Source organism: Puma concolor, chromosome C2 (genome assembly GCF_028749965.1).
Source record: "Puma concolor isolate L17-30 chromosome C2, mPumCon1.1.hap2, whole genome shotgun sequence".
NCBI lineage: Eukaryota > Metazoa > Chordata > Mammalia > Carnivora > Felidae > Puma > Puma concolor.
In genome coordinates, this window is record NC_141675.1 from 78734291 (window position 1) to 79022648 (window position 288358).

At 45.2% G+C, this 288358-nt stretch overlaps 4 protein-coding genes, 3 long non-coding RNA genes and 1 pseudogene across 13 annotated transcripts in view; 4 read left to right on the forward strand and 4 right to left on the reverse strand.

The window, feature by feature from the left end:
- Positions 1 to 2165, reverse strand: part of LOC147577339 (uncharacterized) — a 4168-nt gene extending 2003 nt beyond the window's left edge. Inside the window, exons 1-2 of the mRNA XM_086674945.1 lie at positions 1243 to 2165; positions 952 to 1092 (exon numbers count right to left, since the gene is read on the reverse strand). Of these exons, the coding sequence (XP_086531071.1) occupies positions 952 to 1092; positions 1243 to 1325 (224 nt within the window). The 5' untranslated portion in view covers positions 1326 to 2165. The remainder of the gene's footprint in view (positions 1 to 951; positions 1093 to 1242) is intronic.
- A 12531-nt stretch (positions 2166 to 14696) lies between these two features.
- On the forward strand, positions 14697 to 25300 carry ADIPOQ (adiponectin, C1Q and collagen domain containing). 2 transcript variants are annotated; one of them, XM_025913346.2, is made up of 3 exons: positions 14697 to 14850; positions 23356 to 23604; positions 24475 to 25300. In XM_025913346.2, the coding sequence occupies exons 1-3, from the start codon at positions 14769 to 14771 to the stop codon at positions 24993 to 24995; spliced, it is 852 nt and encodes a 283-aa protein (XP_025769131.1). In that variant the 5' UTR covers positions 14697 to 14768; the 3' UTR covers positions 24996 to 25300. The 2 variants fall into 2 exon arrangements, with proteins under 2 accessions (XP_025769131.1, XP_086531072.1); XM_086674946.1 differs by having other exon boundaries at positions 14699 to 14850; positions 23383 to 23604.
- A 54490-nt stretch (positions 25301 to 79790) lies between these two features.
- Positions 79791 to 200621, forward strand: ST6GAL1 (ST6 beta-galactoside alpha-2,6-sialyltransferase 1). Of its 5 annotated transcripts, XM_086674950.1 has the most exons (9): positions 79791 to 80217; positions 108202 to 108332; positions 149104 to 149261; positions 165997 to 166132; positions 171139 to 171774; positions 179758 to 179855; positions 193820 to 193918; positions 195281 to 195455; positions 197713 to 200621. In XM_086674950.1, the coding sequence occupies exons 5-9, from the start codon at positions 171189 to 171191 to the stop codon at positions 197952 to 197954; spliced, it is 1200 nt and encodes a 399-aa protein (XP_086531076.1). In that variant the 5' UTR covers positions 79791 to 80217; positions 108202 to 108332; positions 149104 to 149261; positions 165997 to 166132; positions 171139 to 171188; the 3' UTR covers positions 197955 to 200621. The 5 variants fall into 5 exon arrangements, with proteins under 5 accessions (XP_086531076.1, XP_086531078.1, XP_086531077.1 ...); XM_086674952.1 differs by lacking the exon at positions 149104 to 149261; XM_086674951.1 differs by lacking the exon at positions 108202 to 108332.
- Positions 136866 to 137364, reverse strand: LOC147577340 (histone H3.3A-like; annotated as a pseudogene).
- A 25287-nt stretch (positions 200622 to 225908) lies between the features above and the next one.
- Positions 225909 to 264271, forward strand: LOC147577341 (uncharacterized). Its single transcript, XR_015255804.1, has 2 exons — positions 225909 to 226171; positions 263756 to 264271. It is a non-coding gene; the product is annotated as an uncharacterized LOC147577341 (long non-coding RNA).
- LOC147577342 (uncharacterized) lies at positions 236681 to 239942 on the reverse strand. Its single transcript, XR_015240185.1, has 2 exons — positions 237305 to 239942; positions 236681 to 236819 (listed from the first exon to the last, which is right to left on the reverse strand). It is a non-coding gene; the product is annotated as an uncharacterized LOC147577342 (long non-coding RNA).
- LOC147577343 (uncharacterized) lies at positions 242923 to 251601 on the reverse strand. 2 transcript variants are annotated; one of them, XR_015240184.1, is made up of 4 exons: positions 251489 to 251601; positions 251081 to 251315; positions 250401 to 250484; positions 242923 to 243731 (listed from the first exon to the last, which is right to left on the reverse strand). It is a non-coding gene; the product is annotated as an uncharacterized LOC147577343 (long non-coding RNA). The 2 variants fall into 2 exon arrangements; XR_015240183.1 differs by having other exon boundaries at positions 251081 to 251591.
- Positions 264272 to 285706: 21435 nt separating the features above from the next.
- Positions 285707 to 288358, forward strand: part of RTP1 (receptor transporter protein 1) — an 11199-nt gene continuing 8547 nt past the window's right edge. Inside the window, exon 1 of the mRNA XM_025913990.2 lies at positions 285707 to 288358. This exon is cut by the window's right edge and continues 5433 nt beyond it. The gene's annotated coding sequence lies outside the window, so the exon portion shown is untranslated.

Sequence of the window (288358 nt, forward strand, 5' to 3'; positions counted from 1 at the left end):
AGGTGCTATTTGAGCTTCCATGATGTACCAGACATGTATATGTTCCTGATGCACATAGTGCTAATCCTCTAACTCTCCAAAATGGGTATTATCTTCAGTTTAGATGACAAACTGATACTTGTGACCCACTGGGCAAATCTTGACTGTGCTATATAATCACTGACTGGCTGACCCTCCAAGGCATTTTCCTCCCCCGGAAAATGGAAAGCTTTGACTATGGCCTGTTTTCTAAGACTGTGCCTCCCTCTGCTGGGAGGTGTGGGGCTTCCAAAGTGAAAAAGATTTTGTCCTTGCCACCAAGTAGGCCGGGGTCTCATGGAAAAGGATGCCCTAAGGGCACGCACAGGGTGGGGTGGTAGTGTATCTTAGAACAGCTGCCCTGGAAGGGACATGATGGCAGGCACCTGTGTGACCTCCCACAAAACACCTTTTTGCACTCTGTCCTTGCCTTCTTTCTCTGTTCTACCTTTCCCATGCCCCTACTGTTCTCCTTCTGCTTATTCTTTTCTTTCTTCCTCTGCCATGCCCTATAATGGTGCTTTTCTAACTGTGGGTTTTAATCCATTAGTAGGTAAAAATATCCGTTCAGTGGGTGTAGACCAGCCTTAAAAAAAATGAAATTACACAATTCAAACCATTAAAGGGCATCACTCATGCTGAGGGTAATGTGTTTTTTCATTTAAATTTAATTATTCATTTTTTAATTTTAATGCCAGTGTAGTTGACATACAGTGCTTTATTAGTTTAAGGTGTACAATATAGTGATCCAACAGTTCCATACATTATTCAGTGCTCATCAAGACAAGCATACTCCTAATCTGAAGGTAATGCCTGATGTAAAACTTGTTTTAATAGGTGTATCTGTGTTTGTGAATACACTGTCAAGATGTAAACTTTGTATCTTAAGACATTAGGAAAACACTGCCCTAGAGTGGGGACCCCATCCCTTACCTGTGGAATTGCCAGCAAGAAGGCCACATGGACAGTCCCCAGCAGGGAGGTGCTACCCGGGTCCTGAAGCGCTGGGAAGATCCTTTCTCCTTCCCGGCTCCGGCAGATCCTTCCCGGAGGCAGGGAATGGCCCAGGTGGCCCTGAAATAATGCAGTCAACATGTGGCCAAGTGTGTGAGAGATCTTCCGTGCCAGTCTGAGCGTCCCTTTCCCCCCGGCCCAGGGCCTCCAGGAGGGAGAGGAAAGCAGGCACCAGTGCCTGGTCATCATTTTACCCCAGGTGCCACTTACCTGTGGAGCGGCTGGAACTGGCTGGTCTCCCAGTTCCTGCGTTGTGCCCCAGCCCTGCCAGCCCCAGGCCCTGGGTGCTCCATGGCTGCCGGAGGCCTCAGAGCCCGGCCTCACCCCCCACCTCCCAGAGGGTGGCTCTGGGGTCCCCGGCCACTACCCCTAACCGACTCTCCCAACCCCCCATCACCGCCAGCCCGGCTTTGTCTGGGGCACTGAGGCCACGGCTCCTGGAGACGCAGCCCTTTCGTTCACAGGCGGCAGTGACAACGTTTGGGTGTGAAAGAGAACAAACAGCGAATCTGTTAGCCGTTGCTCCTCTGACTTTCTTCTTGGAATTTTAGGCCAACAAACACAACTAAGGAGAGCGCTGCGGTGCCCGCTGCCTTGCTCGGCCCTGCGGGGGACGCGACTAGTTTCCGGGCGAAAGCAGAGCGGGCGAGGGAACGATGCCGGCGCACCCCCTCCCCCGAGAACTGACACCGGTTCTAGAACACCGCGGCTCCCCCGCTCGGCCGGGCCGCCCCACGCCGCCTCCATTCCGGGCCCGGCCTGCTGCGGACGCCGAGGGCCCGGCCCACCCTCCAGCGGGAAAGCAGCCAAGGGGCCGCCTCGGACCCTGCGGATCTGCAGCTGGGGGTGGGGGTGGGGTGAGATAGGACCGCCTTCCAGAAGCCTGAGGAAGGGCCCACGGCCTGCCCGCGGAGGCCACCCTCCCGGCGAGGGCCGCTGAGAACCTGGGAGCTGCTCCACACGCGTCAGCGTTAGCCCTGGGGACTCGGCTCAGACGCCCGCGAACCTCGGGGCTGCCCCACACGCGCCTGCGCGAGCGCCGGGGCTCGGTGCAGTAGCCTTCGGGCTGTTCAGGCGCCTGCGCGAGCTGCAGAGCTCCGTGCAGACACCCGCGAACCTCGGTGCTGATTCACACGCGCGCCTGCGCGAGCGCCGGACTCGGTACTGATGGTCGCAGGGCCCGGCAGGAATCCGAGCCGGCTTCGGGCACCCGCGTGTGCGCTGGGTCTCTACTGGAGTCCGTGCCATGTCTGGTGCTGCGCTGGTCCCTGATCGCCCAGGCCGTTTACTTTCAGGGAGGGTTCGGCCCATGTTGACTTACGTGTAGACAGAGATTTACGCGTAGACTTTTTAGTTTTAGAATTAATTTTAGAGTTATTTGCTTCTTCGTTTTAGCAGTTACTGTAATTTTCATTTATGTTGAGCTAGTTTTCCAGTTATTTAGTTTTGTAGTTTTCAGTTTGTTTTCGAAGCTTGTTTCCAGTTACATATCTTCAGGTATTTTTGAATTAGCTTTTCGAATTATTTACTTAATATTTAGTTTTAGACTCAGTGTTTAGTTCTTCATAGTTTCTCTTTTCAGTTATTGTAATTGTGACCTTTTTTAGTTTTTTCAGTGTGACTTTTTTTGGTAGTTTTTAGCTCTATATTTTTACATTTATTTAGTTTTTGAATTCGTTTTTAGTTACTTTTTTGAATTATTTTCAGACCTATTTAATTTTTAGTTTTTTTTTTTTTCCTGAAATTTTTGCCATAAAATTTCACCTTATGTAGTTTTGAATGATCTTCGGAGCTATCTATTGCCAATTGTTTTCTTTCCTTTTTTAATAAAAAAGCTTTTCTGTTCCTTATTTTTACTTGTTTAAAGTTTATTTATTTTAAAAATTGCTTGGGGCACCTGGGTGGCTCAGTCGGTTAGGTGTCCGACTTCGGCTCAGGTCATGATCTTGTGGTCCTGAGTTTGAGCCCTGCGTCGGGCTCTGTGCAGACAGCTCAGAGCCTGGAGCCTGTTTCAGATTCTGTCTCTCTCTCTCTCTCTCTCTCTGCCCCTCCCCTGCTCATGCTCTGTCTCTCTCTCTGTCTCAGAAATAAATAAATAAATAAATAAATAAATAAATAAATAAATAAATAAATATTGCTTAGTTTTGGAGGGGCTCCTGGGTGGTTCAGTCTGGTAAGCAGCTGACTCCTGATTTAGACTTAGGTCATGATGTCAGGGTTTGTGGGATTCAGCTGGCCTTGGGTTCTGCACTGACAGTGTGGAGTCTACTTGGGATTCTCTCCTCTCTCTGTCCCTCCCCTGCTTGTGTGTGTCCATGTGCTCGCTCTCTCTCTCTCTCTCTCTCTCTCCCTCCTTCTCTCTCAAAATAAATAAACTTTACAAAATTGCTTAGTCTTAGATCTCTGTCAGGGGCCAATCACTGATGGAGACACCATATGGATTATAATGGAAAGAATTCAACATAAAGAATTGTTACTCAGCTAGCAGAGAACTAAAATAGAAAAAAAAAATGTGATAATATGAGATCATGGAGATGTTAACCACAAGAAGCAGCTACCAGCCCATTGGCTGAGGGAGCAAAGGGGAGAGGTTGGAGGTGGGCCATGAGACAGGTGTCCCAGGAGGGGGAAGTTGGTTGAGAGCTGGATGCAAAACTCTGAAAGGCGGGGGGGGGGGGGGGGGGGGCATGATGAGGATGGTTGTGGAAGTGTTGGGAAAATGGCAAAGGGTAGCTACTGGAACAAGCTGTTGCTCTCAGTGTGAAGAGCAGTTGCGGGGGAGGCTGGGAGGAAGTCAGGCACTTGGGGGTCCCTCTCCCCTCCTCCCATCAGTCTGCCCTATTGGCCAAGCCTCATAGGGAGCAGCTGGCAAAGGAGGTGAGTGGCCCCGGGGCCACAAAGCAGAGATTAGAAGGGTGGGCTGAAAGCTGAGAAATCATGGCTAATAACCACCACATTGAGCTCTGGAGTTACTTAGTTTTAGTTCTGAATTTAGTTAATTTTGGAATTGTTAGGGCTCCTTGGTTTTAACTTTTTACCTGGTGAATCTGGCTGAATCTTCAGTCCTCTGATTTGTTTCTGGAATGGAATGGGTCAACAAACACCTGAGGAATGTCTCCCGTAAAACTAAAGAAAATCGCTTTAGAATCAAGAAAACAAAAATGAATGTCTCACTTTGTTCATAAAGAAGCCCTTTGCATGGCCAAAATGGGGCAGAAATTAAGAAAACAGACAGGAAGGGGTCCTTTGGCACAATTGTCCAGCAAACTGTTTCAGAGATTAAAATTTTTTTTTTCAACGTTTATTTATTTTTGGGACAGAGACAGACAGAGCATGAACGGGGGAGGGGCAGAGAGAGAGGGAGACACAGAATCGGAAACAGGCTCCAGGCTCTGAGCCATCAGCCCAGAGCCCGACGCGGGGCTCGACGCGGGGCTCGACGCGGGGCTCGACGCGGGGCTCGACGCGGGGCTCGAACTCACGGACCGCGAGATCGTGACCTGGCTGAAGTCGGACGCTTAACCGACTGCGCCACCCAGGCGCCCCTGTTTCAGAGATTTATACTGTGTTATGGGGCCACATTCTCCTAGCCCCTTCCCTAATGACAACATAGCTCTATTCTTAGATACAGAGTATATTTCAAAAATTTTCAGAAAGTTACTGTCTGTGGTTGCCCTGTGGAGAGCAGGATCGAGGTTTTCCCTCCACCCCCTGCAAAAAAAAAAAAAAAAAAAAAAAAGCTCTGATGTCCAGGCTGGTGATGATGCCACACAGGAAAAGGTTTGTTACTCAAATGATAAGCCTTCGTGGGCAGAGCAGAGGCAAATATCCAAGCTAGTCTGAAATGACTTGAGTGAAGGGAGAAGTGAGTGGCTTTAGTTTTATTTACTTATTTAACTTTATTTTTAGACAGTGTGTGAGCAGGGGAGAGGGGCAGAGGGAGAGAAAGAATCTCAAGCAGGCTCCACTCTCAGTGTGGAGCCTGACATGGGGCTCGATCCCATGATGGGATCATGACCTGAGCCAAAATCAAGAGTTGGATGTTCAACTGACTGAGCCAGCCAGGTGTCCCACAGCTTTGATTTTTACTGTGGTTGGGGTGGGGTGGGGCCAAGAGAAAGGTTACCAGGCACAGGCTGGGTTTTGTGTGGTTTGAACGTCCCTTCTGGTACCAAGGGAGGGGATGTACACACTTTATCAGCTTGCTCAGATGTGGAACAAAAGGGAAAGAGAAAGGTGGAGTTTGAAAGTTGTCAGTAGTCAAACATTAAAAATGGAGCCAGACTCTCTCTCTGTTAAGGTTAAGCTATGTTGTGGGGCTACCTTATCCTTGTCCATTCCCTGTCCAAATGACAAAATCTCTTTCTTGGGAGACAGAGTATGTTTCAAAATTGGTAGACTACAATGATTTTTATCTGCACAACAAAATAAAGATCTTTCCAAATCCACAGGGAGTCTTATTTCCTTCTCCCTGCATTGTCTTCCAACCCCCATTGTTCCATATGGACCATAAGAACATTTCTTTATTTATGTATGTATTTGTTCATTTCAATCAACACCTATTTCCTGAGCACCCCTGTCCTCAAGAAGGTGTTGGCATCAGAAGAGACCACGGAGGCGTGAAGGTGAGTGAGAAACTCTCAGTGCAGTTGAGGGAGACAGATGTGGAAACAGATCATCACAACACAGTGTGACAAATACTATGGGGCACGGAACCCTGCCACTGACTTCCTGATGTAGTCAGGGATGGGCTGACATCTGAGCTGGTCTCCTGGAGCAAGCGTTTTCTCCAGGTGGAGAAGGAGAAGGATATCCTGGTCATGCATAGGCATGGAGGCACGGAGGAGGGATGCATGGCAGAGAGAATGCATTGACAGAGGCCACTGGGCCACAGGGTTCAGAAAGTCCCTGGTGCTTGACAGGTAGGACCTCATTTGGTCTTCACAGCCAGTCTGCAAGAGAGTAGGGAGCGACATCAGGAGTCAGTGCTCTTCCTGATCTCAGGGTTCCAACCACAGCTTACAAGATCCTCTGACTTGTCATTCCTGGAATTCTTCATCCCATTCCTGGCTTTATCCTTGGTCCATTCACTCCTTCCCACTCACTCTTGGAGGTGAGTGCCTCCCTCTTCTATCTTTTGATTCCTGCTTCTTAAACATCCGTGGGGAGGGAGGAGGGTTGAGACCAGCCAGCTGTGAAGCACAGGTGAAGCCAGCTGCAGAAGAGGCAGAGCAGAGCAGAGCCCCCGCGGGGTCTCTTAGGGGAGTTCTGCAGACCAGCACCGTGGGAACTGAGCTCTTGTCGATCCAATCGTAGCCTGTAACTGCATTCAGCACCCCTTGAAAGTTTGTGGGGATGCCTTCCCAAAATGGGGAACCTGCTTCAGATCCAGCCCAAGCTTGTGAATCAATAGAGAGCTTTTAAGCACACAGAGCCCTTTGCTGCATTAACAGCACTGGACATGTCTAACAGGTCAAAAGAAAGTATAGTCTTTCACGATCTATGATGGCATATTTTCACACTTTTTATAGAACACATTCATTCAGTCAGTCTTGAATACGTTTCTCAGCGTACTTCTCTACTTTGCTGTCTCCGGTTGTCTTACCCATCATCATATCCGTTTATCAGTGAGAACATGTAAGTGCTGGGGCTGGATGGAAGAATCTTCTGGATCCTGACTATTAGAATAGTCAGAAAACGCATCACCTGGATCCTCTTAAACACGTTGACCGTTGACGAGCCCACTGCAGAGACAGCCTGAAGCTCTCCCAATCCTTTGGGCCCCGATCGTTTTCTGTATCTACAAAATCAGCCACCCTCGCTGGTGCTGGCAGAGGTCAAAATGCCCAGACCTCCCAGGACTCACGTGAGGAGCCTCTCCACAAATCCTGCATCACAGGTGGGCGACAGAGGAGCCATTTCAGCACTGGACATCATTGCTGATGCTTCTGGAGGGCCTGGCCTTCCAATCTGGACATCACATTTTCTTCTCTGTGGTGGTAGTCACTCAGGAAATAGTTGCTGAATGACTTGTGATTGAAGTACATTTTTAAGACCTTTTAAAAGACACAAAAAAGGATGACTCTTCTCTGGGTAACATTTGTGTCACCTTTCCATTTGTTTAGATGAGAAAGAATACAGCACAATGAGATAAAAACAAGCAAGCAAGCAAACAAACAAACAAACAAACAAACAAAAACCCTCCTGAACCTTTTGGAAGAATTATTCTGGATGGTTTTGTAATATTGCCTGTTGTCCCCTAGAGATAACATGCTCTGACTGAAGTGGGTGGACTAAAGGTAGCCTTGATTCTGTGAAATTTGGTGGTGTTCTGAATGCACACTAAACACTTTGCTGTTCATTATGCAATATTTAGGGCAAATAGAAATCATAGAAATCAGCATCTTTCAGATGTGTTTTTCAGAACCAGTAAGAGAATGCAAGACGTCAGCCATTTTCTCCCTCAAGTTGCAATAGAGGAGCAAAGAAAGCATGTAGCCAGGTTCAGACACTCCCTATAGGAAGGGAACCTGCATACTTTTATTCCCCTTTATTTCCCAAACTATTTGACTGCGGTACTATTGTCTTTATGGAATACCACATGCCACGTGGGTTAGTAAGCGGCTGCAAAAGAGCTCCACCAATACAGTGAGGCAAACGATGAGTTAATTTCTGTCTCATGGAATAGTCCAGGACAGGTAGGAAGCCTGTTCTTCTCCACAGTCCCTCAGGGTTCCCAGGCTTCTTCCGTGTGAGTTTCCCATCATCCCCTACAACATCATTTTTTGTCTGTATGGTCAAAACTGGGTCACAGGCCTACAGTTAATAATAGGTGTTGTATACTTGGAAGTTGCTGAGAATAGATCTTAAGCATTCTCATCAACCCTCCCATGCCCCAAAGAAGGAAGGAAAGAAAGAAAGAAGGAAAGAAAGAAAGAAAGAAAGAAAGAAAGAAAGAAAGAAAGAAAGAAGTTACCTGTGTCAGGTAATGGAGGTATTAATTAATTTGATTTATTTATGTATTTATTATTTATGTATGTATGTATGTATTTATTTATTTATTTATGTATTTATGTATTTATTTATTAAATGTTTGTTTTTTAGAGAGAGATTGGGAGGAGCAGAGAAAGAGGGAGGCAGAGAATCCCAGTCAGGCTCCGCACTGTCAACGCAGAGCCCGATGCGGGGCTTGAATTCACCAACCGTGAGATCATGACCTGAGCCGAAATTAAACGTTGGACGCTCAACTGGCTGAGCCACCCGGGCGCCCAACACGCTTTGAATATATACAATTACATTTGTCAGTCACTTCTCAGTAAGCTCGGAATAGAAAGGAAACATGTAGTTCTGTGACAAAAACCAATCCTCAAACCCTCCCCTCAAAAAACCGGGTCACAGGCATTGCAGTGCATAAGTAGAGAAGAAATTGAATCATCACATATGCAACACTTTAAGACTCAGCCTAGAAGTAGGCACACATCACTTTCTCTCCTATTCTCTAGGTGAATATGAGACTATGGTAACTTATGTCATGTGGTAACTCCTAGCTTCACGGAGGGGTAGGAATTAGAGTTCCTGATGATGAAGACCCTTTCTATGGCTACCAGTCCTTTAATATGTATCATGGTCCCCCAACCAGCCTGCAGGAAAACATGCTCTATGATGGAGGTTTTCTACTCTTGGTCCACACTTCTCATTGCCAGATCAGCATTTCTGTATGCCAGGCTTCATGTTAGAGTACAGTGGTGGAGAGTTTTATAAAATGGTCTCCTAGGGGCACCTGCATGGTTCAGTGGGTTAGGCATCCGACTCTTGGTATCAGCTCAGGTCATGATCTTGCAGCTGTGAGATTGAGCCTCACCTTGGGCTCTGCACTGGGCGTGGAGCCTGCTTGGGATTCTCTCTCCCCCTTTCTCTCTACCCCTCTCCTTCTCATGCTCTCTCTCTCTCTCAAACAAAACAAAACAAAACCTAAAGAATGAAGCTAAACAGGAAGCAAAAAATTTTTGCGTAACCTATTTTGTAAAGGCAAAAGATAAATATATTTTAAAAAATATATAACAAAGGACTCATTTCCTTCGTATACAAACAACGTTTAAAAATTGATAAAAATAACTCAATAGGAAAAATGGACAAAGGAAATAAACACACGAATAGAACACAACACACAGTAAAAGAAATACAAATAACCCATAAATATATAAAAATGTATCCTCACACCGAATCAAAGAGATACAAATTAAAACGAGATACTTTAAAAAAACCTATTAGAATGTCAAATATTTACGTGTTTGACAGTATCTGATATCGGTGAGGGTATAAGGAAACAGGTACTCTTATACCATGTTGGGAGTAGAAATCGCTATGGAATTCTTGTAAGTCAATTTACAACAACTTTCAGAAGTTAAGATGTGCATACATCCTGATCCTGAAATTCCACTTACCCTAAGTATTTACTCACACAAATGAGCAAAGATATACAGGCACAGGGATACTCAAGATTCTATGGACAGGTATTTTGGGGGGATGAATGCACAGGAGTGTGACGGCTATTTAATATTTTAAGAAACTGCTAAACTATTTTCCAGAGCGGCTATACCATTTTCCATTTCTTTTTTTTTTTTAATTTTTTTTTAACGTTTTTATTTATTTTTGAGACAGAGAGAGACCGAGCATGAACGGGGGAGGGGCAGAGAGAGAGGGAGATACAGAATCGGAAGCAGGCTCCAGGCTCTGAGCCGTCAGCCCAGAGCCCCACGCGGGGCTCGAACTCACGGACCGTGAGATCGTGACCTGAGCCGAAGTCGGACACTCAACCGACCGAGCCACCCAGGCGCCCCTTTTTTTTTTTTTAATTTTTTTTTTAAATTTTTTTTCCATTTTCCATTTCTACTGGCAGATTATGAGTGATCTATTTTCATCATTTCCTTTTCCAAATTTGGTATTCTCACCATTTTACGATCTTTAAAAAAATGTGACCTTTATTTTTCACACCTTAAAATTTTGTTTTTAATTTTTTTAATGTTTATTTATTTTTGACAGACAGAGACAGAGCACGAGTGGGGAGGGGAAGAGAGAGAGGGAGACGCAGAATCCAAATCCAGGCTCTGAGCTGTCCGCACAGAGCACCATGTAGGGCTTGAACTCACAAACTGCAAAATCATGACCTGAGCCGAAGTTGAACACTTGACCCAGGTGCTCCTATTTTCCCCACCTTTAAACAAATTATCCACAGTCCATAGTTTATATTAGAGTTCACTCTTTGTGCCATACATTCTATGGGTTTTGACAAATGCATAATATCTACCCTCCATTATAGTATTTCTTACCATTTTAAATTTTAGCCATCCTAGTTGGTGCATAGTGATATCTCATTGGTGGTTTTAATTTGCTTTTCCCTAGTGGCTAATAATGTTGAACATCTTTACATGTGCTTATTTGCTATCCATATATCTTACTTTATGAAATGCTTTTCATGTCTGTTGACCATTTTCTAACTGGATTTTTTTTCTCTTTAATTTTAAGAGTTCTTTATGCAATCTAGATACAAATCCTTTGTCAGATCTATGGTTTGCAAATATTTTCTCCCAGTCTGTAGCTTGCTCTTTTATCCTCTGAACAGAGTCTTTCACAGAGCAAAATTTAAAAAAAAAATTTTTTTTTTCAACGTTTATTTATTTTTGGGACAGAGAGAGACAGAGCATGAACGGGGGAGGGGCAGAGAGAGAGGGAGACACAGAATCGGAAACAGGCTCCAGGCTCTGACCCATCAGCCCAGAGCCTGACGCGGGGCTCGAACTCAGAGACCGCGAGATCATGACCTGGCTGAAGTCAGACGCTTAACCGACTGCGCCACCCAGGCGCCCCTCACAGAGCAAAATTTTTATTTTACTTATTTTTATTTTTTACTTTCACTTTTTTACATTTTTTACTTTTTAAAGTTTATTTATTTATTTTGAGAGACAGAAGAGAGAGAGAAAGCAAGTGGGGGAGGGGCTGAGAGAAGGAGAGAGAAAGAGAATCCCAAGCAGACCCTGCACTGTCTGCACAGAGTCGGATGTCGGGCTTATACCCACAAAACACAAGATCATGATCTGAGCGAAAATCAAGAATCGGATGCTTAACCAACTGAGTCACCCAGGCTCCCTGCAAAAGTTTTAATTTTGCTGGAATCTCAGTTATCAGTGTTTCCTTGATGGATCATGCCTTTGGTATTATACATAAAAACTTTCCCTAGCTCTACTTCCCTGTATTAGTTTCCTAGGGTCGCCAAAACAAATCACCACAAACTTGGTGATTTAAAGAAGAGTAAACTACTTTCACCTCCTACTATGGCCGAATATTCACTAATTATTTTTTCTGTATGCCATTTCCTGTCACCTCTCTAAATATAACAATTATTCTTAAGTCCGCTCCCCCACCCTTTTTTGGCTATTAGCTTTGTTTCCTTGGGTGTAAATTCTTCTATTTGTTGAAGTTGTGGCCTATGTCAGATTATGTCTGTTGGTACTCAGCCCTATATCTATTTTTCTATATTCCCTTTCACTCCTGAAGCCAGGTGTCTGAAAGGACATATCCCCGACTCCCTTGCCAGATGAGCTCCTGTTAGGTTCTGCGAAGGAGAGACAGCTGTGTAAGATTGAAAGGAGCAAAACAGAGAAGCTTTGTGTTTCTGGTGGTGCCCCCGGTGGTGTCAGTGGCCCTAGCTGCTCTTCACTGCAGTGGGGGGAGCCTCTAGGAGTACAGTGAGTGTAGGCTTACAGGCTATGGCCCAGGGGCAGGGGCCGCTTCCTGATCTCTGGGCAACACCCTCTCCTTTCCTTTGCTTCTCCAGCAGTTCCAAAATGATTGTGGAAAATTCTTGGGCTCAAACAGTACTTCGGTATCAGGAGGGGCCCCAGGACACAGGTTCTCAAAGCTATAAATCTAGGGTTGCTTCTCTGGCCTTTTTGCCAATGGAAGTGCATTACTGTTAGTCCAAAGCATGAGTGGGAAAATAGGTGCTTAAATTAGTATCTGAAGTTGCACTTGGATGAAGTGCAGTTAGAGCCAGACTTTTTCCTTTTATAGCCAAGAATTTTTTCCTTTCTTGCCACTTACAGGTATTTGGGGAAGGAGCAGAAGGCTGCAGGGTATGCTGTCTGCTGCCTTGCTCCAGTGTTCTGGATTATTTTTCAAAACATAGTAATTATGCTTAATTATGTCGATTAAGATTATTTTTTGAAATCACAATTAAGCGAAAAATATATGGCAATATTTAGCCATACTTACAGGAAACTTAATCATGCAGCCGGCTGTTTTAATATTGCAATTCACAAGCTGACAGGGGATTGAACTGTAGCCATCATCACTACCTAGAGTGAAATGATCACATTAATGTGATCATTTCCTCTAGGGTGTGACAGTTCCGTCCTGGGAAAGAAGGCTAGCCTCAAGGCACTCCTGGCTGAATGCTCTTCAGTTACAGTCTCTGAGCCCCTATGCCACAGAATTGCCTCTTTCCACATGGTGACCTTTGTAGTGGATGGCAGATTTCTCTGAGGTCTCAAAATGACAGGCTTTCACAATGTCACTGGCTGACAGCCAGACCCAGTGCAGTCCTGCTGTGCTTTTGGGGCTAAAGTCATTCCACCTTGTGCAACAGTTAAAGCCTGCTGTAAACAGCCGCATTCCCAGAAAGCCAGGAGAAAATGGTGTTTTTTTTGGGGGGGGGGCGGGGGCAACCCGAAAGCCACACTAAAGTACAAGAGTAAATCTTAGGGTTTCATAGTCCATCAGGAAAAATGAGGGACATGAGGTATTAGAAAGCATACGAGTTTTGTAGTCAGACTGATCTGGCTCAAATCTTAGATCTGTGCCTTGGCCAAGTCACTTTATCTTGAAGAACTCCAGATGCTTTATTTGTAAAATATGAGACAGCCGTAGCTATCTCCCGGGAAGATTAAATATGATCACTTCCCTATTCATTTATTCAACATTTTTTATTGCCTACCTTGTACCAGATCATATTCTAGGGGCCAGGGGAGACCACACTGAAAAGGCAAAGCTCCTGTTCTCATGAGGTTCCTCCTGTAGTGAGGAGAGACAGATAGTAACACAAACCAAAAGTGATGTAATTGAGAGTAGCTACCGTTTCTGTTTTCTCTTTGGTCCAACCTACCTGGCAAACTATATTAAACCTTGTTTTCCCTGGCCCCTTATCTAAGCCAGTGGGCCCTTGGAAAGGGACTCATGACTCCAATCTCAATGGCCTAATGTGACTTTTTTTTTTAAATGTTTATTTATCTTGAGAGAGACAGAAAGAGAGTGCATGTGCTTGCATGCACAAGCTGGGGAGGGGCAGAGAGAGAGAGAGAGAGAGAGAGAGAGAGAGAGGGAGAGAGAGAGAGAATCTCAAGCAGGCTCTGTGCTGACAACAAGGAGCCCGATGTGGGGCTTGACCCCATGACTGTGAGATCATGACCTGAGTCAGAATGGAGTCAGATGCTTAACCACCCAGGTGCCTCATCATGTGACTTCTCTAGAAAATTTGCATATTAGCAGGAGGCCTTAGGTCAGACTTTTACTTCACTTTGCTGTGGACTTTTAGGTTTTGTGTGGCCAGCAGAGGTGGTGTTTGGGGACAGGCAGACACTTGCCTACCTCTGCCTGAGAACATTCTGTTTCTGAATGTCTTGTAGAAGTGGCTGCTGGGATCCTGAGTCCTAGCTGGGGTCATGATTTAATGCCTGAGAATTCATGGCTTGTAGGGGCCAGCTCTGATCCTGCATTTCAAAACAAAACATGGGTTTGCCAAGAAAGAGTCTAACGTGATGAATGTTGCCATTTCAAACCTAAGCCTTCTAGCAACACCTATGTAGGTGGCAACCTCTGGTCTTCCAGGCCAATCCCATCCCAGAGCGGGGTTCACCAATAGGTAGATTAAGCAATATGCCTAAGGCACTGGCAAAATGAGGACTCACATACCCATAAAAAGTTAGTTTTCAAAACGTTATCTGGAATTTTGGAACCAGAAAATCTTGAAAGACATTCTAATATTAGGTCTTATGTAAGTTCTCTGTTGTGTTGAATTTGAATAGGGTTGGGGGCTCCATAGTCTTTTGGAATGCAGGGTCTCTAAAGATCTTAATCTGGCCCTGCCACCCACCGCTTCAGAAACTTCCCTTTACCTCAGTTCTCCGAATGAACACACAAAGTCTTCCCCACATCTGAGGTCAAGGCCAGAGAGTGGAGGATATGTTCTATGTCTTACTTTATTGCAGCATTCTCCCTTCTGAAGTGGTGTGTCTGAACCACAAAATGTCACACTTCATCATGCACAGTGAGCAGGAGTGTGGTGGTGGTAATCGGGGTCCCTGACTTATTAGGGCAAAGCTATGGGGAGAGGGAGGTCCCCTGGACCACCGGGCAATTCATTTTACAGGAGGAAGTTTCTCCCACAGATGGAGAGATAGCTTGTAGCTTGCTTTCCTTTCTCTGGTCTTGACCCTTGTCCCATCTTCTACTGCTATTGTAGGAAGCCAAAAAAAAAAAAAAGGAGCCAAGACCTGAGAATGTGAATGTTGTGACTGTGGCTTCCCACTTGGCTTCCCAAGCCCAAGGGGGGTTGCAGCAGGTTCCCCAGAGTGGAGACCTGAGGCAGCTGCCAGGGGCAAGGTGCCCTCCCACTGGCCTCTGGCCCTCACAGGGTTAGCCAATGGGAAGAGACAACTGTGGGGTGGGGACTGCCTGCCCCCATGAGTACCAGGCTGCCGAGGCTGGACCATCTCCTCACTTCCATCCTGACTGCAGTCTGTGGGTCTGATTCTACACCTGAGGGTAAGATCAAGTTGATCACAGTTCCAGGCCGGGGGTGGGGATGGCTGCCTTGCAATGGAGCCTCTGGCTGGGGTATGCCCAGGCTCTCTCGTACAGGCAAAACTCTGGTGAGGGCAGCACTGGTGGAGGCAGACAGACCTTGGGCTTCTTTCTAGATTCTCCCACAGCTCCAAGAGTAAAGGAGCTGTTCCTCTGGTGAAAATCTTGAATTTTGCCCAATTCACTCTGTGGCACGATGCCTACCCAGAGAAAAGGTTGGGATCCGTGAGGAAGGAGGGATGGTCCAGTGATAGAGTTCAATTAAATAAGAAGAGAAGGAAATAAAGCACTCCTCAGCTTGACCAGGTAGGCAAGGAAAGTAGGCAGCTCGGGGATAGCCTGAGCTCTGACCTCAGCTTGAGTCTGGAACCCAGCTCTGCTACTTGACTCTTCTCAGCAAATATTGATTGAGAAAGTTCTATAGGCCAGACATTGGGTAGACTTGCAAAGATGAGTGAGACATAATCATTGTCTGGATTTGAGGGAATCTGTAAATATGGGGATGTGGGGATTTCTCACAGGACGATTGAGACATTCAAATGGAGTAATGCAAGCTTGGCATATACTGAAAACTTAGGAAAATCTTATTTTTAGAAGACATTTTCCGGCCAAAACCAATGGGTCTGCCTGGCCTTTGCCACGCCCAATCCTGCTCGCCCCAGCAAGTGCTGTGCCTGAGGCATCTGGTTGTTTTCAGTGTAGGAGGCAGACGTCAGAGCAGGAAGGATTTTAGAGATCAGGCCATCCCTCTTGTGTCAGTGGATGTGGATCCCTGGTCTGGAGAGGTTCTGGTTTTCAGACCAGTCCTCACAGGGAATGCAGCCACCTCACTCCTGGTGACTCCCTCCATTAGGGGTAAGGCCAGCTCCTCCAGACAAGGTAGTGGAGCAGGGGAGCCCTTTATGCTGGTAGAACATGCCCAAAGGAGCATGAAGGTGTCAGCTTTGCTCTTGAAGCAGAGAAATAGAAATGGAGCCCTGCAGCTCAATTGGCAGTCCTTGTTGCCTTCCTCCCTTAACTCTTGAGGAGTTGTAGAGAGAGACACAGGACTTGCTTCTTGTCCTTTCTAAGGTGGCTGCAGGGACAGACTTTCCACCTACTCCTTGTCAAGCCAAGAGATTAGTGGCCCGACTTGGCTGAAGTCAGAAGGTAGAAGCTTTGGAGAGCAGAAATTTTCAGTCAGGATTTTTTTCATGTGGAGAGCGACTGATTCTAAAAATGCATTGGAGGGATGTTCGGCTTTACTACTTCTTGAGAATATATGCGTGTGTGTGTGTGTGTGCGCGCGTGTGTGTGTGTGTGTGTGTGTGTGTGTGTGTGTGTTGGGCATAGGAATGCTGACGGCTCTCCTAGGGTTGAGTGAAAGCTTTCAGGTAAGGGGTGCCTTGGTGGCTCAGTCAGCTAAGCATCTGACTTTGGCTCAGGTCATGGTCTCATCGTTTGTGAATTCAGGCTCCTCATTGAGCTGTCTCCTGTCAGCACAGAACTCGCTTCAGATTCTCTGTCCCCCCTCTCTGACCCTCCCCTTCTTTCTATCTCTTAGAAATAAATAAAAAAATTTTTAAAAGGATAAGATTCTCTCTCTCTCCTTCTCATACTCTCAAATAAAAGAAAAAAAAAAAGAAAAAAGAAAGAAAGCTTTCAGGTAATCCTCCTGGGAGCTAGACCAAACTGAGTTGATTCCTGATTCTGTCATTCATCATTAGGTTGTACCATGTGAAATGGTACTCCCAATATTCTACCACTTTAACCTTTAAAAATGGCGAATGCATATAACCCACAAGAGTTGTATGATTTTTTTTCCTCCCCAGCCGCCCCGCCCTGTATACTAAGAATTGCGTGATCTTAAGCCAACATCTTGGTCTCTTCAAGTCTCAGATTCTTCTCTATAGTAGAATCAAGAGCAGGGCCGTGGGGAAGGTTACAAGAAATCAAGTTTGAAAGTGCCTTATGTAATTTCTACTCCAAAGTATCCTTGACCAATTTCAAAGTGTTCTCACGTCCCTCCTCTTACCTGATTGCGTTCAGTAGATTCTGAAGCTGAGTCTGAGAGGCTTTTTAGAGGCAGTGTAATGTGATGGGAAGCTTACCGGTTTGGAAGTCAGAACAGGAATCTCTCAGGGGTCATGTCCTTAATGTCTCAATTTCCCCATCTCTAAAGTTGGGATTATTTTCCTTACTTCATGGAGTTCTTGTAAAAATTAAAATAAGTAATAAATAAAATAATGTGTGGAAGCTGCTAGTGTGGGAGCTGGCCTCTACGAGGATCTGATAAGTGCCTTCTCCTTAACCTCCTGTTTGTAGAAGCAGGGCAGGGGTGAGATGATTTCTGGGGTTCATTTGGCTCTCAGGGACTGAGTGATCTGTGCTTTAATGCCCTTTCCTGCTACAAGGGTTGGCACAGATTTGCTGACCTTTCCCCCCCCCCCCACCATACTGCTCTGTTTCCTGCCAGCCCTAAAGGAGACTCTGTCCTGTATTTCGTAGGATTCTGCTGTTGTTACTGAAATTCCAGCAGGTCAAAGTGGAATTTCTTATATATTAAACAATTTTTTTAAACATGTATTCACCTTTAAGAGTGAGAGAGGCAGAGTGTGAGTGGGGGAGAGGCAGAGAGAGAGAGGGAGACACAGAATCCGAAGCAGGCTCCAGACTCTGAGCTGTCAGCACAGAGCTCGATGCAAGGCTCGAACTCACAGATCGTGAGATCATAACCTGAGTTGAAATCAGACGCTTAACTGACTGAGTCACCCAGGTGTCCTGGAATTTCTTATAAATTTTAGCACTGAAAATGAGAGATCATAATATGGCCCTTTAGGATCCAGAGAACATCATGGCCATCCCTCATATAATTCTTTTTTTTTAATTTAATTTTATTATTATTATTTTTTTTGATATTAAATTTATTGTCAAATTGGTTTCCATACAACACCCAGTGCTCATCCCAACAGGTCCCCTCCTCAATGTCCATCACCCACCTTCCCCTCCCTCCCACCCCCCATCAACCCTCAGTTTATTCTCAGTTTTTAAGAGTCTCTTATGGTTTCATATAATTCTAAGAATGAATGGATCCATGCCTATACACGGTGTACCATGAGAGCCAGTGCAGTAGAAAGAACTCGGCCTTTGGATTTTAAAGTGCACCTCCACACTCTTCCTTGTTATGCATGGGCAGAAGTTATTAATCCTCTATGGTCCTGGGATTTGTCATGTGGGAACTGAGTCCTACTTCCTGGAGTAGTAGGGCTGAAATAAGATTAAAGGGCAGGTGGATGTACAGTGGTCCAATACAGGTGGTCCATAAATATTTGTTAGTTTCCCTTCTCTTGACTTATATGTGTGGACGTTTATAAAATGCTTCAGACTTTTAATCAACTGGTTCTCACAATAAGATTGTGAAATAGGTTGCATAAGGATTAATCTCATTAATAATCATTAATAATATCATTAATAATTTGGAGGCAAAGAACATGAGATTTGGGGGTGGGGTGGAGATAAGTAAGTCACCCAGCAAGTTAACGGTGGAGCCTAGACGAGAAGCCAGGGCACTTGCATCATAACCTGGAGGGCTTTTCATTCTATTTTTTCTTATGTCCCCCATCCCATGGAGTGGAATATGAAAAGGCAGATGTGTAATCCTGGTGCATTTTTTTTTCCTCCTGTGAACTATGCCTAAGACTCTATTTTTGGGCTTTGGAAGACCAGAATTTGATTTCCAGCTCCTCCTCGTTTAAGAGCTCTAGGCTCTTGGATGAGTCACTTAACTTTCCTGAATCCGCTTCCCTCATCTCTAAAATGGGTACTATTTATATTTATATATTTATAGCTATGACTATAGCTAACATTTATTAAACACTGACATGTGCCATGCCCTGTTCTAAGTACATTATATGGATTACGCCTCTTAATCCTCCAACAAATACATGACTGAAACACATTATAGGTAAGAACAAATTATTCCCACCCGAGCACCAAGATCATAGAGCATGTGATGTCCTTCTCTTTCACACCATCTCTCAGAATGGTTGTGAAGATTACATGAGACATTTTAGGCAAGAACTTTACAAATGGAGTTCTACAGAAACAGAATTATAAGTGTAGCTTGGGAGTTAGCTTCATGATCCATATAAGAGTTGTCTCTGCAGGCACCATTGAGTCTTAGATTACAGTTTCGTTTAATAGTGTTCTCCGCTGTAGAAATAGAAATCTCTCAAAATCAAAGGGTAACAATTGCCATATCTAAGCAAAGAACACAGATAATTTTGGAATACATTTTTTTAAGAGACACTTCTGCACTGGCCTTCAATTGTTATCAATTGCCGCTTTTTCCACTCAGAACTAGGTTAGAAGACAACTTTCTTCTGCAACCAGAATCTGTTCTTAGAATGAGAAAATTCCTAGAATCGTGTACCCATCTTCACCCCAACCCCCCCTTTTAAATTTTTTTTAATGTTTATTTATTATTGAGAGACAGAGCATGAGCATGGGAGGGGCAGAGAGAGGAAGAGACGCAGAATCCAAAGCAGGCTCCAGGCTCTGAGCTGTCAGCAGAGAGCCCGATGCGGGGCTTGAACTCACAAACCGCGAGATCATGACCTGAGTTGAAGTCGGAGGCCCAACCAACTGAGCCACCCAGGTGCCCCACCCCACCCCTTTTTTCAGTACCTCCTCCACCCCATGCCACTGTCATGGAACCCAGACTGGTTGTCCCTGTTAGTGGAAAAATCTGTCCATAATGCCAAAGTGTTGAGGGCTGAAAGAATTCTATTCTCCCTAAGGCTGGGAGAATAGAATCTTGATTTTTCAAAGAGGAGGAGGAACCAGAGAACCCAGAGACCTTCTTACATCACACTCCCCCCAACAGTTTGGAGACAGCCCCCAATCTCCTTTTATCTTTGGGTCTTTCCATAGCTGCACCCACCAGTTCTTGCATTCTGGATTCTCTCTTCCCATCTCCCTGTGGAAAAGGACACAGCCTCATAGATTCTGCCCTCCTCATTTCTGGAGAAAGCAAGCACAGAACCTCTCAGAGGTCTTCTTGGGACTTGTAATGCTAAGCCCAGAAGGAGAAAGAATGAAGGTGACAAATAGAAATTTCAAATGCATATGAAGTCTTCAAAGCCTCAGAACAAGCATTCTTCCTAAACACAAAAGGGGCTTGGCCGGCCTCTCCTCCTTGGCTTCTAATCTCACTCACCTCTTTCTTCTTATTGTGGGGCAAGCCAAGCCCATGCTGTGTCTCATTTTATTTCCAGGAGCTATGGACTACGCCCTCCTGAGCCCTTGAAATCAGTAGAGGGCGACAACGGTACATGCAGATGGAAAGAGTGAGCCTTGGCTAGAGATTCACCACCACTGCGGAGGGGACAGAGTCTGTCCAGTCCTTTCTGTCTCAGCTGCCATGTTTCTTCAGTTTCTACCCCTCCTTCTATCAGTCTACCTCATTCTCAATTCTCACGTTATTTATAAGATCATATTTGTTCTTTGCTAAATGATCTATCAGCTCAATAGAGAGGGAAAAGATGAACTGAAAGTGTCTTTAAACAGCTAGTCTTCAAATAGGGAGAAATCATTTGAGTATTTTAGATCACAGCTTACACCAAAACAAAATATCGAAGATGAATTAAAGAGTGAAATTTAAAATATATCGAACATCAGAGGATAAAAAAATAGAATATTTACCAAAACATAGAATGGCTGAGAACTGTTTAAAACTTAGAGGCAAAGAAAAATATCAGCAGAGTTGACTCTAAAAGCTAAGACTTCTGCCACTTAAAAATCAGGATAAACAGAAGAATAATCTACAGAATAATCACTTAAGAAAATAGTCATGGCATATATGATAAAGTGTTGGCGTGAAGAGCTCACACAAATTGATTCAAAAGCACATGGGGCGCCTGGGTGACTCAGTCGGTTGTGTGTCTGACTTTGACTCAGGTCATGGTCTCGTGGTTTGTGAGTTCGAGCCCTGTGTCGGGCTCTGCGCTGACAGCTCGGAGCCTGGAGCCTGCTTCGGATTCTGTGTCTCCCTCTCTGTCTGCCCCTCTCCTGCTCACTCTCTGTCTCTCTCTCTCTCTCTCTCTCTCAAAAATAAATAAACATTAAAAAAATTTTTTTAAAAAGCACATTGTGTCCCTAGTAAATTAAGTGACAAAAACCACTAACAGATTGTATAATGAATGAGGAAGTTAAATTGGGATAGGAAATTAAGTTAGAAAACAGGACTTTGATAAAATGTACAACTCACTAATGATCGAAGTAGCCAGGTACCATTTCTTTTGTTCCCTAAACTAACAACAACAAAAATAGGTTTTTAAAAATTTTGCTGGTGAGAGTAGTTAATAGGCTCTCTTATGCACACACTAACACACGACCTAGTAACAGTATAACAAACTGCAATTTGGAAATATGCATCAAGAGCCTTAAAAATGTTCATACCTTTTGGTCTGCTAATATTACTTCTGAGAATATGTCATGACAGAATATGAGATGCGGATAAGCTCCATGACCAAGGATATTAGTTAGGGATTTTAAAATAATACTTTAAAATGGAAGTAAGCTAAAAGTTGAACACAATAGAAATGGTTCCGTATAGTTGGCTATATCCACTTGAGGAAGGAGCACATACACCGTTAAAATGATGATTATGTGAACTAGAAAATAACAAGGCAAAAATTGGGAATGAATTTCTGTGCAAAGTACCTTTTTCATTATGTTTAAAAATAAACAGAGAAAGTCTTGGGACTGGGGATTCTTTTGTTTTCTGTGGTTTCCAAGATGTTTATGTTATTAGTTTTAGTGAATACATGTGTGTGTCTATATCTACACCTACATCCATATCTCTCTCTCTCTCTATCTATGAAAAATGAATATATATGAATGAATGATGGGTTGGTTGTATCACACTGAGAGGGCACTATAGACCCCAGGTGATGGGACATAGAAATGGGATTCTAGACGCCATGCACATCTTTGGGGGTAAAATTGCCAATCAGGGTCTTTCTTGCATCCCTCATGGAGGAACTGTTTCCTGAAACCAAACCCAGTTCTGGAGACTTTGCATAACCCTTGAGAGATAAGCATATTGATGAAAAATAGTGAGTGCTCAGAGTAGAAAAATACACACAGGCTGTGTTTAACTTAGAAGCATGTTCTTGGGATTAGGCACCTTTCACACTCCACAGAGGGTTTTAGTAATGACTGTGATCCAGGGTCCTTTTTCCTTTCTGTGGTGCTTTCTCTCGACTCCTTGGTGAGAGAAGGTTGAGAAGACCAAGAAGCTGGCTATCAGAGGCAGGGGACTAAGATCACCCTGATATCAGACGCAGAAACTGGGAGGGGACGAGTATCATCTTCTAGGAGGGGGATATGAAGGAACGGTTCTGGGAAGGTGTCCCCGGCCACCTGTACCACTTGAACTTTTTGCTAGGGCTCCCAGAAGACACATTTAAAATCCCCTCCCCTCTCCATCCTTCTTTCCCTCTTCCTACCTCCTTCCCTCCTCTCTCTGGCTCTCTTGCCCTTTCTTTTCTTCCTCAGAAAGTATTTCTTTAGTCCCTACTCTGTGCTGGTAGTATGTCAGTCTTCATCCCTGGTGCCTGTGGTTTAATGGGAGAAATGAATGAGCAAATCAGCAATTACAGCGTAGTGCAGGAAATGCAATGTTAGAGGTAAGTGAGGGCACTGGGGGTGTGCAAAGGAGGAACAAACAACCCAGATTGGGGAGGGAGGATTTCCTGAAAAAGAAGACATCCCTACTGTGTCCTGAAAGCTGCATAGGGATCAGGGAGGTAAAGAAGTGCTGCTAAGTGTGACCCAGGCAGAGTCAGTGCATATCCTCATGGGACAGTGTGTCTCTGGTTGTCTGACTCAGGGAAAGGCTGTGTGTGTGTGCCTTGTGCGAGTGTGTGTATACGTGTGTGCACTCATGTGTATGTATGCGTGTGTGTGTGTGTGCAATAACCCAAATGGTCTATCATGTGATCTAGGAAATGGGGAGAGGAAGAAAGAATGAAAGAGAAAGAAGGAAGAACAGACATAAAAATGAAGGAGAGGGAAGTAGAGAAGATAAAAGGAGGCAGAGAGAGAGAGATATTGGTTAGAGTTGAAGGAGAGGATCTGAGCCATCATCCTTGGAAAACTCAAGGGATAGATTCTTGACAAATGGACTCTTGGAATTCGATCTAAGGAGGCTGGTCCTGTGCCCAGACATGAGGTAATTGGAAAAGTGTTGTCCTGCCCTCACTGAACTCACGATCTGTTGAGGAAAGGAGACCATACACAAAGAATAATGCTAAGTATTACAAATTTCAGGGCAAAAAGAGATCAAGGTGGGTGGAAATTGTTAGAACAGTCTTCCATAAGAGGTGAGTGTTCAGAGAGCAGGTCTCAGAAGTGGGTGCTGCTGAGATGGCCCTGGTCCTGCATAGGTCCTGACGGGGTGTGCTGTGTGGGGTCTGCTCACAGGGCTGACGGTGCGAATCTGGGTTCCAGGGCTCAGGATGCTGTTGCTACGAGCTGTTCTATTGCTACTGGTCCTGCCAATTCGCGGCCAGGACTCCGAGACAGAAGGGCCTGGAGTTGTGGTTCCCCTGCCAAAAGGGGCCTGCACAGGTTGGATGGCAGGCATCCCGGGGCATCCCGGCCACAATGGGATCCCAGGCCGGGATGGTAGAGATGGCACCTCGGGTGAAAAGGGTGAGAAAGGAGATCCAGGTAAGAACAAGGTTTTCGGCTTCCATTGTCATAGACTTCTGTGAGGTGGAAGAGGCATTAGCTATTGACTAAGGCCTAGACACAGGGAGGAAGTGAATTTGTTTTCTGTGACCCACAAGCAACCCAAAATGGATTTGGGTTCGCCTCTGAGAATAAGTGGTACCTGTAAAACCAGTACGCTCAACTCTGCTCTAGCCACATCACGTTCTCTGTACCTTTTCCCATCCCACCTCACCCGTCACTATGCCCAATCTGTTCACATTCACGTTACCCTTCATTTCCGCTAACTTCCCATTCCACCCAGGGGCATTCACACATAATGCACACTCTTACAGCTCACGGTCCTGCTCCTGCGGAACTCTTGGTCTGATTAAGGACATAAGTCTAATGCACAAAGCTGTTAAGGATTACTACGAGAAAGCCTATTCCAAATATGCCAAGTTGAATGTGGACTAATGCCGGAAGTACGGAACCGAGACAAAATGCTCTCAATGCAGATCCGGATTATTAACAATGAAGGCTTTAAGAAGGAGGTGGGACTGGAGCCAGGCCTTAAAGGATGGGTAGACAGAATAGAGAGAGGGCATTCCAGACAGAGGGGATAGAAGTATGGTTGGTTGAGCCAACATGTGAAGGGCTGGCAGGGTGGAGGGTCTATGATGGAGACTTACAGGGAATGAGGTTGGAGATGAATTAACGGGAGATGTAGAAGGAGAAGGTATAACTCACCTCTTTGGGAGCCCCTATCGTTTCCCTGCTCTGCAAGTCTGGCAAGTTGTGGGTAAGGGAGATAAGGACGGTGTTTTAGGTTAGAACTAACCTAGGGAGGAGTTCTGTTTCTGTGGTCACTGAAGTCTTCTCATTCTCTAGGTCTTGTTGGTCCTAAGGGTGACACTGGTGAAACTGGAGTAACTGGGATTGAAGGTCCCCGAGGTTTTCCAGGAATCCCAGGCAGGAAAGGAGAACCTGGAGAAAGTGCCTACGTATACCGCTCAGCGTTCAGTGTGGGATTGGAGAGTCGGGTCACAGTCCCCAATGTTCCCATTCGCTTTACCAAAATCTTCTACAATCAGCAAAACCACTACGATGTTACCACTGGAAAATTCCACTGCAACATTCCCGGGCTATACTACTTCTCCTACCACATCACAGTCTACTTGAAGGACGTCAAGGTCAGTCTCTACAAGAGAGACAAGGCGATGCTCTTCACCTATGACCAGTACCAGGAGAAGAATGTGGACCAGGCCTCTGGCTCTGTGCTCCTCCATCTGGAGATGGGCGATGAAGTCTGGCTCCAGGTGTATGGGGATGGGGACTCTAATGGGCTCTATGCAGATAACGTCAATGACTCCACCTTTACAGGCTTCCTTCTCTACTATGACACCGTTTGATCACAACTAACTTAGAACCTCCACTGGGCCAGACAAACAAAAGTGAAAGAACAGTCTACAGGTTCTCAGTGTAGTTAGGAGATTAATTTTACTACCTGGTTGGAGGGCTCTGAACATTATTCATTCATTTACTCATTCATTCACCAAGTCCTTTAAAAAAATTATATACTATGTTCCTGAAGAAGACATGGTCCCTGGCCTCAAGGATCTGCTATGTAGTAGCAATGAAAGGTTAATAACATTTCCTGGGGTGCTTTGCACACATGGCAAGATACCTGACTACCATAAAGTATTTCATAGTGTTATTCTGTGTCTATTGTTTTTCCTCATATTCATGCCAATCCTGCGAGGTACACAGGAAACGTATTATTCTCCTCTTTTTGCACTTGGGTTCTGAGCCTGAGAGTGACTGCCTAAGGTGACACAGGTATTAAGTGGCAGAGTTAGAAATCAAACCCAGGTCTAGAGACCTTCTCCTCTAGACCCTGCCCTTGTTTAGGAGTACACGGCCTCTTGGGAGTGTTGGTAGGGAGTCAATCACCCAGCTCATCTGAGGGCCTCCGAGTTGGCCTTCATGGTGAGTTAAGCCTTTTCCCGGTAGAGCTGCGTCAGAGAAGGTGATTCTATGGCTATGTCCCATCCCAACTGGACTATTAATGGCCCCTGAATGACTGTACTTTGGCTTCTCTGTCTCTTTCCTCATGCTCTTCTCTCTAGCTCAGAAAGCGACTTCGATCTCCACAGGCTGAAATCCTCCCTGTTCCTCAGAGCCACCTAGTCAGGAAACTTCTCTGATGGGCTCGCTCTTTCCTGCAAACCTTCCGCACACATTGTGCCCCTATGCCCCGCTATATGTTATGCTAGATGAGAGTCCTGAATGTGAAAGACATCCTTCCTCCAGGCCAGGGACTACTGATGGGAAAGAACTGAGCTTCCCTCACCACCGAGTCCCTTTGCAGGTCCTTGATAAATGCCTCATGAAGACCAACCTTTGGAATCTCATCCCTATGCAGAATTATCTCCAGTTCAGTCTCTCCATATAACTAAACCTGATCTATGAAACATTTTCATTTTAGGAACTCCCTGAATTTAAGCACCTAATCCTTGTTCCACTGGAGAGTTTGACTCTTTTCTACTGAGGTTTGGGATGACTGTGCTTTCCAGAATACTTAAAGAATTTTCCCTCAAGGAAGTAGCTTCCGTCCACAATGCAAAACACACAAAGGAATTTGGAAACCATTCTTTCCTTCAGCACCAACAGGGTCTGGCAAGGCCTGGACCTTCTGAATCTATTCTTGTTCTTTAAGTGTTAAAGAAGAAAAGAAGGAAAAAAAAAAAGAACAAAAAAGAACTATCTGAGGTGATGGGCATGGTAATTAACTTGATTGTGGTGATCATTTCACAATTTTTATCTATAGCAAATCATCACATTATACATCTAAATATACACAAGTTTAATTGTCAAAAATATTCCAAAAAAAGAAAGCAGGTGATCGATAGTGGTAAATATCTTCCCCGGAGACAATAGCTTGAATAAAGCTTTTCAGCGTTTTTAGCAAAAGTAGAGTCAATAGCAGCATTCTTTATAAACAGAAAGGGGAAAGGGTTTGTGTTGCTTACAGTTTTAAATTCTGAATGATTCCCTTTTGCATGTGTATTGCTAATCATTAAGCCACTATTATTTCTACATACAAAGCCCTGTCTTTTAAAATGTTTGCATACCGTCATTTTCTACAAGTAAAGGTACTCTTCAGCATTAAAAGTAGAAGCACTTGAGTCCCACGAAAGACATGGGGTTTAGAGAGGAAGGAGTAAACTGTGTGTGAGGACGCCATGTTATGAATGACAGAAAACCCAACTGTAACTTGAGAGGAAAAAAAAAAAAAAGATTCCCTTGCACGATGGAAAATACCAGAGCAGCTGCTCTGTCATGAGGCAAGGCTTAAACCAGAGGCTCAAGTGAAATCAAAGACCTTTTTCTATCTGTTCTTCTACTCTGCCTTCAGCAGTGTAGGCTTAACACCCAGGCTCTACACAGTATACTGCTAGACTTTTCCTCAGGATATCAAAAGACTGACTGGTAGGGTTGCCTGGGTGGCTCAGTAGGATGAGCGTCTGACTCTTGATTTTGGCTCAGGTCATGATCCCAGGGTCATGGGGTTGAGCCCCGCTTTGGTCTCTGTGCTGAGTGTAGAGCCTGCTTGGGATTCTCTCTCTCCCTCTCCCTCTGCCCTTCCCCTGCTTGCACATGCTCTGTCTCTCACTCTCAAAAGAGAGAGAGAGAGAGAGAGAGAGAGAGAGACTTAAAAAAAAAACCAAAAGACTGACTGGTAGCGTGCCAGCTCTGGCACCCTCCCATCCCACCATCTGGCTAAAGGGATATCCTCCTTTCTGGTGGTTCCCAAGGAGGAGAGTGGAAGTTCTCTTTTCCATAAGCCCCAGCAACCATGTCTTTGCACGCCATTGGCTCTGGCTACATTGTATGCCCATCTCTGACCAATTATTTCGCTCAGGACGATGGACTATATTTATTGACGTAAGTTGATTATGGCTCAAGCTGAAGAAAGGGTATTTTCTCTAAGGCAAAACAGGAGACGGTTACCAGAAGTGGGAGAGTGGATGATGAATTGCAAAAACACCTGCCCACAATAAACTCTCAGTGGCATGTTTGAATTTTCTTAGGTTTCTCAGGGAGATATTGCTGGAAAATTACTATCGGTTTTCCCTAAAATTTCAACAAGTAGCTAACGTCTGGCCATGCTCACAGTCCCACATCTGGGTAAGGTGGCTTCTTCACAGCACTGGACATAGTGCCACACTCACCGTAAGCTCCCTGGAGCAGGGTTAGTTCTTTGTGGAAACAGAGAGAGCCAATCTGCCCAATACCTCCTGAGAGAAGTTGTGGCCAATATTTTAGGATTAGTGGTCCTGTGTTATCTTCATGGCCCCATCATATCTTCAAATAATACTTATGGGTTTGTTTATTTCTCTTCAGTTCTGCCAGCTTTTGCTTTATGTATTTTGGAGTTCTCCTATTAAGTACATACTCTTTTAATATTATGTCTTCTCGGAGAGTTTACTTTTTATCATTATATAATGCCTTTATTTATCTCCGGTGATTTTCCCTATTCTGAGGTCTATTTTGTCTGGAATTTATATAGGCACTCTAGCTTTCTTTTGATTGTTGTTTGCGTGGTATATCTTCTTCCATCATGTTGCTTTAAATCTATGCGTTTGACTCTTGAACAGTGTGGGGTTTAGGGGTACCAACCCTCCACACAGTAAAAAAATCTGTGTGTAAACTTGACCCTCCAAAAACTTGTCTGCTATTGACCAGAAGCCTTAATGACAACGTAAATAGTCGACTAACATGTGTTCTGTATATTATAGGTATGATATGCTGTATTCTTACAATAAAGTGAGCTAGAAAAAAGAACATGTTATTAAGAAAATTATAAGGAAGAGAAAATACATTTACATTATTGTATGTGTATTTATTGAAAAGGAATCTGTGTGTTAGTGGACCCATGCAACTAAAACCCATGTTGTTCTGGGGTGCCTGGGTGGCTCAGTCGGTTAAGCGTCCAACTCTTGTTTTTGGCTCAGGTCATGATCTCACGGTTCACAGGTTCAAGTCCTGCGTTGGGCTCTGCCCTGGCAGTGCAGAGCCTGCTTGGGATTCTCTCTCTCTCCTTCTCTCTCTGCCCTTCCCTCCCCCACACCCCCCCCCACACACTCTCTCAAAATAAATAAATAAACTTTAAAAAAGTAAAAATAAAACCCATGTTGTTCAAGGGTCAATTGTATTATTGTACTTAAGATGTATTTTTTTATAGACTGCTTGTGATTGGGTCTTGTTTTTTTATCCGGTCTGAAAACCTTCTCTTTTAATTGGTGTTTTAGACAGTTCATATTGAATACAAGTGTTGTTATGGTTGGATTTAAGGCTACCATTTTGTTTTCTGTTTGCCCCCCATTTTATTCTCTTTCTTGACTTCTTTTGGATTGGTTGAATATTTCATAGTATTTCATCTTAATTTATTTATTGGATTTTTGTCTGTGTTGGTGGTATTTTTTAGTAGTTGCTCCAGGAATACAATGTATATGCCTAACTTTTCACAGTATAGTTAGAATTAATATTTTAGCACTTCAAATAAAATATAGATGCTTATAATCAACTAGCGTTCTTTGTCCGGATCTCTTTACATTGTGGTCTCTATGTATATTACATCTATATACATTGAAACATTACAATGTTAAAACTTTTGCTATTAAAAGTCCTCCTCCACTAAGGGAGTCTGGAGCCAAGTAAGGTCTTGACTTACCCCAGCCTCTGAATTTTACTGTGCCTGGACTGGTTGATGAGAATATATTACACCCTGTGCAGAGACTAAAAAAGTCAGTGTGACCCCACCCACAGGGACCAAACTGGAAATAGTAACCTCCAAATTCAGAAATTTTGTTCATCTAGTGTTTTACTCAGGAATTTCTAGAAATATCCAGGTTTTGAAGAATGTTTTGAAAGAATTAGATTTTTTTTTCCCTTTAACCTTTTAGTTCTCACTCGGGTATTTTATAGTAAGTAAACATGAGTTTGAACAAAATTCACATGTCTGGGGCACCTGGGTGGCTCCGTCAGTTAAGTGTCTGTCTGACTCTGGATTTCAGCTCAGGTCAGGATCTCATGGCTCATGAGTTAAAGCCCCATGTCAGGCTCTGTGCTGACAGCACAGAGCCTGCTTAGGATTCTCCCTCTCCCTCTCTCTCTGCCCCTGCCCTGCTCTCTCTCTCTTTCCCTCTCTCTGTCTCTCTCTAATAAAGAAAAAGAAGAGAAAAAAATTCACATGCCTTTGAACAAAAACCACATTTTCCCAAAAAGAAGCGAAGTGAGATCTCTTCACTTTATCAGTTATGTGTGTTTCACAAGGTCAATGTAAGTGGAGTCCCTGGGCCAAGATGAAGTCTTAGTGGGCAGTTCAGTCTGTGGTTAGAGTCAGGGCTGTGAACAGGCTCAGGGTCAGTGTGTGATAAGGGCTACGTGTGGTGGACATCTATTGGATGTCCTGCCATTTCTCCCTGGTGCCCCTTCCCCACCACACCCCTCCCCCCTCCCCCCCCCCCCCCCCCCCCCCCCGGTCCTTCAGTTCAAGCAGTGAAGGTGGTCCATTCTGTGTTCCATTCTGATCCCTTTCTCCTAGAGGCTGTTGAATGAACCAGGGCAGGTGCTTGATCTAAGCCAGGCCAACCCAATTTCCCTCAGGAATATGAATGAGGATACATGCCAAACATGAAGATTCAAGGCTCATGGGTGGCTACCTTCTGCCAGACGGTCTAGAGAGAGAAGAGGCTCATCTTGGTGAAAGAACCAGTCTTAGGAACAGAACTGAAGGGATGCCTGGGTGACACAGTCAGTTAAGCGTCTGACCCTTGCTTTCAGATCAGGTCTTGACCTCACGGTTTGTGAGTTTGAGCTCCGCATCAGGCTGTGCGTGGATGACGCGGAGCCTGCTTGAGATTCTCTCTCTCCTTCTGTTTACTCCTCCCCCCCTTATACTCACTTTCTCTCGAAGTAAATAAATCAACTTAAAAAAAAAAAAGAAAGAAAGAAAGAAATAGAACTGAAAGTTGGAGGGAGAGTGAGAGCATTCTAGTTCCCAGAAGCTTTCCCCTTTTTGTTTCCATTCCTTCTTGACACAGCTGTATCGCTGCCCGTGGGTCCCCCGAGAACCAGTTCCTAGATTTTTGTACAATTTCTCCTTTTAACTTAAGCCAGCTTGAGTTGATTTCTGTTACAGTAAAACCTTGCATTGCGAGTAACTTGTTCTATGAGTGTTCTGCAAGACGAGCAAACGTTGCTAATAAATTTTAACTTGATAAATGAGCGATGTCTTGCAATAAGAATAGTACGTGACGCTGAATGTCGCATGATCACAACATGATCACAATGGTTCCTCTCTCTCTGTCTCTGTCTCTCTCTCTCTGTGGGATTGTGGGTGATTGTCTCCCATGCTCAGATGCTTAGTCTCAGGCCATGGTGTTTGGCAGAAATCAGTGATTTTTCAGAAGGTTGGAACGTGCCCACAACTGGCCCTAGTGTATTTTTTGTCACTTCAAAGCGCCTACGGACAGACCTTTGCTTTTCCATACAAAAGTAAGCTTAGGAATGCTTTGCTTCATTCTAGGTCATTAGGTAGGTTTCTTGTTAAAGTTGAACAAAAGAAAAAGATTCCATTGAGCCAATAGATAGCAGTGATTCCATTAGTGACAGTGAAAGTCGTCCTACACAATAACCCTCCTTTCTCTCGTCTTCCTCACACAGGCCATGAAGATTTTCAAAGGTAAGGGCAGGTTAATTTGTTTTTCTTTATGTTTTGTATTTTCTTTGTGATTTTGTTTTACAGTATTGTAATCATTTTTACATGAATTTTTTGGGGTTGTGGAACAAATCATCTGAATTTCCATTATTTCTTGTGGGTAAATTCTCTTTGATATGCAGTGCTTTGGATTGCAAGCATGTTTCCGGAAATAATTATGCTTGCAAACTAAGTTTCTACTGTATTTGCATCCAAAGAATACAAGGGGTCAGAAATTAGTTTGTGACTCAGGAACCAGGCTGAGATCTAGTTAGGAAGAATACTTAGTAAAAAGGTAACATGGGGCGCCTGGGTGGCTCAGTCGGTTAGGCGGCTGACTTCGGCTCAGGTCATGATCTCGCGGTCCGTGAGTTTGAGCCCCGCGTCGGGCTCTGTGCTGACAGTTCAGAGCCTGAAGCCTGTTTCAGATTCTGTGTCTCCCTCTCTCTCTGACCTTCCCCCATTCATGCTCTGTCTCTCTCTGTCTCAAAAATGAATAAACATTAAAAAAAATTAGAAAAAAAAGGTAACAGAATTCCGTCATTAGACTGGAATTTAAAATAATTTTTTTCAGAAAAAAAAGAATTAAGTTGCTAAGCCCCATGAAATCAAACCTAGAACTCCAGTTTCATCTAGATTTATTTTATTTGCAATTAATTTCCTAGCTGGTAAATCTCTTGTGGGCTTAGACTTTCTATTTCATCTCTGAATTTTTTATAGAGATCATTTATTCATTCAGTAAATATTTATTGAGTTTCTATGATGTGCCAGGCACATAATAATTTTTTTTTAAATAATAGCATCGAAAATGATATAAAGGGGGAGCCTGGGTGGCTCAGTCGGTTAAGTGTCCGACTTCAGCTCAGGTCATGATCTCGCAGTTTGTGAGTTCGAGCCCTGCGTCGGGCTCTGTGCTGACCGCTCAGAGCCTGGAGCCTGTTTCAGATTCTGTGTCTCCCTCTCTGTCTCTGACCCTCCCCCATTCATGCTCTGTCTCTCTCTGTCTCAAAAATAAATAAACGTTAAAAAAAAATTGAAAATGATATAAAGAACCGTTTTAAGGTACCTGTTTAAAATGCATTATTGTATTTAATTCTTACAACCCCTTGTAAATTAAATATCCATAGACCCACCTGTGACGTGAGAACACGGGTGCTCGGAGAAACTAAGTTGTGCTTCAAAATCACGATGGGTAAATTGTAGAGCAAGGATGTGTACTCAGAGCTACCTGGCTCCAAAGCTCATGTGCGTAGAAAAAATAAATCCCAGTCCCTCTAGCCTGTCCTTCTTTCTAGTTTCAAGACATTTGGGGGGACAGGGCATTAATACAACCTGTAGCTCCAGTGTCAGCAATCTTGTAAATACTGGTAGTGGAAAAACTTGCCTTTGTAAAATGAGTCATTAAGGTTGCTGTGTGACAGAAAGTCTGGTTGCTAAATGGAAATACGATGAAATGTCTCGCTCCTCATTCAGGTGGACAAGTTCTGAGGACTGGACTGAAGGTCTTTGTGAGTGTGGTGCGAGAGGAAAACAGGACCTTGCAAAATAACTTGTCTGCGCCAGCTGAAATAGGTTGAGTCAGTGTTCAACCATTTGTTGCTAACACATTATGGATTGGAGATAAAATGCTGAATCCTTCCCATGATAAAGCGTACCAAATTCTAATTTTTCTTAATGTTTATTTATTATTCAGAGTCAGAGAGAGACAGAGCGTGAGCAGGGGAGAGGCAGGGAGAGGAGGAGACACAGAATCCGAAGCAGGCTCCAGACTTTGAGCTGTCGGCACAGAGCCCGACGTGGGGTTCGAGCTCACCTACTGTGAGATCATGACCTGAGCTGAAGTTGGACGCCTAACTGACTGAGCCACCCAGGCGCCCCAAAGCATAACAAATTCTAAATAGTGACTAGCATTATAATAAATAATGGACACCAAATATGTCCTTATCAAAACTGGGGACAAGACAAGACAACTACTGTTGCCATTCCTACTTAACAATATTCTGGAAGTTCTGTTGCTTTACCCTCTTGTTGTTGGGCTCCCTCTGAACACATTATTTACTCACGCTTTCATCACAGTCTTCCACAGAACACACACTCTTAGGCGTTTTGGTTTTTTGTTTTTTTTTTTAATTTTTTTGCTTGGCTTATATATTTTTCCTCCCCACCTGGTTCTTGGTTCCTCTCTGGCACACTGTGCTTGCTTCTCTCCTATCTGATTAATTCTAGCTTGCTGGTGGTGCATGTGGGCAGCTGTTTCCAGACCCTCACCTCTCCCCGAGACAGTGAGGATGAGTTCTCCGGGACTTGCATCCCTGACACTTGCAAGTCTCACCTCCAGGCTACAGGGTGGAGCTAAAATCTTGCGCTCTGTCCCCTCGTCTGAGACTGAGGGCAGAAAGATTAGGAACAGACCACAGACCTCTGCTGGGGGCTGTATGCAGCCTTTGTTGAGTACCCTGGGTTTTAGTCTGCCTTCTGAACTGATGTTAAATATCTGGTCCCAAGAATTAAGCTATTGTGTTGGCCATGCTTCCTGTCCTCATGGTAGAATACCTCTGAGTTCCTGGTGGTTTCCTGGGGCTTTTCCTGTGTCCACCAAGATCTGAAGTTGGGACCTATACTCTGATGAGTGTTTCCTGGGCTGCTTACTTCCTCTGTCTGTTTTCCCCTCGGGTGGTATCAGTGAGAACTCAGGAATTTGTCCAGTGTTCTTCTCTCCTCAGTGCCAACATGGTGGGGCTTTAGCGGGATTAGAAGCCAGGTCTTGTTCTGACAGAATCTTTTTCTTTCTTTCCTCAATAGCCACATTTTGAAGACGATAACTTGTAGCCATGCTCCTTTTCTTATTTTGCTCCTGCTGGTGAATTTTCAGAGGTGTTCGATTTCTCCTTTTGTGGTCATCACCTGAGAGCAAACAAGTGAGACAATATAACAACAAAATTAAAAAAAATAATAATGTACAAGTGAGCATGGCAGCTAGCCTTACCTAGATGTTGAAGCACATTACAAAATCATGGCAATTAAAGCAGAATATTCCTGGTGTAAGAAGAGACAGAATAATGGAAGATCAGATTGCCCAGAATTAGACCTTAAAATATGCAAAAGTTGAATATGTGATCAAAGAAACTTTATGCATTCCATTTGTTTAGAACAAAGGAAAACAAGCTCATATGAGCTTGAAATGGATTGCAGGTTCAGGGCGCCTGGGTGGCTCAATCGATTAAGCATCTGACTTTGGCTCAGGTCATGGTCTCACAGTTTGTGGCTTCGAGCCCTGGGTCGGGCTCTGTGTTGACAGCTCGGAGTCTGGATCCTGCTTCGGGTTCTGTGTCTCCTCCTCTCTCTGCCCCTCCCATGCTCATGCTCTGTCTCTCAAAAACCAATACACATGAAAAAAAATTAAGAAAAAAAGTCAAATTGATAAAAACACAATGTCTCCAGGAAACACATGGGTAGGGACATGAAGAGACAAGCCACAAAAAGGAAGAAAAGAAATGACTTATAAGTTTATGCAAATACGTTTCTAATAAATACAAATTAAAACAAAGTTATGCCATGTTATTTTCAACTATATAACTAATGAAAGATCGTTTTAAGTAGTAATATTTAATGTAGTCATGAATTTGGTATCTTTAGGCACTTTTGTTGAGGTTATTAACAATACAACAACTCTTTGGATATAAATTACTAACATTTTATCATGGACATTTAAAATGTTCATATGTTTTGCCCAATAATTAAATTCCTGAGATTATATATGAAGGAAATAACCCTAAAGGCAGGAAAAAAATCTCTGGGTACAAAGATATTTATTGTAGTAGACTTCATAATGAAGAAAAATTGGAAACAAGTTAAGTACCCAATAATGGAGGGGTGGTTATAATCATGGCATGGTTGCATGATGAGATACCCATGAGCAATGGTATTTGCAAATAATTCTGAATTACCCAAGAAATGCTTATATAATTATGTTAAGTTCAAAAATTTTTTTTATGTTTATTTATTTTTGACAGAGAGAGAGAGAGTGAGCGAACATGAGTGGGGGAGGGGCAGAGAGAGAGAGGGAGACACAGAATCTGAAGCATGTGCCAGGCTCCGAGCTGTCAGCACAGAGCCCCACGCAGGGCTCGAACTCACAGACTGCGAGATCATGACCTGAACCCGAAGTTGGACGCTCAACCGACTGAGCCACCCAGGCGCCCCTATACTTAGGTTAAGTTTACAAAAAAAAAAAAAGGATACAGAATTGTGGGTATAGTTATTAGCACGCATAGAAAATGATTGGAATAAAAACTCACAAAAATACTACAAAAATCCAGGTATCTTTGGTGGTGGAATTAATAGTACTTGTTTTTCCCTTTCATACTTTCCTGTTTTATCGTCGACTCTGGGCTACAAGTAGCAGAAACACAACTCCGACCAGTATAAGCAAAAATCAAAATTTATCAGTCAAGTAACCAAAAATCGCAGGGATAGAGCATACTTCAGTCTAGATCCAGGGGCTCTAGTGACATGGTGATGAGTCTAACTGTCCTCTCACTTCATCTGGTCTCTGCCTCTGTTAGTGGATCGATAACATTTTTCCTTGATACAGATGGCTTCTTTTGTGAGACCAGAGAAGACAGCGGGAAAAGATGTCTATTTCTGTCATTCTTCTAGCTCCGCATCCCCGAACTGAAGAACTTTTCCTCTTCTGATGTCTGTACGTCAAACCCTCCTGAGGACAAACTGGTGGTTGCTAGAGAGAAGGGGGCTGGGGGGGGGGGTGCTGGGCAAAATGAGAAGAAGGGAGTGGGAGGCACAGGATTCTAGTCATGGAATGAATAAGTCATGGGGATGAAAGGCACAGCGGAGGGAATATAGTCATGATACTGTAATACTGTTGTAGGGTGGACAGATGGTGAGCTCAGCATAGCATACAGAGCTGGGGAATCACGAGGCACACACCTGAAACTAATGTCACATTGTGTACAAGCTATATTTCGCTTAAAACCCCAAAACCCTGCAGTCTGTGATTAACCGTGTTAGGTCACATGGCTGCCTTGATCTAACGGACACACACACACTTCTATTACTAGTAATGGAGGACAGCAGTAGCGGTGGGGGCGGGGAATACGTACAGGGAGTTAGTCCCACCTGAATCACTTTTGATGCGAGATCTGCAGGATGGAGTGCTTCCAGAATGTGGGGAAAGAGGGGGAATACAGCAATCCTCCATACCAAACAAGCATCACATATAAACTGAAAAAAGAAACCTCACCTTTAGAGCAAACTATGACCACTCACCCACCTCTCCCCAACCCTTCACCAAGAAAGGAAAAAACCCAGCATTATTCAGATTTGACTGGTAAGAGCGTGTCATTTCTCGCACCTAAGCTCAAGAAACTAAACCAATGAATTAAAAAACCAAAAAGAAATAATTCTTACAATTGAAGGTGATACACCGTTATAAAATAGTGGGAGCGTCAAGCTTAGCAGTAAAGCGGAAAGCTATTTTGAGGTAAAGCTCATACTACTGGCGAAATATATTAAGTCCTGAGTTATGATATACAAAAGCAAACATTGAGTTAAAAGCCTGATCCATCCCGGGGCGCCTGGGGGCTCAGTGGGTTAGGCATCAGACTTTGGCTCAGGTCGTGATCTCGCGGTTTGTGGGTTCGCGCCCCGCATCTGTGCTGACAGCTCAGAGCCTGGAGCCTGCTTCAGATTCTGTGTCTCCCTGTCTCTCTGCCTCTCCCCAACTCACGTTCTCTCTCTGTCTCTCAAAACTAAATAAACGTTAAAAAAAAAAAAAAAAAAAGGCTGATCCATCGATCAAAAGATCCAAAAAACCCAAACCAAAAAATAAACCCAAGTAAGGGCATGAGAAGGGGCTTTCTCTATATAAGGCAAAGTGTTAGGGGCTCCAATGAGAATTTGGTGACCATCCCACTCGTAAGGCTTTCCCCAGAACATTTTCTTGCAAAGGGAACTGTTCTGATGGGGATAAGAGCTGAAGGCCTTTAGGTAAATAAGCAGTGCTGAGATTAAGACTCAGGACAGTCTCACCCAATCCAATCATCCACGTTTCTCGATTCCATGGCAGTTTGTTCATTTTCATTGCTCGGTAATATTCCATCGTATGAATGGAACACAATCTGTTTAGCCATTGATGGGCATTTGGGGCTTTTCCAGTATTTGGCCATTACGAATAAATCTGCTGTGAGCATTTTGGGCAGCTCTTTTTGTGGGCATATGTTGCTACTTTTCTTCAGTAAATACCTAGAAGTAGAATTTATGGGCCAAATGGTAGGGGAAAAATTAACTTTTAAAAAAGCTGTCAAACTCTTTTCCAAAGTAACTGTACCATTTTATATTTCCACTGGCAGCATATGAGACTTCCAGATGCTTCACATCCTTGCCAACACTTATTATTTTCAGTCTTTCTTCCTTTTAGCTATTTTAGTGTCTGTGAAGTGAGATTTCATCTTAGTTTTGGTTTATATTTCCCTCATGACAAATGAGGTTAAAATTTTTTAAATGTGCATAATGACTGTTTCTATATATTCCTTTGTGAAGTTCCTGCTCAAATCTTCTGCTCATGAAAAAAAAATTGAGAGGCCATGGCACTTAAACAGCCTCCCTCATTATCAACATCCCCCACCAGAATGGTACATTTGTTACAAATGATGTTCCTACATTGACATCATTATTGTGTAGAGTTCACGGTTTACATTAGGGCTCACCCTTGGTGTTTCACATTCAGTGGGTTTGGACAAAAGTATAATAATACTCGTATTATTTGGGCACCTGGGTGGCTCTGTCAGTTAAGCATCCAACTTCGGCTCGGGTCATGATCTCACTGTTCGTTGAGTTCAAGCCCAGCATCAGGCTCTGTGCTGACAGCTCAGAGCCTGGAGCCTGCTTTGGATTCTGTCTCCCTCTCTCTCTGGCCCTCCCCCCCCCCCCAACTCTCTCTCTCTCAAAAATAAATAAACATTAAAAAAACTAAAAAAATAATACTTGTATTATTGCATAATAATATTATCCTTTTAAAAAAACATAATATGGGGCGCCTGGGTGGCGCAGTCGGTTAAGCGTCCGACTTCAGCCAGGTCACGATCTCGCGGTCCGGGAGTTCGAGCCCCGCGTCGGGCTCTGGGCTGATGGCTCGGAGCCTGGAGCCTGTTTCTGATTCTGTGTCTCCCTCACTCTCTCTGCCCCTCCCCCGTTCATGCTCTGTCTCTCTCTGTCCCAAAAATAAATAATCGTTGAAAAAAAAAATTAAAAAAAAAACAAAAAAAAACCATAATATTTGTCATATATTCTTTATTATATCATCCTACGGAGTATTTTCACTGCCCCCAAATTCTCTGTGTTCCACCTGTTCAAGCTCTGACTCCAAATCCTGACAATCATGGATTTTTCTACTGCCTCCAGTTTTACCTTTTCCATTAGTTGGAATTATTCCATATAGTCGGAATCATACAGTAGGTAGCCTTCTCAGATTGGCTCCTCTCACTGGGCAATACACAAACCAGTTTTTTTTTTTTAATCTTTTACTATAAAATTGTCTTATGACCAATTAGTTATGTGGTAAAAAATGCTTGCAGCAAAAATGCCTATGGCAAAGATAGTTATGGCAAAAGTACCTGCAACCAAATTTTCATTTCAGATATAGTACTTTCCAGTATCTAAATGTTCATTTGTTTTTTTTTTTAATTTTTTAAAATATTTATTTATTTTTGAGAGACAGAGTAAGACAAAGTGAGAGTGGGGGAGGGGCAGAGAGAGAGGGAGACACAGGATCGGAAGCAGGCTCCAGGCTCCAACCTGTCAGCACAGAGCCCAACACGGGGCTCAAACCCACGGACTGTGAGATCATGACCTGAGCCGAAGTCGGACGCTCAACTGACTGAGCCACCCAGGCACCCCTTCATTTGTTTTTTGTATTTGCATCTCTTATCTCATTATGTTGTTTTCCTTTATATCATTGAGAATATGAGGCATATTTATAATAGCTGTCTTCATGTCCTTTCATTTTGTTCCATCATCCCTGGCCTTTCTGCATCTGCTTATATTGACTAGTTTTCCTTCTGGTTATGAGTCACATTTTCCTTCTTCATAGATCTAGTAAGGTTTGGTTGAGCTCTGGACATTGTAAATTTTAGATCACTGAACTTTGGCTTTTGTTGTATGTCTTTAAAGAATGTTAGTTTTTTGTTTGTTTGTTTTGCTGTGCAGTTAAATTATTTGTGCATTCATACAATACAGGCATACAATAGCCTGTATTGTAAAGCTAATTTATCCCCACTGTTTTAGCCTGCATCTCCTGGAGTCTCTACTAAAGGCCTGGTGTATTCCATATGGCCTCTCTGCTCTGATTAGTGGGGATTTGAACAATTCTGGGTGCTCTATAAGCTCCGTGAATTTTTTGGCTGTCTTTCTCTGGAAGTAATTCTTTAAACAAATCGTTCTTTGATGTCATGGGGTTTCACCCTATCATGTACGGACTGGTTTTTAGTCAAATATGAAAAGACAATTTCTGTTTAAATTATACTTGAGTTTGTACACTTTATACAAATCCCTATTTCTGGGATTTTTTTTCTTTGCATTGTTCTCCTTTTTAGGAATTATGCCCTATAAATTTAGTCTCTGCAGCCTTCCTGAGCTCCAATCTTTATTTCCTCGGCTTAGTTTGGGTCCCCCTCTAGTTGTGCCACAATTTGGATATTGCCTCCAGGCGGAAAGGTTGGGCGAGTGTAGGGCTTACCTCATTTGTTTCCCTTCTCCCAGGGATCATAAGCCTGCACTGCTTGTTGTCCAATATCTGAACTCTGTGTTTCCTTTGTTTCCTCCAGTTTTCTAGTTGCTTGTGGTGGGAGGGATATTTCCAGACTCCATTGCTCTACCGTGGCTGGAAATGCAACCCCAGAGTTTCATGATACTGGAGAATTATCAGTTGCTTAGCCTATAAATTTCTGGCTCTTTTGGCTTTCAGTTCAATGAATAAGCAGACTTTAAAGGGTATTTGGTATTTCTTTGTTATTGAAGTATAAAGGCACCTGGTTTTATGTAAGTTGCTGGTCATTTATCAGTGGCCAAAACATTTAATAATATATATTTTTCTTTTTTTTTTTAAGTTTATTTATTTATTTTGAGAGAGAGAGAGCAAGAGAGAGAGAGAAAGCACATGCATGAGCAGGGAGAAGGGCAGAGAGAGAGGGAGAAAGAGAATCCCTCATTCTCACAAACCGTGAGATCATGACCTGAGCCAAAACCAAGAGTCAGATGCTAAACTGACTGAGCCACCCAGGTGCCCCTAATATACATATTTTTCTGATTACAAAGATAATGAATTTTCATCGCAAAACAATTGGAAAGTGCAAAACAGTTTACAGAAAAACATTCCTAATTCTAGTTCCCAGAGACTGTTAGAATAAACATTTGACTCTATCAGTTCTTTGGTGTATATGTATAAGTTGATAGTGATCTCTTAAGTTCCGGTATTGGAGGACGTCGTAGGGTGTCACAGATAACCCCCAAAGTATAATTTAAACAAAAATTGTCAGAATATTTTAGAATATAGTTTGGAGGTAAAAGAAGTTGGTTTAGAGTATATTTAACATTTAAACAACCCATGCCATCTATCTATCTATCCATGTATCTCTCTATAGCAAATCATGTTGTACACCTGAAACTAATATAATGTCACACGTCAGTTACATTTCAACTAAAATAAAACACCGCACTAGAGGCATGGATGTTCGTTTTACTCTGGCACAAGGGTTGCTAATCTTTCCTAAGGACCTATTGAGTTTTCCTAGGGGTCACTCACTCAAAAACTGAAGGAACTGTGGGCTTTCTTTGTTCTTAAGAAATTTAACCAAGTGTGTTGAAAGATAGCTGATTCCTTTTATCGTAATCTTCATCCCTATGAATAGACGGTCAGCATCTCTAATAATAAAAGGAATTCACCTTAAAATGGAAAAAAAAAAAACCCACCCTAGGTTTGGGTTCTCAACATTTTTGAATTTATTGCATGCATTGAATTCTAGGAATTTTGGCAACACCCATGAAGGGCTTGCTAAACAAGTCAGTAATCACCACTATGGTAATAGTGCCTCACGGTGTGATGCAAGTGCCCTTACCTATTGCACTAGTTATTTGGTTACCTTCCACACTGTTTCACAATTTGAGAACTCTGAGTCCCATGACTGTGCTATCATATATAGTTTCCAGTAAATGGATCTGAAGGTGGAATGAATCTTCGTTTAATGTATTTTCTAAACTGCATAATTTTTACAGCAGAGAAAGAGGTGTTTGAAGGAAGGAAGAGCTTTAGGACCGGGGAGTCAGGTCAAGAATGGAGTTATTTTGCAAGGGCTCCCTGTGCTGGGATTAACTTTGGGGACTTTCTTTTGGACTTTGGCAAAAATATTCTGAACATTTCCTTGGGATTGCTTTTCCTACAGTGTTGTAGTCTCCTCAAGTTTCCTGAGCCTGTTATTAAAGTCTTTTGTGGTGGAGTTGGGGACAAGAAAGGAGCAGGACAATCAAATAAGGTGAGGCTTGGCCCACATTAACCTCTAGTGTTCGTGGAGAGGAAACAATGAATTGTGGAGCTAGCTTTCAGGAGAATGTAGCAGGAAACAGGTGGTCTGTGGCAAAGCTGGGAGAAAGTGCAGAGCGACTCCACCTGGAGTGACCTAAGACAGAACCTTTGCTTTTCCAGTATTTTTCCTGGAAGAAATAGACCTGCTCAAAGGGATAGGAGGAATAGGAAAGTTGGAGTGTGCAGCACGTTTGTTAAAAAATTGGGATTGTAGTGAATAGCCAGTGTTCGCCCTTTCTCAGATAAGTTGAATGTCAGAAAATATAGTTTGTAAATGTGATTTTTATATGGATGTATAGTGTTCCATTATATACATGTTCCTCAGTCAGTCTGGGCTGCTATAAATAGGATATCTTAGGCTGCATGACTAAAACAATAGAAATTTATTTCCTAGTTCTGGAGGTGGAAGTTTGAGATCAGGATGCCCGCATGGTTGGCTTCTGGGAAGGACCCTTATCCTGGTTTGCAGATGGCCGTCTTCTGGCTGGGTCTTCACTCAGTGGACAGAGAGCGATCATCTCTCTCATGTCTCTTCTTACAAGGGCACTGATCCCATTCACGAGGGCTCTACCTAATCACCTTCCAATGGCCTCCAGATACCAACACATTAGTGTTTAGGCTTCAAGAGTAAATAAATTTGGGGAGGGGACACAAATATTTAGTCTACAGCAGGGTGTCACAGTGATTGATTAGGATAATGTTTATACCTAGAAATGAAACATGTTGGCGGATGTGTAGGCAGACGGGGCAAAATGCCTGACTATTGACTATTTTGGGGAATGGTGTCAGAGCCCAGAAAAACTTGGAAATCTTCACTCTGGGCTGGTTGGCGGAGTATTAATTACGACTGGAAAGTGGAGATGAGGGGAATACCTCATAGACTCACAGATGAATTTGAACGATGGTGTTAATGGAGTAAACTATAAAACCCAGGCTTATGAAAGTGTAACTGTTTTCTATAATTTGAGTTTGTAGAAAACTTCCTTACTATTCCAGTCCTGTGCATGTATAGGTGTTGACTAGCTGAAGTCTAGCAAAGGGTGAGTCAGGGCTCAGATAGGAGGTGAAGTGGCAAACAAAACAAAACAAAACAAAACAAAAAACGGTTGAAGTAGCAAGTCTTTCTCCAACTCACACATTCCTTTTGACTTATTGGCAGCAAGATATTATCTAGTTCACAGTCTTGTTTACTTGGCAGGCACATTTATTTTAGTAAATATGAGTACATTACACTGAATCCCAAAGACAAAGATCTTACTGTCTTCCTTACTCATAACAAAATCACAGCCACAAAAAAGGAAGTACGAATTCTGGTATTCAAATGAAAAGTTCTATTGAGTTGCTTTCCCACCCTGGAAAACTTTCTCTCACAGAATAATTTCAGGACGGATAATTCTATGAAGAATGATACAATGTTGTAAATGTCTGCATGCCAAACTGCTTTCAACGAGTGAGTGTTTTCTCTGGAAACTGGAAATTGTTTCCAGCCCAGCCCAGGCAATAGCATACTCCCTGTCTTCAATAATAAAGAAGGAGCCCTGAGTGTAACTCAGGTGTAACAGAGATGTAGGATATTTATAAGTAGTAATCTGATCAAAGAGAAGATAAAGATATGCCATGACTTCCCATATTTAACAAAAGAAGCTATTGTGACACCCCATCTTTCCCTACTATAGAGCAGTCTCATAAAAAAATCTTCATTTATTGAGAGAGAGATATTCAAAATGTGTAGGGAATTAGTCTTTGCAGTGAACATGAGAACTGAGATGTGAGCGTGTTTCCTTTGCTGTTCTTGACTTATCTTTCTTGCACATGAGCTAATATCGAGGTTGAGTGTTATCCATTCTATAAAGATAGATATTTTTCATTCAATATAGCTACTGATGGCAACTACTTTGTGTATTCCCAAAATTCTTAAAAAGGATTGTTAAGGGCAATTCTAATAGATTTGGCTATTGCCTTAAGCATCGTGACAGATTCTTCTGGAACTCCCTGATATCTGCATGCTCCTCTGTATTTCCCAGGCTCCCTTGTTGGTCCCATAACTAGGTCCGGCCAATGGAGCGGAGATGGGTATCACTTCCAGGTTGAAGTAATGGAGAGTCTGATGTGCCTTCCCACACACTGTCATCTCCTTCCACAGTGAGAGTGGAGGTCATATGTTAATGATGGATAATGGGCGTCATGGAGTGAAAGGACCCTGTATCCCTGAGGCACCTTTGGAGGAGAGCCTCCTTAGAGAGCTCCTCAACGTACATCAGACTTGGCACATACAAGAAATAAACCTTTATTCTGTTAAGATGGATTGTGTTATGAAATGTCTGGGGTCATTTATTATTGCTTCTAGCATCTCTTATCCTTTAGAAACCAACTTCCCACCTTCACTGTCAGCTATCAAATAAACTCAGTTCTCCATCCATGTTTTCTCAGGACAAAGCACAACAAGCTTCTGGATGTAGTTCTGGAAATAAACATTTAATTGTTAAAGAATACATCTGAGGGGCTCCTGGTGGGTCAGTTGGTTAAGCATCTGAGTTTGGTTCAGGTCATCATCTCACGGTTCGTGAGTTCAAGCCCCACATCTCACGGTTCGTGAGGCTCTGTGCTGACAGTGCGGACCCTGCTTGGAATTCTCTCTCTCACTCTCTCTGTGCCCCTCCCCTGCTCACGCTCTCTCTTAAAATAACTAAACATTAACAAACAAAGAAACTTTGTTTAAAGTTTTTCATGAATTGGATAAGAGAATTTGTCCTGCTGAAAAGTGATCTTTAAAATACCTCATGTATGATTTTGGGGATATAATATGATACCATTTTCTGACTCTTGAGTTTTCTAATTGAATTAAATATATCAATTTCATTGTGTTCTGAAATGAGTACTATGACCTCCAGGCCTCCTAGATACATTTGGGAAACCTTATATTCTTCTCAGGGCTAGAAAGCATGTATAATAACGGGAAGATCTTGAAACGTAAAATATTGATATTGTTTCCATCCATCCATTTAGCCATTCAACAAAAACGTATTGATCATCTAATATTAGGCAGGATCTGTGCTGGGCACAGAGTAGAACTGTGTTGTCCAATTTTGCAACCACTAAAGCATGTGGCTTTTTAAATTCAAATTCAAATTAATGTAAACAAAATAAAATAATTCAGTTCTTCAGTCACACTAACCACACATTGAGTACCCAATAGTTATACATAATTAGTAACTACTTTATTGGACAAGCACAGAAGACCATTGCCATCATCCAGAAAGTTCCACGGACAGCACTTATCTAGAGGGAAGAGAGACATATAAACTCATAATTTCCCTTTATCTTAATAATTGTTTCCACATGAATTAATAAAATGTGGTTAGAAGTTAAGAGAAGATCAGAAAGTGCACTGGAAATACAATTTGAGCTAGGTCTTAAAAAAAGGAGAAGAAATTTACTAAACTGAGGAGCAAAGGAAGACATTCCAAAAAGAGTGAAGAGTCAAAGTCAAAAAAGCATAAATGGGCTGATAAGGAAGGTGAGAAATTCAATGTGACTGGAAAGAAACATAGTAAGAGAAAAGACCAGAGATGACGTTCCACGTGGCAAGCTCAGGGAAAGAGACTGGTGGGGTAAAGTGTTTGGACTTCATCTTTGGTGATGGGAAGCCAACAAAAATCTAAGCAGGGGCGTAATATGATCAGACTGGTATCGTATGAAGGTCACTTGCTGACATTATTACTGTTGAAAGACCAGATTAGAAGCTATTTGTTATGAATCCCAGCAAGAGAAGACAAACGCAGTAGTGATTGAGTTGGGAGGAAAGACTCAATTCTAGAGATATTTCTACATTAGAATGATAAATTTAGGATATAACCATAGCCTACTTTTTGCTGTTCAATTCAGTTGGAGTGTTTGTATGAGCCAGGTAAAAGAAGTGTGAGTGTGAGTTACCCGGATGTCTCAGCCTCTACTCACAGAATATAAACAGATATAGGGTTTACACACGACTCTATCCTACCACACGAAGGCTGCGTTCTTGAGAAAGTGGTGGGTGTATCAGTCCAATAGGGAAAATCGTTTGTGACCTTCTTACCATTTGGACACCCGAAGCTATCAGAAGCCCACTTTCTCCTACGATATCTGTTTCATGCAAGGCACTCTTGGGATGTTATTTCTGTATTGAGAATTATTGCCTTTTAATGAATTTGTTTTGTCATCTTACATTTCCATAATGTACTCTGAGGTATTTTAACACCGGGCTACTTATATATTGAGGGATGATGTTATGGATAGCAGGGGTGAGGTATTCGGAGTTTATGGACGTATGAGCCTTATGAAAATGTATTCTAAGGCGGATGGGTGTCTGTTTGTGATAGAGCTTCTAGGAGCTGATCACAGTTGATAGGAGCCTGCTTCTTCAATTATGGTGACTTTCCGATTACCTTTTTGACCCATCCAAGTACATTTTCAGGCCACTTACAGTTTTGCAGAAAGTAGCAGGAAGTGTTTATGGTAGTCAGTTGTCCAGATTAAACCAGAGGCACCACTTCCTTTCGTCAGTTTGTCACTGAGCCTGGTTTCCTTCTCTTTTGGGTAAACATCCTTTTTAGATCCCTGTTTTCCCTCGAAGTCAGCACTTGCTTAATGATTTCCTGTTTCTGAGCAAGATCTTCCTGAGATCAAACATGAAATCAAGTGGGAGAAATGGGTAAGGCTGCCGTGGCCAGAGAATCTGAAGTCCTAGAACTTGTCTGGGTTATGGCAAGTTCAGGAATTAGAAGGTGGAGAGTCCGGGGTCCTCAGCCTGCTATCCATTCCCTTCCCGCAGGACTTCATAGAAGGCACTGAGGTACCCAAAGCTTCCTGGAAGTTTCTTTATACAGCTCTGTGGAAAAACAGCATTTAAGCCCCTCTTCTTAAATGGAAAAAAGGATTAAGTGAGAAATAAATGTTTTTCATTGAAGAATGGCGGGCAGCTTCTAATTAGTGTAATGTTTATCTCTAAGATTGAAGGCTACAAATGCTTGGAAGGGAACACATTTGTTGCCTCCTTTATGCTGTGGTAATTTTTCCTGAGCTACTAACAATTTTATAAGGTAAGAACCTTCTCCGAAGTGATCATACACTTTATAGGTTATTTTTCTGATATGCAAAATAAATCTTTTTTGTTTGTTTTGAATGCTTCTGTTACATTGCTTATATTATTGTCACCAATCAGTGTCTAGTAGGAAAACTGATGATGAAATCACACTATATTCATGGGAGAAAAATACTACCTAATAACTTTACTAATTCTTTTTTTCAAATGTGTATTTATTTTTGGGAAACAGAGAGAGAGAGCAAGTGGGGGATGGGCAGAGAGAGAGAGAGAGAGGGAGACACAGAATCCGAAGCAGGCTCCAGGCCCTGAGCTGTCAGCACAGAGCCCGACGCAGGACTTGAACCCACGAGCTGTGAGATCATGATCTGAGCCGAAGTCGGACGCTCAACCAACTGAGCCACCCAGGTGCCCCACTTTACTAATTCTTTCTTAAAGTTGCCTTGTATTAAAACTTATAAAAATTCAACTTGCCATGGGGTTCAAGCCAAGTAACTATACTTAGTTACCTTCTTCTAACAGTAGAAATAAAAGTGATTCCAGTAGTTCTCCGGAATATTAAACACAAGGAAAACCTTTGCTTTGTTTACATTGGTTTTGACAGCCCCCAAATCATCCTTTCCTCAATTCATCCTAAACACACCGTGACTGAACTGGTTATGCTTGCCAAGCCAGGTTGTGCTACACAGGTAACGCACAGAGGCTGGCTGGGGGTAGGCAAGATAAGAGCTGTGTTGCAAGAAACTTCTGTGGGCATCATCTGGAAGCCCTTACCCTTTCTCCATGTTCTCTATCTGTTCTCCAAGCTAGTATACCCTTTTTCAGGACTCCTGGACATATTTCACTGCAAACAAGACTACCCGCTAACAATGTAATGGTGAAGACATCCCAGGGATTTTAGGTAGATTTACCCCCACTCTTCAATAATCAATCCATTCAGGGGTGCCTGGGTGACTCAGTTGGTTAAGCGTCCAACTTCAGCTCAGGTCATGATCTCACAGGTCGTGAGTTTGAGCACCTCTGTGCTGAGAGCACTGAGCCTGCTTTGTATCCTCTGTCTCCCTCACTCTGCCTCTGCCTCTGCCTCTGCCTCTGCCTCTGCCTCTGCCTCTGCCTCTCCCTCTCCCTCTCCCTGTCTTTCTCTCTCAAAAATAAATAAACATTAAAAAAAATAATCAATACATTCAACAAAATATGTTGAGTTTCTCCTCTGGGCCTGACATTGGGTTGCTTGATGGAAATCAAAAGATGAGATTGAAAATAAGACATGGTTCATGCATGGAAAGTCAGTATTATAAAAAAGATAATAATTTAAGGATTTATAAGAAAATCTCAAATTGATCTATAGAGTCAATGCTATTCCAGTCAAATTCCAATAAGGTTTTCATGGAACTTGACAGGCTGATTCTAACATTTCTATTGAAGAGCAAAGGGCTGAGAAGAGACAAGATTCCCTGAAAAAGGAACATGGTTGGAGATTTTTGTCCGGCCACATAATGAGACTTATTATGAAGCTATAGCAATGAAGACAGTGTGGCTTAATTCAGGAACAGACAAAGAAATAGAATCAGATATGAACCCATGCATATATGAAAATTGTATTCATAATGAAGGCTGTTTCTCAGATCAGTGGGAAAATAATGGATAATTCAATAAATGATGCTGGGATAAATGGTTATGTAGATTTTAAAAACCATGAAATTGAATCTCTTCCTTGGATCATGCACATAAGTTTATTCTAAGTTAAAGACTTAAATATGAAAGAGAAAACTTTAAATTTTTAGAAAAAATATAAAGATAAGAAAGAATTTTATAAATAAGACTCAAAGGGCATAAATAATAAAGCAAAAGATTTTTAAATCTTATTATGGTACTATTAAAGTCTACTATTAATTGGAAAATACCCCCAAAGAAAGTGAAAGGGACAAACCACAAAATGGAAGAAAATATTTGCACCACATATCCCTGGTGACAAACAATTAGTATTCAGAAGATATAAAGAACTAAAAAATAGTCCTATAAAAATTGAACAAAAGTATGGAAGAATATATAATTTGTTACTATATGGAAAAATATTATTCTTATTAGTAATCTAGGAAATTAAAACTAAAACCACAGTGAGATGCCATTTTAAAAATACAGTTTGTAATAACATCAAACTATTTAAAGCCTTTATGTTTAAAATTACAGAACATGTTGACAAAGTTAAAAAATAAGTAAGTAAATGGAGAGCTATAATATGCTCATGGATTGGGAGTTGCAATATACTTAAGGTGGCAATCCTTCCCAAACTGGTCTATAGATTCAATTCAACCCCCACCAAAATATCACCGGGCCTTTTTGTAGAATTTGACAAGCATTGGAGATTTATACTACCTGATTTCAAGAGGTATTATTTGGCTATAGAAGTCAAGACAGGGTGGTATCGGTGGAAGGATAGTCATATAGATCAATAGATCAGAATAGACTATCCAGAATCAGACGTAGATATTAGAACCCTAACAATTCAATAATAAGACAAACACTCCAATGTGTTTAATAGGGTAAAAATATAAACAGATACTTCACAAAGACATATGAATGCTCACTAAGCTCATGAAAATATACTCATTAACATCAGGGGAATATAAACTAAAATCATGAAGAATGGCATTTCATAAGGACCAGAATGGCTAAAATTAAACAGGCTGACAATGCCAACTGTTGTGAGAATATACAGCAATGGGAACACTCCTACTTTGTTGCTGGGAATGTAAAATGATATGACCACTGCAGAAAAGCAGTTCAGGAGTCTCTTATAAAGTAAACATACACTTACCATACCACCCAGAGAAGAGAAAACATCTGCTACCAAAAGAGCTGTATATGAATATTGTCATGTAAGTCTCTGACATTAAGCTTTTTAATTTTAGTTTATGTGCCTGACATTAAGCTTTTGATTGCCATGGCATCCATTTCAAAATCATCCATCTTGAATAAACATCACCAGCTGTATGTCACAAGTGCTAGCAAAACAACCAGATAAGAAATTGGGCTGCCCTCACCCATGAAGTTCTTTCTTTCAGAAAGCCCTGGGTAACCTAAATAACTGCCCATTTGTGTGAACCCCCTTCTCCTTTTCTATACCCCAGTCCCCCTCTTTGGCTTCAAATTAGCCACTAAAGAGTGAGTCTTTGGAATTCTAGATATCCCAACCCTGGGACCCTAATAAAGGCAGAGCCCCAGGTCTCTCTCTCTCTCTCTCTCTCTCTCTCAATCTCTCCCCACCCACCAACTCATGCCCTTGCTGTGTGGGTGGACCTTGGTTGTTCCGTGTACTCTCCAAGACCTGTAGGGAATAAGTTTTGTTGCTCAAAGTCCCCTAGTGGTTTCTGCTAAAGTGCATCCTGCAATTAGAATAAGAACCACAGGGGCTGATCCAGCCACAACATTGACTCTAGCTGGGGAAGTATCTGTGGGGGCCTGCTACAAGTAATATGGGCCCAGGAGAGGACTTCAGGTATCCTAGCTAAGAGCACCACTAGCCATAGGCTGAGGCCAACACAACAAATGTTCGTCTCTGGTTTATCCGTAATTCATAATAGCCAAGCTGAAAATAACCCAAATCTTCAGCTACAGATAAATGGATAAACACATTGTTGTATAGGCTGAGCGGACTACCACTCGGCAATTAAAAGGAACAAACTTCTGATACTTCCAACAGCATAGCTTGATCTAAGAAATGTTATGTTGAGTGAGCATTATGTTGACCCAGAATTGTCAATATTGTATGATTCCAGTTTACATGGAGGTGTAGATCAGACAGAACTACTACATAATGATAGGCATCACATCAGCGATTGCTGCAGGGAAATCAAGCCATGGCAGAAGCTACCTTTGGTTCCTTGTAGTTGAGAACCGGCTCTTAGGAGATTTGCTGAAACGACTGACACTTTGAGAAGGGTGGCCATATATGAAAGCTGGAGAATCAGAATTTTCGAGAATCTGATGTTGTGAGAATCAAAATTCCATACCCTTTGGCAATTTATCATTTCTTCCTAAGCTCTCTTTCCTGAAATCTTTGTAGGGCTGTCAATGGCTATAGTATGAGGTATGGTAACATCAGTATAAACATCCACTGTCATGCTGACTCCCCACAGGACGGTGACGGTGCCACTTCCAGTCAGGCATTGACATTGCTGGATTCCTTTCTGGAACTGCTAATACTTCTTTTTGCTCATTCACTGTATACGGATGTGAATTGTAGCCCAATCCAGGTGGGGAGGTCCACTGAGTTGGGGGAAGGGTGAAAAGAGACAGTTCAGATATGCACAGGGTGATCTGAGGACAGGCTACTGAAGAGAAGAGTCTGGGGAACCTGAAACCTTGCAGATGTAACCGGAGACAGGATTCAGGGTAAAATTTCTTCCTTGTAAATAGGCTGAGGCTTCCCTTCCCTTGCCACCTCTGACCGCTTCAATATTTATCTCCTTAAAGCTCCTTTCTACTGTGCCTATTGTCATAACTACTCAAGATGTCCTCGGAACACTCCTGTCACTGTGGTCCTGCGCTGTTGTTGAGGTAATAAAATCCTAAGAAGATTGCCGTCGAGTAATATGTTCATTCATTCCTTTGGCTTCGTCCGTTCATCCCTCTAGCCTTAAGAGCAGTAAGGACTCCAGAGGTCCTCTTGCACAGCCTTCTTAGTTTACAAATGAGGAAGTTGAGGCTCAAATTGGTGGAGTGATTTACAGTGACTTACAGTAGGATCTACAGGGGCAGTTCTCGGTACTGAGCAAAACATAATTACTAATGACATTGAGTAGACTCAGTATCCTTCACGACTAGATGAAACATTCAGTGCGATTTTTTCCAATGACCAGAATCTACAGAGCAGCAGAATAACGTCATATACACAGCACAGTCTGTTATGTGGAGTAGCAGGTGAAAGGGGCTATTTGATAATGTACACCAAACCTAGAGAGAAGCCTTAAGGCTTTGGGGGGCTCAAGATGAAATGTCTACATTTCAAAGAAAGAGCACAGGGGGAACCTTTCAGATTCTAACTTCACAAAAACTCAGAGAGGGAAGAAAATGTTACCAATGATCGTCTCAGCAATATCTCTATTTTTACCTACTGAGAGGGAGGTGCTGTCCAGCCAGCACAAGGCAGACCTGGGAGGTTTGGGGAGGAGAATGATAGGAGGAAAACGTTTCTTAAATTGAAAATTGTGCCAGGAAGGAGGGAGGCAAACGAGTTTAAGGCAATGACTAGAAATTGTCCTTTTTCGGGAAGACCTGGTTAGCTTGAGGTCAGCTCAACAGCCAACTGATCAAAAAAATATCATTACACCAAAAATACAATAATCTTGATGTGCATAAATATACAAGCCTGTTCAATATAGCAATGTTTGTATAAGAGCCTAAATGTCCATAAAAGAGAATTAGTCAATGAATTCTGGTAGCTCTAATAGAATAAAATATTATGTAGGGAGTAATTAGGATAATGCAGTGCTCTATTCACTGGCATGGAAAATTTCTATAATCATTTAGTGAAAAATATTATATAATTTACATGAAATATATATTTAACATTGTGTGTGTGTGTGTGTGTGTGTGTGTGTGTGTGTGTTCAGGGAGACCTCTACAAAGATTTCCAGCAAAACTTCTGGGAGTTAGTATTTTTGCTCTTTAAATTTTTTTCATAGTGTTCTATATACCTTCAGTTGCCTGCATGAGGTTTTCTACTCTAATCAGAAAAAAATGATACAGGTATTTAAAAAATTTTTTTTTGGTTTCTAACTCTTTTTGAGAGCTGGTTGGTTGGAATGAGGAAACCCAGGAGAGGAAATTGGAGTAGGATGGAGTGGAATTAGAGGCACCTGTGGATGTCAGAAAGCCACCTCAGCTATAAACCACAGCGAGTGTGAGTGTCCCCATTTACAAACCTGTACAAGGAAGGGGAGGCCATCCAACCACAGTCTTTCCTGCATTGTGTTAGATGTTCTACCGGACTACTTGATGTTCCAAGCCTGCGGTGTTTTAAATTTTAGGCCTTTTTACCTGTCTAGAATGGCTTCTGACTTGGCCGAATTCTGTAAGTACCTCGAGTATCACCTCCACTTTGAAATCGTACTGGATTCCTCCAGGTAGGTTCGGAATTGTAAATATTTGTTTATACGTCATCTGACTGAGCTAGACCGTGGGTGTCTTGAGACAACTACGGTGATGGTGATCATCCTTTGTGATGCCCCCTGTGGCATAAAGAATGGCATATACTATAGGAAAACAGGATTTGAAATACCACAGGGTGACAAACTCCTGGGGCCAGATTAGTGGTTATGGTGCCCAGACTTCCATGCAGGGTGGGAGGAGAAAAGGGCTGAAAATTTCAATTCTTAAGTTAAATAAAATACTGAAAATTGTAAAAAGTCACTTAACTTTATCTATGATAAGTACAACATACTATTTTTTACCAGTATATTGGCAACAATCAAATCGTTTTATACCACATATTGGTGATGTTATGGGGAAACAGAAAGTTTTGCTGATTGGAGGGTACGTTGGTCATTTTGGAAGGTAATTTGGCAATATCTGCCAAAATTTTAAATCCATTTATTTTCAGGGGTACCTGGGTGGCTCAGTCGGTTCAGCATCCAACTTCAGCTCAGGTCACGATCTCACCATCCGTGGGTTCGAGCCCCACATCAGGCTCTGTGCCGACAGCTCAGAGCCTGGAGCCTGCTTCAGATTCTGTGTCTCCCTCTCTCTCTGCCCCTCTCCTGCTCTTGCTCTGTCTCTCTCTTTCTCAAAAATAAAATAAAAACATAAAAAAAATTGAAAAAATTTATTTTCAGAGAAGTGGTTCTACTTCTAAGAATCTCGCCTACTTACATCAAACACATGTGTGAAATGACCGTGTATACAAAGTTATTCCTTGTGACATGTTTTGGGTAATAGCAAAAGTTTTGAAACAATTGAATACCGATTAATAAAGGGTTAAATAATTTAATTATTAAATATCCATGCTGGGGCACCTGGCTGGTTCAGTTGGTAGAGCATGCAACTCTTGCTCTCAGGGTTGTGAGTTCGAACCCCACGTTGGGCATAGAGCCTACTGAAATCCATGTTGTGGAAAACTCTGCAGTCTTTAAAAAGAATAAAGCAACTCCATATATACTGGCCTGGAGTGATCGCTAAGATGCAGTTTTAAATGAAAAAAAGCAAAGTACATAATAGTATATATAATCTGTTCAAATTGTGGGAAAAAAAATGCACAGCTTAATCAATTCGGGCTGCTATAACAAAGCACCATAGATGGGGTGGCTTGTAAGAAACAGAAATGTATTCCTCACAGTTCTGGAGGCTGGAAGTCAGATCAGGGAGTCAGCATGGTCAGAATCTGCCAAGAACCCTGTTCCAGGCTGCAGACTGCTGACCTCTCATTGTGTCTGAAGAGTGAGCTAGCTCTCTCGTCTCTTATAAGGACACTAATCCCATTCATGAGGGCTCCAACCTCATTTTTGACCTAATCACCTCCCAAAGGCCCTACCTCCTAATACCATCATCTTGGGGGTTAGATTTCCACATATGGATTTTGGGGAGAAACAAGATTCAGTTCACTATATATATATATATATATATATATATATATACACACACACATATACAGTGTGTGTGTATATATATATATATATATATATATGCAGTATATATATATATATGCAGTATATATATATATATATATATATATATATATATATACTGCTCCCTAAGGTATACAGAAGTGTATCAGTTTGCTAGGACCATGGTTACAAAGTACTACAGACTGCCTTAAACAACAGAGTTATTTATTTCCTTTATTTTTCACAGTTCTGGGGGCTGGAGGTTTGAGATCAGGATGCCACAGGGTCGGTTTCTCCTGAGGCCTCTCTCCTTGGTTTGCTGATGGCCATCTTCCCCCTGTGTCTTTTCCTGGTCTCTCCTCATGTCTGTGTCCTGATCTTGTGTTCTTATAAGGACACCAGTTATATTGGATTAGGGCCCATGCCAATGACCTCATTTAACCTTAATTACCTCTTAAAGATCCTATCTCCAAATACAATCATGTTCTGAATACTGGGGGTTGGGACTTTGACATATGAACTTGGGGGATGGGATGACACAATTCAGTCCCTAACAATAAGGTACACATTTACTCTTGTATGTGGCCCTCGGAGGCTACACAGCCAATGGTCACCAGGTTTGCTTCCATGGAAGGGAAGCATTGCACAGGCAACAGATAAAGGAAAAGACACCCTTCCACCCTTTGTAACTTTGAAGTATCCTATGCAGGTAATACCTATTTAAAATCCTAATTGGGTAAAAATAAAGGACGAAGTTTTTCTCTCAATCTTTCTTTTTTTGTCTGCGTGTTAAACATGTCTTCTTTTCTTTGCTGAAGATGAGTGGCTTATGCATTAAAATAAGCCTGAAAAGTCTGGATCTGCATCCTTTTGCGTTTCTCTCACCTAAGAAAGCATTTGCTTTGTGCAATCCCAGCCACTACCTGCTGGGACTTGTCCCATATAAGCTAAGTGATCTATCTGGGAACAGATTCCTTTGAATCAACCATTATAGAACAGTGGTAGAAGTTCCTCTTATGGGTCTCCCGTCACAGCCAGTAAAACCCCTTTAAAGTCAGATACTGTCACTCCTCTGTTCAGAATCCTGCAAAGGTTCCCGTTTCACTCAGAGCAAAAGCAAAGTCAGAGCGGCTACAAAGCCAGTGCCATCTGTCTGTCATCCTTCAAAGTGGCTCCTCTGTGCTCTCTGCCCCTTGCTCAGTGGCCCCGCCACCCTGGCTCCCCTGCTGTCCCCGGAGAGCCTGTTCTGGAAGGCTCCCGCCTCCATGCTCTGCTGTAGCTTTGGGGCTGCTCTCCCCACGATTCCCAGTGGTCCTCACCTGTACAATTTTGCTCTGGCTCACTTCCTCAAGCACCCCACCTACCTTGCTAATGTATTTACCTTCACAGCCTCCTTCCCTCTGTTCCACTTCACTCCTTCAGTCCTGATTTCCCTTCATGCTCTCCTTTTGGGTTTCTTTTTTCCTCTGCAGCCAGCAGCCCTCCTCTCCTCATCACTGTATGCTTTTACTATCTGCTTTCTCCTCTAGAACGTAAGCTCCCTGAGGGCAAGACTCTTCGCCTGTCTTGTTCACAAATGAATCCCAAGCACCTAGAGTCAGTCTGGCACACAGCAGCCACTCAGTGAATATCTTGAATGAATGACTGCACAAATAAATGACTGGTAACCATGTACCTTTGTTTTCTGCCCGAGGAAAGGACCTCTCTGTTCCGGATTTCGTTGCCTCTTCTCTCCTGCCATTCTTCCCCTGTGGTGAAACATGGCCCTCTGTTCCTATGAACAACTCTAGTCACCCCACCTCGAGTGTCATGCTGGCTAAGCACTTTACCTACTATCTCGATCCTTATAGAGCGCCTCGTAATTTATGTGATAAGAATATGCTCAGTTTGCACACTTACAAATGATAAGTAGCTAACTCAGGGTTAACGACAATGAAACAAGAGCCCGAGAGCTTTTACGCAAGCCTTTCTGTCATATATGGGGATGAGAAGCTATCTTTCTGGAAATGCCTCCGCTCGTCTCTCGCCCTCTCCTAGTCACTGCCTGCCTATCCATCTTCCTAAAATTAAATCAGCTTTCCCTTTAACAGGAACTTAATGAGTGAGGGCAGAGTGGTTAACTGAGAGTTGTGCTCATCCCAGATACATTTCGTGATAGGACCAGATTCGCGAAGAAGTTTCCTTCCGCAAACATTTTTGGGGTCCTTGGCAATGTGCCAGTCTCTGGATTCTTAAAATGACCCTCAAAGAGACTTGCAGGTAATCATACAAATTATTCCTCAAACCCTACCTCTCGTCCAATTCACGTTTTCCTGGGCAAGGGCCCAGCCGGTCAGTGTTAGCCCCAAATCCAGATGGGCAAGGGCGTGTCCAAGGCTTAAGAAGCCCCCGTGTTCTTGATGGTCAGCACTCCTGATTTTAGATGATTTCAAGTGGGGGGTGGGAGTCAGTTAAGACTTAGCACAGCAGAAAAATCCCCAAAATGTCTCTTACCAGGGAATTGCTGTGCGATTTCTTTAGAAGTAAATTTGCCTTTCTAATTATGGGTGCTCGGGGCTACAATTACAGATAAAGAGCATTTCCAAAATTTACACTTCTTCCTGCTTCCTTCTCCGAAGACTTGCTGGCAAACTTCCTGGGCTCTCAGATTCTGTAGAGGTGGGAGAGGCAGGCAAGCCTCAAAGCCGGAGGGGAGTGCGGGGTGGCTGTCACAGAGATGGGCTGTCTAGACTCCCTCCAAGGGAAGCCTTGCTGACCAGATGCAGGGACTGGTCAGCAGGCAGGCGTCAGTGGACAGCCCTGTCAGACTCAGCCACAGTTACACAGTGGCCTCCTGGGTGGTCACACCCTTCCTGGGGAGCCCGTGACTAGTGACCGAGTGAAGCGCGGGTACAAAGCCCTGGACCTCTGTGCCCCATCGGAGGCACGACAGACGTCCTCACTGCAGAGCCACCCACCAGGTTCTTGGAGCTTTTGCATCAGGGTTCACCTTGTTCCGGGCCGGATTCGACCTCCTCAGTCTTCCTTTCATAGGTGTCGATCCCTAATAAGGTTGGGGCAGGTTGCTGGGTGTGAGCCCTGGGGGGTGGAGGAGTGGAGCAAGCTCCCACCTGGGGTCCCTCACCAGAGGGTGACTCAGCTCTTGGACACCTGCCACACAGAGGACAAGCGGGCCCAGCCAGCGTTAGCCAGAGAGGCAGGTGCCGCCACAGAGAGGGGTAGGACAAGGCGGGGTTAGGGAGCGCGACGTTTGCTCTTCCCCCTCTCCCTCCTGCCCGCCCCTCAACTGGAAGTGTTGTCCATCATCGTCATCGTCATCGTCATCGGAATCCCAGCTCCAGCGGGGGGGGGGGGGGGGGGTGAGTTTGAAGTTTTAACCTGCCTTTTTATAAACCAGAAAGGAGGATTTGAGAGTGTGGTTGGAGACAGTAGTCGAAAAAGAGAACAATTTTGTTTCCGTCCCACTGAGTCGTATTTTAGAATCATGTCACCTTCCTTAAACTCCGACTAGACCACCTGCTTCCTCCTAAGTACTCCAGAAAAGAGTAGGGATATCAGGCAGGAGCCATCTCTGCTCCGTCTCTCCCACCTACCGACTTTGACGACCAATGGTGGACGCCACCATTTTCCCTTCCTTTCCATCTTAGCAGTGACAGCAATTGGCCACGTATGTTCCAACGGGCAGGCAGAATTTTAAATTCTTGATGCGTGTTAACTCATGCGGCCTTTATGAAACCCCTTGAAGGTGTATACTATCGCTCTCTTTGTTCCTAGCAGGGGAAATTAAGGCGCAGAGAGCTTAGGTAGCTTGTCAATCCCTTATTTAGTGTCTCAGCTCCCGCTGCTAGAACAAAATGCCATACACTGGGTGGCCGAAACAACAATATTTATTCCTCCTACTTCCAAGGCTAGGAGGTCCAGGATGAAGGTGTTGGAAGATTTGGTATCTGGTGAGAACCTGCTTCTTGGTGTGCAGACAACTGTCTTCTCGTTGTATCTTCACATGGGGGAAGGGGGTCAGGGATAAGGAGAGAGAGAAGCAAACTCCCCGGTCTCTTTTTTCAAAGGCAGGGGCACCTGGCTGGCTCAGTCAGTTAAGCTTCCAACTCTTGATTTCAGCTCAGGTCATGATCTCACAATTCGTTAATTTGAGCCCAGCATTGGGCTCCAGGCTGGCAGCACAGAGCCTGCTGGGTATCCTCTCTGTCTCCCTCTCTCTCTGCCCTCCCCTGTTCATGCTCTCTCTCTCTCTCTCTCAAAATAAATAAATAAACTTAAAAAAAAAAAGGCACTAATCCCACTCAAGAGGGCTCACTCTTGATCTGACCTAATTATCTCCCCAAGTCTCATCCCTAAATACCATCACTCTGGGGATTTGGAGGAGGTTGGAGTTTCCAGGTATGACTTTTGGGAGCACGTAAATATTCACTCCCTAGCACTTAAAGCAAATGACACCAGCAAGACTTGAATCACATAGTTGGGTTCAAAAGCCCTTCAGGCTTGCCTTCTATGCCCCACGGTCTTCTGAGCTCTAGAAAATCCTATCCTCTGGGCTTCTTGGGGAACCTTGTGCTGTTGTTTATGCTTCCCTTTTCTGAATTTTGAATTTCTGCTTCTCCTCTGGCCTTGTTCTCACCCACCACTAAACATGACTCTTCTCACTTCTGCCTGACCTCCAGCTAGTTACTTAAGAGCAGACCAGACCAGCTGCCTCTTTGACTTCTCCTCTTCTAGAACCGCTGCCAGCTGGTCAGTAATGACCCCGTTGAATATCTTTAGAGTTTTTGCTTCTATTGAACACTTCCCTTCGTGAAAATTCTACCTTGCTTGGTTTCTGTGACATTCTTTCCTGCAAAGGTTCTCCCCCCAACCCCCATAATCTTTTTCTGATTCATAGACTGGTTTCTAACCTGCTCTCCCAGTGAAACATCATCTCTCCTTGAAAGCCTGTTCTTGACATAATCCCCATCAGGAGAGTAGAACAAGACTGCTCTCTCTCTCTCTCTCCATCTCCACCAAACATTTGCCAAATCTTATTGTTTTTACCTTGTAACCTAGTAAAATTTTGGGTCTCTGGATTCTTTTAGGCTTAAAAATCATCAAGGATCCCCCCAAAGCTCCTATATACATGAGCCTTATTTATTTATTTATTTATTTATTTATTTATTGTTTTTTTTTAATATATGAAGTTTATTGTCAAATTGGTTTCCATACAACACCCAGTGCTTATCCCAAAAGGTGCCCTCCTCAATACCCATCACCCACCTTCCCCTCCCTCCCACCCCCCATCAACCCTCAGTTTGTTCTCAGTTTTTAAGAGTCTCTTATGCTTTGGCAATGAGCCATATTTAAAGATGTTTATCGTACTAGAGGGGTGCCCGAGTGGCTCAGTTGCTTGAGCATCTGACTTCGGCTCAGGTCATGATCTCACGGTTTGTGGGTTCGAGCCCCGCATCGGGCTCTGTGCTGACAGCTCAGAGCCTGGAGCCTGCTCTGGATCCTGTGTCTCCCTCTCTCTCTGCTGCTCCCTCGCTCACACTCTGTCTCTCTCCCTCTCTCAAAAATAAATAAACACTAAAAAAAATTAAAAAAAAAGATGTTTATTGTATTAGAAATTAAATGAGAAATTTTGAGATAGTGATTTAAAATAATCATAGACCCATCACACATTAACATGAGTAACTCCATTCATGAAAGTAACTCCATTTTCAAAGCAAAAAAAAAAAAAAATTCTTGGGACGAGTTGCATCGTTTTACATCTTTTTGCAAATCTCTTTAATGGCTAGGTTAATAGAAGACAGATGGGTTATCATATCTGCTTCTGCATTCAATCTGTTGGAATACATTATTTGGGTTGAAATATACGGAGAAAACCCAGCCTTAGACTGATAAATAGTTGGGCAAGGGAAGGGGGTTTTAGCAGCCTTTTCAGCTAATTGTGAATAGTTTCCTTTGATCAAAGGATGAGTGATAGTTTCTTAAAGGTTATAGCTGCAATGTGAATTCTGAAACCTTACAGAGAACTTTTTGTACCCTGTTATACTGCAATGTATCAGGCCATTTTACACTTTGAATGGCTCCTTTACGTGCATGATTTTGTGACATTATACACTGGGTTTTTGGAAATACCAGTTCAATGAGTCATGCACATCTTTCACATGCCACACTTCACACTATCAAATAGTCACATTTGGTGTTATCATCCTTGTATTCGTTTTCTAGGGCTGGTATAACAAAGTACCACACACTGGGTGGCTTAAAATGACAGAAACTTGTTCTCTCACATCTCTGGAGGGTAGGAGTCTGAAGTTAAGGTGTTGGCAGCGTTGGATTTTTCTCAAGGCACCGAGGGAGAATCTGTTTCACGTCCATCTCCCAGCTTTGGTCATTGCTGGAAGTCCTTAACATTTCTTGGCTTGATTTGACTTGACCTCAGTCTCTACCTCATCTTTACACAGCCTCATTCCCTGTGTGTGCTTGTGTTTATGTTTACAAATCTCTTTTTACTTATAGGGCCACCCTGATCCCGTACGGTCTCTTTTAAAATTGATCACATTTGCAAAGAGCCTATTTTCAAATAAGGTCACATTTATAGATACGGGGGGTCAGGACATAAATATGTCTTTTGGGGAGTTACAATTCAACCCATAGCTACCACCTCATCTGGAAAATCTTTAAGAACTGGTAAACACAGGGGCACCTGGCTTGCTCAGTCATATGACTCTTGATCTCAGGGCTGTAAGTTCAAGTCCCATATTGGGTACAGAGCTTAAAAAAAAAAAAAAGAATTGGTAAGTACATTGGTGAGCAAAATTTTTCCAAAAGTCTAATTTTTTTGAAAGCTTTTATTTTTTTATTATTATATATTTTTTAGTGTTTATTTATTTTTGAGAGAGAGAGAAAGAGCGTGAGTAGGGGAAGAGCAGAGAGACAGGGAGACAGAATCGAAAGCAGGCTCCAGGCTCTGAGCTGTCAGCACAGAGCCGGATGTGGGACTTGAACTCATGGACTGTGAGATCATGACCTGAGCCGAAGTCGGACGCTTAACCGACTGAGCCACCCAGGTGTCCCTAAACCTCTCTTAGAGCAGGACCCTCACCTGGGCCCAGCAGGCTGTGTACTGACCCACGTGGATGCCGTGCTTGGATACACACAGTTTATTTAGACAAACAGACGCTGAATGTCTCACTCTGGCCACTTCACATGCTCACTGAGCAACAAGTACATGGACTGGGGAGTCAGATTATCGGGGTTTCAATTCTGATTCCATGACTTGTTAGCTGTGGGTTGGTTAGTTAACTTCTCTGTGTTTTATTTCCTCTTTTGTAAAATGAGGCTGGTAATAGACTATACTTTATGGGGTTATGGATGGGATTAAATAAATTAATCCGTAAAGAGTCTAGAGCAGTAAGCATATGGTAAACATCTATAAATGTTTGCAACTATTCCTTGGTATCTGCCTCCTGTGCTAAGATTAAGGGGGGAAAAAGGCTGATAAAAACCATGGAAAGTTGGACCATCACATCTTAAGTTTAAATACCAGCAACTGATGGCCTGCTAGAAGATATGAGACTAATGCCATGCACTTCTCTCTGCCTCTTTCTCCCCTCTTACCAGTCTTTGCTGGTCAGTGTCATTTCTTAGTAAAGGTTATGACCATTCTATTCCGTTCCATTCCGTGCCGTCACTTTTCTATTATTTAACTTTGCTTTTATATTTAAGTGGATTGGATGCTCACCACCAGGGTTTTGGCCAGCGTTTTTGTTTCTGACTTGCTTTATTCTGATTTAACTCTTGAGCAAGTTGAGTTTGTGTTTTCAAGACGGGCTAGTGCACGCATGCTATAGTCCTTGAGTTCGTGCATATTTGAGAATGTCTGCCTTTGAATGACATTTTGATGGGATGTAATGTTTTGAGGTCACTTCTTTCTTTCCCTTGGAACTTTGCAGATATTACTCTACTGTCCTCTTCCATTGATCATTGCAGTGGGAAATCTGATTTCTCATCCTTATAGATGATTGGATTTTTTTCCTGGATAGCCAAAGAACTCTTATTTTTTTAATCCTTCCACTTAAGTTGGCAAGCATAAATCTAAATATCTTTTTCTATCAATGTTATTGGAAAACAGTACATCTTTTTGATTAAAAGGTTGAATTCTCACACTTTGGAGAAATTTTTCTCTATCATATTTTCCTGTATTACAGTTTATTTCCTTAATTATTGCAACTCTTCACTCCTAGGACATCAATAATTTTCGTGTTAGATTGTCTTCGTCATCTATTCTTTAATTGCTTTAAACTTAATGTTCTTTCCTTCAATATTCATTATGACTATATAAAGTTTTCCATCCATTAAAATAATTTGATGTTTAGCCACATCTCTTATGTTACATGTTTATTTTTGAAAGTGATTTGCTAGATCTGAATGAAGATTTTGCCTGACACTTTGTCTTTAACATTTTAATCTCCCTTTTAATCTCATGCTGTAATTTAGTACTTTTGTCTTTGTGTTCTTATTTTATTAAAGTCACATTCTTTTTAAAAAATAGAGAGATCATTACCTGAACTGAGAGCAAGAGTTGGATGCTCAACCAACTGAACCACCCAGGCGCCCATAAAGTCATATTCTTTATTAGAATATATATGTCTGAAAAGTGACGAATTCACACAGTGTACCTCTGTTGCTTGGTTTGGGCTAGGTGTTCTTCCAGACTGGATTGATTTTTTTTTTTCTCTATGTGGAATGTTTTCAGAGTTTCTGTCTTATTTCTTTTTTATTTAGCCTGTGACTAACATGGATTATTTGGCTTGATATAAAATATGGGTGACTTCTTTTTGAAAAGCTTCCCATGTTATTTAAAACTCAGTTACCTTCCCATCAGAACCGTAGCTGGAGGGCTGCGGTGGGGTGACTGCTGTCTACTTCTCCATAGTTTCAGGACATGGGAGAGGGGTGGGTGGGACTGTGTGCAACTGTGCTTTTTCTGAGAACCATGAAAACATCCAGTTTCAGTACCCATGCCACCCAGCTGGGTGTGTATACCACTCCCGTGGGCGTGCCCCCAACCTAGCACAGTGATATGGAAACTGTCAAGTGCTGGTGCCCTTCTTCACTCGTCATGGTCATGGTCATGGTCATGGTCAAGGTCAAGGTCATGGTCAAGGTCATGGTCATGGTCATGGTCATGGTCAAGGTCATGGTCATGGTTCTGCGGTGGTGTATAGGGGCTTCTGCTCCCAAGTGTTTTTTTTTGTGACTTTTTTCCAAGATGCCTTTTCATTTACTCAGTCATATTCTCTCCAAATGGGAATGGGGCAGGCCAGTTCCTGAATGTTATCAGGATTTTGCCATTTCACCCGGTTTCCTCCATACCACTTCTAGGGAAGGAATGATGAGATTACTTATGATGCTCTGGCACTGCCTCAGAATTCTTTGCTCCTGTCTTCCTTTGTTTTTTTCTTTTCAACGTTCCTGGCATAAAGTTGAACTTCTTTCCTTGTTACTGCTGGTGGATTTTTAAAGATGTTTTTACTTTGCCTTCCTTTTGAAAGGATAATTTCAAGGAATATAGAATTCTTGGTTGCTAAGGGCCTCTTCTACCCTTCCCCTAGATGTTCCACTGTCTTCTGGGGCCCATTATTTCTAATAAGAATTCAGCAGTGACTCATATGACTCTCCCACTATGTGATGTATCTTCCCCAACACCCCCTCCCCGCCCTCCCGCACCCGGCTGCTTTCAAAAGCTTCTCCTTTCCCGACTTCAGCCAGGTCACGATCTCGCGGTCCGTGAGTTCGAGCCCCGCGTCAGGCTCTGGGCTGATGGCTCGGAGCCTGGAGCCTGTTTCCGATTCTGTGTCTCCCTCTCTCTCTGCCCATCCCCCGTTCATGCTCTGTCTCTCTCTGTCCCAAAAATAAATAAACGTTGAAAAAAAAATTAAAAAAAAAAAGCTTCTCCTTACTTTTGTTTCTAGCAGTTTGAGCGGGTTTGCCCATGTGTGTCTTTGTTTACACTTAATGCTGCTTGGGATTCACTGAACTTCTTGAATCCATAAATGTATGTCTTTCTATAAATTGGGAAATGTTGAAGCCATTATTTCTTCAAATATGTTTTTCTGGACCCATTCTCTCTTTCTTCCACTTTTAGAAATCAAATTACACATATGCAGACATTTTTTACATTATTCTACAGGTCCCTGGCACTCGGTTCATATTTTCCCATGTTTTTTCTTTCCGTTCTTCAGATTAGAAAGTTTCTATTGATCTAGCTTCAGCTTCTTTAACTCTTTTCGTTAAGTTCTTCCGGAAATTTATGATTTCACATATTGTGTTTTTCAGTTCTAGAATTTTCATGGGTTCTTTTAAGGTATAGTTTCTTTTTCTCATCGGTGATTTCCTGCCTTTCATCCATTGAAAGTATATTTTCCTTGACTTCACGGAGCAGAATTATAATAGCTGCTTGACAATCCTTTTCTAATCCTAACATCTGGATTATATTGGGGTTGGTGTCAGTTGATTGTCTTTTCTTTTAAGCCTGAAATTATATTCTCAGGTTCTTTGTATATTGACTCATTTTGCATTATATCATAGGCCTATGAATTTCACATTATGGAGATTCTAGATCCTGTTGGAGTGCTCTGAGAATGTTGAGATTTTTGGTTTAGGAAGCAAATTAACTTAGGCAGATCCAAACTGCAAAACTGCCCTTTGGGGAGCAACCGAACTCAGCTCATTTCCCCTGTCTTTGGCTTGGTTACTTGGAGTCTGCTTTATCCTCAAGTGGTTTGGGATCTGGTCAGAGTTTACACACAGAATTTGGGGCTTTCTCTCTTTGGACCGTTCCTTCCCAATATTTCCCCTTTCTCCTTGTTCTCCAGCATACTCTGTCCTCTGGTTCTTGAGGCCAAAAAGACTCTGGATTTTTTTGAAATTAAAGCTTGAGGCAACCCTCATGGCGGCGACTTCAGCCTGTTCACAGGCTGAAGACTACAAGCATAGGTAACTCCTTCCATGTCTTTCTAGCAAGATTTGACTCCCCTCCAGGTTCTGTTTGCTTCTGTTTAGTCTCTTGTGCCTTCAGATTGTCACTAATTGTATTTGATCCTGAGTGTATAGCCATTATCTGTGGGAAAAGCATGGTCTGGTAGGTGCTTGTTAGAATTTACTGATAATTTCTTTCACTGTTTTGTGGTTTTCACTTTTGCTGTTCATTGTGTTAAATGTGGGGGAGAGAGAGATGTTCTAAGCTCGAGCTATTTTACCATCTTTACCCAGAAGTTCTTCTGCGCAAATGTCTTATCTTTCCTGAGCCTCAGGTCTGTTATCTGTAAAATGGGGGAACAGTCCCTTCTTTGTGAAGTTTTTATAAGGGTGAACTGGGGTAGGGCAGATAAAACTTTGCCGCCCAGTGCTTGGCAGTGTATAAGATTATTGCCATTATCAGGGTGCCTGAGTGTTTCAGTCGGTTACGCATCCGACTTTGGCTCAGGTCATGATCTCACAGTTTGTGGGTTTGAGCCCCGCGTCGGGCTCTGTGCTGATGGGTCAGAGCCTGGAGCCTGCTTCAGATTCTGTGTCTCCCTCTCCCTCTGCCCCTCGTCCGCTCGCACTCTGTCTCTCTCAAAAATAAATAAACACTAAAAAGAATTAAAAGAAAAAGATTATTGCCATTATCTTAGGTGTCAGTATCTCATCCCTAACTTAGTCCCTGGCACATGAAAGGGGTAAATAATGATTGCTGAGTAAATGAATGAGACTCATGAAAATGGAAGAGAATGGATATAAGGCATGGTGGAATTAGAGGGAAACTGAGGATAAGCCCCAAGACGGGCATTTTCTCCTTGAATGTGGGCATGTAGCAGACACACAGGCCTGTGGCCAGGTAGCTCTTCCCTCTGGCCAGGCTTCTATTTCACAAGGTGTTCTCTCTAACTCTGTGGTGATTCACTGTACAAGCCGCAGCACGAGGCCAAGCCTTCAGAAGTAGGTGAAGAGTCTCCGTATCCCCACTTTTTGTACTTTCCAGGAGGCACAAGGGACTTTTTTGGGATTCTGGAGCCTGAGGGAATCCCCTGCCCTCCCCCGGTTTGTGAGCATTGGAAGAAATGGCTGAATGTTGCATTTGTGTGGAGCAACACCAGAGACAAAATGAAGAGGCCTGGGGACGGGGGAGGCCGCTCGTTGTCCAGACATGACAAGCGTGTTAACACCCTGACTTTAGGGAGGAGTGATTCTCCACACTGGAGGGCCGAAGTGCCAGCCCTCAGCAGGCAGGAACATGCTCCAAAATCATAATGGTGCTTCCCAGGGCAAAGGGGTCGGTCGGGGTGTTCAGGCATGGGCAGCGGCCATGCTTCCCCTCAGCTTCTGTGGGACCATCGTAACAGGACAGCAGTGTGAACAAGGCCCCGGGCCTGGGCACCTTGTTCACCTGAGAAATATACAAGACTTAAAAAATAATACTATTAGTTGTACTGGACACATAAACACGGTTCATAAAAGGGTTCTATTCAAAGCCCTTTCCCCAGCCAAGCTTACAGACAACACTCACAGGTGTCTGTACTTGGCCCTAACTCTTTGTTTTTCTAGGTCATGGTGCCACTCATTCTCAGAAAATAAGCTACCACTCCAGAACATGTTCTTCTCTGGCCCGACCACAACTCACATCCTGGATGAGCCCCAGACAGATTCACCGCCGGCCCCCTCCCGCCCCCATAACTTGTCACCTCCTTCTCTATCTGACCAAGTGTCAACCCCCTTCCCACACAGCCTCCCCCAAGACCACAGCTACAACCCTCCCACATCCTACAAACCACTTAAGAGGCCCCGCCTAACAGAGACTGGGAGCCAACATCTCTCTTGATGTCTGGCCCCTCTCCTTCCTTCGAGAGTGAATAAACTCTGTCACACTTGTTAGTCTACTCTGTGCAGTTCTTTGCTGTCCGCATCACCGGCCACCCTAACAGTTAAAATGGCAAATTTTATATTTTACCATAACTAAAAACAAACACAATTATTAAAATAATGCATACCCACTGTAGACAATTTGAAAAACTAAGAAAGATTTAAAGGAACAAAAGTATCCACATTCCTTCCTTCCAACATTTTGGTAATTTCCTTTCTTTTTATACGCAAATGGCATTTTTACTCAGCTGAGATTGTACTGTGTATAATGTGTGGTGGTTCTTTTGGACTCTTATAAATTTTTTTTAACATTGCTTTATTTTTGATCGAGAGAGACAGAGCACAAGTGGGGGAGGGGCAGAGAGAGGGGGAGACACAGAATCTGAAGCAGGCTCCAGGCTCTGAGCTGTCAGCCCAGAGCCCGACACGGGGCTCGAACTCACAAACCTGAGCCGAAGTCAGACGCTTAACCGTCTAAGCCACCCAGGTGTTCCTGGACTCTTATAATCTGAGCATATTTGTTATTCACTCTTGTTTGAAAATACTTTAATGGATTACAAGTAATTTATTTTATAGATTTATCAAATTGTGTTTGACGGTCTCACTGGCCGTGTGGGCTTTTTTCAATATTTTAAAGAAAAAAAAACCACTTCAATAAACATCTTTAGATATTAAGTCTTTGTCTAACAGAGCTTCTGAAAGTGTAAGTATTTTTCTCCTCTTCCTGTTTCATCTTGCGTAGATCTCACACTTCCCTCCGCCCCCGCCTTTTTTTTTTTTTTAATGTTTATTTATTTATTTTGAGAGAGAGACAGTGCAAGCACGGAGGAGCAGAGAGAGAGAGGGAAAGAGAGAATCTCAAGCAGCCTCCGTGCTACTAGCTGTGGACCCTGACTCGGGGCTCTAACCCATGAACTGTGAGATCATGACCTGGGCTGAAACCAAGAATCAGACCTTTAACCAACTGACCCACCCCGGTGGCCCCTATCTCACCCTTCCTTACATGCCTGGCTCAGGTCTGGCCCCTGCTAGGACACCTTCCCTGAGCACTTCAGCCTGCAAAAATCCCTTCCTTCTCTGATTCTGACTGCATTCATTCAATTTCGTTCCATCATTCATTCATTTATTCATTAAATATCACTTGATGGCATATTAAGGATATATATATATATATATATATATATACATATATATATATACATATATATATATACACACATATACACACACACACTCATCAAATACTAATTTCTTCTCTAATAATGTGGTTGCTAAGAATAATAGTTATGGTCATGTCCTTTGAGTATTTACCCTGTGCTGGCACTTCTTAAAGTACGTTACATGGATTAGCTCATTTCCTCTCTATAGTACTATTCATGCTTTACTATGGGAAAGTTGAGGCACAGAGAGATTAGGTCACTTGCCCAAGATTGCTCAGCTATTCCTTGAGTGACCTGGGATTCGATCCCAGTCCCTTTGGCTCCGGAGTCCATGAACTGCATTCACAGTTACAGGCGTTGCCTTAGTTGAACTCTTCTAGGGACCGGAGATGGAACAATGAATGAAGCAAGTATACTTCCTGTATGGCAGGGGCTGCCTAGGCCTGGGTGCCCCACTTAGCTCTGGATCATGAAAGTCTTGAGCTGTTCCCACATGGCTGTGTCTCCTGTGAGGCATGGCTTCTCCATCCTGTGAAGTCCTGCAGGGCTGGGGCCCTCGCCCCCCTGCCTTGCACCCCTGAGAGCCAGTGTGCTGGGAGTACTCGGTAATGCTTCTAAACTGATGGTTGCACTTGATCTTAGCCAAAAGGCCGAGAAGCGATAAACTGATGGTTGGAAGGGTGAAAGAAATCTGAGCACCGAGAGACCAGATTCTGCCTTGGGCGCTGTCATTGTGCACCACAGGGGAGGTTTCTCTACCACTGTGTTTCCTCATGAGGGAAATGAGATAACCTTTGACATTCCGTGAATGTGGTAAAATCTCCCAGTAGTACCTTACGTTTCTCTCACATGGTGATGAGCAACCCCTCGTACAAGACCTTCCCGTTGCCTCTAGCCTTCTGATTCAGTCCAAGGCTGAAGAAAGTTTTCTCTCTGTTGCTTCTTCTTCAGTATGTCAGGTATGAGCAGGAATCTTTCGAAAACTAAGGAGCAGTGCTACTTTTCTCATGGACGTGAGTTTATCTCATAAAGTAGGTGTCTTAATCTGTTCAGGCCACTATAACTAAAATACCGTAGGCTGGGTGGCTTGTAAGGAACAGAAATTTATTTGTCACAGTTCTGGAGGCTGAGAAGTCCACACTCAAGGCACCAGCAGATTCAGTATCTAGCAAGGGCCAGCTTCCTGATTGATAGATGGTCCTCTTTTTTGCTGTGTCCTCGTGAGGCAGAAGGCGCATGGAGCTTTCTCAGGGAGCTTTTATAAGGACACAAATCCCATTCATGACAGCTTCAGTCTCACAACCTAATCACCTCCCAAAGGCCCACCTCCACTGGAATACCATCACCTCGGTCATTAGGTTTCCAACATGTGAATTTTGGAGGGACACTAACAGTAGGTAATTGCAGTTACAATGTTGAATTTTTACAAGGGATTAGAAGAAGAGAGAAGAAGGAGGCATTTTAAGTAAGACCAAAAGCGTTTCATGTTCTTTTCTGAATTTTTAAGTAAGACCAAAAGCGTTTCATGTTCTTTTCTGAATTGACCCTAGGGAAGTTAGTTGTTTACCTCCTTTTGATTGGGGTCATGTCTAATAAATGTAATAGCTACCATATTTTGAGTAGCTATTTGGTGCACATAACAGCATTATTGATCCTTCCTGCAATCTTTCACACGCTATACTTCATAGGCTCGGAGGGGTTAAGGGTCTTTCTTGAAGCCACCTGGCTAGTAAAAAGCACTGTAGAGATCATTCTCCATTTTGCTTGGTCCCAAAGCCTGCTGAAGAGCCACTGCCACATGGTCTGTTTCCTGTTTCCTGTTTCCATAGATAAAGCCAGGAGGACCCCCACTTCCATACCCCTGTGATTCTGGGTCCACATTTGGGGAATGGCGGAGAAAGAAGATCCTGAACTGAATCAATTCACACCTCTGAATCTGTTAAAGGATGATGTGTCCTGATTTGTGGATTTGTTGATATAAAACAGTGTTTCTATGAGATATCAAATGTTTATTTATTTGAAAGCATATTAAGAAAAAACAAATCTTGGGGCGCCTGGGTGGCTCAGTCGGTCAAGTCTGACTCTCAGTTTTAGCCCAGGGCATGATCTCAAAGTTTCATGAGTTCCAGCCCTGCAGTGGGCTCTGTGCTGACAGTGTAGGGCCTGCTTGGGATTCTCTCTCTCCCTCTCTCTCTGCCCCTCCACTACTCACACTGTGTCTGTCTCTCTCAAAATAAATAAATAAACTTAAAAAAAGAAAAACAAATCTCGGGGCGCCTGGGTGGCTCAGTCGATTAAACGTCCAACTCTCAGTTTCAGCTCAGGTCACGGTCTCATGGTTCGGGTCCTGTGTCAAGCTTTGCGCTAACAGTGGGGGGCCTGCTTGGAATTCTCTCTCCCTCTCTCTCTGCCCCTCTCCCAGTCTCTTTCTCAAAATAAATAAATAGACTTAAAAACGACCTCATATAGTTGTATATTTAACGAACAACAACAACAAAAAACCACAGTCCTGGGAAATTCTACAAGTGTTTCTAAGACTTTCGAGAAGAAGGAGATGGTTTGGGACTCAAGCCTTCCTGCCGAAGCTCAGGCTGGAGTTAGACCTTAGGGGAGGGGTCGTGTTCACTCAGGCATAGCGAGATGAAGAGGACATTTCAGAGAAACGAAAAAGTATAAACAAGTCAGAGATAATGGAGAGATGAGTCAGACCAACCTCACATCACTCCACTTCCAAGGAAAAACTGATGTGCACAGTGGTTAAAGAGTGGCTTTGAAGTCATGTACGTGTTGGTTCAGTCCCCAGCTCTGCCACTTACAAGATATGTGGCCTTTGGCCAATTATTCAAACTCCTTAAGCCTCAGTTATCTCGTTTCCAAATGCTGCTAATGACGTGCACGCACAGGGTCTTTGTGCGGATTAGCTGTGGCAGAGCTCGGTTCCCGGTTCTGTGGTTTGAGGAGGTCGTTATTATCTCTCAGATCATCTGGGAATATCCAGATCCTAATCTTAACATGTTCCATTTCACCTCAGTAATCAATAACTGAGACCTATCACTTCTTTTAGCTCATGAGATCTCGGAAGCAGTAATGCCTCCTTACCCTCTGTGCCAAAAACGCTGAAGTGAAGGAAATGTATCGTCAGGGGTCTATGGTCACACAAAGCTACCTCAGATGAGTGACTTCCTTCTTCCCAGCAGAAACAAGAACATTCCACGAGGCTTCTGGCCATTCTTTACCACCTCCATTTATCACCTGATATGTTTTTCTTAGCCCTTTGAAGAGACAGGCTGAAAACCCAGCCTAATGATCCCTGACCACTATGAAAAGTCGGAAAATAATGAGCAAGGCCTGATTTCTCTCAGGCGCCTCGTTATGGGAGGCTGGACCGTAGAAGTTTCTGCTTTTTAAGTCTTTGGTTCTCTCTCTATTTTCTGGGCTGCCTATGGCCTCTTATTAGCATCTATAACAGAGGCAGAAGATGTCAGCGCTAGTCCAAACTTTGCCACTTATTAGCTGGCTCATTTTTGGCAGGCCATTTGAGTCTCTAAGCCTCAGTTGATTTATCTGTAAATTAGACCTCAATTGAAAGGTGTATAGGAAAGTGCCTTGGGAGTCCTCTATGTGAGGAACACATTTTAAAGGGAGTAGATTAAAATCAAGCAGGTGCACTGTGCCCCTTTCTTCTTAACCCAACCATGAGTCCCAGATTCTACAAATAAAAATCTCTCCTGTGTAGTTCACTCTGAATGTGAACTTAGGAACTTTGTGTCTATTTTCGGCAAGGAAATGAGTTTCCTAACTATCCATCCTTCCTGTGAGTTTGAGAAAGGCCTCACAGAGGAATTGGCCAAAGAGGTGTGATAGAAGGTATCTCGTGCTCCCTGGAATTACAGCTCGTTTGATAGGACCCCAAGCCAATGTGATACAACACTTTAAACACAATGGTATATATTTAGTACAAGTGTCTGTACCTCACCTCCTCCAAACTCTAGAAACACACACACATTTTCCACGTAAGCGGGCCTACCCTGGTGTCCCTGCCTCCTGGGTGGAGTCATTCTAAGGCCTTCAAGTCATGACTTTGTGGTGCTCTGAGCCATTTAGGTTGAGAGGTACAGGCTGTAATTATCATTATAGACCACCTACTTGCTAATTGAACTTGACAGTTGAGTGCTTTATGATGTCATTGAAGAAGGACTGTAATGGATAATGTGACATTGTTCAGAGGCTACTTCCTGCACCGAACCTCATCGGTGCTTCCTCAAATGCCTATCTGATTGTCCACACGTTTAGGCCTTAGCAGGGCTGGTTATGGATTAATTCAAATCACCGATCCCCACACCCACTCCTGGCAGGGTAAGGCTGCAACTGTATACCCAGGTTTCTCACGGTATAAAAGGTTTTGCGTTGTACCCTATACAAAGAGGGGCTGGAAAGTTGATGCAGCTTTGCAGGAGACCTTTGAACTTTAGGAACTATCTCAGTGATGGGAAATGTGGCCTTTCCCAAAAGGTTATTGTCCAGCTGTTTGTAGCTCATTAACTATAGGTGATGAGAGTCAGCAAGAATGTGGCTGAGGCTGCAGCCCTGTCTGAGCCATCTGAACCTCACAATTCCTCGGCAAAGGGTCCCTCACTCAGGACAATATCGGGAGAGAGGGCTCCCCTGGCCATGCAGCACTCCTATACTTAGGCATGGTTGGTGGCTTTTTAAAATTTTTTTTTTAAGTTTATTTATTTTTGACAGAGACAGAGTGTGAGCAGGAGCTGGGGAGGTTCAGAGAGAGAGAGAGGGAGACACAGAATCTGAAGCAGGCTTCAGGCTCTGAGCTGTCAGCACAGAGCCCGACACTGGGCTCGAACTCACAAACTGTGAGATCATGACCTGAGCTGAAGTTGGACACTCAACCGACTGAGCCACCCAGGCGCCTCTCTTCTGTGAAATAGGCGTTCTTGATCAAGTCCTCTCCATAAGGGCGTGAAGGAAGACTGGCCATCTCTGTATTTCCTACTGCATTGGTCCTTTGAAATCAGGCGTTTTGTAATCCCTGTCCACATAAGTGAACCATAGAGATATGTCATGGTGAAAATTCACTCCTGGACATAACAAATGTGATATTTTTGTAACTGAATAAAGCTCCTTGAGATTCAGTCTTGTCTCTTGTTCGTCTTGGTGTCCCCTTTTCGTCTCTGTGTTCCCTGATCTAGCCAAGACCCTTTCCTGGTGCACAGAGCTCAACAAATGTTTGCCATAGAATTAAATGTCATCTCTTCAAGGTGACTGGATACCTCCTTCCAAGGAGAGTTTTTCTCCTGGGTCATTTATCCTGAATTTCTCAATACCTTATCTTGGCATTCGAATTTTTCCACAGCAGAGTTTCAATCTGCGTTTCCTCCACTAATGCATGCAGTAAATGGTTTATAGGACTATCTATAATAGTGGAAAAATTGAAAACAATCTTACTGTCCAGCTGCAAGAGAATAGCTGAATAATTTATGATGTGACCACATATACCGTAGATTGCTAATAGCTACTACTTAGCGCTTACCATGCCATTTATTATTCTAAGCACTTTTCATGTAATTAACTCATTTAATCTTTAGAACTACTCTGTGAGGCAGATACTATGATCCTCATTTTATATGTAGGGAAATGGAGCCAGAGGGGTAAATTAACTTGCCCAAGGTCATGTAACCAGGAGGTGGCAGAGTCAGGATTCAAACCCAGGCAGCCCGACTCCAGTCAGTGAGTCAGTTTAGCCCCTAAACTGTCTCTCATACAGCCAACATATAGTGCAATAAACCACTAACAACTTGCCTAAGAATGTCTGCCTTGCATCTAATGAGGGCTAAAGGGAATGAATACATGTACTATTATATACATACAGGAAATGTTTGTTATGCTTTAAATGGGGGACAAAAGCTGGATATCATTTTTATATATCATGATCTCAGCTATGAAAAGTTGTAGAAAAATGCATGGCAAATAACTGCAAGAAAATAGGCCAAAAGGTTAATTCTGCCTGTGGCTGATGGGCTGACAATATCTTCCTCCCCCTTGCTTCTTTGTACTTGTCTGACTTTTCTAAATTTCCTAAAGCAAATTTGATCTATAAAATTAGGAAAAAAAAAAACAAAAACCAACAGAGACAGGTTTGGGAGAAATCACCAACAGGCATGGGATAGTTTCTTCCCCCCCCCCCCCCCAAAACATTTGTTAATTTCAAAGACATTTCCTTGACCCAGGCACTCTCTTGCAAGAAGCCTGACCATTATTTGTGGGTTATTCAGAAGGTCATCCTCAGGTAATAAATACACAGGACTTTGCACTTTTGTTCTGATAGAAGTCATTTGAGAGAAGCCAATTTCCTGGATCTTTTTGAAGGAATTTATTACAAGTATCTTTGATTTCTGAGTCCTTTCGTCCCTGCACTTCCTTCCATTGTTGGTGACTCGGTCTCCTGGGCATGGCTTGAGTCTTGCCCTGGGGCACCAGGGCGACAGTTTTGGCAGCTGTAGCTGGGGAAGTGTTACTGACAGTTTGATGGGCTTGTCCAGGCATTTGCAGCCCTGGGCCAGATGTGGTCTGAAGGAAAGAGGCCTAGGTTTCAAGGTGCAGCTCAACACTCACTAGTGGACTTTAAGCAACTCACTTTATCTCTCAGCCTCAGTTTTCTCAGGTTATTCTGAGTCTGAAAAGGGCTCAGGTGGGATAATGTATATGCAAGCCATTTGTAAATGTAAAGATCTATATTCATGGGCACTGTCTTTTTTTTTTTTTTTTTTTTTTTTTTTGCAGCTTCCTACTCTTTTTCTCACATCTTTTGGGGTCACTGAGAGAGGCTAGTTAAAATTAAGGGAGACCCCTAGAGGGAAGGACTTGGGAGGTGGGGGTGGGGGGAGCTGGAGGAGTATCATAGGAGGGAGAGGGATGCTGAGGAGGCCTCTGTAGAAATGGGTGAAGGTGATGTCAGGAGTGGAATTCAGAAAGGATGTTGTAAGTGGATATCTAGGAAGCCTTGCATCTTGATGTTTGTTGTGACACCACTTTGTCTCCTTAAGAAACCTGCAGGGAAGACCTCTCTCGCTTTTTAATGTTCCTAGCGTGAGATTTATAACCATACCCTTGCCTCCTATACATTAATTTCATGCTAAGATTGGCCTTCAGGCGACAACAGGAAGAGTCGCCTAAGAAGACTTAGGTACACCAGGGTTCTAGAATGATACCCCTCCCCCAGGTGAGGATTACGTGAGAACATGCACATAGGCTGCCTTGCACCCAGTAGATGTTCAATCCATAGCAATTTGTGTTAATTATTTGGACCAAAAGATATTTTGCTAAAACACAAGTAATTTGAGAATTGGGACTTGGTTTCTCCTCGTATCTCCTGGGACAAGGCTGGACACTGAAGCTGACTGGGTGAAGTGCAGTCCAATGAAAGCTTGTCCACCATGACATGCCCATTTCCAAGCCCACACCTGCTTACCCAATGCCCATATCTAACGCTGAGGTCTTGAGGCTGCAAGGCCACTGCCTGCTGTACAAGGCACGGTCGGCCCAGCCATTTCCCTGTCTTGTGGCTGTAGTCCTTCCAAGGGGCCCATCTCTAGTGTCCAGCCTCTGCCCCTAGTGTTGTTCTCCCAGACATGCTGTTCCTCTATTTGTTTTGTGACTTGGGTTCCTTAGACTTCGCTGCGCATAGGTATCTTTAGCCTTGAAGCTGAGAGCACTGAAGTCTAAGGTAGGGGGCGCAGGTAGACCACACGGCAGTTCCTTTAGCCCTCAGTCCGCCCTTATACTGGACTGTGGGTGTTGAAAGCGTGCAGAGAACTGTGGACGCCATTGAAGGTTCGACATGAGCATCTGGAGAGAGATGAGGCAGAAGGGTTTGGGAAGATATTTTCAGCCTCCGGTGCTTTCCTTATTCCTTATAAGACTGTGCAATACCACCATCTCCAATTTAAGAGTGCTAGAAACAGCATGTCTGTGAGCGGCTCACTGTAAGTGAACATTATAAAGTAGGGCATTATTTGTATTAGCCAGTAAACTGCCTAAAATGATGACTAAGAAAGGCATTACTTAAAATATTATTCATGGGCAAAGACTGAGGTCATGGGGGTGGGGAGCTGAGGTAGTGTCCAGAGGGAAATTAGGTATTTATACTTCTAAGAAAAATAACCTGTCAAGTCAGGGGCCCTAGAGACAATACATGAGGAAGCCTCATAGGCTGGAGAGGACAGGTCCATCCCTCTCCTGCCTCTCATCTATAGGTCAGAGGACCCCAACTGCAACCTTGGGGGAGGGGCCCCCAAAGGGAATAACTCCACAGCTGCTCCTTCCCTGGACATCTTCCAGGGAGATCTTCCCTACCCGTCCACACATCTGCCTCACAGCCCCGGAAACTTCTTGGGGGCACCTGGGTGGCTCAGTTGGTTAAGGGTCCGACTCTTGGTTTTAGTTCAGGTCATGGTCTCATGGTTCCTGAGATGGAGCCCCGTGTTGGGCTCTATGATGACAGCTCAGAGCCTGCTTGAGATTCTCTCTCTCCCTCTCTCTCTGACCCTTGCCTACTTGTGCTCTCTCTGTCTCTCAAAATAAATAAAGTAAAAAAAAAAAAAAAGAAACTTCTTGGGCTTTTCATGTCATCTGTGGTCACTTTGGCCCTGTAAGCCAAGAATACGGAGTGAGCCTCTTTCTTTGTTTTCTCTGTAATCTGGCTGTAGCTCTTCTTATAAAGAGTCATATGGAGTGGGAAGGGAGCTAAAAAAAAAAGTCTCTCCTCTGTTTCTTGTTCTTCATTCTTCTCTTTTTTTTTAACGTTTTATTTATTTTTGAGACAGGGAGAGACAGAGCATGAACGGGGGAGGGTCAGAGAGAGAGGGAGACACAGAATCTGAAACAGGCTCCAGGCTCTGAGCTGTCAGCACAGAGACCGACGCAGGGCTCGAACTCACGGACCATGAGATCATGACCTGAGCCGAAGTCGGCCACTTAACCGACTGAGCCACCCAGGTGCCCCATTCTTCTCTTTTCTTAAAGTTTGTTTTTTATTTATTTACTTACTTATTTACTTATTTATTTATTCATAGTAATCTCTCTACTCTCTACTTGTGGGGCTCGAACTTACCACCTCCAGATCAAGAGTGGCATACTCTTCTGATGGAGCCAGCCCGGCGTCTCCTCGTTCTTGAGTCTTAAGCAGTGTTGACATAAAAGTGATACTGAGGAAGGAAATGATTAAGGCTCTCCACGCATGTGGAAAAGCGTTCAAATTCCAGCTCTTTCATTTCCTCGGTGACTTCAATTTTCTTATTCATACGATAGGGTAAGGCCCCCACATATGGTATGAAAAGGAGAGGCAATATAATAAGCAAATTGCTTTTGCTCCCCAAATGGTAGGTATTATTTGCATGTCCTCTTTTTTCATTCCTGCTGTCATTGCCCCAGCTCCTATTATATCTCCACTGACGGCAGCTTGCAAACTGGTCTCTGTGCCCCACGCTCGCAGTCTCTGCTCCTGCCATCCACTTTCCAGGAAGCTGGCAGAAAGATCAGTGTAAAACACAAGGATGCATGCCACGCCCCTGGATGAAATCTTTCAAGAGCTTCCAATTTTCTCGGAATAAAGTCTAAAATCTCCAATATGGCATCCTCCCAGAAGTAGTCTCATGAGTTTGTCTTCTTTCACTCACTCACGTTACGGTTACCGTTAGGAGCACCTTTCAAATGCCAGACACTAAGCCAAAGGCTTCATACAGGTCATTTCACATAATCCTGAAGACAACACCATCATTAATATCTCCATGATACAGAAGAGGAAAGAGGCTCAAAAGAGGCTCGGAGAGGAGCGCCTGGGTGGCTCAGGTGGTTAAGCGTCAGACTTTGGCTCAGGTTATCATCTCGCTGTTCCTGGGTTCCAACAGAGCATGGCATGGCACTCTGCAATGACGGTGGGGAGCCTGCTTTGGACCCTCTGTCCCCTTCTCTCTCTGCCCCTCCCCTACTCTCTCAAAAATAAATAAACATTAAAAAAAAAAAGAGGCTCAGAGAGGCTGAGGGACCCAAACCCATACTCAGCTGGTTGGTGGTAGAGATCTGAATTCACTCTGTGCGGCACCTCCTGGAACTGGAGCTCCGTGGACCCAGCAGCGACGCTTCCTCAGCAGCCTAGCAAGAGGGGAAGGGAGGTAGCAATACCTGGAAGAAGGGTGTTGAGGGATGAGAGGAGGATGTGACCTCCCCTTTCCCAAGTTGAGTTGGTGGTGGGGAGTGGTCACCTCAATTTGGAGACAGACTTCTGTGTCAGGGCTTCAGGCGCTGGGAGTTCCCCACACTGTGTGTTCCCAGAGGGCCCAAATGACTTCCACTCCCCCTTTCCCTCCAAGTACATAGTCTCGTGCCAAGTGGGTGCTCAAAACTCAGTTGGGTGATGATTGTTGCCACCGGTGGTTCCATTCTCTCTATGGGAACTGGAGTGGTGGCCCAAGGCTGCTTCTGGCCCTCCTGTGGGGCGTTTTCTGTCTCAGCGCCCCCCCCCTCCCCCCCCCCCCCCCCCCGGGGCACCGGGGATGGTCGGTATACAGCGGTGACAGCTGCTCCACAGGCGGTGCACGCCTTCCCCTAGCAGCCCCAGTTCAGCCCCAGTGAAAGGAAGGAACTTCGCTCCCTTCAACACCGCACCTGAGGCCTCCCGTCCCGCCAGCCTGCAGGCAGCTTGGGGGCCACACTCTTGTATCTGCAGTGTTTGCGAGCACCTAGCACATGCGACGCCCGGTGTTGGGCAGGATCGGGTCAAACCCCGTGAAAGAGATTTTGCCGTTTTATATCCTACATAAGAAGCGTTCAGAGACGTTAAGTGACTTGCTCAGTCACATAGGCAGTCGGTAGCGGAGCCAGGATTTACAGTTCCCGCTCGTGAGGACGGAAAGCCTGTGAGTGTAGCATTCAACCCTCCGGGACCTGGGGCGTAGTGGGAGCCGGCATTTGGGGATCCCGGCCCTCCGCGTCGCCCCTCCCCTCGTTCCTCCTTCCGCCTTCCTCGGTGGCGGTGGCGGTGGGGGGTGGTGGAAGCGGGGTCCCCGCATCACGAGGTGCCCTAACCCGGCACCCCTAACCCGGAGGCCCGCCCGCGGGCGACCCCCGGAGGGCGAGGCCAGGGTGTCTGGGGCGCCGTGCGACCGGGGACCCACCCCGTCGGCCCGACTATTTGCATAACGGAGACCTTCGCTTCCCCCGCCCCTCCGCCGCGCTCTTCTTCCCTCCTTCGCCGTCCCCTCCACCCCTCAGCCCCAGTCCCCCGCTCCTCCCCAGCAGACCCTCCTGCCGGGACCTGGCGCCGGGCTCCCAGCTGCCGGGCTCCCCTGCGGCCGCGGCGCGCAGAGACGGGCGGCACCTGGGGGAGGGGAGTGCGGGGCCGGGCCGGGGAAGACATCTGGGGCACTGCCGGGCGCTAACAAAGGGAGCGGCTGCGGGCCGGCGAGGGCGCGGAGCGGGCGGAGGGGCCGCAGCCCCGGCGGCCGAGCGCGCAGCGAGTGAGTAGGGGTGCGCAGGGCGGCGGCGCGGCCCGGGGTCCGGGCGAAGGCGTGTGCGAAGGGGCACGGGAGGGGAGCGGGGCGGCGGGGCGCGCGGAGCCGGTGCCCAGCGCCGCCTCGGCAGTCTCGCCGGCCGGCTGGCCACCGTGGGGCCGGGGTGTCTCTGGCTTTCTCCCGGCCCGGGGACCGCCTTGGCTTTCCCCCGGGGCTCCGCGAGTCTGCGGACCCACAACAAACCCACGTGCGCTCGGCCCCCGGGAGCCCCGCTTCCCGCACCGCGCCACGGGTCAGGTGCGGGACGCCCCGCGCGCTCCGGGTTCCTGCGCATTCCCGCCGCTGGATTTAAGGACCGGGAAACTGAGGCCTGCGGCGGGGGTGGGGGCTCAGGCACCATAACAAACGCACGTGCGCTCTGCGCGGGGATCCCGGCGCCCGGCTGGCCGCGGAACGGCCGCCCTGCGGAACCGGGCCATTGTCTCAAGCCGCGGGGGAGGGAGAGGCGCTAGGGGCGCCGCTGGCCAGAGGAGGACGACAGACACATTGAAAAGGTACCACTTGGCCCTCAGGCCAAACTGCCAGTCTGCCAAAAGGGGAAAACAAAACACGAAAGCGGCTACAAAAAGCTTTGCCCCAGGCCGAGAGCCTGTCCCCGGCCGTGGTGCATTACTGGATGTGACCAGGGCAGCCCCTCACTTCCAGCGCACCGGGGTTGAATTAAGGGCCCTTGGGTCCCTCTCCAAAAAAAGACCTTGCCTAGTGCACCATTGTCCCTGCACTCAGGCGACTGCCCCTGCTGGGAGATGGCGAGCGCCTCCCCAGCCTGCAGAAACAATAGTCCAATTTAAACAGCGCCCAGCGCGGTCTTGGTCTTCTCAGCCCTTTGCTTGAGCTTTGCCTTGTAGGTCCTTGCGTCTGGCACTGGCCCCTTTTGGCTTGAGACTCGCTTTGCGTTTTTAGTTTTTACAGGCGAGGCCAGCCGAGGCCTCTTGTTCTGGGTAGGGACGCTCTTATCTTCAGTTAGGTCAGTTTGAGAGAAATTCCGAGGTCCAGATAAGAGGGCTCTTGTTTGTTTTGTTTTTGCTTTGCTTACATGTGCTCTGCTCACCTTGGCAGGTTTTGGTTCATCAGACCTGCTCGGGCAGCCGTGAAGTGGGTGGGTGGGTGCATTGGCCTGTTAGGGAATGGTGCTGGTGCAGAAGTAAGACCCTAAGGTTGCTGGAGTGGGGGGTGGGGGTTGGGGTGTGCAGGCATGGGTGTGCACCGCTGCTAGAGAGCTCTTGCTGAGCTCACTGGCCGCCAGTCCCTCTGGAGGTTAAACCTGTCCCTGGGGAGAACTGGAGGGCCTTCAGCTCCAAACCACTGTTACTGAGGATCTAAAGGGGATCTAGGGAACCCTCTTATTTTACAAGCGGGTAATGTTGGCCTGGAAAATGCCTTGCGGGAGTTTAAACCAGTGAAATGGGAAAGAGAATTTGAGTATGGGTCTCCCAATTCCCACACTGCCCCTGGCCTTGACAGCCCCCAAAGGCACAACCAGGTTAGTCTAAAAATCAGTGGCCTTAGAACAGAGTTAAACAAAGAAAGTAATTCAGATGGAAAGCTGCACCCTTCCATTATCTCTTTTAAGAGTTCTTATTCATTTGGGAAAAGATAGATTTAGTAATTCTTAACTCTTCTGCTAGCCTTTCATAAACTTTGGTATTTTTCTCTTCTCACTGTCCCTTTCCCCTCAATTTGGAATAGGGCCAGATATGGGGACTTAGATATTTGCCTCTCATCTCTGTGCCAGGAAGCCTTTGTTTGGGCCTAAGCATTAGGCTGTTGACATCAGACCCACAGGGAAGAAAGTGTCTCTTAGCAAGCTACTCCTGAGCCACTTGTGGGAGAACAAGGCATTGTTTTCATTGATTTTATTTAATTAAATTCTTTTTGAGAGTTCCACGGAAGTAGCTGCCTATTTTTGTATTTGGCAGAGGAAAAGTTGGAAAACCAAAAAAAAAAAAAAAAACCCCAAAAAAACAAAAAAACCCAAACAAACCAAAAAACCAAAACAAACAAAAAACCAAAAAAATAAAAATTTGAAAACCCAACAACAAATACTTGGAGTCCGGGTTTCCCCAAAGCTAATGTGCTGTTTTGTCCTGTCCCTGTTATCTCCTAGCTACACTTGTTTCTTTTCGTAGGGTTTCTAGAGCGTTTCATTTTTGTGGTAATTCCACTGGGCACTTGAGTATAGCTTTCTTATCGGGATGCTTGCCTTATAAGGAACCTTAGGCATCATCCGGCCAGACCCTTTTATTTTCCAGATGGGAAAACTGAGGCCCAGAGAGGAGAAATCACTTGCCTAAGGACATGCAGCAAGGTGTCTGCTTTTAATTTCTCTTTGTGCGTAAAAGGAAAACCGTTGCATCAAATGAGTTGTTGTTGGTACCCCAGAGTAAAGTCAAAGTTATGATGGTTGTTATAACGACACTCTTTAAGTCTGAGAATGAATTCCTTAAGGAATTAAATAGGTGTTGGTTATGGTACAGAGCCATGGATCCCTATGGTAGATATGGTGAGGAGTATTGCAGTTATCATTGGGGATCACTTTTCTGTAGTGTTTACTAAGTGGTTCAGTCCACCCTTGCCCTGGCCTCTTACATGTTCCCCTGCTATTGCTTGCTTCCCCAGTGGGGACCTGCTTTGAACGTAATCGTAAAGCAAAAGGCAGCAAGAAGCCAGAAGACAGAGACCCCACTTAGCTTTCTGAGTTATTAACCTCCTGGGCTCCAGTTCCTCACTTCCTTGGACAGTGAAAGTCCTTCCTGCCCAGTCTCTGCACAGGCTGTTCCAGGGGAGTGGAAGATGCTCAGGCTTTAGGATCAGAGGAGTTTGGGCCAGCTCTTCTGTGTCCTGTGTTCCTTGAGAATATGATTGTTTAATGTGAAGGGAAGGATGGGTATGTATATCCTGGCGTTGTTGTGGGTATCCAGCGATGTGACACATGCTTATGCCTGCTCAGACCTCTTGGCAGGCTCCGGTGCTCACCCGCTTTTTAAGTGGCAGAGGATGTTGGTGGGAGAATAACCCCATAGAGTAAGCCCTCTACTCAAATTAGGACACCCTACCTAGTTAACAAAGAGGGGTGAATGCCTGCCACATTGTAAAGGGGGCCTTTGGAGAGTTGTAAAGTTTGTGTGATTCTAAGGTAATTAAACCTAGTAAGAAACAAATAAAAAACAAAGCTGTGCAGTCTAAAGTGATGGCATTCATTCATTCTGTGTTACTGACAAACAGGCAGGCTAGGGCTGGGGTTTGGTGTTGACCTGGAGTTACAGAGAAGCCCTCCCACCCTTTTTTTTTACATGGATGCAGAACACATTTGGATCTCCCCTCAGAAGCTGTCTTCAGAGGGGCACCTGGGTGGCTCAGTTGGTTAAGCGTCCGACTCTTGATTTCGGCTCAGGTCATGATCTCAGGGTTCCTGGGATCAAGCCCTGTGTTGTGCTCTGTGTGCTGACAGTGCTGAGCCTGCTTGGGATTCTCTCTCTCCCTCTCTCTCTCCCCCTGCCCTGGTCATGCTCCCAGGCACATGCTCTTGTTCTCTCTCTCTCTCTCTCTCTCTCTCTCAAAAATAAATAAATACACTTAAAAAAAATCACTGCAATAAGAAATTGTCCTCAGGAACCCACAGAAAGTAGATCTAATTTATCTCAATATTGACTGGGGAGGGGGCATGGAGAGGGGTGTTCCCTTTTTCTCCGGGAATCAAACCAATGATGGTAAACGAGTGAGTGGCAGAGGAAGGCTTCAAAGAGAATGTAGCTCTCTAAAGTTGTGAGGATGTGGTTGCATTAAAAAAAATGACAGGAGGGGCGCCTGGGTGGTTCAGTCAGTTAAGCATCCAACTTTGGCTCAGGTCATGATCTTGCGGTTTGTGGTTCGAGCCCCGTGTTGGGCTCTGTGCTGACAGCTCAGAGCCTGGAGCCTGCTTCAGATTCTGTCTCTCTCTCTCTCTCTGCCCCTCCCCTGCTCCTGCGCTGTGTCTCTATTTCTCAAAAATAAATAAACGTTAAAAAATGACAGGAATAGTTCATTAATGAAATTCACAGTACCTTATGGGACATTAGAATACTGAGAATTTGCTCAGACCTGGTATCAGTGATTTATTCACTAAAAACTGAATTGGGGAAAAATACATTTTCTTGCTTGTGTGCGTGTGTACTGAAACTACATGATGGCATTCTGATTCCAGTAGATGTACTTTTTATAGTCTCTTCTGTAACAGTAACATAGTAAGCAATGCAGTTTCACCGCATTAAAATACTGGAGAGGTTTTCGAAATCATTACTAGCCTTCAGAATCAATTTCGTGATTTAAATTTTATTTATTGTTCTGATTATAAAAATCAAGTATGGCCACTGGGAACAATTTGGAAACTATAAAAAAGTATAGAGACACAGAAAAAGATTACGTTATTCAAAGGTAACCACTATTAACATTTGGCAGTTTTCCCTCTGGTCTTTTTTTTTTTTTTTTTCCAAATGGATGTATTTTCTTTAAATGGTTGAGAACATGCTGTATGTGCAGTCATCTCTTGCCTTTCTTGCTTAACCTTCTCAGATGTAGTTGACGTAGTTTAAGTCCACATTAAAGCTGTGTCTTTCATTCATCAACCATATCAGCTGCTCAGCACCTCCAAGGTCACATGGCCCATGGGATCTGGTCACTTCAGTGGTATTTCAGTGAGGGCCTAGAGAGGAAGGCGTCTCCAGCTTCCTCCCCCTCTCCCACCCTGCCTCAAGCATTCAAACTCCAGTCATTTTTGTTACTTTTTATTTTAGAAAAAGTTTAAAGTCTAAGGTGGAGGGGGAAGGGCACTGCATGTGACCTTGGGTTCTGGTACTATCCTTTGTCCTCCAGCAGCTTAAGCAGTTTCTGTAGATGTTAAATCATCAACTCAACGGTCATTTACTAATTCAGTCCTCACGTATTCGAGTGCCCACTCTAAACCAAAGATGTGTGAGAAGAGCTTAGCTTTAAAGAAGCTCATGGTCCGGTGGAGGGGACCAGGAAACAAGAGACTGGTACAGGGTGCTGTGGGACCACAGAGGAGGGGCAAGCACCCAAGACTGGAGCATCCATGAGTAAGGCTTCTGGGATGAAGGCCACTGTGGGATAGCCCAGGCACTTCTCATTTGCCCTATGGTAATTGACACTGTGAATAATGTGTTTGTGAATTAATCCCTGTCTACATTCCAAGATAGTTTGCATCGTGTAGAATCCTAAGGTTAAAATGACTGGGTTAGACTGTGAAGGATATGATCATTTGAAAAATTTCATAGATTTAGTCCCAATTACATAGAAAGTCCTAACGTACCAAAGTATTACATATTGTGGGAGCAGTAGGAGTTAAAAGCACATGTAATTCAGTATTTGATTTTTTTTTTTTTACTGAGGTATAATTGACATGCAACATTGCATTAGTTTTAGGTGTAGAACTTAGTGATTTGATATTTGTATATACTGTGAAATGATCACCACGATAGATCTAGTTAAAAGCCATCACCACGTGTAGTTAGAGACTTTTTTTTTCTTATGATGAAGGATTTGAATTCTTGCTCATCATTCATCACAGGTGGAGACCTGGACAAGCTAGTTAAGCTCTCTGAACTTCAATTTCCTTCTCTATAAAATGGGCTTAACAGCTCCAACTTTACCGGGACACTGTGAGGATTAAATGAAATCATAGCTAAACGGTCCACTGCAGTGACAGGTAAACAGGAAGCACTCAGTAAGCGATGGCTATTATTGCTATAATTGGGATTTTCACACCCTGCAGAAACTTTGGCCCTGATATTTTTTCTTAACATGACAGCAGGCCATTGTGTGGCTTTGTGTGCCGAGGGAAGCAGCAAGTTGATCACAATGGAACCACCTACCAGGTGACAAATTGATCACTTGCATGATGCAGTATAAAAAAAGTCTGATCTTGGGCAATTTCAAATGTACAAAAGTAGAAAGAATGGTGTAATGAACCCCTGTAAACAATCACTTATCTTCAACAATTATCACAACTCATAGCTGACGTATATCCCCACAGGCCACCCCAGATGACTTTGAAGCACATCCCAGACATCTTATCAGCATGATGCATATCTGAGTCGTGCTGCTCCTGGAGCCTGTCTCTGCTGTCACTGTTAGGGGACTGTGTGTGTGTGTGTGTGTGTGTGTGTGTGCGCGTGTGTGTGTGTGTGTGTGTGTGTGAGAGAGAGAGAGAGAGAGAGAGAGAGAGAGAGAGAGAGAGACAGGGGTTGGTGGGGAGACAACCCAAGAACTTAAGTTTTATCGCTCAAGTGAGGAGGCCCCACTGCATGCCAAACTGGCAGGATAGAAGGAGCACTGAATGTAGAGTCAGGAGACCTAATTTTGCAGAAGGTCCCCACCCTTTCCCAGTTGTATGCTTTTGGCAAGTGACTTCTGAATTTCTTTGAGCGCATTTGAAAGTTTGGCGAATATCGAATGAGGTAATCCATGCAGCAGCCCAAGCAGCTTGGTGCTGGGGTGGGGGTGGGGAGCTGAGTCAGACTTGAACCCAGCCTTCCCCTCCTGAGAGGCAGGGCTTCCATATGGAATTAAGGTCACAGACTGCCGGCCCCTCGGCCCAGGATGCACTCAGGGAGTGCTCCTGCCAGTCTCATTCTGAGGATGCGGAGGTCGCTCAGACGAACACCTGGCACCCACAGCACTCCGTGCCCGCCAATCTGTCCTTGTCCCTTGTCCCCTGTCACTTAGCCCGTCCCTCTGATTTATGGATGAGGGTCAGAAAGCCCAGAGAAGGTAGGGCCTGCCAGCCATGCCTGAGTGATAGGTCCTGCCTGAGACCCCTTCCCCTCCAGGTTTGATGACCTTGGTCTCTTCCATCTGGCTGTTCACCAAAGTAGGTATTTCTGACTCAACTGAAAGAATAAAGTTGATTTGATTTAGTAATTAAGTCAAAGCCTTCTTTTTTAATCCTCTGGGGGTTCCACGATGTCAGGGCCTGTACTATGACTTGTGGTCTCTGGCTTTTGCTAGCTGGCTGTGTGACCTTAGGCAAAAGGCATGCCACCATGGGTACCCTACCTCAAGGACCTGTGTCTTAGTCCCCCGGGCCCCTTCCAGCTCTGAGATGATCGATGACAAAGGGGGAAAGGTACACCTAAGGCCAGGTGGCTTCTTCATACAAGTAGTAAGTGAAATCTGTTTCCCTTTATGATATTCAGAGCAAAAAATTACCCCCCTCACCTTTTGCCATTTTCCCCAATCCCACTTCTCTCCAAAGTGACTACTGTTTGCACTTTTGTGGGTCTTTCTGCCCCTTTTGTATACATTGACTTGTGTATTCATGGTTCTACATAGATATGTTAAAAAAAGTTTTTTAAAGTTCATTTATTTTTGACAGACAGCATGAGCAGGGGAGGAGCAGAGAGAGAGGGAGACACAGAATCCGAAGCAGACTCCAGGCTCCGAGCTGTCAGCTCAGAGCCTGATGTGGGGCTTGAACCACAGACTGTGAGGTCATGACCTAAGCTGAAGTCGGACACTTAACTGACTGAGCCACCCAGGTGCCCCTTCACAGATACGTTTTTAAAACTCAGTAAATGGATCCCATAACAACTGCCACTTTACAAGACTGCCTTTTCCACCTGACTATATGTGTTAGAGATCTTTCCCTCTCCGTGCATGCAGATGCTTTTTTTGTAGTTGCATTACAGTCTATATTATGATGTTTGCTTAACTGTAAAAATTTTCCATAAAAATATATTTCTAAGTATATTTAGATCTTGGACATAAGGAACAATGGCTGTAAATGTCAGTGGTTAACTGGAGCCAGTCCATTAGGCTCTGGAAAGGGTGGCGAGGGACCAGGCACAGGGACGCTGAGGACCACACCCTGGAAAGCTGGAACGAAGGGCTCCTGGGGAATTACTAAGAGGCTGACTGTTTGGACAGGGTTATTTTTGGAGATAGCCTGCCGGCTTGGGTGCCCTTGGCTGCAAGTGCGAGGCACTGAGCTGCGTCATCACCTTCTCCTCCTCCTCGCACGTTCCCTGGCACTGTCAGGTTTGTTTCTGTTCCCAGGACCTGAGGGGACCCAGTGGGAGCCCTGGAACAGGGACGGAAGGGAGAGAGGGAAGAAGAGGAGTATTTGATCTCAGGCTTGGAGGAGGGAGTGCACCCGTGCCACTCTGCTCTGTCTGGTTGATCAGACCCATCTGGAGTGTTTTGTTTCCCTGGCTCTGATACAGATCATGGGAAAAGGAAGCAAATCCAGAGATGGGCTCCTGGGAAGACAGAAGTTTAGGACACCGTGTTGGAGGTGGGATAAGTGTGGGCATTGGACTTTCCAGCCTGCAGGGGATCGTAAGTGGCACCTGCTTCGTGTGGAAGAAGGATGGGAAGAGCACTGAGTGGCTGCTGTGGAGGGGAGAACCAGCACAGCTTGGAAGAAGAGCACAGGACGATGGGAGATAAGGAAGAACTTATTCGGCAGAACTTCTCGACCGTGGAACAAACTGTGTCACGGGGCCGCGAACTCCCCCGGGGGGAGCATTCAAGCCGACGTTGCGTGTGAACTTTGCAGTTTGGTTGTGGAGTGGTTGACCGAAGTGCCTGCTAAGGCCCCTTCCGGCCTTGGGAGCCTATGGGACAAGAGCCTGTGGGACCAGAAGCAGAAAGAGGCAAACTAGGACTGCAGGGTCAGGACAGGTTATGGAGGGCGTAACTGGAGCTTTGTAAAGGTGGAATAAAATGGAAGCCTTCAAAGGAGCCTGAAACATTGTTTCCCCTGGATCTTGGCAACCTTCCTCCTGTTCTGTCCTTGGCTTCAGCTCTACTTGACTTTTTATTCATAAATTATTTCCATAGTAATAAATATATCACATACACTTTAGATGACCAGGAAATCTGGCAACCAGAAAAGAACTACGTGTCCCAGGAGGATGATTCTAAATTTTTTTTTGATTATGGTCTTTCTAAATTTGCATCCATCTCCTGGTTTCCCTAGCCCAGTGCTGAGATGTCAGTCAACTTTAATTTTAGCAACACTGTACCCTTTGCAACTTCTTGAATGTCCTCCGATAGCGCCCGCCATATTTAATGCTTGTGCCTTTCTTTTCTGTGCTTTAAGAGGAGCCTCTTGGACCTAAGGGTTAGTTGCATCTTGGTGAGGGCAGCATGGCAAGCTTACCAGGTTCTGGGCTTTTGCTGTGCCCCTGGCCCTGATGAAGCACTATGTATGTTCTCTCATTCAGTCCTCATAGCGACACTGTGTCTTGGGGTCATTAGCTCCGTTTTGCAGATGAGAAAACTGAGCTTCAGAGAGGGGTAGAGACTCCCCCGAAGATTCACTGCTGCTGACTACTGAAGCTGGCCTGGGGCAAAGCTCTTTCTCTATGTTATGTTACAGGTTTATCCACTGCTAATCATTCCAAGTCCTTTGAGTCTGAGAAGGGCTTTGTCCTTAGTTTCACAGGGGGCTTGGCTCAATTTCTCCGTACAGGGGCTGATGGAAATTTTCTGTCATTCCCCTGAGAACATATGAAAGGAAGAATTCATGGGACATTCGTGTGTGGATAGCATTTGCTGCCATTCGTTTTGGTTACGAGTTGTTTGCGTCAAGCCTGGTTTGGGTTTTTTGGTTTTTGTTTTTTAATTTTTTTTTTTTAACGTTTATTTATCTTTGAGACAGAGAGAGACAGAGCATGAACGGGGGAGGGTCAGAGAGAGAGGGAGATACAGAATCCGAAACAGGCTCCAGCCTCTGAGCTGCCAGCACAGAGCCTGACGCGGGGCTCAAACTCACAGACCGTGAGATCATGACCTGAGCTGAAGTCGGACGCTTAACCGACTGAGCCACCCAGGCGCCCCTGGTTTTTGTTTTTTTGCTTGCCCTTTAAAGCTAGGATATCCACCTGACTCATTATCTGGTTATGACTAGGAACACACATACCGGTGGTGAGTATGGCCACAGATTAGTGGGTACTGCTGCTTGGCTACCTTAAATGCCTTTGGCTTGTAAATAGAACTCAGTATAGGCATTGCTATGGGCTTATCTTGCACCTGTGGTTTTAGGCTCTTAAACAGTTTCTTCTCTTGTAAAGTTTATTCAACGTTAATTGATTCATCAAGTATTTATTGAGGACCTATTATGTGCTAGTCATTGCGCTAGGCATTGGGAATATTTACACATGTTGTAGGTAATATATACACATATTCAGTGTAACTAGCAAGGCCTTGGGAGTTAGTGGCAGACAGACTTCTTGTGTCACCCTCTTCTTCTCAGAGTCTTTGCTTTGTTCATTCATTCAACAAACATCGAATGCCTGTTATAGCCGATGCACAGCGTGCATTTTAGACTAGACACCCAGATACTCCCATAGTTTTGTTCTTAGTTGGAGGTAGACACTTAGATGTTAATTACGATCTTGTGTGATAAACCTTATGAAGCCGGGAAGAAGGTGTAGTGAGTTTGGGAAAGCTTTCTGGAGCAGGTGATGCCTAAGCTGGGTTTTGGAGGGCAGTAGCTGTTAGCCTCCAGGGAAAGGGCATTTGCAGGAGAAGGGGCTGCAGGAGGAAAGGTGTGGGGTGAAGAATGGCCCGTTTGCATGTGCGGGAGAGCCACTAGGAGATTGGTGTTCCCGCAGAGGAGCACGACAAGGCAGGAGTGGGGATGAGGCTGGAACTGTCGCATGCATTATCTGTAATTTTCACAACTTCCCTCTGTGGCATATTCTGTTATCTCTGTTTAGTAGGTGAGGAAACAGAGGCTGAAGGAAGTTGGGTGACATGCTCACGGTCAGCCAGAGAGTGACTTAAGGTGCTTTTGTACTTAAATGTAGGCCTAATCAGCTCCCACAACGGTGCCTGCAGGGGCAGGTTGGGAAGGCCTGGCTTGCTGGCTAAGGGGCTTGTTCCTTCTCCATTGATCTTTCAAGGGTAATACCCTGTTGAATCTTCTTCCTTCTACCTGCATCATGTAGGTCTGTGTTGAAGGCCTCTTCTAAGGGTTGTTCTGGTTTTTGCCCTTCTTTTCATTCAGAGACTCAGTAGTCCAGAAATCTTCAAAGGAAACCTTTATGTGCCGAACTTTGTGGCAAGGGAGGTGAAGAACCTTCATGCCCTTTCTCACAAGTTCCAGGTTCACTTAGCAGCCTAAGCATTACCTGTGAATGTTTAGTCTGGAGAAACCCTTGGGTACTGGAGAGGGAGCAAAATCAATCTGGGCTGGAAGAATCTGGAACAGGTGGGTCTTGAGCTGTTCCTTTAAGAATGAGTATGATCAGGAAGGTGGATGACTCATAGATGACCTCTAAGATTATTCTGTCTCTCCCCATGAAAAAAGGGACACCTTTGTCCTATTCTTCCCATCTCCCAAGCTAATTAGTTTCTGGCTTGGGCTTGGCTCTTGGGTCGAAGGCAGTATCCATTCAAGCATTCAAATAAAGTTTATTGAAAAGTAATCAACGGAGAGCTCAGAGACAAGAATGAATTAAAAGGGGGCTGTTCCAGAGCTAAGGAAACATGAGGATGCAGACATCATTGTGGAAAAGTTAATAAAGGAACAAAGTAGTATACACGGAAAACTGAATTGTTAGAGAGGGAAGGCTGAAGGAGGATCACAGTACATGCTGAGAAAAACAATAAGGAAATTAATCAGACAAAAGTCAGAGCTCTAAAGGTCACACAGAGGCGATCCCTCAGAATAGTGACTGAGGCATCTGAGAGATACACGTCACTTCTGTTCACGTTCCATTGACCAAAACGTGGACATGCCTGGCTGCAAAGGAGGCTGGAAGAACGTCTCCAGCGGGGGAGCTGGACACCCTCTTAAAACTCAGGTCGGGGGGTGCTTGGCTGGCTCAGTCGGTAGAGCATGTGACTCTTGATCTCAGGGCTGTGTTCAAGCCCCATGTTGGATGTAGAGCCTACTTAAAAAAAAAAAAAAAAAAAAAAGAAAAGAAAAAAACCCAAAAACTCAGGAAGAGGAGGAAAATGGATATTGGGAGCAATTCGCCTATGCCACAGAGCAAAAGTCCTGTTGGCCTCAGGCTCGATCAGCAGCGAAGAAGAGAACATGGAGAAGAAGAAATATTTACAGGGTTCTGAGGGAAAGGCAGCATGACTGAAGACTTTTGCACTGACGTATATCACTTTACAAGGATAAGGCAGGTAGCCATTTTCATGCATGCTAGAATGAAGGGAATAGGGCCTACGTGAGCTCTTCTCGGGAAAACCTACCTGATCATGAGAAGGATGAATCAAAAGTGGGCTTAGGAAGGCATGGTTAAGGGTCATTTGGTGAGCTCTTAACCTACTCAAATAGAAGCTAAGCAAGAATGTGAGAAGTAACAAGAATGTAAGTGAAGAGGAAAGTGTATGTGCTAGCTTTCCCGCTCTCATACTGTCTAAAGAGAAAAAGTCATGGGTGGGACGCCTGGATGGCTTAGCTGGTTGAGCGGCTGACTCTTGATTTTGGCTCAGGTCATGATCCCAGGGTTGTGGGATTGAGCCCCTTGTCAGGCTCCAGGCTGAGAAGGTTGCAATTGTCCAGCCCTCCTCCCGCCCCCACCTCTCCCTCTCTGCCCCTCCCCACTCTCTCTCTCTCTCTCTCTCTCTCTCTAAAATAATAATAAAAAAGTCATGGTTCTAACCAGTCAACTCATTGTTTTCTTAAACTTGGAGGGATCTTTTTTGTTTGTTTGTTTATTTATTCTGAGAGAGAGAGAGCGAGAAGGGAGAGAAAGCGAGTGAGGGAGGCCACTTTGCGAGGGTGATGGAGAGAGAATCCCAAGCAGGCTTCTTGCTGTCAGCACAGAGCCGGACAGAGCACTCCAACCCCTGACCCTGAGATCATGACCTGAGCTGAAATCAAGGGTCAGACACGCAACCGACGGAGCCACCCAGGCGCCCCAAACTTGGAGGAATCTTTGGGGAAATAATATCTATTTGCGGGGAGAAACATTTATTAAAAGTCTGCCATTTAGGAAATTTTACTTTTCCGTGGAATGGAAAGAAAAGAAAATTTAAAAATAAAAAACAGCTACTTTATTAAGTAGTTCCACCCATCCTTGTTTCATGCCTTCTTTCATCCTCCACACGTCCATCTACATGTAAAGGTAGAGACAGGTGAAGAATGATATTAATCTTTTTTTTTTTTCTGGATGGAGGGATCTTGGGTGACTTTTAGCTCTTTATAATTTTGTGTTAGGCTATTAAGAGGTATTTTTTGTAAGTTTCTTATAAAATTTTTTTTTCTAATGTTTATTTTTAAGAGAGAGAGAGACAGAGTGAGAGCAGGGTAGGGACAGAGAGAGAGGGAGACACAGAATCCGAAGCAGGCTTCAGGCTCTGAGCTGTCAGCTGTCAGATCATGACCTGAGCCAAAGTCGGACACTCAACCAGTTGAGCCACCCAGGCGCCCCTTAAGTTTATTTATTTATTTTTGTCAGTGCAGAGCCAGGTGCAGGGCTCTATGTCATGAACCATGAGATCATGACCTGAGTCGAAATCGAGAGTCAGATGTGTAACCAACTAAGCCACCCAGGTACCCCTCAAAAAGGTATTGTTAGATGCTGATGCTCAGGGTGTGGAGAGCAGGTGGGAGACACAATAGGTGAATCAGACATTGTCTTTTCATGGGGAAGCTGGTGAGTCAGTTGCATGAATGCTGAACTCTGAGCAGAATGAGACACTGTAAACCGGATGACCCACGGGGCGGTGGGGCCCAGAGGACGAAGGGGAAGGTTTCACGAAGGAGACGGAGTTTGAACTGGACGGTGGAAGAATGACAAGCGTTCTGATGGGTCAAGGATGGGCGAAGGGCATGCCTAGCAGGGGCGGGGGCACAGGCTTGGAGGAGTGAAGGCAGGCCATGTCTGGGTAGCTGTGAGGCATTTGTGGTGGTTGGGGAACAAAGGATGGACGGAAGAGTAGCCGCTGTTCATGAAGCGTGCACGGCGTGCCATGTGCGACACACAGCATCTCCCGGTTTCCCAGCAACCCTATAGGATGGTTACAATTACCCCTACCGTACGGATGAGGAAACTGAGGTTGAGAGATTTATTGGCCGAAAGTTGCACAGTGCGAGACGGTGGCTTGGACCCCCCGTGCTGCCTGGGCTCCAGAGCCCACGATTTTTCCCACTGTGCTGGGATTTGTAGTGCACAGAAGACCCGAGTGGCCACCGTTGTGAGACATAAATTAGAAAAAGACAAGCAAATGGGAACAATATTTTGATAGGTCAAGACTCGCCAGGTAACTATACTTCATGTATTTGCATACATCTAGACTTATGAAATACAAATCTATCTCACAGGTAAAACAGGTAACGATAAAAGCCTAAACTGTGGTCCAGACTCTGCCATCTGGCGGCTGTGTAGCCTCAGGCTACCTAATCCATAAAAGGGGGTAATAAAATTGTGGGGCTGCCTATCCCCAGATTGGTCTTTATGTTCAGATTAGATCATAGATGTGAAAAGATGACAAAGTGTGAAAGAGCCACACAGAAGGGTTTGTTACTGCTGGCACACCCCTTGTCCATGTGAGAACGTACAGACGTCTGTTAGGGCACCCACAGGTGTTCATAAAAACTTCCCCCAGTCATGGCCGTGCTCCCTGCAGACTTGAAACAACTTGGTCAACAGGCGAGAAGCTGTGCTCTCCTGACTCAGACTACCGGCTGGGGACTCTGATGGGAGGTAGTGGAGAGGGGGGCAGGCCGGTCCTCTGTGTGGGTCTCTCCCACTGCCGGGTGAGGGGAGGCTCCTGCCTGCCTTCCTGCTTGCTGGCAAAGTCTGGGCCAGAGTGGAGTCGGGACAGCTGCGAACAGCTTGGTGAGTTACACAGGGCCCAGGAGGGTGTTCCAGGCACGCCAGGCTACCGGAAGGAGTGTTGGAGTGGCCAGGCGAGCAGGCCCCTGCCATGTCCGTCTGGTAGAGGCTTGTGGTCTGGAAAATGGACCGGAGGGACAGAGACGTCAGGGGCCTCTGGAGGGAGCAGTCTTTTCTTTTCGGGAGTGCTGATGAGGACAAGGCCTTGGGGAAATTGGTCTCTCACACTACCCACGAGGAAGTGCCTGAGCACCGACCTAGGGTGGCCTGAGGTGACTTACATCTGCCCCAGGAAGTGTTGCGGTTGTTCCGGGGTCTGGGGTGGGGCCTGGCTTGCCACTCACCGGGCATCCGAAAGCCCCGTCTTGTGTGTTGTGTGTGGGGGTGATGGGTGGTTTTAGAGAGAGCTAAGCTTCTCCTTACTGTTGAAGAAACCAGTTCCTTCCTTTTCCTACTGGTCTCTCTGCTGAGCCGAGACAGGCCTTTGAGCTCAGCATTAGCTCAGGATGGGCCCCTCAGACTGCTGGCACCCACATTTCATCTCGTATGCTGTCCTGTGTTCTGTGGAGTTAGCTGGGTTAGACAGTGGACCCCTGGATGGCAGCAGGCTGACTGGCTTCGTGGCACAGCCCCGGGCCCAGCCCAGAACCCAGCCCCTCCCCACGCTCACCGTCTGCCCTCTGAGACCAGGATACAGATGCGCTCAGCCACCAGTGAGCGTGAGCGGGTGGTCCCTAGGTCAGGTCACAGTGTGGAGCACAGTAGGAGATTCAGGAGCCCAGGGTGGGGAGCACTCCGGGCTCTGGTGGACCCTTCTGCTCCACTGGACGGTCCTTTCCCCCTCACTTCTGGCCTTCGACGTGAGACACAAGCCGCAAGATGAAACAGGGAATGTTCTCTCGGCTGACCTGTGGGAGACGAGCCCTGGCGGTGGGGAGGGGGAGTCAGGTTTAGGACCTCGCTCTTCTCTTATCCCTCGGAGAACCAGGGTCCCGGGAGTTTGTCCCAGGTGAGAGGGAGAGCAGGCAGTGAGGGAGCTCTGACAAAAGCAGCTGGGCTGGACCTCCATTTATCCAAACAGACTGTCCTCACAGCCTTTGTCAATGGGAGGATGCTGGCCCCGGGCCTGAGCTGGGGGTGGTTAATGACAGCGTTGGGAATAAATCCCCAGAAGATGCTTCCTGCCAGAGGGCTTGTGGCGGTTCCTTTTTTGCTCTAGACAATGAACATTTTATTCTGGCTTATAAATCAAGAGGAGAGGAAAGATCAGGTAGGCAGGAGACAGATGAAAGGCACCTCCCAGGGACATGCTTCTGCACTTGGGAAAGTCCTACCCTTGTCTCCCAGACAGTCCAGGTAATGCCCCGGGGTGGGGGGATGGGAGCATGCTGGAAGGCAACTCACTGGCTTCCCCATTACCGTCTGCAGTGTCACCTTTCTCAGAAAGCCCTTATCATACTGCGGGGAGAAAAAAAACCCGCATGTTTTGCAGGCAGATGGACGCGGGTTTAATTCCAGAAGTGCCACGTCTTCGTTGCGCAAACTTGAGAACTCAACTTCTCTGACCCTCAGTTTTGTTTTGTTTTTAAATTAAAAAAAATTTTTTTTTGTTTTGAGAGAGAGAGTGAGAGAGAGAGACAGTGCAAGCAGGAGAGGGGCAGAGAGAGAGGGAGACACAGAATCCGAAGCAGGCTCCAGGCTCCGAGCTGTCAGCACGGAATCCGATGTGGGGCTCGAACTCACAGACCGCGAGATCGTGACCTGAGTTTAACCGACTGAGCCACCCAGGTGCCCCTCTGACTCTCAGTTTCTCATCTGCAGTGGGTATTTAAAAAAATTTTTTTTAAATGTTTATTTATTTTTGAGAGAGAGAGAGAGACAGAGAGAGAGAGAGAGAGAGCACGTGCACCAGCGGGGGAGGAGCAGAGAGACACAATTCAAAACGGGTTCCAGGCTCTGAGCTGTCAGCACAGAGCCCGACTCAGGGCTTGAACTCACAAACCACAAGATCATGACCTGAGCCAAAGCCAGGTGCTCAACTGGCTGAGCCACCCAGGCACCCCTTATCTGCAGTGGGTATTAATCAGTGCTACCTCATAGCACGGGTGCGAGTCCTGTGTAGTGCTTAACCTAGCTCTGGCACACAATTAGTGATAAAAAATTGGTAGCTATTTAATGTGATAGTTATTTTCAGTTATTGGCCACCCGACGGTCCTGACACTTTGCTAGGCACTGTGGATATGAGGCTACGTGTGTTCCAGCCTCTCCCTGGAGGAGCTTCTGTCTAGGAGAAGAGGCGGGCATGTGGATTCAGGGCACAGATGAACGGGAGCAAGAGACAGGGAGGGGCGGGGTCAGAGAAGAAGAGGTGAGACCCCCGGGGAGCGGTTTGCCTGGGCACTTAGGGTGGAGTAGAAGGAAGTTCACAACCAAGAATTGGCGTTGTATCCATTGATAAGGGAGGTCAGGAGCTGATAGTAAGGGACACTGGGGGATGAGCAGGGGAGCTCACAGGGCTTCTGCCTTCCGCTGCATTCAAGTGCACACAGTTGAGGCTCAGGATGAAGTCTGCAGTCTTTTTCCAGCAGTTGGTGGACACGGACGGGGACCTAGCCAGGCTTGGCTCAGGGAGGGAGTGTTGAGATGGCTCTTATCGCTACAGAGATCTCTCCAGACTCAGGGCCAGGATCAAGGGGGGACCTTCCCAGAGGGAGAAGGACGGATCACCAGACGGGAATTGCAAATATGGAACCCCTAACATGCGGGCTCCGAGGGGGTGTGGGCTGGCGGGGGCTTCACAAAACTTTGGCAGAGAACTGTTGTTATCAAATCGGAACCCAGGGAGGTTGGGTGGGAGAGGTGACCTGTGAATTCCAGTGATCCCATGTGTAGTGCTAAATGTGACAAAAAAAGACCCACAGGACACCTCCTTAATATTTAAGGATACACGTTTGTGATTTTGGTCTTTTTGCAAATGACTTGAAAACGCTGTGACACATACAAATTGGGTGAATCATAGGATGACATAAAAGGAAAATTATATTTGCTACAAGGATAGTATATGCCACCTAGCTGGTGATAAAAATAAACACAGCAGCTTTCATTCACTGGACTCTTCCCACGTGTACTTTTACAGGTATGCGATACTTAACAGGTATCACATGGAACCCTCGTTAACTCCAGCTCATTCTCCCCAGCGTGCCTGCGCCCCTTCCCCTCCCCCCCCCCAGCTGAATGTGACACTGGAGAAGCAGACCACTGTCCTGACTGGTCCCTCTCTCATTCGTGACCATGATCCTTCAGTGGACTTGGGCGTTGTCAGGTCATCTTTCTCCGTTCCCTTCGTCGAGTGATTCTCAACTCTGGCTTCCATTAGCATTTCCTGGGGGAGATCATAAAAGGTATTGCTTTTATTTTCCTGGTTAATTCCACCCAGAAAGAATGAAATCCAAGTCTTTATGGAGATGACCTGGGCATCAGTATCCTTTTTAAAAGCTCTGTGGTTGGGGTCCCTGGGTGGCTCAGTCGGTGGAGCGACCGACTTCGGCTCAGGTCATGATCTCACAGTTTGTGAGTTGGAGTCCTGTGTCGGGCTCTGGGCTGACAGCTCAGAGCCTGGAATCTGTTTCGGATTCTGTGTCTCCCTCACTTTCTCTGCCCCTTCCCCACTCGTGCTCTGTCTCAGAAATAAATAAACATTAAAATTTTTTTTAAAAGCTCTGTTGTTGATTCCAATGGGCAGCCTTGGCTGAGAACCACTGCGATTCTCTAGGTGACTGTTCACAGCTTTTTCTCTGTCTTCAAACCTTTAACACCTCTTCTCCCATCCTTACTCTTAGTCAGAACCTCGGTTTCCACTTACCTGAGAAACTAATGGCAATCAGAGAACTTTCACACCTTCCCACCACCAAATTCTTCTTTCTGTCCGTTACCTTGGAGAATGACTTGTTTCTGCTCCTACATAAGACCAACCCCTCCACTGGTGTGCTGCATCCTGTTCCCTTTACTTAATTAAGGACATGACTCCAGCAATATTCCCTTCTCTTCCCAATGTTTCTCTCTTTCTGCTGGACCGTTCCCATCTGTCCACCCCATCTGTCTATCCCTGGCTGTTGTTCCTCCCACTGAAACCCACTCACGTGCATATTGCGCACGTGCTTCTTCCCTTAACCGCATCTACTCCTCCCGCTGCTGTCTCGTTTTTTGTTCCTTGAAGGAATCATCTGCGCTTGCTCCCTGTAGTTCCTCTGCTCTCATGATTTAAGCCCAGTCAAATCCATGTTTTGCCTCCATCACTCCACAAAAACCACACCTGTCAGGTTCACCAGTGACCTCCACATTGTCCATTCCAGTGGTCAAGTCTCAGCCCTTACCTTGATTTATCAGCAGCATTTGGTATGGTTGGTTATTCCATTTCCCTTAAAAAAGTACTTTCTCTGGGCTTCTGGAACATCACACCCTTTGGTTCTCCTCTTCTGTCACTGGCTTCTGCTCAGTCTCTTTTGTTGGCTCATCTTCACTTGTTCGCTTTGGAGCGTGTCAGGGAGCACCCCTTGGACTTGACTTCTTCTCTGTCTCCTTACTCCCTGGCGCTCTCCTACCATCCATATGTCAACGACCCTCTTTGTAGCTCCATCTCAGACCTTGACCCCCCAACACTGTTCTCCTGTCTTCAATCACCTATTCACCACATTTCCTGGGATGTCTAATAGACATCTCAATGATGACAAGTTCAAGACTGAACTTTTCCCTCCAACGCAGCCATCCCCACTTCAGGGGGTGACAGCTTCATCTTCCAGTTGCTAGGGTTTCAAACTGTGGAGTCACTCTTGATTCTGATTTTCTCATGCTGGATCCAGGCTATCAGCAAACCACGTCAGCTGCCCTTGCAAAGTAAATCAAGAAACCAACTCCTTGCTTGATCCACTAAATTCACCCTCGTCCAAGACCGATCAATCTCTAATTTAAAAAAAAAAATTTTTTTTTTTTTACATTTTATTTATTTTTGAGAAACAGTGAGACAAAGTGTGAGCGGGGGAGGGGCCGAGAGAGAAGGAGACACAGAATCTGAAGCAGGCTCCAGGCTCTGAGCAAGCAGCAGCACAGAGCCCGACGCGGGGCTTGAACCCACAAACTGTGAGATCATGACCTGAGCCGAAGTCGGACGCTCCACCGACTGAGCCACCCAGGCGCCCCGTCAATCTCTAATTATTCAAAGAGCTTCCCAACTGGGCCTCCTTCTTACATTTTTGCTCCTGTGGTCTCCTCCAAACGTCAACTAGAGTGATGATGTTAAAAGGCATCATGTCCTTTTCTGCTCAGAAACCAACAAGGGCTTCTCGTTTCACTCAGAGCCAGAGTTCTTAGAAGGGTCAACAGGGTTCTGCATGATCTGGTCCTCAGGTCCTCACAGACTTCAGCTCCTATACTTTTCTGCCCCTCCACTCTGTCTTACTTCATGTCCCTTAAACAGAAAGCCCCTTTTTTCCTCAGAGCCTTTGCACTGCTCTTCTGCTCAGTTGGAACACCCTTCCTTCACACACTGTCATTGAGTTCCCCTTCTTTTCCTTCAGGTTTCTAATTAGATGTCACCTTATTTGAAAGGCCACTCTGACCACCGTATATAAATGAATCTGGTACCAGCCTCCTCTCTCCTCCCCCCTGGTTCCCTCCCCTTTATCCTGCCTTGCTGTTCTTTAGTGGCACATATGGCCACCTGATTTCTTTACCGTGTCTCTTCTCACTAGGAAGTTGTTTCTACGAGGGCAGGGACTTTGTCTCTTTTGTCCATAAGTATTTTTCTAGGACCCAGAGCAATGCCTCAGGAATAATGGGCACAATACATAGGTGTTAGGTGAATTTAACTTCATCTTCACAACACCACTTCAAAATTCTTTGGAATAACCCACAATTTAGAGATGAGGAAATTGAGGCTCAGAGCGGTTAAGTCACATTTTCAAAGTAACAGAGCTTGCTAGCACAGAACTGGGACTCACGCTTTCTAAGTGACTGTGCCCTTAGACGCTCTCCCTGTTGAACCTGGCCTCCCCCCACCCCACATTCCACCTTGCCTCATTTTTTTCATATCTCTTTGCAAGAGGGCAGCCCCACAGCCTGACAAAATCCCTGTGAAAATGCCCCATGTGTGACTGGACGTGTGGGAGGCGCATAGGAAATGCACATACAGTCTCTTATCTGCGATTTCCAAATCCAAACGTCTGGGAAAACCAAGTTTTATTTTTAACCCATTTGGTGGCGAAACCTGTCTGGACTAATGTGCAGCTATTTATAAATCTTTATTTAACCTACTTAGAATAAGCATCCATTTGTTTTGCTGCAGAAACATGAATCCGCATTATTATGAGGAGCTGCCCTGCCCTTGCTGTGGGTGTTACGCAGTATATAGTTTAGGGAACGCAGCACTTTTCCAAAATATGAAGCATTCCGAATTCCAACACTTATCTGGCCTCCAAAGATTCCTGATAAGTGATTGTGAACCGTAGTTAATGCTTTCCTAAATGTCTGGCCTTGGAAACTCTGTGGAAAACAAGTTTGTTGTTGTTTTTTTCTTTCTTTCCCTGGTAACTAAAATTTCTTTTAAGGATCTTTCCAAGAACAAGCTCAGTTTTAAGACCTAATTAAGATCAGGCACAGCAGGCCAAGCCGAGTCGGGCATGCGTGAGATGCCTTCCTGAAACAGAGGGAATGAATAAAAGTCTACCTACTGAAGAGTGAGACCACCCCTCCCCAACATTTTTGTTGTTGCTGGTTCTCACAGTGCTGGCAAGCTAGGAGTAGACCTCCTTTTCCTTGGTCATGAGACCTCTCTGCATAAACTTAAAAGCCCAAGAGAAAAGGCCTATAGATATTGATATTTAGCGTTCTTACTCTCAGCCCTCTGGTGGTAAGACTTCTGTCTATGTAAGTGGAGCTTCCGGTCCCTTTAGTGTCTCACTTGTAAATTTAAAAAGACCACTGAGGATCACCAGACGTTGAGAAAAGCTCAAAACCTAAATCACAGAAACCAAAAGAGACGAACAATGACCACATAAAAAGAAACTCGCAAGACATAGAGACAGAGCAGGGAGAGAAGCAGATTTTACCAAAACCGTTAAGTACTGGTGTCCGCGAAGATAGCACAGTGATAACATAAAGACAGGTGTGCAACAAAAGGAATATTCAGAGACTAACAAAGAACTCTTGGAAATTAAAAGTATGACAGAAATCAACGAGTCAGTAGACTATTTGGAATACAAAGTTGAAGAGATCTTGGAGAAGGGCTAGAAACCAAAAAAAAAAAAAAAAAAAATTAAAAAGGGCTATGGAATGAAAAATAAAGGATCATTCGGAGAAGTTCAACATCTGAATAGGAGGACATACAAAAGAAGAATAGAGACAACAGAGAGAAAGAGTTATCAAAGAAATAATACAAGGAAAACTCTGAGAACTGAGGAACATAGGCTTCTAGATGAAAAAACTCGCTTGAGAGCCTAGTGCTGTGAATGAAAAAAGACATGCATCAAAGCACGTCATTGTGGAAAAAAAAAACCCACATAAACCAGAAGCAAAGCTTGAAGACACAAGCAAAAAAAAAAATCCCAAAATAATTACATATAAGAATAGAAATCTTACAAATAAGAATAAGAAATAGAATAAAAATAAGAATAAGAATACATATAAGAAATAGATTCTACGGCAACACTAGAAGCTGGAAGGCAATGAATGGAGCTGTACCTTTAAGGTTCTGAGAGGGATTTATATCCTACTGAGCATTTATAGTCAGGCAAATTATTAATCAAACGTGAGGGAGGAATAATGGCATTTCAGATGTGAGAAAACTCAATTCTTTTACCTCCCATACATCCTTTCTGAGGAAGCTCCTCTAGATGTGTTCCTTCAAGATTAGGGGGTATTTAAGACAGGAGAAATGGAGTCTTCCTTTAAGCTCAGAGAGCAACCGGTTCAAGTTGGAGTAGGAGGACAGAAGATTCCAGAAGGGAGGGCATCAAGAAAAAAAAAAAAAAAAAAAGAAGTTGGAAAGTTGAGGACTGAATTAGTGATAGGTACACAGAAGATTAAACAAATAAACAGACAATAATGGCCTCCAGAAATGACAGCTGAGGAAAGTACATACATGAAAGAAATGAATCATAACACACCACAGAGCCTGGCTGTGAACAGTCATTTATCTGGTCATGATAATGTATCTTCTAGTGTCGACTTAATAAAAAATGGTATAACTGTATTAGAAGAAGTAGATGAGGTACATGGGATAAAAGCAAGCTAAATTCTCATTTTTCGTAGTCGGAAGTAATGAATAATATCTAGCATTGACAGAAAATGCCATATAAGCATGCTATTTAGATATATACTGAGCTCACTCTAGAATTAGGTAAAAGAGCTGAAAGTCATAGTGTTTGGGTGGCAAAGATTATGGGGCTGGGGCCTGGGGGAGGGCCTGAAATCATGTATGGGTATCGCTCTGACATTAAAATAGGCTCAAGCCTCTCCATGTATATCCACACCGGCAGCTCAAATAGGCACAGTCAGAACTGAAGGATTGTTTGCTGTCGACGTGTTAACAACAAGAATGAATGGGTGTTTTGCACATGGCAGTGGCAGAGGACCTTCCTTTTTCTGATTCTTTGAAAAGGAATTCTTTACGCATTTTATTTTCTTGCCAGAACCCGTGTATTCAGTGCTCAACTCATGTTTAATTTCGGCTTTTGATGAGAGAGCTTGGGGAGGCAGGCCGGCGTGTGGAATTCTGTCTTGGTCACTTACCAGCTTTGGGCCCGGCCTAGTTCCTTCAGCCCTTTTCCTCCTCTGAAAATGGAGAAAACGGGCATCTGGGGCACTCAGTCGGTTGAGCATCCGACTTCAGTTCAGGTCATGATCTCGTGGCTCACGGGTTCAAGCCCCCGCGTCGGGCTCTGTGCTGACAGCTCGGAGCCTGGAGCCTGCTTCGGTTTCTCTGTCTCCCTCTCTCTCTGCCCCTTCCCCACTCACCCTCTGTCTCTCTCACCTTCTCTCTCTCCAAAATAAATAAGAACATTAAAAAAAAAAATAAAATGGAGAAAACACTCCTTGCCTCATAGGGTTGTGTGAGGAATAAATGAATAAATTAGTATATTAAGTGCTTGGCACGTAGTAGTTGCTAAAAACATTTAAGTAAAAAAAAAAATAGAGGACTATTGTGGTTAACCCTTGGTCTAGTACAGGAGCCCTGTAATGTCGGGTCCGGGCCCCACAGATGAACCATCCAGAAGAAACAAGAGCTCGGGAGGGAAGGAGAAGGCACAAATATACCAGGAAGTCTTCTGATCTTAGCAGAAATTCTTCTTGCGTTTTGGGTGCTGTGTCTTCTGATCTGACCGCAGAGCTCAGCAAATGGGTCGAGACCCAGATCCTGGAAAGTTTTATGTGTGTGGATCAATCAAAGCTCTTAGCTAATTTAGCTCCATATCCAAACAATTGGAACGGTCGCTCGGTCGCTCGCTTTCCAGATAATGTGGAATAATGGATGGAGGGTTCACAGGGTTATCTTTTACTCCAGGGCTCCTGTGTGCCTTATGATGATCATGCATTTAAGCCATGGACTTGGGCCCAGCCTACCCCTGGGATAGGCTGACCCCTTCTCTGACTCAGAACCAAGCCCATTAGTAACGATCCTTGCCTGGAGGATGCTGGGCCATGAAATTCTTAAGGTGTATGTTCTTGGCTCATTTTATGAACTTCTTTGGTTCTTGGTGGGCTCTCTAAATCCTGGTTTATGGTCTGTGGTCAGCGCCCACACGTTGTACGTCTGAAAGGAAACACCTGCATGCAGCATGAGGGAGTCAGTGAGGCCAAGGCAGCGTCTCATTTCTCTGCTTTCTTCCTTAGAATCGTCTTCTGAGGCTTCTGGGCTGACCGAGGGCCTTGGCTGAGGAGGTGCCAGGGGCTGTAAGGTCGGGGAACAGCGCAGGCAGGAGTGAGGGCAGGGAGCGATAGAGCAGAGAAGAGGCCTCTAGCACGAGGAAGTTTTGGAGGCAAACTTTGGCTGGTGAGGCCGAGGGACAAAAGCAGTGAAACCAAATCCAGATATTAAGCCAGTGATTCATGTGGGATTTGAGCAGGGAGCAGGGAGCGGAAGACACACAGATTACAGTGGGGCATGAATTCAATGTATTAACACTGTGAGGAAGCACAGGCGTATACAGGTGGCTCGAGGGACATGGGGACTCTGTGGCCAGCTGAATGGATCACACTGGTAGGGTGATAGGAGTTAGTATGAGCCACTTAATAGAAAAGACTTCAAATAGAAAAAGCTCTTGTTATTACTGTTGTAATTGTTTATTTCTCATGTTTCTGCTAAGAACAAGTTGTACTTGCAGTCTAAGACTGGCCCATCTAGTTGCCTCATCTATCAGAAACCTAGTCGTAAACTTGGGAAGGAAGCTGGGGAAAAAAAAGGCTTTGAGTAGCCACAATGGATGGCCAAAGCCCGACTACAAAGCCATGCACTGGGTGATGCTGGGAGTGCCCCTCTGCTCTCAGTCATGGCCCTGAAAGACTTCAGTGAGCCGGAGTCAGCTGGGACCCCAGAGCCTATCTAAACCTAGCTCTTCAGGGGTTTATGGAGGGGATTCGGGGAATGCTTATAGGAAGAAAAAGTAGGAAGTATAGATGAGCTTTGCAGTCTCTTGAACGTCACCAAGCGTCCGCTCTCTCTGGACCTGCACAGTTTCCTGTCTGCCTCTCTCTGGGCCTCTGCCCTCTCTTTGTGGGCCAGCTTCCTCTCCTTCTGCAGGGCCCCACGGCCCCATCACTTGGTCTTGTGCATGGCATTCACTTCTTCTAGCCCTACGATTCCCCGTGAGCTGACTGTAGTCTTTGGTCACCGTTGCAAGTTTGAAAGTACTGATTGGTCCAGCACCCTTATGGGTGAGTTGCTTTTGAGTCAAAGTTCTACCCTGTGTCCATCCGGGGACTGCCCAGGTGTGAGTGTGGGTTGGGTAGCAGGAAGACCTGGCAGAATGACTTGAGCATTTGAACAGTACTGGAGGTCTGCAAGCCATCTGACAAAGGATTTAAGAAGCATTAGTGGAGCCCCGACATTCCCTCATCAGTTGGCAGATTGCCGTGACTGGGGTGCAGGTGCATGGGGTGGAGAGGCAGGGGGTGCTGATCAGCTGGGAAGGGGCACGAGACTAGGCTTCTCAGGGTCTTTGCCTAGGTCACAGGGCCGCAGAAATCCAGGAAGTCTGTTTGGACAGATGGTGGGGTGAACTATCCCTGTCTCGGTGAAGGTTTGGCCTGGAGCAAAAGGCGGGGTAAGAGAGTCTAGCTAGAGATGGGGAGGGGGCCTCCCTCCTGGGAAGAGGGCAGGTGAGTCAGCAGCCCCAGAGTCCACCAGCCCTGGGAGCCCCTTGCTTTTGTTCCCTGGGGAAGGCTCATTACCAGCAGGCTCCCAGGTGGCCACCAGCTCAGCTGCGTTTTGCAGGTAGAGATCTCGTCCCAGCCTGACCCAGTCTCCCCACGGAGACTTTGGCTCCTGCTGTTTTGTCAGCATTAATTACAGACAGCAGCGAAGTGCCCATATGCTGCAAGTGACTTTTTATTTTTCCGTGTCAACTGATGCCTTTGTCCTTTGCTCTGCTCTGCCCTGAGCCTTTGTGGGACCTTGACATTTCCACCCCCTCAATGGCTCATTTCATCTTCACTTTCATCTGATGATGAAACTTCCTATCAGTGTCTGAAGTCTCATGGGGATGACTGTTGTTTCTCATGGCATCTCAGGGTCTCTTCCCCCTGGACACCATGCTTGTGTGTTACCACTCGTCTCTGTCCCTCAGGGGGTTTCCCACCTTTTGCTCCTTACCATTCTCACTCAGATACCCCCTCCCCAGGCTTGATTAGGGGAGTGCATTTAATCAGTAGGTCTTATCTTCTATTTGGGCTAAGCTGAATGTGAACATGAAAAGTGAGAATCCACACGGCTGGCACTCCACTCTCATTTCCACTGCCAGTGTTACCCGTGGTGAGCCAGGTTGTGGGTGAGGGAGGGGCCAGGCGGCCCTGGGGAAGGAGCAGGGGAGGAATGGGCACCCTTCTCCATGGCTGAGAGCGGCTTATATGGCACAGAAGTCCTGGAGGCAGCATTCCAAGATGAGACATTTGGAAACTCTTTGACCGGGCCTTACGGAAATAACCTTGGATTTCCCCAAAGATTTACTTTTAAGCACTCTTTGTAATTACCATAAAAACATTGGAGATGGCCAGCCTTTGGGGGTGGGGTAACATTTATAGCCACATAGGTGCAAGTTATATCACTGTTACAATGGGGCTGCGGGAGAACGCTGATGACACAGAACCAAGTCATGCCTAGCTTTATTGCAGCTTTGTGAAAGATCTGGATAACCAAATAAAACCAGGAAGAGTGTGTTATCTGTAGTTATCTTGGGTGGAGAGGAATAGGTAATTTTTTTCCTTCTGTTGACTTAATTATATTTTCTGAAGTCTCTAGATTAAACACAAATTTCTTTGATCCTGGGAAAAAAAACAATTGCTTGAAAAACATGCTGTTCACCCAGACAGCTATAATAATATATGGACTGAAAATTTAGTTTCCGTTAAAAATGCTCTCAAAATAAATCGGGAATTGAATTCACATTCGTAACATTCCAAACAACATACTGTGGGTCAAAGGGAGACTGTGAGCAAGTTGGATGTGTTCGTTGATTGAAATCAGGTATCCATAAGCCTTATCTAAACACGAGACTTGGGGCCAGAACTGTACTTTTCTTTTTCTTGCTTTTCTTACTAATAATAGCTAGTAGCACAGGATTAAGTGGCTGTGGTAGAATTTGCTTTGCTTCATCTAGAGCTCAGTGAAATTGCACAGCCCCCGAAGGGGTAGGTCTGGGTGAATAGATGGGCAGTTTGGGTCCTGGAAAGGTGCCTGGCTGTTTCAGGTGGGGCTGTAGTTCTGGAAGGGGCTCTGAGGTGTCACGAGTGACCAGGGCCAGGAGTGGGAGGAGGAAGGGGGCTAGCCCTCCTGCATGTGTTAACATATGCGCTTCTGGTGCTTTGTCGGCAACTTTTCTGTGTGTGCGTGTGTGCGTGTGTGTGTGTGTTTCCTCTGTAGGTGAGGTAGAGCCGATTGTGCAGAGCTCTGCGGCCAGCAGCCCACAGAGAAGCAGTGAGCCCCAGCTGAAATGAATTGGCCTCCTTGAGCGTGCCCATGCCCTGGTGCCCAGCCTCTGTCCCAGCAGTGAGGTAAGACCACTTGAATCCCAGCTTGGGGACAGAGAGGGCAGAACGCCTCCTCTTTGGAGGTGCTGGAAACCTCTCCCTCTAAAGCTCAAGGGAGAAGGAGCAGTTGTTTCTAGTATAAACCACCTGCTTCTACCTCAGCCCGTTGCAGGGCAGGGTCACTTGGTGGCTGCAGAGGCTTTGATTTTTCCGAGCAGGGCTTTTGGAATCTTAACGGGGAGTTGTGTTTTTCTCAGTTGCTGGTGAAATTTGAACTCCAGAGGGGATGAATTTATCCTCCAGGTAAGACTGCACGGGATTCACGTGAATGGCTTAACTTAGGGGTCACCTGCTCTGTTCTGCAAGGGAGCTTGAGCTCTTAGGATACTTTCTCTTTCTCTCTGTCTCACACCCAAGGGAGACAGAATGACCAAAATGATGTGAGGAGGTTAATACAAAGCATTCCGCTAAGCTCACTAAAAAATGACTAATTACCTAGATATGTTCTGATTGTAAAGGTAATATGTGCTCATAGGACACCTGGAGAAATACTGACATGGAAGAGAATAAAACAGGCCTGAAATCCTACCCCTGCTGACAGTCCTTCAGATAATTTTCATTAAGGTTACTCCTTCAGTCCTTCAGCCCCCACGGCATGTTGCCGCCCCCTGCACGGAAGTAGAGAGGTGAGGCCGAAAGAACCCTCAATTAGGAGCCCGGAGAATTTGCTGCTAGTCTGGGCACTCTCAGAGAGCCGATTTTTAAATATTCAGGAGTTTTGCAAACTGCTTGTTAAAAACTGTTGACAGCTAGAGATTGGCCACGGTGGGGAAGTTTACACTGCCGAAGTTAGCCAGTTTTATAAACCAGGGCTTTTTGGTTTTGGAGATTCAGGTTACTTGCTCGTTCTACCACCGACAGGCTGGGAGGCATGAAGCAAGTCACTGTCCTGTGCATCTTCCTTGTCCTTCCTCTCCTGCGGAGAGTACTGCTCAATGAGCATTAACAGAATGGATGAACGGATGAGATTTCTGTTCTAATCATCCCATGAGGCGGTCGTGAGGCTCCCTGCCCGTGGGAGGGGGCTTAGGTGATTGGTAAACCTTTGGTTTCTCAGTGGAGAGAAGTCTGCTGGCCTTTCCCCACGCCTTGGCTCTCGCTTCTTGGGAAATCTGTGAATTACTGACACCCTTTTGTAAGGGCAGATAAAAACTCTCCATTTACTCATGGACATCTGGGGCATATTTCCTTCCTGGAAAAATCAAGGAGTCGGTCAAAGAAGTGTGAAAAGGAAGGCCCAGCACGGCTACATGTGAGAGCCAGGACTGAAATTAGAGCTTTTGACTCTTAAATTCTACAGGAGGGTATGAGGGGGGAGGAGGAGGAGGAGGAGCACTTCCTGCCAAATGTAAAAATTGAAACAAAAGCCTCTTTCTTCAAGGCCCTGCTGTGGGCAGATTAGAGCTAATTAAATTAGCATAATGGAGCCCCAGCCTCTGCCCTTCTCCCTCTACTTTCCTGGAACCTTTGGGCTCCCTGCCTCCCCACCCGCTCCCCATGTATTCCGGGGAAGGGGATAGGGAGAAGGTGGGGCATCAATTAGGCACCAGTTCACTTTGTAGAATCGTAGTTCAGAGAATTAGAAAGGTGGGAAGGACTGGAGAGGCCATTTGGTCTGAAGCCCTCATTTTAAGAAGCCAGGTCGCACAGCTGGTGACTGGCGGTGGGTGGCCGATGGGAAGGTACGTGCTCCTCCTGGGGAGGCGGGGAACCAGGCTGGTGGGATGGGGCACGGCTCTGGAGGCCTCCTGATCACTGAGCGCTTGTGTGCCATGGCTAAAGGGACGTGGTGGATGGTCTCAGGGGCCGCCCCTGCCTCCACCTTTCTCAGACCCCTTCCCGTGTGTCTGCTGTCATAGCCTTCGTGCATGTGGGGCTTCTCCGGTGTGCTTGCAGTTAAGTCCCCTTCCTCATCAGGGGTTTGGTTTTCCACTGAAACCACCTGGGCAGATGCTAGTCTGGGGACTTACCTGTGTGTACGAGGGAGGGCAGGAAAGGGTCGGTGACGGCTCTAGGCACTGTGCTTGTACTCTCGTCTGCGGAATCTCATTTAGTTCTGCAGTGGCCTGACAGGATAATAGGTTTTTCCATCTCCACGAGGCAGATGTGGAAATGGAGTCTCTCGTGGAGGTAAAGAGACTTGCCCAAGATTTCACAGCCCACAGGCAACAGAGATGTAAACTCAGCCTGCTGTGACTCCACAGCTCTAGCGGATGCTTTTCACAGCAAGTGCTCGCCTCCAGGAGAGGGCGTTTCCGGATGATGCTGATGCGGTTCCAACAGGCAGGGTCCCTTCCCTCGGGGTACATCATTCCATCTCTGAGGCTATGTGAGCAGCTGCAGCTGCGTGCTTGGGGCTTGACAAAAGGCCACACTGTTCGTTTCAGATACCAAGGACTCTTCATTCTACAGCAAGATAGCATCAGAGCTGGGAGCATCCATAGAATTCTTTAGCATCGTCCCCTCACTCATGTGGTGGCCCCAGGTCTCTGAGTCATTTGGAAGCAGAGGCCCTCTCAGCCTCTGGGCTCCATGTGCTTTTGCCAGGCGAACATACTGAGGTGGATGTGCTCGGTTTTCCTCCATGTTTGGGTAAGTGATTATTCCTCTGGCAAGAGGGATTTACTTCAGTTTCATAGGTAGTTACCGAAAGCCGATTGGGTACCTAGCCACATCTTGTGGCCCGTTCGGTCGGGAGATCCTGGCTGGGCCTTGAGCGCACTGGTATGGCAGGGGACCGGGGGAGGAGCCCTCCTACATCGACATGGTACCCGACGTCTGTTAGCCCACAGCCATACACCATTTCCAAGAATTCTAAAGGGAGAAATTGTCTCAAGGGTCTGCGTGTCCCAGGGCTCCCAGACCCCCCCAAAATTGAGTCTTCGGTGCTCCCCCTGCTAACTACGGAGCAAAGCAGCAAATGGTGGGCCAGAGTCTTGGGAAGATTCCTGCAGAAGGGTAGCGCTGAGGGGAGGAGGCAGAGTGGCCAGAGGGGGAGATCTGGGAAGGCACTGCTGAGTGGGACAGGCGTCTTTGTGGGGCTGGGGTTGAGGGAGGCGTGGCGTGTACAGTTCTGTAGATAATCAGGAATCCTTTTCCTTTGTGGCACCTGATCAGTTCCAGAGGCAGGAAAAACTCACTTCAGCAGGGCGCTCAGAACACGAGTCAGGGCTGAAAGAGGTCCTTGGAAAGCTGGTCGGTGGGCCTTCACATCTTCCATTTGAGGAAACGGAGGCCCAGAAAGGGGAAGAGCCTTGTCGGTGACACAGGTGGAGCTGGAGTCTGTGCTGAATGTCTGGCCAGGGTCTTTCACACCAAACCACTCTGGCTGCACGGGGAAGAATGTTCCCAGAGGCAGGTACAGCCCATTTCCTGCCTTGGCTTGTCTGGCCCCAAACCTGTGATGGGCGGGGTTTGGCTAGTGGAGGAATTTGTGGCAGTGGCCACCCAGAAGGCAGAGGGTGTCCTCTCAATGATGTCAAAGATCCCCTGGCATCTCTGTGATGCCAGCTCTTCATCCTCCTCTGTTGTCAACCTTCCTAGAGGTCTTGTTGAGGCCGAGGTGTATCATTTCTGGCTTCTTGCTGGAAGCTCCCCCACTGTCGGAACAACTCACCATACGGAGAAAAGTGCCCCAGCTTTGAGGCCATTTGAACTGGGTGTAAACCTCGCTTGACCATAGCTGCACGACTACCTGGCTTTTCTGACTCAGTTTCCTCATCTGTAAAACGAGTGAAGATTAGTAATTATTTATGTCCTGCTCTTCCCACAAAGTAGATGCCTGTTAAATGGTACCTGTGATTTTCTCCCTGCAGCTCTATTGAATCCTAACAACAACCTGCACTTATTTAAACTGCACAACTTGGGGGCACCTGGGTGGCTCAGTCGGTTGGGCAACCGACTTCGGCTCAGGTCGTGATCTCGCAGTCTGTGAGTTCGAGCCCCGCATCGGGCTCTGTGCTGACAGCTCAGAGCCTGGAGCCTGTTTCAGATTCTGTGTCTCCCTCTCTCTGACCCTCCCCCGTTCATGCTCTGTCTCTCTCTCAAAAATAAATAAAACATAAAAAAAAAATAAAAAAAAATAAACGGCACAACTTGATGAGTTTTGACACATGTTTACGCTCATGAAATTCTCTGTACAGTCAAGTTAATGAGCATAATCATTAGCACTCAAAGTTTCCTCCTTCACCTTATCCTTCCCTCTTCCCCCTCTCTCTGTCCTGCCTCCCAGCCCCACTCAGCCCCTAATCTGCATTCTATCACTGCAGATTCGCGTGCGTTTTCTAGAACTTTAAGTACATAGCATCATACAGCACGTGTTCTTCTTACACTCAGCATGATCGCTTTTAAGTTTTAATTTAAGTTTTTATCTCAACTCCAGTTAGTACACATACAGTGTAATGTTAGTTTCAGGTGTACAATATAGTGATTGCTGACCTCCATACGCCACCCGGTGCTCACCACAGTCAGTGCCCTCCTTAATCATTTTGACATTCGTCCGCGTCGTGTGCGGAAGTGGTTCATGCCTTTATTGCCGAATAGGGTCCTGCTGTACGGAAATACCACTGTCTGTTTATCCTTTTATCTATTAACAGACATTTGGGTTGTTGCCAATTTGGGGCCATTAAAATAAAGCCCCTGTAAGCATTTGTGAAAAAGTGTTGTGGGGACCTATGGATTCTTTTTCTTGCATCAGTACCTAAGAGTGCGATGGCTGGGCCAGATGGCGGGTGTATGTTGAGCTTTTTAAGAAGCTGCCAAATTGTTTCCTAGAGTGGCAGTGCCGTCTTACATTGCCCCCCCCCCCCCAGCACTACCTGAGAATACCTGGAATAAACTAAATGAAGGAGGCACTGGACCCTCTCTGTACTATCTTTGGCAAGGTGCTCCATTTCCTTGCCAACACTTGGTATGGGCAGCCTTTTTAATTTTAGCTATCCTGCTAGGTTTGCGGTGATATCTTATCATTTTATTCGCATTTCCTTAAAGATCAATGCTGCTGATCATCTTTCCGTGTGCTTATTTGCCATCTGCCCGTTTCCTTTGGTGCAATGTCTGTGCAGAATCTTTTGTTCACTTAAAAAAAATAGAATTTGTTTCTTTGTCTTCTTACGATTGAATCGAGCCCTTTGCTCTACAAACAAATCCTTTATTGGAGATGTTTGGAAATGTATTTTCCAATTCCCAAGCTTGCATGTCGTGAGAGACTATGACACGTAAACTAATAATTACAATTCAGTTGAGTACATACAGGGAAGTGCAAAGGAAGATGAGCAATCTTAGGACAGGAAGTCAGGGAAGCTTCTAGAAGGTAAATGTATGTGAATTGGTTTGTAAAGGAAATTAAAAGTTAGCTAGGTGGAGGGAGGGCAGTCTGGGTGGAAGTTTGTACATGCAAAGGCATGGCCGTATTGAATGTCATGCTGCATGCAAAATTGTAAGTAATTTGATTGGACGACTGGGATTTTGGAGAAGGATGTGGGCTGGACTCCCAGTTGCCGGGGCTTATGGCCTGTGCGCTTCTATTTTTTTTTTTAATGTTTTGTTTTGAAACAATTGTAGATTCACTAGGAGTTGCAAAGATAGTACAGAGAGGTCCAGTGCATCCTTCATTTAGTTTATTCCAGTGGCTTCATCTTACATGATTATAGCACGATATCAAAACCAGGAACGTGAGATTGGGACAATGTGTGTCATTTTCTCGCATGGGTGGATTAGCAGAGCCACTATTACGATCAAGAGATGGGCTGTTCTCTCACCAGAAAGATCTCCCTCATGCCACCCTTTCACTGTCCCACTGCCGTGGCCCCCTCCCCTCTGTGTTTCCTCTCTATAATTTTGTCATTCTGAGAATGTTCTGTAAACAGAGATGGACAGTATGCAAACTTTTGAGACTGGCTTGTTTTCAGTCATTTCAGGCCCATCCAGGTAGTTGAATGTATCAGTAATTTGCTCTTTTTTTTTTTTTTTTTTTTTCTGACTGGTATTCCATGGTATGGATGTACCAGTTTCACTATCGACCTTTGGAAGGACATTTTGGTTGTTCCCAGTTTTTGACTATTACAAATAAAGCTGCTGTGAACAATTTTGTGTAGGTTTTCGTGTAGACATAAATTTTTGTTTTTCTGGGATAAGTGCCCAGCAGTGCAATTGCTGAGTTGTATGGTAAGTGTATTTATTTATTTATTTATTTATTTATTTATTTATTTAAGAAACTGCCAAACTGTGACTGTACCATTTAACATTCCCACCAGCAGTGTGGGAGAGATCCACTTTCTCCACCTCCTTGCCGGTGTTTGGTAGGGTCATATTTTTATTTTAGCTCTTCTGATAGATGGGGGACCGTGTCTCATTATGGTCTTAATTTGCATTTCTCTGATGGCTAGTTGTGTGTCTCTTGCCCTTTCTGCTCCTTAGGTCTGGCTGTGTGAATTTAGACCCCAGGCTATACTTTTTTTTTTTTAATATTTTTTTTAATATTTATTTATTTTTGAGACAGAGACAGAGACAGAGCATGAACGGGGGAGGGTCAGAGAGAGAGGGAGACACAGAATCTGAAACAGGCTCCAGGCTCTGAGCAGTCAGCACAGAGCCCGACGCGGGGCTCGAACCCACGGACAGTGAGATCGTGACCTGAGCCGAAGTCGGACGTTTAACCGACTGAGCCACCCAGGAGCCCCTATACTTTTTAAATGTAGGAAGGAGGGGAGCCTGGGTGGCTCAGTCGGTTAAGTGTCGGACTCTTGACTTCCACCTAGGTCATGGTCTCATGGTTAGTGAGATCGAGCCCGCACTGGGCTCTGTGCTGACAGCATGGTGCCTGCTTGGGATTCTCTCTCTCTCTCTCTCTCTCTCTCTCTGCCACTCCCTTCAAAATAAATAAATAAACTTTAAATGTGAGAAGCAAGAGGACCTACTGCTGACAAACCCCCTCCCACATTTCTGGAGTTGCCCCGAAGCCTGACTTCTTTGTCCTTTGACCTAGTTAGCCAGTTATCGGAGATCCTTCTTCATCATTCTGGGTGCCTCTAGGAAAGTGGTATTTTCTAGAGCTGCATATTTTTCCAGGGAAGTTCCCCCCGCCCCCTTCCGCAGATGAGCAAACAGCCTGTAAGTGTTGACTTTTTTACTGTGCTGTGGAGTAAGCTCTCTCCCTCCACCCTGTTCCTCCCCGGTGCCGGTATGCCAACATCTGTACTTACTGGCAGCTGAGATAAAGAAGCGTCTGGAGTTAGGCCAGGATGGCTATTTTCTCAGTGTTTGGAGGTCTGAAATGCCAAGGGAATCTTGCATGGCCTCAGGCCTTCCCTGTGCTCAGCATCTCCTGATGTTGTTCTTTCACTTCTAGACGGACAGGCAGCGTTACTATGCTGGGAAAAATAACAATGGCAGCTAACAATCCTATAGCATTTATTATGTACCAGGTTCTAAGTGCTTTCTATGTATTACCTCATTCATCCCAACAACCCTAAGAGTTTGGTGCTGTTAATACTGCATTTGACACATGAGGAAACGAAGGCATGGGAGGTCTCATAGCTAGTAAGTGGTGACTCAGTTGGGACTTGAACCCAGATGGCCCGACACCCAAGTCTTCTTGTTTTCAAATGTTTATTTCAGTTATGGTTCGTGAACGTACAGTGCACAAGTCCGTCCTTCTAGTCCTCGCGCTCTGCTATCTGGGAGTAAGGGTGGGCGGCACCTTGTGTGATGCACACCTTACTGTGTGAAACTGTGGGCCTCAGGCCGTGCTTTTGGGAGCATTTGGGAGGCAGGCGGCATGCTGTGGGTGTTCTCTGGGGCGTCAGCACTTTGTGATGCTGCGGTGGGAAATGGAATAGCGGGGGAAGTGCTTTCCTAGGCGGAAAGGAGAGTTTCTTGGAGGCCTGCACTGGCCATGGGCTGCTGTCCGGGTGTGAGTGAGGCTCAGGCTCGGAGCCACAGTCTTGTGGAGACATGATTCTGTTCTACGAGCCTGCTGTGCACTCAGGACTGGCTCACACACACTGTGGGAAGAGGCTGGCGGGGGAGGATGTGGGAGGCCCTGACCCTGGGGAAAGCACCCGTCCTCACTGGTCCTCAGACTCTCAACCACCTGCCTGTGCAGTCATAACCGTGAGCTTGCCTGCCCCCACTCCCTCCTCAGAGATGACTGGGAAAGAGCTGGGGCTTTCTGGCCTGACAGATCTGGGTTTTGATTGCAAAACCCCAGTTTCTGCTATCAATAGGGCAATAACGATATCTAGTATCTAGATCGTTGTGAGGCTCAGTGGGGGCAGGTGTAGTGAATTACCCTAGAGTACGTTGGTTCTCTCTCCTCTTCGTGGGGCCCTTTCCAACCATCCAGCTGAATGGCAGGGCTGTGCTGAAAGAAAATGGGTGTGTGTGTGTGTGGGCGTGTGTGTACCTTGTCCTGATTCCATCAGTGAAGAGTGTCCATTCGCTTACTTAGCACTCAAGCAACTTTTTAATGACCCTCTACCATGTGCCTGCTTCTGTAATAGGCCCTGTGAGCACAAGAGCCACATCCTTGACCTCACGTAGTGTAGGGTCTACAGAGAGAGACAGATATTAATTAGATAATAACACAACTGAGCGTGACATCGTGGATTGTGGAATTGCTCTGGAGGAAGTTCAGTGGTGCCGTGTAAGTGAGCCACGGTCTGAGGCCGGAAGACACTTCCTCAGGGCGCTGCTTCTGACCTGGGTCTGATTCTTTAGCCTTGATCCACCGAAGAGGCCCATGTGGAATGTTCTGTAGGATCAGTTCACTTGTCCTGACTGTAGGCTGACCTGATGCCTGGCCGCCCTGGTGTTTTCCCCACCCCAACAAGCCACACTGTCCTGGGAGGTTCCCCGGACCCAACCACTGACAGCTGCTGCTGGCCCACGGGGGCCAAGGCTGAGCTCAGAGCCACACCTTACAGGGAGGGCCTGGTTATGTTTTTGTTGTTGTTTGTTTTTAAGTGTGCTCATTACTCAGCTTATTACTTATCTGAACGCAGGGGTTTTGATCATCACACAGATATTTTAAAAACACGTTTACTGAGGTGTAATTTATGTTCCATGAAATTAACTTCCTTTAAGTGTAAATTCTATGGCTGCTAGTAAATGTACCGAGTTGTGCAACCATCCAGTTTTAGAACATGTTCATCATTGGAGGGGTCGTTCATCTTTACATGGAAAAGGCAAGAAAATTATTATTATTTTTAATGTGTATTTATTTTCGAGAGACAGAGCACAAGTGGGGCAGGGGCAGAGAGAGAGCGAGGGAGACCCAGAATCTGAAGCAGGCTCCAGGCTCTGAGCTGTCAGCACAGAGCCCGATGTGGGGCTTGAACTCACAAACTGTGAGATCATGACCTGAGCCGAAGTCAGACACTCAACCGACTGAGCCACCCAGGCGCCCCAAGAAAATTATTTTTTATGGAAATGTTCCATAATCATTCTGGGGTTAGTTCTGTTCTCCCAGCAGGAGGATCTAATTAATGAATTCAATTAGCATTTATTGAGTGCCCGCTGGAGCCACAGCTGGGCTAGGTGCAAAGGGGAATAAAGAGAGAAACTGTGGAGAGGGCAGTTTCTCTGTGGCTCACAATGTTCCCACTGAAGCTTCACTGTTCAGTGTCTCCTGTCTGCAGGTGTGGGTCTCATGGCGGTTACAGGGCAAGGTGCTTGCTTTTCACCCTGTAGCTCTTTGCTGAGGACAAGGCAAGGGCCTTGCTTGTGCAACAGTGATGTACTGAAAATACTGGCCGAACAGAGAGAGGGAAGCGTACTCTCCAACATCTGCAAACGGCCCCAGACTTTCACAGGCCTGGATGCAGGATCTGGGAAGAGAGGAGAGTGGGTGTGCTGTTCACAGTGCAAAGATTCCATAGGGTGGGATCGGGGTGCGCGGTGAGGACGCGCTGGGGGAAGAAAGCAGGAGCAGTCAGAGCAGGGGGCTTGGGGGAGTTCAGGGAGTAGTGGTGCCTTGGGTCACCTACAGCTTAGGGGCACATTTGCATGTGGTGGGGTGTGGCTCGGAGGCTTGCCGGTGAGGTGGGGGTGAGGAATTTGGACTTAGTGGAGCAAACTTGGAAGACGCCATTTTGTCTCTAAGGAGGGGCGTAATTGTCCAGAGCCGGATGTGGAGCACAGTCTTGTATGTGGAGAGAGGTGGGAGGCAGCCATGGTTTGGGAGGCTACTGCGAGGGCCCTGATATTAGGTGATGTGGACCTGACTTTAGCTGCGCCGGTAGGGTGAGGAAGGAAGAAGTGGATGCGAGAGAAGATTCTCTCAAGTGCGGGGAGAAAATCTCCCCGTTCCAGCTTCTTCTCCTGGGGTCCAGACCTGCCTCATGCACTTCAGCCAGTCCCTCACGCTCCGCGTGTTCAATACCAGCTTCACCGGCCCCTCCCCACAGCGTGCCCTCCCCTCGCCTGCCATGCCCTCCTCCCCTCCAGTTCTCTATTCCACTCTTCTCGCCCAGGAGGAAGGAGGGGAGCTGGAAAGCAAAACGCTACCACGGAAGGCAGTGCCGTGGAAGGTAGTGGTGAGAGATTTCCAGAGTGGGAAATGCCCAATGCCGAACAGGGGAGCTGAAGAAGGGCTGGGGACTTAGGGCTGGTAGTAGCCAGGCAAGCCAGATGCTTCAGGTGCAAGATTTAAAGAGGCACTCATGCTCAGATGCCAACCCTGGACTCAGATGCCCCTGAGATTTTGCACTCCAGGTGCCTTCCTCGCCTTCCTCTAGTGCTGGACTAGGTTCCTGGAGAGAACTGGTCTTTGGGAGGACCCTGGTGACTTTGGACAAAGCACTGACTTTTAATTTTTTTTTTTAAGTTCACTTATTTGAGAGAGAGAGAGAGAGAGAGAGAGAGAGTCGGGGGAGGGTGGGCAGGGGCAGAGAGAGAGAGACTCTCAAGCAGGCTCCACGCTGCCAGCACAGAGCCGGAAGAGGGGCCCCGATCCCACGAATCGTGAGATCATGACCTGAGCCAACGCCAAGAGCTGGACGCTTAACCAACTGAGCCACCCAGGAACCCCCAAAGCACTGACTTTTAAAGGACTCAGGACAGAGTGTGGAAGTTTCTTCAGAAGGAAGCCTTCAGTGGGGAGCTTCCTGAAGCTGTGTTAGGGCCCACTGTCTCCCACCTCCTTACCCCAAGACAGCCCCCTCAGGGTCTCCACGGACTCTGTGGTTCCTGGAGCATGGTTTGAAGAATACCGACCAACCCCAATCCCCATCTAACCATAGGGAGTCCTGAGACCCACGGAAAATTTGACTTACCAAGGCCACCCAGGCAGCGTGACCTTAGAGGTCTCCCTGTACTTCCCTTTGACTCATCATCTTCTGTTGTTTTATATTCTTTTTATTATCTCTTCTAATCTCCCCCCCCCCCCCCCCGCCAAAGGATTGGAAACAGCTGATACTGCAGGTCTCCAAGTATTTGAAGGCTGCGGTCTAATTCTGAGAAGTCCGTTTATTGAGTACCAGGCATCATTTTAGGGGCTTTTACATTCATTATTTTAATTCTTATAGGCATCTTTCCAGGCGCATTATCCCATTTACCGGATGAGGAGACTGAGGCTCAGAGAGAACAAGTGGCTTGCTTAAATTTTCGGTTACTGACGGTGCTCCTGTGCCCAAAGCCCGTGTTCTTTCTCCACACCACGCCTTTCTTCAGTCATTCATACGGAGTGCACTGATGCCAGGCCCTGTTTTTGGTGCTGATACAGCACAAAGGAGACAAAATCCTGCTGAACCCTACCCCACTAGTCCCTCTGCTCACGAAGGGCGGTTGGCCCGCTCTTCATAAGGCCTCCTGTTGCAGTCGTCTCTGGGCTGCCTGTGGTGGTCGCAGTGATTTTTGGCTGTTGCTGAGATGCAATCCATGGCCCAGTTCACTCCCCAGCCAACAAGTCACACGGGTTCCTTTCTGGGTGCCCCTGGGTTTCTGCAACATTCCATGGACAGGCAGTCACGCAATACAGGCATTTTGTTCTCTGCAAGGACCTTGCCTGCTGCTCCCTCCTCCACCGTTCCCCCTACATTTCTTGGCACTTATCACCAGCAGCTTCCTCCGGCTGCCACCCCAGCCCAGCAGAGCTCTGATTCACTTGGTGATTTAGCCCTGATAAAGGTGAGTTATTTTGGCCTCTGCTGCCCTCAGCCCCAGTGAGAATTTGGACACAATGTTTTCACTTGTCACGTTAGACTGTTTGCCAGAGTTTGCGGAAAAAGGCCTGTATTATTGATGCCCTTGCCAGGAACAGCTGCGCCCTGCCAGCCTGTCATGTGAGCCCTCTGAGACTCCCGGCTGCAAGGCCCACAGCTCTCCTGGGCCCCTGGCTCAGGTGGGAAATGTGATCCTATCTGACAGAAACTGCAAACAGCCCAGCAGGGCAGAAAGCAGCTTGGAAGGGACTGATCAGATTCCTCTCCTAGGAATCGACCACAGCCCAGCGTGTGTCTCGGGGGGGCTGATTCCATCCTGTGCTTTAGTGGAGCCCATCGTATTTGACAGTTTTATTTTCTCTGTTTTAGAGACAGAGAGTGCACACGAGTGGGGAAGGGGAGCGGAGGTGGAAAGGGAGAGAAAGAATCTTAAGCAGGCTCCACGCTCTGTGTGGAACCCGACTCAGGGCTTGATCCCACAACCCTGGGATCATGGCCTGAGCCGAAATCAAGAGTCGGACGCTCAACTAACTGAGCCACCCATGTGCCCCAGGGGCCCCATTATATTTGAGGTCTTTTAGTCTGACGTCTCCCTCCTCCACAAGATTAAACAAATGGACCCTTAGCCACTAGAAACAAACAGACCCTTGGAATGAGTTTTTGATGTGGGGTTTATCTCCATTTAATGGATGAGAAAGTAGCCTTGGAGAGAACAGCGAAGTACCCGAGGTCTGTCCTCCTCCTTTCGGGATGCCGTGAGCCACCAGACACAAAAGGACATTTTCCCAACTCGCCTGTAGGTTACCTCTGCAGCCGGTGCCAGCTGTGGCTCTCACCTTCCTCTCTTGCCATCACTCTGTGAACACGGATATCCCATTTCTGGAGCTTCTTATTCCCGTGGGGACTTGACTCAAGTTCAGGATCTGCCAGATCGGTGGTTGGTGGGGCTGCAGGTCAGACCAGGGGTGAGGAAAGGTAGTCTCTGGCACCTTCTCCTCTATCAACTGAAATGGCTTCTCTTCACCTCTCCTGCCCCATCAGAGCCCCTTTTTGGTGTCAGGAACTCAACACTGAGCTTAGAGAAAATAATAATGTCACTTGCTTGCTTAGAAAACCTCTGCCAGTCCCAGTTTCTTGGGTAAATTGGGACGAGAAACACTTCTGTCTGGAGCAGATAATTCTGAACCCCATTTCCATCACTGCAGCCTCATACCCTCACCCCTCATAGCTTCTCACCATTCTGTGACTACTACGGGCCTTCTTTCATAGCTGAGCCTTTGGACTACCATTCTCTCTGGATATGCCTTTTTCTGCCTGGTAAGCTCCTATTCATCCTTCAGAGCCCAGGAGGAACATTACCATTCCTGACTTCCTCTAGTGGAGTTGGTGGTACCCCAGCCTTTAGTTCTGAATGCCTTACATGCGCTTACACCCATCATTTTATGGGTCTTTCTCTTCCTCCGAGGCCTCAGGGGCAGGGGCTGGACCCTGTTTATTTCTGTATCACCTGTACTTGAACAAAATGAATGGGGGCTCATGAATGAATTATTTGCTAATGTGTGAGTCATAGGTGGGCTCCACTTTAATTAAGTACAAAGTCCAAGGACTTCAGTGAGAGGTGATAGGCCGAGTCTGTGGTGCTGTTAATTGAGCCAGGTACTGTGCCAAGGACATTAGTGCAGGCGAGCCCTGCAGCCGAGAGGGGGTGGCATGGGGGTGAAGTAACGTTGCAAAAGCTTCGAAATTGTAGCGTGAGGCACAGCGTGCCCTGGTCCCCAGGCCAGCCTCTCAAACTCTCCACCCACCCTGCCTCCCAAGAGGGGGGTTCCTTAAGGCTGGGTGCAGACCTGGAGAAAGAGTGCAGATTCTGGATGGTCCCAAAAGGAAGGGGACGGGGTGGTACTCAGAAGAGGAGTAGAAGCCGGGGTAGCAGGAAGTACGAGGCAAACTTTTCTTTCCTTACTGTGATACTGGGGGCATCTTGCTGGCCAGAGCTCCTGCCGGCTGCTGCGGAGGCTGAAATATGAGCTGGGGCCAGGCAAGAATTTGGAGCCAGACCTGGATATGCAGGTCCTTTTGTGCCCCTGCCTGTTTAATTCTGCCTCCCCCTACTGCTGGGTGTAGGCATGCAGGCTTTAAAGACAGTAAGATCTGAGTTCAGATCCTGGTCTCAGACACTTGAACTGCGACTTGTGTAGCACTGAGTAAAACTACTAGGGTGGCTATTTTTATGTATTTATTTAATTTTTTACTTTTCCCTTTTTAAAAATTTTACTTTCGGTATCGTTAACAGGGTTATATTAGTTTCAGGTGTATAGTATAGTGAATTAACAATTCCGTACGTTACCTGGTGCTCATCATGACAGGTGTACTCTTAATCCCCTTCAGTGTTTATTATTTTTGAGAAAGAGAGAGAGAGAGAGAGAGAGAGCAATCAGGGGAGGGGCAGAGATAGAGGGAGACACAGAATCGCAAGCAGGCTCCAGGTTCTGTCAGCACAGAGCCCGACGTGGGGCTCGAACCCACAGACCGTGAGATCATGACCTGAGCTGAAGTCGGCTGCTTAACTGACTGAGACACCCAGGTGCCCCCTCTTAATCCCCTTCACCTATTTCTTTTTTTTTTTTTTAATTTTTTTTAATGTTTATTTATTTTTGAGACAGAGAGAGACAAAGCATGAACAGGGAAGGGTCAGAGAGAGAGGGAGACACAGAATCTGAAACAGGCTCTGGGCTGTCAGCACCCAGCCCGATGCGGGGCTCGAACCCACGGACCGTGAGATCATGACCTGGGCCGAAGTCGGACGCTCAACCGACTGAGCCACCCAGGCGCCCCCCCCCCCTTCACCTATTTCACCCAATCCCCCCACCCACCTCCCTCTGGTAACCATCAGTTCTCTACAGTAAAGAGCCCGTTTCTTGGTTTGTCTCTTTTTCCCTCGTTCATTTGTTTTGTTTCATGTGCATATGGGTGAAGTCGTATGGTATTTGTCTTTCTCTGACCGACTTCTTTCACTTCGCGTAATACACTCAAGCTCCATTAGGGTTGCAATTTCATAGGGTCATTAGGACCAGGAATGGCATCACTGCTGAGAGGCTGTGGGCTGAGACATCTAGTTTATTCCTCGGAATACCCAGCACGCACGTGCTGTTATCATTCTGAAATCACAGATCCTTAACTGGGGTTCAGAGAGGTTCTACAAGCTGCCCAAGCTCCCGTAGTGAGTCAACGATAGTGGTGGCACAGCTGGGTCCACTAGGTCACCCGTCTCCAATCTGCGTGATCCTAAGAACCACCTGGGGCTCTTGGTGAAGGAGCAGGTCCCAGGCTCTGTGTCAGCTGTTGATTCAGCTTGCTTAGCGTGGGGCTCTGGGAGCAGAGGATGACACAGGTACCCAGGATGATATTAGGATCTGGCAAGTTTAGGAAACGGTGTTGTGCTCTCCTGCCTGTTAGGTGTGGCTCACGGTTGGCCCCCTATAAATTGGCCCCCTATAAATGGTGGCTGTGAGTATTGTGACATGAACTGACTCAGAGGGTAGCTTACCGTGAAAAGGTTTTCATCTTTTAAAAGCTCATTAGTCCTACAGCTAGCTCTTGAAGATAGAAGTTAAGGGAAGTAGATTCTGGATCAGTGAGTCTACATTCTAAAACTCTAGACTCGGAGAACGATCTGCACACGGAATGAGCTGCCTTCAGAGGTCCTGTTGTTTGTGATCGAGCAGTCGGTGGTGACACCATGTGTCGGGTGGGCTGGTCAGTTCCTCGAGGACCCGGTGGCCGCTCAGCATCTGCCCCGGGCATGCACGCACCAGGAGTCCTTCATGTTAATATACCAGCGGAGGTGGAGTGGAGCAGCTGTGCAAAAGTCAGGAAGGATCCCGACTCTGGGAGGGAACGCAGGAAGGAAGGGATGGCAGAGGCCGAAGTGAGAAGCTGTCTCTGGGCCATCACTCCCTGCTTTGGGCCCTGGGAAGCTTCTGCAGTTTCCTCTGTAGCTGAGTCTCCGGACTCTCAGTCCTACCATGAGGGCACAGAATACTTCATTTTCCCTGGGGACTGATGGTGGGCAGTTGTCTGTCTCTTCTCTATATGTCTGGGTCGTGCCTTTGTTTTGAAGTTCTTAAGGCCCATCTTGGGGGCATATAAATCATAGACCATAGGGAACGTTGTCTCATCAGAGCCTGGAGGAAAGCTTGACCCCTGTCCTGTTTTTAACCGCAGCATTGATGACAAAACTCAGCACCGGCTTTCCTAGAGACCAAGAGCATCTCTAAGACCCTGCTAAAACTGATGGAAGCCTACCGAATAACCGCCTTGGATACTTTGATTTCTAAGATCCATGATAATAGCTGCCACTCTGAACACCGATTGTGTGTTGGTGCTTTATGTATCTTTTCTCATTTAATCCTTTCAGCAGCCGTGTGATATAGGGAACACTATCCTTGTTTTACAGATGAATAAACTGAGGCTCAGGGAATTCAGCTAAGTTTCCCTTGGTGACAGAGCTAGTAAGCAACGGACTTGGACTTCAGACCTGTGTCTGTGTGAATCACACATTAGAACTTATTATGCCTACGCTACTGTGTCTCATTGGGATAATATGAAGTTTTGCTTCTCTCGATGAGGAGGAAAGTTAGGGATTGGTTACCCTGACTGGTGACAGAGCGCAAAGCTTTGTTCAGAGTGCTTCAAAGGGATGGCTGATCCCTGTATTCATGTTTGAAGTCATCCATAACGTTTATGAATGTGGATAACCATGACCTTCCTCAAGTCATGTCTTGGTGATTGCAGCAGAGAGAGATTTCCTGTCACTCATGACTCTCGGGGAGTCTCTATCCCGGCTAAGAATGTTGAAAAATTTGTGCACGCTGCTGGGCTCTGGGGCAAGGATGTTGAGGTCCAGGAATCTGACTGCCCTTGAGTGATGACAGCTGGGAAGATGAAATGAGAAGAAGGGAGCGTGAGCTGTGTGTCATTTCATCAACCTGGGGCTTGAGACCACGGGATACCTGTGTGTATTCACTTGGATAAGGAGACCGTCTGAGCCCCCACCTCTGCGTGCCGAACACAAGGAGATCGCATCTTCTAGTAGATAGATCTGCCGTGTTAGAGAAATAAAAATCCCCCAGGAGAGGTGAAGGAATCTGAGGGCTTTCTGCAGCTTAAGCCGTGTTTTCCTTGAACAGATTTTACTTTTTGGCTCTACGTTATGCGCACACTCATGGCAAGATGGAGGGTCCTCTGTCACACTCCCCTTTTTGACTATCTATCAGCCACCTTTCCCTGCAGCAGCTTTTTTGGCCTCCGTCTAGAAGTGGGCGCGCTCCACTTTACTGTCCTGTCTCTCCCTGACCACTGGCGAAGGCCCCAGTGGCCTGTCTCACTTCCCCACCTTCTTTTTTTTAAATTTTTTTTTTCAACGTTTATTTATTTTTGGGACAGAGAGAGACAGAGCATGAACAGGGGAGGGGCAGAGAGAGAGAGGGAGACACAAAATCGGAAACAGTCTCCAGGCTCTGAGCCATCAGCCCAGAGCCCGACGCGGGGCTCAAACTCATGGACCGCGAGATCGTGACCTGGCTGAAGTCGGACGCTTAACCGACTGCGCCACCCAGGCGCCCCTTCCCCACCTTCTATTTGAAAGCCCTGATCCCATCTTTCTGTCCTGAAGGCTTCTGGTTATAGCCAGCCATTCCAATAATAGTCTCTGTCTTCGTTTGTTTTCTCTTTGTTTCCTTTTTGAGAGACAGAGACAGAGTGTGAGCGAGGGAGGGGTGGAGAGAGAGGGAGACACAGAATCTGAAGCAGGCTCTCAGGCTCCGAGCTGTCAGCACAGAGCCGGATGGGGGGCTCGAACCCACAAACTGTGAGATCATGACCTGAGCCGAAGTCGGACGCTCACCCGACTGAGCCACCCAGGCGGCCCATCTGTCTTCATTTCTAATCTAGCCCAGATGGTATCTTTTTCTTGGCGTTCCTTATGTAAATCAAGTCAATATTCTACAGCTTGCCCTTTCATTGTAATGGTCTCATTACATTTATTCAGCTGGGTTATTTTCTGCCTCGGGTGTACTTAGTTTGTTTCTCAAAACTCCTGAAAGGCAGGGACTGTAGTTTATGTGGAGGTAGTGGTGATTGTGTCTTAATTTCAGTGTCTAGCGGGTAACAGTAGCCAATAAAATTGTTTTTTCTTTTGGTCAACATGTTGATTGGATACCTATCATGGTCTGGGCACTGAACACAAGGCTCCAGGGCTATGGAGCTAATTATTACTTGGTGGTTGAAATTCCTGCGGTTTTAAGGGAAGAGGGACATGCAAGCAAATTAAAATTGTATTTTAATTTGCTTTGAGCAGTCATTGAGGTTGAGGGTTCGTAACATTTATTGGGAGCTCAGAGGAGAAATAATGAGAAAAGAGAGATGGCGACAGATTTAGGACATGTTTTGAGAGTAGAAATGGAACTTTGTTTCCTATTTAGTTTGATTGGCTTGTCGTGGGGACAGTGAGGTACCAGGACGAACAAGTGATCCAGGAGCACTTGGGGAGTGGAATGCGTTGAATTTGGGGTAAGAAAGAAGGAAAAGTCAAAGATACCAGGCTTAGCAAGATAGTAAGAAAGGGAGAGAGGGAGGGAGAGGGTTATAATTGCTAACATACACTGAAGGCTGATTTCTGTGTGCAGGGTAGTTAACGTGAATTGCCTCTTCTCCAACCCCCCTCCCTGCCCCATGAACCCCAAAGGGGTAGGTACTTTGGTTTTCTCCACTGTACAGGTGAGGAGGCACGCTCAGAGCAGTTGGGTAGCTTGTTTGAGATCACGCAGCTGAACAGTGCCAGAGGCCGGCTTAAACCCAGGAACTCTTGCGGGCAAGCAAACACCCATGCAGCTGCACTAGAACAACTCGACCACAGGATCCATTTATACCTCCAGCCTGGACCTTTCTCCTGACCTCTGGTCTCCTGTCGGCTGGCCGATTTACACTCCACTTGACAGTCTGACCTCAAACTCAGGACTACCCCACACTGGACTTCTGCTCTTCCCTCTCATCTCCCCTTTTCCACTCAGAGCAGCACCATCCTTCCGGCTGCTTGGGACCCAAGCCTTGGAATCGCCCTTGACCTTTCTCTCACACCCAAATCAAATCCATCAAACTTGAGTTTCAAAGCACCCTGAAATATATTCCTTCTCACCACCTCCACTGCAGCCTCCCGCTCCCACACTCGGATCTCTCCAGTGGTCTGCTTGCTTTTACCCTTGACCCCTCTCCGCACACACTGCAGCCTGAGCTATCCTGGCAACTCTGAGTCAGGTCAAAGTTGATCTTTTTTGCCAAACCCTTGGAGGGGCTCTCACTTTTAGTTAGAACGACAGCCAGAGTCCTCACCATGACCTGTAAGGTGCTACCTGATCTCTTCCACCTTCCACCTGGCTGTCTCTGTTCCTCTGGGATCCCCTCCCTCTGTCCTCTTCCCTTTGTGCCTTGCGTCCGGGCCAGTGCTCACCTGTGTACTCCTGCCCGCGCTCTTCCTGAGATATCGCTGGGGCTCACTCTTCACTACCTGTACTTCTTTGCTCGAATGTTCCCTTCCCAATAAGCCCTTCTCTGACCTTTTTTTTTTTTTTTAATTTTAATAGATTTTTTTTTTCAACGTTTATTTATTTTTGGGACAGAGAGAGACAGAGCATGAACGGGCGAGGGGTAGGGAGAGAGGGAGACACAGAATCGGAAACAGGCTCCAGGCTCTGAGCCATCAGCCCAGAGCCCGACGCGGGGCTCGAACTCACGGATCGTGAGATCGTGACCTGGTTGAAGTCGGACGCTTAACCGACTGCGCCACCCAGGCGCCCCTCTCTGACCTTTTTAAAATGGAAACTTGCCTCACCCCGCCACTTCTGATCCTTCCCTTTCCACATTCCGCTCCGCTCTGTTTCCCATAGCACTTAGTATCCTCTAAGATCCTACATAATTTATTACATTTATGGGGCTTTTGTGTTTCACTCTGCCCTTTTTAAGGGCAGTGATCTTCATCTGGTTTATTCCCTGTTGCATCCCAAGCACTAAGATTCTTGTCGAGCACGTGGTGGCTCATGCGCTTAAGAAAACGAGTAAATGTGGAGTGCAAAGTTTCTGTACAGATGTTGAGTTTAAAAATGTTTCTTGAAAGATGTGGTGTAGAGTCTGAGGGAGATGCCAGAGGGGGCTGGCCACACGGAGGCAGGCGTTGTCTGTGTGTTAACAGAGGTCCTGCTGAGGCTGGGCCCCTGGGGACGTGGGCATTTCTGGGCTGCTCTGGAAGCTGGTCCCCAGAGGAGGCTAAAATGGGGAGGGAGGAGGGAAACCCCAAAGTATGCCTGTCAGAGTTTAGAAGGAGGGAGTTTGAAGACGGAGACCTGGGGAGGACTCACAAAGAAAGTACTGGAGAGGGCTCTTCAGATTTTGCAATTAGAAATGCAATTTCAGTGGAATGATGGGGGCTGACTTCAATTATTTGAGGAACAAGTGGAAAGTGGGGAAGTGACTCGAGAAGCTCTGCTATGAGGAAGGAGAGATCAGGTGGTGGCTTGAGGAAGTGATTTGTTTGAAGGATTTGTTTTTAGCTATTGAAAAACCGTCTTTTGGGTGTGGGTGGGTGAGTGAGTGGGGAAGTGACCGACAGGAAGCTTAATAACATCCAGATTGACAGACGGAACCTAGTGCAAAGTATATCTTGTCCTTGCCCAGTCCAGCCCCCTAGCACCATGCCTGGCACATAGTGGGTCCACAGTTAGTATTTACTGCATCCAATAAAATCCTGTGGACCTTAGTGATCAGTCATTGTATCAGCAGCAACAACAAGACGACAAGAATGTCTAATGTAGAGAGATTGCTCTTTGACGCACTGACTGTTGGTTAGTGGCATTTCTCTCCCCTAAGCTATATATTTCTTAGCACTTTGAGCAGCTGTATGTGGTTACACTTTGGCTTTCTTTACTGCACAGTGGTTATGTGTTTAAGAGGTATATCTTCAGATGACTCATTTCAGTGACAAGTTAGTAAACAGTTCCACATGGATGTAAAGGATGTGATTGGTGTCTTCGTCCATTCAGGCTGCTATAACAAAAGACCAGTTTGGGTGGCTTAAACAGGAGAAATTATTTTTCACAGTTCTGGAGGCTGGAAGTCTGAAATCAGACCTCGTTTCCTGGTTCATAGCTGGTGCCTTCTCACTGTACCCTCATAGAGTTGAACGGGCAGTGGGGCCTCTTTTCTAAGAGCACTAATCCCATTCATGAAGCTTCCACCCTCATGACCTAATCATGTCCCAATACTTTCACCCCTGGGGGTTAGGATTTCAACATATGAATTTAAGTGCTGGGGGGAGGTGGACACAAACTTTCAGACCCAAGCTGATGATAAGTCCCAGGAAACCAGAGGAAGAAAAGAGTTGGCCAAGGGTGGCAGACAGATCTCTGAACTGTTGGTCAGAGCCTGGCATTGAACCAGCTTCATCTCACCCCGACTCTCTGGGAGTTGGATTTCAATGATCTCAGTTTGCTTTCTTTGGATTTTATAAAAAGAATAGTGTTGGGAAAGGAAAAATGTAAAAGGAACCATGATTTGAAATATATCCAGAACTAAAGTCTTTTTTTTCCCCCCTTTTTTAAAAATGTGATATGCAGGGGCGCCTGGGTGTCTTGGTCGGTTGAGTGTCTGACTTCGGCTCAGGTCATGAACTCACGGTTCATGGGTTTCAGCCCCACATCGGGCTCTGTGCTGACAGCTCAGAGCCTGGACCCTGATTTGGATTCTGTCTCCCTGTCTCTCTGCCCCTCCCCCACTTGCATTCTCTCTCTCTCTCTCTCTCTCTCTCTCTCAAGTAAATAAACATTAAAAACATTTTTTTAAATGTGATATGCAGAGCAGGCAGGCTTAATTCTCTGGTGGTGGCAAATGACATAAAGTTTAGAGATGTCCTGGGAGAGAACAGAATCATTTGACTCCTTTTTTACTCCCATCTTCTCTGAAAAGACACAGATTGGCTGGCTGCATAGGAAAGAATGAAAGAAAGAAAAATCCCTAATATTTATTAAGTATCCTATGTGCCTGGAGATAAGCTAGCTCCTGTGTGCATGTTACATCCGTCCTCTTTAGGTGAAGGGCATTGTATCAGTATTTTCCATAACCTACCTGACGGCTCACAGCCGACAAAGGCGAGAGAGCCTAGAACAAGCCCTGGGGAGAGAAAATTGAAGACTGTGGCTAAAGAGAGATCAATGTAAGAAATGTAGCTGCCTGGGAGCACCTGGACGGCTCAGTCGGTTAAGCGTCCAACTTCGGCTTAGGTCATGATTTCATTGCTTGTGAGTTCGAGCCCCGTGTCGAGCTCTGTGCTGACAGCTCGGAGCCTGGAGCCTGCTTCCGATTCTGTGTCTCCCTCTCTCTCTGCTTCTCTCCTGCTCACGCTCTGTCTCTGTCTCTGTCTCTCTCTCTCTAAAATAAATAAACATAAAAAAAAAGAAATATCCCTAGTGCCCAGCCCAGTGTCTTATTCTCAGGAAAATCTTGAGAAATACTTATGAAAGAGGTGGTTAGTTGGCCAAATGAATTACCAGGGTCCGGAGAAAACTTGTAAATATTTTTGTTGAAATGCTGTTGGGAGGTCTTCATTGTCTTCTAGAGAATGGGGAAACCCAAGGGAGGGAGAAATATAATTTAAATTTTCAAGAGGCATAATTACAAACCATGAGTATGAGGCAATAACTGAAATGTCCTGTGTAAAATGCATAGCATGTGGCAATACTTAGTAAGTGATAACTATGATACTAAGGGAACTATTTATTATATATATTATATAAGTCCATCCTATTGCTTCTCCTCACCCTGGGACGTGAGGCATAGAATTCCATGACTTGAGACTTTTCAATTTGGGGCTCATATGGGAAAGCACCATAGCCTCTCTCTATCCATAATATTTTTTTACGAAAGATAATCTCTCTCCGAGTTGGCGGTCCAGCCCAGCCCCTTGTAGCCTAGTTGCGTTGCTCTTTGTGGTGTCTGCACCGTGAGACTTGTGTATGGTCCCATAACCTATATTTTAAAGACCATCCCAGGTGTTCCCTCGAGGGCAGACATGTGATGTTGCATCAAAATACGTGTCGGTTATGATGATAGAGTAACTTAAAACTCTTGTGTCAGACACTGAGCATCTTTGTCTCCTCAATAACTGGGGGTTTCTATTCTCGGGAACACTGTGGAAAATGTGGCCTGGATGGTGTTTCCATTGGCTCACGCATACTGTTTCTGTGGCTGTCACCGAAGAATGCTTTTGTGTCGGGAGGCTAGTGCCCGTCCGTCCGTGATTTAGAGGAATACATCGGGAGGACTTGCTGATTTATGGATGATGCACAACTATCATTTGTGCTAGCAAATGTGGTATGTGCCAGGGTCAAGGTTCGGTATAAGCTTCACAGGCTAGGAGAGGGGCTAAGTGTAGAAAGAAAGAATGCACCGGGCTAAGTGGAAGATGAAATGTGAGGTCCGAATACCAGTGGCATAAGTAAGGCAGCCCACCTGGGGATGGGACTATTTAGAGGAGGACTTGGAAAAAAGGCTAATGAACTCTACTTCAGTGGTCGCTCAACTGAGAGAGTCACTCACATGAGACTGCTAAAAACTACCTAGAAACTCTTTATATTTGCATTGTAGAGGTGTAGTCAGTTTCCTGTTCCATACTAGTTGGGCCACATCTGGAAACTGTTTAGTTCTATTCAGGGTGATGTGGACAAATGAGAGCGGGCCCAGAGTTGAGTGAGGAGAACTGTTAGGGGTTCAGAGGCCATGCCATTGAAGGAGTGGTTCAAAGAAGGAGAATCTTTAGCCTGAAGAAGAGAAGGTTCAGGGGAGTGTAATAGTCCTGAAGGATTGCCCTCTGGGCAAAAGAAGAGACATGTGTTTTCCTCTAGAGAGTAGAATTAGAACCAGCAGGTGGACGGTAATAGGTGTGGGGAGGAGATGAATAAAAAATTAGAATCCTAAAGTGCCCATCAGGTAGCATTTACTATTTGAAAAATGGTATAACTGCAAGGCACTTGAATTTGAGTGTCTTCTGTCACAGGATCTCAGGGACCATCAGGACCTCCTGGATATCTTTCTAGCACTGTTCCAGCTGTCCACATCCTACACATCCTTCCAGCTCTGACCTTATTTCTTCACAGGAAGCCTTTCCTTCCCTGCCCTTACTTGTAGGGGTAGTCTTTCCTCTGTGTGCTATAAACATGGGCTTTGGAGTTGGGTTTGAATTCTAGCCTTGTTCTACCAGCATGCGTGACCTTGGGCAAGGGGCTTAGCTCTTCCCATAAAGATGCTCATCTATAAAATGCAGGTGACGTGCATTTACCTTGCAGGGTCGTTATGATAATTGGAGAGAGAGAAACTGCCTAGCACAGCACCTGATACATACATAGTTCATGTTCAGTTAGGGGTATTGACATTTAAGATGATGTATTGATAGGCATCAGGATTGACCACTGTATTTAACTACACTGTGAGTGGCTACCTGGAATGAAGAACCAAGTCCCTCTCTCTTAAACTATTGCTGTCCTTTCCCACGGCTCGGTCTTTCTTGATTTCCTGTAAAAATTCCAATTAAGAATACAAACCAGGTCCTGGCTTTATCTGGAACCAGCTGGCTCATGTACTTGACACAGTGAGTTCTCCATCACTACCTGTCATGGTTGCCTGACTTCCCACCTTTTCTGCCCCTGCTTTTAGGTCATCTACAAATAGCTGGTCAGGGTTGCACAGTGTTAGCAAGAATCTCCACCCCAGGCTTCTACCCTGTGCACCTGTTGGTAACTGACTAATTCTCTTTTTTTCTCAGGTGACTTTAGACCTTTCCATTGAAACTTACAGTTTATAATATGGGAGACGCAGGTAGGATCTAGTCAGTTGCCCTCTCCTGGACTTGCTTTGATTTGGCTTTTCAATTGCGCCAGGCCTTTATTTTCTCTTGGGTAGAGTGTGGAATGTGGAATAGTACCTCATTCACGGTGTGTGCATTCGGGGTATGCAGGAGTCATTGCCTAGGATCCGGTCTGGACCTAGTGGTGTGGTAGGTGCCTGGGCCTCAGAAAGGTCTCGAATGGTTCCTGTGTTCTGGAAGGTCACACCCTAGCAGAGGAGGTGGACATGGAAACTGTAAGAGGGGTGCTGTGGGACAGAAGGGGAGGACTCCTAACTCAGACTTGGGGTCAGAGAAACTTTGGTTCCTGTACTAAATTGCCTCATACTCAATATGTTCTTTACATCAGACGCACTGGTTTTTTCCCACACATTAAGTCAAAGAACACTTGTGACTCCTCCCTGGGTGGCCTGCTAGAGACCTAGGATTACCTCCTCTGGCCTCCCCAGGTCTCACCTCTGAAGACGTGTGTTCTTGTGACCTGGGTCCTTTGGAACCATGGGTTACTTGCCTGACTGCCTCATCCCTACTGGGAAGGTGTATGAGCTGCCCTGGTGCCTTCTGAGATGACCCATATTCATCTTGCTGCCTTTGCTCCCATGATTCCACTGCTTCCACGGTTGGGGGGCATTGAGCTTATGGGCAGAAATGAATTCTCCCAAGTCACCGAGTTTGGCCACTGCTCACAACAGAAGCCAGAAGGGGCTTCCATTCCCAGCCACCTCCCCTCCTTTCTGAGGACAGAGGGTAGTCTGCCCGTGATCTTTTAGGATATCAGTGGTTCCCAGCCTTTGAGAGGCCTTGTGGGTATCATTCTATCATCTCCCTCATCTCCAGTCAATCCCTGATATGGCCAAATCGATTCTGAGGGCAGACACCTAGTTCCTCAAGCTGAGCCCTTCAGATTTCTGTTGTGGCACCTGAGAACAGTTTCAGTATTCAAAGGCAAATTAGACATGGTCCTTGTCCACAACCCGCAGTCCACTATTTTTCTCTGTCAGATGGTTCCACTGCTGGTCAGCACTTGTGAGACAAATCCTTTGCTAATCCCTCCAAAACTGTCCATCTCCTCTAATCTCCTGGAGATGGCAAAGGATAGTTTCCTGTGACAGCAGATGGCTGTTTTACCCCACACCCACTCCCCATGATGCCTCGAGCTACCTATGGGCTGAGACTCTGACTTCACTTTTACCCCACAATCCTTAGCCTGGGATGGGCACCTCCCTTTGCAGGCACTTGATAATCCCCTGCATGAGGAATTGCAGTAGCGAATTCATAAAGGGATCTATTTCAGGGTCAAACTTCCTGTGGGGTGCCTGAGTCACTGCTTGGCTGGCCTTTGGACAGAGCGTGTCCTTTGTCAGTTCACTTTCATAAATGGCCACTCTGACCCAATTATTAAGTTGCCATGACAACCCAATGGATTTGAAGTTTAAAGAAAAAAATGTTATAAGGGACCTCTTTTTTGGGGTCGGGGTATCCTGGGATCATCTGAGTTTCTATCATTCCAAACCAAAGAATCATTTCTTGTTCTCTTAAGTGTGTCAGATGGATGTAAGGGCAGACATAATGGCGGCCAAAGAAACTGGAAGTGAGACTAAACAGGGCCGTAAACATGTAGAAGTCCTCCCATGGATCACAGAGTGGGGTTTTCTCTCTTTTCAGTTGACAACTCAATAGGGTTTTGTTTTTGTTTTTGTTCTTTTAGAAATGTTTTAGAATGTTTTAGAAAATAAAGGGGTCTGGTTAAGTAACTGTGCTCAGGCCTCATGTGTGTGCAGGGTAGCACTGTGCTAGAAAGGGCTAGGCTTCGGAGCAGGACTTGAATCTTGGTTGTGTCCCCCTCTAACTGTATGGCCTTCGGGAAATCACTCACTTACTCTGATCTTCAGCTTCCTCACCTGTAAAATAATCAACCCACAGAGTTATTCGGAAGATTTAAGATAAAATAGAAAGCATCTAGCACAGAGTAAGGCTTCAGTGATACTTACAATGATGATATTGACACGAGAATGATAATAATTGAACGCGAGGTCCTGTGCTTGCCGTGTTGCTGCAATATGGGAAAACACGGTGATGCTTCCTTACCAAGGATTATCTTTGTCACCTGAACACTGCAGGCTCCTTATTGTCCACGTATTTCTACGGGTTCAGATGTGGTTATCTTTTTTCTTAAATAGCAACTCTAACACTAGAAGCAACATATGAGCATACAGACTGGCATGTCAATGTAACCGTATCCACTCAGCACATTTTTAAAAGGGGAGAGATTCAAAAAGAAAGAATAATTGAGATAGTGTCTACTGTTCTGATAGCCACTCAGCCAAATTAATCAAAGGCCTGCACAAGAGCAGGTTGGGAGCAATGAATCTGTGTTTCCCTCACTCTCAGTAGGATGAACATTTTTGTGCAGGGTGTGATCCCAATGTTTGTCTTTTTCGTGCTACGTGGAACTAAACTCAATATAATTAATTACTTCTTCTGTTACCCAGAGAAAAAAGTTGTAATTTGCTCCAGGGTAGGATGATAACCCAGCTCTGTTAGGTTCACTGGATGAACTTCTGTGTGAGCATTCAGGGTTGTATAAACAGACTGTGTGTTCTATTTTATGGGTGATTTAAGGTAGGAGGACTTTTCATTTAGCTTTCGTTTACTGCATGTGATTATCCATACAAAATAAGATCTTATTTTAACTGACTTCTAATTCAGCTCTTTATTTTTTCATTTTGTCTGTATAAATAAATATTTTGGTATATGTTTAAAAGACAGGGACTGTTTAGGGGTGCCTGGCTAGCTTAGTCAGTAGAGCATGTGACTCTTAATCTTGGGTGGTGAGTTCAAGCCCCACATTGCATGCAGAGATTACTTAAAAAACAAAAATCTTTATTTCTTTATTTCTTTATTTTTATAGTTTAATGTGTTTTAATAGCAAACTTACAGGAACAGCACAGAAGACAGACAACATTAAAAACGTACTTGCATGTAGGACAACTCAGTTAGAAAAGTATAGTGAATGGATGGAATCTACTGTATAATTAAAATGCTACAAACACCATTGTTGCAGTCAATAAGAAGTTTACTTGTTTTAAAAAAATCCAAATGCTGGCATTGTCCAGAAAAATTTAACAAATTTATTTATAATTGTTATAAAGGTGAACTGCTGAAACGTGTTCACTGAAACATTTTGACTTGCATTAATGCTGTATGTCTCCTCATTTATATTAAACATTCACACACAAATGAAAATGTAAAAACTGCCAATACCTGATTTCTGTCCCCGAGTTTTCCGTTTGCAATCATATACTTCGGTACCTTTTGACCCCCCTGGGAAAAAAAATATGTGACGTTCAGAACTACCAATAACAGAAAGAAGAGAAAAAAAAAATTTTTTTAATAGAATGAAATGTTTTCCATCAGAGCGGATTCTGAAGCACATTCTCCACGTATGCGGCACGCTAGCTGGACGTCTTTTGGCATAATTGTTACACGTTTGGCATGGATAGCACATAGGTTGGTGTCTCCAATGAGGCCCACCAGGTAGGCCTCGCTTGTCTCCTGCCAAGCACCCATAGCCACGCTCTGGAAGCGCAAGTCTCTTTTGAAGTCCTGAGCAATTTCTCACACCAGACGCTGGAAAGGAAGTTTGCGGATCAGAAGTTTGTCTAATTTCGCCGAGTGCCGCGGTACCAGGCCTGTAACGATGAGGTTTCTTCACCCCTCCAGTAGAGGGCGCACTCTCACGAGCGGCTTTTGGTAGCCAGTTGCTTCCTCGGTGCTTTACCCCGCCCCGCGCCGTCGATTCGCGCGCAGCCTGCTTTGTACGAGCCATGGTACTGAGACCTCCTCACTTACCCCCCTTCTCCTTCTGCCGAGCTTGGCGAGCTAGAGGCCGTGCAGCAGTGGCCGCCAACACAATTATAAAATCTTTAAAAAAATAAAAGACGGGGACCCTTTAAAAATAAAACCACAATATACCACTATGTTTAAATAATGAACAGTTCCTTCATACCATCAGATAGGGAGTTAAGAGTCAAATATCACCAATTGTTATATGTGCATGTGGCTATGTGTGTATGTAATTTTATTTTATTTTATTTTTTTAAAATTGTAACGTTTATTTATTATTGAGAGACAGAGAGAGACAGAGCATGAGCAGGGGAGGGACAGAGAGAGGAGGAGACACAGAATCCGAAGCAGGATCCAGGCTCTGAGCTGTCAGCAGGGAGCCCGATGCGGGGCTCCGAACTCACAAACCGTGAGATCATGACAGGAGCCAAAGTCAGACACTTAACCGACTGAGCCACCCAGGCACCCCTGTGTGTATGTAATTTTAAAAGCAGTTTGTTTGGGGCTCCTGGCTGGCCCAGTTAGTGGAACATGCGACTCTTGATCTCAGGATCACGAGTTTGAGCCCCATGTTGGGAGTAAAGCTTACTTAGTAAATGCTTAAAGCATTTTTAACATTCAGATCAGGATCTAAATACAGTCCTTACATTGCAATAGGTTGATAGGACTTAACATTCTTAAAATGCTTGTAATCAGTAGTTTCCCCAAAGAGGGGGATTTGGGGTCCAGGCACTGATTTTGTATCTGGCCACCGGTAAGGTGTGGCTCATGGTCCCACTGTCCACAGGGATGGACACTGATGCCACCGAGGCCACCTCTGCATGATGCTTATCTACTTTTATTGCTCAACTGTCCCTCTTAGAATCACCCACTTCCTGATCTTTTGTCTTTTTGTTCTTAAATGAAAATACGATCTTTTGAGATTCTTTACTCCTTTAAGTATTTGAACACCAGTCTGAAGGACAAGTTCAGCTTCAGAAATTTCAGCCCCGATCTTCAACACGGAAGCTTTATGTGTTTGCTTTAACTGGGCCATGCAGTTAGAACATTGTGGTTTTGGTAGAGGTTGCAGCTCAGCTGTACTAGAAATAATCTGGCTCTTATTCAGGAACTAGGAAGAAACATTATGATGTGGCGAAGCCCACCCTGCCACCCACATGGTGGTGTAGGTTTGTGCTTTGCATGCCTGTTGGCTTGGGAGGCGGTAGAGTGTAGATGGTAAGGAGGTATATGCTGGCTAAAAATAGGAACAGGATGTTTTGAGACAGGGGCTTTTGCTTTCATAAGGCTCCGTGCACAAAGCTGAAGTTGATGCTGTCGCCACAGGTGTTATTTCAGCTCCTAACAGCGTATTGCACACATCCCTGAGTGGACCGCGAAGAAGCCAAGGCAGAAAGGCAGTAGTGCTCCGTCCGCAGGAAGGACCTCTTAATCAGGGGCCTCTCATGATAAGATACATATTTATTGTTAGGCGGCCCATTGGGCATCATAATGCCGATGTTTACTTTCGATGGACTGGTATAGCATTTCTTGCTCATTCATGCTTTTATACCCTTCTGTTCTGCACGTATCAAAATGGGTCCTTCCCGTTGGCCATTTCCTACATCTCCCCACCACCACGCTTCTCTGCTTCTCCCAGGTGAGGAGCACCTTACTCTTGGTCCCTGGCGTGCTTACACTCACTTGATTCCTCCCTTACAACCGTGTTCTATGTTGTGTTGCCAGGTTTCCTGCAAAGCCATCCCCATCACCGAGCCTAATGCCTGGGGCACAGGACACACTGCGTTTGTGTGGTGGTTTGAGGGGGTCTGCCCGTAGCACTCTGCTTTCGTTGGGGGCTTGTGAGAGGGAGGAGGCGTGTTCTCTGGGAGACTTGGTTTTAGAGACACGAGACGTGGAAAGTAGTTGTAACGGTACAAAATGGAAGGCAGAGTGTCTCAGAGGAGGCAGGCAAGAGTGCCCCACCTCCTCGCCGTGCAAATTATACTACTTAATCCTGACCTCTGCAGTCCTTGACAGTTTACCAAGCGCCTCCACCTGCCTTCTCTCACGCCATGGACATGATATCATTAACCCTGTTTTGTAAGTGACCAAACCGTGGCTCAGGGGAGTGAAACGGCATGCTAAGGGGCTACTTGATTAGTAATGGTAGAGCCAGGACGGCAGCTCGGTTTCCTGATTCTAAGAAGCTAGTTTCCTTTCTACTTTTTGTCACCTGGCTCAGGTTGGTAACCTGGGGCCTGGGACGGAGAAAGGACGCACCTGGAAGGAACCACAGATGCGATTAAAGACTTCAGACAATACTGAGCATGAGCTTCTATGCGGCCAGTGAATGGGGAGGGCAAAACAGAGAAAGGACGAACGTCGAACGGTGACCATGTTCAGTGGAAATAGAAAGCAAGCCGCAAATATGGGCCACATATGGAATTCTAAATTTTATAATAGTCACATTAAACAAGTAAAAATAAAAGATGAAATTAACTTTAATATATTTAATTTAGCCCAACACATGTAAATAGTATGTACTTTATCACGTCATCAGCATAAAAGTTATGAATCCAACATTCTTACATTCTTTTCTTCCATATGAAACTTTCCAACTCCAGTGTATATTTTCCATTTGCAACACATCTCCATATAGATTAGCCACACTGCTAAGGCTCCATAGCCACATGTGGCTAGTGACTCCTGTATTGGGCGAAGGTGTGTTTTACGTATTTCGTGTATTGCCACAGTCACATGAAGCATTTATTACAGTACCGCCTAATAGCTGAGGAAACGGAACCCAGGGGGGTCATATAACTTGCCGGGGGTCGTGAAGCTGGAACGTAAGAGCTGGGTTGTGACCCAGGTCTGTCCTTCCTCTTCCCGGGGCTTGATCTGGGCCTGGAAGGATGGTGGAATTGAATAGGTGGGAAGGAGCAGTGGCCCTGATGTGGTGGTATTACCTCTGAGTGTTTGATTTGCTGCTGGTGTTGACAGTGTTGTGTGCAGTGGGCAAGGGGGGCCGGGGGCAGAGTAGGTGTAGGTAATTTCCAAACCATTGTTAGACCTGCTTCTAATAAGGAGGTAGCCGAGGGGTCACAGGCGAGTAAAGGGGAACCGTTGTCTTCAAATGCAAGAGTGGAAGGAAGTTAAGGGAGCCCTTTCACTATGGGGTGAGCCTGTCTCACACGGACAATACTTTCCTTTTAGAAGTTGCATGAAGATTCAGGTTCTAACACGCAGAGAGCGCTTGGCCAAGGCCGGCTTGTGAAGCGCCAAGTTAGATGTGTTTGACCTCCCTGTGCTAATGGAGGTCCTGTGTTTCATGTGAGTTTTATCCCTTTCCTGGAAGACGAAGATATCCTGATGGAGGGGAAACAGGATTAGGAGGGCCATGTGCCTGCCTGTGGGCAACCGAGCGAGTTCTAAGTCTGTTTCATTCACAAACATTGCAGTAGTAGGAAAGATAACGCTTTTTAACTCCTGGTGTTCCGACACATTAGTGTTCATCGTACAGTGTTCTCGTACAATCATCATCCATTTGCGGGAAAAAAAAAAAAAAGGTTTTTACTATAATTATAATTTTAGTGTGGATGGAGTTTGTTTCTTCCTGTACCATAAACATTTTTCTATCTTTACAGTGCATGTGGTGTGTTAATGGCCTCAGAGGATAACACTGAATCCTATATAAAATTTGCTTGTTTCTATGGCTGGGTATTTAGATTGTTTCAAAATTGACATATTTAATGCTCCAGCCTGTAGCCTCATGCGTACGTCTCTTTTCTATCTTTTATAATTAGATGATAAAATTAGACCACTGAGATTTATACATATATAAGTTAATTATGTTTAAGCATAATTTAATTACATTTAAATGTAATATAATTGAATATAATTGTATTTATAAATAATATATAATTATAAATTTAAAGCGATTTCTTTATAATAAACACCCCAGCCTTTGAATTCTAGGCCAGAAGGCGACAAACATTTTAAAATGTGTTGGTGGTTTGAGATTATTGCTTCTGTTTTCTCGAGGTGTTGCTTCTGGGTTTTCTTTCTCTGCCAGTTTTACTGAGATAGAATTGACATAACAGCCTGGTGTAAGTTTAAGGTGGACAGCATACGATTCTAGTCTCCCAGTAACAAGTGATTATGTAAGTTCACCATTCTTGCCCCGAAATCACCAGATTTAGGTGTGATACTGGGTGTGATACTCAGAGTTTTGCTAAATTAACAAAGGTAAAAATATGCCAAGTGTTTGTTTGTACTTCGCTTTTAGAACACCGCTGATGTCACTGAGGGACAGGCGAGGCCACCATCAGTGTTGGGACGCCTTCCTCGAGGCGGGTTGGTTAAACAGTTTCCTTTGCAGACTGATGGTGAGGGCCAAGCCCAAATACCCACAGCCTCCAAGTCTGGACACGGCACTCCCCCACACTCAGCCTCCGTTCCCCACAGCAGCACAAAAGCACAATGGAGCTTCCTCCAGAACTGGCTGTGGCCTGAGGAAGAGGAATGACCTTCCTGTTTCCTTCCACACCTACTATTGCACATGGATCTGTCACAGGCTTTGGAGTCCGAGAGATGCGTGGTGTTGGGCATGTTATTTAATCTCTTGTTGACTCGTTTTTCATCTAAAATGGGGACAGTGGCATTATCCCTATAAGGTTGCCAGGAGGGTGAAGTGTATTACCTCTTGCAAAGTACTAAGCGGTGCCTGGCACGTATTTAGGACTCAACGAAGCTTGTAAATGTGGGTTTGAGTCTAGATGCCTTCTTTGGGCAATTCACTTAACCCTTCTGTTCTTGAGTCCCCTCATCTGTAAAGCGGGAATATGGCACCTGCCTCACAGAAGTGTTAGGGGGTGTTAGTGAGGTGGTATATAGCACAGAGCCTTACACATCAAAGCCCCTGCGTAAATGGAGCCAAAAGAAAAGCACTGTGTTTTAATTTTTATTCTGTACCCTGCAGAAGGGAGAGCTTTGCCCTCTTGCATTGGTCTAACTTCTGTTGTAATGAGCTCCCAGATTTTGACCGTATTTGTTGTTACAGTGCATTTTTATGTCTACGTTGTGGGTTTGGGGCCATCCTGAAACAAAGGGGGAGCAAAGCGACATTCTCGTGGTCCCTGAAGCTTTGAACGGGTTTTAACGAAATCTTGGTTTTAAGGTTAGCAAGTGTATAATTTCGCAGAGAGAGGGTGATACTTCATATGCTCATTAATTCAGCGGCTTTCCCCCTACAGTTGGGGTCACAAGGAATGGAAGGTATCGAGTGTTTGATGGTGCCCAGTGACACAGATGAAATTTGTCTGAATGGAAAGGTATAAGGCACATTCCTTAGGAAATGCAAAGAAATGATTGGAGACGCAGTTGAACACAGCCCGCCCATCCCCTACTTCTATCTGTCCAACTCCTTCTCATCTTCCTATTTGAGATGTCTCCTGCAGCTCGCCTCCCTGAACCATCCAGACTGGTTGACTGGACCCTCCTCATGGTGGCATACTGGGCGGCTGTGATTCTCTCTTACCTGTCTTCCTCCCGAGGCAGAGACCTGCCTTAGGCACCCCTGTATCCTTATTACCTACCACTGGGCCTGGACAGCACAGCCAAGGATTTCGGGTGAGGAGAGTTCTGTGGTGTGTTCACGTCCAACTTGCGAGCCTTCCTGTTTCTGGGGCAAAATCTGAACTCTGGGCGCATCATGGAAGGGATGGGCGTTTCCTTCTTCAATCCTCATGCCTTGTGAGTTAGGGAAGAGCCACAGTGAGCTTCTGTGGCTTTCCTTGAACGGTAGTAGCTGGTAGAATGGGGCGCCGGACAGGTGTAGGAATAATCCTGGTGTGGCATGAGCTTTGCCATAGAAATGCTGGCGTTGGGGCCTTCTGCTTTGTCGCTGCTCATCTGGGAAGTCCAGTCTAGCGTAACAGTCACATTCTCTGCCAAACACCTGTTGTATGCTGGACAGTATACTGGGAACCTCACAAGTATTGTCTCAAATACGTTTAAGGACCAACGCGAGTCCCCTACATCTTCTGTAAAGTCAGCAGCATGACAGGGTTGGAAGGAAAATTTGACAGGGAGCCAAGAAATCAGGGTTCCAGTCTGGCTCTGTCGCAAACCAGTGATGTGGCCTTCTCTATGCCACTGGGCCTGTTTTCTCATCTATACAAATGGGATGGGGGAGGGGGGGTACACTTAGATGCTTTCTCACTTCCCTTCTGTTTCATATCCTCAATGTGTTCACTCCAACACAACCTGCTCTCTTCTTTGCCTGAGTTATTTTGGACCGCAGGTCAGAATTACATAGTTTAGTAGCACTGTAAGTTCTGAGTGAGTCTTATCTCCCAGCAATTCTCTGATCTTCCAGTGACAAAGACCTTATCTTGTTCTCTTAAACGCATCTTAACTCCGGGCCTACACGTTGGTGAAATATGAGTCAGTTACCCTGGTGTGGGGCCCTGAGACATCTTGGGTACAAGTTGTCCTGAGATGGTTGTTTCTGGGCCTCCATCTTCAGTCTTTCTCACATTAAGAACTGAGATTATCAGGGCCACTTTCACATAAATCGGACTTTAAATGTGATGAACTTCTACTTAAACCGTTTTTTTTCCCCCTTTTGTGATTAGTACCTTTTGTGTCCTAAGACATCTTTGTCTGCTCCAAGTTCACGAAGAAACTCTTCTGTATTTACTTCCAGAAGTGTTATTGTTTCCACTTTCACATACAGCTCTAAGATCCGTCTGAAATTAATTGTATGGATAAAGTGAAGTAGAGGTCAAAAGTCGTATTTCTTCTCTGCATGGATCTCTAGCTATTTCAAAATAATTCATTAAGAAGACTTTCCTTTCTCCATTGAATTTCATTGGTACCACTGTAAAGAATTGTTACTGTGTATGTGTGGGCCTCTTTAGGGATTTTGGTCCCCCCCCCACCCCGATCTAGTTGTCTGTCCTAACTAACACCAACAACAAATTGTCTTCATTACTGAGGTTTTATATATAGCACGTTTGTGAATGCAAGTCCTTTAACTTTGTTCTTTTAAGGTTGCTTTTGCTATTCTAGGTCCTTTGTATTTCCTTATAAATTTTAGAGTTAGCTTGTCAATGTCTCCAGCGTCACACTGGGGATTGTGGCTAAGAATGCATCCATGTGTTAGAGTTCTCCAGAGAAACATAACTTATTTTCTCGTTCCCTCTCTCCCTTCCTTTCCCCTCCCTCACACAGAGTTTATTCTGTTTTTGAAAAGCTGGTAGTGTTGCTCTGCATTGATTTGGAGACCAACTAACATAAGATACATATTTTGAAAAACACCGGTGCAGTGAAGGAGAGAGGAACCTATAAAATAAGTGATGACCATCTACCAGAAAGTGCTACCAGGGTGTCTAATGCAGAGAGCTCTGGGAACAAGGGAGGGAGTGAGGGCCAAACCAAATGGGTCCCGGGGAGTCTGGGAAAGCCTCCCGGAAGTCCTTGAAGAGTTGGCATAGGAGAGGAGGCATTTACACATTTGACAGGAGGGCAGGGAGGGGTATTTGAGCTCAAGGACGAGGGCAGTGGTGCTCTTGGGAAATGATGAGGTGGGATGGGTGAACTTTAGTTAGCTCAGTCCAGCTGGAATGTGAGGGCTGTGAGGGAGTGGCAGAAGATGAGGTTACAGATAGCAATGACAGCAGGAAAAAAAATCACAAGAACTCTGATGTAATAGCCTAAAAAAATTTGGATTTTATTATGTGTGTATCAGGAAGGCATTGGAGGGGGTAAACTGAGAAAGGGCCCAATTCCGTTTGCTTTCCACAGAGGTTCACTCTGTGAGCAATGTGCAGGTAGACCAGTCTACCCCGTCGAGTCATGATTTAGAACAGGAAAGCCAGACGCAGAGGAGACCCAGTTGTGGAAGGCAGATCTAACCCACCTTATACCATTAGCCTTCCATCTGCCACATGGCTTCTCAGAGGGTCCTCACAGACACCCAAATTGTGCTCTTTTAAGTGTTTGTCAAAATAAAAATTATAGTCCCTTTTAGGGCTTAGTAAAAGGCGGAGATAGAGTTCATTCTGTCTGTTCTTTCTTCTTCCCTCTGTAGGGTTTCCTCATCTGTAGAGCAGAGTTGAGGTAACCGGTGAGAGATGGCGAATCTCTTAACACCAACAACATGGCATTATTCTAGGCGCTTTATAACTATTAACTCGTTTCATCTTCACAATTGTCTGTAGTATTATTATTTTCATTTTATAGATGAGGAAACTGAGGTACATGGATGTAAGCGGCTCACCTAAAGTCACACATCCAGCAATTAGCAAAGCTGGGGTTTAGGCAAAATCTGTTCTCCTAACCACCATGATGCTTCTTGGTTGCATTTGATTTCATTCCAGCCATGTCCTTGAACCTAGATCTTTGAACAAAGATAATCATGAAAAGATTTGACTTTGACTCTCGATATTGCCAAATCTGAATCTTCCCTAATACAGAGGAAGAAGAAAGTTTTTCTAGCTGGGAGAAGAAGGATGGCTTCTTGGAAGGAAGTGCCTTTTTTTTTTTTTTAAGAGAGAGTGCATGAGAGAGAGAGAGAGAGAGAGAGAGAAAGAGAGAGAGAGAGAAAGAGACAGGGAGAGAATGTGTGTGCACGCAGGAGGGACAGAAGGAGAGAGAGAATCGTAAACAGACTCCCTGCTCAGTGTGGAGCCTGACACAGGGCTTGATCTTATGACCACGAGATCATGAGCTGACCTGAAATCAGGTAGTCAGACATTTAACCAACTGAGCAACCTAGGTGTCCCAGGAAGTGGTATTTTAATGGAGCTTTGAGAAATGAGTGGAATTTTAAGAAGTAAAAATTGCTGAGAAGAAAAGGCAGCCAAGATGAAGGAATCCAACTATAACCTCCCTCTGTTTACAACTAAAAAAACTGGACAGAATGCAAAAACAACATGGGAGCCCTGAGAGACAGGTGTAGGATACTGGACCTGAAACTTGGATGATGACCCATCATGGCCTTTGTCACATGGAATTGCATGACGGTGTGGGAAGCTACCACTCTGGGATAGCCCCATCTTTCCAGCCAGAGGATCCCAGCAATGGAGCCACCAGAGGGTGTGAGGAAATCCCTGAGAGGAGAGAACTGGAAAAAGGGCCCCCACTCACTCATGGACTGATCTAAGTCATGGGCATGCTGCAAGGTGTGTGTGCATGGAATTGACCCAAAGAGGCACAGCAAAGGTTTTGAGAGCTTAACTATAACAGTAACACCAACCAGGTCCCAGATAAACCCAGAGTTGCCTACGTGACGGGCAGACCCAATTAGCCCAGTGAAGGCTTTGAAAACCAAACTGGCATTGAAGTGATCAGTCACAAGAGATGAGACAGAACTTTCAATCTGAACCTAAGTGGGTTAGTTGTCTGTTAAATAAATAAAGAAAAATATCAACGTTTTTTCTTCCCCAGAGAATTTTAGCAGGATTCAGTGTCTCATAATATATTATTCAAAAGTCCAGGATACACTCCAAATTTACTCAATATAAAAAGGGACAGGGAGTGCCCGGGTGGCTCAGTTGGTTGAGCGTCCAACTCTTGATTTTGGCTCAGGTCACGGTCTCACGGTTCATGGGATTGAACCCTGCGTTGGGCTCCACACTGAGTGTGGAGCCTGCCTGGGATTTTCTCTCCCTCTCTCTCTGCCCCTCCCCTGCTTGTGCCCATGCATGTGCATGCTCTCTCTCTCTCTCTCAAAATAAATATTTTTTTAAAAAGAGGGCTGTGGCTCTAAATAACCTGTTTGTTCACAGACCAAGAGAGAACCCAAAGTATTTTTTCTCTTTTTACTGCTTTTGATTGGTGGGAGGTGGGGGTGGCGAGGACCCTTGAGGTTATTTCAACACCAAGCAAGAAGGCCAGAAAACCCTACAACATGCAGCTCAGAGCACAGGTGCAGTTGACTGAGCAAAGAAATCAACATTGGGTGCCTGGACCTCAGAGCTCTCTGCCTACCCTGTTTTTTTGCCCTGGGACCACTTCACTGACTTCCTGTTTTCTTCTCAGGTCACGTTGTAGCAGCAAGAGACCTAAGGGTGAGGCTGGGAAGGGGAGTGAGTTTGGACTATTCTCTAAATTGAGGGAAAATCCAAAGAAAAGGCAGTAGTAGGCTTTCTTGTGAGAATTTGGGTGGACCGGCCTTTCCTGTGCAGGCTGTGACCGCTCCCTCCGCTCCTTGGAGGTGAGAAGAGAGCCCTCCCCTGCCCCTGCATCTGCAGGGGCTCTGGGGGTACCAGCTCTTGAGGGAATTGAAGAGGTTTACGCTTTCATGCTGATAATCACAGAGACATGATTCTTCTAACACAAGTCACCTCGATTCATAAGAATGACCCTTGAATAGAAGAAATCTTCAGTGTCTTAAGTAGGTGTTCCTTCAACAGTGTTTCTTTTTTTCTCTCTGAAATGGGAAGGTCCTCTACCCACGAGCTGTACTTCCATGGCGTTGCAGAGGTGATGAAGTTACACCACTGTCTCGGAGCAATTGAAAATGACAATAGTGTCACTTTGCATAGCTTGGAAGCTCCTTTTCTTGTGAGGAAACAGAGGCTCCAGGGGATAAGTGACTTGCAAGGACACATGGTGATTTGGGTGGACAGCTAGGGACCTCTCGACTGGGACCCGGTTGCAGACTTTTCCAGGAGTCCAGCCTTCCCTCTACCATCCCCTGGGCTCTCACTTCATCGAGGGTCCCAAATTCTGATTCTCTTGACTGGGGAGCAGTGTCTGAAAGAGTTAACACCGAAAGCAGCAGACATCAGTTTTGTTGAGATGAACATCAAGGTCCTGTACGTAGCCAAAGAGAAATATTGACTCATGACACTCCCAGAAAATTCATCTCCTCTCAGAAATGAGGACTTCCCCCACCCATAGCAGCTAAGCCAGGTCCAAGTTTACCAGTCACCGTGTCGTAAGCACCTGCCCCATGCCTGGCACTGCAGGCTCCTTACTTCTAACCCTCACAGCAGTCCCGTCACGTAGGTGGTTCTGCACACATTTTGCAAAGGAGGAAACTGAGACCCTGAGTACTCGTATCTCATTTGCCTGGGATCACAGGGATGAGTAATGAAGCGGGGATCCAAGTCTGGATTCGTCTGGCTGCAAAGCTGGGTTCCCGTGAAGTTTCGCACCACCCTTGCAGACTGGGCCTAGTCTGAACGTCTTCCTCGCCTCAGGCTTGCTCCTCGTTCTGCCCCACGCAGGAAGCTGCACCCAGGGTTTTCCTGGCCTCTGGGCCTTGAGTCAAATCTGCGTTGAGATCCTGGCTGTGCCTCTTGACAAGTAGGTTGATTGTGGGCAAGTCCTGTAACCTCTCTGAGCCTCAGTTCACGGGTTCAGCAATTACTTGCCTGATGGTGGGGTTATGGTGAAGATTCGGCGGCTGCTTGGCCCCACACGTGGCACGAAGTAGATGGTGGAGGAGCAGCTGCTGGTACTCGTTTGTTGGCTGCTTACCTTCAGGGAATGGAGGGGGTGTTGTAAGCCATGGCACCCACCCCGCCACCCCCCACTCCTGCTGACCTTGCGCAGTTCCCGCTGGTTCTTTGCTTTCCTCTGAAGCTTTTTATCTGCTCTCCACTACGTGTCCGATCATCGCCAGACCCAGGCTACTCATGGTGCCGCGGGGTGAGACCCGAGTCTCCCTTTCAGTGTCACCTCCCGCTGCTCAGCTTTGGGCCCCTGCTTGGGCTGACCTGAACCTCTCTCTGTGCCCTGGTGCCCTGCCCTTTGCCCACCTCCGTGCTGTTTCTCTCCTGTCCTCCAGGTCTTCCCCGTCCATGAAGGCTTTGATCCCGGGCTGGATGTGGGCTCCTACTCCTGGGCTAAGATTCTTGAACACCTTGTTTGCAAGAAGAAAACGCTCACTTATTTGGCACATGAAGCCGAGCCACAGGCCCTGACCTTGTCTCTGGGAGCATCGAGGTAACTCGCTGGTTCAGGCGCTCACGTTCTGGGCTGGGGAGGGGTGTGGAAACAGACAGAATAAATAGTGCATTAGGTATTTGGGCGCTTGTCTGATTTCTCACGGTACTTGAGACTGTTAGCATCTTGAGAGCAGCGGCATGGCCGTTACCTCTGGGCCTACTGTTATCGGGCCTGAGCCCAGAGGTACCTCCATCTTGGTTGAACTGATTGATCCGAATGGATGTGGTCACAAGGTAAGTTCACAGCCATTCCTAGGCCAGCACTGGTTGGGGGCGGGAGGGACTGTGGCGGCCCGGGGGGCAGCTGTCTTCCTTCCATGGTGCTTCTTTCTTTTCCATCCTCTTAAGTCACATTCCTTGGTTGGGTCAGCATGCAGGATTTGACAACCTTTTGCTGAGTTGCTATTGGGCTTTAGGGGGGAAAGCTCACTGGCTTCAGGGCCAGACTTTCCCAGGCAGGTTACAGGACTCCCCCAAGTCTCATGTTCCTCGTCTATAAAAAGTTGGATCAGGAGGCTCAACATTCATGAGAGTGTTCTCTTGAGACCTTTGAGAATTCTTTTTTTTTTTTTATTTTTTTAATTTATTTTTGAGGGAGAGAGAGAGACAGAGTATGAGCAGGGGAGGGGCAGAGAGAGAGGGAGACACTGAATTTGAAGTAGGATCCAGGCTCTGAGCTGTCAGCACAGAGCCCGACGCGGGGCTTGAGCTCACAAACTGCGAAATCATGACCTGAGCTGAAGTTGGACGCTTAACTGACTGAGTCACCCAGGTACCCTTGATCTTTGAGAATTTTAAGATAAGGACTCGTGCACGTGCTACCAGGGCACAGAGGCTCCCCTGTACATGCGGTCGTGCATAACTGAACCATTTAAGTGATTTTTGTCTCTGATTGATTTCGTGAATATAGAGCTGTGGGCATTTATAAATCTGTTAGCAGAAATTCATCATCGAGTATAAACTTTGCTTAACACGGACTAGCAATCTTATTTCTGTGGGATCTGTAGTTCACAGGCAGTTATCTGCATCACTTCCTAGTGCATGGAGGGCAGAGAGCCCCCTGTGCACTGGGTCATGGCCCGGGGATGAGCCCTTTCACATACTAAGGGACTGGCCCCTGCCAACTTTCTGCTGCACATACTTCATATTCGTTCATGAGCAAAATCAGCCTGCTTTATGTCTAGGACCATGGGGTTGTTCTCTAATAGTCAAAATTTCAAATGTTGACCCTGTAAATGCCAAAGGTCAACTGTGAGAACAGCAGCCATCCAGGGCTGCTGAAAGATTTCCAGTTCGACAGATAAAGTGTGTAGCATCCTAAGCGTGCCCTGGGCTTAGAACTCAATAATGCTGGTTTCCTTATTAACTGAAACCATTTGCTTCTGGGGTTAGGCGGGCACGGCTGTGGCTGAGAGAATCACAGGTCCAAGGAGATGGTCACTGGCGAAGAGGTACTGAGAGCATGGCCTTTGCATTCAGACAGTCCTGGATTGTCGTTTTGGCAGTGCCATTTATCAGTCAAAGCCTTTCCGCTTCTTGAAAAATCAGCTTCCTTCTCTGCGAAATGGAAACGATAACCGTGCCAACCTCAGAGGGTGGCCGTTGGGGCTGAATGAACGGTTCTACGTGCAGGTTTAGCACAGTGCCTGGCACATAGGGAGCCACCAAAAGCAGTCATGGTGACTTCTCTGTCTTCCTCTCTCTCTGTATAGGGATGCACGCCCAGTAGTTGCTTCGTGTTCACTGGTGATTTTGGTTCAAGTCTGAAATCATTTTCTTATGTAAAAATTAACCACCTTCCACCCTCAACAAAACACATTTACAAGCCTGGGCGGTGAGCCCCGGTCCGGATACTGAGTACTGTTTGTATGCCTTGTGCTTAGCGGTACTGAAGCAGCAGAATCCCTATAGAGCCCTATCTTTGATTGGAAGGAGAATAAGATTAGCAGCTCCCCCCCACCCACCCCTCACTCCCAGCACCTGGAATGCCTGTAAGAGAGCATTCACCTAGGTCGGGAGTGTGGTGGGAGTCTACACGGCGAGGGCTCCAGCCTGGAGAGTCTGGGAAGCTTCCTCTATGGAGATGGGCTGGTTATGGGCATGCTCTTGGATCCCGGAAATGAAGGGGAGGGAATGACCAAGTAGGGAGGTTTGGGGGTGAGAATAATTAGGGCTGAGATTTGTGGATCTGGGTCCGAAAGAAAAATATCCACACTGTCCACCGTCTGCTTGCTCCATTAAGCACCAAATAAGTGCAGCTATAAAGTGGTCTCTGTGTATGTGTTGTGGGGAGGGAAGTGAATGTAGAAAATTCCAGAATACCAGCCCTTCCCCTCTAGGAGAAAATGACCATTCACGAGGAGTAGAAGTTGAGTGTGAGCCCTTGTCTGTGATTGCCCAGAATAGAGCACACTCCTTTGCCCATTAGATTATACTTTAGCCACATTGCTACCTGTGTGATCTGGTGACATAAGTCAGGTTCACAGCTGGGAGGAGAGAAGGTGAAAAAAACACACACCTTGATGCCAGGGCAATTAGCACTCTCTCTGGTAGTCGTGACTCCCCGCCTCTGACCTCAGGACAGACCTGAATTGTTCACATTTCCCGTTGGGGTGGAGAGCCCAGAAGTGACAACAGATTGGCCTGAGATTCCCAAAACCCTGGACTGAAGCCCCGCCCCCTTCTCAGTAACTCTGGGCCATGAAGGGACAGCAGACTCCTCGGGTTGTGGAGGAGCCTCTGCTAAGCAGGGACTGCACACGCTTGAGGCCATGGTTTTGGCTCATCCCCCGCCTTCACGCTTAGCCTGAACTAGCATGGCTTCCTCCCACTCTGCCTGAGCCCACCCTCCTGTGAACGTTCATATTCCTCTAGGCCTCTATTGGTCTAGACCAATTAGATCAGAATCTACTGAGGACAGTATTGGACATCTGTATTTTTATTAATTTTTTTGTTTATTTATTTTTGAGAGGGAGAGAGCACGTGCCCGCGCATGCGCAAGTGTGTGACCGGGGGAGGGGCAGGGAGGGAAGGAGACACAGAATCCAAAGCAGGCTCCAGGCTCTGAGCTGTCAGCACAGACCCTGATGTGGGGCTCAAACTCACGAGCCATGAGATCATGACCTGAGCTGAAGTTGGATGCTCAACCGACTGAGCCACCCAGGCACCCCTGACATCCATATTTTTAGATGCATCCTAGGTGATGTTAATGCCCAGGTGATATGGAAAAGTAGTACCTGAGTGGTTCCTTTCACCTACACTGGCCCTTATGGCTGTGGGACTAGGGGTAGGGTATACCCTGAGGACAGACTTGATCAAACCCTCGTTCCTCTACATTCTCTTCCCTTTTCTCTTTGTATGGTGGCCCAGTTGGCCTTGGGCTGGTCCTAGGAAAGAGATCAATTTCCCAAGGTGAGAGAGGTAAACATTTCATCACCTTGGTGGCTGCCTCTAAGAACAGCAGCTCCCTTCAGTGACTCTGGGCTCCGGGGAATGTCAACAACCTTGGCCCTGCCATTCTCCTGTCTGGTTGGCTATAAAGCCAAAATGGAAGGGAAGAATAAACAGCCCCTGGCACGATCTCCAGCCGAGGAGTTCCTGGTGACCGTCATGTTTAAGACAACATTAGCAGACATCATTGTTCTCACTAAAGACAGTTAAACTGGGGCTCGAAGAGACAGATGTGGGTCATCAGACCCTCGGTATCAGGATTTAAGAGAAAATTCTTCATCTTTGGTCTTTCAGTAGAACTCTTTCCCTCGTGCGTTGTTGCCATCTGGTCCCCTTTTGCTCTTCAGTGAGAATTCTGGGCCACCTAGTTACTGTGCTCAGCTGTGACAGTTCTGTTCTGTCCCAGAGCAGGGTGTCTTTCTGATGTAATTGCTGCCTGCCTTTAGCTGCTGAGCACTGAGATGATGGGTGAGAGACCTGTATCTGTTTGATCTGGCAGTCAATAAAAATCTGGTTTTACATTGCTGGGCTCCTGACTTTTAAGCACTTGGGGGCCAGATTCTTCCAGATAAGCATAGAATGACTTAATTCTGCCTAGTTGAGGGCAGTTGTGGGTAGTTTTTTTTAAGTACCCTACATATCTAGCCAACCAATAAAACCTGTTTTTCAGGAGGCCAGCTGGGATCAGAAAGTCATGAGTTTATTGGGGTAAGTTTCAGGCCACACAAACCAGCATTCCTTGCCCACGAGACTCTTGGAGGATTTCAAAAAGCCAGATGGCAGAAGCACATTTATTCAAAACAAAACAAAACAAAACAAACCTGTCCAGGGCAAAGAAATCATCCATTTCTTTGTATCACACTGAAATTTTACCAACTGCTTGTGATAACAATGGTAATCTCATGCTGAACAGAACCTCTTACTGGCGGCAATATCTTTGTTCATTTGACAAGTAAGAGCCCACATTCTTAATTAAATGTGGCCGATAGCATCTTTTAAAACCTGGGGATTGATGTGATTTGATGACCGGGAGCGGACGGTCAAGAAAGAAATCTTGAGACGTTTTTTTTTTGGTGGTTTAATTAAAGCATGGGGATAGGACCCTTGGGCAGAAAGAGCTGCAGTGGGATTTTGAGGAGCAAGTGATTATATACTTTTAAGTTGGGGGCCAGTAGAAACCAAGAAGTTTCCAGAAGGATTTTCCTATGTTACAGAAGACTTACAGGATCCTGGGGGCCTAGCTACTGTCAAGCTAAGGTTGTTTTTTGCCTCTACGAGAGCATTAACATTAAAACAGTCGGGAGTTCCTGGAGGAAAGCATCCTCTGCCTGCCTCAAGTAGTTGTCAGTGGGCTGCAGGTTATAAGGAAATTTAATTGTGTCTGCATTTCTTTTGCCTTTGTCCTTCACATCAGGGAATCACAGCAGGGGGAAACAAATCGGAAAGGTACTTGGTATGGAGGACTCAGGAACCTCTGGCTTTTAATACATTGAGGAGAGCTTCTGTTAATCCACTGTGCTCGGGGAAGTCCTGGGATGATGGAAGAATCTACTGCAGAGAATCTGCTGATGCTCCCAGAGGAGTAGGAATAAGGATGCGGGAGGTCTCTACCAAGAAGCTCGGTTAGGGTGATGCTAGCTACACTTCCTAGTCATCTTGGCCTAGCAGAGGCACCTGTTATTTTTGATCCCATTTCGTAGGCCACCTGTCCCACCTCGGGACAGAGTGTGTATGTGTGTGCGTGTGCGCTTGCTGGAAAATGGAACCCCTGGGTGGGCCGCCACTTTCAACAACTTTGAATGGCAGCAGGATCCCGATGTCGGTGGGGCAGCCAGCCATCCCTGACATGAGAAGCAGGGAGAGGAGTCATTACAGGATTAAGTGGCAGCACAGTTGGCACAAAGCAAGAAAGGGGAGCCCTCGGGGCGCCTGGGTGGCTCAGTTGGTTGAACGTCCGACTCCGGCTCAGGTAATGAACTCATGGTTGTGAGTTTGAGCCCCGCATCGGGCTCTCTGCCCTCAGCACGGAGCCTGCTTCTCTGCTGTCAGCACGGAGCTTGCTTTGGATCCCCTTCTCCCACTCTCTCTGCCCCTCCCCAACTCGTTCTCTCTCTCTCTCTCTCTCTCTCAAAAAAAAAAAAAAAAAAGTGGTGTGGGGGCGCCCATTGTGGTGAAGGTTTCTGGAAGCCGGGACACATGGACTGCTTCTTGGAGGTATTGTGGCTGGCTGAAGTACCCTCTGGGGGTTCTAGGGGGTCAAGGTCTCTAGGGACAGAAAGTTCAGGTTCTAAGGTACAGATGAGGGTGAGGTTTGCACACTGAGGGGTTAAGGAGTGGAGATCAGGGCAGAGTAAAGAGGTGTCACCAGAGGGTCCAGGATGGTGACCAGCACCAGTAGTTGACCTGGTAAAGTAGCCAGGCTCTTAGGAGCTCTTTAAAGGGTCCTGAGAGACATCTGTTGGACAGCAGAGCAGTTTGGGCAGTTAGAATAATCTAGTTTGACCACTGACAATGGCATCTTGAGCAAATGGCTTAAACTCTCTCAGAACTTCCTTTTTGTTTCTAAAAGAGGATCACATTTGGTTATATCTCTAAATTGCTAGCATCCAGTAAAGAGTAAGTGGTTCATGGGCCGTTTGCACCTGGGTTGTTGCAATGGACTCTTGAAAAGTCTTCTTCTTCTTCTTCTTTTTTTTTTTTTTTTTAACCTCCTTCAGGCTGCTGCCTACCACATTTGCTTCTCAGTTCAGCAGCCCAAATGATCCCTTGCAAACATAGGTCGGCCAAGTCTTACTCAGAATGTAAGCTGGAATCCTACACCTGTCTAAGGCCCTAGGTGATCTGGCTCCTATGCTCCCGACCTCATCTTCTGCTCCCCTTCTCGCTCTGCTCTGTTTCTGGCCTCCGTGTTGTTCTTGAAACAGGTCAGGCCTGCCCCTGCCCAGGGATTTTTGCTGTTCCGTCCACCTGAAATCCCCTTCCTTCAGACATCTGCATGACCCCCTCCTTTCACCTCCCTCCAGTCTGCCTGCACCAGCGCCGTGTTCTCCTTGAGGCTTTCTCACCATCCAGTTGAACACTGGACCATCCAGTTGAACAGTGATCTCCATCCTTCTCCCATACACCCTGTGGTCCCTATCCATCTCCCCTGCGTTAACTTTCTGCACAGTGGTTATCCACTTCCAAAACATGACGTACGTATTTGTTTTGTTTTACTCTTCACTTATCCCCTCACTGGAAGGCACATTCTGGGGAGCGTGGGGTTTCTGGCTGGTGTCTGCATTGCCGTGTCGCTGGCTGGATCACAGTATAACTGTAAACATTTGTGTATGATGTTCTCACTAACTCTGGAACTTCTGCAAAGTGGGGGAGCTCAGGCCTCTCCCCATGTCCCTCACCCTGCACTCCCCCAGGCAACCAGGACTTAGGCCCTCCTACATATAAACAACTTGGGAGAACCATTCAACTTGAAACCACTGAATCCCAACAGGCCTTGAAATCCAACACTCCGTTTACAGGAAGGAAACACAGAACAAAGAGGAGTAAGTTAAACAATACCGCAAGGAGGTCCTCCGCAGGATTCCGTTCTAGGCACATTCCTGGGACAAATGACTTAGTTTCTTCCACAAATATATGTCCTGAAAAGGAAAAATCAGGGAGTGGGGAGCGATTTCACATTAAAAGGAGTTGAGAGTGGTAGATCATCCAAACAAAATGTGCCCACCTCGTTTGGATCCTCATTTAAGGAATTTAGTGTAAAAGACACTTTTGAGAGAACTGGGAAACATTTGAAAGTGGATTGGATATTAAGTGATAATGGGATCGGGGTTTTATATATATCCTCACATATCCTCTCACAGACCCGGTGCGTGTGTGTGCGTGGATGTGTGTGTGTGTGTGTGTGTGTGTGTGTGTGTGTGTGTATGTGTGTGAGTTATAGAGAATTAAGCTCCATGGAAAATTATTCGAGGGCCTGTGGTCCCACTTCTCCCAAGGATGGCACATAGCTGACACCATCCTGGATGCCAGGGAGGTAAGTTAACTCATTACTTAAATGGATGTCATACGTAGGACATCAGGGCTTAATTTTCTTATGGAACCCCAATGGAGAAGATAGGGGAGCTGGCATTTGCTTTAAATTTCTCCAGAGGAAAAAAAGGGGGAAAGAGATAACACGAAGTTGGCAAAATGTTGGTAATCCTTGGAGCTGGGCTCTGAAAACAGGTTCATTGTGTTACTCCCGATACCTTTTTGTAGGTGTGGAGACTTCTGTGATATAAACTTACTTCTTTGTTAACTATTAAGGGGAGATGAAACAGTTCCATTTCCTGAGGAGGAGGTAGGCCCATTTTCTTTTCTCTCTGCTTCTCTGTTGGGTGTGGGTTGAAGTGTGGAGGAAAAAGGGGTGGACCTGTCGCTTAGGAGGCGTGCAGTATTTATTTAACCCTCCTTATAGGCCCTTTTGCTCCTTCCTTGGCTCAGTTCGGATGGAGTGGAGTGCACGGTGGTTCTCAGTGTGGTAAGATGGGGCAAGATGCCTGCTGGGGCTGGGGCTTTGATTGCTTGTCCTGGGCAGTGGGCATCATAGGGAGAGGGAGCTGAAGGGGTGTGACGTGCCCCCTTTCAGCCTGGCACCTGTCAAATGGGAAGGCAAACATTTCTACAAATATACATCCACCGTTGAAAGGCGCAAGGTTGAAGACAGTAGCAAAAGGCCAGTGATTTCCCTTTGCCGTGGCTCCATGAATCCTGAGTTCAGAGCTCTCCTTACCCGTTCAGGGTGACTGGCTCTGGTCAGAAACCACAGGGCAGCCTGTCTGTGGTGGGGACTCAATACCCGCCCACAAAGCTCTGTTCTCATGCTTTTGGAAAAACCTCAGGGAAATGTCCTCAGGTGTTCCTTCTCCATTAGTGCCGGCCTGGCTGGGAAAAGATCTTATCTCCATGAAGACACACTTTTTGCAGCCTGGGTCTGGAACATTTGGGGCAAGCAGGAATGAAAGCCCCTTTATCTCCGGGGCTTTGATCCGGGCAGGATTTCCCCCTCCCCACCACGAGCTCCTCCGCAGCTGCTCTGGCCCTCAGGTAAACACTTGCAAAAGCACAGCTACTCAGACCCCCCTGTGAATCTTTCTGGAGGCTTCCTTTCACTCGCTTCACAGATTTACTAACTGCAAGTTGGTTTCCTGTGGCTTAATATGTTTCTAGCTTGAGCACATTTGTGACTTGTCAGAAATATTTTGACACAACTATAAACTTTTTGACCTCTGCTGGCTCCCACTAATAGAGCTCGGTGGCCAGGGGCTGGGAATGAGTCAGCAGCCTGGACCACCTCTCCGGGGACTGTGGAAGCTGCTGAGAGCGGTACCTGCCTCAGGGACTGTTCTTCAGGAATTAAATGAGCTTGCTGAATTACAGGAGCTTGGCCCTTGTGTAGAATACTCAGCACGTGGTGAAAAAGCTCAACAATTATTAGCTGGAACAAAGCGATGAAGTCTATCATTAAGTTGTCGCTATAACCCTGCAGGGGTGAATTTTTAAAGTATTATTATCCATCCTCTACAGATGAAGACACAGGCTTATTAGAAGCTGATGGACTGGTCTAACCTCATATAACTGACAGGTAGAAAGGTCAGGATTTGAATCTGGGCTTTTGAGATGACAGAGCGTGAACCCTTTCTCCCAAGCCAGGGCTTCTCGCACCATCTGTGAAGAATCCTTTTCTTTCCCGCCAACCTCTCCCACATCAATAGCTTCTAAAATGCAACGAGGAGGAATTTTTGGAATACTCTTAAAGTTATTGTTAGGATCAATAGGCATAAAATTACTCCTTCGAATTAGTATAAAAGTTGATTACATTAGATTCCTATCCTAGAATCCATCCTGGATCTTGAGAAAGCGTTCTCAGACTAGCCTTAACTGCGGATCTCACTTTGAGTCATGGTGCCCTCAGCTGCCCTTTTCTCAGAGCATGATGTGTGAGTGGGACCACTTGTGTCAGAATCACACGGGTGCTTGCTAAATGCCCATCTCTGAGCCCCATCCCAGACCACTTGGATCAGAATGACTGAGGAATCTGCATTTCAATAAGTAATTTGATAGTTTTGTTTTTTTTTTAATGTTTATTCATTTTTGAGTGACAGAGAAACAGAGAGACAGAGATAGAGCGTGAGCAGGGAAGGGGCAGAGAAAGAGGGAGACACAGAATCCGAAGCAGGCTCCAGGCTCTGCGCTGTCAGCACAGAGCCCCATGCGGGGCTCGAACTCACGGGATGTGAGATCATGAACTGAGCTGAAGTCAGACACTTAACCGACTGAGCCACCCAGGCGCCCCAGTTATTGATAATTGTGATATGCTCGAAGTCTGACCATCAGTGCTCTGGGCAGTGCTGCCTCCCCTCACTGGTAATAGGTGATAGGGAAATAGTCAAGTGAGTATAGTATTTTATTCTACACCCCCATCCTGACCCTGCTGTTTTGTTGGTGTGTTTTCAATTCTTAAGGACTTCCTTTTCACAGAAACTCACTGACATAACCTGTTTTCTGATCTCATTCTGGTGCATGTCAGCAAGCATGGATTGAGTGCAAAATGGGTAGAGGAGGGATAGACCCGACCACAAGGTGCTCACAACAAGCAGACAATGAGTGTTGCCAATGCCAAGTGCACAACCCAGGGGCACTTCCGTGTGCAGAGATGGGGGAGATGAGGAGGAACTAGCAGTGGAGATTTATGGAGGAATGACCAGTAAGGTGGAGAAAAACCAGGAGAGCGTGTAGGTTTTGGAAGCCAGAAGCAGGAAATGACCAACTTCTCAAAATACTGCTGAGGAGCCAAACACGGTGCAAACTGAGCACTGGCCATTTACTTAGCAGCATGGAGGTCACGGAGGTCTTTGGTGACGTAGACAAGAGCCGTTTCCTGGAGATGGCGGAGGCCTGCTGGGGTGGGTTCAAGTGAGGATGGGAAGAGGAAAATTAGAAACCGTAACTGTACAACGTTCTTTCAAGGAGTTTTACTGCGAAGGAAAGAGGGCAGCAGCTGGAAGGTGAAATGAGGTCAAGAAGTTACGCAGGAGGGACAGGGAAATGGCGATTATAATGTAGAATGTACGCCATGGCGAAATGTGTGACCGTTGTAAAGTCATGTGTCTTTTTCAGTGAATTCCTTCAGTAAAACAGAAAAAAATGGTCTCCCGTGCTTTTTTTTGTTCGAGCTTAAACTCTGCCCACTCCCACCCAACGATATTGTCCAAGAAGAGTCTGCAAGTCTCTCTTATTTCTGACCTAGCCTAGTTTGAACACACTTGAAAAAATGACATTACGTGTTTTTCATATTTGCTTCATCTGTTTTGTGGCTGAAGTGTTGTAAAGTAGATTTCATCTCTACTTCACATGCATAGGACTGACTGTTTAAAAAAAAAAAAAAACCACATATATAATCATACCTAACAGAATTAACAATGATTTCTTTTAAAAAAAAAATTTAATTAATTTTTGAGAGAGACAGTGTAAGAGTACGAGGGGGGAAGGGACAGAGAGAGAGGGAGACAGAGGATCTGAGGTGGGTTCTGCACGGACAGCAGGGAAGCCCGATGCAGGGCGCAAACTCATGAACCGAACCATGAGATCACGACCTGAGCTGAAGTCAGACGCTTAACTGGCTCAGCCACCCAGGCACCCCAACAATGATTTCTTAATATCATTTAATACCAGATCTATATTCAGATATCCCCATTTGATAATGGGACCCCATTTGTCCCTGGTGGTATTTTGTTCAAATCAAAATTCAAGCAAAGTCTGCATATTGCATATGACATTTTTGCCTGTTAAGGCGTTTGTTTTTCATGCCCATTGACCTGTTGATGAAACTAGTTCAGTTCTGTAGAATGCCCTGCTTTCTGGCTTCTGTCTGCGGTGTCATTTAACTTGTTCTTTCTCCCGTGTTTTCTCAAAACTGGAATGACATGTAAAGGCTTGATTATATACAGGTGAAACATTTTGGATGAGAGTTTTTCGTAGGTGGTGCTGTGTGTTTCATGTTGCCTCACATCAACCAAGAGGGGTTTGTATGTTTGTTTAAGATAGGAGAAACAATAGCATGTCTATGTGCTGATAAGCATCATCTTTGAGAGAGGGATACATATGACGCAGAAGAAAAAGGGGAGATTTTATAGAAGAATATCCTTAAGCAGAGAAGAGTATGTAAGTTCTAGTGGCACACTGGGGCGCCTGGGTGGCTCAGTTGGTTAAGTGTCTGACTTTGGCTCAGGTCATGATCTCGTGGTTCGTGGGTTCGAGCCCCGCATCGGGCTCTATGCTGATGGCTCAGAACCCGAAGCCTGCTTTGGATTCTATGTCACCCTCTCTCTCTGCTCTCACCACTCCCCCACCCCTCCCGCCCACCCCTTGCGCTCTGTCTCTCTCTCTCAAAAATGAATCAACGTTAAAAAATATTTTAAGAAATAAATATGAGTTCTAGTGGAGCAAATGTTGGGTACGGCAAGTGTTGGGTGCATCCATAGTAACAAGACATCATTTGGACATAAATGCAGGTAAGGTGAATAGCTGTGGTACAGAGGTGCACATGTGGTGATTCGATTCTGGTAGCTTCTTTTCTCTCTATGAGTAAGTAGCACGTTCACCAAGGAAAGGGGAAGATGAGGGGACTTTTCATGGAGATGAAGTCACATAGTCCTCTAGGCGAGTGGCAGGTGAATTGACTAGAAAAGTAGCATGTGATTACTAGGAAGCATAAAGCAGCTACTGGCAGTTTATGATCATGAACTTGAGGCAAACTCCACTAAGTATCGTTTTTTGATTTTCTTTACATATGCAGCTGTATGCTCGCAGGTGTGGAGGGGCACAGAGAGTTGGCTTTAACCAGGATTGGGGTTTATCCAATATTGTGTGATGGGGGAGCTCAATTTAATGAGTGACTGTGGAGTTTAATCTGGGATGGAAGGGAAGTAAGGCTGTGAAGGAAGTGCGAGACCATGAGAAGGTCGTAGGAGGAACCACAGAAGACAGTTGGAGGTCAGAACTAGTTGGACAAAGCTACGAAGATAGGAATGGTGTGTGGGGGTGGTGGTCCTGAAAATCAAGACTGTGGAGTCTTTTATGAAAATGATAAGATCAGGGGCGCCTGGGTGGCGCAGTCGGTTAAGCGGCCGACTTCAGCCAGGTCACGATCTCGCGGTCCGTGAGTTCGAGCCCCGCGTCGGGCTCTGGGCTGATGGCTCAGAGCCTGGAGCCTGTTTCTGATTCTGTGTCTCCCTCTCTCTCTCTGACCCTCCCCCGTTCATGCTCTGTCTCTCTCTGTCCCAAAAAAATAAATAAACGTTAAAAAAAAAAAAAAAAAAATTAAAAAAAAAAAAAAAAAAAGAAAATGATAAGATCGGAGATATGACCTTGGGGGTGAGTGGCTAAAGGCACAATCACTGGAGTAGAAGAGATTCACTGAGAGACCAGGGACTAGAACCATTCTGTAGGTGGATGTTGATATCACCACGAGTCAGGACAGAAACAGCGTGGGGAGAATTACAGTGAGCCAGCTGCAAAAATATTCAAGGGGTGAAGAAGAGTGTCCTGGTGGAGGGGAAATGACTTCACCGATGCTGGTAGCAGGTGGTGTGGTCTGCATGGAGTTGTGTGAGGATGAAATGAGCTGGTGCACGTGAAGTTCTCAGCACTGAGCACAGGCTCCACATGTCATCGTGGTTCTCATTCTGAATCTATGTGGTTCCAAAAAGCAGAGCTTAACCCCCTAGTTTGTTTTTATGGGGGAGCTGATTTCTCTTCATTTTAAGACCTTCTAAGGGGCAGAGCTGTTCACAAAGCTATATGCGCCCCCCGGGAGGTGGTAAATTCCCTCTCACTCTGTGTATCCCACAGACAAAATAAGCTTCTGCAGCGACAGTGCTGCAAAGGGGGTTCTAGCAACTGAAGGTGACGGACGGGTGTGAGGATGAGTGTGGATCTGATCGTTGAAGGGCATGGGGAATGGGGAGGGGTGGTGTCAGAGCTAGCTTCGCTCTTTCATTCAGACACAACTGAGTACGTCCCACTTACGGTTCCGAACCTGGCTAGATGAAGGAATTCTCCGTCTGGGTGGGACAGACCTGCAAACAGCTAAATGTCACGTACTCTGATGAGAGCCAGAACAGGCACAGTGGAGTTGTATGGATCTCTGGGGGGGGGGGGGGGGGGGGGGAGTCAAGAAAGTCTTCAGAGTCCAGGGACACATAAGCTGGTTCAGGGGATGGTGGGGGACTGAGTGGGTGTGGCCCCATGTGAACAGGGGAGGAAAAGACATTTCATCAGAAGGAAATTTACTTGCAGGGCAACAAAGGGTGCAAGAACATAGGGCATTTGGAATGCCACAATTGAGTTACTCTGAGAAAATTACTCCTCTTCCCTATTTCATCTTACCCATGTGTAATCTGGGACAACCATGGGGTGCACCAGAAGGGATGGTGAGGAGTAAATGAAGTGATGCCTATGGTCTTTGTCACAAGCCTATCGTAATCCCTATGGGTGTATCACCTTACTTGATTATTTAAACGATCCTATGAGATAGGGTCTTTTATTATTACTCCCATTTTACAGATACAGAAGCTGAGTCTTAGAGGGTTGAGTAGCTTGCCAGAGGTCATGTAACTGGTGAGAGAGTTTGGACTCTTGCCCCCAATCTGTTTAATCCCAGAGCTCTTAACCTCAACCCCTGCGTGCTGAGCACACAGCTAGTACCAAATAAATGGTAGCTGATGGCCAAAGTTTCTCACCCAGAGAATTGAGGATTCTAATTCCTGCAGCCGGGTGAAGTTCACCACCACTGCAGCCTTACGAGCAGCAGTGACTACTTCCGGAAGACTCTCCTCACTCCTCACCTATGGTAGATGGACATCAACAATTGGGCCACTTTTGTTTCAGCTACTTGGTTTTTGGAAATCGGGCAGGGAGTGGTTGTTACATCCTAGGAGGGTGAGTTGTTCTGAACAGGTGCAATCGATAGGGACAGGAAGATTTGCATTAACTATTTGTGCCCTGAATTCAAACAAGTCACATGGTCTAGCAGCTTGCGGGGGGCGGGGGGGGGGGGGTTGGCAGCGAATCAGCACTCATAGGCAAGAGGCGTAACCTAGAGGGCAGGGGGCTACCCTCAGTGTTCCTCATGAGGGTGCCGAGAAAGAACCTTTTCCATCAGTGTGGCCTGAGGGAAGCATAGGCCTCTGAAGGCCTGGTAATCTTTCACTCATTCAACAAATAATTATCGAGTGCTTACCAGGTGCCAAACACTCATCCAGGCACTGAAGATCGTAGTGAAGAAGTCTGAGAAGGCTCCTACTTACGGAGTTTACATTGTTAGCAGAGGAGGCAGCTGGTAATCAGATAATCATACGAACGCATGCGTAATTACAAACTCTTATGCCACAAAGGAAACATACATGACATGAAAAGAGGAAGAGGTCTCAGAGCTATTTTAGGACTTGACCAGGAGTGCCTGGGCGCCAGTTCTTTGATCTGATAAGGAGCCCCCTGAGTTTTTGACAAGGAACACCACAAGGCACCTCTCGCTTTTGCCCTGTGTGACATACCCAGGGCCCGCCCACAGCTGCCCTCCTGCCGGTATGAACCCCAGGCCTGCAAGGCGGGCGGGTGTCTCCTCCTGGGTCAAGGGAGGGAGGGAGTTATGGCCACTCTGGCTTTCTCTGAGTTCTGTTAACGCTGCATCTTCCAGGACAGGCTTCAAGGCCAGCCCAATAGTGTGCGTGGGGTTGATACACAAGGTTGGAATGTATTTTCAGTGTTGTCCCTGACAGTTTTGCCAGTAACATAAGAAGCATAATAAAGGAAGTCAGACTGAAAGATGAGAACTTCTCTCTGCTCACCAGTTGCTCACCAGGTCTCAGTCAGGTACATTTTTTCCTAGATATTTGGACGTGAGTAACTTTTAGTCACAACGATGGATGCACAGATAACATTCTCTGTTTCACTTTTTTTTTGTTACAGTGTTTGAAGAATTTTCCCCCTGTTGCTACATAAATTCATACACAATTATCTATACATTTTGTATATTATTACGTATCACCTTGTATATTTTAAGTTAATTAATATTGTGTTATATATGTATATTTCCTTTTTTTTTTAAAGTTTATATATTTATTTTGAGAGAGAGAGAGAGAGAGAGAGAGAGAGTGAGCGAGGAAGGGGCCGAGGGGAGTGGGAGAGAGAATCCCAAGCAGGCTCTGCCCGGTCAGCACAGAACCTGACGTGGGGCTGCAGGGCTCAAAACCTCATGAGCCGTGAGATCATGACCTGAGCTGAAGTCAAGAGTCAGACGCTCGAATATCGAATTCTGTTTGTAGCTTTTTAAAATTTTCTTTATTTTTGTAATATTGTTCCAACTCTAAGAGTAATGCATATACATTTTAGAAATTTTGGAATATGCAAAAAATTGTAAAAGCTGAAAACATTATTCTACCATCCAGTGTTGTTTTGTTTTTTTCTAGTCCTTTCTCTCACATGTACATTAAAATTTTTATGTTTTTGGATTTGACTAGAATATTATATATAGTTTTACAACCTATTTTTTCCAGTTAGCATTATACTGGTAGAAATTTCACATATCACTAAGTGTTCTTTGATAAGAAATAACTTAAAAATATTTTTTAATGTTTTTATTTATTTTTGAGACAGAGAGAGACAGGGCATGAGCAGGGGAGGGGCAGAGAGAGAGGGAGACACAGAATCTGAAGCAGGCTCCAGGCTCCGAATTGTTAGCACAGAACCTGATGTGGGGCTCGAACTCATAGACTGTAAGATCATGACCGGAGCTGAAGTCTGACACTTAACCGACTGAGCCACCCAGGTGCCCCGATAAGAAATAACTTTGAAAAATCTGTCTAGAGTGTCTTTAGGGATGAGCTGAATCTTCTCTCCCCAAATTGCTATTTACCCCTAAACCAGTGACTAAACAATCCTTTTCTTTCCCAGGTTGCTCTGTGGTGCCTGCTTTATCCTTCTAGCATGTTCTTATCTAATATAGGTCTGTTTCCAGGACTTCTCTGCTGTTCCCAACCCTGAGCTCAGCACCTGTACTGGGCTCTTGTCTCTTTGTGTTTCTTTTTTTGAGCCCTCCGGGCTTCCTGGATTGATCCAAAAGACTCTCAGAGGTGCTTGACCACCTTGTTAATCTTTAACCCTGCCCCTCCTGGAAACCAGCTCTGAACCTCCTCTTTTTTTTTTTTTTTTTTTTGCTTCTTTTTCTTTTTTGGCTTTTGCAGATGTGTTTTGATCATCCCGAGAAAAATGAGCCTTGGCCTCCAGACCCCATAAAGCCAACCTTCCTCCTATGGAGAATAGTGCTGGTTCCTGAGGACCTGCTGGGCCTGCAGCCCCAGGGGGATTAGCCGGGAGCAGGTAAGGAGACCTGGAAGCTTGGACTATGGAGCAGCAAAGGGGTATATTCCTAATTAAGAAATGGGGTGGTAGAATATGGGGCCGGGAGTCACAGGGTCTCGATGTCTCACTGCGGCTTCGCTGTTTTCCTCATGTATTATGTGTTCCGATTCGGTGAGTGGTGGGAATAGGTGGTTTGCCTGTTTTTATAAATAGGAAGCGGGAGACTTGAAGTTATTCTGTGATTCAGCCCACCTTTTTTGAGCACCTTCTTTGTGCCAAGTCCTGCCTTTGGTACCGGGCATGTAGTGATGAGCAAACCAGGGCAGGAACCTTACTTTGACTGGGGTTTTCTTACTGTTGGTTTAGTGTTGGCTTGTTCTTTTTATTTATTATTGAAAAATAATTTTTAATGTTTTATGTATTTATATGTGTGAGAGAGAGAGAGAGAGAGAGAGAGAGAACGAGAGAACGAGTAGAGGAGAGGCAGAGAGAGGTAGACACAGAATCCGAAACAGGCTCCAGGTTCTGAGCTGTCAGCACAGAGCCCGACGCGGGGCTTGAACTCATGAACCACGAGGTCATGACCTGAGCAGAAGTCGGCTGCTTAACTAACTGAGCCACCCAGAGGCCCCTGGCTTGTTCTTTGTAGGTGATAATGTGGGTTGTTCCTGTTCTTCTAGAAGCCTGGTGGGGGTAGAAAAGATTTATTGACCTAGTCCCATCAGTTCAGTAAGCCTTTATTGAGTACCCAGTCAGTTTCAGGTCCTGTGCGGGACACTGGGGTTTCAGGAATGAGCCAGGAGGGGGTCCCCTCTAGCAGGGGGTCAGCAGGAAAAGCAAGCATTGCTTAGCACCTGATATAAACCCGAGGGGGTTCCATGGGAGGGCAGAAGCAGAAAGGTAACTCTGTCTGGTTGACAGGCAAGTGGACAAGCGAGAGACTATGGCAGTGCAAAGGCCCAGGGGCTAAGACCTCTGGAAAATCCAAAGCTTGGTGTGTTTCCCCAGAGAAACAGGGGAGAGTTCCCCAGAGAACTCTGAGTTCCCCAGAGAAACTTTCCTTCAGTTTGGGCTGCTTAGATGGAACTGCTTTAGTCCCTGTCTCTTCAGAACAGCAGGAGAGAGGAAAAAGGGTCTTGAAATACTCTGTGTTCATGACCAGAAACTCCAGCCAGTTTTTGGACTTGGAGCCTGAACAGAGGGTGGTGTTAGGAGACCTGGGGAGCCCTGAGGTAAGCTTTCCGGTGAGTGCACTGGGGCCATGACCCTAAAGGCTGAGGCTGTCTTAAAGTGGCAGGACTGTTGTGTTGTGCCGGGCTTTTCGGAGGAGGTCTTCTTTTTTGAGACCCTTGAGACCCTCAACCTTGGGACAGTAGGTGATAGCCAGAAGGTGACCACCAGCTCCTTCCAAGCCTCAGCTCCTAGAGAGTGAATCAGGTCCTACCTCCCTACCTCCTGTTTCATTTCATTCATACATAGAAGAGTTAAGTCCCAACTTACTGCACTGCTTTCTAGTCACACATGCAACTTTGGAAATTCTTCCTTCCCTCCCCTGCCCTCCCCTCCCCTTCCCCTCCCTTCTTCCTTCCTTCTTCTTTCTTCCTTCTTCCTTCCTTCCTTCCTTCCTTCCTTCCTTCCTTCCTTCCTTCCTTCCTTCCTTCCTTCCTCCCCCTTTCCCTTCCCATTCCCTCCCTCCCTCCCTTCTTCCTTCCTTCCTTCCTTCCTTCCTTCCTTCCTTCCTTCCTTCCTCCTTCCCTTCCCTTCCCCTTCCCTTTCCCTTTCCCTTTCCTTCCTTTTCCCTCCCTCCCTCCCTTCCTTCCTATAACATCAGTTCTTTCAATTATAAATGGAGCTAATATGATTTCCTGTGCTTACCTGACAGGGTTATTGTGGATCTTATAAGCCTAATTTTTGTGAAGGGGCTGCCTGAGGGTAAAACAGTGCACACTGGTCAGGGCTGGGACATTGCAGATGGCAAAGGTGGTTTTTTCCTGTGATTGTCTGTGGGTTAAGTTGTCCCTCTAGGGACCCTGATTTCTGAGTTCTGATTTCTGAGACCCTGATTTCTGAGTTTGGTCAACACTGACATTTCATTGTTTTTCAACACAGATGTCTGTCTTTTAGTGCAAAGACCACACACTTTTAGAGTCAGATAGACCTAGGTTGGAATCTTGGTTCAGGCACTGACTACTGGTTGACTTTGGAGAAGCCCCGTAACTTTGCTAAGCATCAGTGTTTTCATTTTCTCAGATGGGGCTGTGAATATCTATCTCATGGTGCTATAGTAAAGATAAAATTAGACATTGCAGAGGTGCCTGGGTGGCTCCATCAGTTAAGTGTCTGACTTTGGCTCAGGTAATGATCTTAAGGTTCTTGAGTTTGAGCCCCGCATTGGGCTCACTGCTGTCAGTGCAGAACCCACGTCGGATCCTCTGTCCCCCTCTCTCTCTGCCCCTTCCCCGCTCTCTCTCTCTCTCTCTCTCTCTCTCTCTCTCAAAAATAAATAAACATTAAAAGAAATAAATTAGACATTGCAGCTAAAGTGCCTACCATACCATACTGGAGGCACTTTTTATTTTTTTCAACGTTTTTTTTTTATTTTTTTTATTTATTTTATTTATTTTTGGGACAGAGAGAGACAGAGCATGAACGGGCGAGGGGCAGAGAGAGAGGGAGACACAGAATCGGAAACAGGCTCCAGGCTCTGAGCCATCAGCCCAGAGCCCGACGCGGGGCTCGAAGTCACGGACCGCGAGATCGTGACCTGGCTGAAGTCGGACGCCTAACCGACTGCGCCACCCAGGCGCCCCTGGAGGCACTTTTTAAATGCTCCTTTCCCTTCTTCTGAGTTCTTTAGCTATTGTAGTCATGCGATTAGCTGGGCTGAGTGTCTGAGGAAATTGAATTCCTTAATATTCTGACATGTAACAAGGCCCCTCCCCAATTTCATGATCATAGGTTTGAATTTTTCTCCCTTTGTACATTTCGTCACTTCCAAAACTTCTGCAGCCCAAGGCGAGAGCCCATTCTCCCCAGAGCCACTGGTTCCTACGATACTTCCCATGGGTTCCAGGAACGGTCTGGAAGCCACTTACATTGAAGAGTCTCAGATGAGGACCTGAAAGTCAGGTGTTCCACTCTGCCATTTCTCCCTGTCGCACATGGCGTCCGCATGGCCCTGAGCCGAGGGGCTGCTCTCTGGTCTGTTCAGAACACTTCCTATGCCTTTACAATGACTTGGTTCAAACACCATTTTTTTCTGGTCCTCCTAGTAGTCTGTGCATGAGAGAGGGATTACTCTATGTAAACCTAGGTGCCGACAGGTTTAGTGACTTGCCCAAAGTCATCAAGAATGGACAGAGACCAGGTTTTGTGAATACCTAGTCCAGTACTCCTATGTCTTGGGCCAGATATCCTTAGCTGTGGGTTCCATGGGAAGGAACTATGGATCTCTAGTGGATTAGCAGAACCCCAGAGGTGATTGCTTAGACTCATTATGGTAAATAAGCCCAGTTATTTAGGAGAGAATTTAATGTTTTCCAAAAGATACAGATCATTGTTTGAGTCCAAAGTACTTCCATTTGCCATCTAGGTACACAATTAATTCCGGGAAAGCCAAGTAGGTCTTTACCCAGATGTAAGGGGGCATATTAGGCTCTATGCGTGTAATAAAATCCACGTTCCAGAACTTGCAACAGTTTAGTGCAGGTTTATAGTGAAAGAGACATGGATTATGGACCCCGGTGCACTTGGATTTGAACTTCGATGCTACCATTTACTCAGCTTTGTGACCCTAGGCACTTCTCTTAACCTCTCAGAGCTTCGGGTTGCTAACCTATGAATATGGAGACCCTAACACCTTCATGGCTAATGATGGTCAGGGCGTCTCTGCACGGCTCAGGGGACGCCCTTCCCATTGGACACTTGTGCACGTGGTACTGGCTAGGGTTGTGCATCACAGGGGCCCTGGTTTATGGTGAAATTAGATGAAATACCGTCTTAGGTGCTTCCTGCGTCTTTGTTTTTATCTCCCGAGTTGGTCACGTGTGTGCTGTCTTACCAAGATTTCCTCCGCTTTACCATGAGGGGGGTCAGCATCCTGCCACCTGATAGTACTCTTGCGGGGCACGCCACGAAACTGGATGTCATGTTGCAAGCTAACCGTCGGTGGTCTTCTCATGTAGGAGTCCAACACCCAAGCCCTTAGAGAGATGCGCCACACCCAGGTCTGTCTGTCACAGCCCCTGTCTGTGGACCGAGGTCTCTTTCTGGCAATTGGTTTTTAAAGTTTATTTATTTATTTTGAGAGAGAGAGAGGCAGAGGGAGAAAGAGAAAGAGAGGGAGAATCCCAAGCAGGCTCCGCACCATCAGTGCAGAGCCCGACCTGGGGCTCGAACTCACAAACCGTGAGATCATGACCTAAGCCCGAATGAGGAGTCAGACACTTAACTGACTGAGCCACCCAGGCGCCCCTCTTTCTGGCAGTTTTAAAAAGGATGCTGGGCCCCTTAGGATTTCAGGGAGTTCGGACTCTTGTGATGTAGACCAGTTATCCTGCTCTTCCTTCTTTCTGCTAGTTTTTCAAGCATGCGTGCCTCCACCTGACAGACCACGTAAGGCCCTAGGAACCCAACGATGTGTAAGATATGGTTCCTGACCTCACCTAGCTCGAGAGTATAGTCAGGGAGCTAGGCTAAGACAACGCAAGACCAAGACTTAGGGCGTACGAAGGAGTGGTCGGAGAATACAGGACGTGTTTATGGTTCAGAGAACAACAAGGGGTGTCTGAGGACTGCTTGTCTACGTTCAGAGCCCAAACCGAGGCCGAATGCAGACTTCAAGCTTCTGTGGGCCGCGGGCCTGGTGGGAAGTGGACCAAGGTTGGAAGTGAGTCTCCTCACCCTGAATCCGCTGCCTGGCTCATCATCCCACCTCTTACCTGTCACTACTTTTAGGTTTCGTTTTACCTAAACAAAGGTTTGTGTACCTAAACAGAATTTTTGCCTCGTCTTACCTCTTTTAGGCCTGTTTCCTGCTCAGAACAGAGTGGCTACCTTGAGCACATCTTTCATTATGATTCACGCCAACTTGAAGAAAAAGTTCAGCTGCTGTGTGCTGGCCTTTCTGCTGTTTGCAATCATCTGTGTGTGGAAGGAGAAGAAGAAAGGGACTTACTATGATTCCCTTAAGTTGCAAAGCAAGGATTTCCAGGTGTTGAGAGGTCTGGAGAAACAGGCTGAGACTTCAAGCAGCACCCAGGACCCCCACAGGGGCAGCCACGCCCTCAGCAGCCCCCGGGGCCCAGCCAAGGCCAAGCCGGAGGCCTCCTTCCAGGTGTGGAACAAGGACAGCTCTTCCAAAAACCTCATCCCCAGGCTGCAGAAGATCTGGAGGAACTACCTGAATATGAACAAGTATAAAGTGTCCTATAAGGGGCCAGGGCCGGGGGTCAAGTTGAGTGCCGAGGCCCTGCACTGCCACCTCCGGGAACGTGTGAACGTCTCCATGGTAGAGGTCACAGATTTTCCCTTCAACACCTCCGAGTGGGAAGGCTTCCTGCCCAAGGAGAACATTAGGACCAAGGCTGGGCCGTGGGGCACGTGCGCTGTGGTCTCATCGGCAGGATCTCTGAAGTCCTCCCAGCTCGGCCGAGAAATAGGTGGGTTCTGGGGTGTTAAGGTGAGTTGAGCAGCCAGTGCCCCCGTGGAGCTGGGCATGTGGGTGGGACTGGAGAGGAGGGGCCCACGTGTGGCTCCGTGGACTGGCAGAGTGGGCCCACAACAGTGTTTTTCGGCCTTCTTGTATGAGTCAGAGGTACCGTAGGGCAGCTGAAAGGGTGGGGATCCAGGCTGCCGGCATCTTTATCAACGAGAAGAGCTTTGCTTGTCTCTTTTTTACTGATTAATGGATTAATTTCATTTTAGAGAGAGAGCATGAGCAGGGGGGAGGCAGGGGCTGAGGGAAAGAGAGAAAATCTTAAGCAGTCTCTGCCAGTCTCTGCGCTCAGTGCTGAGCCCAACGCAGGGCTCGCTCCCACAACCCTGGGATCATGACCTGAGCTGAACACACAACCTACTGAGGCACCCAAGTGCCCCTGCCAAATTTTATTATAAAGCTATGACCACTATAGGTGCAAGAGCAGCGAGGATGAGTTTCCAGGCCTTTGAGTCAAAGGACCCGGTTTGTAGTGACAGTGCATTGTTTATCAGTTGTGTAATCTCTGAGCCCCAATACTTAGCTCATCAGTTGAATGGGAACAGTAATTGTCCCGACGTCACGGGATTACTGGGAGGATTAAAAAGCAAGGCACGCTGGGCACACAGCAGGTGCACAGTAAGCGTTATCCCTGTTGGTTATGATGTTTTAGAAGTATGCTATTGCTTCAAATGAACATGCAAACAAATCTAAGAGACCTTACATATATGTGTATCAAAATTATTTGAGAATTACTGTGCCCACCATTGGCTGGTTTGAGGTGTGAGGCTGGAGACACGGCACATTATCACAATCCCTCGGGCAAACAGTTTTACAAGGACACAAAAGGAGCCATGAAACTTACCTTACTTTGTTTGGTCTTCTGGACCCACTGCTGTGGATATTTCCCCTCTAGTCACTTAAGTTATCCGCCCAAAACCCCTGTTAGTGGTGCAGTGTGTAAGAGCAAACCATTTGAAACCATCCAATATGTTCAATAGTGGAGAAATAGCTGGACAGATTCCAGGTAGAGTGGGAAGGCTATGGGCGAGGCATGCTGCCTGATGCTCCCAGGCCTTCAGCAAAAGGCCTACCCCCTCTCTTTCCCCTCTGTATTCTAAGCTCCTGCTCTGTGTTGTTGATAGATCCGTGAAGGAATAAATGAATGAATGAGGGACGCCCGGGTGGCTCAGTCAAGCGTCTGACTCTTGATTTCGGCTCAGGTCATGATCTCACAGTTCTTGAGATCGAGCCCCGCATCGGGGTCGGTGCTGACAGTGCTGAGCCTGCCTGGGATTCTCTCTCTCTCCCTCTCAGCCTTCCTGCTCTCTCTCTCAAGATAAAAAAAATAAACTTAAAAAAAAGTTTGTAAAGAATGAATGAATTCCTTAAAACATTTGTTAGGCTAAATGCCCAGAGGAGATGCCCTATTAAAAAGCAGAACATTTGGGGCGCCTGGGTGGCGCAGTCGGTTAAGCGTCCGGCTTCAGCCAGGTCACGATCTCGCGGTCTGTGAGTTCGAGCCCCACGTCAGGCTCTGGGCTGATGGCTCAGAGCCTGGAGCCTGTTTCCGATTCTATGTCTCCCTCTCTCTCTACCCCTCCCCCATTCATGCTCTGTCTCTCTCTGTCCCAAAAATAAATAAACGTTGAGAAAAAAAAAAAAAATTTTAAAAAGCAGAACATTTGAAGTCCAACGTGCAATTTTTGTTACGTCTCAAGATCAAAGTTTTTCCAGGGAAATACACACTTGAAACTATAACTCTAGTCTATAGAAAAAGGTTATTCTAACGTTTATGCAAATCACTCCAAACTTGTATGGAGTGCATAAAAATACAGGCGGTTCCAGTTCATAGAAGTATCGGGCTCTCCCTGAAACCGCAACGCAATTCTGCCCCGGCAGACAGTGATGATTTCACGTGAAAAAGAGCATCAGCTAGCACCTGGGACATTCTAAACATGACCACTACAGAGCAAAAATCAGGAAGGAAGAAAGGATGAAGGAAAGGATCCATTCTGGATGAACAAAAAACCTCCACACTGAGTTTTTAGAAAACACAGCCCCAAAGAAACCAGAAAGGCAAAAGCAGAAGTGGGGGTGGGGCCAGTCACCTTGGCAGCTTTTATTAGGAAGTACTGACTATTTGGGGAAGCACAAAATGTGATCTCACCACTTCTTTCTGCTGCAGAGAATCCCATTTGGGTCTACTTTTCTTCCTTTGAGAGCCTTTCAGACCATTTTTCCTGGCAGTTATGTGCAGGGAATAAAAAAGGAGACATATGACCTCACCTGCTCCAGGACCTTCCAGAGCCTGACAGAAGAGGAAGGCTTCCTGTGCTTTGCTTTCTTTAGCCTGATTCATTTCACAAGGATGGAAAACACATTCTCTCCAAATAAGGGAACTAAGGAGCCTAAAGCAACTGCATTTCTTTGTGTTGCACACATGTTTATAAATATGGACAGGCTTTCCATCTTTATTAACTGTGAAGGATTTCTTAAAAAAGCAAATTGATAGGTTCTGACTTTTAACCTTGTGGGGTCACAGAGACCTCTAAGAATAATTGGCTGGAAGCTATGGACTTTCTCTCTGGAAAAACGCATAGACTGATTTAATACACACACACACACACACACACACACACACACACACACACACACACACACTTTATACACACCTAACCCACAGGTATTTTGCACATGATTTTAGAGATTCATGAATCCCCTGAAGTTGGTCCACAGTCCCCAGGTGAAGAATTCCTACTCCAGTAATGGTTTTCAAACAGAAAGGCTGAAAATTATTCAGGTAGGTGAAGCCAAAAGAGACAATTAGTCCTCATGTAATCAGTAAAATTACAGAATCTCAGGACCTGAAGATACAGTAGGAATCAGTGCTTCTATTATTTTTAAATCTCCATTATAGTGTTGTGCTTATTGGTAGTGACAGGACTCACTTTTCTAACAAGATCTTCTGCAGAATAGCAATATTTAAAACAGAGACAGCAGGGTGCCTGGATAGCTCAGTCGGTTGAGTGTCCAACTCTCAGGTTCCAGGGTCGTGGGATTGAGCCTCACATCGGACTCCATGCTCAACATGGAACCTGCTTGAGATTCTGTCTCTCTGCCCCTCTCCCGCTCACTCACTCTCTCTCTCTCTCTCAAATAAAACATAAAATAAAAATTTTGATGTGATGAATCCCTTATCAGCTTAAAAAAAAACCCCTTCATATTCTCACTTACTTGCTCTCCCTTAGGAGAAGGGCATTCTAGTTGAGAATTTCCAGGGGAGAAGTGCCAGGATTGTCTGAGCGGTGATCGTGGTGGTGGGTCTGATTTGAGAAGAGGCAGAAACTGGTGTCTAACTAGAAATGACCTTGAGTGATCAGCAGGAGCCAGAGTTTCTAGCCTGGGAGCGGGCTGTCTCCTATCACAGGGGAGCCTGCTTCTAGAGGAAGACAGGTGCTGTCTTGGAAATGCTGAGTCTGATGTGTTTGTCAATTCCCTGGGTAGATACCTATGTGATTTGGTATTTGATTCCGGGGAAGGGTCAGGGTGGGAGATCAGATTGAGGAGTCCTTTGTGCTGAGGTGATAGTTTAGTCCAGGAGAGGGCTGAGGAGAAAACCTAGAGAAAGTATACATTCAAGAGATGGAGAGGGGCGCCTGGGTGGCTCAGTCGGTTGAGCATCCGACTTCAGCTCAGGTCATGATCTCATGGTTTGTGAGTTCAAGCCCTGCGTCGGGCTCTGTGCTGACAGCTCAGAGCCTGGAGCCCGCTTCAGATTCTGTGTCTCCCTCTCTCTCTGTCCCTCCCCTGCTCACACTCTGTCTCTCTTGCTCTCCAAAATAAGTAAAGATTAAGAGGTGGAGAAAGAACAGGGAAGGCGGAGACATTCAGCAGGCCAGTGAGAAGGAACAGGGAGAACTGGGTGTGTGTCATATGCAAGGCAAGGGGAGTGGAGTTTGGGCAGATTCTGGGCAGATGGAGTTCTTGTGCAGAGTGAGGACTGAGAAGACATCCCTGGATCGTGTAGCTCAGAAGGTATGATTGTTTGTATCAGGGATCGGCAGACATTTCCCATGAAGGGCTGGACAGCAAATATTTTTGGTTTTGAGGCCATAGAGTGTCTCTCACAGCTACTCAACTCTGCGGTTGTAGTGGAAAAGCAAACTAGACAGTAGTAAATGAATGAACCTCATTATGTTCCAATAAAACTTTATTTGCAAAACAGAGAATGGGCCAGTTTTGGCCTTCAGGCCATAATTTCCTCGCCCTGATGTGTATTATATCTAGTTTTCCTGACCAGAACCAGAATTCAGCCTTCCAAATGTGCTTACATGATTTATTAAGCTCATTTGAAAATACACAAAGAGGTTGGTCTAAACTATGATAAAATTTCTTTCATTATTATTTCCAGCTATTTAGAGTTACTGTACCTGGAGGCAGTAGATTTTGGTGTATTGATGAATTTACTAATGAGCTGATTCTGTTGAATATTCTTGGCATGCAGTTATATCCTGAGCATATGGTGGTGCATTTATTTCTTCATTTTCTAATTTGTGTCCCTCTCTTTCTCTCAGTCTAAGTTAAACAGAAGTGGTGGCCCCTGTTTTCTGCAGCCTTCCCCTTGCAGGGCTCATTTGCTGGGCTCCCAGTAGCTGTGGCTTTTTCCTGGCGACTTCCTGGAGGCCTATTTGATTTCAGAACTTCTTCGCCTTCACTAGCAAAGCACTGTTTTGGCAAACGAGGATGCTGTCCTCCTTCTTTATGAGCCCAATTTAGTGGCCTGTTTTAAAGTTTTCTTCTTTGATTGGTTTTTTTTTTTTTTCTTCCTTAGAATAAAATCCAGACTTCATACCTGTGGCCTCCACAGCCTGTGTGGCCGGGTTCCTGCCAGCTTCTTTAACGCATCTTTTCTTTCCCTCACCTCACTCGTCTCCAGACAAGTCCTTACTCTCCTTAGGGTCCCCACAGTGCTGCACCCTCTGGCTGAAATATACTTCCCTAAACCCTTCTTGTGCCTGGCCTCCCTTTGGATGGCAGCAGCATGTCCCAAATCATCACACCATACAAAGGAGATCCCTTCAGGGCCCCTGTTACACAGCTCACTTTATCTGTGCCATAGTATTAATCACAGTCTGTAATTATCTTGAGTAGAGGTTGCTGGGCTCATTTATTGGTTTCCTCCTTGCAGTAGATTACAAGATCTAAGGTCTAAGGGCAAGGACCTTATTATCTTTCTTGCTCACGGCCATTGTCTCTAGCACCTAGAACTGTGCCCAACAGAAGTAGGTGCTTAGTCAGTATTTGTTGAATGAACAAAAACATGTTGTTTCCTGATGGTCAATACCAAGGATGTATCCTAAGCCTCTGGTGCTGGGTGTTCTCCATTTAGCCCTCCAGACCCACTCTCTTCCTTTTCCTGTCTGACCCTGTGCCCTGGGAATTTACATTTGGGACCATGTCAGCTGGGCTTCCTTCTCCTCTGGCTTTTATTTGGGACTGGACAATACAAGTGCTGCTGTAAAACTGAGAAGGGAGAGAGTGAAGTCGGAGTGCCTGTCCCCCCCGCCCCCCGCCCCCAGCTCTCTCCGTGCAGAATAACCACAGACTGCTTCTCTTCCCGACTAAAAGTTCAGCTCCTTTCAAGCAGCCCTCTCTGTCTCTGAGCCCTGCTCTCTCTCTTTACCCTCAGGCCGAGAAATCAGAGGCAAGGAGGAGAGAGAGGTTGAGGAATCGATTCCCTTCTCACTGCCTAGACATTAGCAGTAGCTGTATTCCCCTAACAGCCACCAGTCCGGACAGGTGGCCTTCTTCAGTTCAGGGCCTCTGCTCTGCTTGCCACGTTAGGTGCAAGGGTAGGAATGGCTCCCACTGTGGCCAACCCTGGGGTTTCGCCCATTCCTTGTTGATTTCTTTAACTTCTACCTGCCGGGTGCCTGGGTGGCTCAGTCAGTTAAGCATCTGACTCTTGGTTTTGGCTCCGGTCATGATCTCACGGGTTGGTGAGTTCGAGCCCCCTGTCGGACTCTGTGCGGGCAGGGCGGAGCCTGCTCGGAATTCTCAGTCTCCCTCTCTTTCTCTGCTCCTCCCCAACTCGTGCTGTCTCTGTCTCTCTCAAAAATAAATAACGAAACTTAAAAAAAAAAAGTAAATTCTACCTACAACTTTGGAAATAGTCCTTTTATTCAATTCTCAGTTACTCCATCTGAGTTTATCATTTTTTTGGTACTGGGGTGCTCAGATTAGTCGTTTGCTCGCCTGTGAAATGGGGGAGCTGACTAAGTCAAGTTCCTGATGCATCTACGTTTCTGGTGTGATTACCGCCAGTCACTTTTGAAGCCGGTGACCAGTTCTGCCAAATGTGTTGCAATCTGAGTTGTGTAAAGATACGCCTTCTGCCCTATTTGCAGTTCAGTATGACTGCCCTGTAAGCTGATAAAGTGCGGACTATGGACATGTCATGTAACTGCCAAGCCCATTTGATAAAATGTGTCCTAGGATTAAGATCAGGTTGTTTTTGTGGCTGAGATGTCTAGACTCCTGAGGCTTAAGACCTAAATTAGAATTGAAATAAAGAGGGAGGATTTCATCCCTTAACTCTATGGGTATTCTTCTTTCGGATCGTCTTGTATTGTCCCGCCCCCTCCACCTTTTGATGCCACCTCTGTGGATGACGAACCACCCCAAATAAATTTCCCACAAGGAGGGAAATACAACAGCAGAGAATTGGGCTGACCTCCAAACCCTGTGCAGATTTTACAGGTGAACCCCAAACTTGCTTGATCAAGTAAAATGGGATGAGCTCATAGGAGGTTGGCTCAGGGTTGGGATAGATCTTAAACGTCATTAGTTCTCTCCTCCATGAGATTGGTCAATGCCACATAGAGAAACTTCTCCAGGTCTTCCAAGCTCTGCTGAAACAGCTACAAGGACGGGGAACTAGAGACAGGGAGTGAATGGATTTTTAAAAACATGTCCTGTTTGATCTTGCCTGGATTTAAGACATTGCTTCTGACAAAGAGGCTTTTTTTTTTTTCATTTATTTTAGTATTTTTAAAGTTTATTTGTTTATTTTGAGAGAGACAGCAAATGCATGTGTAAGCATGGGGGAGGGGCAGAGAGAGGGGGAGAGAGAATCCCAAACAGGTTCTGTCCTGTTCGCACAGAGCCCGATGACACAGAGCTCGATCTCAGACACGAGGCTCAATCTCATGAACCGTGAGATCATGACCTGAGTCGAAACTAAGAGTTGGATGCTCAACCGACTGAGCCACCCAGGTACCCCAAAGAGGTTTTCTTTTTAAATAGGAAATGTGGAGTTCAGTTTAGATCTACGACCTGCTGTTCCGTCTCTGCCACCACCCAGGTTTGTGACCCTTCTTTGGGCCTCAGGTTCCTAATGGAACACTTAGGGAGGTGTCTTGGGTGCCATGATAAATGCTTCCAATTCCCTGAGCACTGCAAGCTTTTCAGAGTGCTACGGGGACTTTGCACTCGTGGGTTACCCTGAGATTACGGTAGAGTCTTTGTTTTTCTGACAGGGATTGAGAAGTATGACCTACTGGTAATACCAAAAGATTATTTGGTTTGCTCCTTTGGTAGCTGGAACAGTGATTGCACTTTCGGTAGCACACTGGCCCCGTTCACTTTTCTGTTGTGCCCCGGCACACTGGAACCATTGAGTGGATTTCAGGGATGCCGCAACATGAGCCTCCTTAGCTTTCTCCGTGGCCGGGCGGACATGTGGTCCTCTCCGTCTGCAAACTGTACCTGATTGCCCCATACGCATGTGACCCTTTCCCCCTGTGTATCCTGATGGGATAAAGATTGGGAAGTGTTATTCTCTCACCCCTCCCCTTCCTCCTGCCCTCTCTCCCTCCAGACCATTCTCTGTTTCTTCATGTTGCTGGTGCTCATCACCTCTTTTCTGTTTCCTTGTGGTTTATAGATGATCATGACGCAGTCCTGAGATTTAATGGGGCGCCCACAGCCAATTTCCAACAAGATGTGGGCACGAAAACCACTATTCGCCTGATGAATTCTCAGGTAAAATTTCTTCTGTGCAGCTCTGGAGTGAGGGAAGGACCACAGGATGGGCTCCAACATAGAACCCATCTGCTAGGAGCACATCCAAGATGCCAAATGAATTAAGTCCCATGACTTCCTGAGTCCTGGATTCCTCACTGGAGAAGGAGAAGACAGTGATCCCAAGACCCAACCTGGTGATGTGTTCGTGAAAAGCTCCCGGGGCATTAGTTTGTATTAACGGAGGTGTCCAGTGCCCAGAGAAAACAGAGTTATGCAGTCCCCGTAGCTGCCAGGTCATATCCGGAGTATTGCATGAGGGACAACATAGCAGAGAATATCAGACAGTGAGGGCTGCTGTGAAAAGTAAGTGAAGCAAGAATGTGGACATGTTTCGTAAGCTGTAAAATAGTCTACAAATATTGAAAGACACCATCACCACATGATTATGTGTTATATGGTGTTAGAATTCATGTATTACCTCATGCATTCCCCTAGATAATTGGCTTCCTGAAGTATTTCCAGGTAGCATATGCTGATTTCTCAAAACGAATAGAAACTGGAGACATACTCTTGCCACAGAGTTCTGTTAATAGATTTTAATTAGTGGTTTCAAAAAACCCCAAAAAACTGGAAGACATGAGTATCAAAACTAGCATGAGACGTCTGGACACCCATTCACCTCACTCATGACCGTCACTGTTTTCTGTTCTCTGAGTAAACACAAAGACTTTGGCTGTTTTACGTCAGTGTTTAGACTCTGTCCGTTGCCTGGGACTCCGTGGGCATGGAGTGCATTCTGGGGTGATCATCATGCCCTTTCTGCAGTGTTGCAAGAGGCCTGCATTTCTCCACTCCTCTGCCAGGGCTCCACTTCTGTTTTTCTCAGACAGTGATCTCTTCACTGCCTGCCCTTGAGGAACTCCCCAGCTGGGCAGAAGCTGCCTCCTACACGGCCCACTTTCCATTTGAGGCCCACACTCCTAGGAACCTTTTTATGAAGGAACTAGGATTGATGAACTGAACTTCTTTGCAAGTGGGTGCCATCTTGTTTTCCATTCTTACTCAAATCCCTTGATGATGATGTCACTTTCTGTCACTGTTCTATCCTCAGTAGACTCTAAGTGCTTTCAGTTCCTATTTATTATTTAACCTTATACTTTGGGTTCGAGTCTACTTTTGTTATAAACTATAAGAGGGCAGATTAAAAAAAAAAATAGAATGGTCAGCAAGGGGCCTCCTGAAGCACGTGGCATCAGAGCTAGACTTTGAAAGATGGGCAGGATTTGGAGAAATAGTGATAGGGAGGCATTCTAAAAAGTGGTATCGGCGGGACAGAGATGCCGATAGGAAATGAAGGAGACATTCAGACAGATCTGGCTATCGTGGGGGTGGGGTATGGATTTGTGTTGCCCTGTAGAGGGAGATGAGGCTATAACTTCCTGGCTGCTTGGACCCTGCCAAATCTAGGAAATCAGGCAGAGGAGTTGGGACGAGATTTTCCTTCTTTCTCCTTTTCCTTCTTGTAACCCAGTCCAAGAAATCCTGGAGCTGGAGGGCACCTCAGGAAGTGCTAAGGCTTAACCTGTTCTTCTATGTAAGATGGTTCCTGAATATCCAGGAGAGATGTTTATTCTGCTTCCTTCTCTCCCTCCCATCGTCCCCTTTCACAACTATGGGCAGTACTGAGTGGAAGGTAGGAGGCGGTATGTAGAGCCGCTTAGGGTTGAAACCCGCTCTGCTTCTTAGTGGCTACATGATCATGTGGAAGTTACTTAAGCCTCCTCTGTCTGTTCCTCTGTGGAGAAGGGGGGATAATAGTACCTTCCTCACAGCACAAGGTCGTTATGGGGAATAAGCCAGAAGACCATGCCGAGCGCCTAGTACCTGGCACATACATCGATGGATGATGGCCACTCTTACGTTTACGTGGGCAGACACTGAGATGGGCTTGGGGGATACAGTGGGCCCTTTCATGTGCTGCCTACAGATACAATCGTCATGCAGGGACACAGAAAGCTGCTACAGAGAACTGCAGAGGACAGGATCAAAGTGCTACCAGGGCTCACACAGGGAAATTTTCCCTGATCAGGGCTATCAGGAGTTGCGAGGAGGTGACACAGCTGTGTAGGTGTAGAGGATGAGAAGGGCTGGGGCCTCTCACGAAGAGGCAACAGCCTGGGTAAGGCCATGTGTGGAAGGGGGCAGGGGAAGGCGAGGGCCCGGGGAGGGAGTGATGCGCATGGGGGTGTGGTGAGCGCTGAGGCTGAAGGTAAGGGTGCTCTGAGCCAAGGCGCTGTGGTCAGGAGGATCCTCGGTGGCATGACCAGACTTGCACTTGGCAAACGTCGCCGGCATCCATCTGAGCAGAGGCCCTGCAGCGCGTGGAGAGAGGCACAGTTAGGAGGCACAGTTCGCCACAGTTAATGAAATGCCGGTAGTTGCCGCAGGGTAGAAATGAGGGGGAGGGTGGGAAGAGAACAGGTTCAAGAGCTATTTGGCATCTGTGGTCCACAGGTGTTAGTGAGGGGTGAAGGGAGAGGGGCAGCAGGTGGTACCGGGCTTGTGTGGCTGGCTGGCCGGCCGGAAGTCACAGGGATTGTAAGTAACTTGAAGACGTTTTGGGTTGTGAGGGCTAGGGTCAGAGAGGAGGGTAGGATAGAAACCGTGGCTCTGGATAGGGTTGATCGGAGCTGCCTGGTAGATACCTGTGAAGAGATGTCAAGCAGGCAGCTGTACAGAGGGGGCTGGAGTTCAGTGGAGGGCTCTGGGCCGGACGTGGGAATTTGCGAGTCATCTTTATCTGTGAGGCGATGAAACAGCGGGGCCGGATGAGAGCATGAGGGACAGGGTGTAGGCAGAAGTTCTACGCAGGGCTTTGGGTAACAAAAATAGAAAGAGGAGGTAATCAGCACTGTCTCTGCTGAGGCCAACAGAGGTAAAGATTGAAAAGCCCTCTTCTCTCGTTGGCAAAAGCGAGGCCACCCAGCACCTTCAACAGCAGCTGTCGGGGAGAGTGGTGAAGCCAGAAACCACATTGGAGCATAGGGTCAAGGGTGAGTGGGAAAGGCAAATGTGGATAGTTCTTTCAAGAAGGCTGGCTCTGAAGGGCAGAAGTGAAGTAGGACGATAGCTGTAGAGGGTCGAAGGCTCCAGGACCAGTTTCTGTTCTTCTCATTCTTTAGAGTGGAGAGAATGGAGTACGTTTAAAAGACAGTGGGAAGAGGGTCACAAGAGGGCACATGCTACGTGGTTACGCTTACATGAGGTTCCTAGAGGAGTCAAATTCATATTGACAGAAAGTAGAACGGTGGTTTCTGGATCCTGGGGCGGGGAGGAGGAATTATTGTTTAATGGGTGTAGAGTTTCAGTTTGGGAAGTTGTGTAGATGGAGGGTGGCGATGGTTGTGTAACAGCATGAATTGACTTCATGTCACTGTGCTGTACGCTTAAAAATGGTTAAAATGGATCATTTTATGTTGTATTTTACCACAAGAAAAAGTGTTTTTAAGTCAGTGAGGAGAAACCAGTTAATAGAGGGAGGAAGTGAATATAGTAAAAAGAGGCGATAATAAGTAAATCATGGGGAGGAGGGAGTTGATCCAAAGCCCAGTTGAGGATCAAGCCCCATAGGACGGAGTCAGAAGGGAAGAAGCCTAGGAAAAGTGTAGCTGGAGGTGGTTTACAGTGGAAGGACGAAAGGGCTTCTTTTTTCTCTGCAAAGGAGGATGTAAAGAAAAGGAGGCTTTTTGTAGGGAGGCTGAGGGGAAGAGGGATTTCCGCAGAGGAGGTTTAAGCAAAGAAAGCAAAGAGGAGAGCAGAGGAAGGGGCCAGCTAGAGGAACAGAGCAGGATTTCCAGGCCATGCTGGCCACTTTGGGGCTGGAGAGTATGAACTTGGAGAGAATAAGTATGATCTCCAGACTGGTAGGCGGCAGCGATCGAGAAGAGAGAGCACGGAGGAGCCCTGCAAAGTCTCTTGGATCTGGGAGGCTGCCCCCTTCTTAGGCATCTCTTCCAGACGATTAGTGAAGAGGTAAACCCCATCCTGTAAATATTTTAATTTAAGGCTATGGTAGGTTTGCCTACGAAGTTCTTCCAGGCTGGGGAGAGAAAGCCTACATCACGTGCATGGCCAGAATGTGTGCTGATTGGATTTCAACTGGGACATTTCTCTGATCACATACAGGGGCTTATCCTGAGACCATAGCCTGTGCCACTTGTTCAATACTTGTTTCAGGCCCAGGTTGGTATGCGCACCATTTCAGTGAGGCCATTTCAGTGGGGACACAAGGCTCAAAGAGTCTCAGTGAGTTGCTCAGGGGAGAGCAGAAAGGAAACGTTAGAGGTGGGATTTGGATCGAGGTTCATTTACCAATTTTCTGGAAGAGTTTGTGTAGAACTAGTATTCTTCTTTTTCTTTCTTTCTTTCTTTCTTTCTTTTTTTTTTTTTTGAATTTTGGTAGGTTTTGCCAATAAAGCCATTTGGACCTATAATTTACCCTGTGGGAAGTTTTTTTTAGCTACAAATTCAATTTCTTTAATAGACTTAGGGCTAATCGTGTTACTTGTTCCTTCTTGACTGAGCTTTGGTAGTTTGTGTCTTTCAAGGCATTTGTTCATTTCTTCTGAGTTATTGAATTTATTGGCCTAAAGTTGTTCATAATATTCCCTCATTATCCTTTTAATGTCTACAGAATCCGGTGTGATGTCTGATGTGATAGGACATCCTTTGTATTGGAATTCACAGGGCGTAAAAGGACTTTGGAGATCAACTAGCCACGAATTCATGCCACAAATTCTCATTGATTACCTGCTCTGCGCCAGCCTCTGTGAAGGGAGCTGGAATTCAGCAGCCCGCAACAGCAGTAAAACAGAGACAGACGTGTTCCCTGTGCTTGTGGAGCCCACAATCTTGTGGGGTCATTTCATTTTCCAGACAGGATGACCGAGGCCCAGGAAGAAAAGGTGGTCCGCACAACCCACATAGGGTAATGGCAGACCCGTGCAGGATGAAGGCCTCGTCACAGTTGGGTCAGGCTCTTCCCTGGCTCCCTGCTGGTACCTTCCCAGTCCACGCCTATCTCTACCATCATCCTGGTTATCCATATCATTTATTGCCTGGCTCTCCCACCATAGCGTATGGGCTCCAAGAGGAGGCGTGTTTGTCTGTTTGGTTCACTCTTAAACCCAAATGCCTGGACCAGTGCCCATTATGTAGTCGGTGTGCAATAAATATTTGTTGAGTATAGTCCAGAGAACCTTCTGCTCCTTCAGTGGACTGCCTCCAAACTTCTCCAAATCCTTTAAAAAATTTTTTTTGAGCTTTGTATTTGCAAATACTTGAAACTTTCAGCAAAGTTGCAATCATATGACCAAAACCAAGATTGCCTGTATACCCTTTATCCAGACCCTATTACTTTTTCATTTTACCCCATTGCTATATCATCTGCTCTTTTCATTCTTCAGAATAGGTTTTCATTTGAGAGTAAGTTGTATATATTGTAGACATTAATTCCTGAGGACAGAAAGTTTATACCCCTCCGCCCACTATATCAACTCATTTGTTGAAGCTCTAACCTTCAATGTGATTGTATTTGGGATGGGGTCTTTCAGAGATAAATATATTTCGATGAGGTCTTGAGTGTGGGTCCCCATGATATATCTGCCATGTGAGGAAGGTGGCTGTCTACAAGCCAGGATGGGCAGCTCTACCAGGAACCAAATCTGCTGGCGCCTTGACCTTGGACTTCTCCAGCCTCTAGAACCATGAGAAGTAAATGCCTGTCGCTTAAGCCATCCAGTCTATGGTATTGCGTCATAGCAGCCTGAGCTAAGATTTGTTGGTACTGAGAAGTGGGGTGCAGCTCTAAGAAAAACCTAACAATGTGTAGTGGCTTTGGAGCTGGGCAATTGACAGAAGCTGGAGGAGATTTGGAGGGCATGCTAGAACTAAAGATGCTAAGGGACATTCTGGTGAGGACTCGAAAAGAGGAGAGCCAGGGTGGCTCAGTTGGTTGAGCATCTGATTTTGGCTCAGGTTGTGATCTCATGGTTCCTGAGTTTGAGACTCACATCAGGCTCACTGCCGTCAGTGAAGAGCCTGCTTCGGATCCTCTGTCTCCTTCGCTCTCTGCCCCTCCCCTGCTTGTGCACATGTGCTCGCTCTCTCTCTCTCTCTCTCTCTCAAAAATAAACATTAAAAGTTAAAAAAAGATGGAAGCTGGAGAGATAGCTTCTATCTTTCTAGAGAATATGGAAATAATCGCGAACAGGATGCTGGCAGGTATATGGATGATAAAGGCCATTCTGGTGAGATCTCAGGTGGAAATGAGGAACGTATTATTGAACAGTGGAGAAAAAGTGATCCTTATTATAAAGTGGCAGAGGGGTGCCTGGGTGGCGCAGTCGGTTAAGCGTCCGACTTCAGCCAGGTCACGATCTCGCGGTCCGTGAGTTTGAGCCCCGCGTCGGGCTCTGGGCGGATGGCTCAGAGCCTGGAGCCTGTTTCCGATTCTGTGTCTCCCTCTCTCTCTGCCCCTCCCCCGTTCATGCTCTGTCTCTCTCTGTCCCAAAAATAAATAAACGTTGAAAAAAAAAAAATAAAGTGGCAGAGATTTTGACTGAGTACTAATGTTTTGTGGAAGGTAGAACTTTTGAGCAAAGAAATTGGATATTTATCTAAGGTAATTTCTAAGCAAAATGTTGAAGGAGTCGCTTGGTTTCTCCTGACTGCTTTCAGTGAGATAGGAGTAGAGAAAAATGAACTTAAAAAGGAATTGTTTAGCAAAAAGGAAACAGAGCTTAAAGATTTGGAAAATTCTTGGCTTATCTATACTGCAAAAAAATGAGAAAGCTTGTTCTGAAGAGGAAACCAAGGGGTGGCCCAAGACCATTTGATAAAGAGATCAGCAAGGGTGTGAACCACAGACCTAATCAGCCACCTCAGCAGAAACACCGCCAGCTTGAGCTGAAGGAAACGGATACAGGACGAAGTGGAGGAAGGCTCCTGGGTTTCTTAGATACTACAGGACCAGGCCACAGAGCTCTTTGGCTGCAAACTGTCATTGTGCCTCGCAGCAGGAAAAGCATGATCCCAAATGTGATTCAGAAATCATCAGGGCTGCGTCCTTGGTTTCAAAGGTGGGAGGGGGGCATTGCTGTGGTTTTATTAGGCCAGATGGCAGCTACTCAGAGCCTTGGGGGTATGACTGCTGACTGGCCCCAGTGGGTCCATGAGGCATGACATTGAACCAAAGAGGATTTTTTAAAATGTTTATTTAATTATTTTTGAGAGAGAGAGCAGGGAGGGGCAGAGAGAGAGGGGGAGACAGAATACCAAGCAGGCTCTGAACTGTGAGCACAGAGCCCAGTGCAGGACTCAAACCCACGAACTGTGAGATCATGACCTGAGCTGAAACCAAGATTCGGACACTTAACCCACTGAACCACCCAGGCCCAGCCCCAAAGAAGATTCTTCTCAAACCTGTGCATCTAGTGGGATTTACTTTGCTAGGTTTTGGCCTTCCTTGGGACCTGTTACCTCTTTCTTCCTTCCTTCGGATTTCCCCCTTTGGGAATGGGAATGTCCATCCTATGCCGTCCCACCATTGTATTTTGGAAGGACATAACTTTTCTGGATTCATGGGTTCACAGCTGGAAGAGTTTTGCTTCAGGATGAATTACCTCACCCTTATGTGATTTAGATATTTACATGAGACGTAGGACTTTAGACTTTAGAGTTGATGTTGGCGTGAGTTGAGGCATCCGGGATGTTGGGTGGAATTAATGTATTTTGCATGTTGGAAGGATGTGATTTTGGAGGATCCAGGGACAGAATGTTATGAACTGAATGTGTCTCTCCTGAATTCATATGTCGAAGCCCTGACTTCCAGTGCGATGGTGTTTGGCAGTGGGGCTTTTGGGAGATGACTGGATGTAGATGAAGTCTTGAGGGTAGGGGCTCTTTGATGGGATTAGTGTCCTGATAAGAACAAAGAGAGGGAGGGAGAGAGAGAGAGAGAGACCAGAGCTCACTTTCATTCCACCAGGTGAGGACACGGAGAAAAGCAGCCATTTGCAAGCCACAATGTGGGTTCTCACTGCGAAACCAAATGTGCTGGCACCTCAATCTTGGGCTACCCAGCCTCCAGAACTATGAGAAATAAATGTCTGCTGTTCAAGGCATCCAGTTTCTGGTATTTTGCTATAGTAGCCTGAGCAGACTAAGTTAATACACACTTCGGTCTGTATTTCCTAAGAATGAGAATATTGTCTTACTCAACCAAAGTACAGTTATGAACTTCATACATTTACACTGATAACATACTTCAATCTGTCTGCATTCCAGACAGATCTGTTTCCTAATTGACCTAATAATGTCTTTTATGGCATTTTTTTTTTCTTTTAGTACAAGAGCCAGTCCAGGATCGGGATACACATACACATAACATTTATTCTTTTTCCTTTATGGTCTGTGGATGAACACTTGAATATTGTGCCACTGTCCCGCTCCTCATCAAAATTTCCTCCTCTATTTCGCATTCATGGCTCACTTTTGCCTGAACCAGTCTTTACTGTGATGGTTGCAAAATGGTACTTTCTAACTATAGCTCTCCCTGCCCCGCATCACTGGGTTGGCACTCAGAATTCTACTGTAAGTGTAACCCTCACTTCTCCTCCTCCCATTTATTTCCTCCCTCCCGCCTCTCCTTTCTTTCTCTATGTTTTATTGGTAAGAACTCATGGATTCCTTATTTTTTTTTTTCAATGGTTTGTAATTCACCAGTGTTCTGAATTACTTTGGCATTCACATGGTTTCAGATTTGGCCAGTGGGAGTTCCTTCAAGCTAGCTCTTTTTTCCCCATGACATACATGCTCTTATCATTTTTCTTATCACTCTGTATCTTCTGGCATAACAAGATATTCCAGTTCATTCTAGACTTATTTGTTGCATTTTAAATGTTTGATCGTTATTCGTTTTATCCTGAATATATGCATACACGGTGTTCTGGCTTAGAGACAGCTTTCTTATTTAAATACTTCGTAGTACATAATGAATGCATTGATCCATCTTTGCCCAAGCTCCTACTTCTGGGGCAGTGCAGCAAGAGCCAGATCAATTTTCTTATGTGAGTAGCCAGATACCCCATAGGCAAAGGACAAAAAATAAATGATCCCCTCATACCCCACTTATAAAAGGCAGGAAGTGGTTGTCATCTACCCTTCCAGAAAGGGGCTTTTTTTTTTTTTTTCCTTAGAGACAGAGCGAGCAGGGAAGAGGGACAGAGGAAAAGAGAGAGAGAGAGACTCTTACGCAGGCTCCACGCCCAATGCGGAGCCCGACTTGAAGCTCAATCTCATGACCCTGAGATCATGACCTGAGCTGAAATCAAGAGTTGGCCACTTAACTGACTGAGCCACCCAGGCGCCCCATACTTATGGTTCTTTTGATGACTTCCTGGGATGCCTGGTAGAATTCAGGCCCCTCTGACTTGGTGGCTTTCCATTTGAGGTGCCCTGGGCACCTCCTGTCCAGGTCCAGTTTACCATGGTCAAGACTTCATTTCTCATATCTACTCAAGACGCTGACCACCCTTTGTTTGTCTCCCTATAGCACTAACCCCCTTTGTGACTCTGGCAAATTCGCAAATCAGCTAGAACACACTCTTTCTTTTGTTATCCCTTATTGTTTCGAATGAAGGTTGTCTAGTGCAGTGGGAAAAGATCAGACAGGCCTTGATTTGCATCCAAACTCCATCCATTCCTGGCTGTGTGATCTTGGGCTAGTTATGGAACCTTAGAGCTTCCTTTTCATACTCTGTTTGGGGCTGGGAAATACCGTGAGGGATAAATGAGAAGACATTGACTTTAATTGCTGTGTGAGTTTAACAAAACGACTAAGTCTAGACTCTATAGTTAAGATATCAGTGTCTACACACACACACACACACACACACACACACACACACACACACACACAGTATATTAGTTTCCTAGGCCTGCCATAACAAAGGACCAGGTAATAAGCCACCAGGTAGGGTGGCTTAAACTACGGAGATTTGTTTTTTCGCAATTCTGGAGGCCAGAGCTACAAGATCAAGGTGCCATCAAGGTTGGTTTCTGATAAAGGCTCTCTTCCTGATCTGTGGATGGCCACCATCTCTCTATGTCTTCATGTGGTCTTTCCCCTATGCGCATGTGGAGAGAAAGAGATCTTTGGCATCTTTTCCTTTTCTTGTAAGAATATCAATCTTCTCAGATTAGGGATCTATCCTTGTGACCTCACGTAACCTTAATTACTGCCCTGAAGGCCCTATCTCCAATATAGTCCAGTTGGGGGTCAGGGTTTCAACATACAAAGTTCAGTCCATAACTGAGGGAAGAAAGATTTGGGAAGAATAAAAACCATTCAGGTAAGATCTGCAGAATGCAACGATTGGGGTTATTTTTTTATTCTTCCATATATAGATATATGTGTATATTCTTGTCTTTTCTAACTTTCCGCAGTGACCATTTCTTACTCTGTGACTGGAGAGAGTATTTTAAACAGGTTTCCATGTCCCTGGTGTAACCTTTTCCTGGCAGGTGTTCCTTGGGGCTCCGTTGCTATGGCAGTGACTTATTTTCCTCATCATGAGGCTCCTGGGATCCCTTGAACTCAGGTCAGACTCTGCACAAGGTTAAGTACAGGAGCATTTGGAAAGACTTTGATTCTCTCCCGTGTGCCTTCTGCTGCAGCTGAAAACATGACAGACTGAGATGCTGTCCAGGCATGGCTGGTCATGCAGGGCCTTACAGGGTGATAATGTCCTATAAATGAGCTACCTTAGCCTGGAGAGGGGCAGCTGCCCTCCTAAGACCACAGAGTGGGTTAGACATGAAGCATTGCCCCACTTGCCCAAGCAGTTTTGAGGCTCTCTTGTCTTTGAGGACATCTTTAAATCTCACAGCAGAATTAATGCGGTAAGTACAGAGCCCGGTCCATGTAAGGTTGAGGAGTGCTTTGCTAGTTTCTTCCCTCTCCCTGCACGGGTCCTGGCTGTGTTCACTTTCTGTTCCTCCTCTGGATAAACTAGCACTTACTGTCCTGCTTTGTCATTTGCCTCATCAAGTGGCTTGGGTGAATGGCCATTTCCCCGCCATGTGTGGTGAGAACTGAGGGTGGCCCGGCCCCTGTTGGTGTGCTCACTTATTTAAGGGCCTCATGGTTTATGAATATAGCCTTGTGGGAGGGGAAAAACAGACACTCGGGGAGGAGCCAGCCTCTAGACTCTGGTTCTGGCTCTGTCCCACGCTCACTTGGTAGCCTTGGACAAGTCTCTTTTCTCTACGGAACTCAGTTTACCCCTCTGAAAATGACAGATTTGGATCTCGTCCCTCAAGGATCTTCCCGCTGTGACTTGCTACAACTCACACAAGAAGCAACATTCCCATTGACATGTCTATGTCCCTCATCAAATGCTTTCTTTGACATCTCCTCCCAAGACCCATGGGTGACCCACCCCTGCCCTCTTTGTAGGAGGCAGTGTAGTATGTAGGTCAGAAGTATGGGCTCTGGAGCCAGACAAAAGGGCTCTAGTTCAGACCCCTTGCTTACTAGCAAGATGGCTTGGGTGAGTTTCTTAGCATCTCTGTGTCTATTTCCTTATTTATAAGATGAGCATATTAATAATTACCTCCTGGGGTTCTTGCGAAGATGAACTGAGATACTGTATGAAAAGTACCTGGCTTGTAGTAAACATCATTAAAGGGCATCTGCTGCAATCGTTGTTGTTCTCCTTTATCGTAAAGGAGAAGACTTTTGAGCAGCTCGCTTGGGATTTCTGAGGACAGTGAAGCCACAGATGGTGGCAAAGTCTTAGGGTGCCAGAACTTGGCTCCACCTGCATCCTGCTTCGTATACTAAGAAGATTACTGGAGAGGGGCTGGAGACATCTTAAAAATTCCAGGTCTCTCTAATCCTCCTGAGTACCCATACATCACCTGGTGTCAGCACTCTGCATAGAAAGAAGCATGGCTCAGGAAAAGACATGCTCTCAATATACCTGCTGCTTTGAGGTGGAGAAGGATGGGAATAGGGAGTGAAGCAGTAGAATTCTGAAGACAAGTATAAAACAGCAGGAGGTTGGCCGCTGCTCCCTGGGCCTTCCTGCCACCAGCTTGTTGGGACACCTGCTCTGCCTTTGGACCACAGCACTGAATATCTGTGCCGGGACTTAACAATGTTCCTCACAGACCGAGGACCGCCCTTAAAGTCAGAAGACGTGGGTTTGGTTCCTAGTTCCTGTGGTCCTCAGCTGTGGAACTCAGGGCCAGTTGTCTCATCCTTGAACTTCACATCCCTGCCTCGCCCCCAGTGGCACATGCCCATTGCTTTTCTTTCCATGTTACCATTTTAGGAAATGACCTGAGGTCTGGAAGTCACCCTTAGCCCCCTTTCCTTCACTTTCAACACCCAACAACCTGCAGGTCTACAGCTGACAGTTGTAACTCTTTGTCGTCATTCCTTCTCCATCATTTCTTAGGCCTCAGCAGCAGCTTCTGCCTGGTCTCCTTTCTCTGAAACTCTAGAGACTCCAGAACACTAGTCTGTTGAGAGCTTTCTCACTTAAAAGACTTCACGGGTCCCATAATCTGAAGAAACCCTAAGCTCCCTGGCATGGCCCCTGCTTACGTTTTTCTAGTACCTTCCAGCTCTCCCTTTGTATCCTAGCTGCGCTGGACAACCTGCAATTCCCAGACAAGCTCCTCACTGTACCAAGTAGAACTAAGTTTGTCTATAAGTGCCAGAAACACTCTTCCCACCCCTCAACACTAGGTTAACAAGATAAAAATGTATTTCTGTCTCATGTAAAAGAAGTCCAAGGGTAGACATTTCAGGGCTGCTATGGTGTTCCAGTGTGTCAGGAACCCAGGCTCCTGCTACCTTGTGTATTTGCCCTTCAGTCATGTGGCTTCAACTCCACAGTCCAAGATAACTGCTGAAGCTCCAGCCATCACATCTACTTTGAGCCAGCAGGAAAGAGGAATGAACAAGGAAAGGCATGACTTTGCCTCTAAGGACACTTCCTGCAAGTCACTCTTGCTCCCACACCCTCGGCCAGAATTTTATCACGTGGCCATGCTTAGCTGTAAGAGAAGCTGGGACATTTTTATTTCAGGTAGTCTTTATTTTAGATAGCCCTGTATTGAGGCAAGCAGAAATGTTTGTTTCCAAGGAAGAAAGAAGGGATGAATATTGGGTGATGCCCAGCAGTCTCTGCCACATAATCTCACATTTGGGGATTTGCACACATTGCTTTTTCTGTCTGGGACACCTTCCCTCTCCCTACACCCCCCTTCCTTGGCTTGGCCTGCTATTATTTGTCCCTTAATACTCACTCACCTCATGGCCATACTCACCCTGGCCCCCTGTGACTGTCTGGGGACTCCTTGACACCCAGTGCAACTACATAATCCCCACCACTAATATTTCATGTCTCAAAGATATGCTGAGGAAGTGGGGTTATATTCTTCAGGCTTCCAGGGCCTTCCTACCTTTGGGGGAGGTTTGGGGGCGATGAGATGGCTGAATGACCTCCGAGGCCAATGACAAGTTGGTGTTCCCTGGGTTGTACACAGACCACCCACCTTCCCATAGTCGCTCTTGAGACACTGCAGTGACACTGATTAGGTCGCCCCCTCGTGATGGTGAGTGGTCGAGGTGGGGAGGGATTATTGTGATTCTGGCTTTTATTGTCAAACAATTCTTGATTTGATTTCCGCCGTTTGTTGTCTCAGTGTCCACCTGGGCAACATGTGCCTTTTAGGGTGAGTGTTGACAGCTGATCTCATATGTCATTGAAATTTAAGTGCTGCACCGAAACTTAGAAGCCTCACGGGCCCTGGGGCCTCAGGTGGTACTTGTGACGTGTCAGTTACTACCACAAGCAGAATGTTTACATGTCGACATCCAGGTGACAGTTTGCTGCTTCTTCTTGCAGTTGGTCACCACTGAAGGGCGCTTCCTCAAAGACAGTTTGTACAACGAGGGAATCCTAATTGTGTGGGACCCATCTGTTTACCATTCAGATATCCCAAAGGTAAGTGGGTAAACATGGGACGTAGGGATGCGTCTTCTGTTTGCCTGTAGATGTCCCTGAGTTCCTGGGTTTGAGAGTCATGGCTGACCTGGGCCATCCCTGAGGACTGGCTCTTTCAGTTTGAGGACAACACACTTCATTCGGAATGGCAGCGCGGAAGTATTCCCGTCCTATACCAGTGCCCTCCGCGCCCTGCCCCATGGTGCCGTGTTTTCATCTCTTAATTATGGTATGGATCAGGAGTAACAGGGCCCGAATTTCTCACTGGAGTGGGGTCGTGTTCATCTAATTCAGTTATTTCTTTTTTTTTTTTTTTTTAATTTTTTTAATGTTTTTTATTTATTTTTGAGACAGAGAGAGACAGAGCATGAGCAGGGGAGGGGCAGAGAGAGAGGGAGACACAGAATCCGAAGCAGGCAGGCTCTGAGCTGTCAGCACAGAGCCCGACGCGGGGCTCGAACTCACAGACTGTGAGATCATGACCTGAGCCGAAGTCGGATGCCCAACCGACTGAGCCACCCAGGCGCCCCTAATTCAGTTATTTCTGATGCAGATCAGTAGGAATAGACAGTGGTTACTCTTACTCCTATGACAGAATCACCATGCTTGACCTACTTCCGGTCTCCAGAATTCTTCCATTTCACTCTCGTAACAACACAGGGAAGTAGGTAGAAGCGTGGTTATTTCCCTTTTGCAGATGAGGAGACTGGACTGTGGAGAGGGGAAGTCGCCTGTCCCAGGGCTTGGTTTACTAAGCAGGGGGCACTCTTTCAGAAAGGCGACAGAAGTCTCGGGCCTGCTGGCTCCTCAGCTTCTCCAGATTGGCGCTCTTGCTGTTTGTCCTGCATGTCGGTTGGCCTCTCCCTGATGTGGCTTCAGTGCCACAGGAGAATGGCTTTAGGGCAGAAGGACGGGGTGCTTGGGGACCCTCTGGGGACACTTGATTCTGGAGTCAGACCCAGACCCGGCAGGAGCCGACAGGCTCTGGTGACCCCTGGTACCCTCACCACCTCAGCCCCCGCAGTTTGGCACTGATCTCCCTGAAAACAGAAGTTGGCCAGGGTCAGGACAGGGACTTTGAACCCCCCAGATGTGGCAAGCTGTGCCCCAGTTTTCGCCCCCTTAGAGGTGGGGTTAGACGGTGCCAAGGGCCCCTTTGAGCTCTGGAAGCTTTCCCAGAGACTATGATCCTGAAGTCTGAGGCTGTTCCAGGGTCACCAGGCTCAGAATCCCCTGTGAGCATAGGCTATGTGCTGGGTCCCCTGTGCTATCAAGTGAATGCTGTGATGTGGAGGAGTCTGGAATCTGCTCCGAGCCGAGGCACATCCCTCTCCTTGAGAAGACCATTTCCTTCTCTTTCAGTGGTACCAGAGCCCTGACTACAGCTTCTTTGAGAACTATAAGAGTTATCGCAAGCTTCATCCCGATCAGCCCTTTTACATCCTCAGGCCCCAGATGCCTTGGGAGCTGTGGGACATCATTCAAGAAGTCTCCCCGGAGGAGATTCAGCCCAACCCCCCATCCTCTGGGATGCTTGGTGAGTCCGCATCTGGGGAAGGACCTCTCGTGTTTGTTTCTAGAAGCGGTTAGCGCTCTTCTGGGATCTCATTCATTCATTCGTTCGTTTCTTTGCTCACCAAACAACTGCTAGGTTTTTGTTGTATTTGTATACTGTGCCAAGTTCTAGCTAAGATCCAGAGATCGGAAGATAGAATCCTTCTCCATTAGGGTCTTTGGTGGTGGAGTTCAGTCAGGCGTCCAAGGCCAGGAGGGAGCAGCTGCCCGGTTGTGCCAGGAGGGAGGTTTGTGGAGGGGTGGCGTCAGCCCAGGCCTGGGCAAGGGGCAGATTTGGTGGTGGGGGCTGGGCAGGAAAGCAGAAGAGCAGGGCTGGGATTTGGAAGATGAGGCGAGGAAGACACTTGCCTCAGGTGTACGGTTTAAGGGAGCACCAAAAAATTTCAGTAACAAATAACATCAATACAGACTCTCTTCAACACCACAACGAATGCAAGATTTGATGCTGAGTGAAATATCAAACATTTTAAATAAAAACAGGATCAGTAATAATGTTCTGCTGAGCCATATTGGCATCCGAGGAAAAATCGAGACTCAGTAATACTTTATTCTGGATTTCAAAAATTTGTTTAATCCAGTGAGTGCCCCAGTTTATGTTCCTGAAAGAGGAATGAGCTGTGAAGCTTTATTGGGTTTAGGCGTCATGAATGGAGCTGAGGGAGCTGGTGAGGGTGGGCTGAGGTCTGAGTCCAGACGGTCCTGAATGCTGGCTTCATACTTTCTTCTCGGACGCATGGAAGGGAAACTCTCCTCTGAGCCCCCGCAGGGGACCCCTTTCCCTGGGGATGGATGGACGGAAAGATGGATGGATGGTTGGATGGCTGGCCCCTGCCACCCCCCCATTGCATGATTTGCCTGCTCTCCTTCTGGAATACAAACCACCTCAGGGTGGGGACTGAGTTTGATGCATTCTTATGGGTCTGGCATAGGATAGCCCTGTGGTAACTGTACCCTAAGTTAATGAACAAGTCAGTTGAATGTCAGAGGCACTCCTTATAGAAAGGGATGGGGGCCATTTCACTATCACACCTTCTTCATACTTTTTTTTTCAACGTTTAGATGTGTGCATTTGGGGCTCTTCCAGGAGCCCTTTGGAACAGGAATAGTTGGAAAAGCACTTTCCCGTTGCCACTGCTCTGCCTTTGCCCACGCAGTCCCCTGTACCACCAATCCCCCTTCGTGCCCATCCCTAGTGGCCCCTGCCGGGCCCCACACCTGTGCTTCCAGGAAGTTTGTGGAAGACCTCTCCCATAGGAAGCGCTTCCTCCCGTAATTTCTGGAAGCACTTCCGTTGTGCCTTCATCAGTTCATTGCAGAGCTGTCTTTCTTCCCCGCATTAGACCAGAGGCAGCCAGAGAGGGCTTTCCCCATAACTGATTCCTCTGGAACAAAATTGCTGCTAAGCAGTTTACAGTTTTGCTATCAGTGAGAACTGCTTCATCGCAAACGCTCCCCATATTTATGGCTGACAGAGGGGTCTGAGAGCCACCATCTTACTGTATCCTAGCAACAGCCTGTGTGGTAGGAGGAGTGGGCGGATCACCCCTTGGGGCAGATGGCGAGGGACGTGTCCTGCAGGCGATGCCTGAGCCAGGTGGGGACAGGAGGGTGGAAGCAGGAGTCTCCAGCCTCTTGTTGGCACAATGTTCTGGAAGCACCGGCCTGGCCACACCGCTTCGGCTGCATCTCCTGCCCAAAGGAGCAGAGCCCAGCGATACAGACCGTGTCTGCTCCTGTTCCCACTGCCCTCCTCCCGGCCCGGGGGAAGGTCCGTCTCCCTAAGCACTGTAAGAAGCAACTTCTCCCAATCAGCACCATCCACCAGGCTCCTGTGGGATGTAAAAGTGCTAGAAAGTACTATCTACGTGTGATGGTCCTGTCACCTCAGTCGTCTTGTCCTCTCTCTGCATATAGCTCATTCGCCCCGATAAGTCCGGTGACCGGTGGAGCGCTTCAGTCCTCTAGTGCTTAGGGGGGGACCTGTCACGTATCAGCCTAGGTGCCAGGGATACAAAGGCACACAGGACACAACATCCCGAGGAACAGCTTGCGGGATTGGCCTACTGGCAGAGCTCAGGTTGGGAATCACAGCAATAAACAGAAACCCCGGATAGACATCTCCCCACATTTGGGTCCCTGAGCTGCCGGGCTCATGGGGCACGAGCTCAGGATGCTGGGGTGGGTCGCTGGGCAGGACTTACCTCCGCTCCCCTTTTCAGGCATCATCATCATGATGACGTTGTGTGACCAGGTGGATATTTATGAGTTCCTCCCGTCCAAGCGCAAGACTGACGTGTGTTACTACTACCAGAAGTTCTTTGACAGCGCCTGCACGATGGGCGCCTACCACCCCCTACTCTTTGAGAAGAATCTGGTGAAACACCTCAACCAGGGCACAGACGAGGACATTTACCTGCTTGGGAAAGCTACGCTGCCTGGCTTCCGGAGAATTCGCTGCTGAGCGTGGGCTTCCTGGTCAGGTCCCCTCACCCTTCTCCACCGAACGTGGGCAGATCACATTCCCGAACAATCACAGCCTGCACCGTGGGCCTTCTGTCAGCAAGAGCCTCGGGCTGCAGGAGTCCCAAGAGCAAGCATCCAGGTCCAGCCTGCCCTGTAGCTGCAGAGGTGTGTGTGTGACCCCCAGAGCCTCCTGCCACACACATGTGCACACACACCTAGCATTCTTTCCACACACAGGCAAATGCAGGATCCACCTTTCTCCCCAGGGCTGCCAAAGCTGGGCTGTTTTCCCCACGGGAGTGGCGTTATTCTCACAAACCAGCACTCTCTGTTGCTTGAAATCTGCTCCTAGATACTGATTTCGTGTTTTAAAGAAATTCTCCTAAATGATGATTTGCCCTAAATGATGATAAGGTGGCTCTGGGGACCAGTAGGTGGTAGGGAGCGTAGGACACATCCTCGATTCCTCTAGAACAAAGCTGCTGCCAAGCTCCATGCCCTCGGGAGAGGTGGCATTCCTGTCGCTCTAGCTGGTTTGGCGGGTCCTTAACCTGGGTGCTTGTGGGCAAAGGGTCTTGCCAAACGCACATCCTCTCCACAGGGCGATGAGAGGCACAGAAGGGCACAGGCTCCATCCTCCAGCTGCTTGCGAGCTCGGGAGGGGCCGCACACTTGCTCTGTCTGCCGGTCGGAGAGAGCTTCTCTGAGCTGGGCTGTGGAGGAGATTTTAGAGGAAGAGGAGAAACAAGCCAAGCAGACGCTTGACACATTTGAGTTGCGTTTTCCTTTCTGCCTTTATTGCCTACATTTATTCTCTAAGGTCTGCCTGAACTTAGGGGCTCAGATGATTTTTTGAGGAACCCCCCCGCCAACCCGTCTGAGGCAGGGAGTGCAGCCCCCTGGCAGACACCAGGCAAGCCAGATGCCAAAAACCTGATTTGTCCATGCTCAGCCTGGCCTGACCCTACCCTGCAGTGGGATTTGCACACCGCGCCCACTGCTTCCTTAACGCCCACCCCGCCCCACCCCTGACTGCCATCTTGTTTTCCCCTTTAAAGCAGTGGGTTTTTTTTTTCTCTCTCGCTCAAATTATTTTTCAACATTTTCTGCTTTACAACAGTATCCCAATCTGATGATTTCTTTGACCTTCCCGGGCCTTTTGCGGGATGTCTCTCAGGGAGTGGGGATGTGGTTCCCTAGCATTTAAAGTTGCTCTCGGAAGTCAGAACCTTAGAGATCATAACCGATTCTCACAAGGTTTATCAGACAGCCATGCCCTCTGGCCCTCCAGCAACGGTGCAGCGTCAGAGTCTCCAGACAGAGGCCCTCGCACCCTGGTCTGCCAACAGGCTTCCTGGGTAGTTGTGCTACCCCATCCCCTGGTGGAGAAGCATACTGGGCTAGGCCAGCCCTGCCGTGTGGAGAAGGCAGAGCGCTCGCTCAGGGTCACAAAGTAATGCTGTAGAGCCAGGGTTCCTAGACCCGGGTGTTTGGACTCCTGGCCTCATGTGCTCAAGGGCCCCTCAAGCTTGAGCTCTAGATCATCTGTCTGGGAGCTGGAGCTGGCTCACTTGCTGCCAAACCCTTGGTTGATAGAAGAGTAGAAGGACCTCAGAGGAAGAAGCCCCGGGTTTTCAAATTGATGCTCCCCCCGCCCCGTTTACCAGCCATACCACCATTGGTGAATTCTCTCTGAGACTCTGTTTCCACGTCTTTAAAATGGGGGGGTGATGAGCCTACCTCACAGGGCTGTTCTAAGGGTTACATGAAACACCTATCCTGGTTCTGTCCTAGGAGGTTCCCCGCGCATGGTGGCTTCCTCCCTCCCTCCCTTCCTTCCTTTTCTAAGGACCTGCTGTGTGCTCACACCTGGGCAAGACCTTACTTTGAGGGAGGCCGGAGAGGGGTCCTATCATCAGGGAATTAACTCTCCTATTGGGACACCTGCCTGGAATGCCCAGAAAACCATCCGAGGCAGTGGAACGTGCAGAGGGTGTCCCCCCCCCCGCCCACCCCACCCACCTCCTTCTCCTCCTCCCCCTCCTCTTCCTCCCTGCTTGCAGTTCTGACCTCTCTGCTTGGGGATAGGCAGCGCACTTGGGCCGCTTCTTGCTGTGTGGGGAGTCTTTCCCCTCTCCGGGCCCCCGGGCCCGGGCCCATAAAACATTGCTTTATTTCTGATTTGACGTGCTTGCTGCAATCTCTGAATCACAAACAGTGAGAGGCAGGTGGCATTCCATCAGCAGGAGGTAGGTGTTGGTGTGGACAATGAGACTACACTGGGTAGATGCTAGCTTTAATTGTTATTATTCATCTAAGGGATCAAATTAATTTAATTCTGTGTTGTCTATGGAAACTAGTAAACTGCAGATAAGATAGGGGTATTATTGTTGGTCTGGTGAGATGTTTAATGTTTGCGACAGATAATTTAGAAATGGTGACTGCACGCTGCGTTTGGAAAGTCCCCGTCTTGAGGGGGTCGCGTCTTCGTCAGTAGCCATCGCTCCATCCCATATCATGAGGTCCCCTGGCTCTTCAGTCGCAGAAACTGTTCACGTTGATCTGGAGACCTCGATCTCAGAAGTGTCTGCACCGTGCCTGATCCGATCATGAATTATCCAAAGATGATGTAAAATTTTAAAATAAACGTGTTTTTCAAAAAGTTTATCCCTCTCTCCTTACTCGCTAAGGGAACGAACTGCTGGGGGTCAACTTTTATCTCCAAGGAGGACACAGCTGGAGTCCCGGAGCCCTGAATCCTTTCCCACTAGCTCCTCTCCACTCCCCCGGGAAGAAGGATGCTCACCTACGTAGCAAACAGCATCTTTGAGATATTGACCGATTGTTGTTGTTGTTGTTGTTGTTGTTGTTGTTGTTTTCCTTTTGCTCTTGCTTGGGTTCACGTGACTAAGTTGTTTGTCCAGCACCTCAGGGAAAGGATGCTGTAGGACAAGGAAGCAGGATGGAAGGAAGGTCTTTACCTTGATTTCCAAAATCCTAAAACCCTTAAGGGACTGAGTTCCCAAGAGGATAGCCAAAATGTTTGGACAAAAAATCTCAGAAGCAGGAATAAGGAGAGAGGAGAATTCCTTTTCTCCGTGAACTGTGCCCCTCCCGTTAGGGATTGGATATGTCCCCCTAAACCACACGACACTATACTGTAGTCTATTAAGGGTGCAGCAGCACTGTGTCTGCAAAAACTATTTGATCAAAAAATATTTTATTGTGGGACACCTGGGTGGCTCAGTCAGTTGAGCGTATCACTTTGGCTCAGCTCATGATCTCTAGGTTCCTGAGTTCGAGCCCCATATTAGGCTCCCTGCTGTCAGCGCAGAGCCCCCACTGGACCCTCTGTCTCCCTTCCTCTCCCACCGCCCCCCCCACCACCGTTTGCACTCTCTCAAAAATAAACATTAAAAAATATATGTTATTGCTAAAAAATGCAAGGCATCCTCTGACCTTTCAGGGAGTCCTAAGTGGAGGGTCTTGCCTGGGTGTTGCTGGCTTCTGCCCGCTCAGGGTGCTGGTGGCTAAAGGCTGGGGTGGCTGTGCCCGTTTCTGAAAATACGACAGCTATGAAGTTTGCCACACCGATTGACTCTTCCTTTCACAGACGATTCCTCTGTAGCATGCGATCCTGTTTGACACCTTTTACCCACAGTAGAACTTCTTTCAAATTTGGGGTCAGTCCTCTCAAACCTTGCCGCTGCTTTATCACCGAAGCGTATGAGGTTGTCAATCCTTTGTTGTCATTTCGACAGGCTTCCCAGCGTCTTCACCAGGAGTAGAGTCCATCTCAAGAAACCACTTTCTTTGCTCGTGCATGAGAAGCAACTCTTCATCCATTCAAGTGTTATCATGAGATTGCAGCAGTTCAAATGTAATAATAGTGAACAAGTTTGAAATATTGCGAGAATTGCCAAAATGTGACACAGAAACAGGAAGTGAGCAAATGCTGTTGGAAAAATAGCACCGACAGACTTGCTTGACGCAGGGTTGCCACAGACCTTCAAAAAAAAAAAATTATTTTTTAATGCAGTGTCCACGCAGTGCAGTAAAGCAAAGTACAACAAAACAAGCGATGCCCGTATGTACTTCGGACCCCAGCACCCAATGCCTTCGTGTTGTACGTTCCCTGGAACTCCGATGTAATGCCCTATCAACGAAGATTGGGTTTCTGTCTGGATCCCAGTAGAAAGGGAGCTCAAAATAGAAGTGACAGTCAGTTTGGGAACGGAGATTTGTGCTTGCCGCATTTTACAGTGGCCCTCATTCTCTGTAAGGTCCTCTTAGCTGGTGAGCTGGGAGGGCGGGGACCCACTATCTGGGCCTGGAAGGGACCTTCTGCAATACCTCAGGCTGCCTCTCCCACCCCCCACACCTATTCCTAGCTCCCAGGCCTCCTGTGTGGCCTTGGTTTCCTCTTCTCTTGTGACCCTCAGGGCAGCCTTCTTGGCTGTGATGTGATGTGACAGGGAGTGCACTAATGCTCCAGGGTCACTTTCCACTTTTTCAACCCATAAAATTCATCCCTGTGAGCTGGGATCATGGCATCAGCTGCAAGAGAGAGGAAAAGACCTTCCTGGCGCCTACAAAATCCCACCACCTCATGCATTTATGCCACCATCCAGTCCCTCCTCAGGATTGACTAGGAAACAAGCTGATAATGGGAAGAGGAATTCTGTTCAGCCCAGTGAGTCCCCAGGAAACACCTACTCTGAGTGGCACTGGGAGACAGCCTGTGAGTGGCACAGGTCACAGCGCCTGTCCTCCAAGAATTTGGGGCCTGGGAGAATGGGCCGGCCCCGCCTGTGAGCAGTGTCATTGTCACCTGAGAGACGAGTGGTGCCATTTCCTGGAGAACTAAACCTAGGTAGTACACTTAGGTTGTTCGGCACGCATTTGTAACGGCATAGAAGGAAAACACCATGCAAATGCCAAAATGGGGAAGTAGGATCATACAAGGAAAAGTACAATAATGAAGTTATAGAAAATAAGATTGATTTTGACAGGAATTGGGGTAGTCTTTATCTCTAAAAAAATGTTAAAGTTTATTTATTTTGAGAGAGGTGGGGGGATGGACAGAGAGAGAGAGAGAGAGAGAGAGAGAATCCCAAACAGGCTCCGTGCTATCAGCACAGAACCTGATGCAAGGCTTGAACTCACGAACTGTGAGATCATGACCCAAGCCAAAACCAAGAGTTGGACGTTTAGCCAGCTAAGCCACCCAGGCATCCCGGATTTAGGTAGTCTTAATGGGTGACAGTCTTAAGGAATGGACAAGATTCTCTTTTTACTTTAAATGCTTTTTCTGAGTATAAAAGTAGTACAGGGGTGCCTGGGTGGCTTAGTCAGTTAAGTGTCTGAATCTTGATTTTGGCTCAGGTCATGATCTCAGGGTTCATGGGATGGAGCGCCTCGTCGGGCTCTGCACTGACAGTGCGGAGCCTGCTTGTGATTCTCTCTCTCCTTCTCTACCCCTCCCCTTCTTGTGTGTGTTCTCTTTCTCTCTCAAAAATAAATAAATAAACATTAAAAAAAATAAAAGTACAGGGGCGCCTGGGTGGCTCAGTCAGTTAAGCGTCTGACTTCGGCCCAGGTCACGATCTTGTGGTTCGTGGGTTTGAGCCCCGCATCGGGCTCTGTGCTGACAGTTCAGAGTCTGGAGCCTGCTTTGGATTCTGTGTCTCCCTCTCTCTGTGCCCCTCCCTGCTCATACTCTGTATCTCTCTCTCTCTCTCAAAAATAAATAATAAAGATTAAAAAAATAAAAAAAAATAAATAAAAGTACATATTCGCTGTCAAAAGCACAAAACCATAAAGGGAAAAAGTCATCTGCATTCTTTCATACAAAGATAATCCCTGCTAGTAGTTCCCAGTTGTGTTTTAAAATACTATATATGTACACACATACAAAATACCACACACACACACACACACACACACACCCCTCACTTTTTTTTTTTTTAATTTAAAAAGACATCATAAAAGTGCCTCCAAATCAGTAAGGATCTCTTTGTAATTATGCCTTGTAATGGTTGCATGATTTGCTATTATAAAAATGTGTTATAATTTATACAATTTTCTTTAGAATTGGACATGTAGTTTCTTTGCACTTGTTCCCCGCTCCCCGAATACCTGCACATATAAGCATATGTCATCATCTCTGACTGCATTTGGAGGTGGCAGGTGGGTAGGATAGGTAGTCTTTTCCTCTCAGGAATTGTGGCTGGAAGAATCTTAGAGGAAAGTGCTGGAATAGTTTTAGAAAATCAGAAAAGGGAACAAACCAAAGGAAGCACTCTAAGATTGCTAGAAACTTTGTGACATTTTCTGGTTTATTATTTTGTTATTCCTTTTTGTCTTCTCCATAGAAATTAGTGAAAGCCTGGAAACGGAAGAGTGCCTATTAGTTACATTAGTTTACCTAACAAATGGCCAGCCGCTCAAACCACAGTAAACGTATTCACACGGCGTCTGCGAGTCAGTTCGGGAGTAGGTTAGCTAGGTGCTTCTGGCTTGGGATCTCTCGCAGATTGTGGTTAAGGTGGCAGCCGGGGCCACAGCCATCTGAGGGCTTAACTGGGAGCTGGTTGGTCTCCTCCCAAGACGGTTCTCTTACATGGCTCTGAGGTCCGGGGTGGTGCCACTGGCTGGGCTCTGTGGTCAGAGGGAGCCACTAGCTGGGCTCTGCAATCACTTCTGGTTGGGTAAGGTCTCAGGCCGTGTTCCCCGGCGGGCTGGTGTCAGTGGACTCTGTGATTGGGCAGGGCTATAGGCTGGACTCCACAATCTCTCCTGGTTGGTTGCCATATCAGGCTGTGCTCTCAGACGGTTCCGCTGGCCTTAACTCTGTGTTCGGGAAGACTCTGGAGAGGGCCTCAGGTTGTGCTTTTTGATCAGTCAGGGCTGTAGGCTGATTTTTGTGCTCTGGCAGGCTGCTGGCTGTGCTCCACTGGTACTGTGAAGGGATGAAATATGGCTGGTGGGGAGCAAGAAGGATTTGGAAGCTTTGAGTGTATTTTGCCTGTGGTAGGGTTAAGGTCAGTAAGGCAGACTGTAGTAGCCAGGCTTCAAAATGACCCCCAATGACCCTCACTTCCTGGTATTCATGTCCTTAGGTAAGGACATTCCTTCCCCCACTGAATAGTGCCAATCTGTGTTACCAATAGGATACTGAGGAAATGACAGTGTATTGCCTCTGGGGTTAGGGCACAAAGACATTGCAGCTTCCACCTTGCTCTCATTTGGATCACTTGCTCTAGGTGAAGCCAACCACCAAATCATGAGGACACCCCGGCAGTCCTGTGGAAAAGTCCTGAGAACTGAGGCTTCTTGTCAACAGCCAACAGAAACTTGCCAGCGGTGTAGAAGCAAGGTTTCTGGCCAGGTTCTGTGGTCGGAAGAGGCCTCCAGCTGTATTCTGCAGTTGGGTGGAGCTAGAGGCTGTTCTGCGGTCAGGCAGAGCTCCTGTCTGGGTTCCTTCATCAGGTTGGGCTGCAGGCTATGCTCTGCGACTGAGTCCAGTCACCCTCTGGGCTTCCTGCCTGCGCCAGGCCACAGGTTGCGCTCAGCAGTCAGGCAGGGCCACAGGCTGGGGTCTTCTGCTGGGCGTGGTTATAGGCTGGGCTCCACGGTTTGGCAGGACCACAAGCTGAGCTCTGAGCCTGACTAGGGTCACTGTTCAGGCTCCCTGGTTATGCAGAGTCAGAAGCTATGCTTAACCATTGGACAGGGTGGCTGGCTCGGCTCCCGGCCCAATCAGGGTTGAAGGATGAGCTCCACAGTTGCCCTAGTTTGTTGGCAAGGCTTCCTGGACAGGTGGGACTGGAGCCTGTGCTCAGCAGATGGGTGGGGCTGCACATTTGTTTCCCTGCCCCAGCAGAGCAGAACAGGCTCCCCAGTCTACATGGCCCCTTGACTGGGACTCAAATTGGGCAGAAGTGCCAACGGACAGGGCCACCAGCTCGGTTCTGCAGATAGATGGGCAAAGCCACCGGCTGGAATCTCTGTTTGAGTGCTGCTGCATGCAGAAATGAGATCCACCAAGATCTGAGCACTGGTTGTGGTAGGCTCTGTCCCCTTCTTCAGCCCAGCACATTCCCCCAGTGATCCCCTTGAAGTGAAACCCAAATGCCCCTCCTCCCCCCCACCCAGGAAGCATGCCACAGTGCTGGGGGAGCTGGATGTCCACCTTGGGCTCTCTTTTCCCACTGGAGAAACCAGAGTCTCAGGGGCACCCACTCTGTAGCACTAAGTGGGGGAAAGGGCAATGCATTTACAATGAAGGGTAAGGCTCTTCTTGTGGTCCTTTTTGGTCTTTGTGGCCCCAGGGAGTGCTTCAGCCTCCCCTCTCGGTTGTGGGATTTTCACAATAGTGTTTTGTCTACGGATAGTTGCTAGTTCGTCTTCCTGTGAGGGGAGCTGAAGTAAGGAATGACCTGTGCCCCCATTTTGATGACATCACCCCATGTATCTTTTCAAGTATTTACCAGATATTTGTGTATCTTTTTGGAGAAATACCTATTCAGATCTTTTGCTCATTTAAAAAAAAATGGGTTAATTTGTTTTTTAATTTTTTTAGAGTTTTTCAACGTTTATTTATTTATTTTGAGAAAGAGAGAGAGCACATGTGCCCACACAAGTGAGCAGGGGAGAGGCAGAGAGAGGGAGAGAGAGAGAGAATCCCAAGCAGGCTCCGAGCTGTCAGCACAGAGCCCAGTGCAGGGCTCCATCTCATGAACCATGAGATTATGACCTGAACTGAAATCCAGGATCAGACTCCTAACTCTTAACCTGGGTGACTGGACCACCCAGGCACCCCATAATTCGTCTTTTTATATTTGAATTTTTTTAGAATTCTTTATAAGTCAGTTGTCAGATATATGATTTGCCAGTATTTCTCCCATTCTGTGGGCTACCTTTCACTTTCTTAATGGTATCATTTAAAGCATTTAAAGCATTAAAGCATGTTTCTATGAAGTTTATTTTTCTTTTGTTGCTTGTGTTTTTGGCATTGTATCTAATAAAACTTTGCCTAACCCAAGGTCATTAAGATTTATTTCTGTTTTCTTCTAAGAGTTTTATGCCTTTAGCTCTCATATTTAGGTCTATGATCTATTTTGAATTAGTTTTGGGCTAGGTATAAGGCAAGGAGTCCAACTTCATCTTTTTTTTTTTTTTTTTTTGTATGTAGATATTCAGTTACCCCAATGCTGTTTGTTAAAAAGATCTGATATACTCACGACCATCCTTTTGCTTATAAGCTTTTTTGGGGTCTCATTTGGTTTTAGGTGTGTTTCTTAAAAACAACATATTACTAGATTTTGTTTTCCAACTCAGAATGTTAGCCTTTTAACAGGAATATTTTAACTTAATTTAAATTCATCTTAATGAACCATCATAATTGTTATCTTTTTAGTTTTATTTATTTTTTTTATTTTTATTGAGAGAGAGTGTAAGCAGGGGAGAGGGGTAGGGGGAGAAAGACAGAGAGTCTTTGGAGCTCAATCCCACGACCCTGGGATCATGACCTGAGCCAAAACCAAGAGTCGACTGAGCCACCCAGGCACCCCCATAACCATAATTGTTATCTTTATTTATTTTTTTTTTTAATTTTTTTTTCAACGTTTTTTATTTATTTTTGGGACAGAGAGAAACAGAGCATGAACGGGGGAGGGGCAGAGAGAGAGGGAGACACAGCATCGGAAACAGGCTCCAGGCTCCGAGCCATCAGCCCAGAGCCTGACGCGGGGCTCGAACTCACGGACCGCGAGATCGTGACCTGGCTGAAGTCGGAGGCTTAACCGACTGCGCCACCCAGGCGCCCCAATAATTGTTATCTTTAACTGTCACGTTCTTTCATTCTGGTTTTATACTTCCTTACTTACTGTTTCTTTTATTTTCTCCTTTTATTATATGGGCTTCTCATTTTGTCATTTTCAGAGCTTTGTATAATATACACTCTATATAGTGTACTATATATCTTATATTTCATTCTAACTTAAAGTTCTACCAAAGCACTTTAATTCATATTTCACTCCTTGTCAGAGTCAGAAATGAAATGATATCTTATATTTCTGTATGGACAAGATAAGATTATTCTCTATTCCTTATCCTTAATCTTTGTTAATATTAAGATTTTAGATTCAGAATATGACTGTGGTTTGGAGAATTATTTTTGATGATATCATTCAGTTTTATAACCAGAGTTACAGTGTATTTCAAGGAAGATTTCTATTTTAAATTGCTTACTCAGCAAAAATCATTTTATATGCTGTAACATCCCCAATTTTTTTTTAATGTTTATTTTTGAGACAGAGAGAGACAGAGCATGAGCAGGGGAGGGGCAGAGAGAGAGGGACACACAGAGCAGGCTCCAGGCTCCAAGCTGTCAGCACACAGCCTGACGCGGGGCTCAAACTCACAAGCTGTGAGATCATGACCTGAGCTGAAGTCGGACGCTCAACCGACTGAGCCACCCAGGCTCCCCTGTAACATCCCCAATCTTAATGCTCTTAATTTGTTCCATTTATCATTCTGGTGTACATCTTCAAAAAATTGTTTCAAGGATACACAGGTACTTACATATCTGAAAGTTTCTTTCTGTTTTCATGAGAAACAATTTGCCTGGGTATAAAATCCTAGGAATAAAAATGTTTTCTTTCAACAACTGCACAATTGAATCGTATTCCTATCTGGTTGTAAGGTTCAAAGTTAGTATAGAAGGCAAAAAGCACACATAGTCAAAATTTCTCCCGAAAAATTCCTTAAAGTGCCCTAACCCCAGATCTGGACTCTCGAAAACTCAAAAGCCCAAGATGATCTTCTAGATGTTTCTCCTCTCCCTAAAGCAGTGAAAGCCCAACATCTGCTAGCCCAACATAATTTTGAAAGTGGACTCTTGCTAGGCAAATCATGAATTATTTTATATAGTTAAACAGATTGCTCCCAAAAGCCCAGTCCTGGGGCGGGGGGTGGGGGGGGGGCTGGGGGGGAGGAGTCTCTCTTTCTAGGCTCATCAAACTTGGCTCAGGTTCAAGGGGTCACAACAGGAGGGGAAGGGGACGCTGATTGTCCCATAGCTCTGTTGTGGAATTAGGAAGAGAGGACTGTGGTGAAAGCAGGCAAAAACTCTAGAAATTCAGATTCCCTGAAATATCCGGGAAATTGAAAACTCAGTGTGGTGCGAGCAGTCTGTAGCTCCAACAACACGGAATATAGTAGTGAGGAGAGGTGGCAAGAATGGCGGGTGCCTGGCGCTGGTGTTCATAGAAGAAAAAAGAAGGGAGGAAAGTGATGGCTGTCGTGAAGACAGGTCCACTGTTTGGGTTGAGATTTGAAGGGGCTGGAGCTTCAATGAAAGGGCCAAGGTCAAAGCATGAAGCAAGATTTGGGGAAGCAAGAATGACCTCTGACAGAGAAGTCCCTTATGGAGGGGGTGCATGTACGCACCTCGGTCAGCCAGGAAGTGGGGGCAGGGGCAGCGAGAGAGTGGAAGCTACAGACTAGTGTGGTTGCTTTGAGCAACTGAATTTTTTGCCTTTAGCTATGAAAGTGACCCACTCTTCCCAGTGGGAAGACCAGTGAGATCTGGTCTGTCCTTCTGTGGTAATGAGGTCTGTGTTTGTCTCTGATGACATCTCTGCTCTGGGGCAACCTACAGGTGGGCCTGTCTAGCTGGGCCAGCCCAGCCAGGACTGCCGCCTCAGATCCTGGCATCACCCAGAGCTCTCCCTGTGCTTCCTCAGATATTTATTTTTACCTGTTTCCAAAGAAAGATTGAGCAGGACACTCTAAAACCCACCCGCCAAAAGTTTATTGGAGGCGTGATTAGATGAAGGGAAAGAACCAGTCTTAGGCCCAGACGTGAAAATGGCTGAAACTCTTAAACTCTGCAGCTCAGGTTGAGACAAAGGCTGTGAGCCTTTGTGAGTCTCTATGGAAAGACATCAAAAGAGAAATATCTGATAGGTCTTTACACGAATACCTCTTTTCCAAACAGCAAACCACCCGTTCTCGAAACAGGGGAAGTGTGTGGCCCTGGGTACTGAGTAATAAAGTAGTATTCAACGGAGAGTTCTGGATGAAAGTGAAAACACAGAGAAACCCCGAGTAGCCACTTTTATAATAAAATAATGCAACCGCAGTTGATTCTAATGCTCCAGGCCGTGCTTACTTACCAAAAGAAGGGAGTTAGTGGTTTGGCCGGTGGGGACCATGCTGATCTCACTGTCTGCTATATACTTGGCCAGCAGTTAGTAATCTCAGCTTTTTCCCCTTCAGTTTCACTCATGGGAGTTATTTCCTATCGGGCCCTGGTAAATTCCATCAGAAGCCACGTCGCAGTATTCCCCCTTTACCAGCTGAAAGGACCCTAACACTCCCAGCCCACTACTCAAGCGTGGGAACACTTTCTAAGTTTAATCTTACACCGGAGTTTCTACTGTTGCCCAACTCAGCAATCTTCACTTAGGACAGACTCTCTAGTTCAGACCCAAAGTTCACTTAAAACTCTTTGAGTCTAGTGCCCACTAATCCTGCCGGCTATCTCTTTGCACCCTCTTATTTTAGAAGTTTTAAAACCTATAAAATTTGTTTGTCCATCCACCCACCCATCCACCTGTTTATCCAACTGATCAATGCTGATGTATATAAATTGTGCCCCGCAATGGTGCCACGAGATGAAGTTACAAAGACTGTAATGACAATGATAATGACCACCAAAACGGTGGCGTAGAAGACCCCAGCTCCCGTCCCCACATACAGATCAATCATTAGACAGCTAGCTGTGAACAAAAACCGCTCTGGGATCCACCTAAGAAGTTTTAGCAACACAGTGGAACAACAGAACCCGAGCGTAACCACACGAGAAGAAGGGCGGCTGCATTTTGCCTGAATCACCCCACCTCGCAAACTGGTGTTGCCCAGTGTCAAGCAGGGATTTCCCAGCTAGAAAGAGCTCCCCTTGTCAGGAAAGGAGAAACAGGCTGAGCAACCAGCTTCTCCAGCTTTTCATGGCATCACAGAAAAGGCCTGCTTCAGTCTCACCCAACCCAGACAGGCAAACCCGAGATGTAATACAGATGGCGAGGAACGAAAAGGAAAGCAGGGCCTACCAATAGCAGCCATGCAGCAGGAACAGTTGTGGTTCAGTGGGCCTGCTTCACAGATAAACCAGGCAGCTTTCACTCCTGAAGAAAGAATCAGTGGCCAGCACAGCTCCCAGATCCCTGCATATTTTACCAGCTTTCACCCTACAGGTATTTGTGTTCACTGATGCCAGCCACTTGAGTCCCTCCTGCTCCATCACCACCCCCTCCCTATCCCCGCCAGAGCCTGGGAATCACACTGGCAGCCAACTCAGGCCTTTGTGGCTGCATCAGAGCAAACCACCGGCCTAGATCTTCACGGCTGACCCCGCTGCCATGTGTGCACTCAGGGCGAGACCCGCCAGCTGCTCCCTCGCATGCTGTTGACCTGACGTCCATCACCAGCATTTACTGCAGTGCACGCACCCAGCGATACTACCGTGCAGCTGTGGGAAGGCATGATGCCAGCCAGGGTGCCCCACAGCTGCTTGTGGGCCCAGATCAGGCCCTGTCTTCTGTCACTGGCCTGCACCACTGTACTAACCTGTAGCCAGCCCCTCCATCTGTGTAGTCACACCCCCTGGCCCCACCCCTGTCACCAGCCTCCACTGAAGTATACACATGTAGTGGGAGATCGTACAACAAGGGGAGATCATGCTGATATCCAGGGCATTCATAGCTGCCATGGAGTCTGTAGTTGTCCCTGGCCCTTTCTGTCTGTCCTGGATGTGTGTGTCTGCAACTGGCTCCTGCCACCACATAGGCACTTGCAGCTGGCTCCCACTGCTGAGTGGCATACCACCAGCTCTGGCCACTACCACTGCCTGTACCCTGGGCATGGAGGTGCCACTGAAGATCACAATAGTTCTTGCAGCTATTACTCATTTCCCCATCCAACAAGTCCTCCCCAAGGACACATCGTTGTTGATACTGGGGACTCTGGTGGCTTGAGATGAAGAAATATGCCTCCCCCTGGACCTGGTATTGCCACATGCTCACACATGGAGCCCTGCACCACTAGACCTGGGATCCCAGCACACTCCAGCATGCCCCCACCTGCAAGTGAAAGTTTTCCCTTACCAAAGTCAACCCCTAAAACTAGAAGAAGTGACTGCTTCTTCCAATGCATAGCCACCTACACAGGGCTACAGGAATCATTGAGAATAAGGTGCCTGGGTGGCTCAGTTGGTTAAGTGTCCAACTCTTGACCTTGGCTTAGGTCATGATCTTGCAATTCATGGGTTTGAGCCCCGTATCGGGCTCTGTGCCGATGGTGTGGAGCCTCCTTGGGATCTTTCTCTCCTTCTCTCTGCCCTTTACCTGTTTGTGCTGTATCTCTCTATCTCAAAATAAATAAGTAAACTTTTAAAAGATTAAGGGAAACATGACTCCACTAAAGGAATACAGTAAGCCAACTAGTAATTGGCCCCAAAGAATGGAGATCTAAGAATTGTCTGACAAAGAATTCAAAATAATTGCTCTAAAAACACTCAGAGAGAAGCTGAAAGAGAACAGAGATAAACAAATTAATGATATCAGGAAAACAATACAAAAACAAAATAAGTTTAACAAAGAGAAAACATGAAAAAGAACCAAACATGGATTTGAAGAATACAATAACTAAAGAATTCTATTGAAGACTTCAATAGAGAGCTTCAACAACAAACTTGACCAAGCAGAAGAAAGAATCAGTGTGCTAGAAGACAGACCAATTAAAAGTATCAATCAGAGGAGCAAAAGGAAAACAGAATGAAAAGAGCCCACAGGACTTATGGGACACCAAGAGAAATAAGGTACATATCATTGGAGTCCCAGAAGAGAGGGAAAAGGGATAAAAAGCTTATTTAAAGAAGTAATGAAGGGGTGTCTGGGTGGCTCAGTCAGTGAAGTGTCCGACTTCAGCTCAGGTCATGATCTCACAGTCCGTGAGTTGGAGCCCCACGTCGGGTTCTGTGCTGACAGCTCAGAGCCTGGAGCTTGCTTCAGATTCTGTGTCTCCATCTCTCTGACCCTCCCCTGCTCTCTTTCTTCCTCTCTCTGTCAAAAATAAATAAATGTTAAAAAAAATTTTTAAAAAGAGGTAATGGCTGAGAATTTCCCAAATCTGAGGAGAGATTTAAATTTAAATATGCAAATTCATGAAGCTAATAGGTCACCACAAAGTATTAAACCAAGGAGGTCTTATCCAAGACACAGTATAATGAAATAGTCTAAAAGACAAGTAATTTTAAAAGAACTAAGAGAAAAAACATTCTTGCAACAAGGAAACCCCATAACACTATTGGTGGATTTTTCAGTAGAGGTCTTGCAGGCCAGGAGAGAATAAGATGACATATTCAAAGTACTGAAAGAAAGAAACTGCCAACCAAGAATATTCTACCCAGTAGAACTGTCCTTCAGAAATGAAGGTGAAATAAAGACCTTCCCTAATAAAAAAAAAAAAAAAAAAAAGCTGAAGGAATTCATCACTGTTGAGTCTTCTTTGCAAGAAATGATGAAAGAAGTTTTTCGAACTGAAACAAAAGGATGCTACTTAATAACGTGAAAATATACAACACTGGTAAATATAAACATAGATTCCAAATACTCAAACACTAATGTGGCGCTATTCAACTCGAGCATGAGGGTTAAAAGACAAAAGTATTAAAAATAACTATAGCTATAACAATTTGTTACTGGATACACGATACAAAAAGATGTAAACTATGACATCAAAAACATGAAAGCAGGGAGTAAGTGGGTAGAGTTTTTGTATGCAATTGAAGTTAAACCCTTATCAGCATAAAATAGAGTATTATTCATATAAAATTTTTTATAAACGCCTCGCAGAAACCACAAAACAATACCTAGAATAGAATCACAAAAGATAAAGAGAAGAAAATCAGAGCATACCACTAAGGAAAATCACTAATTCACAAAGGAAGGCAGCAAGAGATGAGGAAAGGGTCAAAGGAAGTATAAAACAGCCAAAAAAAAACTATGATGACATTAGTAAGTCCTTACCAATCAATAATTACCCTAAAGGTAAATGGATTGAATTCTTCAAAGACATCAAGTGGTGGATGGATAAAGAACAAGAACCAAATATATGCTGCCTAGAAGATATCCAATGGGGAAAGGATGGTCTCTTCAATAAATGGAGCAGGGAAAACTGGATAACCACATGTGGAAGAATGAAATTGGACCCCTACCTTACACCACTCACAAAAATTAACTCAAAAGGGACCACAGATTTAAATTAAACATAAGAACTGAGACCACAAAACTCATAGAAAAAAATCACATGAAAAAACTGTTTGAACATTGGACTTGGCAATGATTTTTAGATAGACACCAAAAACAAAGGTAACAAAAACAAAAATAAACAAGCAGGACTACACGGAACTATAAAGCTTCTGCACAGCAAAGAAACAATCAACAAAATGAAAAGACAACTTACAGAATGGAGAAATCATTTGCAAATCCTGTATCTGATAAAGAGTTAAAAATTCAAAATTTATAGGGGTGGCTGGGTGGCTCAGTTGCTTAGACGTCCGACTTTGGCTCAGGTCATGATCTCATAGTCTGTGGGTTCGAGCCCCACGTCGGGCTCTGTGCTGTCAGCTCAAAGCCTGGAGCCTGCTTCAGATTCTGTGTTTCCCTTCCTCTCTGCCCCTCCCCTGCTTGTGCTCTGTCTCTCTGTCTCAAAAGTAAATAAACATTTAAAAATTACGAAAAATACAAAATTTATAAAGAACTCATACAACTCATACAACAAATTTCAGTAGCAAAAACAATCCAATCAAAAAATTGTCAGAAAGAAGGAACTAAATAGGCATTTTCTCAAAGAAAACATACAAATGACCCAACGAGTACATAAAGAAGTGCTCAACATCACTAATCATCAGGGGAATGCAAATCAAAGTCACAAAAGTTATCACCTCACACTTGTTAGAAAGACTATCATCAAAAAGACAAGAGCTAACAAGTGTTGGCAAGGATGTGGAGAAAAAGGAACCCGTGGTCAAAGTTTCTGGGGAAAAGCTTACAAGAGGTATGTCAATGGGATAAGCCACGTCCCTTACTGCTGCACTTAGTCCTGAGACTGTAAGTATTATTTGTCATTTTTCTTTGCTACTACCTATTCTAGGTCCCCCACCTTGCCCTTGGCTACCATTTCTGGTAGTCTAGGTGGCTAGCCTGGTGAGATGACCCAGACCTTCAGCCTCAGGGTTCTGACCTCCTGGTTACCATGCCTTTATTAGGCCATGGCTCTGTAACTACCCATTCACACTGAATACTGGCCATGAGAGTACCAAGGAATATCCCAGGGAGCCACCTGAGCACCAAATGTATTCCTTCCACCTGCATCATAAAGCATAGTTCTGTCTCCCCAGAGACAATTCCCCCAATGGTCTGGCGATTCATTTCTGTATCTTTTGGTCTCCTGGCAGGAACCATTTGGGAGCCATTGCTTTAAATTTAATGGGATTATTTTTTTAAAAATATTTTTTCATGTTTATTTATTTTGAGAGAGAGAGGCAGAGCACAAACAAGGGAGGGGCAGACAGAGTGGGAGAGAGAGAATCCCAAGCGGGCTCCATGGGGCTCGAACACATGAACCATGAGATCATGACCTGAGCCAAAATCAAGAGTCAGACACTTCACTGACTGAGCCACCCAGGCACCCCTTTAATGGGATTCTTAATATATCCTTTGGTGGAAGCATACCTCCCCAGGAAACCAGGACTTTTAGACCCACAGGGCCTAAGTTTGCAGGAACAAGAAGTAGAAATTCTTCAAGTGGGAGTGATGGTAATTGAGGTCATTTCCTGATTCTACCAGCTGATTGCCAGAGTCCTATGTTCTACCTAATTTGATTACACAAGAACCCAACCCTCACAGGGTATCCCCTCCAAGCTGGCATTTCAGCTGTGCCTTTAAGAGGCTGATTCAACACTCTATTAGGCCAGCAGCCTCTGGATGATGCAGTATGTGGTAGGACTAGTGGCTCCTACAGTTTTGTGCCCTTGGACACACATCCAAAGCATCATTATGCAGTATTTCATGCTGTTAAGTCAGATACTCTGGGGGCCCTTGGTTAGTGAACTGAGGCCTGTGAGCAAGAAAGGGAAACCCATTCCTGGAATATACATCAAACCCAATCAGGAAAAATGCTTCCCTTTTCAGAGTGGACAGGATCCAATGTAATCAACTTTTCACTGAGTGACTCATTGTTCTTGAGGGCTAACACTGTATTTGGATTCAGTGTGGGTTTCTGTTTCTGATAGGTCAGACAGTCAGCAAGGCCAGCAGTGAGGTCCACCTGGGCAAAACGGAGCCATCCATGGGCCCATAAACAGTGTGTCTTCATCTCTGCCTTCATGGCTGCTCTGTTCATGGGCCTATTATACAAACATTGATATGGCCAGGAACACAGGCGGACTGACATCCATTGGAAGAGTCACTCTGTCCAGCTTGTGGTATGCCTCTTCTGCAGGGATAGATTCTCCCTGGTGGGCGTGAGACATGTGGTACACAGATGCTCGCCTTTTGAGCCCACACTCATAGGTTTGCCTGTAGACTGCTTTAGTCCTGATTTTCCGATCTTTCTCCCTCTAGGCCCCTAACCAATCAGCCAAGCCATTCACGACTGTCCCTGAAGGTAGTCATGGACTACCTCTCTGTCCATACAAGGTGGATGACCAGATGCAATGTCCAAACTCTGCCCACTTGGGGAATTTCTTCTCACCACTGTCTTTCAGGGCCACCCCTGAGTGTAGGTATATATAATTCATGGTTGATTTTTGGCTTATACCAACATACTCCACCCATGAATCAGACCTAGTTATTTCCCCCCTTTCTCAGGTGATCAAAGGAACTCCCCCATGAGACCACAATTGTTAGCAGAGAAGTTACTGGTGCGTTGGTGGTGAGTAATGAGTGAAAACTGAGCTGTCTGTGCACGTACCGGCTCCAGCCACATCCAGAATATACCACTTCTTTTCACAGAATGGCTTGTTGCTGGGCCTGCCCAACATTATGACTTGGTAATTCTGACAGCTCTCAGCTCAAGGTGGGCAGCCCTGCTCCCAGAGTTCCTTGATTTCCTAAGATCGGATGGTTTGTCTCTATCAGGGCTCGGTACCATGCTACTTTTTGTTTTGTCTTTGTTTCAAAGGTCTATAATTCCATGCTGCAGATGGCAGACCTTCCTCTCTTTGATATGTCAAGGACATCCAGTGGTACTACCAAGTTCTATGGTAGTCATAATTTTGATTTCCGTTGTATTTCCCAAATGCCGAAGATACTGAATAAGTGAATGCATTGCCTTCTACCTGGGTAGTGCCCCAGTTAACCACAGGTGAGAGTTTTAGTAGTTGTAATGCTACAGAATGTCAGGGCCTATCAACACTAGCACGGAGTCATTTCCATCTGGCCAGTGTATGATCCAGCTCCAGAATCTCACCCTTAGAGTGCGCTTCCTGGGACCGATTCTGGTACTAACGGTCTTAAACTGGTTTCTCCCAGAATCACAGCCTGAGTCAGGGACTCAGGTGCTAGTGATTTATTAAGAAAGACGCGAGTGAGGAAGCAGCAGGAGCAGGATAGGGGAGGAGACGAGGCTAAGCAAGGCTGCAATTTCTTGGAGTGCAGGTTCAGCCTGAATTGTAGAGACTTCCAGGGAGTAACTGGCTCCTCAAAGTTTGTTTTGCCCGTTCTTTTCACAACCGAGGAGCTATGTGTGGGCGTGGGAGGTAGACGTAAAACACCCAGGTACCTCCTGCGCTCGGTGAGAATGCACAGGCCCATTGCCTAGGAGAGAAAGTCCGTGAAGGTCATAGGTGTTGGCCGTTACCTGCAAAGCCTGCAGAAGTGGTGGTGGGGGGGGGGCGGTGAAGACACACTGTGGTAGAAGGGCTCTGACTGACGGGATCTGGGCAGGGCACCCTATCCCTACTCCTAAGGGATCCAGAGAGAAATGTTCTGAGTTCAGAAGATCAGGACATCATGAGTGAGATGCAGTGGCTGGAGAAGGCTCCCTGGACAAGGTCGGCCTTCGAGTAGGTTTATGGAGAGGAAGCACCCTTGTGACTCCAGTTGTTGTGTTTACCAGGGCATCACAGCTGCATTTGGGGGGGCTGTCCGCAGTGCCCTGGCACACAGAAGGGCCTGAGGTAACGAGTTAGATTAACACAGCAGCTGCTGTGGAGATTCTTTAGTAATTTCTCTAGAACCCTTGTTAGGCTGGAGAGAACAAGACAGCACACACACAGATGTCTCAAAATCTCCTCTTGCTCACTCCTCTCTTCGTGTATGTTTCAAGGCCTCTTCTAGGAAAGAATCCTTTTTTTTTTTTTAATTTTTTTTTAACGTTTATTTATTTTTGAGACAGAGAGAGACAGAGGGAGACACAGAATCTGAAGCAGGCTTCAGGCTCTGAGCGGTCATCACAGAGCCTGACGCGGGGCTCGAACTCACGGACCGTGAGATCATGACCTGAGCCGAAGTCGGACGCTCAACCGACTGAGCCACCCAGGTGCCCCAGAAAGAATCCTTTTGAGGGGGTAATGCCAAACACCTCGGCCTGCTCCCTAGCCCTCACGAGCCCCTTTTCTTTCCCATCCCTCCCTGCATGTGTACTGGTCACCAAGCAAGACTCCGTGTCCTTTCTTGGCCATCTGTATCTAATGAACGTTTATTATTCCCCTGCCTCCTTGGAGGGATCAGCGTTTTCTGCAAGTTCCAAATCCTTGCAATCTAATAAAATGTGAGATGTCAGAAAAGTGGAATATATTAGGAATATGAGAGCCCAGGGATCAATTTTGTTCAAGCGAACCGGGGGGACTTTCAGAAGAGTACGGGACCTGATGTGAATCTTAGCGTATGGTAAAATGTAGAGAGGGTGGAGGGGAATTGCCTTCAAGGGAGCTGAGGTATGTGAGTGAAGATACCTAGTATGGAGGCCAGAGGAAGGAGAATGCGACATCAGCACCTCCTGAGCTCGATCCTAAGATTGCTTTTTTGTTTTTCAGTTTTAGAAATTGCTACAATGGAAGATGAAAACTTAGCTGTCTTCCAACTCACCCCTCACCCGTACACTCTTCTCCTGTACCCCACTCCTAGTATAATCCTACTAGTGTCATGTTTGGTTAAATCAATATTCAATAATTGCATTTTTTATTATATAAGTGTTATTAGGTGCGCCATAGTCCGTGGTTACATTTTCTTTCTTTTAAATTCTTCCCACCGCAGAGTTAATGATTACTTTCGCGTGTGTGTTCTTGCTTAGTGTTCTTGTGTAATATCCCTGTTCGATCCCCAAATTCGGACAGAGCTATAAAACTTTTCTCATATATTTACTCATAAATATTAGATATTGCCTTCCTGTTTTGAGGGGGGCGGTGGGGGAACGATCCCTCCAGAATTGGCTTTCTCTAAGCCTACACGAAACAACATTGTCCTGGATCTTCATTTTGCCATTCTCTGAGGAACTCCCTTTGCCCCTCTCTCCTCTTTGAATTCTGTTCCTTCCCCTCCCCACACGACTGGTTCCTTCTTGGTTTACATTTCCTTGTTTCCCTGGCAAATACCAACAGTGACTTCCAGAAAGAGAGGCCCCAAAGAAAGAGGGAAGCAGGGAGCACAGGTGGGGATGACTTCAAGACAGCATCCCAAATGAGGGAATGTGAAGGAGCACTTGGGGGTAATGCGAGAATGCTGTGTGCTTTTGGGGGTTCTTCCTGAGAAGGCAGTATGTTTCACCCATACAGAACTGGGAAGGCGAGGGCCTTCAGGTAAAACTTTATATTCTTCAGCGCACATTACAGGCTTGGATTTCACACAGAGGACATACAATCCCTTCCCAACCGCCGAAAATACACTGAAAAATCTGTGCTTGGACACACTGACAGAAGAGGGCACCAGTAAACCAAGAATCTTGTAAACCATCCCAAATCCACAAAAAGAATGGAAGAAAATGAAATAATTCTGTGCAAAATTTACTTAAAGGTAAAAAAAGAGAGAATCAATACATCTCAAGTGATAAAATCCTCCAACATTCCAAGGGAGATAACAAACAAACAAAACAGGACAAACAAATCCGAACAACATAAAGCAACCGTGAAGCAGAAGAAAACTGCACGGTGACATTCTAGACTGAACTAAGTAGCCTCGAACAAGCATTTGGAAATATGAAAAATTGCCTAGAATCAGAAATCAACAACATAAATGAGTTTGGAAACAGAACAGGAAGAAATTAAAAGAGAGTTGCTCAAACGCAAGAAATAAAGAGACCAAAGGAAATCCAGACTTGACGAGAAAATTTTAAGAGGTTAAGTGTGTTAGTTTCATAGGGCTGCCTTAACAAATCACCACAAACCGGGAGGCTGAAATGGATTCTCTGGCAGTTCTAAAGGCTGGAAGTCCGCCAGCAAGGAGTCACCAGGGCTGGTTCCTCCTGAGGCTCTCCCCTTGCTTCTGGTGGCTTCCAGCAATCCTTGGCTCTTTGGTTCTGTACATGCATCACTGTAATCTTTGCCTCTGTCTTCACCTTCCCTTCTTTCCTATGTCTGCTCCCCTTCCCTTCTAAGGACACTTGCCATTGGAATTCGGGCCCACCCGGGTAATCTGGGACGATCTCATGTCAATATCCGCACCATAATTACATCTGCCCAAACTCCTTTTCCAAAAGTAGCCGCATTCAGAATTCTTGAGTGGACCTAACTTTTGGCGGGTGGCCATTCGACCCACTATAGCACCCAAGGGAGAACAGGCTCAAATGTAAATTCAGGAAGTGGCACTAAAGGCAAAGAAATTAAATGAGATCGAAAAGAAAAAAAATGGTCAGGATGAAATGGTTGACACAGAGGACAAACAAAGCAACATGGGGAAACTTGGAGTCCTTAAAGAAGAAATATGAAACATGGAACAATTATTTAAAACTATAATTAGTAACTGTAAGAAATAAAATACCAATCTACAAACTGAAAGGATCTACTACATAGCTGAAAAGATTAATCTGAAACAATCAACTCAGCTAATAAAGCTAAAAAATCAGCTAATAAAGCTATCGCCTTCCTGTCCTCTACATGTCTGTTCTTTCACTGAACCCACACTAGCTCAATTACTGCAGTTTCACAGTAAGTATCAAAATTAGGTAGCATGAGTCCTTCGCCATCATTGTTCTTTTTCAAGGTTGTGCATTTCCATATAAATTTTATAACCCACTTGGCTACTTCTACTATAAAGCCTATGATGTTTCTGATCAGAATTGTGTTGAACCTATAGATCAATTTGGAGAGAAACGACATTTTAGCAACATTGAGTTTTCCGATCTATAAACACAGTGTATGTCTCCATTTGCTTAGGGCTTTGCCTTCTTTCATCTGTGTTTTGTAGTTTCCAGCATACAATCCTAGACATATTTTGTTACATTTATGCTGAAGTATTTCATGGTTTTTAGTGTTTTGTAGATGGTACTATTTAAAAAAATTAAATTTCCAATCGCTCACCTTTACAATACAGAAACTCAACAGATTTTTTTACATTGACCATGCATACTGTGGCATGATAGCTTATGAGTTCCAGTTTCTGTTTTGTAGAATTTGGAGGATTTTCTATGGAGCAAACATTTCATCTATGAATAGAAACAGTTCCATTGCTTCCTTTCCAATATGTATAAAATCTCCTTTTCTTGTCTTAGTGACCTCAGTTTGATGTCGAATAGCGTTTCAGGAGTAAACACCCCCTTACTTTGTTTCTGACTTACCAGCAAAGCAGTCAAGGTAGATTTTTTGTAGATATCTTTATCACAGAAGAAATAGTTTTCTTCTATTCCTAGTTTGCTAAATATTTTTTTTACCATAAATGCATGTAGCACTTTGTTATCATATTGTCTATTTCTATTATTTCTATTTGACACTTTTTTTAGAGTTTCCATCCCTCTGCAAAAATTCCCCCCTGTTCACACATGTTGTCCACCTTCTCCACTAGAGCCTTTAGCATATTATAGTTATTTAAATGATAGTTCTCTAAAAAGAGACGAGACAAGAAACACTGATTCACTTGAAAATCATAGGAAGAATATGGGGTCCGATCATAAGTAGGGAAGATAGTTCCAACATGAAAATCATGGATGAGTCTGGTTCTGCTGCTTACTTTGGCTATCAATGGATTACATTTTTATTTCTTCCTTTGTGTGTCTGTGTGTGTGTGTGTGCGTGTGCGCGTGTGTGCGTGTGTATTTTGTATTTTGGTTGAAAGGCAGACATTGTCTAGGACAGTAACAACTGAGGCATGTAGTATTTAATCTGGAATTGGGCAGTCCTCTGCTGGGCCATAAACATGTGGGAGGTTGAGTGATTGTAGTCAGAACTGAGCTGGGTCTGAGTTTTGTTCTATATTTGCTGTCAGTTCACCACTGGCTTCCAATTCTAGTGTTACCTTGTACTTACGGTGGGACCAGTTTACCTTTTTCTCAATGATCCTGCTCCACTCTTATCTTTAGGCCTTTACTGTATGCCTTTGCTTGCATTTCAGAAAGGTGTCTTCTTCACTCTCTCACTCCTCCCACAGAGGTAGATTTCAGGTGCTTGTTACTAGCAGTGCTTGGTTACCTGGTTGGGGCAGGATGCCTTGGTCCCATCTCAATCTTAGGCAAGCCCTACATCCCTGAATTTTGGGGGTGAGTGAGACCTTCTCAGGGATCCTGTCCTTCCCCAGCAGTAGGAGGCCTCTGTTGGTCTGAGCCCATGATGACTTTTTTCCTTTCTGCTCCTCCCAGCCATACGCCCTGGGAAGAATAGGGATTGCTGCCCTTGGCCCACCAGCTATGCTTCTGCTCTGAAAGATATACATTTCCAGACAAGGCTTCTTGCCTTTCCTGCAGTGGGGACTGCTCCCCTCATCCAGGCCTCTACCTCAGGGATGCCTTCTCTTCTAGTCTCCTGCTCTGTTAACCAGACTTCTTTGGGAATGAATACCTTGTGGGGGTCCGTAGAGAAAAGCCTGCCAGTGGGTATGAAATAAATCCCCTATTTCTGTGGCTCCCAGAGATCCTGTTCTCTCAGATTATCCCACGTTCACACTCAGACTTTAGCAACTGGATCAAAAATGTTAGCTGAATTCTTCTTCCCTACGTATGATCGGACCCCATATTCTTCCTGTGATTTTCAAGTGAGTCAGTGTTTCTTGTCTTGTCTCTTTTTAGAGACTCCTGTATTTCACCAGAGTTAGGATAACCAGCTATCCATAACCTTAACTAGCTAATGAGTTCATGAAAAGTTGCAATTTTGTAGATTGTCCTCTGGTTTCTTTCAGGATTTTTTATCTTTCATTTTCTATCATTTGAATGGAACATTGAGTCCATTGGCGTTTAGAGTGAGTACTGAAAGATAAGAATTTATTGCCATTATGATGCTTGTAGAGTTGGGGTCTGGTGGTGTTCTCTGGTCCTTTCTAATCTTTGTTGCTTTTGGTATTTATGTATGTACGTATGTATGTATGTATGTATGTATATTTTCATCTTTTCTCCTCTCAGAGTTCCCCTTAAAATTTATTTCAGGGCTGGTTTAGTGGTCACAAACTCCTTTAATTTTTGTTTGTCCGGGAAACTTTTTATCTCTCCTTCTATTTTGAATGACAGCCTTGCTGGATAAAGAATTCTTGGCTGCATATTTTTCTGATTCAGCACATTGAATATATCCTGCTACTCCTTTTTGGCCTGCCAAGTTTCTGTGGATAGGTCTGCTGAAAACCTGATCTCTCTTCCCTTGTAGGTTAGGGACTTTTTTTTTTCCCTTGCTGCTTTCATGATTCTCTCCTTGCCTGAGTATTTTATGAATTTGATTATGATATGCCTTGTTGATGGTCGGTTTTTGTTGAATCTTTTTTTTTTTAATTTTTTTTTTCAACGTTTATTTATTTTTGGGACAGAGAGAGACAGAGCATGAACGGGGGAGGGGCAGAGAGAGAGGGAGACACAGAATCGGAAACAGGCTCCAGGCTCTGAGCCATCAGCCCAGAGCCCGACGCGGGGCTCGAACTCACGGACCGCGAGATCGTGACCTGGCTGAAGTCGGACGCCCAACCGACTGCGCCACCCAGGCGCCCCGGTTTTTGTTGAATCTAATGGGAGTCCTCTGTGCTTCCTGGATTTTGATGTCTGTGTCTTTCACCAAGTTAGGAAAGTTTTCCCCTATGATTTGTTCACATAACCCTTTTACTCCTATTTCTCTCTCTTCCTCTTCTGGGACCCCTATGATTCTGATGTTGTTCCTTTTTAATGAGTCACTGATTTCTCTAATTCTTAAATCGTGCTCTTTTGGCTTCATCTCCCTCTTCTTTTTTGCCTTATTATTCTCTATAAGTTTGTCCTCTACATTGCTGATTCTCTGTTCTGCCTCATCCAACCTTGCTGCTGAGGCATCCATCCATGACTGCAGCTAAGTTATAACATTTTTAATTTCATTCCAGTTTTTACTTCTTTTATCTCTGCAGAAAGGGATTCTAATCTATTTTTGACTCCAGCTAGTATTCTTATTATTGTGATTCTAAATTCTGGTTCAGACATCTTGCTTGTATCTGTGTTGGTTAAATCCCTGGTTGTTGTTTCTTTGTGCTCTTTCTTTTGGGGTGAATCCCTTCATTTTGTCATTTTGAAGGAAGAAAAGGAATTAATTAGGTAGAAAAATTAAAATTAAAAAAATTAAAATTAAAAAAACATTAAAATTAAAAAATTAAACACACACACACACACACACACACACACACACACACACACACAAAATCCAATAAATGATGCCAGATCCTAGGTAGGTTTGGTCTGGGTGTTGAAAGTAGTTTGACAGATTAGAGAAAAGAAGTGGGGGTGAGAGGAGGAAATCGTTTGAGAATTTGAAAAAATGAATATACTGAAGCAGACTAAAATGAGATGATGGGAGTAAAATAGAATTTGAAAAAGTTTACACAAAAGTAAAGAATATAGTAAAAAAATTAAAGAAAAATATTTTTAATAAAAATTGGAATTAAAAATGAATTTTTCTCTTTCTGCATTCAAGAAAAAGAGAAAAAAAATTAAAAAATAAAAAAAATCATTTGAAAATTTGAAAAAGTGAATACACTGAAGTAGACTAAAATAAAATGATGGAAGTAAAATAGAATTTGAAAAAATTTACACAAAAGGAAAAAATATACTAAAAAAATTAAATATTTTTAATAAAAATTGAAAATAAAAATGAATTTTTTCTTTCTGTATTCAAGAAAAGAAGTGAAAAAGAAAAAAAAAAGAAAGAAAATTGAATAGATGGACCTGCTAAAAGATTGAATAGGACTGAAATTACTTCGTTTTCCCCTAGAAGTCAGACTATGAAGCGCTTTATAGTCCATAAACTAAGCAGGCGGTGAGACTTGTGTTCTTGAAGAGCAAGGTTGGCCCAGTTGGGTGGGGCTCAGTGTAATGGCTCCACTCTCCACTAGATGGCGCTGCTAGCCTACTGGGGTGGATTGTTGCAGCGCTCATAGGTGCGTGTGCATATGCGCGTGTGCATATGCGCATGCGCAGGAGCGGTGAAAATGGCGTCAGTCTCTAGTATGGGAACTCTGTTCTCTCTGATCAGCAATCGCGCACCCGTCCTCTATCTTCAGCTTTCATCCACTCCCGCTTCTTCACTGTCCGTGACAAAGCCCCAGGCAGTACCTCTCTCCCGAGTTTTGTCTCAGATGCGGCTGTTTTCCCCGGCCCCTTACTTCTGAAGGACTGCGGCTTTGACCCGTTCCGCCCCTCTGCAGGAGGGTCTCACCGAGCAATGGCCGAATCCCGGCTATACCCAGGAACACCTGCTGGACCCTGCTGCTGCCGGTGCCCCGAGACTGCAGAAAAAGTTTGCGAGATAGTGTAGCAGCAGCTTTTCAGGGACTGTGGAAAATCACAACACACATCTGGCACCAGGCTTCACCCTTAAGGACCTTGTTCCAGCACCAGCGAATGTGGCCGCCTTCTGGGGTCTGCTGGGACCAGGTGGCTTCAACAGTCTCTACCAAATGTCCTTCCAGCAGTGGAACTGCTTTTCCCTGAGTGGCCCGAGAACCTCCTGGACCCCACTCTGTTCCTGGGGATTCGCCCTTCCCACCAGAGCACCTCCAGGTATGGAGCTGCAGAGTTGCAGACTTTGCGCTCCCCTTGCTTAGTCTTAGTGGAATTTAAACCCTCTCCTTTCTCCTTTCTCCCTTTTTAGTTTAGTCCCTGCGGCTGTTTCCGATTTTCCACTTTCTCTCCAGCTGCTTTTGGGGAGGGGTACTTTTCTTGTATTCTCCCCCCGCGCCGTCTCCATCCTCTCTCCACCCGCAAAAGCACCTCCCTGTCCTCTGCAGCTTCTTGCTCCCCAAGTTCACCTCTCTGTACCGCGTACCTGCTGAATTCTGTGGTTCAGGTTGTGCAGATTGTTGTGTTAATCCTCCAATCAGTTTACTAGGTGTGCAGGATGGTTTAGTGTTGGTCTGGCTATATTTCTTTTCTTTTTTTTTTTAATATTTATTTTTTTTTGAGACAGAGAGAGACAGAGCATGAACGGGGGAGGGTCAGAGAGATAGACACACAGAATCCAAAGCAGGTTCCAGGCTCCAAGCTGTCAGCACAGAGCCTGACATGGGGCTAGAACTCACGGACTGTGAGATCATGACCTGAGCCGAAGTCGGATGCTTAACTGACTGAGCCACCCAGGCGCCCCAAGGTCTGGCTGCATTTCACAGACGTGGGACACACAAAACCTTCCATGCTGTTCCTCCATCTTGGCTCCTCCCCTGATTTTCTATCATTTGAAAATGATATGCCTGGGTATAGCATTGTTAAAAATTTATCCTGCTTAGTATTCTGTAGGCTTTGTGGTTCTGTGTTTAGTCCCTAACATTAATTTGGGGGCAATTCTCCATCGCTGTTGTTTCATATATTCCTTCTGTTTCTATTTTCTCCTTATGGCATGTCTATTACATGAATGTTATGGCTTTTGTACTATCCCACAATCCTTGGATATTCTATTCTGCTTTTTTCAGTTTTTGTTCTCTTTGCTCTGCAGTTATGGAGATTTCTGTTGGTATATCTTCAAGCTCAGAGATTCTTCTTCGTCTGTCTGTGCAGTCTACCAATAAACCCATCAATGGCATTTTTTTTTTTCATTTCTATTATAGTGTTTTTGATTGCAAGTGTTTCTTTTTGGTTCTTTCCTAGGATTTCCATCTCTCTGCTTACCTTGCCCATCTCTTCTTGCGATTTTATGCCTTAGAGCCCTTAGCATATTACTGATAGTTGTTTTAAATTTCCTTGGCTGATGGGATTCCAACATTCCTGCCTTGACTGGTTCTGATATGTGTCCTGTCTCTGTAGATTATGTTCCTTCAGCGTGCCTTGTAAATCTTGGATGGCTGGACATGCTATACCAGTTAAAAGGAACTGGTGTAAATGGGCCTTTAGAAATGTGGTGAGGTGGGGGAGAGGAACTATTCTATAGTCCTATGATTGGGTCTCAGTCTTTTTGTGGGCCTATCTGCACTGTGAACTTCACAAGGGTTTCTCAGTTCTTCTCCCCTGTTAGGTGAGGCAGAAAGGTTAGAATGGGCTGAAATAGTGTAATTCCCTTCTCCCATGACAGTTAGGCTATGGCTAACCAGGTTTTCCTGAGGGCAGGCCTTGTTAAGAAGAATGGGGTGCTCTATTTTTAAATGGTTTGTTTTCCCATTGCCCTGAAGAAAGTGTGAGGAGCTTCTTTTCCAAATTTCTGTGAGAATTTGGACAAGTTTGTGAGGTGAATCTCACAAAATTATTCCCTTTCCCCGTGACTGGGTCCCTCTGGAATTTTAAATTCTGAGTTGTCCACACTAAAGCCTCTAGTAATTTGTCAATTACAGTTTAGGTTTTCCTACCCTGCCACCGGTTCCCATGGTGTTTTCTGCTTACGTGTCTCTAATCAGGTAAGCTGTGACTCTCTCCAGTCTTGGGGGCAACAGTTTGCCCTGTGTCCTCCCTTCTCTTATGGATCTTTGAGTCTGTTCAGCTTTTTACTTATTGTTAAGACAAAAATGCTAACTTCCAAGCTCCTTATATGCAGAACAGAAAGCTGGAAGTCTATAAGTTAGTATGTTTTATTGTAGACAATGTTTGGGTTGAGAATAACATACAACTGGGGGCACCTGGGTGGCTCAGTTGGCTCAGTGTCCAGCTTCAGCTCAGGTCATGATCTCGCGGTCCGTGAGTTCAAGCCCCGCATCGGGCTCTGTGCTGACAGCTCAGAGCCTGGAGCCTGCTTCAGATTCTGTGTCTCCCTCTCTCTGCCTTCCCTTGCTTGCTCTCTGTCTCTCTCTCAAAAATAAATAAACATTAAAACATTTTTAAAAAGAGAATAACACACAACTGTTATATGTTCTGATAATTTGGAAATAATGCAATTAGAAATGGGAGGCCTGAGGGAGAGGGAGAGATGGAAGCAGAATCTGCATATTGTTGTGCAGGCAATGATAAGAATGCAGGTGAACCACTGAAAAGAAAAACTGGATTGTTAAAGGGTAAATAAGAAAACTGGGGCTCAGGGCATTAAGAAACATAGGTACAAAGGTAACTACTAGAAAAAATACAAACCTTCCTAAATGAAAAATAAAAAAAAAAATAGTGCATTGCACAGAGAAACATAGCAAACATAATATACATTATAATGATCAAATAATATGACAGAGTTGAGACCAAATATATCAGACAAATAAGTATAAATGGCTTAGCTTGCCTGTTAAATGAAAAATATTTTCCAAGTCAACTCGTATAATCTAACTTAGGCTTTTGAATGGCCACACAGTATGCTGTGGTTTGGCAATGCAACCAAACCCCTATATTCACTTTGTTTCTAGCTTGTTTTATTTTATTTCACTACAAACACTGCTACATTCTTTTGCATAAGTCCTTCTATCCTAAATTTTTTATTTCTGTGGAAAATATTTCCATAAATGGACATTGAGGCTGTTTTCAGCATGGCAATTGCAAACAGTGCCACAGTGAATATTCTCATGACACATACTGTCATATTGCTGGAGGTACAGGTTTTTCCAAGCGGGTAAATTCCCAGAAATGGAGTTGCTGTATCAAAAGGTAAACAATTATTTCATTGTGTTAAATACTATTAAGTTTCCTCTGAAATGCTTTTATTGGTTTGCATTTTTACGCACAACCTATGATGAGCTGTTTCCTTATAACTTTGCATTGGAATATTATACGATGCAATGTTTCCCAATCTGAAAAGTGAGAAGTGGTATTTCATTGCGATTTTAATGTGCATTTTTCTGAGTAAGGCTGGATATCTTTTCCTATGTGTAGGGGCTATCTTTAGAACTTTTGTGTGTGTGATCTGTTCATCTTTTGCATATTTTTCTGCCATATGTGTGCTCTGGGCATCACAGCAGTCTCTGAAAATAAGGAACTGGATCATGTTAGAAGATCAAGGTTTTCATGAAATAGAGAAAGCTGCCATTCATGGGAATCAAAATCATTTTTGGTGTGGAGACGAGGCAACCTTCTAGGGGTCTTCATAAAGCCATTGAGATATATATTCCTTCCAGTTGGCTTTGCTTTCAAGAATCTTTTAGTGGGATGCCTGGGTGGCTCAGTCGGTTAAGTGTCCGACTTCAGCTCAGGTCATGATCTCATGGTCTGTGAGTTCGAGCCCCACGTCGGGCTCTGGGCTGATGGCTCAGAGCCTGGAGCCTGCTTCTGATTCTGTGTCTCCCTCTCTCTCTGTCCCTCCCTCATTCATGCTCTGTCTCTCAAAAAAATAAATATTAAAAAAAAATAAAAAGACATCTTTTAGTAGTTTTGGTCCAGTTTTGACTTGGTGATAACCACCTTGCTACATGAATGCTGACATGCACAGTGGTGTCATTAGCCTTCCGCTGTGCTTGTTCATTGTGGATGACCGGTTTCCTCTCACCTGGACCGCCTTGCCTATTGGCTGACCTTTGTGGTGTCCTCACACAAAGTGAACTCGACATCCTTTTGGATGGGCATGGATTGAATGTTGTACTTCTATCTTAGCAACTTGGAAAGAGGGGAAGGCAATCTTCCTGTGCACGTGGGAAGGTGCACTGAAACACCTTGTAGGGTTCTTGCTCTAGTCAGAAGCTACAGAGGGATTAAACTTCACTTTGGCTGCTATTGTTTCAGTAATGATCACAAGGGATTAAAACAGGCTGATGGGGCACCTGGCTCAGGTGGCTCAGTCGGTTGAGCGTCTGACTTTGGCTCAGGTCATGATCTCGCGGTTCGTGAGTTCGAGCTGACAGCTCAGAGCCTGGAGCCTGCTTCATATTCTGGGTCTCTCACCTTCTCTGCCCCTCTCCCGTTCATGCTGTCTCTCTCTCTGTCTCTCAAAAATAAAAATAAGCATTAAAAATACAGGCTGACATAGATGCTTTTACTTATCTCTGCTACTGTGTTCTATGAGCCTCACTTGCTCAAAATATCTGTCAGAGAAAGAGGGCAAGTGAGGGACTGAGCCTGAGGAGGCTGCGTGGGCTCTGATGCTCAACAAACTAGCAGCCAAGGGGAGGGAAACTGTCTAATGCATCTGTTAAGGGGGGTGCTGGTACCTGAAGGTTACCTCCATTTCCGGCCCCCATTAAAGGGCAAAGGGTCTTAACTGACCACAGATTCCATTAGAAGACAGATGTCCTGTGGTCAGAACATAACCTGTCTCGCGTCTGTATGACAAATTAAAAGTTTTTGAACCATCAATGCCAGAGGGTAGTTAAAACCCTTGGCACAGCCAGAAAACAGATGAGAAACAGAAGATGTAGGAGAAACATCCTCAGAACCAGGCCACTCCAAGCAGAGCTTCAGGCAACCCAGGCAGGCAGCTTAACCCAGCTCAGAGTCAGGCCTCTGAAACTCGGCATTTCATGAAAAAACTGTATGCTTTTTATGGCCTTGCAGTTTACAAAGTTTTTTCTTGACATCTTTTGAGACTTGTAACCCAGTGAGGAAGGCAGCTTCCTATTTTCAGATGAAACAATGAAGACTCAGAGAGGTCTACTCCAAGATCATACGGCTACTGGGGACAGCCAGGATGTCATGCTATCTGGCTCCTGGTCCTTTGCTTTTTGTCTCTGGCTTTATTCTGGCAGGATTCTCCCCAGAAACAGAACCACTCCCATAAGCCGAGAGTCTATGATTTCAAAACTGAGACAGAAAGGTTAGTATTATGGGAGCAAAGCTTTGTTCAATCAGCCAGGCTCAGGATACAGAAACCAATACATGATTTTATAGATGGATCTCTGTGGGGAAATAGGTTCTACTTACATAAATGGGTTAGAAAAAAGCTTAGGGCGAAGAGCAGCCACCATGGGGTGAAAACGCCCGAGGCTAGGTAGCAAGATAGTGTAATGGAATCACGAGTGTCTTGTTATATCACCTGTAGGAAATTACTTTCCATTTGGCACCAATGTACCTTGATCACAAACTCCACCTGCCCCCTAGACCCTTTGCTTCTTACACAACTACTGTCTGTTTTCCCCACCTTCATGCGTGTAAGATCTTATTTTCTTCACATTCACCAAGTGAGTAATATCTTTTGAGCTCAATAAATGCGGAGATGAAACCCCTGTTCGGGGCTCTTGTCTCCTCCCAGACCTTAGCCTCTCTCATATTCAATTCTGCGTCCGCTCTCTTGCTGGACGAGGGAGAACTCCAGACTCCTAGTCTGTGACAGATCTCCTTTCCTCCACCACAGCGTTCCCCACAAGTTCTACCACCCCAAACCACCACCCTTCTAATGTACAGCCAGGTATTTCCTCCACTGTGCCGCCACTAAGTTTTCTTTCTCCACTTCATCTTAGCTCTCTATAGCGTTGCTCCAATTCCTGCAGATGCAGGATGTTTTGAAAAATTATGTCCTAAAAGATACCTGTGTCCTAGGCCTTCTTCATACTCCCAATTCTTTCTCAGCCTACAAGAACACCCACTCATGCTTATGACATTCACCTCAGATTTCTGTGCTTAGGGCAGCTACACATTTACAAGTTAGAGCCTGCCATTCCATCCTGAGAATAAGGAATTCCCTACTAATCTGAGATGAAGAGATGGGCTGACCTGTAGATGGACACTTTGGTACAAAAGAAAAATGTACCTTTCCTCTGAGCAGTTGTAGCTTTGCACAAGGGGATGGGTTGACAAGGGGAATTCTGGCAGAGTTTTAGTCTCCATTTTCTCCCTTGGCCAGGCATCTTTGTGCAACACTCAAATTGCACAATTATACCAGATAGCCCTGGGTCTGGGAGCCATGAAGAACATTACCTTAAGATTCTTGTTAGTGGCTGAGGGTGCCTGGGTGGCTCTGTCAGTGTCCAACTCTTGATTTCAGCTAAGGTCATGATCTCACGGTTCATGGGTTTGAGCCTCATGTTGGGCTCTGTGCTGACAGTGTGGAAGCCTGCTTGGGATTCTCTCTCTTTCCCTCTCTCAGCCCCTCCTCCACCCATGCTTTCTCTCTCTCTCTCTCTCAGATAAACTCTTTTTTTTTTTTTTTTTTAAATTTTTTTTTTTCAACTTTTATTTATTTTTGGGACAGAGAGAGACAGAGCATGAACGGGGGAGGGGCAGAGAGAGAGGGAGCCACAGAATCGGAAACAGGCTCCAGGCTCCGAGCCATCAGCCCAGAGCCCGACGCGGGGCTCGAACTCGCGGACCGCGAGATCGTGACCTGAGCTGAAGCCGGACGCTTAACCGACTGCGCCACCCAGGCGCCCCTCTCAGATAAACTCTTTAAAAAGTTTTAAAAAGATTATTAGCGGCTGACAAGAAGATGTGATCATTTCATCGTGTGTAATCACATCTGCAGGATTTAATATTTGCTTCCAATCCAGTAAGTTCCAATGAGAGTAGGGAATCTATTTTTAAAACTCACTCCATATGTTAGTGCCTATTACAGTGCCTGGCATGTAGTAAGCACTCAATATTTGTTCAGTTCCTTTTTCTTTTAAAGTTTTATTTGAGAGAGACAGACAGATGGAGGGAGGGAAGGAGAGAATCCCAAGCAGGCTCCACACTGTCAGCGCAGAGCCCAATATGGGGCTTGATCTCACAAACTGAGATCATGACCTGAGCCAAGATCAAAAGTTGGATGCTTAACTGACTGAGTCACCCAGGCGCCCCTGTGCAGTCCTCTTCGTAACTGTGGCTTCAATACTTTGGGAAGAGCAAAGAGTTTACCTCATAACTCAGACCTGACCATGGTCCAAAAGTTTCTCTGTGGCAAACATGGGACCCCTTATAGAGAAGAGTGAAGAAGATGGGCAGTCGTGTCAAAATCAGAATGCTGAGTATAATAGCCATGGTTACAAATTCTGGGCCAGAGTCCACAACTGCTTCTGGAAACCATCTCCTTTAAATAGAGTAGCTATGGAAATGACTGGACCTTTCCTTATCATTGTTCTTTCTAATTCCTCTCTTCTCTCTTCCTCCACTCTTTTTCCTGTACCAAGAGTCAGTGTGAAAACCAATCTGATTCAGGTATTTTTTTTTGCTCAAAACTTTTCACTGGTTTAACTGTGTAGGGAAAAAGACAAAATCCTGCCATAACTTACAAAGCCCTGTGTGATTTGGCCTCTCCTTACCTCTGCAAGCTCACCTCTCTGTTCTCTCTCCCTTCTCTTCTCTAGCCAATGCCCTCTCACTCCCTTCATGCCGGAGCAGCTCAGGGCCTTCATGCATGCTGTCTCCTCTGCGCAAAATACGTGTTCCCCTTACCGTAACTGTCACATACTTGCTCCTTCCCTTCCTTCAGTTCTCGGCTTAAATGGATTTCTGAATGCATGATGTAACGAGGGTCTCCCCACCTGCGCAGTAACTCAGCCTCCTAGCAGCCCATTCTGTCATAGTCCGTATCTCATTCTGTCCCATTCTATACGTCTGTATGAGGTGATTAGCATCTATCCCAACATGATGGACTGGTTCCATGAAGGTCTGTTTGGCTCACTGGTATATTCTCAGCATTAGTCAGGGGTTTGGCATATAACTCAAATTCTAGCATTTATTGAATACATGAAAGCACACTTTTTAAGCATCAGAGAGACACGTGAGCATGGGATGGGACAAGGCAACATGTGGAAGTAAAGGCAGACATGAGAGGGCATCTCTGGCATTGCAGCCAGGGCTCTTGGCCACGCAGGTCCTACAAGCAGCTCAGGAGCAGTTCATGAGGCTGGAGCAGTCTGGGTCATCGGTGATGGTATCTCAGCAGCAAAAGTGAGCGTCCACTGGTTCCTGCTGTTCCTGAATGCTCTTCATTTCTCAGCAACACTTTTTGTTTCTCTTGTTAAATGTCCATCAAGAGGAAGTCTTTTCATTTTTAAAAATCGTTCTTATGAAAAGTTAATAACAGTTCATTACAGAAAAATTAAATAGGACACTAAAAGATTCTATTAGCCTATTTATCTAGGAAAATAACAGTAATGGCTTGATAATATATATGTGCATACAGAAGTGATCTTTCTGTAAACTGAGGGAGTTGTAGATTTTATTTTGTAGCCACAATTAAGTAATCCATAACTTTTGTGTAACTCCGTAAGCTGTTGCAATAACCCTTTGTATTTTTGGGTCTGATGTCAAGTTTTGAACTTACAGCAAAGAGGTACACACGGCTATTTTTTTAAAGAATTTAGGTGTAAAAAAATGTCTAAGTCACAGATGGTAAGAGTAAATTATGGCAGCACAGTCCTCCTGCAAACAGTGTTAGAAATACAAGACCAGTACAGATCTGTTGTACACAAAGGGATTTGTTTTCTTTACAACCTAAGGCAGCAGGGATGGTGGCAGTGTGCAAAAATTATGCAGTTTTGAGTTCACACACAGTGCCTATGTGTCCTGTTCACCCAGTCTTTTCAGATGTGACCCAAGCTTTTCACTTGGCTTTTCTCACATGGTTGTATTGTTGCAAGATGCCTGTTCCATGTCTAGCATCTCCCCGAAGACACAGACAGGAAGAAGGGGCAGAAATTAGAGCAAAAGTGTGTGTGCTCTGAAGTTACCCCTTTTTAAGGAGCTTTACTAGAAACGTCTCTTAACACATTTAGTTAACCCTCATTGACAAGACTGTGTCACACTGTGTCATCCTTACTGGTAGTGGAGGACAGACAATGTAGTTTTTTGTTTTTTCCTGTTCATAAGAAGAATGACTAGAGTGGTAGGTAACTAGCAGTCTCTATGCATAATTTTGGAAAAGATGGCTTAGGAAGACTTCTGGGAATTTCAGCTCCCCAAATAACCAAAAGAAAGTGGGTGGGGGGATATAAAAAAGAGAAAAAAAGAGGTTCTCAGTGGAAAGACCGGTTGGTCTGGCTATTAAAAGACAGGCCAAAAGAGGCCAAAATTGATGGGCAACCTTTACTGTCATGGTAAGGAAATACCAAGAGAAATAATAAGATTGTTAACCATACTGTCTGCCCTTCAACCCTGTGTTCAAACTTCAGACAGTTCCAAGACAACTGCCCCTAGAGGGAAGCCAGTGACCCCAAATTAGGCCACCTCCTCCACTGGGAACATTTGGGAACAGAGGCTTTATGTGCAAGTAACAGACGCGCGGCTATGGAAGGTGGGGTCTAGTGTGGGGTGTGGTTGAGACACAAATGTTTCAGGAACAGCAAGTCACAAGTACCCTTGCAGGAGTCTACAGGCTAACAGAGAGAACAGGCCTGAAAACACTGAATAGGTAATACAAATAGGGAAGATACAATACTATCTCTGCCCCATCCTCTCCTTTTCTCCCCACACAGAAAAGAACCTTTTTAGCTGCCTATCACAGTTCATCCTAGTTTGACTAAATGATGAGTTTAGCTACCTATAGAAAGCATCTAGCTGACCCCATTCTGCTCTTTGTATATGACTTCACCATTCCTTCTATAACAAAGTCTATGAGTGGTTATTTGGCTCCAACCACTACAGAAACAAGCTTGGAAAGTTGCAGGGGAAAAACTGGCCTGGGCTGCTGCCAAACCAATGAGTCTGCCATCTCCTCCCTTGAGAACACTGGTTGTCCTGGCCATGTTCTTAAAGTCATCCTCACTGAAGAGTCTTCTTAAATAAAACTTTATTTTAGTAAGACAAAGAAGTTCAGTACAACAAAGATGTGTATGGTACTATTCCAGGTATTAGTTCCCAGTGAGGAAGGTGAGTAGAGTGCTCTCTTCGGGGGACTCTTTGGCTTGGAGCTCTGACCAGTCATTGCCCCAAAGTTCAATGCCTATGACATATTGCTGTAGCTGGAGCTAACTCTGCATGGAAACTTTCTGAAAGAAACACAAAGAGGATTCTGCTACCTGCACTGAAGACAGTGAATATTAATTATGGAAGGGCTAGCTATAATACCAATTTAAATAAGGTTACAGCCAGCAAGCAAATAGTCCTCATTCTAGTGTTTGTGTGTGTGTGTGTACATTAAAAAAAAAACACTGATTAGATGAGTTTTACCTTGAATGATCACAGTCATTGCCCTAGACATCTCAGGTGATTCAGAGCACCTGTAGTAATTGAATTTCCTCAAGAAGATACTAAATCGCTTGTTTGGCTATATACCAAGTTATCTAATTAGCCTAGAGGCTGTAGATACAGAATAATACATAGCCCAACTGCTGGAGATACATACTTTATTCTATAACAATTGAGAGATGGTAAATCATGGTACTGAATAAAAAACCAGGCAAAGTTCAGAAGCTGGATAGCCTATACAAAGGCTACGTTTAAAAGGGATGATAAATGGAAGGCTCTCCTGCAGTTAAGAGAGAAAATATATGTGGGGATAGGGCATATTAGACTTACCAAATCTCTATCAGCTGGAACAGGGCTGATTGTACCTAGTCATTTAACTGGACCCATGAGAGGGAAGATCCATTCCCCAACCCCTGGCATTTCCGGCTCCTGCCATCCTAAGGCATAGTCCCAACCCTATATAAATATGCTTTCTCTGAGTCTGAGATAAAGGGACTAGGCACCAGCATTTGTAACATCAAGGATGCTCATAAAAGTCCTATATTATAACATCCATATTAAGTACCAAAAATTGGGACTCTGGGTTTTGTCAATAACTGTAGGTCTACTCCTAATTCTCCCACTTACTGGATATGAGGACCCCATGTATACCCATGACTGCCTGAGGAATATAGAGGGAGATGCTATTTGGAACTAAGTAGACCAGAACTGGGAGCCACTAAATGGTTCCCCCAAATCCCTGCTGGGCTCAGGAACAGAACTTACTATATAATTTCCAAAGTTCAGATTGATAGGGCTACTTCAGAGATCAGTGATAGAGCTATAGATGACCAGCTATGCAACAGTAATGCTGAAGAAATGGTAACCATAAGATATATGGTGGTCTATATCCACATGTCCTTAAGATTATATTTTAGCTGGGGAGGGAGAAGGGGAATGTATTATTAAACAGGGAAAATGCCTACATCCCAGACCACTGCCCAAACACTTGGGATTCAATAAAATATGTCCATAAGTAAATGGTTAAACTGAGCAGACTTCCATGTGGTCCTAGTTCTCCATACCATTTAGTAAAGTGGGAATTTATAATAAGGAAGTTTATTATTTGTGAAAGCAATATTTCTATTTTAAGGGACGAGTTATGTGAAAATAATGAATGATGGCATCATGTTGGTCTGGAGATCCATGTGCTGGTCCACACAAAAGTCATGAGCTAAGGGGTGGATTGTGGCGGGTCATGACTTTTTTTAAGTATTGTAACTTAAGAAATCCCCTGGTTGGAAAGCCCCGTGTTATATACAAAGCACCCTTTCCCCAACCATTATTTGTACCTCTGAACTATAAAGTTCCTGCATCCTATGGTATAGTTTGAAAGTTTGTACTCAAAACATGAACTTTAGGTTCAGCAACAAGGTAGCTAGATCATCATCTTCTATGAACTGATAAAGAAAAACACAGATTCAGGAGACTCAGTGTCCCTCTGACCTGGTGGGACGCCCATCCTGCACTCGTGCCATAAGCCCATAGATTTTGGGCACATCTTAGGGAAGGAAAAGAAAGGCGCTGGGGAGCAGCATGTGCTCTACTGCCTTAAGGCATTCTCTGCTCTAACTAGTTGGGTTATAGCCTTTATCTGAGATGAGCTAATGCTTGCTACCATGAAGATTAAAATCTGGCATTTATCCTGACCCACAACTTACAGGGGTCATGGGCTCCACTGCAAGCAAGCCTTACCACCTTCAGGGGATCCTGACGCTCATCAAATGGCCATCAAGTATCTTTAAAGGACTCTACAAATAGCTCTCAGAGTTTGTTGATTCCTACCTCAAGCCTAGCCTACACAGATTGCTACACATCCTAATTGTCAACCCCAGTGAGAGTGTTCAAAATAAAGTATCTCACCAAATTCCCAACAATCTCTTGACATCTGGAAGGCCTGCCAGTTTCCTTCCCAAATTCACGTGTGTAGCATTAGTGTATTTCCATCTCCAATCCCCTTCAAAATATATCTAAAGATAACTATAAAAGATTCAGCTCTACCCAGAAAGAATGTATTCTGATTCATCAGCAATGGGTTGAGATGGGGTACTTTCTCCATGAGAATCTTGCCTATCTTAAGGGATCAACATGACACTGGAGTCAATCAGGGGGGGGAAAGATGATATAACCTACTTTTTGTGGGGGAGAGAGAGGTGGTTAAAATTCATCAAGTGCTTAGAACTTGCCGATAAAAATTTGGGGCATTCCACATGCTATCCCAGACAGAAACTGTCCTAGGGATAAATGTGTAAGCCATCTATGTTTCCTAAATTTGGTGTGTCCAGACTGGTTAAAGCTAAGGGTAAAATTAAACCTCATAGAAAGTGCCATAAACTGCAAAATGGAGCCTGCACTAGGCACATCTCTGCATTTTGGAAGGCTCTGCATTTGTGGGAAGCATTCCTCGGAACCCACCAGAAGTATCAGAGCCTTTAGGAGTGGTTAAAAGTTGTAAATATGCAAGTTTTTCATATTGAAAGTTTTGTACCCAAACCATCTTGTGTGTCCCATGTCTGGGTGAAGTTGTCAGCTAAAGATAAAAGTTTTTTTTTAAGGATATAAATATCCATAGATTCTTAATGCTTTGAAAAACCACAGTATTTTGAAAAAATACTGTGTATTAATAATGTATTTTCCAGATTTCCCTTCTGGTAAAGGTTTGGTTCAGGTTGTTCACATCAGTCCTACAGCTGAATACAACTAAAAAGGCTGGATAAAATATATTTAAATAATCTTTTCAAAGGCATCAAAGAGATTATAAAATAGCAAGGAATCATCAGGCCGAAAGTAAAGTCAAGGATCTAGAGAAGGGAACAAGCCTGAAGCCACTTTTGTCCTGATAGCACTAGCTAATCCCAGAAAACTAGAACCTCCCGTTTTATGGCCTTTGAGGGTATAGAAGAGGACTAACTCTAGATCCATACAAGTTGGGGGACCTGACAGCAGGCCTTCCCCTACAACAACCTGGGTTCCAGGATCTCAGAATGAAGGGAGCAAGAATTGGAATAATCTGAAGAGAATTAAAACATGGTAAAAATCCCTTGCATTGTCCAGGATATATCAAACTCTGAACAGACGATCCCAGACTGATGGCGCCCCCAGGTGCCTGGCAGAAGCAAATGCAAATACTCTTTGGGGTAAAGTACCTTCTTTATAGGCCTCACAGTTAGTTATTCCTGCAAAATAACATGTCAAGTGCAATGACTAGCACAGAGTCAAAGATACCCAGCACATAAGAAAATTAGAATCAGGGAATAAAACCACCATAAAGAGATCATCAAAAACTGTCAGTGTAGGCCCCAGCATCTCTGTTTTAATCGGCCATCCAAGTCATTCTGATACATGCTACAGCTTGAGAATTACTGCTTTACATCCTACACACAAAAATGTGTACATGTGTTAGGTCGAGGGGAGGGCCCAAGAATTTGCATTTCTAACAAGTTCCCAGATGATGCTCATGCCAGACCATGCTTTGAGGAACATGGGTATAAAAAAAGGAATTACTCTGCAGGTCACAATAGTGGTTACCTGTGGGGATAAGGGCCGTAACTTGGAACCAACATGTGGAAGGCTGGCAGTCTTTTCTTTCTTGACCTCAGTGGTGGTTACACAGTGCCATCATTAAATTATATGCTTATATTTTAATGCATAATGAGATCAGTGGTTGTCCCTTTTCCATTCGGTCATATAAGTCAAATATTACTGCACTGGTCCTGCCCACCATCATCCACCACACTCATTTATAACCAACTACCAAAGTAGAAAGCGTAAAAGGTTGCGAAGTTCCAAGACATAATTTCCTTTGCGTTAGTTCCTAATGTAATTAGCTCACAAAATAGCTTTAAAACTCAAGACAAGAAAAGTTTAGTCTAAGTTTCTAAAAACCCTGTTAAAAAGTTGCTTAAAACCCAGAGATAGGATACTGTTTATAGTCTTAACTCTTTGTCCCCAGCGTAAAAATACCTGCAAAAATAAGCAACAGCTATCTTAAAATTTTACCAAGAAAACATTCCCAATGTAAAAAGGTACTTTAATTTTTTCTCCCAAGTTAAAAGAAAGGAGGGGAAATCCTAACTTTTACCAGTCTGAACTTTCTACTCCAAAGAGACAAAGCTGCTTGCTTCTCTCCCAACTGCAAAATGAAAATAAAATACCTAGTACTGGCTGCAGTAACAGTAAAATCCTACACTCTTCATTAATCCTTAGCTATGGGGAAAAGCAGTATTCATCAACTGGCCATAAATCTGTGAACACTTTAAGAGAAAATTTAGAAAGTCTCTTTGTGGGAAGGGGAACAACAAAAAAAGGCTGAAAAGCACCATATTAAATTGATCAGTGCAGATTGTACTTTTAAGTTCCCACTCATAAACCCTCAAACAGCGTTAGTGAAATCTGGGATGGGGACACAAGTTTCTTATATTTATACAAAACACTTTTTCTGGAGGCCACATTCTTCCGTAAACATCAACAAAGAGTTAATATTTGCCATGTCTGCTTCTAAACCAACACATCCTATGACACAAACGCTGGCTATTACTCTGTGAGGAAACCATTGTAACAGTTACCACTGGTTCTGACTCTGGCAGCTAGTCAGTAGCCGCCTATGCCTTGTGATGTCCCAGACAGATATCTGAACAACCAAATGGTTTCCACAGCCAGGTCTGGGCGTAATAATTTATCTTTGGCAAAAACATATGCGGTTGGGTTTTGTTATGCCCACAAGCACCATGAGTGTGGTCACAAACACCTTCAACACCCAGACATACCTTCCCATATATGTGGTAGGAACTGACTAGAGTGCTTTGCTTAGCTCCCACTATACCTTTGACCATTGCAGACCTGAATTCTTATGCCCCTCACAGCTTCTTCTTTCTTTACAACATCACAATATGACTGTGTAAGATGCCTAATCATTATTGTATCAACTATAGGCAATGTAGCAAGACAGTGTTGGTCGCTTAGCAAGGATCATTCCTGGATCCTGAAGGTTAGATCCAGACCACCTGGCTTGTGAAAGGCAGTTTTTGTCTGGAATTTCAGACTAATGTAGTTGGGGATATAAGAGCCTTATAAAGCTCCTCCATCCTGGGCAGGCAGAACCTGAGTATCACCAGCCTAAACACCTGTCTTAGGAGGAGTTGGAGAGACCTGAGAAGCCACATTCATCAAACACTCCAATCCAATGCCCTCTGTGTCCATTAGGTACAAGGTTATTCTTCACCAAGCTTCAAGCCAAGTCTTTTGTGAGATCATTTCAATTTAGAAAGTAATACTTAAAAAAAAAAAAAAAAAAAAGGCATAGCCATAGTTTCGGAGTAGAGCTGATCCTAGCAGAGGAATGCTCCCTTTCCTACTCATTGTTGACAATGCCTTAAATACTGAACTGGCCCTTCAAAAGTACATCCTCATTCAATTCTTTTGAGTAGAAAACTCCAGATTATCATAATGTAGCTGAGCTGGTTATATTAAATTCTTTCACTTATCATGAGTGTAAGTATTATAGTAATGCAAATATAGCATCCATTTATTATGGGCTACAAGCTATACTAGATTACCAACACTCCGGACATTTTAGACCATGGTCAAAATTAACGTTAAGAGAACATCTACAGAGCTTCTGCATTATTATACCTTTCAGCACAATCTGAGTACTCTCTCTCCTTGCTCACAGTTTGTTGTAGCCTTTGTGAGAATATCAGATTCATATGCAGATGAGCGCCACTTATGAGCTGTATGAAGTCATGCAGCTCATCCAGTAGGTGCAGAGAGGACTTCAGTGATTACTCTCAGGTTAGGTTAAAGATTTCACCCCATCTACAGTTATATACAATACTCTCTTATAACCACTTGACTTGAAAAACCAATCACAAGCCCACAAAGCGTCCCACTCTTCCAAGAAAGCCAGAATCCCTGCCAACAACACACTCAACCCAAGTTGTGGGTACACATATTGATTGTCCTGCTCCCCTATGAGTCCTCTGGATTACAAGGATTGGTCTGGAGGATTGTGGAATCTTCCAGTCATTTGTAAATCTCACTGTGCTTCATGTGAGTTAATAATGTCCATGTTGTCACCTTTAAACCAAAGTTCTTTTACATACCATTCACTGGTTTTATTCTCAATTGGTTAATAATAAATGGAACTGATAAAACTTTTCAGCCTCTATTTCTTCTATGTGGCAAGTAGTATCTAAGTAATTTTCCATTTTGAAACTGAAAGTATTCAAGTATTTCATGTAGAGAAGTGGAGGTCTTCCTGCAAGTTGGTTTTGCAGCATTTCTGCCATTACCGGGTTATCTGTATTACATGAAGTTTACATGAAATATCTGACCATACTCATCAGTGTAATTCACACTTTCTGTTTACTTGCAGTGAGTACAAAACATAACTTGATCATTTTTTGAATCTTCTTCCTTAGCATGTCTTTGTCTAGCTTTCTGTACATCTCTATTTGGTATACAACCTAAAATCAGTGTTATTTGAAAGTCTTTTTCTTTTCCCCACAGATACACAGCTCCCACTACTATATACCCTCCTGAAAGTTGAAATCTTTACCTCTTCTTTGTCTTTGATCATTTTCAGTGGTTAAAAGAACTCTGGAAACAGACTACATGGGCTTAAGTCATCATTTGTTCATTGTGATCTTGAACGCATTACCAAACCTCTTTGTTCCTCTTTTCCTAATCTGTAATATGTGGATAATAATACCTAAAGTCATAGGATTGTTATGAAGTTTCTACATGTGATGACGCAATATGTTTATAGATGTAAACCTCTATGACAATGCATGACACATGATAAACACTGTACATCTCAGCTATTATCATATCTACAGCCATATAAACCCCACAGCTGTTGAGGTTACACATGCTGCTAGTCTTACGATTTCTGTGCTGTGTTTATTATGTCTTATGGTTTCTGTGCTGTTTTTATTACACTAATCAAACTATTGACATATTAAGATATCCTATATACAGCCTACAAGTTTATCTAGCGGCCATAAGTATTTCTCTTGGATATTCAAAGGAGTAAGTGAGCAAATGACAGAGCCTTCACCATCACACAAAATACAGAGCATGGCTTTGAGGTTCCCTACCATACTCATTAGTGCTGGCTGTAGGGGTCACACACACTCCTGGGCTCCCATGATATCTGAAATAAAAACCACAAGACGAGATGTACCACCAATGGCAACGTAAATCAGGTATGTTCCCAGACAGTTGATAGCAAGATTATACACACATGTATACATATACATACACATTTACCCAGAGGTGGTCAACATTCTTGATAAAAGCCTATTCAGCCTTCTTCCTGCTCCTCCACAAAAGGGCATAAAGATTTTTTTTTTTATAGTGTCACTAAAAAATCTATGGGAGATACTCACCTGCTGGAAGTAAAGTTCAAATCTGGTGCTAGCTGAATGTTGAGTAGAGTTATAAAGAAAAATAGTATGTGTGAATCTACCTCTTCAGCTAGAGTTTATTTAGGTTATCAGATAAATTTGTTGTCAACAGACAAAATAATGACAGAGACTAAACTAATTTTGTTTATTCTCTATTTTAGGGAAGATTTCACAAAAACCCTTCTGCCTTAGTAAGAAACAGATGTTTACCCATATGGCTTTTTACTATCTCAAGAACCATTTTTGTTCAGATTCAACATGCATAAGCATTTCACTAATTCGTCTTCTACCTAGGATGTAGAAATCTAGAAAGAAGGGGGCGCTTGGGTGGCTTAGTCAGTTAAGCATCCAACTCTTGAATTTGGCTCAGGTCATGATCTTAGGGTCATGGGATTGATGGGATCCATGCTGAGTGTGGAGCCTGCTTAAGATTCTCTCGCTCTCTCTCTCTGCCCTTCCCACTGCTCTCATGCATAGGCACGCACATTCTCTCTAAAATAAATCCAGAAAGAACATCATTCTTACCTAAACACCTAGAAAAACTAGAGAAAAGCTTTTCTTGAACCTGTTGGGAAGCTGAAGTTAGGGTGACCAACTGGACTTTTCCTGGTTTTAGTACTGTAAGTCCTATTCTTGGAAAACTCTCAGTACCACACAAATTGGGATGATGTGACACCCCAGCAAGTGTTGCAGACCAAGCAAGTAGCCTGAGAGCCAAGAAAAGACTGGCCTCACCAAAGAGAGATAGGATGTGAGCACTGAAGAAGAGATATCAACTACTATACAGGGTGGTAAGAATTCAGCTAAAATTGTTAACACATTGCTAAAGGCCAAGTGAGGACAAGCAATAATGTTTAGAAACCCCTCACACAAAAAGAAGCTTGTTTGCATTTCCACTTACAGCCTCTTGTCACTGGATGCTGATGAGAAAAACTGGGGACAAGGCAGGAGACCATATACAGCCTCCCTTGGAGGTGAAGGCCTTGCTGGAGCAGAGTAAGCTCCCACTATGGGAAGGACAAAAGTCCTGCCATACCCTTCCTATGAATGATAGCTGCAAGCTGCTGGGAAAGGGGAAGCAAACTGTTGTCTCCTGGGCTCAGGTAGAGGACCCTTGATATTGGGTAAGGGCAAGAGTAAGAGAAGACAAAGAGCTTCTATACCTGGATAAGGAGGGATAGGAAATGGTCTTGGGCTCAAGATCTCATGCCAATACAATTACAGGAATCAGGAGACTCTTAAGACTCATCAAAGATGTAGGGGTGCCTGGGTGGCTCGGTTGTGCGTCCGACTTGGGCTCAGGTCATGATCTCGCAGTTTGTGGGTTCAAACCCTGCGTCGGGCTCTGTGCTGACAACTCGGAGCCTGGAGCCTGCTTCAGATTCTGTGTCTCCCTCTCTCTCTGCCCCTCCCCTGCTTGTGCTCTGTCTCTGTCTCTCAAAAATGAATAAATGTACAAAAAAAAAAAAAAAGACTCATCAAAGATGCAAAGTAGATTCTGTCTGCCATGGGGAGACTCAGGAGTTGAGGAAGCCCTACCTGCAAGGCCTAAACATATAAGACTTGCCTAAGAGAGGCTGGACCAGGATGATTGGTCCTCTGGCTCCCACTACCAAGCTATCAAGCAGCAGGTTACAAGAAGGCAGAAAGGCAAAAGCATGGAGGCAGGCCTTTTTTTTTTTTTTTTTTTTTTTTTTTTTTTTTGCAGGTTAAAAGGAAGGCTAGAAGCTGAGAGTGGAAAAGGAATGTTGAGAAACTCCCTTTAGCCTTCCATCCCACATCTTAAGTATAAGGTAACACTAGAGGAAATTGAAACCAATGGTGCACTGAAGGTACAACAAGAAAACCCAAACCCAGGTCAACCACTGACTGATTCAATACCCCACATGACTGATTGAGCAGAAGAAGAAACATACTTACTTGAGTCATCACTATCTTAATTTCTACTGTTCTATACAAGATGCCTACCATTGGATAGAAAATTATGAGACACATAAGGAAAACAACCCATTGTCAAGAGAGAAGAGTCAACAGAATGAGGCTCAGAGATAACCTAAGTGTTGGAACTATGAGAGGGATTTGACATAACTTTAATATATTAATCATATATATTGAAGAGTCTAGTGGAAAAAGTAGATAACAGGAATGATCATACAGAAAATTTCAGTAGAGATAAAAACTATGTATGTCAAATGGAAATGCTAATAGAAAACACAGTAACAGAGATGAAAAATACCTTCAAAAGCCCATCAGTACACTTGATACAACATGAACTTGGAAAGCATGAACTTGAAGCTGTGTAATAGAAATTACCCAAACTAAAATACAAAGAGAAAAAAGTGTGAAGAAAACACAAAAGTGTTGTAGGGTAATACCAAACACTCTAATAAAAGTGTATTTGGAATTCCAGGAGAGAGATAGCAGAAGAAACATTTGAAGAAAGAATGGCTGAATCTTCCAAAAATAATAAAATATACCAAACCACAGATACAAAAAGCTCACTGAGTCCCAAGGAGGATAAATACCAAAAAATACACACCCCGATACATTTTTTTCAAACTGCTGAAAAGTCAAGAGAAAATCTTGAAGGTAGCCAGAGAAAAAGACACATTACAGAGAAACAAAGAATTACAGCTGGCTTAGAAACTATGCAACTCAGAATATAGTGGAGTTAATACCTGTAAAACATTAATGAAAAATACTGTTAGTCCAGAATACTGTGCTCAGGGAAAATATCTTTCAGATATGATGGAAAAATAGACTTTAAAAGACAGACAGAACAACAAAACAAACAAAAAAACAACAAGAAAATTTATTATCAATAGACCTGCACTAAAATAAAGGTCAAAACAACCTTCTCCAGGGGCACCTGGATGGCTCAGTCTGTTAAGCCTCCAACTCTTGATTTTGGCTCAGGTCATGATCTCATAGTTCATGGGTTTAAGCCTCTCATCACAGTGGAGAGCCTGCTTGGGATTCTCTCTCCTCTCTCTCTGTCCCTTCCCTACACCCCTCCCCTGCTTCTAAGCTCTCTCAAAATAAACTTAAAAAAAAAAAAAGAAAACAAAAAAAAAAACCTCCAACAGAAAGAATATGATACCAAAGAGAACTTGCATCTACACAGATGAAGATCTCCAGAAATAGTTAAAATTAAAGTAAAATATAAAAAATACATTTTATCATATTTTTAATTGTTCCAAAAGATAATTGGCAGCCTAAAGCAGTGGTTCTCAACCTCAGGCAATTTTGCCTCTCAGGAGACATTTGGCAATGCTGAGACATTTTTTTTTTTATATAAATTTTTTTTTAATGTTTATTTATTTTTGAGACAGAGAGAGACAGAGCATGAACGGGGGAGGGCCAGAGAGAGAGGGAGACACAGAATCCGAAGCAGGCTCCAGGCTCTGAGCTGTTCGGCACAGAGCCCGACGTGGGGCTCAAACTCACAGACCGCGAGATCATGACCTGAGCCGAAGTCGGACGCTTAACCGACTGAGTCACCCAGGCGCCCAAGACATTTTTGATTGTTACAATGGGGGTGGGGGTAGGGATGGGGATGTAGTGCTACTACTGGCATCTAGGGGGTATAGAGGCCAGGAATGTGGCTAGACATCCTACATCCTTAAAAGGTGTCCTCAAAATGTCAACAGTACCAGACTGAGAGATTGTTGTAGCCTGACTGATAAAAAGACATAAAGTACCAGTGCGTGAAATGAAAAAGGGGCCATCACTACAGGTCTTGAACATTAAAAGAATACTACAATATCACAAACAACCATATGCCCCCAAACTTGGCTGAAATAGACCAATTCTTTATAAGACACAAATGACTAAGACTCACTTAAGTACATCGTCTGAATAGTCCTATGTCTATGAAAGATATTGAATTTGTAGTTAAAACACTTCCACCAGGGAAGCCTACAGGCCAAGATGCCCTCCCTGCCAAAAGTGAAGATCAGGACAAGACCAAGCTAGCTCTCGGTGTACATCTATTGGACATATATCTTGTTAGGTGTCAGGAGAAACACTTGCGCTTCAACCTACTGGAAACTGCAGAAAGTCCAGAATTCCAAGTTATTCCCTCCAAGAAACCAGTCCTCCCCTCTCCCACCAACTCCCACACTAGGACCACTTTTCAGAAAACTAGAGGCTCTAGGAGCACTGGGTCAGGACTAGTATCCAACACACACTGAGTTAGAACTAACCTCTTCACTTACCACATTGCTTTCAAGAGACATTCAAAACACTGGATTAAGATATTGGAGTCCACCCATTGTACTTTCCATAACTAAAGGAGGATGCCCAAGTGAGAGCCTGCATATGCAGATAATTTTCTGCTCCTTTTAATATTTCAGATCAATACATCAGGCAATTTCATCACTAAAGCTAATTACTTTTTAAGGTAGCATGGCTGACAAAAAGGAGTCAGGTGCTGCTGTAATCCCATAATTTGTAGCAATATAATAATTTAGAGCAAAGATTGGTGAGGTGAGCTTCCCTTATTTCTTCCTTCCCTTCTTTGCATACTCTATCATTTATTTTGCAAAACTAGGCAAACAGCCAAATCAGTAGAAACAGCTGCCAGCATCTGAATTGGTTCCAGGGGCAAGAGCTGACACAAGTTTGAGACTCTCCTGTACAAGTGATGGTAATTCTGCAGTTCTAGACCACACAGGGGTACTTTCTGGAAGAGGAAGGGCAATGTGAGTTTTTTGGGGAGAGGCAGTTTTTCTGAACATTTTAAGTTCATAAGTTTCATAAAGTTTGCAGTACTCTGAAATCTTTAGAACAGTGTTCTCCAAAAGAAATATGTGAACATGTAGTTCAAAATTTTCTAGTAGTTATATTAAAGAGTAAAAATAGGTGAATTTTAATATATTTTATTTAACCCAATATATCCAAAATATCATTTCAATATGCCGTCATAATAAAAATAGAAAATTTTATATTAAAAACTGAGACATTAAAATCTGGTGTGCATTTTACACTTATAGCACATCTTATTTTATTTTTATTTATTTTTTTAAGTTTATTTATTTTGAGAGGGAGAGTGTGAGCAGGGGAGGGGGAGGGAGAGGGGGAGAGGGAGAGGGGGAGAGGGAGAGGGGGAGAGGGAGAGGGGGAGAGGGAGGGAGAGGGAGGGAGAGGGAGGGAGAGGGAGGGAGAGGGAGAGAGAGGGGGAGAGAGGGGGGAGAGAGAGAGAGAGAGAGAGAGAATCCCAAGCAAGCTCCATGCTGTCAGTGCAGAGCCCTATGTGGGGCACGAACCCACAAACTGTGAGATCATGACCTGAGCCAAAATCAAGAGTCGGATGCTTAACAAACTGAGCCACCCTGGTGCCCCTATTTTCTTTTCTTTTTAAGATGCCTACTAACATCTATTTTTAAAGTTTTTATTTAAATTCCAGTTAGTTAATATACAGTGTAGTATTAGTTTTGGGTGTACAATCTCGTGATTCCACACTCCATACATCACCTAGTACTCATCATAAGTGCACTCCTTACTCTCCATCTATGTCACCCATCTGCCCACCCACATCCCCTCTGGTGACCATCACCGTGTTCTCTAAGTCTAGAGTTAAGAGTCTGTTTCTTGTTTTGCCTCTCTTTTTTCCCCCTTTGCTCATTTGTTTTGTTTTTTAAATTTCACATGTAAGTGAAATCATGATTTTGTCTTTCTCTGACTTTGGTTTAACATAATACTGTCTAGCTCCATCCATGTTGCTGCATATGGCAAAATTTCATTCTTTTTTATGGTTAATGTTCCATTATATATATATATATATGCCATATCTTCTTTATCCATTCATCAGTCGATGGACACCTGGGCTGTTTCCATAATTTGGCTACTGTAGATAATGCTGCTGTAAACATCGGGATGCAGGTATCCCTCTGAATTAATATTTTTGTATTCTTTGGGCAAATACCTACTAGTGCAATTGCTGGATCATAGGGAAATTCTATTTTTAACTTTGTAAGGAACCTCCATACCGTTTTCCAGAGTGGCCGCACCAGTTTGCCTCCCCAGCAGCAGTGAGAGAAGCCTCCCCCTCCCCACATCCTCGCCAACACCTGTTGTTTCTTGTGTGTTGTTGATTTTAGCCATTCTGACAGGTGTGAGGTGATACCTCATTGTAGTTTTGATGTGCATTTCCCTGATGATGAATAAAGCGCATCTTGCTGTAGACGCCTCCTTTTGAGTGCACGATAACCACTTGCAGGTTGTGGCTACAGTATTGGACAGCACAGCTGTCCAGCCTCTCAGCTTCCTTCTGGAAGCCTCTTAGTTCTTCCACATGGTGTCAAACAAGGCAGCCCCCTCTCTCTGCCCTCCCTGCCCCCTACACCTGCACCAGCACTTCTGGGGCATCTGTGAAAGTAGTCCCAGAACACCCATTAATAGAGCTGATTTCTCACCTGCCTCTATCCTTAGGCAAGGAGCCAAACATTGTTGCCTTCAAAAGTGTGGCACTTACACATTCTGCATATTCTCCGAAGGCCCTGAAATATAATGAGGGGTGGGGGTGAGCACTGGATCAGAAAGATCTCATGATTCCAACAACTGTGAGTTCAGGCAATAGAATCATTCCCCCCCCCCCCCCCCCCCCGTCTCTTGATGCTCTTAGTAGCTATTGAGAGGTCTAGAGAAGACTCCCTTGTAACTATTTTTATATAATTGAATTTTATCAAAGAAGGCCTTCAGGAAAAGATGAGAGTTGGGACCAGTAACAGGTTCATAATTTGCTGGGTCCAGTGGAAAAGGGAAAATATGGAGCCCTTTGTTCAGAAATTAAGAATTTTTCATTGTTGATGGCAGAGCATTAAAACAAGCAGGAGGCCCTCTTTCTGAGCGTGGAGCCCTGCGCCACTGCACAGGTTGGACCTCCGTGAAGCTGGGGCTAGGTGGGGCGTAGGTCTCTGGAAGAAGCAAGGAAGTGGTGAGATTACCTGGATGATCCTTGAGGAATGGAACCTTAAAGGACGCTCCAAAATCAAGTCTACTAGAATTCACTGAGGAAGAGGTTTTGAAGCCAGTGAGAACCATTTGGGAGGAAAGCAGTGAGGGGAAGAAGCAGGTGGGTAAGGCACTTACTTGCCTTTGCTGATGAGACCACGGATTATCCCGGGTATTCATAGGGTCAAGCTTCTGTGGCCCCAAGTTGGGTAACGACAGACTGACACCCGCAACGGTGACTTGCAGGCCTGGGCAGGAGTGACTCCGAGGCTACTTCATAGTCAACTTTCCTCCTCCAAGCCACACACAGGCGCTGCCGGCGAGGGACCTCCGGGAGCTCCGGCGGGGGGAGCGGGTGCGAGCTGCGGCCGCTGAGCCTGCATGAGGCGACCGGGTCACCGCTCGGGGAGCGGACTTGGCTCACCCTCGCCCAGCAGCGGCCCCTCCCGCGCCCGCACTCCCGCCGCTCCCCAACTGGGGGACGCACGCCTCCAGCTGCAGGAGACTGGGGCGGGCAACGGCCGGCCGGACACCCGCACCCGAGACCCACCAGGGCGGATCGCGAACCCGAACCCTGTCTACTGTCGCAAGGGGCGGCCACCGCCCCCCGTCTGGCCGCGGCCGCCGAGTCGCAGGGGCCCCTCTACCCGCAACTGGCGGCCGGCGGTGGCAAAGGTTCAGGGCGTCTAACAGCCGCCGCTCAACCGAAACCCGGGGCTGGCGTCGCGCATTGGCCCGCGGGTGGTTTCCCGGGAGACAGGCCCCGCCCCCGGCCGCGCGCCCGGCCAAGCCGTTGTGGGTGCTGCAGGCCGGCTGGCGGATTCCAGGGTGGCTTGTGCCTGGGCCCGCTTTGGGGTCCCCGTCCATCCTTCGTTCTCCGTCTTGCTGCAGTGCGTGATCTGGCGCTGGGCACACGGCGTGGTGTCATCCTCATTTTGGATAAACAAGAAAAAGATTTGCTAGCTCTGGCGGCTTGCGGGCCAACACCCATAGCTTGGGCTCCAGTGGGCCAACGAGCGAGGAACGGCCAAGACCTCCAGGGGGCGCCCTCTCCACGAACAACCGCCGGGCTCTCCGGGAGCTTGGCAGCTCTCTTGAGCTGTTTTTTCCGGGCTCCCAATTTACTTAACCTCCCAGCCTAGTGAAGATCTCATATCTCATATCGCAGATTTCTTACGCAACTAAACGTTAAATAACTTACTTTATTTAAAAATAATATTAACAAACTATAAGATTCCTGTTAATGCAACATCTGTGCTAATTAGTTCTAAATTGAAAGGAAAGTCAAATCTCCCATGCAGTTTACCTCTTGTTCACCTTTGCAGTAACTGCGATTGAAACCTGTTTCAAAACAAGCATGTAGTTGGAGATACTATTATAAAAGTATCTTCTTTCCAAATAAGTGGCTGTAAAAGTTTGAATTAGATCTAAAACGTTTCCTATTTACACCGATTAAATCATGCAACAGTGAAACGTGTATCTTACCTACCTACATTATCCTGTGAGTATCTTACCTACCTGTTTTCCTGACGCTATTTTACACAATCACACAGATCTTTAAATCTAATTATCATAATCAATGTCAGTATATATTCAAATCTATCTTTAAGCCTATGTTATTTAACTTATGCAAAGATGGACATTTTGAAAGGTGTTGGTAAATGGGGTTAACAATATAAATTTGTTGATAAATAGCATCGTAATTTCCTTCATTTTAGGGAGATTGATTTTATTTTCTTGCAGTTTAAGAAGGACTTAAACTTTCAAAGGTATTTGAAATATATGACAATTTCACAGTAGTTACACTTTTTACTTCCTTGATGGAAACAAAGCATTCCCTAGTCATTTCAAATAGTGAGCATATTCAAATAGTGAATATTTTAAAAACATTTTTCTTTATAGACTTATATGATTTCTGTGTGCAGGCTAAAACATCCAAACTTTACTTGTTGTTAATGTAAGATTTACAAATATCATTTAAGGAAATTCATATTACTGGATTCTATGAGGCTCATTAGTTGTGATTTTTCAAGTCTTGGTTACTTAGTGTTGTTGAAGAATAATGCAACCGATTGATGGTACACATTACTACCCCAAAGCAGCTCACACTCCAATAATGGTATCGGAATAGGGTTTTTTAAATTGTTTTCTTGAAATAATGTGTGCATCAAACATGAACAACCCCACTATATCCATTGTCAGTAATTATCAAGGGGAAAAACACTCTATCAGATTTTCAAAAAAGTAAGTTTTGGATTTTGAGATAATTGTACATTCACGAGCATTTATAAGAAATAATACAGAGAGATCTGTGCCCTTTACCCAGTTTTTCCCAAAGGTAACATTTTACAAAACTATACTACAATATTAAGACATGGATAGTGAGATTGATACAGTCAAGATTACAGAACATTCTATTGCCAGAAGAACCTCACGTTGCCCCTTTATATATACCCACTTTCTACTTTTCCCCACCCCATCCTTAATCCATGGTAACTATTCATCTGTTCTCTATTTCTATCATCTTGAAATTCTCATTTCAGGTTTGTAACATAAGTGGAAGCACTCAGTAAGTAACCTTTAAAACTGGCATTTTTCTACCCTGTGTAATTCTCTGAAGATTCATTCCAGTTGTTTCCTACATCAGCAGCTTGTGTCTTTTTGTTGCTCAGTAGTATTTCATGATGGATATGCCACCTTTTAACTATTCACCCACTGAAGGAATCTGGGCAGATTCCAGTTTTTGGCTTTTATGAATGAAACTGCTGTAGACTTTTGTGAATAGGTTCATGTGTGATCACAGAGCTTCATTTCGCTGGGATAAATGCCCAGAGATGTAATTTGCTGGATTGCATGGCAGTTGCATGTTCAGTTTTTCAGGAACTGCTCAACTGGTTCCTAGTGGCCGTACCACTTTTTATGCCCATCAGCAAGTAAGGAGTGAACCGATCTCTCCAAATCCTCATCAGCATTTGGTGTTGTCACTATTTTTTATTTTAGTTATTCTGATAGGTATGTACTGATATCTCATTGTGGTTCTAATTTGCATTTCCCAGTTGACTGATGATGTTGAACATCTTTTCATGTGCTGATTTTCAATCTACATATCCGCTTCAGTGAAATGTCTCTTCATTGAGCTCCGTTTTTTCCGGGCTCCCAATTTACTTACCTCCCAGCTGGTAACTATTGGATTGTGTGGGGTTTTTTACTGTTTTGTACCACCACACCCTGCTTTACTGTGTTATAATTGACAAATAAAATTGTAAGATAAAGTGTACAGTGTGATGATTTAATATATGTTTACACTGTGAAAGATTCCCCCCCCTCCAGTTAGCACATTCATCACATACTTACCTTTTGTGTGTGTGAGAACATCTAAGTTCTGCTGTCTTAGCAAATGTCAATGATACAACATACAACACAGTGTTATCAACTAGAGATACATGTTATACATGAGATTCTCAGACCTTATATGTACTTGTAGTTTGTATCCTTTTACCGAACTCTCCCTGTTTTACTGTATTGGTGTTTGTTTATACATTCTAAATACTAGCTCTTTGCCAGGTATGTGTTTTGTAAATATTTTCTCCCATTCTGTAGCTTGTCTTTTCCTCTTCTTAACAGTCTTCCAGAGAGCAAAGGTTTTTAACTTTGTTAATGTCCAATTTATCAATTTTTCCTTTTATGGTGATGTTTTGTGTTAAGTCTAAGAACTTTTTGCCCAGCCTAGATCTTGAAGATTTTCTCCTATTTTTTTCTAAAAGTCTTATGGTTTCATTTAAGTTTTTGACCCGTTTGAGTTTTATTTTTTGTTTAAGGTGTGAGACTTAGGCCAGGATTCATTTTTGTTTGTTTGTTTATGGATGTGCGATTACTCCAGCAGCAATTAAACTTCTATCATCTTTTTTAAAAAACTTGTTTAAAACGAAAAACTGTAAGTTTGGAAAAACTACAAAATTAGTCGAAAATTTGGAAATTAAATTTTATTAAGAATACAGTATGTTAGCTATGGAAGAAGCAATACTCCTTATGCATTAAGTATGACCATAGAAAAAGAGGTATTTTCTTCAATAAAGATCAAGATATCTTCTGAGCCACTTACAAAGTATCCTATGTAAATAATCCAAAAGGAGGAGAATGTTCTTTATAGCATTATTTATACTAATGAATCTATATATTCTTATTCTTATCCCCAAAGTGTAACATTTTAGGTGTCTTCTCTGAATGCTATTTTATGCAGTAACCAAAAAGGGATGTATATGGAATTATTATAGCAACATGAGTCAGATAATCTATCATCTTTTAACCCCTTAAATGCTTAAATAGGTGAACAGCAAAGCTTCATTATCGTGCATTGTCATTCAGGATGCATTCATGCATAGTAATGAAAATTAGTTTGACTACAGTTTATTTTCGGACATCTCTCACCCTGTCATTGGTTCTTTTCAAAAAATAGAATTACTCAAGACAATACAATAAAATACCTGTATTTCTTTCCATTGTTGTTCTAATATACTGTTGTACAGTTTGTAAGATGAAGTTTCATCCAGTACTATGGGATTTACATTTATATCTTGTTATTGATTTTAATGGTGATGATCTTGATCTATCTTCTTTTAGCATAAATATTGGTTTGGAGACAGATAAATACGTTTTATCTTGTTAAGGATGTATCTTCTGCTTACAGTTTAAACATTTTTGTCCAGAACAGGTATTGAATTTAATCTAACACTTCTTAGTGTCTAAGGGAATGATCATGTATTTATATATTGAAATCTGACATGGCAATTTATTTAAACGAATTTTCTGATATGGCAATTTATTTAAATGTACCAGTCTTTTATTCCTAGAATAAACCACGTTTGGTCATGTTGTATTAGCCTCTTAATATGCTACTTTGTTTTCTACCATTTTATTTAGAATTTATGTCTGTATTCATGCGTGAGATTATTCTATAGTTTTTTTTCTCTATGGTGTCTTTTTGTGGGGGGGGATAGTTCCAAAATGGAAACCCCCTCTTTTTTTTTTTTTAATACTCTAGAACAGTACAAATAACATTGGGATCACCTGCTTTTTCAAGTTATAGAGTCCTATGTGAAACTGTCTGGACGTAGTGTTTTTGGGAATGTAGGTCTTTGACAAATTTTAAGCATATAGTAACTGATCTATTTAAGACCAATTTTGGTGAGTTATGTTTTAATAAAATTAATTTTATTAGAACATTATCGATTTCATCCAGGTTTTCAAATTTAGTTGCCCACAATTTATCAAAGTAGTCTCTTATGTGTCAGGTTCACAATGTCTGCAATGATTTCCTCTTTTATATCTCATATAATTGCATTTTTTCTTTTTTAAAAGTTTCATTTTAATTCCAGCTAATTAGCATACAGTGTTATATTAGTTTCAGGTGTACAATATAGTAATTCAACACTTCCATACATCACCTGGTGCTCATCACAACAGGTGCCTTCCTAAATCCCCATCACCCACCTCCCCCCCTCGCTCTGATAACCATGAGTGTGTTCTCTATAGTTAAGCGTCTGAGGGCACCCAGTCAGGTAAGCGTCCGACTTTGGCTCAGGCCATGATCTCATGGTTCATGAGCTGGGTTCCAGCCCCTCATTGGGCTCTGCATTGGCAGTGCAGAGCCTGCTTGGGATTCTCTACCTGTCTCTGCCCCTCCTTAGCTCATGCATTCTCCTCTCTCTCAAAATACACAAATTAACTTAAAAAAAAGGTCTGTTTCTTGCTTCCTCTCTCTTATTGTTTTCCCTTTGCTTGTTCATTTTTTTTTTTTTTTTTAAATTCCACATATGAATGAAATGTGGTATTTTATTGCTTCCTATTTGCCCTGCAGAAACCAGTTCTGGTACCTTTAAAAAATATTATGACTTAAAAAAAATTTTTTTTTAATGTTAGTTTATTTATTTATTTATTTACTTATTTATTTATTTAAATGTTTGTTTATTTTTGAGAAAGAGAGAGAGGCAGAGTGCGAGTGGGGGTGGGGCAGAGAGAGAGAGAGGAAGACACAGAATCGGAAACAGGCTCTAGGCTCTGAGCTGTCAGCATGGAGTCTGACGTGGGGCTTGAACTCAGTAGCAGTGAGATCATGACCTGAGCCGAAGTCAAATGCTTAACCAAGTCACCCAGGTGACTTTTTTTTTCTTATCTTGAATTTATAATTCATAATTCAAAATATTTACCTTTTCTTTTATTATTTATTATGTCTTTTATTATTTCCTTCCTCTACCTTCCTTCTATTTACTTTTATTGTTCTTTTTCTAGCTTCTAAAGTTGGATGGTTACTTCAACTATTTTAATTCTTTTTTGTTTGTTAATGTAATAATATAGTGTGTACAATTTCTTCTGAACACTGCCATAGTTATTTACAGTGATTCTGAATATGAAATGTGATAATTATTATTTGTTTTAATACATTCTGCAAGTTCAGTTTTGAGTTCCTGCTTGACTCAAGAATTGTTTAAAAATTATAAAAATAATATTCCCAGATATAAGAGAATTTTGTTTTTAAATTTGATTATAAATATATGGTTTTTAAACTTTGTCATCAAAGAACTTGTCTGCAGTATTAAAAATTTTTCTTGATGTTTTCTTGTGGCCTAATATGTAATCAATTTTAATGACTCCTTTTGTGGTTTCTTGGAAAGAAGGTGAGGTGTATTTTTTTCCAAGAACTTGAATTTGATAAAAAATATACCAATACATTATTATGCTAATAAGTCTTCTGCATCCTTCTTTTTATTCACTTGGAATTCCTAGGCTGGGAATAATAATGTGTCTTTTTACTAATGCATTTTAAATCTGTTTCTTCACATAATTCCTGTAGTTTTTATTTATTGATATTGATGTAATGTTAGCTAGTGCCAATGTTTATAGTTATTATCTTTTCATTGTTATCTGTATGCCTTGTCATTATAAATCACTCTTTGAGACATCATTTGATACTATTTTCTTTATTTAAAAAATGTTTATTTATTTTGAGTGGGGTAGGGGCAGATAGAGAGACAGAGGGAGAGAGAGAAACCCAAGCAGGCTCCGTGCTGTCAGTGCAGAGCTCGATGCAGGGCTGGATCTTACAAACTGTGTGATCATCGCCTGAGCTAAAATCAAGAGTTGGATGCCACCCAGGCATCCTGATACTGTTTTCTTTAAATTTATTTTATATAAGATCGGGATCTCTCTCCTCGTCGTTTCTTTTTTTGTCTCTGCCTAGTATACAGTTCCCATTATTTTATTTTCAGTTTTAAACCCCTTTGTTTTTAAGATCTCCTGTATACAGTATTAAGTTGGTGCAGCTTTGTAATCCAAAATGAAAGTTTTCTCCTTAGCTGATTTAAATTTATCACTGTCAGCCACGGTGTGCTGGAGCCTCTCATAGGTTCGCAGCCCCCATTTAGTGATATCAGATCTGTAGCTTGAAATTGGCCAAGGTAGAGTTAAGTAGAACCTAGAAGTGAGCAGTGCAGTGGAAGGACCGCCCTGAGGCAGAGTCCCAAGTCCTTGAAGGGGAATGATAGAGATTTGAGCTGGAGGCAAGGGCAGTGGTAAATAGGTTACACAATAGAAGCCCAGGGCACAACATCCTGACCTTGTGGCTTCCAAAACTCTGGGGACAACAGCTCCAGAGCCATAGGTGCTGAGCCTGCACTTTCCTCCTCCACCTCTGCCCCAGAGTAACCCCTAGATTCATTACACTGTATTTGCCCTGCAGGTATGGTACACCCCCTCCCTCCATGGAGAAAGACTGCCATGATGGTTCTGGTAACAAACCTTGTAGAGTCAAAAACTCTCCCTCTGAACCTGTGGGAAGAGTCCCCCACATGATTGGAAGTAACCTCCATTAGAGACCACCCCAGTGAATGTCACAGCTCCTCTCAGCCCAGAGAGAAGCAACAAATACCCAATCCCAAAACAACCTAGGGGCCATTCTACCTCTGGGAACCTGCCTGCTCTCCCACCTTGAGAGTGTACTTTTCACTATAATAAACTTTGCTTGCTACTCTCCTTCTGTCTGTCTTTATTTGAATGTGGATCCCCAGTAAGTCTCCTCATGAGAGGAATCCAAGGAAGGAGACCTCCATTCACACAAGGCAGACTCTCCCACTGGTAACAGTAGGGGTATGCGCAACATGGAAATCAGCAAAAGCTACAAGTTAACGTGTTTTGTTATGTTTTCCCAAGGACAGTTGTTAAACATTTGCTAGCACACCACTGGCTATCAGTGATATGTTTAGCTTAATTCTGTCATACTGTTTTATCTTACGTTTTTGTGTTTTAGTATCTATTATGCAATATGTTTTGCACTATTTTTGAGCTTGCGTATTTATTCTAATACTTTGTAAAGTATTTCTTTGATCTAGAGATTACTGTTATAAACATAATTTAGGATAAAACCTTTAATCCGCTGTTTATTCGGAATCTATTAACTCCCCACTGTGAGCAGCCACAAATTAATATATTTCCTTTTTCTTTCCTTTCACCCCTCCATTCAATTTTAATTGCTATTGTTCTTAGCATTTATCTTTGTATTGCTAAATAAATCCCCATTATTTCCACTTGATTTCTCAGCTTCCAATGATATCTTTTGGCCCCGTATTATAGAGGATGAGTGAATTCAGTATTCACCACTAGCTACTTACTCTCCAAATTCTTTCTCAAATCTGTTAGATATGTCCATTCCATATGGTAAGAATTATTGGATGGAAATTTAGAGGGACGCATTAGTGCTTCAGCAAGGCTTGACTTCCAACTGAATACATTTTTATCTTCCTCATTCTTGAGGTCTCCCCTTCCCCTTCACTTGTTTTTCTGTAGAATCTTTTGTCCAGGGACTCGGTATGGATATTGATCTCACTGACCTCAGTGCATACTTGGTGAAGGGGCACCAGTGCTAGTCATGAGACCACCTTGAAGACAGGAGGGACTCGGCTGGCAGCATGTACCAGATTCCAATGGAAACTACTCAGATCCTGCATTTTCCTTTAAAACCCCACAGGTTTTTACCCCAGGTGGCCTTGCAGTCTTGGTGGCCTGCTGCAGTCTCCTTTGCCTGGCAAAGCAATAAATGATCTTCCTTTTTATACCCAGACTCTGTCTTTACATTATGTATTTCAGCTCCAGAGAACAGAGGTCAGCTTTTGATATTACTACGTTTTCTTTCTGCATTGTTACCATAATCCCTACATTTGCTTTAATCTTTATTTTACAGCAAAGTAGATTCAATCTCAATGCCAAGCCTGTGGTTTTTTCATTTATCTCTTGGCTGAGTGAACTTCATCTTCTAGTGTTTTCTACAAGAAGGGCTCATCAGATATTCAAAATGTTCATTTCTTGCCTTTATACTTGAATGAAATTTTGAGTGAGTAAAATAGTCCTTGGTCTTATCTTGTTGAGGAGATTATAAACATTGGTCTACTATTTCCTGCTATGGGAATTTGCTCTGGGGGAATCGGAGGTCAGCCTTATTTTTTTTCCGCTGTAAATGAATTAATATTTTTGCATGGCTCCCCAAAGGACTCTTTGTCTTTGAAGTTTAGTAGCTTTGTGACAGTATGTCTTTGTGTTACTTTGTCCTGGGTCACTGTGTGTCCTTCCAATTTTGCAAATCAAATCTTCTTTTATTTTTAAAAATTACATAATTTTCAAGTTGTTCAAAGCAACTTTTTTTCTTGAAAATTGTTTTTTATATTCTGTTTATTTTTCTTTTCCTCATTTGTTTTTATGGGAACTTTGCACAGATCTTTTGCAGTTCCTATTTGTGACCTCATTTTTGAGTCAGTGGGGAGTTTTTCCTGTGTCAGATATTTGCAGAAGGTTCACATGGAGGTGGGGCCACACCTGTGTTTTAAGTGTGCAGAAATTTTCTTTTGAATCTGAGTTTTATTTTTATTTTTAATTACTTGTTAAAGATTTTCTTTTTAGAGAGGAAGAGAGTGAGTGTCAGTGGGGGAGGGGCATAGGGGGAGGGAGAGAGAGAGAGGGAAAGAGAGAGAACCCCAGGCAGGCTCCATGCTCAGCACAGAGCCCCACTTGGGGCTCGATCCCATGACTTTGAGATCAAGACCTGAGCCAAAATCAAGAGTTTGGACGCTTAACTGACTGAGCCACCCAGGAGCCCCTAAGATTTTAGTTTTAAGTGACCTATACACCCAATATGGAGCTCGAACTCACTACTCTAAGAGTTGAATGCCCCAATGACTGAGCCAGCCAGGTACCCCTTGAATCTGAGTTTTAGATATGGGTTTTGAGGGGGCGCCTGGGTGGCGCAGTCGGTTAAGCGTCCGACTTCAGCCAGGTCACGATCTCGCTGTCCGTGAGTTCGAGCCCCGCGTCAGGCTCTGGGCTGATGGCTCAGAGCCTGGAGCCTGTTTCCGATTCTGTGTCTCCCTCTCTCTCTGCCCCTTCCCCGTTCATGCTCTGTCTCTCTCTGTCCCAAAAATAAATGTTGAAAAAAAAAATTAAAAAAAAAAAAAAAAGATATGGGTTTTGACAGCCTGTCATTCATCTCAGTGATGGAAAAAGGCTCTATGGTGCTTTTTGCTTTGCAAGTGTCTCTTCTCCCCCAACCACATGGGTAGACCCTTGCCTGAAATTATGTCTTGTCTGTGTAATTCAACCTTGTATGCTCCACTTTTCACATCAAAACCAAGGCCAGGGAACCTGCCATTTTGTGACCGCTGTATCCCTCAGTCACAAACAAAAGATTTTGGTATTGCACTCAGAGTGTGCTCCTGTCCTTAGACAATGCACTCTGTGATCTCTTTCTGAGCTCTGTAGTCTCCTTTCCACTTCCTTCCATACTCTTCATGCACTTCCAGCACCTGTCCTACCCCTTCGTGCTTCTTCCAGTTTTGTGCCTAGAGGTTTCAGCAATCTTGTTTCTTTCTTTCTTTCTTTCTTTCTTTTTTTTTTTTGACGTTTTATTTATTTTTGAGACAGGGAGAGACAGAGCATGAACAGGGGAGGGTCAGAGAGAGAGGGAGACACAGAATCTGAAGCAGGCTCCAGGCTCTGAGCTGTCAGCCCAGAGCCCGATGCGGGGCTCGAACTCACAGACCGCGAGATCATGACCTGAGCCGAAGTCGGATGCTTAACAACTGAGCCACCCAGGCGCCCCAGCAATCTTGTTTCTTTGAAGGAAGCCTTCGCACTTCTGCTTCTCATTCTGCTGGTAGCTTTAGGATGATTGCCAAGAAAAGGAAGAAATGGAAACCTCTAGCCTCACCTTCGTTGTATTTATTTATTTATTTATTTATTTATTTATTTATTTATTTATTTATTTAGAGAGACTGAGATAGCGTGAGCTGGGGAGGGGCAGAGAGAGAAAGAGAGGGAGAGAAAAAGAGAGAGAGAGAGGGAATCCCAAGCAGGCTCTGCTGCACTGTTAGCACAGAGCCCGATGTGGGGCTCGAACTCATGAAACTGTGAGATCATGACCTGAGCAGAAATCAAGAGTCGGGCGCTTAACCGACTGAACAACCCAGGTGCCCCTCAAGCACCATCTTCAAAAGAGAGATCCTGTAACTGAATTCTGACCTCACTGGAGTTTTGTCAATTGCAGTTTCCAACTTCCCACCATGAGAACTTGCTGGAGCCTCTTTTTGATGCATGTAGAGACAGGAGTATGTGGGAGAAATGTGGCCAGTGAGAATTTCCAGTGGTGGATTTATTTATCTCACTACTTTTGAATATTTAGTATGGTAACTCTTCCTTGACCTTTGTCCTAGTAATGAGCCCTTCTAGCCAGATAAATGGTCCCAGTTTGTAGCCTAAATAGATAAGGGATGATGTTTTCCCAGGTCCCCGTTTCCTGTGTGATACATGTTATCCCAACCTTTGTTGTCTCCCTAGTTCCCATCTCCTTTGTGAGCCCCCTAAATATTCCTCGTTCTCAGAAATGAACTTGATGCACCCCAAATCTCCTTCCAATAATGGACTTCAACATTTCCTACCTCCTGAAACACCTGAAATGAAATGACACAAAGACACTTTAGATCGTGGCAGGGGAAGCAAAGCCCAGCAATGTGCTTGTTGTGAAGAGATGTCTCCTCTTCAGCATCCATCCTCAGCTGCTTTTTAGGGCAACAGATTTCTCTGCATCATCAAACTAAGAATTCTCTTCCTCTTTCTCCTGTGTCAGGTCCTCTGTTTACTATATGCACAGACCTTCCTCTTGATTTCTTCTTATTTATTTCTTCCTGATTTAGTCTCTTCTTTCGGGGTAACCCCACCTCCTCTAGTGGCTTGCTAAGAATGTGTGCAGAAGAGGAAAATATTTTGAGACATCTTATGTCTGAAAACATCTCTGTTCATCCCTCATTTTAATCAGAATATTGGCTGAGTATAGACTTCTAGGTTGGAAATCATGTGATCTCAGAATATTGACGGTCTTACTCCATGTGCTAGCTTCGAGAAATTCGATGCCTATCTGATTCTTGAACTTGCATCCATAACCTTCCTTTCCCCACGGCTGGGAAGTTTTATTACCTTTTATTTATTATGGCTTTTCTGAAATTTCACAATAATGTCTATTGTGGTTCCTTTTATAAATAAACGAGCCACAATTTGGTGGGTCGCTTAAATTAAGAAATTCATGTTTTTCAGTTCTGGGAAACTATTTCTTTTTATAGCTTTCTCTTTCTGGAACAGCTACTAATTGAATATTTAATATCTTAGATTGAATTTATTTTACTGTGGTAAGAACACTTAACATCAGAACACTAGAGATTATTCATCTTGCTTAACTGAAACTTTATGCCTGTTGATTAGTAACTCCCTACTTCCTCCTCCCCAGCTCCTGGTAAACACCATTGCAGTCTTTGATTCCATGAATTTAACTACTTGAGATACCTCAGGTAAGTAGAACCATGCACTATTTGTTTTTCTGTAACTGGTTTATTTCACTCGGCACAGTGTTCTCAAGGTTCATCCATGTTGTCCCATATTGCATATTTTCCATCTTTTTAAGCCCAAGTGGTATTTCACTGTGCATGCATACCACATTTTCTTTACTCATTCATCCATCAGTGGACCGTAAGGTTGTTTTCACTTCTTGGCTATTGTGAGTAGTGTGGCAGTGAACGTAGGGGTGCTAATATGCCTTTGAGATCCTGATTTCAATTCTTTTGGATAAATACTCAGCAGTGGAACTGGTGGATCATATGGTGGTTAAGAGGTTAATATTCAAAATATATAAGGAACGCCTATAGCCCAGTTAGCATAATGCCCCTAATAATCTGATTAAAAATAGGCTGAGGGCTTGAACAGATATTTTGCCAAGGAAGACGTAAGTTGGCCAACAAATACATTTTTTTTTAAAAAAAACTTAACATCATTAATCTCCAGGGAAATGCAAATTAAAATTACAATGTGATATCATCTTAAACCTGTCAGGATGGCTGTTATTAAAAGCAAAACACAAAAGGCAATAAGCGTTGGTGAGAAATTAGAGCCCTTGCATACTGTTGGTGGAAATGCAAAATGGTAGAGCCAGTGTGAAAAGCAGTGTTGAGGTTCCTCAAGAAATTGAATCTTTGTGGGGCACCTGGGTGGCTCAGTCGGTTAAGTATCCGGCTTTGGCTCAGGTCATGATCTGTGGTCTGTGGGTTCCAGCCCAGCCTTGGGGTGGACAGCTCAGAGCCTGGAGCCTGCTTCAGATTCTGTATCTCCCTCTCTCTCTCTCTGCCCCTCCCTCACTTGTTCTCTCTCTCTCTCTCAAAAATTGGTAAATGTTAAAGAATATATATTAAAAAAAAGAAATTGAATCTTTTGGATTTGTCCTCTGATTTCTTTGTCTTTTCTCTTCTATGTTCTCTTTGCCTTTTTGTTGTTGTTGTGATTTCATAGCAATCTCCTCAACTTTACCATTCAATTCTTTTCTCGCAATTTTAATTTCTCCTAAGGACTCTTACAATTTCTAAGAACTCTTCTCTTTCTGCTGGGTACTCTTTTCTACAGTTTTTTTGTTACATGTATGCTGTTAGCTTTCAGAGAGCATTGACTGTGGGGTGGAAGCCGGTGGCACGGGAGGTGAAAGAATTCACCCAAGGCAGGACAAAGGAGAGAGAAGTTTGTTGAATACACTGCAAGGGGGCAGCAGGCAGGACAGCAAAGGAGAGACTGTCTACCACGAGGTGGTGATGGGGGCGGGGGGTGCTGCTATGGTTAAGTGAGGGAGTGAGGAGGTATGGGGATGTATGGCATTTTCCTTTTTTGGTACCTGTGCCTGGATGTAAGTAGCCCATTGATCAGCTAAGGCTGGCTATTTCAAGGTGGGTGGCCTAATGAGCCTGTTGGCATTCAGGTCGGTGGTCACTGTGGGCCCTTTTGTCTTCTTCAGGTTTCCATTGCTCAAGCCTGTTGCCTAAAAGGGGCTTGTACATTAATTATAGTTTTCTGCTTCCTGCATAATCTCTCTTTCCTTAGAGTTCCTTTTTTTTTTTTTTTTTTGGTCTGCTTTTGTGTCTTTTGCATTATGTCCCTTCACCTTTTTTTTTTTTTTTTTAATTTTTTTTTTTTCAACGTTTATTTATTTTTGGGACAGAGAGAGACAGAGCATGAACGGGGGAGGGGCAGAGAGAGAGGGAGACACAGAATCGGAAACAGGCTCCAGGCTCTGAGCCATCAGCCCAGAGCCCGACGCGGGGCTCGAACTCCCGGACCGCGAGATCGTGACCTGGCTGAAGTCGGACGCTCAACCGACTGCGCCACCCAGGCGCCCCTTTTAATGTTTTTATTTGGTTTTGAGACAATGCAAGAGACAGAGCGCAAGCCGTAGAAGGACAGATAGAGGGAGACACAGAATCCGAAGCAGGCTCCAGGCTCTGAGCTGTCAGCAGAGAGCCTGACGCGGGGCTTGAACTCACGAATCGTGAGATCATGACCTGAGCCGAAGTTGGACGCTTAATCTACTGAGCCACTCAGGTGCCCGCCCCACCCCCCCCTTTTTTTAAATTGAAGCATAGTTGACATACAATGTTACATTATCATTATATTCTTTCTCCGGATGTCCTGTGGTCTTTGGCTGCCTCTTCACATTTAAGAGAGCACTACAATAGCAATTGTAAGTGCATCTGTGGGGCTTGTAGGGTGGTGGACTTCACTGCAGGGGTAGATGGGCAGCAAGAGACACAGCCATTTTTAAGGGGAGGGGGTTACCCCGTCATGTCACTGTCTGTAGGCTATTCCGTCCACCTACATAGGAATTCTCCCATTTCCTGCGTGGGCAGGGAGATCATGATAATCTTGATGCCCAACAGTTTGGAAGCCAAGAGGCCAAAGAAGTCACAAGTAGGTTTTGCTACAACCTCCCTGTTTTGAGTATATGGACTCTTTCTTACTCCCCGCCATTTCTGGTCCACCTGCTTCGAGTCTACCCGCGACATCGTCTTCGGAAAGCACATCTCTTGTTCGTACAGTCATCTGGCTGCTCGAACCGAAAAGAAGGTATCTGGGGTTCTCACCTCTCTTCAAACAAATTTTGAGGTAGTTCTGTTGAGGGTTAGCCTCTCAACCCTTATCCTCAGAGAGAGCAGACGCTTGCAGTTCCTCAGACTCTGGGTCTTAACGCCCTACGTACTGCAGTGCTTTTCAGACTCAGCGTGTATACAAGTTACCTGAAAAACTTGGTGAATCCCAGAGATCTGGGTCCCGCCTCCAGAGACTCTTAGGTGGGGCCAAAGCATCTGCGTTTCTGAACACTTCCAGGCGGCGTTGATGCCGCAGGTGAGTGACTCATTCTTTTACCTGCAGGCATTTTACCTCAGGTTTTCTGACTAGTGACAATTTAATTTCTTTTAAGATTTATCCCACTAACTCCGTTTCCCAAGATTGTATTAAATTCTCCTGACATCCGCAGGCTCACTTCCCGTTCCGTCCGTCTTTATGGATTTACGTATTTCAAAAAGTTGTTTTGTCTTGTCTTTATGTGGTGTGGGAAGGGACTGGAAATAAAAGCAAGCATTCAGACTGCTGCCATTTCTAACCAGAAGTCTAATTTGATTATCCGTAAGCTTGGGGCAAATCCTGTTGGTGGCCTCCTCACCCTTTCAAACAGCTACTCCTCCCTTCCCGGCAAAGGTCTTTCCAAACATCATTACTTCACCCCAAATCTCTGTCCTACCTTTTTGTACACAAGTCCCACCCAGTAGAACCTTTGCTTCAACTTGATCTCTTTAATGTCCTGCCTGCATATCTGAAACTTTATTTAGTGATCACCTCCCTTTTTTTCTGGGAAAAAGAACTCGTTCTCCTGTTCAAAAAGAAAAAAAAAAAAAATCCCTTTATCTTACACCATCATTCACTGTCTTGGAATTCTGTATTTTCAACTGCTCCCTCTCTATGGCTGGTGGAAGTTTGTGCATGTCTCTCAAATAAATTAAAAAATCCTGGGGCGCCTGGCTGGCTCCATCGGTTACGCATCCGACTTTGGCTCAGGTCATGATCTCACAGTTCATGAGTTCAAGCCCCGTGTTGGACTCTGTGCTGACAGCTCAGAGCTTGGAGCTTGCTTCAGATTTTGTGTTTCCCTCTTTCCCTGCCCCTCTCCCATTCATGCTCTGTCTCCCTCTCTCTCAAAAATAAATGTAAAATGAACATTTAAAAATTCATAAGGTAAATTAAAAACCTAGTATCCCCCTCTCCTACCCCAAACAAATGGTCCCTGGAATGTAGGTCTACTTCTCTTTTATTTGAGCTCTTTCTCTCACAGGTCTAAACGCTAAGGAGTCTTATGCTTAAGGTATTTTGGGGGTAATGGATAATAGATGGCTACTGGCCCCAATAATTTCAGTAGCTGACAGAGGACCCAGTAAAAAGAAGCATGGGGGGACCACCTGGGTGGCTCAGTCAGTTAAGTGTCTGACTCTTGATTTCGGCTCAGGTCATGATGTCAGGGTTCATGGGTTGGAGTCCCACGTGGGGCTCTGTGCTGACATTGTGGAGCCTGCTTGGGATTCTCTCCCTCTCTCTGTGCCCCTCCCTTGCTTGCTTCCTATCTCTCTCAAAATAAATACAAATAAATTAAAAACAAAAAAGAAGCATGGAAATGGGTTGGGGTGTGTGGGCTCTGAAAGGGGGTACATATAGTAGTTATATGTTCCAAAGTATAAACCAGTTATTTTCAAGGGTGCAAATAGCATGCTTTTAATTGTGACATTAACTAGTCCGGCACTGGCTTAAAGAAACCGGAGTTAATACTCTCACGTAAGTCTGGAAGGAAGCCATGACTCAGTCATGTCAGGGGAAGCAGCCTTTCCCTCATGGTTGCAAGTTGCCTGCCAGTTCCTGGTCAACACAGTGGGTGGAGAACCATAGATAGAATCTGCTATGTCTCCCAACTAGCAGAGTCCCTTCCCACCCCTGGCAGTTTTGGGGATCGCAGCAGTGTCTTAATAAAGGAACCACTTCCCGACAACCATCTCTAGGAGTTGTCAGGGCAGCTTTGTTTTCCTACTTCCGTCCTGGTTTTCTACCGCGGGACGTTGCTCCGTCTGCTGACCGCAAGCTCTGCTGACACTCATTTTTTTTTTTTTTTAAGTTTATTTGATTTATTTTGAGAGAAAGAGAGCAAGCAGAGAAGGGGCAGAGAGAGGAAATCCCAAGCAGGCTCTGCACCATCAGCGCAGAACCCTACGTGGGGCTTGAACTCGTGAACCGCGAGATCACGACCTGAGTGGAAATCAAGAGCCGGACGCTCAACCGACTGAGCCACCCAGGCAACCCTGCTGACACTCGATCTAGTTGTGTTCATTTCATTAAATTTGTGATTCCGCATTGCCACTTTTTGGCTGCACACTATCCTCATTTCTGGATACCTTTGCTACTTACTTTCTTCTGAATTCTACTACCTTCTCTCAGGAACCATCATCTCCCATTAGGTACCACTTTGACCGACTGGGCGTTGCTGCTGTTCTCCTGGGTACCGTAACTCCCACTGGGACTGGTGATTAGGATGCAGTGGAGATCTCACGTGCCAAAGCTCTGTGGCGTTCCACGGGGAAGAACGTCCCCCCCTCTTTCTTATATTTGGTCATTTGCCACCATGACTGTGGTGCCGTGCCTCAGTGTTGCACATGACGATTAGTGAAGGCATGTTCTTATTTCCATGCCACCTTTCTCTCTACCCCATTCCCCAGGACACATGACCAGCAGTTGTACTCAGCAACTGTTGAGTCGCTCCCCATCTCCTGTCACTGGGTCATCAAGTTGTTTTCCATGCTCACTGCTTTTAATGGGCTAGTTTAGTCAATCCATCATGTGCCCGAATACCTTCTAATCCAAGGTATAGGTTCTGACATCAAGCCCCATGTTTAGTTGTTCATCAAGACAGTGGGCTCCCAAGGCTTCCCTTGGTGTGGCCAGGTGTGTAGCAGGCAGGGTGTGAAAGGGACTGGTTGGTTGATATATCAATTAATCCATCCTACCTGCTTACACTGTACCTTGAGGCAAACTTCTTTATCCAATGGGATGGTTACTGAGCCTTCACTAACCATGTATTTCATAATCTGCTGAAGGGAGCCAGGGGCTGAGATCTCTGGTGCCCTAGCAGTATGATGGTGTGGTGGTGGCAGCAGAGTTTATTGCCCAGGAATAAGATGCTGAAATTAGATAAAGCTCAAAGGAGTTAGGCTGGGCTCTGGAGGGTTTCTGTTAAGTCCCCAAAGGTGATCGATGGTCAGGAGCTCTTCAGATCACAAAGTTGGCTCCTGCCCCATCACTCACTGTAGCTCCATGTCTCAGCCAGGAGCATCCGCCTGGCAGCTTACGCCTTCTGAGGTCCGTGGAACTGCTGGACCCACTGCTGAGTGGCAGCTTCTGGCCTGAGCTGCCTGGTTGTCACCAGTGTAAGTTTGCTTTCTCTTTCTCCTTCCTCCACATTGATCTTCTTCCTCCATTTAAAAAAAAAAAAAAATTAATGTTTATTTTTGAGAGAGAGAGAGAGAGAGAGAGAGAATATGAATGGAGGAGGGGCAGAGAGAGAGGGAGACACAGAATCCGAAGCAGGCTCCAGGCTCTGAGCTGTCAGCACAGAGCCCGACGCGGGGCTGGAACTCATGAACCGTGAGATCATGGCCTGAGCCGAAGTTGGACGCTCAACCGACTGAGCCCCCCAGGCACCCCTCCATTTTTTCTTTGTAGTTTCATTTCCTTACTTTTGTTTCTTTCTTGTCTCCATTCCTGTTTTCCTATGTCTGTCTTCTTTGCTTCAAAGAATTAATTCCATATCTTCCTTTCTCTGACTGTTTGTTCAGTTCATTCGAACACACACGACAAGTGTGTTATGTGCTAGGGCATGTGTTAGGTGACAAAGGTATAAAGGTGAATAAAAGAAGGCGAGTTTTTCTGACACTTAGTTCATTGTCAGCATCGGAACTGTGATCCACAAAACAAAAGAAAATCATTAAGTGACTACAGTATTTCAGGCGCTTTACCCACATCGCTGTATTTAATTCTCATAAAAATTAGTGAAGTAAGCATTCCATTTTACAGTTGAGAAAACTGGGACGGTTTCTGTCCTGTTTCTGACCCAACCTTCTCTTTTTGTGTCTGTCTTTCTTCTATTTATGTTACCCCATTCACTTCCTTCTTCTGCTTCTCGCCCTCTTAGCTGTACTTTGCCTCCCTCCCCAACTCTTTCTCTCTGTGCTATTGCTCTTCCTCAGCCTTTTCTCTTCCTGGTCCAATTCCCCTCTTCCCAGTTTATGCTCCCTCATCTCCTGCCCTTCTCCCTTTCTCCCTGCCTGCTTTCTGGCCATTCTGATGCAGTCTCCCTCACTCTAGGCTTCCTTCATCTCATCTCAGCATCTCAGACCCTCCCCCTTCCTCTTGCCTCTCTGTCTGTCAGTCTCTGTCTCTGTGTGCTTTTCTTACCTCTGCTTCCCTAGTTTCCTTCTCCTTGCTGTTCTGCCTCTTTGCCTTTCTTGCCTTGTCTCTGTGTTCTTTTTGTTCTCCCTCCTGTGATTTCTCCTGTTGTTCTTGTGTCTGACTCTGTTCCTTTGTTTCTCTTCCTCATCTTCTATGTTTATTGCTATCCCATCTTCTATCTCTCCCTCTAGTCTCTGCTTAACTCTTTCTAAAGATTCTTTTTTCTCCCCTACTTTCTTTGTCCTCCTTCTCTCTGCTCTCCCTCATCCATCCCTCCTCCTTCCTCCCTGCTGCCCATTTATCCCCACTACATTTTTTCTTCCTCTCTGTCCACTCTTGGCTCTTCATTTTCTTTTCTTACTCTCTCCCCTGCTATGGCCCCTTTTCTCCCCCAGTCGTCCTAGCCCAGGAGGAGAGGGAAGCTCTGTGGCTGATCCCTCCCTCTCTCTGGCTGTGGGTTGGTGAATCTGGGTCTTCTTCCTGCCCCGGAGCCTCTCATTCCTGCTGCTCCCTCTGGGCAGTGTTGAGAGGTCCCTGGCCAGGAGAGGCGTGACCTTGGCCACCGCATACACAATGCTAAGAGAGGCCAAAGAAGTCAGAATGCCATCCCTGGGGAGATCAGTTGTTTTTTTGAGCATCTAGAGTAGGGCCTGCATGCTGTGTGAGCTCACAGTGTTAGCATGGAGCAGAAAGCCACTTTTCCTTGACCGCTCCCCCCTTGTCCTGTCCAAGTGTTCAGGACCCTCATGAGCAGTGACATCCTGGGGCATGTCCTTTGAGGGGCAGCTGCCCTGGTCATGTCCTTTGGGGGCTCTGGAACTTTGGGTTACCTGGTACTGGCATAGATAGGGCAGCCTCTAAGCACCCTGTAGTCTGGTTTTATGAAGGCAACAAGATTTGAGCCTGCCTGCCAGCCTGCAGGGGTCCCCGAATACCCTTGTTTGCACCTCCATCTGGAGAATGGACTACGCACGTGGCCAGTGGGTGTCCCACATTCAGAATGCACCCTCAGCTGAGGCTGAGCAGAGGCTCTGCACTGGGTGGGTCCTCTTCTGTGCGTTCCACATGGCCCATGTCTCAGCTGAGAGGTCTCCCTGGGATATCTGCTTCTTGGGTCAGGTGCACACAACGAGCCAGGGAACATGTGTTACGATAATTAATGTGAGCCCATTAGGATGGGCACCGCGGCAAGGTCTGGGCCAGAGGAATTGACACACCAAGGGCTGAGCCTGTACCTCGATCCAGCTTTCCCCAGTAGACTCTGTGCATGCTGCTGGTATCATGGGATGCTGTGCCTCTCACTATCAATGAGGGCTACAGGAGAAAAGTGTGAAGTGACCGTTGGGGTCAGAGGAGAGAGAAATTGTGACTGGGAGAATCAAGGAAAGCTTCCAGAGAAGGTGGCATTTGAGGTAGGCCCTGCGGGATGGATTTGTTTTGGAAGATGAAGATAGACAAAGTAGCAGTTCTTTCAGAGATAACTTTAAAGCTCCTCAGGAGACTCTAGGCTTTGGAATCAAGTGTCTCCATGAGTAGAAGAATCCAGATCCCTGAGATGAAGCAGGTGTGCAGAATGAGGTGGGAATGAAGTACCAGCGGGTTCTCAGGGCTTACCTGTGACTTGGCTTGAGCAGTTTGTAGGGTTTGGGGCTCACTGGTGAGGCTGTGTCTTGTCCATAAGCCTCTGAGCCGCCGCCGGCTGCCTCCTAGCCTCAAGCACACAGCCCTGGGGCTGACGTGCGAGTGACGGGGCTGGCCTGGGGCACTCTGAGGACCGTGCCAGTCCTGGGGTGGAGAGCAGCCAATCACCTGACTTGTCACCTGACTCGCATCATATCCCTGCCTCTTCCCTTTGACTGAGACACCAGGGAGATACCACCACAGGGCTGGACCTTTATCTGGAACTGTCAAATATGGGAGTAAATGTACTTGCATCCTGGCCCTGAAAGGCCCAGAATGGAAAACACCGAAGCGAGAATTATCTGTGGCCAGGACCTCACGGCACTTTCTCATTCGCCGTCATCCATCAAACGCGAACTTTTAAAAAAGCAACCAAGCAAAACAAAACCCCGCAATATCACTCCTGAAAGCGTCTCCAGGGGGCTCAGCTTCACAAATCGTTTGAGCTGGAAGGGATTTTAAAGAACGTGTGCTCTAACCACACTACGTTTTCATGTGGGAAAACCAAGAACATCACGTGGTGCGTTTGGGTCAGGGCAGTTTATAAAACATAGGTTTCACAGCATGTAGTTCTGCCCATGTCATGTGCTCTTGAGTTTTGTTGGGATTGCATGAGAAGAAACATTCTGTAGTTACTTACAGCCGGGGCTTCAGGGTCAGACCAGCCCGAGTAACATTTTGATGCCGTCTAGTTTTAGTCAAGTTCTCTTTGAGCCTTGTTTTTTGTTTTTGTTTTTGTTTTTTTTTTTTAAATCTTTTAAATGGATAGAAGTATGGGATCCGCTATATTGGAATTATATCAGGATTGAATGAGATGATTCACGTACTACACCTGGTGTAGAGTCTGAACATGGCTACTCACTAAAGCTCATCTAGCACCGTTAAGTTATACGGGTTATTAAACTTTTCTAAAGTTTATTCATGCTGAGAGAGACAGAGACAGAGACAGCTCTAGTGGGGAAGGGGCAGAGAGAGAGAGAGGGAGAGAATCCCAAGCAGGCTCCGTGCTCCCAGCCCAGAGCCCGACACGGGACTCCAACTCTGGAAACCGTGAGATCGTGACGCAAGCGGAAACCAAGAGTCAGACATTTAACCCACTGCGCCATTTAGGTGCCCCCGTTTTTTTTGCATTGGGTAGCGTATCTCTCAAGAATTATTGTAGAATCTTACAGTGTGTAATAACTGCATCTGCAGTGAGTACTTTGTTGCTTGCCACGGACTTCCTTTCTATTTCGTCTTTTCTTGCCAGACCCCCAGCTGTCCGGGGCCTGCCCTTGCCCCCAGCTGTTCCGCTCTACTTGGTGGCTTTGCAGGTGCTGGCAGGGCTCCTACTCACTCAGTTGTCTCTGGCGTTTACATACCAGCCTTCTTTTCACATATGACTAGTTGGTCAGGATGTTGGTCAACCTCATCCTATCCATGTCATTCCCTGAAAAACTGTCTTCAAATTTCTGCTCCACTAATGACACCATTCCTTGTGGCCCAGGGCTGTTACAGATGAAGACTCTCTCTCTCTCTCTCACTCTCTCTCCTGTGTGTACACACACACACACACACACACACACACACACACACACACACACACCTTTCTGTGTTTCTATGAAGTTTGATTGGAAAGGGTGCTACAAGTGTGGACTCCAAAGAACATCTCAGCCAGGTGCAGCCCCCAGCGGGTTCAAGTAGGGTTCAAGTTTCTCACAATCCTGTTCCCAGCAGAAGCCCCGCTTCGTGCTCAGGACAGCACATCCTCCTGTGGCACCTCACAAAGCTTCAGATGGCCCCGGAGAGCACGTCGACTGTCTCCTTCTGGGAGCACTTAGGCTCTCACTCCTTGGCCAATCTGTTCTTTCATGACTGAAGCCAAGGTTTGAATTTAAGCTAGATTTATGATTAGATTCCTCCAGGAGAAAGGCCTCCCAACACAAGTCAGAGTTGGGATTTGGGTCCCCAGAGTTGTGCCTCTAGACAAATTCCCTGTGTGGGGAAGGCACGGTTTGGCTAAGAGGAGGAGGCAGGGCTAGATAACAAGTACAAGTGGCATTTTTAGACTCCAATTCCTGAAAACACTTGGAATTTTTTTCAAACCATAGACGTCTTTGTTGCTGAGAAAGCAAGTTGTGATAAGGTGCTGAGCAGGGAAGCTGAAGCTCCTGTTTAACTCATCGATTTACCTACTCATGGTATAATTTTGAGTGCACATCTTTCTCTGAGCTGTAGGATGGAATGTGGCCTGACCTGCCCCACCTGTTTCCCCAACATGGAGGCCATGGGTGTCTCTAGGGTATCCAGAATATCTTCAACATGATAGATTACCAGCAGAAAGTCCCCGGCAAGAAGGGCACTTGTGAAGTCTTGAGTCTGTACTTCTGATGGCTGTTGGGGATCATCATCCCTGCTTGGGCCCCGGTCCCACCTTTCACAGCCCTGTATCAGACAGATGAAAACCCTTCCTGAGACCCTCCGTGTTAGGGTCTCCTGGCATCTTTCTTGGCCTTCATCCTATCCTAGTTGCTGTCCACTGCAAGATGGAGCCTCCCTGAGGTCCTGGGTTGACCGCCAAGCCCTGACCTTGGCATATTGCATGTCCCCTATCCTTCTGGATTTTCTGTTTGAATTATCCTCTCGATAGCTGTTTCTGCATCTTTCCCTTTTTTTTTTTTTCTGTCTGTAACCCTCTTCACCATCTCTGTTGCTCTCTCATCTTTGATCTCTTCTTTTTCTTTATTTTTCTCTCTCCTCCTGATTTTTGTTACTCTCCCTCACACTGTTTTCCTTTAAACGTTTCTTTCTGGGCTCTCTTGGTCCTTTCTCTTTCTTCTCACCTGTCCCCCTCTCTCTCTTTTACTCCCTTCTCAGCATATCTCTTCTCTTCTTATCTAACCAAGTGTCTCTTTGCTACTTTATCTCTTTATATCCCTGACCCATCTCTGTGCATCTGTCTGTTCTCCCTCACTTTCCTTCCCTTTCCTTTTCCTGAAAATACCTTTAAAAAATTTTTTTTTAAATGTTTTATTTTATTTTTGAGACAGAGAGAGACAGAACATGAACTGGGGAAGGTCAGAGAGGGGGGGGGGAGAGAGAGAGAGAGAGAGACAGAATCCGAAGCAGGCTCCAGGCTCCGAGCTGTCAGCACAGAGCCCGACACAGGCCTCGAACTCACAGACCCTGAGATCATGACCTGAGCCAAAGTCAGACGCCCAACCGACTGAGCCACCCAGGCGCCCCTGAAAATACCTTTAATGTAAAATATAAGCATACATATGAGGAAGGCACAAAACATGAATATAAAGCTTAGCAAATAATTATGAACTGGACACCTATGTAACTCCTGCAAAGGTGAAAATAGGTCATCTCTAGGATCCATGGCCTCTGTTATGTGCTGTTCTGACCACAGGCACGCATGTCCTTGGAGTCTCACTTTTGTGACTATCATTTCCTTGTTTTATTTATAGCTGGACCACCCATGTACTCTTCTGAAACAATATAGTGTAGTTTTGCCTATTTTTGAACGTTAAGTACATGGAATCACACCATATATATTCCTCTGAGTCTTGCTTCTTTCACTGAGTATCACGTGTGTCAGATTCCCCCGTGTTACTGCTTGTAGTTATAGTTCATTCATTGCCAGTGCTTCCTAGTACTCATCATACGGACGTACTTAACCATGGACGTACTTAACCATTTATCCTATCCGTTAAACAAGTGGTTTCAGAACACCTGTTCCACCTTTAAAAATAGCTGGTTTTGCTGCCCCCTGGTGTCTTACTGTCACCATAACAACATCACTGGGTGTATCTTTTCTTACTCCTTACAAGCCAAAGAAGGGCTCCAAAAACCAGCTGGAGTTTCATCAGTCCAGTTTGCTCAAATTACACCTGGCGGTCGAGGAGACCACACCTCTCAGCTGCAAAGGGCTCTGAAGAGGGAGAGGGTTTTCTTACCTGCACCAGGGTGAGCTCTGACTTGAGGTTTGAGTCACCAGGACAGAAAGGAATTCTGTGTGAATAGATTCGTCAGGATAGAGTTGGGAGGGTCTCAGAAGCCTAAAAGACTGTTTTTAAAAAGAATATCTTTTACAATATTATTATTCAGACATCAAGTCCTCCTGTAAAAGCAGGCTGGAGTAATTCATTTCAGTGTGTATTTCTTTTATCTACCTGATGTTTACTGAGTCCGAGATTGTTCGAGGCACTAGATGACACAACTAAGCAAATCTAATACACAAAGAGTGAAAGAACTATTATAATAATCTGCCAGTTAGTGATAAGTACTAAAAAGAAGATGGTAAGGAAATAGAGGGTAATGGGCTGGTCCACGGAAAGCCACTCAGAGCTGGTGACAGGCAAAAATATGCATGAAATAATGGAGCAAGCCATGTGAAGGTCCAGGGGAAGAGCACAGGTAAAAGAAACAGTAAGGGAAGAATTGTTGAGGTGGGAAAGATCTTGGTGTGTTTGAAGCACAGTGAGGAGGTGGGTGTGGTAAGAGCAGAAGAGACAGAGCAGCAAGAAGAGGGATGGAGAGATAAGGGAGGACACTGTAGGTGTGGTAAGAAAATCGCACTTTCCTCGGAATGGGGTAGCTTTGGACTGGATGAAATGGTGGAGATTGTAGGAAGTGGTCATATTCAGGCTGTATTTTGATGACAGAGCCTCCAGGACAGGCAGATGGGGAATGGGGGAAACAGGAGTCCTGGACAACACCCGGTTTGGGCTTAGCTGGTAGTGGAGGGGTGGAGGTCAGAGTAGGCAGGGAAGGGGCCCATCTCAAGTTCTACTGGGGTGCATTGACCTTGAGATGCTTATTGCACATCCAAGTGGACACATCCAGTGGACAGTGGTATGTAAGTCTGGGAGTGAGATTGGGGCTGGAGGTATCCATGTAGGAGTCATCATGGAAGAAATGGAACTGAATGAGATTGCCTAAGGAGTGAGTAGGAGAAGAGAAGGCTGAGGACTGGATTCTGGGACACTCAACATTTAGACAGCCGGAAGAGGAGGTGGGGCCAGCAAAGGAAGCAGCAGGAATGGCCTATGTGATGGAAGAGAAGCCAAGAGAGTTTAGCATCTCAGAATACTTTTATTTTTTAATGTTTGTTTGTTTGTTTGTTTGTTTATTTATTTATTTATTGAGAGAGCATGTGTGTGCACATGCTTGCAAGTCAGGAAGGACAGGGGGCAGAGAGAGAGAGGGAGAGAGAGAATCCTAAGCATGGAGCCTGCATGGAGCCTGCTGCCGGGCTCAATTCCATGAACTGTGAGATCATGTCCTGAGCCGAAATCAAGTCAGATGCTTAACCGACTGAGCCACCCAGGCACCCCTCAGAAGACTATTTTTAAAAATAGTTAAAGAAGGAAAGCAATAAACTGCCAAAAAAATGCTATTGAGAAGTCAAGTAAGATGAGAATTGAGAATTGACCACTGCATTTTTCCAGGATGGAAGTCATTGATGACCTTGGCAAGACTGATCTTAGTAGGAGAGGATGGGCTGGAGGTTTGGTTGGGAAAGATTGCCTTAAGACCAGGGAGGGGAGATGTAGAAATCATGACTAAAGACAATCAGGAAGTTTTCAAGAAATGTAATCCACACTCACAGGTAGTTGAGCTCATTAAAGATTGATCAATATTTCAGATGGCTTCTGTGGCTTTTGAATTTATATCTGCCAACATGAAAGGCAGGCCAAAAAAGAAAAAGTTTAAAAAATGCCTCTCTGGTGTGCTGGGAAGAAAATCATTGAAAAATTTTAAAGAAACTTATTTTTGCATCTAAATGGCTTAAAAGTTAAGGAGAACCCCCCCCCACTCCCCCGCCCCCAGTTATGCACCATTAGAAGGCAGAGTACTAACCAAGCTTTTGCAATTGCATCCAAAGTGCTGGCTTGGCTCAGGAGAGTCAGATGGCTGCAATTGTGTGGACAATTTCCTCTTAAAAATTTTTTTTTATGTTTATTTATTTTTGAAAGAGAGAGAGAAACAGAGCACCAGTGGGGAAGGGGCAGAGAGAGAGAGGGAGACACAGAATCCAAAGCAGGCTCCAGGCTTTGAGCTGTCAGCACAGAACCCGCTGAGGGGCTCCAACTCATGAACCACGGGATCATGACCTGAGCCCAAGTTGGACACCCAACCAACTGAGCCACCCAGCACCCAAATGATCTCCTTTTTAAGTACAAATTGAATAACCTTACAGATCTGTTTCACCTTACTTTTTTTATTCTTGATTTCTCTTTGACCACATTTTCTCACCTATTTGATGTAAATTTTTTACCATTTGATCATTCAATTATTTATTCTTAAACACTGCTTTAATGTTTTTTTGGAATAAGACAAGTAATAATATCTTAGCTGACCAGTGTAGTTATTGAAATATTTCTAGGTTTTCATCCAAATGGCCTTTCATAGATACCTGATATATATAAAATGTTATTCCACATCCTTATGGATTCCAGCATTACACATAAGTTTCATATTTATATGGATGTTTATAGCTTCATATTATAAAGCTATGAATACATATTCTTTAGTTATAGACTATGTTAGTCACATACTCCAGAGGAGCAGAAACTATATATCTATATCTACATATAGATATATTAATTAATTAATTAATTACAATGAATTGGATCATATAGTTATGGAGGCCAGAAAATCCCAAGATCTTTAGGGTGAGTCAGAAAGCTGGAGACCCAGGAAAGCCGCTGGTTTAGTTCTAGCCTGGAGGCCAGTAGGCCCGAGATTCAGGAAGGGTTGATGTTTCCACTGGAGTCTGGAGGCATGAAAAGGCCTATCTTAGTTTGGCCTGCCTTAGAAGGCTATTTGGCAGGAAGAATTTTCTGTTACTCAGGGGAGGGTCAGTCCTTTTGTTTCTTTCAGACCTTCAACTAGTTGGACGAGGCCCACCAACATTAGGGAGAGCAATTTGCTTTACTCAGTCTACTGATTTAAATGTCGGTTTCATCCAAAAGCACCTTCACAGAAACCACCAGAATAATGTTTGAACAAATACTGGGATATTCAGTTAACCATTGGGGTAAGGTAATTTTCACTCAAATAATTAACAAAAAATTAATTGTCACATAAATAGATACTGTTTTATTTTTAGGTGTTGAGGTTGAGGATGACCAAACAGTATTTAATTGACGTAAGGTCATGATATACGAGTAGCTCCTTGTAATATTGGAGTCTTTTGACTCTAATGGTGTCCAATTCCCTAAGTAAATACAACAGGTAGGGATTTCTAAGTGCATGCTTGAATTACACTTGTGAAATAGCATCTAAAATCTGATCAGAGTGAGGATGGCCTGGGATCTCATGCAGGGACTCTGGCAGAGACTGCTGATTATCCCCTGACACTCTCCCTCCTAATATACACCATCTGGAACCCTCAGTCTACTATAGAGGATGGGAATGCTGTGGATAGATTCTATGGTGGCAGATACATCCAAGTGTCAAACCCTCAGCTGCATCAGCCTATTCCAGCAGAATGCCAGTGACAGGTGGACTCAGGGACTGATATGGGAAAAAGTGGACAAAGTAGGTGACATCATTAGAGCTAACTTAGGGAGTTGGAGTAGCCTTGTGCTACTCTTCTCTCCGGTCCTTTTCTAACCCCCTCAGGAAGCATCCCTGACCCTGATCCACAGGGAATGCTGCTGAGGCTTTTTCATAGCTTGGGACTTGGCAAAGTATGGGATGCCCTTCAGCCTCTTCTGCCTTATATAGCGTTTCTTCCCCTCCTGACTTTTATTTCTTCTCACGCCCTCTCTTTCCAGCTCTGTCTTGGTTACATGCAGAGTGTTGTGCTTCGAGGTGGGGGGACCGGGGCCTGAATCCCAGTTCTGCCTTATAGAGGCTCCTTAACAATGCAATCCTCAGACATTCTTTCAGAGAGTATCGCAGAGGACCAACCACAGGCTCGGCAAAGACTCCCCAGTGGGAAAGAGCAGAGAGCAGTCCTCGGTCCAGAGCATTTCAGAGAAAATGGAAGGAAATGAGGGGGTGTTATGTCTACACTGAGCGGGTGACATGTCTACACTGCTTCCCTCCTCTGACCTATCTGCATTTCTGAGGGTCACAGTCTCACACAACTAAGAGAGCTAGATGGTGAAGTTCAGGCCCGGGAGGTCAGTCACAACCCCAGGGAAGCCTTCCCAGGTTTGTTTTGAATGTGTTGTTGAGGACGGTGCCTTTCAGGGCACCTCTCAGTGGCTCTCTAATGAAGACCCATAGGAGAGGTTTTGCTTAGGACTCAGCATTGGGAACAGTGCTGTACCTGAAAGTCTTGTTTGCTTCTGCCGTATAGACGCTGAATGCCTTCTCACGACTCCTGTTTCCTTTTTCACATTGGCAGCTACCAATTTTGTGGCCATTCCTGTAACACGTGTATAGGAGTCCCTGGAACTCATTTGTGCACGGACTCCGGTTCTGGATCCATCTTATTTACAGTTCTATTCTTGTTTACCCTCTGCTTTTGTTTTTACTGATTTACAATGTTTTGGATGAAATTTCTAACATACTTGAAAGCAGAGAGAATAGTACAATTAGCCTCCGTGGATCTAGCCTCCGGACTAAAGTTATCGAGATGTGCCACATTGGCATCATTGATTGATTCCTTTTATGTTTTTGTTCATGGCTGGGGAATTTTGAAACAAGTCTTAAATACCATGCCATTTTGTCCTTACGTACTTCATTCAGCATGTGTAAAAAGTTTGGACAGGTTATTTTTTTATTTATTTATTGCGTTTTTAATTTTAATTCCGGGATAGTCACCAGTTAAATTAGTTTCAGGCACACAATACAGTGATTCAGCAATTCTGTACATTACCCAGTGCTCGTCGTGATAAGTGTGCTCTTTAATCCCCATCGCCTATTTTACCCATCCTCCCACCCACCTCCCCTCTGGTTGGACAAATTCTTAAAAATCCATAATGGCATTGTCACACCCAATGAAATCATTAACAATTCCTCAGAATTAGCTAATTCAGTCTGCAATCAGATTTCTCAAGTCATCCTAAATATGTCTTTCTGTTTGGTTCATTCAGTATCCAAAGAAGGTCCATCTATCACATTTGGTTGTAGATCTCAATTGTCTTTTAATTTATAATAGTTCCCCCCTCTCTTATTTTTCCTTTGCCATTTATTTATTATTTGTGCCGTGCCACAAAACCATGTGTCTTGTGGTTTGCATTTTCAAAATGTCCATGTTTTGGACTTTGCTGATAGCATTCTTGAGGTGCTGTTCGTGATATCCCCTCCTTATCCTGTGTTTCCTCTAGACGATCTTGAAGCCTGAGCAGATTCAGATTAATTTTTTTGACATGAATATTCTACGGTTAGTGTTGTACAATTCCTGTAACGTTCCATCAGGAGGCATGTAGTGTCCGGTTGCTTTTCTTTTCATGATTGATCCATCCTGTTCCCTCCTTCTCTGATAGGCAGGAAATCTCTTTGGTTTTTTATTTATCCTTCCATTTATTTTAATATATGCAAATATTTACTTCTCACACTTAGGTCAAAAACAGCAATCTCTATATGCGCCTGACCTTGTTTTTAATTTCTTCCTGTTTTTTTCTTAATTAAAAAAATTTTTTTTTGAGAGAGAGAGAGAGAGAGAGAGAAAGAGAGGGCAAGCATGGCAGGGGAGGGGCAGCGCGAGAGAGGGAGACACAGAATCTGAAGCAGGCTCCAGGCTCTGAGCTGTCAGCACAGAGCCCGACATGGGGCTCGAACCCATGAACCATGAGCCACTGTCCGAGCCAAAGTTGGACACTTAACAACTGAGCCACCTAGGTGCCCCTCCTTCCTGCTTTTAAAGATAAGAGTATATACTGGAGATGATTGCATAACTTATGGAGATAATCTTCCTTCCTTTGTTCAACATCTACCATTGGGTAATGTTCCATATTTTATTCATCTATCCTATGAATAAGGATTTAGGTTGTTTTCAGTCTTTGGCTGCTACAAATAACGTTGCAATAAATGGTTTTTGTGCACATCATTTTTGAATTTTGCCAGTATAGATTTCTAAACATGGAATTGCTGAGTCAAAGAGAAATGCATATATTATTTTGTCACGTATTTTTGGTTATGTTAAAATGTAGAACATACTGTATTTTGTGTATATCTGAAAGCTACTCTGAACTCTTTTTCAAGAAAGTTGGGCATGAATTAATTGTTATTTTCATTATTATAATAATGCTTTAGAAGGCACTGAATAAAATACATTTGATTGTATATCTATCATTTATAGGCCTGAGTCTCTATTGTGAAAATGAATATTAATCAGGGATTATCCATATACTTCCCTCTTGCCCCGTGAAAGCAAACGCCGTCATTGCCAGGTCAACCTTTCCCTCCTCTCCCCCCATGCTTTTTCCACCCTTCACACTCTAAACTTGTCACTGCTGGGCCAGTGTCTAGCCTTTTGTGAGAATGGGTCAAGAAGGATTTTAGGGCAGTGAAGAAGCTACCCAGGGAGAAAGGTAGAGGGATGGGAGGTGAGCAAGCCGAGGCCACAGAGGCTGGAGGTGGGCAATGTGGTGGGAAGGTAGAGGTAGCAAGTGAGGGGTGCCAGGGGACTTGGAAGGGGGGAAGTGGGGGGAAGAAACATAGGAATGTGAGAAATCTGCTGTAGCTTGTGACCTTGATCACTTTTGTCTCCTTTTGGAAAAGTAAGTGAATACGATTCTTCTATAGTTACTTATTTGGCTCTTGCAGCATGCATCTTGAACATAATGCCGTGTAGAGATGGACCTGTGTGGACCATAGCGTCGAGTCTTCGTGATACAAACGCCTAATGCGTTTGCAGAGAATACTGGGTTGAGATTTAAGTTGGCTGTCAGTGTGAAATCCCTTATGTGACGATTAATATATGTGAACCAACCTAGGTAGCATTGGAAGCCCATCCACGTACCCACCACGTAGGTATATCTTTTTCTAATTATAAGCAGACCTAAAGGCAAGGCTGAGTCATCCCAGACGTCCGCTTACATCCTAATGCTTGAATCCAGATCTTCTGAAATGAAACTATATGAATCACTGGCAACAGCTCCAAAAGAGAAGAAAAAACACGGCAACAGAAAATAAACCCTGACTCCAAGCACTGCCAATGCATTAGCTGCACAGAATAGGCCAGGTTGTCAAAATGTTGGTGGGTGTGGCCGCCATCTAAGGAGAAACTGAGGTCAGTTGCCCATGATCAGAGCCCAGGGAGCAGCTACATATGCCCTTCACAGGATTCTTTCGTAGGAGAGCAGCCTTCTGGCCTGGTCCCTGATGGCCTTCAGGGCTAAACTGGGAACCCGTTCCCTGAGGGCACTGAGGGCAGTGCTTGGCAATCCTCTCTTCAGTCCATCTCCATCTGTGGAAAACTGGGGCTTGAATTCACGGTTCTTTCTTCCAGAGAGGATCGAGACTTCCATTTGCAGGAGTCTGGGGGAAGTAACAGACACAGAGTTGTTTGCTCAGCCTTAATCTGGGAACCTGGGTCGATTCTGCTTTCTCTCTGCCCAAAGTTTAGAACCAGATTATTATTGTACTGATATTGACATTTACCCTGAAGACAACTCTCCCTTTTTCTACCCACTACTGGTTTCGGCTCAACATTTTATTTCTTTTCCTTCCTCCCTTCCACCCTTCCTTCCCTCCTGACTCAGGACTTGATCCCATGATCCTGGAATCATGACCTAAGCCAAATTTAAGAGTCAGACGCTTAACAGACTGAGACACCCGGATGCCCCTCAGCTCAACATTTTCAAAGTAAATGTAAAACTTCCATATACAGTGGACCCTTGAGTAACATGGGTTTGAACTGCATGGTCGGTCCACTTATACACAGATTTTTAAAAAATAAATACAGTATAGTACTGTAGATGTATTTTCTCTTCCTTATGATTTTCTTGTTTCTACCTTACTTTATTGTCAGGATACAGTATATAATACAGTAACATATCAACTATGTGTTAATTGACTATGTTATCACTAAGACTTTCAATTGATAGTAGGCTATTAGTAGTTAAGCTTTTGCAGAGTCAAACGTTGTATGTGCGGATTTTTGACTGCATAGGCCTTGGTGCTTCTAACCCCCACATTGTTCAAGAGTCAGATGCACTCATCTCATTTACCCTCACCGATACCCTATGAGGTAGGAACCATTATTCCCCTTGCCCCCACCCCAGATCAGCCAAATGAGGAAACAAGGCTTTCAAGAATACAAAGTTCTCCAAAGTTACACTCCCAGTTAAGTGGTAGAGCCTTGAGTTCAGCCTTGAATCTTTGATTCCAAAGTGCATGTTCTTAACCACTGTGCTTCCTGTTGTGTCCTAACTGGAGTGGACTATGGCCATGGCCTTGAGATGGCCAGTTGGCTGTTTTGCATTTCAGTCTGCCCTTCATGCTGCCAGCTGACTGCCCCTCGCAAAATATGGTTGTCTAAGAGCATCAGTCTGACCATCCCTGATATATGCCATCTCCCTACTTCCTACCGAAATGTGCCGAGACATACAAAGGACACAACTGCCATAGCACCGGGAATTCAGGATGGTGATGCACCATTTGCCAACGTCTGGGAAATTTCCCACTAAGTGAGATGTGGAGGGGCTTAACATGACAAACTTTTCACTTTGACCTGTGACACAGTAGCGAGGCAGTCATAGTGATACCAGAGAGCAAATTTGACACTCCTCACCCCAATTCCTTTCTCCAGGCCATGCAAACTCCCCATCTCCAAGTCACCACAGCCATGGCTATGCAATTCCTTGTGGGGGAGGAAAATAGAGGAAGAGTCTGTGTTAGTTTCTTCCTGGTGCAAGATATAAAATCAGCCAGGCAGAAAAATCAGAGCCTGGGGACAGTGCACGCAAGGGCTTGGTTTCCTGAGACAGCTCTGCCCAGCCCCTCCCTCTTACCATTTACCTTCGTCGTGCCAACAGAAGTAAAAGATAGGGGGAACTAGTAAGTCAATAGGTTTTATTGGGGAGATACTTAGGAAAGCCTGCAGGAGATGGGTTTCTGTGTGGTTTTGCAGAGAGAAAAAGAAAAAGTTTTAGAGGAATATCTGCTACGGTAAGTCAGAAGTGGATGGTGGCAAGGAAGTTTAGGGTACCCTGTTTTGTGTTACACTATGTAATTCCCCATCTGGCATCTCTCAGAAAGATGTCAATAAAAATGTAAATTAATTTTCAATGCCTTTTTGGACTGTGCTTCTTTTTATTGTGTCTCTGTTTTTTTTTTTTTTTTTTTTTAACGTTTTATTTATTTTTGAGAGAGAGACAGACAGAGAGAGTGCAAGTGGGGGAGGGGCAGAGAGAGAGGGAGACACAGAATCCGAAGCAGGCTCCAGGCTCCGAGCTGTTGGCACAGAACCTGATGCCGGGCTCGAACTTACGAATCCCGAGATCATGATCTGAGCTGAAGTCCGAGGCTCAACCGACTGAGCCACCCAGGCACCCTTTTATTGTGTCCCTGTTTAATGAATGATGTCATGGTGGTTCAAATTCATCTCCTCTTCACAAGGAGGCAGTGGAAGAAATGGAAGGATTCCTTCTTAGTCTGGGTGAGTCAATCCTGATGTAGGCCTACCTCCATCTAGGGTGTTATCTGAGTGAGGGGAATCCATGCTACCTGCCTGCTGGAAGATATCGAACCTGCATGCATTTCTTTCAAATTTGAGCAAATAGGGAAACAAACCAAATCAAGCCAAAGAAAAATATAAGCCCACTCCAAATGGAATCCATAACAAGAAGCCACAAAACACAATAATACTCTAAAGATGTAAAAAAAAATACAAATTTAGAAGAAGTTACTATAGGAATCAAAAGCATGCTTTAGAAGACTCTGCTTTCCTTCTTTTTTCTCCAACTCTCTTTCTTTCTTCCTGTGACTCGCTTGCTTCTCTCCTCAGTCCTTCAGTATTCCAGACTCTCTTCTCTTTCTTCCCCTCCACCTGCCCTCCCTCCTTCTGAAGCTTACTCTTCCTATTTCCCCTTATCCCTTTCGGTTTACGTAGTCCTTGCTAATGAGGACATGGTGGGCATCTTTAAATCTTCCCCTTGTTCTCCATCCCATGTCACAGAGGGACTGTTGGGGACTGAAGTTCCAGGTCCTCTCAGTCCTGAGCCTCCCGGGGGAAATCTCTTCCTGTAGCTTCTTTGCAGCGTTTGACATCATGTCTTACATCAGAGTCCCTTGGATCCATGTTCCCTTGTTGAGGCTTGTTAAAGAAGGCAAGATGCACCAGGTGTGGGGCAGCAGTGACCCTGTGTAGAGTCTAAGGGTGCCTCAGATTGAATTTTCTGGTAACAGGTGCAGAGATGGAGAGCCGCATGCAGCGTTTACTGGGAAGTGCTCTCGGGAGTTACACCTGTGGGGAGGTGTGGAAGGGAGGGTTAGATAGACAAGATACTGTCACACCATATGGTTGCAAATGAGACTCAGCTGATCCTAAGGGGAACTCGGAAACTGAGATAGCCTTTCAGAGTTGTCCCAAATCAGGCAAGGGGGGCAGGCCTTTGGATCCTTGAATCAGTCAGTCATTGGCCTTGGGGAGTCTACTGTGAAGGGCAATTCTCAGTGAGCCATCAGCATTAATATTCCCAGCTGAGGGATAGGAGCAGCTACAGAAAGGAGAGAATCTGGGTGGGCGATCTGGAGTCCTATCTAGGGATGTACATAATATAGGTGTTTTAGAACCATCCACCTGATACACTCCTTCATTCATTATCACAGTGATGAATGAGACAGAGGGTCAGATACGGATTTGGTCTTCATACAAGGTACAAAGTGATAATGACCCAAAAAATAAAGGATCAAGAAAAAGATTAAGAAGGGAGATACCAACCTCAGAGGAGGATCTGGGTCTCTCTGGGGGAAGTAGCTTTGAACTGGCCCTGAGAGAAACACTAGATTTGATAGGTAGATGTGAGGTGTAGGGCAGCTAAAATGTAGACAGAAGGAGTCATTTTGAAGTAAAGTTCATCCTTGGACAACATGGTGATTAATGGTGCTTATCCCCTGCCCAGTCAAAAGTTCACATACAACTTTTGACTCCCCCAGAACTTAACTGCTAATAGATTACTATTGACCGGAAGTATTACTGATAACGTTGTCAATTAACACATATTTTGTATATTATAGGCATTATATGCTGTATTCTTACAATAAAGTAAACTAGGGAAGAGAAAATGTTTTAAGAAAATCACAAGAGAAGATACATTTATAGTATTTACATTTATAAAAAAATTTTTTTGCATGTAAGTGGACCCATGCAGTTGAAACCTGTGTTGTTCAGGGGTCACCTATACTTTAAAGTCTGTGCAGGTCTTCAAGCCCCAGATTATTTTGAATAAAGAAGTGCTGATTTCCCAAAGTAAGCATCTTTAAATACTTGTGATAAAGCATAGAATGGAGTGGAAAGAAAACCCAAGAGGCCTTTCCCTGGAGATGTTTTGCATGAATTAAAACCTCGAAGATGGCAGGAAGCTACAGGTATGGAGGTGTTCCCTGGAGACCCCATAACTTTAGCGTCCTATATTTAATGGAAGTTTAGTCACAAAGCCATTTCTGAGGCTGGTGCCTTGAGATGAGGTTGAGAACTTTAAGGATTGTAATAGCTGCTGCCTTCAGGGATCTGAAGGGTGCCATGGAGTGGGGTGGGGTGGGGTCTAGCACTTAGTTAATATGGATCCAGAAGGCAAATCTGAGATTACTATATGCATGAAACAGGAAAGAGATGGCTTACCTCATTGAAAGGAAAAGTTTAATGAAAGACATTGCTTTGTCAAAACCAAGTAGGTTAGGAAGTAATAAGTTGACTACAGAAGATATTTCAGCAGAAGCTGTAAATGCAGACAAGGTTAGA

Bases quoted from the DNA above. Each gene is read 5' to 3' on its own strand.
- ADIPOQ (XM_025913346.2), top strand. From the start codon at position 14,769: ATGAGTACCAGGCTGCCGAGGCTGGACCATCTCCTCACTTCCATCCTG. The intron at 14,851-23,355 runs GTAAGATCAAGT...GTCTGCTCACAG, and splicing joins GTCTGATTCTACACCTGAGG to GGCTGACGGTGCGAATCTGG. The intron at 23,605-24,474 runs GTAAGAACAAGG...CTCATTCTCTAG, and splicing joins GGGTGAGAAAGGAGATCCAG to GTCTTGTTGGTCCTAAGGGT.
- ST6GAL1 (XM_086674950.1), top strand. From the start codon at position 171,189: ATGATTCACGCCAACTTGAAGAAAAAGTTCAGCTGCTGTGTGCTGGCC. The intron at 179,856-193,819 runs GTAAAATTTCTT...TTCTTCTTGCAG, and splicing joins TTCGCCTGATGAATTCTCAG to TTGGTCACCACTGAAGGGCG. The intron at 193,919-195,280 runs GTAAGTGGGTAA...CTTCTCTTTCAG, and splicing joins ACCATTCAGATATCCCAAAG to TGGTACCAGAGCCCTGACTA.